Source organism: Leptidea sinapis, chromosome 11 (assembly GCF_905404315.1).
Source record: "Leptidea sinapis chromosome 11, ilLepSina1.1, whole genome shotgun sequence".
Lineage (NCBI taxonomy): Eukaryota > Metazoa > Arthropoda > Insecta > Lepidoptera > Pieridae > Leptidea > Leptidea sinapis.
Genome location: NC_066275.1, coordinates 317,027 through 581,005, shown reverse-complemented (window position 1 = coordinate 581,005; position 263,979 = coordinate 317,027). Strand labels below are relative to the sequence as shown.

At 37.6% G+C, this 263,979-nt stretch overlaps 5 protein-coding genes across 13 annotated transcripts; 4 read left to right on the top strand and 1 right to left on the bottom strand.

Moving 5' to 3' along the window:
- The first annotated feature begins 261 nt into the window (after positions 1 to 261).
- Positions 262 to 16,340, top strand: LOC126966682 (E3 ubiquitin-protein transferase RMND5B). Of its 7 annotated transcripts, none has more exons than XM_050810843.1 (8): positions 262 to 869; positions 1,119 to 1,211; positions 2,214 to 2,374; positions 3,914 to 4,120; positions 6,088 to 6,265; positions 7,170 to 7,354; positions 10,113 to 10,264; positions 12,603 to 16,340. In XM_050810843.1, exons 1-8 carry the CDS (start codon positions 734 to 736, stop codon positions 12,667 to 12,669), a joined length of 1,179 nt encoding a protein of 392 aa, XP_050666800.1. In that variant the 5' UTR covers positions 262 to 733; the 3' UTR covers positions 12,670 to 16,340. The 7 variants fall into 7 exon arrangements, with proteins under 7 accessions (XP_050666800.1, XP_050666795.1, XP_050666796.1 ...); XM_050810838.1 differs by lacking the exon at positions 7,170 to 7,354 and adding an exon at positions 7,958 to 8,142 and having other exon boundaries at positions 273 to 869; XM_050810839.1 differs by lacking the exon at positions 7,170 to 7,354 and adding an exon at positions 7,761 to 7,945 and having other exon boundaries at positions 273 to 869.
- Positions 16,341 to 20,476: 4,136 nt separating this feature from the next.
- Positions 20,477 to 50,835, bottom strand: LOC126966684 (forkhead box protein N3-like). Of its 3 annotated transcripts, XM_050810846.1 has the most exons (9): positions 50,697 to 50,808; positions 50,053 to 50,603; positions 36,984 to 37,204; positions 33,389 to 33,489; positions 32,869 to 32,936; positions 31,754 to 32,029; positions 29,743 to 29,817; positions 28,398 to 28,595; positions 20,477 to 27,077 (listed from the first exon to the last, which is right to left on the bottom strand). In XM_050810846.1, exons 3-9 carry the CDS (start codon positions 37,202 to 37,204, stop codon positions 26,946 to 26,948), a joined length of 1,071 nt encoding a protein of 356 aa, XP_050666803.1. In that variant the 5' UTR covers positions 50,053 to 50,603; positions 50,697 to 50,808; the 3' UTR covers positions 20,477 to 26,945. The 3 variants fall into 3 exon arrangements, with proteins under 3 accessions (XP_050666803.1, XP_050666801.1, XP_050666802.1); XM_050810844.1 differs by lacking the exon at positions 50,053 to 50,603 and having other exon boundaries at positions 50,697 to 50,835; XM_050810845.1 differs by lacking the exon at positions 50,053 to 50,603 and having other exon boundaries at positions 33,389 to 33,486; positions 50,697 to 50,835.
- A 3,810-nt stretch (positions 50,836 to 54,645) lies between these two features.
- LOC126966673 (hypoxia up-regulated protein 1) lies at positions 54,646 to 69,161 on the top strand. Its single transcript, XM_050810815.1, has 9 exons — positions 54,646 to 54,814; positions 54,932 to 55,248; positions 60,071 to 60,213; positions 61,267 to 61,427; positions 62,568 to 62,722; positions 63,896 to 64,106; positions 65,468 to 65,700; positions 66,605 to 66,716; positions 66,885 to 69,161. Exons 1-9 carry the CDS (start codon positions 54,800 to 54,802, stop codon positions 68,268 to 68,270), a joined length of 2,733 nt encoding a protein of 910 aa, XP_050666772.1. The 5' UTR covers positions 54,646 to 54,799; the 3' UTR covers positions 68,271 to 69,161.
- A 14,191-nt stretch (positions 69,162 to 83,352) lies between these two features.
- LOC126966674 (interference hedgehog-like) lies at positions 83,353 to 169,480 on the top strand. The gene is made up of 17 exons (XM_050810816.1): positions 83,353 to 83,493; positions 122,866 to 122,933; positions 131,975 to 132,210; positions 135,127 to 135,318; positions 136,079 to 136,251; positions 137,040 to 137,244; positions 144,907 to 145,123; positions 145,597 to 145,727; positions 146,914 to 147,001; positions 150,219 to 150,325; positions 151,896 to 152,014; positions 155,193 to 155,349; positions 157,588 to 157,668; positions 158,055 to 158,174; positions 163,419 to 163,599; positions 164,768 to 164,859; positions 165,397 to 169,480. Exons 2-17 carry the CDS (start codon positions 122,876 to 122,878, stop codon positions 165,514 to 165,516), a joined length of 2,277 nt encoding a protein of 758 aa, XP_050666773.1. The 5' UTR covers positions 83,353 to 83,493; positions 122,866 to 122,875; the 3' UTR covers positions 165,517 to 169,480.
- A 3,960-nt stretch (positions 169,481 to 173,440) lies between these two features.
- On the top strand, positions 173,441 to 174,451 carry LOC126966815 (uncharacterized). Its single transcript, XM_050811070.1, has 2 exons — positions 173,441 to 173,610; positions 173,686 to 174,451. Exons 1-2 carry the CDS (start codon positions 173,441 to 173,443, stop codon positions 174,449 to 174,451), a joined length of 936 nt encoding a protein of 311 aa, XP_050667027.1.
- The last annotated feature ends 89,528 nt before the right edge of the window (positions 174,452 to 263,979 follow it).

Sequence of the window (263,979 nt, the reverse complement as noted above, 5' to 3'; positions counted from 1 at the left end):
CGTCGAGAGAACGTGACGATGCTTGTACTTCGATGAGATGACTACTGATGATCTGTATGATTCTATGAGTTGATGTACAGCATTATGAAATGGTTCTTATCAGAGATAAAATAAAATGTTCTTTTTAGAACGAATCTTTCGGCGTACGCTTATTACAGTTATTATGCACGATTAATATTTCTACGATCTATAATGCTACGAACGTTACAAGTTAGATATTAGACATTTGTATTAATTGATATTATTGGTTGTAGGTACAGCTACAACCCTTTGATCCCAAGCAAATGAATGTAACGGATAAAGCCTCGCAGAGTTACTACTCGTTAATTATAGATTATTGGACTTAAGATAAATTATTGGATTTCCAGCCAATGCGGAATTGTTAAAAATCAGGGTGAAGCTTTGATATTGGAATACCACCCACCTATACCTATCTCACATGCGGCACGGCAGTCAGTTGTCTATTGATAATCAGTCTACGGGTCAAAATGACATGTGTCTATGATAATACACATTTGACATTAGTGATTACTGATTAGACAGTGATTCGATTATTGTTATAAAAGCTATTATGAAATGTAATGTATCACAAATAAATATTTTTACATGCTATTTTAATGTTCATTAGTACTGTATAATTTTGTTCTTCGCCCGTGCGTGTATTATAAACGTAATTTTAAGTTCTGGAAGTTGTAATTACACTTCATGCAAGCGTAAAAAAGGAAGTACAGCAATGGATTCATGTCTCGGAGTGGAGCAAGACTTAGACAAAGCAACTACGAAATTTACAGCTTTAAATGAACATACAAATAATTTTTTGCAAGACTTAATATGTCGTGTAGAATGTTTGAAAAAAGAAATTTCGCAAAGTAAGTGTTAAACTACGATTTTCGTCTTCACCACTGTATGATTTGGCAATTTTAGCTCAGCTTGATTTTTACAGTATTTTTATTCATATTTGAACTGTAATTAAGATTGATGACGTACATTTTCATTAAATTTTATTAGTATCATCTATTTTTTTCATTGAATCTTTAACACAATCTGATATGTAGAACTGTCAATATACACATTTGTAGAAAATTTGGACTTAATACTGTGATTAATTTATTTTTCAGATACTGCAAATACTCCTTTGACACCAGACCAAGCTATGGTTATAAGTGACCTGGCTGCTGCACTTAAGCAATCTGTGTTTCAAATTTCTACTGGTAGGTTTCAATAATTTAATAATAATAATAAAGCAATGTAAACATTGTGGACATATTAGATTTGAATTGATTTTATACTTATGTACATTCTGTGTGTTTGGTTTATTCTTTTCTAGTATATTACTATAAACATTATAAGAGAATAACCTTTATTTTAGCTCTTTATGAAGAAGCAGCCTTGATGATACAGTTGATCCAAGGCTTTCTGATATTTTTTGAAATGTCAACTCTGTATTTCTTATACTTTATTAAATGTAAGGCCAAAATTAAGGCCAAACCCAGCATGTCAAATACCATCTCTAAATTCAATTCGTACAGTATTTAAGGCCTGTATTATGGGAATATTTATCTTATTGTAGAAATGTGACAATATTATGTTAGTTTTTTGTAGAGATATTGTGTGTGTGTGATTTCATTATCTATCAAAGCGGACAAATCTGACCTCAAGCCAGAAACATAATTTCACTCTCATTATATAAATCTGTGGCATTCAAGAAGCTACATTGCATTTAAACTATAGTATAACACACAATTAAACATTTTTATAAATTTTCTGTTAGTATAATTTTTCATGAGGAAAAGAGAAGTGGTGCGGCAAGCAAGACTGCTGATGGTATATGATAATCCTAGACCTTTCAGGACTCTTGTAAAACCCCAAATTATGAGTCACACATTACAATTGCACTTGTGATATTACATCTCATTAGCCTGGTAATTTCACTAGCAAAAAGAAACAGAAATACTGGCACTCTACTATGGTAGAATAAAGTGACGCTATGAGCTAATAAAAAAAAATCTAAATGCAAACAAAAAAAAATTTGAATTTGGAATGCAAGTTGCATCTTTTAATACTTTAGTTGTATTATTATATAATCTAGGTTAAATGGTACGGACTTTGAATGAAATAAAAGCTATTTTTATTTTATCATGGGTTTCTCAGATAGAATCCAATATTAAGTCATCTTGTTGTGGTTGTGGCTAAAAGTTTCTATTTTTTTACAGATCACAGGGAGTTGCACGCAACGGTGTCCCGTGTAGGCAAGTCAATTGATCGGCACTTCATCACTGATTATGCCTCAGTTGCACCCAAAGCTGAGTCATTTTGCAATGATACAAACAGACCAATCATGGAGCAGGCTATTGCACAGCATTTATATAGACAGGTACACATTGTACACATTCATTACATGTCTACAATTATTTCACATTTACCAGTGGGAGGCTCCTTTGCACAGGATGCCGCCTAGATTATGGGTACCACAATGGCACCTATTTCTGCTGTGAAGCAGTAATGTGTAAGCATAATTTTTTTTCGGTCTCAAGGCGCCATAACTAGTAAAATTACTGGGCAAATGAGACAACATCTTATGTCTCAAGGTGACGAGCGGAGTTGTAGTGCCATTAAGAATTTTTGGGGTTTTACAAGAATCTTGACTGCATTGTAATACACCCTTATCAATTACCATCAGCTGAACGTCCTGCTCGTCTTGTCCCTTATTTTTCATTAAAAAAAAATACCTTGAGAGTGAATAGTGATGTGATTTTGAACTTTAACTATGTTATTACAAAAAAGTTGAACACTTGTTTTAAAAGAGTTCTATTACAAATCTGTCTTTCTGTTGTTTAGCGTTAAACAATCTTGCTTATATTTAAACATGAGTTGAAGCTAGTCAAAGGTGTGTCTAACGGATAGATTTTATTCAAGGAAGATTTAGAATATATGATGACAGATAGATGACAGCTGACAGAATGATGTTCCATTCCTTTTGTTCCTGGACACTTCAGTTTATGTTACGCTTAGTGATGTTTTACTACTCCATTTTAGATGTTGTTATTGTTAGGTCACTGACATTGTTATAGTTAGGTCACTGTTTAACAAAACATGTGTCTAAGCCATGTTAAGTTAACAGTTTCTAATAACACCGAAAAAGTTTTAATTTAATTTCCTAGACATTATTGTAGGTATAAAATATAATGTCATCACACATAGAGATAATATCTGTACCCATTACAATTACAAAGTGTCAGTGGTGGAATAAGTAGAACTATTACCTCACCATATAGCCCCAGGTTCGATCCACGCCTGCCAACTACCCATATGTTTTTAGTGTTTAATACAAAAGTATGTTTATTTAAAACTTTTTTAAGTTTCCAGACGGCTACAACACCAATCAACCAATACCCTGGCAGTCTGTAATTCCTCTTGTCTTACAGGATAATATAGGCAGCATTGATCGCTTACCACAAAACTAAACAGGAAAATATAAGCACAGTTGATCACTTACCACAAAACCAAACATTAGAATATAGGCAGAGTTGATCACTTACCACAAAACCAAACGTTAAAATATAGGCAGAGTTCATCACTTACCACAAAACCAAACATTAGAATATAGGCTGTGTTTATTGCTTACCACAAAACCAAAACCGCGCGTATTGAGAACTTCTTGCCTCTCACTTGCTTTGTGGAATAAATTAAAGGTTGTAATTTACCCAAACTAATACAACTGAGGGAGTAGGGACCTTCAAGAAGAGAGCATACTCCCAACTTCAAGACAGGCAAAACATCTCTTGACCCCAGGTATTGCAATGTCCATGGCCTTACCACATTTCACCACATGAAGCTCTTGCCCGTTTCCCCCAAATATATAAGACAAAAATGCAATGTTATCTTGCATAACTGGTTCTTTTTAATATTGAAGGGTTTGGAAGACGTCGGCGACACTTTCGTAGCTGAAGCTAATGTTGCACCCGTAGAACGTACATGCACATTCGCCCAACTGCAAAGATGCGCCGCCGCACTGGCAGAAGGAGACCCGGCTCTCGCCATTGAGTGGGTCCAGAAACACGCCGAGGACTTGGAGCATTCACCGCTACCATTCACTTTACATAGGATGCAGGCGCTTAAGGTAAGCAAAGTTAATGCATTATTGTGAAAATTGTGTTGTAAGTGTGTTAATCAATATATCTTTAACGGTCGTTCCCAATATTCAGTCTATGTCTTACTTGAGATAAAAATCGTAACTATCGTTGACTTTTCTGTCCCAATAAACTTATGGACGGTAGCTCACCTTATCTGTACACAGTGTCTGTCAATAGCACAATGTATAATAGCTTCCCAGCAATAGAATGTTGTATGGAAATTGCAATTCACGCGTACCAATATAAGGTGATAAAAATGACTTATCAGGTATATTGGGGATAGCTTCAGATTATTGACAGCTAATTACTGACAGTAGAAAGTAATAATTTATCTCTATCTGTAGATAGTATATTGGGAATGGCCGTAAGTAAAACCTGTCAAGTGTGATCAGCCTTTCACACATATAACGGCCATTTTGTAATTAGTCTTTATCTTGGTTTTTTATTATTTGTTGCTACTGCAGCAAAACAAAGACACAATCTATTCAAACTTCTGCCGTGTATCTATTGCGGCTTATGTGTTACAGCATGCTGATTGTAGGTACAGTCTGAATACAAGAATTTGTGTTGGTTACCCTTTGGCTGTGGAAACTTAAAAATTCCATTAAAATATGTTATGGAATATGTAAGAGAATTTTCTAATAAATTCATTATTAATTTCTACATTACCATACTTGTACTATTTATTTAAGTAACAGAACCTAAACAGTAACTGTCACCTATGATGATGGCAGTAATAAATTATCTGGATGTTACTATCAATAGGGGAATACCCCAGGGATAAATTCTTGGACCTTCTCTTTAATTTGTATAGTGCAAATTAACTAGTATCTACTAGACTATTACTGTTCTCTTTTGTACTCTTGTGTGATTCGCACACAGTAAAGCAATTATTCTAAGGTTGTTTTTGGCCCTAGATAAAACGAAATATTATATCCAACGAGTGCAAAATGCATATCGTCAATTCTCGAGTGCAATATGACATATGGTTGGAGGCGTCAATATTTTCAACGTATTATATATTATACTACGATGGCGATGCGAAGGCGAAGCGATGTATATATATATATATATATATATATATATATATATATATACATCGCTTTACTTGTATAAAAAACTTAAATGTCTAATTGAACGCAGTGTAATTGAAAAACTAGACCTGCTTCTTAGTGCCTAGGCATGGTCGACAGCATTCAGCGGTTCCATACCACTAAGTGCGTTAGTAGTTTAAGGCCACCTTAATATTTAATTATGTAGATTATTATTTAAATGAATATAATTATATTATAATAACACTATATACGAATAGAAAAATCGAAAAAAGTCATTAGTTAGGCTACAACAACTGTCAACTCGTCTCATGAGGGGCTGCTGAAAATCAGTGTTGAGTTGGTGTCTTCTGCACTAAAATAACATTGTACTGAGTCTGCTCTTTTTAGCAAGTAATGTGCACACAGTGCTTTTTCGTGTTTGATAACGTTGTTTCTTATTATATTATATTTAGTAATTAAACTTTTCTAATATTATTGTAAAGGTGTGTTTTTCTTGCTAATAAAGTTATTTCTATTCTATTCTACATATGAGTTAGGGGATAATTATACTTGCACAAGTAAAAAATAGAAATATATTCTTTGATTTATCAGCGATATAGTAGTATAGGACGGAATGATCACCTTATAACAAACCATCTATTGATAGCTGAAATTAAATAACCGTTGTGTGCATTTTGGCGTATGGTTCGAAAATTCACTCTTCATTCAATAACCATTTGGTAGTAGTAATTTAAAGTTTGTCATATAACATATGAAAATCCTTAAATCAATTATTATCACTAAATATCGCACGCAGTAAACACGTTGAATAAAATGAAACCATTCTCAAATGTCTAGCACAATTGGGGAAACTTATCTGTATAGTATTCTCAAACTTTTATTATTATTTGTTACAACAGTTGGCTCGCGAGAAAGGCGTCGTGCCCGCTATAGAATACGCCCGCGAGAACTTCCCAGCGCACGCGACGCGACACGAGCGCCAGTTACAGGCGGCCGTTTGCGCACTCGCGTGGTGCACACCCGCTGCGCCTCCCGCGCCGCAGCGGTACACGCACCTACTGGACCCCAAGGCGCTTGGTGAGTGCACACATAAACATACTTAATATATTTAAAACAAAACTAACCTTCTAGATTTATAATAACAATAAGATGATGACAGATTTGAATTAGTTATTTGTGCAACTGTTGCTTAATAAGGGGTATTAAAACACGAATGGGGTTTTTGATAATAGTATCACATGAGTGTTTTAATACTTAATTTTCAACAGTTGCATACAAGACTTTATTTACACCCGTAATATGAATCCTCTAAAAATATTCTCAAACAGTTAGCCCACTGCTATCATTAAAAAACCCGGCCCTGGTAACCATTACATCTTCCAAACGAGTGTTGTAATGTTGTACTGAATTTCATTACAATACTCGTTTGGATGATGTAATGGTTATTAGGACATTGGGTGTTGTAATGTTGGCAATTCAAATTCAAATATTTTTATTCAAAATAGGATGTGAAATCACTTATTGAAAGTCAAAAACTACCACCCAATCCAAAATGAATGCCTCAGGCCTGAGAAGAATGGGCGCAACAAACTCAGCGGGCTTATTTATTTTCCTTTATTTAGTTACAATTTATGTTATCGGACAATAAAATTAATACTTTAATGGCCAGCGGGCGGTCGCTTCATTCCCAGTCAGCGGTATCATTAAGAAAATAATGTCGGGCCGCCGAATTTCACCTTCGCCCGGCACGCCACATATTGGGATATCATGTGGTGTTCCTCCACAGTGCGGTTATCGAGGAAGTTTCTTCCACATACCACAAACCTTGGGTGGACGGGATGAGTTTTCTTATGCGGCGATTCCGGGACGATCCGACACGGGTCCCCTCAAAAAAAAGGCGGACACGTTCCTTAAAGTCCAACACTCCTACGATTTATTTGTTGGAAGAGAACGTGGGCTGTGATGATCACGTAACGCGCAGGGCTGGAGGCGTCGGAGCTGTTCACCCGCTCGGCGTGCAGCGTGGTGGGCGTGGCGGCGCTGTCGCCGCTGGCGGGCGCCGTGCTGGCGGGCGCGCGGGTGGTGCCCGCGCTGCACGACATCCGGGCCAAGATGGCGCACCCGCACGTGGTGGCCGCCTGGGCCGACGACGAGCTGCCGCTGGAGGTACATGAGCAGGGCTGGAGGCGTCGGAGCTGTTCACCCGCTCGGCGTGCAGCGTGGTGGGCGTGGCGGCGCTGTCGCCGCTGGCGGGCGCCGTGCTGGCGGGCGCGCGGGTGGTGCCCGCGCTGCACGACATCCGGGCCAAGATGGCGCACCCGCACGTGGTGGCCGCCTGGGCCGACGACGAGCTGCCGCTGGAGGTACATGAGCAGGGCTGGAGGCGTCGGAGCTGTTCACCCGCTCGGCGTGCAGCGTGGTGGGCGTGGCGGCGCTGTCGCCGCTGGCGGGCGCCGTGCTGGCGGGCGCGCGGGTGGTGCCCGCGCTGCACGACATCCGGGCCAAGATGGCGCACCCGCACGTGGTGGCCGCCTGGGCCGACGACGAGCTGCCGCTGGAGGTACATGAGCAGGGCTGGAGGCGTCGGAGCTGTTCACCCGCTCGGCGTGCAGCGTGGTGGGCGTGGCGGCGCTGTCGCCGCTGGCGGGCGCCGTGCTGGCGGGCGCGCGGGTGGTGCCCGCGCTGCACGACATCCGGGCCAAGATGGCGCACCCGCACGTGGTGGCCGCCTGGGCCGACGACGAGCTGCCGCTGGAGGTACATGAGCAGGGCTGGAGGCGTCGGAGCTGTTCACCCGCTCGGCGTGCAGCGTGGTGGGCGTGGCGGCGCTGTCGCCGCTGGCGGGCGCCGTGCTGGCGGGCGCGCGGGTGGTGCCCGCGCTGCACGACATCCGGGCCAAGATGGCGCACCCGCACGTGGTGGCCGCCTGGGCCGACGACGAGCTGCCGCTGGAGGTACATGAGCAGGGCTGGAGGCGTCGGAGCTGTTCACCCGCTCGGCGTGCAGCGTGGTGGGCGTGGCGGCGCTGTCGCCGCTGGCGGGCGCCGTGCTGGCGGGCGCGCGGGTGGTGCCCGCGCTGCACGACATCCGGGCCAAGATGGCGCACCCGCACGTGGTGGCCGCCTGGGCCGACGACGAGCTGCCGCTGGAGGTACATGAGCAGGGCTGGAGGCGTCGGAGCTGTTCACCCGCTCGGCGTGCAGCGTGGTGGGCGTGGCGGCGCTGTCGCCGCTGGCGGGCGCCGTGCTGGCGGGCGCGCGGGTGGTGCCCGCGCTGCACGACATCCGGGCCAAGATGGCGCACCCGCACGTGGTGGCCGCCTGGGCCGACGACGAGCTGCCGCTGGAGGTACCGCGCCGGGCTGGGGGACATGCGCGGATACGGATGTTGTTAATATTAATACTAACAAACAAAACTTAAACAATTTTTGGTCGGAACTAATACTTTTAGCCTATAAAATATAAAAAAATCCGCAGATCCACATCCTTCTGAATTAATGCGTATGTTCCGCATATGCGGATCCGGATGCGAATATCCGCAACATCATCCGTTACTTTGCAGAAATCCATAGTTATCCAAATGTTTTCAGTTTTCTTTAGTGTTAATTCCGCCAATATTTGTCTTTAAACAATTCGACACGTGTTTCGCCTCTACACGAGGCATCCTCGGGACATTTTAATTAACAAAACTGACATGAGACTCACTTGAGACGAGCCGAATTGTTTAAAAACAAATATTGACGGAATTAGCACTAAAGAAGACTCAAAACATTTCGATCAATATTATCCGCTGCCCTCCTACAATTAATGCTATCTGATAGTATTGTAGCATATCACCAGTTGACCAATACCAGGGAGACTCCTTTGCACAGGACGCCGACTAGATTATGGGTACCACAAAACCGGCGTGAAGCAGTAATGTGTAGTAAATTAGGTTTGGTCTGAAGGGCGCCGAAGCTAGTGAAATTACAATCAAGGTGATGAGCGCAATGTAGTGCCGCTCAGAATTTTTTAATATTTCAAGAATACTGAGGGGCGCTAAGGCGTGTCAATTATTTAGATAGATTATAAGATTTCTATGAACATTTGTATAAATATGAATTTGTTTGTAACAGCTACCAATTTATTTTAACAAGGTAAAAGAGAAGATTTTCCACACATAAATTAGGAAAAGGCCTCTTTCTGGATTTAGCGAAAGCCTTCGATACATTCTCTATCCTAGAGGATAGTGAATGTAAGAGTTGACTCTTAAGTACGTAGGCTTCTGGTAACTACGCTGAAATGATGCACCAACTAATATCTGACGGACACAACGAATTATTTTTTTTTTTATTTATTTATATAACACGCGTCAAAGTCGCAGACCAATTTGTGACCTGAGATCTGTATCTTTTGGTGTACCACAAGGAAAGGTTTTGGGTCCTATTTTTGCTCTTAAATATGAATGCAAATATCTCACTTATAAAGAAAGGCAAGTGATGTAGTACAGTCAAATCGACTCCAGCAGTATCTGCTCGCTACCATATAACTACTTTCCTATGCATCTTCCTATGGGATAATAATTTATAATTCTTCTGTCAATAATAAAATATGCTATATTTCTGAATGTCTATATGTTTCCTCTTTTATTTTTGAATGTTATTTTTTTTTTATGAAAATAAGGGAGGACATGAGCAGGATGTTCAGCTGATGGTAATTGATACGCCCTATCCATTTAAATGCAGTGCCGCTCAGGATTCTTGGAAAACCCAAAAATTCTGAGCGACACTACAATTGCGCTCGTCACCTTCAGACATAAGATGTAGGCAGAAATAGGCGCCGTTGTAGTACCCATAATCTAGCCGGCTTAGTGCAAAGGAGCCTCTCACTGGTTTACGTTATGTCAATTTACTTTTGTTGTGAATGTAAACGTTTGTGGTTTCCAGGTGGACCTCGGGGAAGAAGGTGGTGGATACCACTCGGTGTTTGCGTGTCCCATCCTGCGGCAGCAGGCGTCAGAGCAGAACCCACCCATGAGGCTGCTATGTGGACACGTCATCAGCCGGGACGCGCTTAACAAGCTGGCTCTGGGGCTCAAGTTAGTACACACTTTGTAATGTAACACTTACACCAACTACAGACACAGCCCCTCTCACTCACTCATTCTTTCACCTATCTCAACACCCAAAGAGAATTAATTCAAATTCAAAATATATTTATTTTCTCTCACAATAAAAACTTATTTAAATCTATATTTAAACATTGTTTTAATTGTGAAACACCGGTGCTTGAAATATGTAGCGAATACCTGTGCTACAAGTCACCGGGCCTCCAAAGCATATGGTAATAAAGCATAATACAAAAAATAAATATATTATAATAAAACTTAATTAAATAAAGAAAACTTATTTAGATAAAGAAAGTAATTGAGAGTAAACATTTTCCGTGTTGGGAAATACAAACCAGACTAAATACGCCCTATTAAAGTGTACTTTTAATACAGAGAATTGGTGTTAGTGTGGATGATGATTATGTGTAGGTGTGTGTGTGTAGTGACTTGATGTATGTGTTGTAGAATTTTTTTACCTTTTAATGTTAAGTAAGTTTTCAGTTTCAATGTAGTCCAAGTATTTCAGTCATTCAAATAGTAGTTTTTTACTTTTTTGATAGATTTCTGTAAATCAACCCAGAGAGAAAAAAATTCCGACCACAGACCACTGTCACCCAATATTAATGTAAATAATGATATGTAAATACAAGAATCTAAGTATTTAATGTGACGAAGGGATTGGCTCTGTAAGCCGAAATACAGGTTCCTCCTAGTTCAGCTCCAGCTGCTAAAACTTTCATGTTTTGTATAAACTTTGTCCATTGCATTAACTTATTTATTAATTAAAATAAATAATAAGTAAGTAACCGATCAAGGCTTGGAACCAGACTAAAAGAGTTATTAATGTTTAAATCTGATGTGTCTATTATCTCGTTCGGTTAATCGTGTTGAGCAGGGGTGCTCAAGCTTGAACTGCTGGCGATCTACATCAAAATTGTTAGACTACGATCGATCGACTCTGAGAGGCTTCAAGTATGTGTGATGATGGATTTTCGTCTAGGTAGAGTGTCACGATGACATAGATTTTAGTTTTGCGCAAAATATGCATTTTTTTTATCAAGGTAAGTGTAGGTCTGCTCTTAAATGTCAATGAAAAAACTCATAATTAAATTTCAAAATTGCGAGTTTATTGGTTCTTACAAAACAAACGCGTTCTAAATTTCTAAGTTTAACTGAAGCGTGACACTGCATGCCCTGAGCATACTTGTAATAAGATGGTACGTAATTATTACCGATTTTAGTTTATTATACCGGATTTTTTTCTCGAGATCGACTCAAAAAGCACTCGCGATCGACCTGTCGATCCCGATCGACCGTTTGAGCACCCCTGGTGTGGAGTGTTTTATTAACACCTATTAATCGGTTATTTTCCGGTTATAAAGTCTAAACGATACGACACGAGAGATTTCCAATGAACCGAAACACAATTTCGAAGGTTGCGTGTGTGTGTTAGTTAAACTTTTGACAATAATTTAGAACAAGAAACAGGTGTGAATACTGCCTATTTCAAGTCTTATTTATATCAACAAATACTACATACCATTATAATACTATTATAATTGTATAATATGATGTCTCATATAATAAAATTGTGTTATAACAATAGCAACTTACCGAATATTGGATATAAATCCAAATACAATCAAAAACTCAGCGTACTCACGGACATAACTACTCAATCAAAAGCAGTTCAATAAAATGAAACATTTTATCTAAGTTTTCCGCATTACTTCCATTCTTCATTGCTTCATACATTCGAAATTTTATTTCTTGTAGAATTACACCGTTCGGTAATGTCGCTGATAAGGATCGAATTCGGTTGTTTTTTTTTCAAAATCAACGAGTCCGATGCATGGCTAGGAATGTTGATTTTTAAAGAAGCCATTGATGCAGTTTATTAAAACTTATTTTATCAAATTCGGGCCCGAGACTTCTTTAAATACTTTTCGCTATTCCTCATAAATTCGGATTTGGATGATTTTACCTAGAAGTACCTATTATTACGTCAATGGTATAATATTATGGAATAAATATCTTCGCACAATTTGAATAAGTAGTTTTTAGAGAAATTACTTTTGACAAGCGTCTACCGATTTTCTACTATTAGAATTTAAAATCACTTATTGAGTGTCATAAACTACCAGCCATTCGAAAATATATGTCTCGGTCTATCTAAGTCAATCCTTCAATATGTGGGCCCGATTATAATTATAATTGAAGAAATAAATTTCCTTCGAATCTATTTCATTAAGTCCTTCTGATTTAAGACCTCTTGCTGGTTCCCAGTTTGCTTTATCCACTATTTTTAAATTATTTTTATTTCCAGATTGAAATGCCCCTACTGCCCTATGGAACAGTCGCCGGCCGAAGCGAGACAGATCTACTTTTCCTAATCCGTGCAAATTGCCGCAAACACATTCTCTTATAAACTGCCAATACTTTGTTATTTATTCGTAATACATCGCCGTAGTCTAAGAGTGAGATCTATAGAGCCTACTTAGACTTTGCTCAGACTTTACTTACGTAAAACTTAGCTGATTGTGATAAAACGTGAACTTGGCTTTTGCATTAGGCTGTCTTAGCTCAAGCTCTGTATAATTTCAGCTATATAGTATACTATTGCTCGAACCCGAAGCCCTTGAACGCTGGAGTGCCCCAAGGCTGTGTACTATCCCCCACATTGTTTCTTCTGCATATCAATGATATGTTGGACACCTCCAACATACATATTGCTATGCAGACGACAGCATTGGTGGTGCCGTATACACGGGCCATGCAAGTGTCTCTCGGAAAATCGTCGACCAGTGCCGGGAGCAACTATAAAAACGAAATCCAAGATCATGCTAAGCTTACAATCAGCTAAGTTTTACGTAAGTAAAGTCTGAGCAAGGTCTAAGTGCGTTCTACAGATCTCACTCAGCCTAAGATCGGAATAGGAAGCAGCCTCCACCTATCTGTGTAACGGGTGAAATGTTTAATATTAAATTCAATTTTTTTATATGTTGCGAGTTGACTGAAAAAGTCTGTCAAGGTCAAGATTTACTTAAAAAACATAAACGAAGTTCAGCGCATTTTTTTTATAATATGTGACCGTGAATGAAATCATATGTTTTTTATATAAGGCTACTTTTTAACGATACATGACTTTTACCTGGCAACCCAATAGTAATGACGGAAATTATAAACCTAACATTTTAATATGCTATCATTAGCTTGAAACTTCCTATCGGTACTTATGTAATTTGTCCTTTAATGGAATGAGTGAATTTGATTATTTTTTTTTTAATTTTCATTTATTATAACGTCCACCACTCGAGCAATATCTGTTAGCATATTACATTAATGTAGTATAAATTATTGTAAAGTATATCCTGTAGATGAAGCCACAACCTGAGAGTTGAACAAAGCATACAAGATTTTTTACAAACGATACGTCACTCGAATGGTTGGCTCAGTTGGAATGAGCGCTCGCGCAGGTTCGAGTCCCGCATCGTTCATAAAATTTTGTTTTCTGTTTTATTTGTGTAATTAATCCCAGAAGTGAGGGTTATCACTTCAAAAAGATAACAAATTGTTTAGCATATTAAATTTGAAATATTTTTATCTATATTTATCTTTCAAACATTGTACGGATAGGTGACGGTCCTTTACTATTGTAACTCTAATCTTTATCTCCAGTTTCTTCTGCCGTTGTATATTCAACTGACGATGATGACCGTTAGTTTAGAGAAAGGGTAGCTCTTGAATTCCTTTTAACCACAATAGTTAGTAGTTTATCATACGAAGAAAATGCAAATGGACTGCCTACCACGAGTTCCATATTGAAGTCACCACACAGGGGTTAGAGTGCGCGAAGTTGTCTCGCGCTCAACACAAAAAATTATTAACTTTTTTTATGACAAAAGGGATGAGACGAGCAGGACGTTCAGTTGATGGTAATTTCTACGCCCTGCCCATTATAATGCAGTGCCGCTTAAGCTTCTTGAAAAACCCAAAAATTCTGAGCGGCACTACAATTGCGCACGCTACCTTGAGACATAAGATGTTAATTCTCATTTGCCCAGTAATTCCACTAGCTACGGCGCCCTCTAGACCCAAACCCAATTATTCCTACACATTACTGCTTCACAGCAGAAATAGGCGCCGTTGTGGTACCAATAATCTAGCCGGCATCCTGTGCAAATTGGCCTCTTTCCTTAGGCCTAGGACTTCGCTATTCGTTTAAATTAGTTTTTAATGGTTAATACTAAGTGCAATAGAACATTCACTGATGATTAATGGTTCATAGTATCGAGTTAAGTGACTCAGATACAAAATTGTTACGATGAAAATATGATATCAAATGACTGAGTAATAAACTGAAGCTAACTACAGGTACATCACAAAAACAGATTTGAAACGTACATCTGTTATATATTACAAAAATTGGTGTTTTCCTGTAAGGAGTTCTAGTTTCCATAGCTATAAATGTTCCTTAGTTTTTTCGATTTATGAATAAAAAAGGTAATCGAAGGTATTTTGTTTTAATGTGGCGTTTTGTCTGAAGATCTCATATCACAACTAATGAACACAGCACTGCGCTTGACACAGTGAATCAAGAGAAATGGCTTTTGATCCGGTGTCGTTTGGGAGTTTTGGGACTCAATGGTATTGAAGCTGGAAGGGGCTTGGTGCCCGAACATAATTGCATAATTGTTGTATCTAATATTTTTCGATCGGGTACTACAATCGTGTTACTGTAGTTGGAATTATTAAAAAATTAAATACGTCGTTATACACACAAACAACACTGAACTTTTGGGCGGTGGAACGATAAGTTTTCGAATTAAAACCCTTCTGCACAATGAGACAGTAGGAATCACAGAACTTATATTCTCTTTGAACATGTGGTATATCTTGGGCAGCATCAGCTCGCAATATCTCTCAATATTCTGTTCAATCATTTTTCGATTTTGTTTAGGACATACAACAGGAACATTATTTTGTGAATAATTTTTTTTTATAAAGAAATCATAAGATCATATTATAACGTGTCCACTTTAGTAAAAATTATACAAAGAATTCAATTGCAATATTTTTATTTTGACGCGTTTAGCAAAATAATCACAATTTCTCGTACAACTCTGAAAGAGCGGCGATATCACGGCACGAATCACAAAATACGTTTTTTGCTTACAATAACCAAGCTTGTTTATCTAGCAACCCGTAACAACCATAATGATACCTCGACTATTGTAAACACAAGTGGCATAAGCGCCTAAAGTGGCCGCGCCGGGTTTGGCGCCATAACAGCTGGCATATCATATCATATAACTATTCAAATAATTTTGGTGCCATTTAGTAAGTCTTAAAGGTAATGTTTAATGTCTGCTTTAGTCAAGGACGCAACCCCTACCAGCTACAATACATTTACCTACCAACTCCCGTCGCACAATACTTTGTACCCTGCAATAAAGGATTTTTATATTAATATTTACGTGAAAATCTTATGGAATTCCTTATGAGGCTCTGAGCTCCGCCTCTATCATTGACCAAACAATAATCTCCGTTCCTACTAATCTCTTAGAGAGCCCACCTGAGAGACACTACCTCCACAAAGAACACATTCTTGAATGTCTCTGAAAATTAATTTGATAGTAACTTCTGTGACTGTTCTCATACATACATAGACATGTTATATTGTCGTTGATACAAGATTGCAATAAATACTATATGTATAGGCTCCGGCAGAGATCTTGAGCGGTTTGATTGAAAATAGGGTCTACTGGGCAGAGTGCGGAGTATTCTTCGTGCAGTGCATGTAATAATGTAATGTATAATTATTGCAGACACAATATAACAATATTATCATTAATCTCCGTTATATTCAATAAAGATGTGTGTGATTTGATATTAAAATTACACAATGATGTTATACATTTAGTGAATTGGAGAATACTGTAACATAAGAGTAGATTATAATTATTATTAGATTTAAATGTGAAATATTTCTTGTTAGAATATCTTGGTTATTGTATTATATTGATATAATGCTTTGTTTTATTATTAAAACTATTCTAGAATGTATTTTTTTTTTAAATCCTGTTGTTATGTGAAACATTTAGGGTGCGAGTAAATTTTTTTTATGGAATACTTAAGTGGACAAACAAGGCATAAAAAAGTTATTTATTTTCTCAAAATTGATTCCTTTAGAATTCTTTTTGATGTCATTTCTTATACGACTAGATACTACTACCGCTTCGGAAACAAATGGCGCTCTGAGAGAGAAGAAGCGGCGCAAGAAACTCTCCCAGCATTCTTTTTTTTGCGCTCTTTTCAATAAAAATATACAATATTGTACAGTCGCTATAAAATAATCACAATCTAGTCCCAGGCTGTCCGATCATTTAGATATTCAGCAGTGGAGTAATAGGATTTACGACAGAGCCATTTTTTTATAAAACATTTAAATTTATTCATAGATAATGCCTGAACAGTGGCTGGGACTTTATTGTAGAAGTGTATACATTTACCCTTAAAGCTATTATGTATCTTATGAAGCCTACTAGAATTAGTTACAAGCAATCCCTTATTTCTAGTGTTATAATAAGTGGACACAAGTCACCTGATATTGTGTGATCACCGGTTGTGTTCATTTATTTTGTTGTAGGTACCCATGTCGTATCGTCATGAAATCACCGCACAAGGAAGCTCATTCTAAAGCTTGTTTGACAGTACGTGGGAGAAAGCTCCTTAAAACCGCACTGTAGAGGAACGCCACACATCCAGATGGCGGGGAAGACTTCTCTACGCACCACCAAGTGATATAGCTGTTATCAGAGCACTGGATCACCGACAATTCGAGCAGCTCTGCGATGCACGTGGTGAAATGGTTCGATATGAAACGGGTGTGCCAGACTGAATATGATAGCAATACTCCATCAAATAGCGTTAGAATGTGGGCCGGCTTAAAGTTTTACAGTGCCCTATTTATGACACCTAGCTTTTTCGAAGCCAATTTGGCTTTTCCTTTCAGATAAAACTTCTAGCCCCCTTATTCCAATACTAGGTGATTCATTAAGGGAAGTGATATCAAAGAATGGTGATACGATAAATGAAGTTTATTTATTGGTAAACTCGCAAACTTGAGTCATCTGGCGTTGAACTGGACATGGTTTATTAAACCCCATTCCTCGACCTTCTCAAGATAGGACTGGACAGAAGGCACAAGTTTCTGGCGGCACTGGTTGACGATTCCCCGAGACCTGTATGACCCGTGTATATGGTATCTTCACTACTGTCCTCCCCGAACATGCATTATTTACTATGCGGATCATAGCAATGCATGTTTGAGGAGCACAACGTAAAATTAATATGCTGAAGAAACGATGTACGACACTGCCTTGGGGTTGGGCACTCCAGCGTTCACCTGCTTCGGGTTATAGCTATAACCATTATCGTATCCGGCTCGAAGGACCATACAGGTGTACCGTTTTTTATGATAATGAATGATACTACTGATAGAATAAAATATGTATAATGAACTAAGATTTACAGTTTGATATATTACTTAAGGCGCTATAGTCCTAAAAGTAACATTTTTAAAAATCTACTTAAAATACTTCTACAAATACTACGGTTCCAATTTTTTGACATTTTTATCTTCATTTCTTTATCTAAATTATCGCTGTTTCGAAAACACGATTACTAAAACAAATCACGATAGATTTATTTTTTGAAAAATAGTCTTTTTTATTTGAATTGTTTATATTATCATAAAACTATGATAGCTATAAACACAAAACTTATTTTATTCGATAGTTTATTAGTATTTATCAGTTATCACTGTGGGATTTATCAATACGCTTTGTGAATTATTTTATATTAATTTTTTTCGTAATAAACCAAACGCGACGCCTTCGTTGCATGCTCGCTCAAGCCAGCAGTACGCCCGTGACCACTGTCAAGGAAGGTACTGTATTCGTGTCTCTCGGGCTCACATTACGTAAGATTTTAGCAAACAAGTACAAAGCGGGAATCATAGTAAAAAAATAATGATGATGCGACAGCGTATTTGTTGAAATATATAGGTAAATGTAAGTCGGAAAGTACTAAAATAAAATTTACATAATATTATTTTGAATATTATGCCACGCGGGATTTTTGTATATATGTACTTTAGGGAAGTTAGATAAATCCAAGATGACCGCCGCATAAAATTATGATTTCAGCAATATGGATATCGTGTCCGAGGTTCTCGAGGGTGCAGAGAACGATTTTGTGATCATTTTTGAAATCCAAGATGGCCGCCGCACAAAATTATGATTTCAGCAATATGGATATCGTGTCCGAGGTTCTCGAAGGTGCAGAGAACGATTTTGGGATTATTTTTGAAATCCAAGATGGCCGCCGCACAAAATTATGATTTCAGCAATATAGATATCGTGTCCGAGGTTCTCGAGGGTGCAGAGAACGATTTTGTGATCATTTTTGAAATCCAAGATGGCCGCCGCACAAAATTATGATTTCAGCAATATGGATATCGTGTCCGAGGTTCTCGAAGGTGCAGAGAACGATTTTGGGATTATTTTTGAAATCCAAGATGGCCGCCGCACAAAATTATGATTTCAGCAATATAGATATCGTGTCCGAGGTTCTCGAGGGTGCAGAGAACGATTTTGGGATCATTTTTGAAATCCAAGATGGCCGCCGCACAAAATAATGATTTCAGCAATATGGATATCGTGTCCGAGGTTCTCGAAGGTGCAGATAACGATTTTGTGATCATTTTTGCAATCCAAGATGGCCGCCGCACAAAATTATGATTTCAGCAATATGGATATCGTGTCCGAGGTTCTCGAGGGTGCAGAGAACGATTTTGGGATCATTTTTGAAATCCAAGATGGCCGCCGCACAAAATTATGATTTCAGCAATATGGATATCGTGTCCGAGGTTCTCGAGGGTGCAGAGAACGATTTTGGGATCATTTTTGAAATCCAAGATGGCCGCCGCTCAAAATTATGATTTCAGCAATATGGATATCGTGTCAGAGGTTCTCAAGGGTGCAGAGAACGATTTTGTGATCATTTTTGAAATCCAAGATGGCCGCCGCACAAAATTATGATTTCAGCAATATGGATATCGTGTCCGAGGTTCTCGAGGGTGCAGAGAACGATTTTGTGATCATTTTTGAAATCCAAGATGGCCGCCGCACAAAATTATGATTTCAGCAATATGGATATCGTGTCCGAGGTTCTCGAGGGTGCAGATAACGATTTTGTGATTATTTTTGAAATCCAAGATGGCCGCGGCACAAAAATTATGATTTCAGCAATATGGATACCGTATCCGAGGTTCTCGAGGGTTTCGAGGACGAATTTTGAGCGGTGGCCATCTTGGATTCCAAAAATGATCCCAAAATCGTTCTCTGCACCCTCGAGAAACTCGGACACGATATCCAAATTGCTGAAATCATAATTATGAGCGGCGGCCATCTTTGAATTCAAAAATGATCCCAAATTCGTTCTCTGCACCCTCGAGAACCTCGGATACGATACCCATATTGTTGAAATCATAATTTTGCGCGGCGGCCATCTTGGATTTCAAAAATGATCACAAAATCGTTCTCTGCGCCTTGGAGAATCTCGGATACGATATCCATAATGTTGAAATCATAATTTTGCGCGTAATATAACATTTCTCTCATACGTCGATAAAAAAGATTTACTTCAAAAATGCATAAAAAATATTATCACAGTAATTCCGTACTCTAGCACAACTGTAAGTTTTAAAAAATATTACGCGGTCTTTCTGGGTCGGCGGTCGTTGACCCGCATCGCTCGGTTCGTTCTCAGCCATGCCCGACGCCCGTGTCCATGCGTACCTATCGCATCTAACGTTCGCGCAATTTTTACCTAGTGTTGGGAAAAACCTCGCCTTAATTGATACTCGTGAAATCACTGCGATAGATCGCATGGAGTGCTGTATTGCAACTACTCAATGTTTGAAATATATTTAGTTTTATATTGAAATATGTGTTTCGCAACGCGTCGATGTCAGCATAAAACCTAAACTACTGATTTGTACGAGTTTGTTCTTTCATTTACCAAGTAAGGTTTGTGTGGAGTTTGACATGCATTTTCTTTGCATTAACAAGCGTTATGATACAGTTTACTAATTTGATGAAACCTGGGAGTGTTTTAATAATAAAACAACTAACATCATTGGTAGGTACATAATTTATTCATAAAGATATGTACAGAGACAATTTAATAATTCACAAATAAAATTTTGGTAGAAGTTCCAACAATAGCAATAAATATAAATCGGTGTCACAGCAAGCGGCGAAACTATTAACAACAACATCACGTCGGCTCTTACTTCAAATACAATTTTTGATGTCAAATATTAGGTACTTCATTTTTTAAATGGCTCGATACAAATTATTTCTTAATTTCAACACGTAATTCGAAAGCAAAAATTACATTTCCATTTTTGACACTTACTGGGGTAAAATGCCGCAGTACTAGTACCTTTATAAACAAGATATGTTTTTGTTGTAACTGCCTAATTTTTAATAATGGTTACTTTCTTAATTGGAAAAGTTTAAAATTTATTTTTGGAGAAGTTTTCGCATTAAAGAAGTTATTTTTAAATTTGCATCGTGCCATTATGCGGCCGTTCTCAAACCGCGAATTCTCGAAACCACATTAGTTGAAATTTCAAACAATTAAGAATTTCGTTTCACGAACCAATAACTACATTACGAAAGTATAACAATTTAACTTATCTTAACTAAAATAAATTAATAATTAAATCATTTATAATTTACTGAGCCGTACAACAATTTTAATATCATTTAGATATAATTCTTCATGGGTTTCATAAGCATAAACATTTGTATGGCAACATTGCTTACAGCCTTGCTTGAAAAACGGTTTATGCCTAGATACTAAATATACACCGTAGCTATGATATTATACTTGAACATTGCAAATGATAAAATCGTATCAAACTAAGCTAACGAGAATATATAAAAAACACATTTGCCTTATTTTGTTAAACATTTCATTGAGATATATATTTTTATATTTTCTCGCAGGCTAGTTTATCCATAAACTAAAATCACAATCACAGCTCAAGTCCTCGAACATCGAAAGGCCGCTTTGCGAAGAATGACACTTGTCAACATTCAACTGTCACGCATTAATGTACCTACTATTATTCTAAGACCGGAACTTAATATAGAACGGTTTTATACCACAGTTACATAGCTAAGAGCGATATTCTATTCACTAATTATTGCTGTTGTATGTTCACTATAATAGTCTACTTATGTTTATAACATTGAAACGAAGGCTAAGGCTGACAGTCGTCAAGAAAAGTGCACTACACTAGACCCGTAGACACAGACACATCACAACACAGATAAAAGTTATATCTAAAATGTTATCGTTCACTTTTCACCACGACTGTACATTCGTATTGTTTCTACAGAAATTTAACATGGAAGACGCTTCTAAATACAGCAAAAATGTAATTCATTTAAGCATTATATTATGTACTAATTATATCACTTATTCACTACGACTAACTCTTTATTACAGATACCTACAATATACTGGTATATGTCTGGATTCGTTCGTAGCAGTAGGATTTCATTTTGGCACAGAATCAAAAACAAACAATTTAGAACTCGCGAAATCATTTTCCATAGTTATATTTTCCACTAATAAATAATATTGCTTTACGAATCAGTCATTGCATCAGTCTAGACAAATTTTCTACAACATTATATTCTTGTACAACGACAGCACTCACAATTTCGTGTGATTTACACTGTCGATAACCTAACACATCGTTGTTTATAAAAAATACGTTATTTATCTATGTGTTGTAAGCCTGAACAATTTTTGATACTGAACGAGGCATTTTATTATTCGCGTTATATTACGTTACTAATAGAACGAATAGTAATCATATTCACAGAACCAACATTGGTTCAATACATTATAGTCTCTACAAGAAGTCAAAAGAAACGAAAAAGTAACTAACTACCAACCCTTAAATTCGCAACGACATATTTTAGACTTACTTAACGCCTGACATCTCTGATATACAAGACAAAAGCCCAATTTAAACTATATCGTTAAAAATTAGAATAATCTTTTTAATTATTATTTATTTGCACAATAATTTAATTTAGAAAATGTTGAAAATTTCTGATTGAAAACAGTACAACAGAAACGAATGCTAAAATTATATTTCCATTTTTGACACCTACTGGGGTAAAATGCCGCAGTACTAGTACTTTTATAAACGAGATATTTTTGTCGTAACTGCATAATTTAAAATTACCGTTACTTTCTTAATTGAAACAACTTTAAATCTATTATCGGAGGACTTTTCGCAATAAAGAAGTTATTTTACAATTTGCATCGTGCCAGTGTGGTGAGTGCGGACGTTCTCACACCGCGAATTCTCGAAACCACATTAGTTGAAATCTCAAACAATTAAGAATTTCGTTTCACATAGTAGTAATTAATACAACACCAAAAGAGTACAAGTTCAGGTTGATTTACCCTTATGATGTTTCACAGCGAATCACGAATCAACCAAATATTTATAACTAATCTGTAATAATTTATAGATAAATAAATAACAAAACAATGTGACATCATGTAAAGATTCAGCCGGCCCTTACCCTACAATACACACTTACACTGAAATAAAACAATAAATAGAAAGATCACAAAGCCGTGAACACAAAAGTTTAGCTTAGAGCTATGTATCCTTATACTTAACAATAATAATATATATGATTCACGCGTGAGCACTTAACACTTACTTTAGAATATCATATTTCACTATTATATCAAGAGGATAGATTCAGCTAATTGTAATTATATATCCATTCTATAAATATTTGGCGTGTTACGCCATTGGAAAAAGAATTATATTATTATTAAATTAGAAGAAAATATTTATACTATAATAATTATTGGACAATACATATGTAGTCCACTTTAAAAATTTGCTACTTGGCTAAAAAGCGTTTAAATACGAGTGAAGCAGATGTTATACTTTCGCTTCTCACATAGTTAAAAATTAATCTTAAGTAGAATTAATTGTATACCTAACTCAATTACGAGTAGTTGCATGAATATAAAATAACCCATCTATAAATTATTTTAAGTTATTCAATGTGAAAGTGTGGTCATCAATCACAGGCTGTAAATTATTATTATTCTTATAAATATTAATATGATATTAAAACAATTTTTACCTATATATAAGATACAATGCCAAGGCAAGCTAAGAAAGGCATGAATTCATTGGGCAAAAATATACCAAAAAGTTACATAATAAGTATTATTATGTGGTATTCTCAATAATTATATTTAAGATGCATAATTTTTTGTATTTTACACATCACCATTATATTCTATTTATGTAGATTATTGAGTAAATGATATCTATATTCAAATACAAATCCCAAATAGAATATTTATCTTAAAAAAAATTAATTTAAAAGTATCTCGTATATTTACTGAATTGTGAGGACTAGATAGAATGGTAAACTTGTACGTTAAGAGGCAACCATAGATAATAAACTATCACTCTACAGTTTGTGGTTAGTTTGTTCTTAGAACTATGTTATATGTTGTTTCCACTACTTAAATATTATAAGGCTTTGCCCAAATGGTTTCAATTTAATTTGATTATAGTAAAACTGAATTTAATTTTATGCATATAATAAAATAATGGTCTGCATATTATGTTATTGTATATTATGTGACGGCTTTAAACTAACAAAGGAAGACAAAATAAAAATTTATTAAGAAATAATAAATACCATAACATACACCACCAATTACCAAGTAATTTTCGTTTACTAATAATATTAATTTTAGCATTCACATAACTTTATCAATGCATTTCTCTGTAAATAAGTAGATTTCCGTGCAAATAACGAGATATTCTTAGAATAAATTACAAGATAAACTTGATAAAATAAAAATTTACGGTGTTATTACAAAAAAAAAAAAACATGTTTTAGGCTTAGATTGTTAGACAGTGATCTAACAATAACAACGTCACTGTCCTAACAATAACAACGTCACTGTCCTAACAATAACAACGTCACTGTCCTAACAATAACGACGTCTAAAATGGAATTAATCTTTTTCTATTACAAAACAGTGTTCAGCTTGTGTTAAACTAAAAAGTCGCTAAGGACAACATAAACTCAAGTAAACATGAACAATTAGAGGAACGGATCGCAATTTTTGTCAGTTGTCATCTAGTGAGTTATACAAATGATTTAAGTTTTCTTTAGTGTTAATTCCGCCAATAGTTGTCTTTAAACAATTCGACACGTGTTTCGCCTATACACGAGGCATCCTCAGGACGTGTTGTCTCGCCAAAATCTGGCACGAGACTCTTTGAGAGGCTGAAAATTTGTTGTGTGGCGAAACACGTGTCGAATTGTTTAAAGACAAATATTGGCAGAATTAACACTAAAGAAAACTCAAATCATTTGTATATTTATGGATTTCCACAAAGTAACGCCTACATCAATAAATCTAGTGAGTTAGTGAAGTGTGTAGTATTTTACTTTTGGTCGATCTCTATGACAAATATTGATAAAAGGCATCATATTCACGTATACAATATTTTATTTTTTGACACATTTTTTTAATTAATATAATCTTTAGCAAATATCGTGTTTACTGCTTATATAAAATGTAATATTTAGTATTCTAGTGAATATGTTCTACGAAAATGAACATAACGAAAGTAGTATTGAAGAATTAGTGGTTAGTGAAATGTTTCTTTAGTTGGATTCTTGCTATAGGTACCTACAACACAATCTAATACAGAACACGACACCAATATTTTTTAATTAAATAAAATTAATCTGTTAAAACACAGACCAATAACAATAAAAACACTAAAATCAAAACGCGGTACAATTTGACAGGAGACTAATGGACTAAATTGTTTCAAAACGGTTTCATGGTCTTCATCTATTCCGTCTCTTTCCCAACCTAGGATTTTATCTCACATTTAAGGGTAGCTATCTCACTTTCACACAGGGTTTATCTATTACGATAGTATACTGAGTTTATGGTTAAAATATAAGTAATGTGGAAAGATTGTTGAACGCTAAACAACTGAAAGACACAGATTTGTAATAGAACTTTTTAAAATCAGGCGTTCAACACATGTTTAGCTTTTTTGTAATAACACAGTTCATATTATACTTAAACCATCATCAGATTAAAATAAAATGTCACACAAATATCATGATTAATTAAATCTACATTATTGTAGCCAATTGCAACTAATATTACTTGAATTATTATACATTTCATAACTCAAATTTTAGTTTCAATTAAAACCAATAAACATGTTTTAGAACACAGTTTTTAAAAACAACATTGTAAGGCAACTAAATATAAAGTTTTCAAAAGTGTGAATATGAAATTTCATTTAAACTATTTTACCAACTAACCAAGAATGGTTTTACCAATCGTCATGTCACATTAACACTTCAATGTACATATATTTAGTTGGAATATAAAAATCTATGTGTGTGTCCCTAGTTATATGGACTCTCACCCAGGTAAGTAATTTTCAAGATATTTAATTACTATATTTTTCCGGCTTTATTAAAAAAGGCCGCTAGTTTCAATAAGAGACAACTTAGCTTTAGTATCAAATAAAATTAAGGTGACAATAGAAAGGATGTAGGCCTAAAAACATTTTTAATTGAATTGTGGGTTTTGATAAATGCACAGGAAGTTTTGTAAATTTATTCCGCATACCTTTCGTTTTATACATCGTTGCGCTATATTGGCGATATTAAATAAACACACGGGTGTCTAACCTTAATCGTAAAAAAATAACTAAAAATAAAAATTGAAATTATCAAACAAATTATATATGTAGGAAACAAAATTTTAATCACCCTTATCGCCGGGACGAAGTAGGTGTCAGTGCCTACGCTAGTGCGCGGCTACTAGATTTCTTACAGGTTGCTCCGAAATGGTTTTATGGAAAATTTATTTATTTAGGTGAATTATGTATTTTATTTATGAATTAGGTTAAGTAGTTCTACCTGTGTGTTTATTTGATATACGCTGTATAATGATTTTATTCTAACACAACGAAATGATAAGCTTGTTCAACAAGCCCGCTGATTACTAAGGTAAATGTAACAGACTGTCTGGTGATTTTATAACAATATGATTATTGCGGGCATTACAAGGCCGCGACTAAGCCGTTCTATACATATAGACATATCACGCATAAAAACAAAGCCGAAATATGGACCAATCCATTACAACATACTAAGATTTAAACGCTGTAGCTATACATTGCGTGATTTACTCCAGTTGTTTAAAATATTCTTGGTGAATAAGCAGCAATGTAAAACATATTCAGTTCAAATTTGAATCAGACAGTGACAGTTGACACACGACTTAGGAGAAAAGTGTGCTTGATTACATTGTCTTTACTTTTGTCGTTCCGCTTTCACCCTGCGAATGATATCATGTCCTTATATGTGTATAGAACGTCATTGCCTGCGACGGTAAGTTTTCATAGAGAATTATACGGTTTTGTACTGTAAGTGTCAATGTGTCAATGTGTTACTCTAAACAAGCAGTGGTCAGTGCTGGGTCGCTAGCTCAGCGCGGGGTGCGTCACTCCGGCCAGGTTCAGCAGCGCCTCGGCCGTCCGTCGTTCTTCGCCGCCGCTGTACGAGTGTTCGTCGCGAGCGCACCGCGATATTACTAAATGCGCTTCGGGTGGCAGCTGAAATTAAACATTTAAATATCTCATTTATACATCGTTTGTTGTTCTAACAACACACACAAGTCCAACTCCCCCGCGTATGTCTGATTGTTCGCGACTTAAAAACTATTCAACTGATTTTTTACTGCTTTGCGCGGAAACGATTTGACAAGGCTGGCAGCATTTATGTTCCTTTGATGTTGCAAGAAATAATGGTGGGAGTGATCACATATTCCTGTATTTAGCTTAAGTTATCCAAATTAGACATATAAAGTTCCCGCTTGAATTTTTTTTTAAATCAGGTTGTTATTGTTCAGTGGATGTATGTGACTTTCGAACTGCTCGACCGATTTCATCGCGGTTAGCGCCATTCGAAAGCGCTTCACCAAAATTAGATTTTGAATACAATTCGGACCGATATATTTGTAGAAATATCAAAACAACTACGAAAAAAATTTTTGAATATGATTTATTTAGAATAGTATTAAAACAGCTCCACCGATTGACTGAAAACTGTATGAAAATCGGTTTTTTCATTCAAAAGTAATTGCGGTTTAAAAATTTATAAAATAGGGTTTTAATTAACTTTTATCCGTATATCACTGTTAATTCGTCATAAATATAATTTCAAGGCATGGAAGATGCAGGGTCTTTAACGTCAACCGTTTTCCTAATTATTTAATATCGGAATTGAGGGGTCTAAAAAATATTTAGACCAACGAAACCTCGGTAAATTCAATAAGAAAAATATTTTTATTTTTTGACATTCATAAGTATCATTTCCGTGACCTACAAGAATAAAGTGATTTTGAATTTGAATAAATCACGTATGAGTCGTTAGTTAATAGAGAGAAGCGAGATCGCCGCTTTTGGTAATAGTGCGAAGTAATAGAATTGCACCAGAGAACTATAAACTAAATTTTGAAAACTTAGATTTATACTATCCAGATAAAGTTTTGTTATTATTGATATCAATTGATTTTTTCCTCTTGGTCACCAACCACTTTTTAGATATGCTATCAGTATTTTATATTGTGATAAACGGGATGTTTTTAAAATTTTTGTTTTTTATTAAAATAAGGGACGGAACGAGCAGGACGTTCAGTTGGTGGTAATTGATACGCCCTGCTCATTACAATGCAGTGCCGCTCAGGATTCTTGAAAAACTCAAAAATACTGAGCGGTACTAATATTGAGCTGGTGACCTTGAGACATAAGATGTTAATTCTCGTTTGCCCAATAATTACACTAGCTACTGCACCCTTCAGACCGAAACACAGTAATGCTTACACATTACTGCTTCCCGGCAGAAATAGGCGGCATCCTGTCAGGTGTATGTACCTGGTCCAATACAGCGGGTCCATACTTCATGGCCAGCACGGAGGCGGCGGCCAGGTACTCATCAGCACCCGGCTCCATCTTGATGCCGTCCGCCAGCCGCCGGGCGAGGTACGGGAACAGCTGGGGATCGGGAGTGTTCTTCCCCCCGGAATCTGGCACTTCAGCTTCCACTGGAGGCACAGGCTGACGACCGAAGGCCTGTTGGCAGAATGTAATAGAAAATTATAAAACAATAGATCTTAAACTGGAGATGGCTTGTGCGGCATAAGCGCTATTAACAACTTATGTCTAATAACATGTGTACTTCCGGCCTTTCTCAATATTAAGTCTATCTTCGGTTGTGGCCTACTTGAGATAAAAATCGTAACTATCGTTGACTTTTCTGTCCCAATAAATTTATCGACGGTAATTCAACTTATCCGTAAACGCTGTCTCTGTCAATAGGAGGACATTTAGCTTACCAGCGACAGAAGTTTGTATAGAAATTGCAATTCACGCGCCAAAATATAAGGCGATAATGATGACTTATCGGGTATATTGGGACAGCTTCAGATTATTGACAGCTAATAACTGATAATAGAAGGTAGTAATTTATCTCTATCTGTAGATAGTACATTGGGAACAGTTGTTAGACTTTGCTTAGACTTGACTTCAGTAAAACTTATCTGAGTGTGATAAAACGCGAACTTGACATTTGCAATGGGCTGTCTTAGCTTTAATTCACCATAATTGCAGCTGTTAAATGACTATAAAAACGAAATCAATGATAATAGTTAGCATTATACTTACACTCAGGTAAGTTTTATATAAGTAAAGTCTGAGTAAAGTCTAAGTACGCTCTATAGATCTCAGCCCAACAGCGAGGAGGGCAATCGCAGTGCAGCTCAGAATTTTTCGTTCAATGACCAATCCTGAGTAGTACTGCATTGTAATGGTCGAACCGTATCACTTACCATCAGGTAAACGACTAACTTGTCTCGTAAATTTTTACCAAAAAAATCTACTCCTACTATTTAGTTTATGTACCAGGCTCCTTTGCACAGGAAGCCGGCTCGATTATGGATACCACAAAGCGCGCCTATTTCTGCTGTAAAGCAGTAATGTGTAAGCATTATTGTGTTTCGGTCTGAAGGACACTATTGCAAGTGAAAATACTGGGCAAATAAGACTTAACATCTTATGTCTCAAGGTGACGAGCGCTACTGTAGTGCCGCTCAGAATTTTTGGATATTTCTAGAATCCTGAGCGGCACTGCATTGTAATGGGTAGAGCGTATCAATTACCATCAGCTGAACGTCCTGCTCGTCACGTCCCTTTTCATATAAAAAAAGAATAATTTACAAACCTGTAGGAGTGTGTTGCGGTGCTGTGGATCTACAGTCCATAGAGATCCCTTACCAATGCCAGGCACAGCAGCTACCTGAAAATATTACGAAAGACCTCTTTTAGCGATATTTTTTAAACGAAAAGATAAAAAGTAAACTACGAGGGTTCGACTTAGTAATCCGAATTAGGAGGTACAAAATATTGTAGTTGATAGAGCTTTATTTATAATGATACGACTCTTATTACAAGGTAATGCACCGTTTTCAAGAAAATAACCCAAAAAAATGTAACCTAAAACGGGTAAATGAAAAAAAGTGGAATGAAACGTAAATAATAGTCTGGAACATCTTCGACGGCTTCACCAATAATCATTTTCTAACTAAAAAGGATAGACCCCAGAGTAGTAAAGACAATTAAAAAACCAATAATTATTTTTCGTTTATTTCCTATAATGTTTATTCCGTTTCTAACGTAGTTGCGTGAATGTTCCTGTTGTGTTTCGTGTTCAGCATTTAACCTCCCGCAGCTATGCCAGCGCTAATGCAGCGTTTTATTTACGTTTATGGGTTTAGAATTGTTTTTCTTGAAAACTGCTGTTATTTTCTTGCCAGAACTGGCGTTTTCCTTTCTCTCCTTCAAATTGATAAATTAGGGAAGGAAGGGAGAATCTTCTCAACCCTTAAAAATGTCATAATTTGAGGATAACCTTAAATTATGTAAAAACGTTTCTTTCTCTGGAACGGTGCATTACCTTGTAAGAAGAGTGGTAGCATTGTAATTGTGACAAAGCTCTATCAACTACAATATTTTTTACCTCCTAATTCGTGCTACGGAATACTTAGTTTTAACCAAACAAAATTGTCCGAGGCAATACTCTGCCTACGTGTCTATTAGGCAGAGTTTTCGTTAAATACTTTGAATAGCATATATAAGGTAAAGTCGACGCCGCTCGGACAGATTTTTAGACGACCTTTTAAGCCGATTGGGAGTCTCATTATTTATAGTATGTCATTAGAGAAAATCTAAAATGGCGGCTTGTACAACTGTGTAAAAAAACTCTTCTAGATTTCGTGTGCAATTCCTCCTCTTTGTTTGTTCTTAAATATTGTTTATTTATAACTAAAATACTTTACTAGTATTATTTATTTATAAATAAATAATTTTTGTTGCAGTACTGCCGCGTGTGTAAAGATAGCAATATGGTATGAGTGAGGAAATATAATTGATGAACGATATAGCAGCTAGTAACCCTGCCTACTGAACTAGAGGTTAAAGGGTCAACCCGGAAGTTGCAAACATTTATATTGTGAGGAATTTGGACGTTTGCTTCCGAGTCATGGATATTTATATTTTTTATATGTTTTTTTGTACTTAAGAGGGGCAAATCAGGTGACGGGAGGTGAGGCAACCGACCATGGACATCAAGTGTCAAGAGATGCTCTTTTCTTGAAGGTCCCTAATTCGTATCGGTTCGGGAATACCGCAGCCGGTAATTGATTTCACAAAGTGGCTACGCGAAGCAAGAAATTTCTTGCAAAACGCGCGGTTGTGTAATGCCAGACGTCTACGTGATACGGATGGTACTTTGCACGTAACGTCCGTGCAACGTGGAATTCGGCCGCTGGAATCAACCCGAACAGCTCCTCCGAGCACTATCCGTGATAAATGCAGTAGTAGATGCAGAGAGAAACCACGTCTCTACTCAACGCCAAAGAATAAAGCCGATCAGAGATGACTTTTTCTTCGATCGGTCCGCTCGTCATTGTATGCGGTCAAATGGAAGACGCTGGTACTGGGCAGCACCCGCCCAGAGGTGAGAACAGTACTCCATGTGAGGCCGAATCTGCGCCTTATATAAGTTGCAGGCGGTTGCTTATGTTTAAGCATTTATATCGTTGCCTTGCACCCTTATCTTGTTCCAAACTAGTCTTAGCTTATAGAATACAGATTACAGGCTATGTCTAGATTGAATTTTGTGTTAAAATTACAATAAAAAAATATTGCACACAGCTACAAGCTTCCTTACTCACCTTATGAAAACACTTATTCAATGACAGATTATGCCGCACACTGTTCTTCCATCCCTGTGGAGCGTTCTTGAAGTACGGGAAGTGTCGGATGATCCAGGCGTATATCTCCTTCACGGGCAGAGCTCTCGTGGGCGCCGCCTCGATGGCCATAAATATGAGACACGAGAAAGAGTAGGGGGGCTTCGTGTGCGTCGTGGGGGGTGAAGGGGGCGTCTTGCATGGGGTGCGGGGAGGGGAGGGAACACGTGCTACTGGAGGCGGTGTCTTTGACTCACACTGAAATTAAAAATATAATAATATTATGTTAAATTATAATATAGTCTGGTTAGAGCAAATAATTACTGTTATAAGGTTTCAAATTTCTATAAAGTTGAACAGGGTAAAAAATATTTTTTTATAAGGCTAAACAACCTATATAAGACATAAGCCGTAGTAATCTCAGAAAGGAGTTGAGAAATTCATTTGAAACTTTACATATCAATCCAACTTAACTACTTGTTGGTTAAAATCTTCTAGAAAGATTTAGGCTAACTTGAAGCATATTTGGATTACCCCACTGAAAACAAACTGTTGTCTATTTCATTATGATCTTGTTAGATAGTTACTTTACGCAAGAGGCTAGATAGTAGATACGGGCGCCACAATGACATGGGAGTTAATGGAATAATTCCAGAATAATTCAGGCGTCCAGAGTGAGATTGTAGAGGGATTAGAGGGTGTGGTGGACGCCGGTTCTCGACACTAAATGATATTATATACTACTATTAAGTAACAATTGATCAATAGGAAGGGTGTGGTCTTCCTCTTTTCGTATCTTGGCACTCTCCTCTTGATAATCAGGTTATCAAGTACTGCCAAAACTGTTCGTTTCATTTTTTTGATCAGAATGTAAAGCAAAACAAGTTTTAAGTATTTATATAAAATGCGAAGAAATTTTCTCCCCAAACTATTACATAAGAATATACCAAATCACATATTTAAGCCATCGGTCAGGTCTACCACTTACAACCAAGTAAATCTATTATCTCGTCGCTTATTGAAAAGGAAGTATATGTACCTAAACCTATGATGAAAGGAATCCATCTTAATTCTATTGAAATGAAATTAAGACCCACCTTTATTATAACTTCATGTTTCACTATTCTTGGATCCTCGATATCACTTTTCGTTGTAAGATTTATACCTGAAAGTATAATATATAATATTACTTCTATTATAAATCACATACTATCCCTTCCTTTCAGAGCAGTTGGTCACCAATTTTCATTTGCCAGGGTCCAGGCTCACTTCTCCCTTTTTTCACTCGCATTAGCACTTTCATCCAAGACCTGCAATTTCTGTGCAGTTGGTCTATTTATATCAATTCTCTCTGTTGTTTATCAAAACACCTCAAATTTCCCTTTTCACAGTACCTTTTACTACATCTTTCTTAACTCCTCTATTTTTCTTTTCGCGGCGCGATAGTTTGCGAGCGGAGCGGGTTCACTTGGTATGAAACGCGTGCGCAAACCGTGAAGCTATCGGCGGTTCCTTCCTTCAAATATGGCGCGGTGCAGCGAAGTGGGGAAGAGAGAGAGCAACACATCTACAATTCAATAGTATAAGGTGCAGTTCGAATGATTGATTCATAATTACCTCTCAGTAAATTCCTGTCCTGCAACCAGCTCAGACTTGTGAGCTCATCATCATGGTACGCCGGGGGTAGGTTGCCTGCATTGCCACCACACGCGACCCTGCTACAACATACGGTATGATTAAAAAAATTATCATTTCAGAATGTAGACTTTATTTTTGTAGAGTTTTCATAACATCATAAACCTGTAGCAGATATTTCGATCCCGTTGAATAGATCATCGATAAGGCGCAAAAAATATGTTGTGCTTAAAACATACACATAATTTTCAGGTATGTATAAAGACTATTTAGCATATAAGACAATCCATCGATATCGATACTCTATAGAATATTCTTTGATTAACGCCAGATTTAAAAAAAACAGTTTTAAAGGATTAAAACGCGTGTAATTGTACCTGTGTTTTAACGTTAGATTTTTGCGTAAAAGTTACATTTTTATTTAAGTTAATCCGACGTTTCAAGACCTTTCCAGATCTCGTTTATAGGAGGAAACCCCTCATCTCTCTTTAGGGGGAAGAAATCAGTAAGACTTTAAAAGTGTTTTATTTAAATATCGATACTCTGTTATATTGTGATACCGAAGACGCGTTGACTTTCATCATACTGTTAGTAGTCTTCCCAACAAAACGCTTAGTGTATGATCAGTTATTCAACCAAAACAAACAATGGGCATGGTAAAATAAACTTTAATAACAATGAGATATTAAATCAAATCGTATATAACAAGCAGCATAATAAAATCCAACCTAGATTAGGTACCAAATAAAATATAAGACTAAAAAGTAAATCACAAGATGTAGGAAGAATAACGAAAAGAATGAAATGGTACTGGGCAGGACATATAACAAGAAGAGATCTAGATAGGAATAGCTAGAGTAGTAATATCAAGTTATGGTGGGTAGTGGTATCCTAGGGACTCAAAACGAAAAAGAGTCAGACCTACCACCAGGTGGATCATAGAATTAATTGCCTTAGAAGGAGTACTCTCCCCTACTCCCGATCAACAGCCGATAAAATATTGTGGAAGAAAAAGAGGGAGGGGCCTTCGCCCAGCAGTAGGATGAAATATAAACTAAAATTAGACCAACAGTTTTGTATAATTAAAAGTAGTTTTAAGGCATAATTAAAAATAATAAAACTACAAGAATTTAAGATGGCGCTAATGTGTTCTATCGCACACGTTCGTCGCAAGGTCTTACGATTACGCGGTTGATAACGATATTATCATTTTAAACAGTGTGTCGGAAAAGATTGATAAGATCCTGGCTTTTAAACCGTTTTTCGTTTAGATTTATTTAAAATCAGAACAGAACCAGTTATGGTTTCATTTTTTCAATCATCTTTATTGCTGTTAGGTACTTATTAGAAATTCTCTTGGCTTAGGAAATGAAAAGTATCGAGGAACAAATTTTACACAACTGATAATTTGTCATTGAGTCAAAATCATATTAAGAAGTTACCGAATATAGAAGACTTACCTCCTCTTCTAAAGAAACAAATGAGTATCGAGTCCTTTAAAAAAATACCGTTTTGCTCTACTAAAAAAGCAACTTGCTGCGGAGAAATTGAACCACTTCCACTGTAAATATCACGCTCACACTCACGCACATACGCAAACACACACATACATATACGCAAACACACACATACATACACACACACACACACTTACATACACTTGCAAGGGTAATCAGAACACTTTTTTTTTCTAATATTACATTTTATAAAAAAAAGATGCTTAAGTAGGCAATCGGGGAGCCACCATACATCCACTCCCGCTCAACACCTTAGGGAGGAGGGGATGGTTAAGAAACAGCGCTGCATGGAAACATAAATCCATTATTCCATGTCAGGTGAAGTTGAGCCTATTCCTTTTGCCTTTTGTTTCATCGCGTATCCTAATTGTTCATTTTATATTTGTAATGATTTGTATGGCAATAAAGAATTTTATTATTATTATTATTATTAAGTTGGGGTACAGATAGTAGCTTCCACCGTATCAATTATACGGGGCCTCCGGGCGACAGCGGCCGCAACTTGCGTGAAAAATTAATAAAAACTTGCTGCTTGCAGATGAAAAGGCAAAGAGAGTGTATATTTCATTTCAATAATTGTTTGTAAAAATTTTGGAAAAAGTGACAAATAGATAAATATGATGAATTAATATTTCTTTTAATTTTATGAAAACATTTTTTTTTCTTTTGTGAGAAATCCTTACCCCAAGCAAATTATTATACGGGGCCCCGCCAAGGCCCGCTACGCCACTGGTACAGTCGAGGTCCATGAAATGATCTCGAAGACGTTTTACTATTGAATATTAATCTCGAAGCACTACTCAGAACATCCCTGTCCAAATTTTTTTTATTAGAAATGTGAAGGAGACGATCAAGACATTTACTTGACGTTAAACGTTTATAAAATTATTTTTTGTGTCAGCATAGGTGGGAAGGTACTTATAATATAGAAAGTACTTACAATGAAAAAGATTGTCTTATTACCTTTATTTATGTTTCTCCGTCTTTAAAACATCGGTTAGATATGTGAACTACGTGACGAACAATGGTAGGGCGTACGACACTGCTCGCTGGAGTCCCTGCCGAATAAGCCACGCTGCGGTGGCGTGGCTGCCTCGTGTTCTAGTTTCCGATATCTACACGGGGAGTGAGACCGGCCTGACATAATTGCAGAGTCCAGCCTTGTTGAGTATTAAGACGAAGAGTAAGCAGAAAACACGCAAACATGGTGTTTTTAGACAAGTTTTGTGGCGAAAGTATAGCATTTCGAGCTATGAACACTACTTAATCCTGTTACACATATCCTTAAGTCTTATTTGTAGGTTGCTAATGCTTGCTGTTAGTTATAGTTAACACTGCCGAGCCTTTTTGAACTACCACTTTTCTTTGAAGTAAAATAAGTTTATTGGCATGGCGTGACGCATTTTTGGTACTTCTCTCAGAAAAGTTATTCTTATAGCTTGTACTTTTTTGTGTAGGTTAATATGTTCAGATTAGTAGTGAATAACGAGGATTGTAAGCATATAAACTGTTTTCCACGCAAGAATTTTGAAAATATTGGCTTTGTTACATAGATGGCGGACGGGCAGCCGTGAACTCATATCACTCAAGGTCGCTGGCTTTATCACTTCACCTCCAAGTTCCACTTTGGATCATGGTTGTAAATATCAGTCTAGCTTTTTTACTCTCCCATTCTATTAAATTGTAGAGGAGATTAACTACCGTAATTTCTTTGAGGAGAAAATGTACTATATATTGGAAGATATCTAGTAGAACAAGAAACTAAGGTAAGTGCAGTTTCGGGAGCAGAACTGTTACTGGTTTTGGTGTGACACCGGAAGTGTCATAAAAAGCCATTTTAGCGAATCGACATTATTTTGTCCTATATAGGGGGGATAGGTGATCTGGTTAACATCGACTGGGGAAATTTAATCGTTCCATCACTGTTATTATGAAATACCACGAAACCTAGTAATTAATCGTCCTTGATAGGCCACCAAAGGAAGTTTTTGTATAGTATGGTGACAGGTGGGATAAGTTTCTTGATCCCACTTCTGCTGTACAGTACGAAATCAACTCACGCAGGTTGCGGGGTTTCCATGTCGGACTCGTCGGACACGTCGTCGATATCGTCGAAGTTGTCTATGACGCGGCCCGACACCTCGAGTCGGCGCAGCGACCGGCCACTTGACGCGACGTGTCTTGCGATCTGTCGGATGAGCCGCCGGGGCAGCGGCAGGGAGGCGCGGGCGCCTCGAGCGGGAGGGGGGGAACCGCCACGGTCGCCGCGCATTGGCGCCATCTGTCAACAAAAAGCATTGAAAAATATTATAAAATTATAAAATTTTACGTCATTAATTTTCTATTAGGTACGTAAACATACAACTTCCTATAAATAGTAATATGTATTTATTTATTTTATTTATGACAATAAGGCATGAGACGAGCAGGGCGTTCAGCTGATGGTAACTGATACGCCTTGCCCATTTCACTGCAGCGCCGCTCAGAATTTTTGAAAAACCCAAAAATTCTGAGCGGCACTACAATTGCGCTCGTCACTTAAGATGATATATCTATTTATCTATTTATTTTCTCCTCACAAAGATCTTAAAGCTAAAACAGTACAGTAGTGTTACATTTTTTTTAACAGATAGTATTTTGTGAGGAGCTGGTGTCTGAAGTAGGTTGACCCTGTATTACAGATCACCAGGACCTCACCCCCAGATATAAGGATCACAATGATTAAAATAGTACACATCCGTACTAGTAGCTAGAAGAGCAACAATAGATCATAAGAAAAAATGACTTTAAATTTGTAAATTACTAGTAATAAAATGTGTGTGTGTATGTGTGCGGAGGGCGTGTGTGTGTGTGTGTGTGTGTGTGTGTGTGTGTGTGTGTGTGTGTGTGTGTGTGTGTGTGTGTGTGTGTGTGGGCGTACTCTACTCTCAGTTACTATTAGTGTAGAAGGTTTTCAGTTGAGGTATAGTCCAATTTCTGTAACCACTCTGTCAAGATACGCTTGCATTTAGTTCTGTTGAGGTGGTAAATTGAGGTGGTAAATTGACAGCTCTTTGTTTACCTTATTGTAAAGGTTATTACCTTGAACACAGAAGAATCTTTGGGAGAATCTAGTATTAAACAATAATTTTTCACAGATTCTATCTTTTCGCCGTTGCGCTTTATTTTTTTCCGGATCGTAACTGGTAAGGCTATGTTTTTTTAAAACTGTATGCAGGATATAAAGCTGACGCACAGTTAGAACCTTTGATAGTTTATAGAGTTCTGTAGTGGGATGGTAGATTGGTAATGAGTTACTTACTTTCAATATAGCTCTTTGGGCCCTTTCTATTTTGAGGAAGTGTGATTTTGTAGCGCCGCCCCAAGAAGTGATGCAATATGTTAATATCGACTGACACAAAGCTTGATATATGTTTTTCATCAAGTCCTTTTCAGCTACATTTCTCAAATTTTTAAAAATGACTATTAATTTTCGCACTCGTTTTGCTAGTTGTCCTATGTGGCATTGAAAATTTAACTTGTTATCTACCATAATGCCAAGATACTTGATGGTCTCTGATTTCTGTATTTTGGCACAGGGACAATGTAAGTCTTCAGAATTACCACATGAGTGGAACATTATATTATGATTGGTTGTAAATTCTGTTTTTCTTAGAGAAAAGGTAATATAACTGGTTTTAACTATATTTAATGTCAGGACATTGTTATTTAGCCATTCACTGACGGTATTAAAGCCCTTTTGTGCACTCAAATACACTTCTTCCCAAGTATCTCCTCTAAACAATAAAGCTGTGTCATCAGCAAAGGTAACTATTTTAGCATTTGGGAGCTGTAGTTGACATAGGTCGTTTATATATACTAAAAATAATGTAGGGCCAAGAATACTTCCCTGAGGGACGCCAAAATACACTGCGGCTTCATTACTTATCAGATTACCTATTTGGACGCATTGTGTTCTATCACTGAGGTAGCTTTCAAACAGTTTTAGTTGTATACCCCTAATCCCGAGACGATCAAGCTTTTCTAAAAGGATAGAGACAGAGACTGTGTCGAAAGCTTTGGCCAAATCCAGAAAAATGGCGATGGCTTTTTTTTTGTTATCTATATTTTTAACCAAAAAGTTTGTAAGTTCATGTACGGCGTCAGCTGTTGACCTTCCAGATCTAAAACCGAATTGAGCTGTTGATAGTAGACTGTTTTTCTCCAAATAGCTGATGAGTCTTTTATTAATTATACGTTCTAGGATTTTTGATAATGTGGGGAGTATCGAAATAGGTCTATAGTTATTGACACAATCTCTGTCCCCACTCTTATGAATCGGGTGAATCCTTGATTTCTTGAAAGCAGTAGGAAATTCACCAGTGGACATTGCTAAATTGCAAATAAATGCTATTGGCTCAGATAACATTGGTTTTTAGTATTTCTGGTGGAATGCCATCAAGGCCAGCGGCGGTATTAAGTTTGAGGTTATTAATAATTGTTGACACTTCATGAACATTGGTTGGGAATAAAACAAATGAGTGGGGATGAGACTTTAAGGCAATTGGTGTTGTTTGAGTGTTAGTATTTTTGGTTATTTTCTCAGCTAATGTTTTACCAACGCACGCGAAGAATTGGTTTATATTATTAATTTTTTGTTGTGGATTAGGTGTAGATATAAGTTCTAAGTTAGATTGATGAGGTTTGTTAGAATACGTAATCTCTTTGATAGTCTTCCATAATTTTTTATTATTGTTTTTGGCACCTTGTAACTGCAATTTTTCATAATCAATTTTTAATTTTTTAAGTAAACTTGAACAGTAGTTTCTATATCTTTTGTATGTTGTATTAAGAATTGTATTATTGGGGTGTTTTTTTAGTTTTTTATACAGGTTGTCGCGATTTCTAATACATTTCAAAACACCTGGTGTTACCCATGGCTTAAGAATTTTTTTACGCCTTGAAATTATTACACTTCTTGAATTGGACGCAATTAATGTTTAAAGCGTATGTATGAAAAAATCAGTAGCATTATTAACATTTTGAGACAGGTAAAGGGGGTTAAAATTTGAATTTTTTAAATCGCAAGATAGGGATACACTGTCGATACATTTTTTTGTCCTGGGCGTACTTGTTTGTTGCCAAGAGGCTAAATATAGCACGACGCTGTCATGGTCAGTAAGGGAAGTTTGCAGGACTAGACAGTGAGCATGTTTTTTCGTCTTTAACAATACATGGTCGAGACACGTTTTGCTATGAGTGGGGAAAGTGTGAGCAGGTAGAATGCCATGGAAAGCAAGCATATCCAAAAAAGTAAAGTTATTAACGTCCTTACAATTTTCACCAATATCTATGTTCATATCTCCTAATACTACGATATTTTGTATAGAAGAGTATTTTAGTAATACGTTATGCAATGATTGAATAAAATTATCAATATTTTTATACCCGGGAGGACGATATATAGTTAGAATTATTGTGTTGTTGCTCGGTTTTACTAGTAGGCAATTTGCATCTAGAATTTCGGGCTCTTCGATTGTAGCAATTAGATCTTGTCTGTAATATACGACAACACCTTCATTTTGAGTTAAATTTTTTATTGTTGCTGAGAAATTATAGCCTGCTATGGTAGGGATATAGGGAGTGGAGGGAAGCCAGCACTCTGTCAATACTATATAATCCCAGTCAACATTACTTTTGATGAGTATTGGTAACAACCCATCAATGTTGCGCTTTATGCTTCTTATATTTTGTTGAAATATTTTTAAGCTTTTGGTTTTAGGTAGGAAGGTTTGACACTCCTCTATACTACAGATTGAAGATTCGGATACTTTAAACAAGTCAATTTCGTTTTGAATTTTATCAATATCGTTGAATTTTTTAAACAATTTGCATCATGAAACGTCTGTATTGGTGTATAATATTGGGATTTGATTTGGATTGCTTAAAATGAGATAAGCATTCTTCATTCTCAATATCTTTTACTAACCCTGATAGATGAAAATTATCCAGTATCGTTAAAAAATTATTAACATTCGCGAATTCTTATTAAATATAAGACAATGGAAATAATCGAAGGAATATGACTTTGTATAATAATACTATCGAAACAAATTATCATAATTGGATGCAGTAATAACCTACACAACTTCTCAAAAAAGAACACTTCGGTCTCTAGAGACTTATTTGTTAAACGGCTGTATGTAATACATTTAGATTTTACTCTTTCAAAATGATAAGTCGAGACATGAGATATTGTCTCATTTATCCAGTAATTTCACTAGCTACGGCGCCCTTCAGACCGAAACACAATAATGTTTACACAATACTGCTTCACGGCTGAAATAGGCGTCATTGTGGTACCCATAATCTAGTCTCATCCTGTGCAGAGGAGCCTCTCACTGGTAAAATATTTATAATTAAGACATTATTTATTCGCCACAAATTCTATTTAATTCACACACTTTGATATCCTAATAATTAATGGATTGTATTCTCCAACAGAAGCCCGTTTACTCGTAGATCAATACCTTGGCTAAAATATGAATATCTTGAATTCGACTTAATGCCTATACAACGAACTAAAGCAGATTGAAAGACCTTTTTAATGACCTAAGTCTCAGCGGTGACTCTGAAGACTAGGGTCTGTGGTTCTTCAATAAATTACTTTGAAACATCAATGTTTGTTTAAAATGTTCAAAGTTTATTTTGATAACCTGAAACTGCAACCCACCTTAATCTTCTATATATATAATGAAAATGGTATTTGTTTCAAGCTCCTTCACGCCTAAACAACTGATCGTATCGACATGAAACTACCACCATTCGATGCGAAATTTATCCTAGATGGTTTATGGCTACTTATTGTATTTGTAATAAGATGAATGAAATTTAATTTATTTCCTTTTAAAATTTGCCCAGCGAAGTGGGCGGCAACGGCTAGTCAATATTATAAAATAGACGAGTACCTTCTTCAGATTAGCCAAGCGAGTAAACCTGTGACCCTGGTAGCAATGGAATCAACAGTTCTTTTTCTTTTTATGACAATTACGCTAGTATTAGAATATATTGTATTGATTAATAATTGAATTTACTGTGCTTATAAAATAGACAACAATAGGCATTTTTTCTATGTGTAATAACGCGTTAATAGAAATAAAATAAATTATCCTCCACTTTCTGATTAAAATCTAAATTTTTACACGTTTTTTATTAGCTTCACCTGTATGTATGTTTGTTTATAACATTTGGGAGTAATTGACAGATGTCGTTCAAACTTTGTAGATTTACCGAGGACCCATGACAATACATTAATTTGATAAAATTATTCCATTTTTCAAATTCCGAAATAAGATTTTTGTTGATTTATAATTATCATCAGGAATTCACATTAATTTTGTATTTCAACCATTATCTTTAACCCATTTATCTAACTATTACGAAATTTTCGAATACCAAAGAGAATTAAAAAAACACCCTTATATAGTCAACGTTAAACGCTCGAAATGCCATACAAAATTACTAATTTTATTTATTTTTCTTCGATAAATTGTTAACTTATACTTTCTTCGTGAAACACCCAATCTTTTAGTGCAAACCGCATGCAAATCCATACAGTTCCTCCGCCAGATAAAAGCGATATACTCAGGCAACTGGCAGACAGACCGAGTTTGGGGCTTTGTTGATAATTAACGTATGACATACAATATTTATTGTAGAACTCCATTTAAGAGGCCTCGTATTCGCCAGCTATTCGCGACATACAAAACACGTAAGTCAATACAAACTTACATCCAATTGGTAACCGAATTAAAATACGCAAATAAATATAGGCACTCGACACACTGACCGAGTGGTTGTTGGCAACAGAACTGTTACAAGCATGTGATAAGAATTCCGTAGATAAAACGGAGATGCGTAGGTTTTGTATTATGTAAGCACGTGAAGATAGCGTTTTATACATACTTTATACGATATCGTCTACCTTTAGGGGCTTTATCAAAATAACTTCTGGTGTTAAGATAGTGGAATAAAACGCATTTATTAAAGTCAGTGATTGTTAAAAAGAATATGACTGGTGACACAGTAATGATACTTAAGAATAGTACTCAGTTCTCGATTTAATCACTACATATTATAAGACAAAGACCTCAGCCGCGTCTGTCTGGCTGCCTGTTCACGATAAACTCAAAAACTACCGATTGTCATGCTGTTTTGGATATCACCAATGGATAACGTGATTCTCGAAGAAGGTTTTAGTCAATTTCTTTAAATTTTGTATACATTAACGATATTTGTTGGAGATATCGGAAAAAATAAGCCGTCTGGGAGATTTTAACGAAATCGCTGTCTAAGCCCATTGAGTGATAATAAAAGAATGTATGGTGGAATTATGTAACTCACATACTTCTACAGAAAAGTCCGGGATGGCATATGTCTATCTCTTAAGAATAACATACTATATCCATTTTAATACTTTAAAAATAAGCAATTACAATAGCGGTAATGAAAAAGCTGTTTACACGAATACGATATTAATCTTTATCAGTTTATTACAAGATATTATAAAATGATTAATTTCCGATGGCTTTAGACTACATTATTCCCGAATACATACATTTTTTTTTTCTATTGACAGAACAGCGTCTGTCGGGTCAGCTAGTTATGTAATAAAATTAGGTATTTAATTGTTAAACTTATTTCCTTCAAAATAAATGCACAGCCGTTATTTTTATTTATTTTTTGATTTTACGGAAACAAATAGTCATACATAATATATAAAATATTAAGCAAATAATTAAAATAAATTACAATGGGAAGACTATAGCAAATGTCTAGTCCAAATGTCACGAGGGGCTGCTGAAAACCAGTGTTGTGTTGGTGTCGTCTGCACTGACACAAAAATATACTGAGTCAGCTCCTTTTTTCGATTCGAAAATATCGTTGACTTTTCTGTTCTAATAAACTTATCGACGGTAGCTCACCTTAACCGTACACGCTTTGTCAATGGGAGGACGCATAGCTTACCAGCGATAGAAGTTTGTATGGAAATTTCAATTCACGCGTCCCAATATAAGGCTATAAGAATGACTTATCGGGTATATTAGGACAGCTTCAGATTATGGACAGCTAATTACTGACAGTAGAAGGTAGTAATTTATCTCTATCTGTAGATAGTATTAGTATATTGGGAACGGCCGTAAAATAATAAACTGGGCGAATTGAATATGTTATATACGTTCTCCGATAATACAACTGTAGGTACAACGAATATTTACATAGTTGTCGCTGTACGGATATATATTCTGCTATGACGCAATAACATTACAACGTGATACCAAGCCCTTAAAAGTTAAGAGAACCGTGTTGCACGGAATTCGAAGATGGATAGTGAACCGACGCTTCACAAGGATCAATTTCACAGAATACTGGATGCGGACTCAGTTTCTAAAAGCCTGTGCCAGATAACTGGAAGCCACTCGAAATTTTGAGACCCAATATTCCGATGCATTAAGTAATTTAGAAGAGTGTTGATAACGAGTGGTGATACGACAAATGTGTTTTTTTTTGTGGTTAACACGCTATTTAGTTTTCTGGGGGTTAGACAGAAAAGGGTATTTCGTTGAATCCCCACTTCTTCCGGCACTGAATATCGATTTCCCGAGAGAGAGAAGCAAAAGGAATAGTATAGGATATAGCACACAACCTTGGGGAGCTCCAGGTTACAGGGGGTTTTAGATTCAGTTACCCAGTAAGGAAGCTGATGATCTACTTGGAAAATATCTTGTATGATCAGTGCCTTATTGATGACATAGAAGCCATAATCCTGTCTATTATTATCACTAATCGTAGCTAGCACCACTTCACACAGAATCACGTGAACAATGGCCGTACAGATAAAATACAACGGATTTTCCTTGACCTAGAAACTTTTGGTTTCCATCGAAGTTCACTCGCTATTGACATGAATAGGTTTACATAATCATTGCCTTTGAATCGTCAATGTAAACTAAACATTGATTTTATTTTGTACGTATATTAGTGTGCGAGAATTTACCCCCTGATTCTTCACAACTGTTATGCATAGCGCAGTGTTACTTATAGTGCCTTTATCGCAATAGTCCAGGATGTAGGAAGAAGACTTCAAAATTATTAAATGAAAAGTATTTCTTATTCGCCAAGCCTTAGAAACACGTAGTGGTTATCAATTCTAACATTTGCAGTAAATCAATGTATAGACGGCAATATTACGTGAGGGTGGATTTCAAACATGACAATCCAATCTAGGTACGTTTTATGTTACTAATGATAGGGGAACTATTTGTATCATAAATGTTTTATTCAATGAGCTGTATGGAGCTGTTTGTGTGGGCAAAAATTATAAAACTCCATTGGCCTTTGTTTTCATAATCATAAGCTGAATAATAAGCGAACCCTTCCAGATACCACTTAGACTAGACAATAGATCTTTTAAAAATCCCCAGCTCTTCTTCTTGGTCGATACGATTTTGATATTACTGTCACATGTATGTCATTTATGATCATCACTGTTTGCGGTCGCCCAACACAGTGATGATTTCTTCGTAACGTTCTTTATGTTCAGAGACTGGACATGGCAGATAAACGCTGCTTGATACTTAGTTCCTGGAATGTCAAGACGTCTGCCGTGCAAGGTTAGTTCGACGCCATGCGAAATTACTCCAAGCAACCTTCCCAGCGCAACTTTTGCGAGCATTTAGCGCCACATTTTTGTGATCATTAACTGACCAATGATCGTTTAGTACCGCGCCGCGCGCGTACACGTCATTTCATTAACTGGATAGTTAGTAGGGGTCTACTGGGATATAAGGTGGATGTGTTACTCCCAGTCACATCAAGCCTGCCACACAAAAATCTCACTACGTAATCTCTTTTCAGCATACTCTTTATGTGATCGTTTAATGAGCATCTCTAAGTCTTTCTCTTCATTCGGTCAATCAATTTATGCTTTCAATTTACTTTAAAGAAGTGTCTACCTGACCGAACCAGGTCAACATTTCGTCTTTGTAACTACAAATCTATTTTAACAACTATATTATGCATAATGTATCTATATTTGATTGCATAAAATGGTCTTCAATACAAGATGTAATTAGTTAATATGTCTAGGGAAGTTATTTTGGATAACACTTACAACATTGACTTACTAAATCGACTTAGCCGAGTAGTAGGCATTATAAGTTTATGCCTGTTCCTGGTGTTAACATTGTGGTTATGACTGTTTCTAGCAAATTCACTTATGTGCCTATGAACATACATAATACATAACATTATCAATAATATATTGAGAAGCAAGAGTCAAGATGTTAATTTCTTAGAATTTTGCTCTCAATTATTGATGAACAACCTGTTACAAATAACAATTACAGAGTTGGATAATTCTTCAACTAATAATTATAATTTGATCAAATAATAAGATAAAATAAGCTAATTTGACTCCAAAGAAAGGTATGTCATGTGATCATATCCCTGCCACATAAAAAACTGAAATATTTGGTATCTCTATCGGCGACACACCGCTTCGTAATATACAACATAACAAAAACATTAGTTTTGTTACATGTTAGTGTTAGTATTTATAATTAATACATTGTGTTTACGTAATTGGTTTCCAGAATAGCTGATAGTGAGAATAACTTGTAAACATGTACCTTGAGGCGAATGTAAAATAAATACCTTTTAGACGCAGCTTACTTGTCTGAAGCTTCCGTAAATATTTTTTTTAAAGGGAGCAATGATAAGTTTTTTTTAAGTGAAAATTTCTTTAGCCGCGTTGTGCACTTTTTGGTTGGGGGAAATCTCGTGAGTTCTCTAGTGAGTAAAAAACGTCTTTGATATTGATGATTAACAAATTAAAACTACGTTAATAAAAGTCGACCTTAAAACGCTGTTTGTTGACACTCTTCAATGACGTTGTTAGGTACTAGATCCAATGACGCTGTACAATTTACTCAAGTCATTACGCTATAATTATAAATTCGTGATGTAATACGTAATACAGAAAAATATGTATCTTTTACTGTGTAACATAGTAAATCCCAAGTATTAGTACAGTTTTTAGCATCGGAGATTCAGATTTCAGATTACGGAATTTTTTTAAGAAAATAAGGGACTAGACGAGTAGGACGTTCGGCTCATGGTAACTGACATGCCCTACCCATTAGAATGCAGTACCGATCAGGTTTCTTGAAAAACCCAAAAATTCTGTGTGGCACACAGTACAATTGCGCTCGTTACCTTGAGACATATGTTAAGTCTCATTTGCCCAGTAATTTCACTAACCCTTCAGACCGAAACACAGTAATGTTTACACAATACTCCTCAACGGCAGAAATAGCCGCCGTTGTGGTACCCCTAATCCAGCCGGCATCCTGTGCAAAGGAGCCTCCCACTGGTAAATTAATGAAGATACAATTCTTTATAATCCTCACAAATTTTACGAACTCAAAGTAATATTATTGTCTGTTTATTCAATTTCACGATGGCGTGATACTACACGTGGCGTGGTACTAGTTTTATGTACCCTTGATAACCTGTGTGCGTAATTTTATGATGATCACTTGAGTAGTACACCATTACTACTCACTTGAGTAGTAAAATTACGCACACATTGATAACTATCAAGAGTACACAAAACTACTACCCGAATTTTTTGCGATTTTAAGACGATATATTAGATAGATGTATAGCTGGATTAGATTTATATCTGAACGAAAATAATTGTGAAAAACTAGCAATTATTAATCTTCAACAAAATAGCTACCACAGAAATGATAATTTTAAATTTTATCTTTGCTATGGTTACCAGATAAGCTTGCTGTGTATTTTTCAATTTAGAACATATTTAAATAGAGTAAATATAAGAAATAAGAATTGTACAGTACAAAGCCAGTCTTAAGATTTAGTTAAACATTAAGAACCAACATATAATACATATATTTATAGCTAAATAAGCCATAATATATGTCATGATATTGGTCATGCTTTCAATCTATATGTAGTATACAGGGTGACCGAGAAGTTGATGTCCAAAGCTAAAATTTGAAAGCCTCATGGCGATGAGTATCCGAATCACCCCTATGTATGTTCTATAATTTTGCGTAGTTTAGGAGATAATAATATTTTCCCCTTTTATCCCCCTTTTTCTCCTAATTGTGGTTTAGGACTTTTTTCTAACTTTTTCGAACACTTTTAGTTAATTTTATTGTTGATAATTATTAACTACAGTTGCAATAACCACATAAGAAACTATGAATAGATTAGACAATGCGGAACTAGTTTAGAATTGAGTCATAAGTTGAAGATAACTGCTCCAGCTAAATTCATGAAAATGTTCAAGGTTAAAAAAAAAATGAGGAGCCTATGGCTTCTAACTATTTTTAAAAACTTCCCAGAACATTAGCCAATAAAATGAGCCAAATTAAATTTTGGACGTAACTTCTCGGCCACCCAGTAATTTATAGACCGGATTCACACCACACTGAAATCTAAACCAGATAGTGTAATGTCACAAGAAAAGCTGTAATAATAACAAGGGGGTATTGAGGAGATAATTGGAGAGCACCACTGGATTGGATTGGATGGAAACCCTGCAGCAAACCTCTGGTCCAGATCCCACATCATCCAAAATTTATAACACAATTTAAAACTTGTACAGAGAAACAATACTATCTATGTATCTTGTACATAGCTTTTTTTATGAAAAAACAGACTAGACAAGCATGATATTCAGCTGATGGAAATTGATACGCCATGCCCATTACAATGTAGTGCCGCTCAGGATTCTTGAAAAACACAAAAATTCTGAGTGGCACAACAATTGCGCTCGTCACCTTGAGCCATAAGATGTTAAGTTTACTGATTCACAGCAGAATTAGGTGCCGTTGTGGTACCCATAATCTAGCTGGCAATATGTGCAAATGATCGTCCCACTGGTAGCTCGCTATCCAACTTATGTATGTATGTGCTTCATGACAAGTCACGAAATTAACTCAAAAAAACTACAAAATATAATAATATATGAGTGTATCAGCTCCCAAATAAAATATAATTGATTGTTTATCTAACATTCAAGATAATGAAGTGTTTAGTTAATACAAATTACCTTTAGTATGTCAAGATTATAAAATTACATTACATTTCAGTAGCCAAAAGAGTTGTCTTAGTATAGGCCTGTGAGACCAAAATCTAGTTCAGTATCTGATTAAAAACTGTGATATAACAACCTGAATGAAAACTCCTAAAAAAGCCATACACAAAAAACAATTATATCATCGAGGTAAACAGAAATTTTCATTAAAAATGTTCATAAAATGAAAACTACTGGGTCAAACTGTGTAAAATTTTATGGGACCAAATAGAATCTATTCTGCATTGAACTAAATTGCATTAAAAAATTACATAAATCGGATCATAAATCTCAGAGTAATCGGTGTACATACATAAAAAAATACAGATTGAATTGATAACCTCCTTGTTTTTGAAGTCGGTTAAAAACTAAAATGCATTAGAAAAAAAATCCTTAACTATTACACTTTAGTTTAACTGTAGACTGACAAAGTGTTACTATAATCTATTTACACCTATGCCAATATTTTTATTATAAACAATTCATAGTTTTAATTAATATTTGAAGCAAGGGTATTACTTTAATTCAATAGAATGCAATAAATATACTACTATTTACTTTCACTTCAAAAATAATAAGAAGATTGTTGGATGCTGAATAAACATTGCTTGACAAACAAAATGTTCTAAAACCATCCATTTTAAAGTCATAAATGATAAAATATCTTCAAACCCAAATAAAAATATAGTAAAATGTGCCAACAAAATAATATATCAATTATGGTGCCCTAGTTTAAGACAATCTTTTTAAAATAGATATTATTTTCTACTAAAAGTTTACTAATTAGTATCACATTCATTATATACACCATGACATATATATTATTCTTAGCACAATAGGATGTGTGAAATGATATGTAGGACACAGAATAAGGTCTTACTTCAATGAGAAATATAATAAGGTAATAATAAAATTGTTTTTCAACTGAATTGCAAAGCATGAAGGTTGATTAAGCTAATAAACAATTACAAAAGATTACTCACAAGGATAAATAATTGATCAAAGTCCAAACTGTGTAATGTTTATGGCCACAACTCCTAGCAACCACTTTACTGCATTTATGTTGTAATGGAATATTATTATGTCCATGGGGGTGGTCAGGAGTATCAACAGTATGTTGCTAGGAAACAGGGGGCAAGAAGGCCTCGCTAAACATCCGCGTGCGCGATCTCCTATTACGTGGAAGCGTGAAATGCCGCGTGCAACAAATGCACGTGCTTATGGTGACGCGCTAGGGTCGTTACATAACTGCAGGGACTCGACTGTACACGATCACGCTGTGGTCATCGCAAATCCGCTTCAACTGCCTCGTTCCATTTTTAGATGGAACAATCCAAAAGACTACATTCACTCGTGCGTTCCGTCACAGATTTAGATGCGCATGTAAACGATACTGTGTATATCATAAACGATACATAGCATCAATATACAAAATTTACATTTTCCTGATACGTAAATTTGTTCTTTTTATTATATTGCGTCGAATACAGTTGTAATTGCATCTTCCGTATCAACAATTTTCAGCATTGCACAACTAGAATTAAATATAATCCAAGTACATAAATACCTGCTATTTAACAATTTTAGTACCAGATAGAAAATAAAGACACAATTCGTAAACACTCACCATAAGTTGCTGTATATTTATTTTTCGCACTTATATAAACAACAGTCAGCCTAAATAACAATGCCCTTGTTATTTAAAAAATATACACGCAAGAAAACACGAAAGAAACACCTACCCACTCAACCAATCAAATAAATCAAATAACAATCCATAAATTAAAGAACAAGCTATGTGTCAATACTATAGACTATAGAGAAAGAACTGACAAGATGACAAATTTTTACGTCTCCTTCACCTATTAGCTAAATTTATTTGTATTTTCAAACCTTTTCAGAGACCAGAAAACGTCCAAAATTCCGATAAATAATTTTTAAGGGTATGCAAAACAGCTTGAAACTTTGTTACATTAAAGTCTATTTGTATATAAATACACTGGTCTTATTTAATTTCAAAGACTTATCGTTGCCCACTATTTTGGAAAATAGTGATTTGTTGTCGCCGGAATGCGACTGAGTCAAAATGAAAAAGAACGTAAGCTACATTTTTGCGACCTAGGAATTATTTTGAAAATCAAATGTAATTTAAATAACTCATTATTATTAAAAATAATAAGTAAAGATTTCTATTAGATGTATTTTAGTTATAATACTTTGATACCAGTTTTTACCAATGGGCTCCTTGTGCAAGGGTGCCTCCTTTGCACAGAAAGCCGGCTAGGTTAAGGGTACCACAACGGCACCTATTTCTGCCGTGAAGTGAGTACCTAATGTGTAAACATAACTGTGTTTCGATGCGCCGTAGCTAGTGAAATTACTGGGCGAAAGAGACTTAACATCAAATGTCTCAAGGTGACGAGGGCAATTGTGGTGCCGCTCAGAATTTTTGGGTTTTTCAAGAATCCTCAGTAGCACTGCATTGTAATGGGTAGGGCGTTTCATGAATCGGCAAGACACAACCATGGTGATGATGCTATTGCTTACGTGAAAGTTTTAAGAACAGTATCACCTTTTTATAGTTATATGTAAAATCACATTAGAACACCGCGTACGTATAATAAAAACACATCATTGCAGATTAGATGTTGGAAAGCGATGAAAATGAGAAATAAATTATAAATTTAGCCTGCGACGGTTGTGCCGCCAGCAAAGGTTGCTGTAAACATGCCATAGCATTTTTAATGTGGTACATAGTCAAAGCGAGGAGCTTTAGATAGCTTGTAAAAAGTCTTACTGGAAAAAATCAAAGCTTTCAGGTATCGGCAGTACATTTGATATGATTAAAGCTAAAAATTTAGTTCCTACATCTCATAAAGTAGAGCAAAATAAAACTGTTTTTTTTTTAAATAATATATATTCAGCGGTCCTTTACACGTCGCCTAAATTATGTTCTTCGAAGAAAGGACGAATACGAGGATAGACTTAAATATTTTGGTCTACTTACCCTTGAAGATAGACGGAAAGTAGCAGACATGAAATTATTATTTGAGGTGGCTAACTCTGCAATAGATTGTTCGCTTCTGACCGGACGGATCGGAGTATGGGCCAGTACAGCACATACACGGAGTAGACGCTTTTTCGACGATGGCCTACCGCGTACTAATTATGGCAGACATTCTGTTTTGCACAGGATAGTAAATTTATACGAAAAAAAAATTTAAAGATATTGACATTTTTTTCATCAGCCGTAATAAATTTATTAACTCAGTGATCGAGCACATGTCCCAAGCTGACAACGATGCCCATTAGACTAAACACTACACACTACTCACACCTCATAACACTCTCACATATTCATACACACTAGCTGTACCTACAACCAATAATATCAATTAACACAAATGTCTAATACCTAACTTGTAACGTAGCATTATAGATCGTAGAAATAGTAATCGTGCATAATAACTGTAATAAGCGTATGCCGAAAGATTCGTTCTGACAAGAACATTTTATTTTATATAACGTAATATTAGCTCTGATTTTTTCATTTTGCCATTTCATAATGCTGTACAAGAACTCATAGAATCATACAGATCACCAGTAGACATCTCAGTGAAGTTTCAAGTATCGTACTTTCTCTCGACGATCGCAGACATACACACGTGATCAGTCATATGCTCCGCGTAACACAACCGCACAGCAAGGCCGAGCGTCCTCGAATGACGCGTCGGGACTCGGGCGTCGATCGCTATTCATGCAATTTAAATCAATGAGCAATAGCGTAGGTGCGGAATGCTCATTGACATCGTATGATCGAGCTTCGACGCGAGTTTACACAAACTGCGATAGCATTAGTTTTAGAGCGAGATAAAACACATAATATTATTCTCAATTCTTATTGAACGAAACGTTTTACTATTGGTTAAAATGTAAGCTTTAGTATTGGTGTGTATTTTCTGAACTTGTAAATATTTTTTAAGTAACGATTGTAATTGGGTAACTAGTTTTAAGGATTTTGTATATATATCGTGTAACTTTTTAATAAATCATATCTTCCACATATTCCTCACAGTCAAGCAGTTGTTTTATTTAATCGCCAAACGCTCAGTCTTTAAAACACTATACACATATCTATTTAATAATCATGTATCACAAGCACACATTATTCAGAACTTTTTCTTCTTTATTTTATATAATTACTTACCATTTATTTGTCAGCGTTATTATTTCATTGTAATTTAATCTGCCAAACTTTGTTAATGGCAATACATGTATATAGTTTATAGAATTAATCTGTAGAATAGAAATGCTGTAAAGTTTGCTTAAAATAAATAAATAAAATATATAGTAATAATAATAGATAAAGTAATTTTCAAATTCAAATATTTTTATTCAAAATAGGATGTGACATCACTTATTGAAAGTCAAAAATTACCACTCATTCCAAAATGAATGCCTCAGACCTGAGAAGAACGGGCGTAACAAACTCAGCGGGCTTTTTTTTCATCGAAAAAAATATGCTTACAAAGTAATATTATACAATTAAACTTATTATTTAATAGCCTGTGGGCAGTCGCTCCATTCCCAATCTGTGGTATCATTAAGAAAGTCATTTATGTTATAGTAACCTTTTTAACATTTATTTATTATTATTTCTGGGATCTTGTTGTAAAAGCATATACATCGCCCCACAAAAGACTTACTAACTTGACTTAGCCGAGTAGTAGGCATCATAAGTTTATGTCTGTTCCTGGTGTTAACATTATGGTTAGGACAGTTTCTAGCAAATTCACTTATATGCCTATGAACATACATTACATTATCGAGGATATATTGAGAAGCAACAGTCAAGATGTTAATTTCTTTGAATTTTGTTCTCAATGATTCTTTAGGACCTAGGTTATAAATAGCGCGAATAGCCCTCTTCTGCAGCACAAATATTGTATTAATCTCAGCAGCGTTGCCCCATAGCAATATGCCATAGGACATAATACTATGGAAATAACTAATGTATACTTGTACTAGTCGCGCCGTATCTATGTCAGTTAATTGTCTAATCTTTTTAACCGCGTATGCTGCAGAATCTGTTCGCCAATCCTTCGATATGGGGGCCCCGTTGTAATTTGGAATCTAGTGTGAAAAAAAGACCTGGAAAAGATGTCTCTTCCTAATAAAAAAAACCTGTGTGTAAACTCTTGACATAAAAATATGTCGAGAGTTTTTTTTTTATATATTTATTTTGTTATTACTGATGGAATCATGTGTTCAAGTAAAAGAGGCTACGAAGGGCCAGTCAGGTTTAACTCTCAGGTTGTGGCTTCATCAATGCGGGTTTCTCACCCGCCATCTCTCGCGTTCCGTGCGAGCACTCTTCTACACGACACACGAATGAACATTCTTCATTGGAATTATAATATTTTAATATTAGTCTCATAATTACAGAAACTACTATATTACATCGAAAATAATAATAAATATGTTGTTTTGCTTTTTAACATTGTAGGTAAATTGCAATATAGCAATATATTTGGCATCCCTATTTAGATAGGTAGGTAACCAAAAAGAACAAAACACGTTAAACTTGACGTGGACTTTAGCAGCTGGTTGGCCATTTCATTTTAACTTTCAAGAAATGTGCGAGAAAATATTTTAAACTCATACTTACTGTATGAAAACTCAATTTTAAGTAATAAAGAAAAGTATAATTAAGTTGTCTGGCTAAGCAACATGTCTTTAAGTTGTGTAAGTGAAAAGTTCTAGGGATTGTGTTCATTTAGATGAAACATTTTTTCTAATGTAGAATTTCTTATTTTTACAAGTTGTTTTTCGATTTCGAGTGATTTTTCTATTTCTTTACAGAAAATGTATGGACTGGTGTGTTTAGTATTGTTTCCGCTATTAGTAAGTCAAAACACTGAAGCTGCGGCAGTGATATCGATTGATTTTGGTTCAGAATGGATGAAAATAGGTATAGTTTCGCCGGGAGTGCCGATGGAAGTTGTACTTAACAAAGAATCTAAACGAAAAACGCCGGCGGTAGTGGCATTTAGAGATGATGTGAGGACATTTGGTGAAGATGCAGTAACCGTGGGAGTGAGGTTCCCTAAGAACTCGTACAAATACCTTTTAGATCTCTTGGGCAAACCATATGATCATCCATTAGTTCAAGCTTACAGGTAAGATATGCCGTTATTTATGACGTTGTATAACGCATTTTTAGCTTATGTATTATATACATTTATTATTTATTTTTATATTTCAAATAACTTCAGCCTTGACCTATTATTTACAGTCACAAATCACAAATAGTAAAAAAATTTAATATGTGACTAGCTAGAAAACCTTAACCATAACAATGGGATGGCTATAGTGGAAAGGCCTTTGAATTTTAAATCTATGTGTATTCTTATAATTATTATAAAACATTTTTTGCATTGGAAAAATAGTGAATAGTGATATCAATGTGAACATCAATCAATCATGTTGCATTGTGACACTAAGTTATATTTATTCAATATCTTTCCAAATGTTATGTTATGTTAAGCCATATTTGTAGTATCATGATCTAATTGAAGGATTTCAAATGTGTATGTTTTAAAAATTGTTCCATACCATTTAAAAAAAATGACAAATTGCCAATTGTTCTATAACATTTTTTTTTATAGTTGTGCTGCTTAGGATTCTTGAATATCTCAATCATTCTGATCTGCACTATAATTGCGCTCAGAAGTGGGAGAGTCACGCTGCCGTCTTTTGACGTCAGCACAATCGGGCCAGACTCGTCCGGGTTAATTACCACACTTGCACAGAATACCGGCGTGAAGTAGCGGCCTAGTGCCGCTATGTTTCGCATAGGTTAGTGTCGAGGACCGGAGGCCAATCCCCGCCCTCCCCTTCCCCCCAACAAAAAAATATGAGAGTGGTGTATAAAGATAAATTACCCCAGGAGGGTACCGGCTCCTGTAGATCCGGAGAATCCCTCCCCGGGCATTCGCGCTCGAGCTGCCCCTCGTATTCTGGGGAGGGCACAGTACCGCGCATGACCGAGGACAAACGAGGCAGTAGCACCACGGCACCCCACTCCACGCTTAATGTGGACTTTTGTAACATCAGGGAAATTCACTCCAACTAAAACGCCGTCCACCACCACCTTGAGACGGCGCAGCCGGCCTTGTGTTTCCTTACGGAGACGCAGATATCTCGACCTAGCGATACGTCATATTTAACGTACCCCGGGTACAAAATTGAGCACAATTTTTTGCCTCATGCCGGGGTATGTGTGTACGTTAGGGAGGATATCTGCTGTCGCCGTCTCGGCAATTTTGAGGGTAGGGACCTGTCCACTCTCTGGCTCCGCGTAGATTTAGAGGACCGCGTCCGCATCTATGCGTGTGTCTACAGGTCCCATAGTGGTAACGCAGAAACCGATCATCTCATGGGCTGCGTTCAAGCGGCAATTGACGACGTGCTTGCACAGATCCCCTCCGCTGAAATCGTAGTCTTGGATGATTTCAACGGGCACAATGCCGAATGGCTTGGATCACGTACCACAGACTACGCAGGGCGATCTGCGCATAATTTTGCATTGGCGTATAGTCTGTCCCAATTGGTCGAGTCGCCAACGCGGCAACCGGATGTGGATAGCCACTTGCCGTCCTTATTGGATCTTCTGTTGACTACACATCCCGATGGTTACCAGGTCTTTGTCGACGCCCCTCTCCGAACGTCCGACCATTGCCTGGTCAGGAGTGTAGTGCCTATCCGACGCCAACGTCGCAGACCACCAGCGAACCGCCGCGTTTGGCACTACAAGTCAGCAGATTGGGATAGGATGCGTTCCTTTTTTGCATCCTACTCTTGGGGCGGGGTTTGTTTCCCTTCGGATGATCCTAGTGCCTGCGTCGTTGCAGTAGCCGATGTGATACTACAGGGTATGGATATTTTTATACCAAACTCTGTAGTACCCATCGGTGGCAGATCACAGCCCTGGTTCGATGCGTCAGTTAAAGCAGCATCTGACTGCAAAAAACAGGCGTATCGAGCTTGGGTTGCGGCGCTGGGCACAAAGGATCCGAACTGCATAGTTCTTAAGAGGAAATACAACCGTGCCTCCAGATTTTTTAAGCGGCAAATCGCCCGTACAAAATCAAAACACGTCGTCAAAATCGGCGAGCAGTTTTCCAGTTACCGACCGGAACACGCAAGTTCTGGTCGTTGTCGAAAGCTGCTCTTGGTAACTTCAGCCAGCCGTCCATGCCGAAGTGGAAAAGGGGGAATGACACCCTGGCCCATACGGCAAAAGAGAAAGCCGATTTCTAGTGCACTCTTTTCGCCTCCAACTCGAATCTTGATGACAACGGAAAAACACCGCCGACCATCCCGCGGTGTCAGAGCTCTATGCCTGAAGTACAGTTCAGACAGAAAACTGTTAGGCGAGCTCTGTTTTCGTTGGACGTCAGGAAGTCGAGCGGGCCGGATGGGATTTCTCCAATCGTGCTTAGAACGTGTGCCCCTGAGTTGACGCCGGTGCTAACGCGTTTATTCCGGCACTCTTATTCTAAAGGCGTAGTCCCTGACTCATGGAAGTCAGCCCTTGTCCATACGATCCAAAAAAAAGGAGACAGTTCGTATCCGGCAAACTACAGGCCTATTGCTATTACCTCCCTGCTCTCCAAAATCATGGAGAGCATAATTAGCCGTCAGCTCTTGGTATAGGCCTAGAGGGTCACCAGTTGATCAACGACCGACAATACGGGTTTCGCCATGGTCGGTCGGCAGGTGGCATTCTGGTATACCTAACACATAGATGGGCTGCGGCTATTGAAAGCAAGGGAGAAGGCCTGGCAGTTAGCCTGGATATAGCGAAGGCCTTTGATCGTGTATGGCACAAGGCGCTCCTCTCCAAACTTCCATCATTTGGGCTTCCCGAGAGCTTGTGCAAGTGGACCTCCAGCTTACAGGTCCTCACTGGGCGCAGCATACAGGTCGTTGTCGACGGATATTGCTCGAACCCGAAGCCCGTGAATGCTGGAGTGCCCCAAGGCTGTGTGCTGTCTCCCACGCTGTTTCTTCTGCATATCAATGATATGTTGGACACCTCCAACATTCATTGCTATGCGGATGACAGCACTGGTGATGCCGTATACACGGGCCATGCAGGTCTCTCTCGGGAAATCGTCGACCAGTGCCGGGAGAAACTTGTGTCTTCTATCGAGTCCTCTCTTGAGAAGGTCGCGGAATGGGGAAAATTGAACCTTGTACAATTTAACCCCCAGATGACTCAAGTTTGCGCGTTTACCACTAAAAAAACCCCATTTGTCGTATCACCGCTCTTCGACAACACTTCCCTAAAAGCCTCGCCTAGTAATAGAGCACGGTAATACTTCAAGCCGACCCACATACTAGCGCTCTACAAAGCGCAGGTCCGGCCACACATGGAGTATTGCTGTCATCTCTGGTCTGGCGCACCCTAGTATCAGCTCGATCCATTTGACCGCGTGCAACGCAGAGCGGCTCGAATTGTTGGGGTCCCAGTACTCCGTGAACGGCTGGTTCACTTGGCGTTGCGTAGAGACGTCGCTTCATTGTGTGTCTTCTACCGCATTTATCACGGGGAGTGTTCCGAAGAACTGTTTAACCTGATTCCTGACGCCGAATTCCACCTTCGCACGACACGCCACAAGTTAGGATATCATCCTCACCATCTGGATGTGTGGCGGTCGTCCACAGTGCGGTTTTCAAGGAGCTTTCTTCCACGTACTACAAAGCTGTGGAATGGCTTCCTTGTGCGGTGTTTCCGGGACGATACGACATGGGTACCTTCAAAAAAAAGCGCGTACACCTTCCTTAAAGGCCGGCAACTACCACTTGTATACTCTCTGTATGTCACTATTGACAATATTAATACACTCTAAAATTTTATCGAAGTTTGAAAGTTAAGGTTTAAAGGGTGCATTTATGGTGATGGAAGCAACAGATTCATTATTTAGCTTATGGCTACCCCTGAGATACTGCATCTCTTTAAATCTAGGATATCATCACCACCATCTGGATGTGTGGTTGACAGTGTGGTTTTCAAGGAGCTTTCTTCCTCGTACTACAAGGCTGCGGAATGAGCTTCATTGTGCAGTGTTTCAGGGATGATATGACATGGGTACCTTCAAAAAAGCGTGTACACCTTCCTTAAAGGCCAGCAACGCTCTTGTGATTCCTCTGGTGTTGCAAAAGAATGTGGGTGGCTGTGATCACTTAACATCAGGTGACCCGTACGCTCGTTTGTCCTCCTCCTATTCCATAAACAAAAATCTTGTCAATCAAAATCAGTTATAGGAACAATAGATTCACTTTCCTTTTTTATTGTCCTGTGTCTCCGTTAGAGATGTTCCTCTCATGGACACTATGTTCATCTATATGCTAGTATTTTCTTAGTCTATGGTAAAGATTCCCTTTGGTTTTTCAAAGAGAATAATATGTTGCAATGACTTTCTCTGTTGCACAACTTATAAGCTGTAGGCACTTTGGTTCTAACTAGTTGTAAGTAGTTGAGCTTTGGAATGAGCAAAGATTGCTTACCATAGGTATTTAGTATCTAGCGTAAGGAAAATTTTTTGAGTGGATGTTAAATACAAGTTTGGTAATTAAATATGTTTATAACGAGGTAGGCACTGCCTATTTATATGATATGCACACCCCTGGTCACATTACACTATCAGCAGAACATATTGTTATTGTTATGGGCGGATGATTCTACTCAATATTGTCTACCAAGTCAATCAGCTTGTACCATCGCTTACTCCCATAGAAATTATAATACAAAAATAAAATTTGTAAACAAAATTTATGAATGATGGTTAACTTGAACCCTCGATCTCTTGCATCCCATGCAAGTGCTCTTGCACTGAGGCCAACCGTTCAGGTGACGTTTTTATTTAATTTGGGATATTAATCCCAGAGGTGAGGGTTATCACTTTAAAAGAATAACAAATTATTGTATTTTAGGGAAAAATTCCCATACTATGAAATAGTGCCCTCAGAAAGAGGTACACCAGAGTTTATTCATGATGAAAAGACAAGATATACACCTGAAGAGTTGGTTGCTCAACTGCTTGGTAAAGCTAAAGAGTTTGCTGAGATAAGCCATGGTAAGTAATTTTAATAAGTGTATTTTGTTGTTTCTTGAGGGTATATTTTAACTTCCTGTTTGCTCATGTTGCCATATGGCAATGGCATGAGGCCAACATTTAGTACGCTGTTATGAAGTTAGCGCACAAGACATTGGTTGAAAATTGTTTCCATATTTTTCATTTAATGTAAACAATTTTACAGATATGAATAATCATAGACAAACAAATATTTGGAGAGTTGTCTGCTTAGTTTTTATTAACATTGATATTATGTGCATTAATAGTAAAAAGCTGCTATGTACTGGCACATTTATTTATAAATGTGGAATTATTATTCAAATAGATGATGAAGCTTTGAATGATTTTGTTTAAGCTGTGAAGAATTAAAATAATACAATGTGTCAAGCTTGTAGTGAAAGTTAATTTTTTGTTCATTTCAAGTCCATTGAAAATGCATACTAATACAAACTTATCAATGGTTATTTTACTAATGAGAGGATTTATTGATAATTATGACCTTTTATAGTTACTACTATTGTATCCATAGTTTACATAAGCACCATGTTCTTCTTAGGTTTTTCCTCTAGCTGAATTTGCTGTTGGTGGGATGTTGATTTCTTAGTTGATGTAGTTCTTATGTTGCTCCCACTTCCATATTTCCTGATTAATTCTTATCAAAATGTCAGTTTCAGTTTTTTGGTCTGTGCTGTTTGATTCATATTATATACATACTACAGGTCACTTTAATCCTGTCATGGTTTATGCTATGGCTTGATCCTATGGCATTTTTGATTATCAAATTATATTGAATTAAAATGATAGACTAAGTCAAATCGATATATTCTAAATAATTGGTTTTGAGAAGAGAAGGATGTTTAGGTAATGGTGATTGGTACACCCTGCCCATTGTAATGTAGTGGTTTGTGCTTAGGGTTCACAATAATTCTCATTGAGACAGAAGATGTTGTTTAATTTTTCCAGTAATTTCACCAGCTATGGCACCCTTAGTGGCATACACTAGATTCTATTGATGAAAGTTAAAGTTAAGTGAAAAAATCTCATTATTTTCAGGACAACCAATAAGTGAGTGTGTGATAACAGTTCCTGGATTTTTCAACCAAGCTGAGCGCAGGGCTATGAAGGAAGCAGCCTCATTGGCTGGCCTTAATTTGTTGCAGTTGATTAATGATTACACAGCAATTGGTATCAACTATGGAATATTCAGAAGAAAGGTATATTTATATAAAAGACTATTTACAGATGCACATAAATAGCAGAAAATTGACTGATTACCCATCATGAGAGATTTTAATATCCTCAATAAATGTTTGATTATATGTTATCTTCTTCTTCTTCACACGGGCGGTTTCCGCTAGTCGACGTCATATTCGCCTATCTTACGTGCGAGGGTTGCATTTTGCTACTCCAACCAGCCAAGCTCCTCCAAGAAGTCACCCTACTTCTTAAGTTGTTTTTATGTTATAAGCACAATTATTATTGATTTGAATGTAAATTTATTTTTTCACATGCGGGTTTCATAAAGTAAATTTGAATTGCAATTTTGGCTTTTGTTATTTATGTGTTGTATTTTTTTAAATTGTGGATTTAACAGCATCAACAGTCAGTTTAATTATAATATCATGTTGTGTTTTTGATATTTTATTGACTTGGAATTTGAAAGTAATGCTGTAGATAATATTATGATATATATGTGGCTTTGATCAATGATTCAAAATATCTACTTTCAACAGACATTCACTACAATTCTGTTTAATACTCCATTCCAATTTGTAATTAAATTTAAATAAAATAATAACTCTTAAAAACTTAATACAGAATAAAATAAATAATTTTGTTTTTAAGTTGTAGCAATATTAAGCAGACTAGATACTATCCCCTTATTCATAATAGTCTGCTAACTTAAAGCATTGCTAATTCTCACTCTGTCTTCTTCTATTGACCTAAGTCAGAATGAGAAAAAACACTCCTTAGCAGCTGTTTTAAGTTAGCGGACCATTATGAATAAGGGGGTATATCTTTATCAATGACTTATGTTTACCAACTATCATTATTTATAATGACGACCCATATAAGCCAGTGGTTAGTGACCCTACCTTTGTAGCTAGAGGTCCCGGATTCGAACCCCTGTTGGTGCAAACATTTATATGATGAATAAGTATTTTATTTACGTATGTTTAAATAAGTATATTGTTGTCTTGTACCCATTACAGGCAATGTTTAGTTTGGGGCAATATAATTTGTGTAAAAGTGTGTCAATATTATTATGATGAATTTTACAATTATGTTGCTGAAATATTTCTGTGTTATCCAATAATTTTTACTGTGTTAATCATGATTTATTAAAATTTAAGGAAATCAATGAGTCAGCCTGGCACGCCCTGTTCTTTGATATGGGTGCTAAGTCAACTAAAGCAGCGCTTGTGGAGTACAAAACAGTCAAGACAAAGGAGAAGGGTTATGTTGAAACAGTGCCACAGTTGCAAGTGATTGGTGTTTCATATGACAGGTGCATATTGTTCTTAGACTTGCTAATATGAATAATAATATCATATTTTTTTTATGTTTTTTTTAATTTTATGGAACAAGGAGGACGTATGGGTCACCTGGTGTTAATTAATAATACCAGTGGGAGGCTCCTTTGCACAGGAAGCCGGCTAGATTATGGGTACCACAACGGCGGCTATTTCTGCCGTGAAGCAGTAATCTGTAATAATGTGTTTCGGTCTGAAGGGCGCCGTAGCTAATGAAATTACTGGGAAAACGAGACTTAACATCTTATGTCTTAAGGTGCCGAGCGTAATTGTAGTGCCACTCAGATTTTTTGGGTTTTTCAAGAATCCTGACCGGCACTGCATTGTAATGGGTAGGGCGTTTGAATTACCATCAGCTGAACGTCGTGCTCGTCTTGCCTTATTTTCATAAAAAAAAATGATCACCGCCGCCCACATTCTCTTGCAACACCAGAGGAATCACAGGAGCGTACACCTTACGCACTTTTTCTGAAGGTACCCATGTCGTATCGTCCCGGAAACACCGCACAAGGATGCTCATTCCACAGCTTTGTAGTATGTGAAAGAAGGCTCCTTGAAAAGCGCAAAGTGGAGGACGGCCACATCCAGATGGTGGTGATGATATATTAATTTATGGCATGTCGTGCGAAGGTGGAAATCGGCGGCAGGAATCAGGTTAAACAACTCTTCGGAACACTCCCCGTGATAAATGCGGAAGAAGACACACAATGAAGCGACGCGGACATCTAAGCAACAGCAAGTGATCCAGCCGTTCACAGAGCACTGGCCCCTTGTTTGATTTAATGTTGATTTTACTGAAAAATAATTTAAATGTAAATACAATAATTTCGCAACAGTGTCTTTTATTAATTTCATAAATTTCTAAATGTAAAATTGCGAAATATGTGACATCACACTAAGTAGGGAGGGGTCTCACAGATGTGACCAGCTGTGACAGGGACGGGGAGGGGTCACATAATCATGAAATTCTTGTGACATAATTTATGGTTGGCCCCTTTTAGTCCCTATATAGTAATATTTTTTATTTTTTTTTTCTTTAACGCCTGTATTTTTGGATTCCCAATGTTAGGAAAAATTCATATAAACCAATTTACAAATAAATACTATTGTAACATGAAATTATATTATTGTCATTAACAATATTTCAGGACTCTTGGAGGTCTAGAGATGACTCTGCGTCTCCGGGAACACTTAATCAAAGCTTGGGAGTCTAATGGCGGCGGTAACGTCAGAGCGTCCCCCCGGTCCATGGAAAAACTTTTACGTGAAGCGGAACGTTTGAAGATTGTGCTGTCTGCTAATACTGAACATTATGCGCAGATTGAAAGCCTCCTGGATGATAAAGATTTCAAATTATTGGTATGTACTCTCTTTTCTATTTAGTTTTTAAAGTGAAATCTTCTTTAGTGTTCATGTTCACATCACTGACATGATCATCACTGGGGCATGCGTTTAATAAATAATTATAAAAATAATTATAAATATATATAGTTAGACACTTCTCGGATGGGTGAAGTTCGCGTCACCGAAATGCTTATATCTGTAATTATACAGGTGACATATTTTTTTGTAAAATTATTTTTGAAGAAATATTTTTCTTTGAAATTTTCTTTTTTTTAACTATATTTCCGGGAAACTTTGAAATATTTGCTTTTAAACTTTATCGTTGAACTCTTACTATGTGTCCCAAGCACACATTTCTACTTATGAGTTATCTGTCATTGTAAAAACAACAATAGGAATACAAGTACATTAATGGTCATTCGAATCCCCGTAGGTATGAACATTTATAATATTATGATGAATCCTTGTTTTTGTATGTATATTGTATTAAATACACAATTGTGATACACCTTATAGTACAGGCAATGCCTAGTTAGGGTCAAGTTAATTAATGTAAAAGTGTGTCAATATTTTCTTATTTATATTATCTTCAAAAAAATTACATACTTAAAGTATAGCGTGCAGAAAAGAGTTGTGCTGTGAAATGTGCTGTTTGCAGCCATTTTCTCTCATGCTTTTCTTCAAGTGCCTATATAGTTAGGCTGACGGTCAGTTTTTAATGCGTGACCAATGTTGATTTGTTAATATGTGCATTAGCTAGTGGTTTGATATTCAAAGTACTAAGGAGCTAATGTCAAGTGTGGCTGACTATTTACGACTTGTCAATCAAAAACCGTTACAGTTACAATAGATTCGCTTACCTTTTCTATCTTGCTGTATCTCCGTTACAGATCTTCTTCGCTCTAGCAGACTTTATTTGTCTATAGTGTATGCTGCAGATGGAAGTCAGATTACTTGTTCGTTTCAAAAAAAAATATTTTCTTTGATTTGAACGCGAGTGTTACACATGTAAATAAATCACGTTTAAAGTGATCTGGGATCCAATAATCTCTAAATTAAAACTACATTACATACCAAAAAAGGAGAGGACACTGTCAGTAATTTTTGCCAAAAACCATCTGTCTATAGCAAATACCATCTCTGAAGCAATAAATGGCGCTAAACTTCATAATGACAACTATGACAAATGGTATCTTTGACTCATATTATCTGCAGTCCCCCTGAAAACCAGTTCTGGAAAAGTATTGAAACGTCGGGTTGACTAAAATAATAATAGAAAATGTAACTTTTACATAAAAATGTAATGTAAAAACACAGAATTACACGCGTTTTAATCCTTAAAAGTGTTTTATTTAAAAAAAAAATATCGTGTACAGGTCACCCGCACAGAGCTAGAAGAGATCTGCGCTGATCTATGGCCCCGTGTTACAAATGTTGTCCAACGTGCCATATCAGCGGCTGCCGGTTCCGGAGTTGGAGCCAGGCTGATAGTAGCTGGAGGTGGCTCCAGGGTCCCTGCTGTGCTTGAAGCTCTGAAGAATGCTGCCGGGGTTGAACCTCAGAAGTCCATTAATGCTGATGAGGCAGCTACCATGGGAGCAGTGTACAGGTAGTTATAGTGTACAAAAGATAGATTTTACCAGTGGGAGGCTCCTTTGCACAGGATGCCGGCTAGTTAATTGGTACCACAACCGCGCCTATTTCTGTGTAAACATTACTGTGTTTCGTTCTGAAGGGCGCCGTAGCTAGTGAAGTTACTTGGTAAATGAGACTTAATATCTTACGTCTCGAAGTGACGACGCGGCATTATTGCATGGTAATGAGTAGGGCGTATCAATTACCATCAGCTAAATGCCCTGCGCGTCGCGTCCTTTATTTTCATAAATAAAAAATAGACTCGAGGGAAGCTTACAGCAGGAGCAGGCCTTCACTTTAAATAAAATAAAATTTATAAAGGTACCTAAATATTTTTATTAAACATAATATTATATTACATTATTAAAAATAGTGACAAGTAGTAGCAAGCGTCACCTGATGTTAAGTGATCACCGCCGCCCAAATTCTCTTGCAACACCAGAGGAATCACAGAAGTGTTACCAGCCCTTTAGAGAAGACCTAATAATTGTGGGGACACCGAAACAGGTGGAAATCTGAAGATGTAGGGTATGTATCTCAATAACGAATGGTTAATGAATATAATGTTCATTAGGTTTCTTACAGGGAGCTTGTGTGGCACCCGAATATCGTGCATGTTTTTTATGACAATAAGGGACGAGACGAGCAGGACATTCAGCTGATGGTAATTAGATACGCCCTGCCCATTACATTGCAGTGCCGCTCAGTATTCTTGAAAAACCCAAAAACATTCATCCACTAGCACTATTACGAACTAGCTTCTGCTCCCTTAGGAATTTCGGGATACAATTTAACCCAAATCCTTGACCATTCTTGTACCATTGACAACAATAATATGTATTTCACAATGCTTAAGCAAATGCTTATATTTTTCACAGGGCTGCAGCGTTGGCTACCGGCTACAAAGTAGCAGCGTTCAACATCCGCGATGCTGTCATGTTTCCCATACAGGTGGTGTTCACGAGAAACGTCGACGGCAATGAGAAACTCGTAAGCATTCTGTTATTTACAATGTACCCCTACTTTCGATGTAAATTGTACTATTTTCTTACTTTTTTAGTTTATTATCTATTAAATTTATGCAAAAGTAAGCATCTCGTATTTGTTACCATTTTGGTATTTTAGAGTAATTGGATAACCAATTTTTTTCTTATACAGATAAAGAGAACACTTTTCGGGCCAATGAATCCCTACCCACAAAAGAAGGTGATCACTTTCAACAAACACACCGGCGACTTTACATTCAACGTTAATTATGCCGAGCTAGATCACATCCCATCAAACGAGCTCGCCAACATTGGTGCATTGAACCTTACTCAAGTTGTTCTGACGGGAGTCGCTGAAGCATTAGCCAAGAATTCCGGTGAAAATGTTGAACATAAAGGGATTAAAGCTCATTTTAATATGGATGATTCGGGGATACTCAACCTAGTTAACGTCGAATTTGTTGCCGAGAAAACTGTAACAGATGAGGATGAAGATAAAGATAGCACTTTGTCTAAAATTGGTAGCACCATTAGTAAATTGTTCGGTTCCGATGCGGAGACGCTAGAGCAAGGGGCACAAGAACAAGAAAAACCACAGGAAACTGTAAATAATGAAACACTTAATGCAAACGAGACTACTACTGCTAAACAGAATGCAACAGACCCAGAAATCAAACCAAAACCTAAATTAGTTGTTCTAAAAGAACCAATCAAAACTGAAGAACAGATACTGAACTTAAAACCGCTTTCTGAAGACCAATTTAAAACTTCTAAATCGAAAATTGTTGAACTATATAATATTGATAGAAAGCGAGTGGAAAGAGAGACCGCTTTAAATAATTTAGAGGCATTCGTTGTTGATGCGGCAATGAAAGTGGATATGGAGGAATTTGCTGAATGTGGAACTCCTGAACAGATAGAAGAGATTAAAAAACTATGTGCTGAGATCTCAGAATGGCTTTATGATGATGGTTATGAAGCACCGACTGAGCTTTATGAAGAGAAATTGAAAGGTCTCAAAGAAAAGACTAATCCAATATTCTATAAGCATTGGGAACATAGAGAACGTCCGGATGCAATTGCGGCTATTCGCACAATGATCAATAAATCGCAGGATTTCTTGAAAATGGCCAAGAACCTTACACAGAATTCCGAATCTGATAATGATGTATTCACTGATGTAGAAATATCAGTTCTTGAGAAGAAGATAGAAGAAACAGAATCTTGGCTCTCTAAAATAATAAAAGAGCAGGAGGCTTTAAAGAAAAACGAAGAAATCAAATTAACGGTTGAGAGTATTCGGGAGAAAGTAACCATTTTAGATCGTGAAGTAAAATATCTGCTTAATAAGATGAAAATATGGCGGCCTAAGAAACCGAAGAAGGATGCTGAGAACAAGACTGAGACGGTTACTGAACCGGAAAAGTCTGATGATGAACCGGTGCAGGAAGAACAACCTGAAACGCAAGAACCGGAATCTGAACCGAAATCGGAAACCCCACAAACCGATGGAACGACTGAAACACCGCAATTAGACGTGGAACATTCCGAATTATAAATATTTGGCTTAAGTTATTTATATTTAGCATAATTTATTTCCTATTATGAGCGTTCGCTTTTTGTACCGCGTTCAAAGCACAATGTATTGTTTTGTTTTGAAATTAGATTATATAAATCTCGTTACAATTTTGACATGTCTGTATATGTGTGTGCCCCAATTTGTTAGAATTGATATGTGCAAAAACCGAACGCTACCACATAGTAAATTCTATCACCTGTCTTGACTGTGTCAAAGTCCTAAATCATTTAAAATCTCAACCGCATCATCGATGGTAATTTCAAAAGGACCAAGATCATCTACAAAGTCATTTCTACTTAGCTGTATTTCTAATTTATTGTTAATTAATTGTGGGTTAGTGTTTTTCTGTGTTGTAATGAAGTGGACAAAGATGTATTAAACGTATTTATTATTATTGTCCTGTGATAGTGTTCTTTATACCCTGCAAGCCTTTCTTACGGTATTACTGTTACAAGTAAAAATAATTAAATTATTTACCAAATACTTAGAAGTTGTGACTGCTTCTTGTATGCAGTGTTTGTTTGAATACTGAATAGCCCGATAAAGAATTATTTAAGTCAAAATAAATTTTACTTTCTCATCGGGGACGATAAAATGTTAGCACAATATGTCTTTAAAAATACAGTAAAAGATTTAGAAAAATCTTACCATGATATAAATACAGGTTGCTGTTACTAAAAAAAAACTAACTTTAGACTGGCCCAGTGCAATATTATGGATTATTGTTATATGATTTCTTACTTGTAACATTAGTAAATTGTTTTGATGAAATTATTTTTACATAATATTGTAAATGTGATAATGTAACGGTTTGATGTTCGTCGTAAGTTGATATGAATCCAGTCGCAAATAAATTATTGGAAATGAAAATGTTGTTTTAATCATGAAATTTTTTTTTTAGATATTTACGAATTACTTTTTAGGGTTCTGGACCCGAAGGGTAATGGAAGGTTGAGCTACGGCAACTTTATTAAAAAGAGCGCAAAAAAAATACCGGGAGAGTTTCTTGCGCCGTTTCTTTCTACGAGCGGTATTTGTTTCCGAAGCGGTGGTAGTGTTGGAAGCGACATCTAAAAGAAATGTGAAGGAATAAATTTTGAGAAAATAAACTTCTTCTTTGTCGGTCTGAAGGGCGCCGTAGCTAGTGAAATTACTGGGCAAATGAGACTTAACATCTTATGTCTCAAGGTGACGAGCGCAATTGTAGTGCCATTCAGAAATTTTGGACTTTTCAAGAATGCTGAGCAGCACTTCCTTGTAATGGGCAAGGCGTATCAATTACCACCATCTGAACGTTCTGCTCGTCTCGTCCCGTATTTTCACACAAAAAAACGAATTTCATCATATTTTGACCCGTCCCTTTGTCACAACTGGTTTTTTAAAAAATTGACATTTATAAAATTCAAATTAAAAAAAACTATTCAATGTAAAACTTTATAGGTTATTTATTGCAAATCAGGATGAAGTACAAAAGTTACAATAGTATTCAAATGAGTACAACAATATTCATTAATAATAAACTTTACCACTATATTACTCCCAACTATCTTTATCATTCAAATAATCTTTCATATTATAATAGACCTTAGATGTTCATTTATTTTTTACGATACATTTCAATTTTTAATTGGTAATATTTTAATATCATTTGGGAGTTTATTATAAAATATAACACAAACCACTTTTAAAGATTTAGCAATTTTACGGAGCCTGGTTGATGGAATTGCGAGTTTATGTTTGTTTCGAGTATTGAAATTATGTACATCACTATTCTTTTTAAATTGGCTTATATGGTTATGAGCGCATAGGAGGTTCTTGTATATATACTGGCAGTGTACCTACTGTCATAATATTAATTTCACTAAAATTTTCTCTCTATATTGACTCCTCGAATTGCCCAGAAAATGCAGAAAATTCAGCACAAATATGTTGTCAATACTGCAGCCCTACCCCACAGTATAGGTAATTCTGTAAGACATGACACTATGAAAGTATACAAATGATTTAAGTTTTCTTTAGTGTTAATTCCGCCAATATTTGTCTCGCCAAAAGTTGAGACTTTTGGCGAGACAACACGTCCTGAGGATGCCTCGTGTTGAGGTGAAACACGTGTCGAATTGGTTAAAAACATATATTGGCGGAATTAACACTAAAGAAAACTTCAATCATTTGTATAATTATGGATTTCCGCAAAGTAACGCCTACTTCAATAAATTTACTATGAAAGTAGCTAAAATATATAATATTTTAGTATCGCAAATACTGCAGAGCTTAGTCTATTACATAAGTTTTTTGTATCAGCACCCCATTGTAGCTTAAAGTCTAATGTAATGCCTAGGAATGTTGTCGTTTCTACTACGTCAAATTTGTCTTCATGTTACCAAGACAGTGACAAAAAAAATCACGCAAACTATTGCGTAAAAATAACTATATTGAAGATACCTGGAGGACGGCCCAAACCTTCGTTTGTCTGTCAGCTGGCTGGATCACTTATTAGATCAAATTTGAACAGTGTGTATTACTAGATACTTCCGCTATAGTAAAAACTATGCTAATTGAAAATTTCTTCAAAAAAATTGTTATTACAGTACGTAGGTATATAGTGAATTATATCTTGCCTGAATTTCTTGTAGTACTTTAACAAATTTTTACTACGCAACCCGGTATTGTAGTTTCAATTATTAGCAAAGTTTAACTGTACATGTGGCACGTCAACGTCACACATTGTTCGCGACTGGCTCGATTACGCCTGCGGTATCTAGTTTCAGCGCAACGGAGACCAATCCTTAATCTAAGTTATTAACTAATCTAAAACAAAAATACGCGTCACGCATAGTAGGGAAAGAGTGGGAAGACCCAGCATCCAGTGATAGTGGGAAACTAATTGAAACTAGTTACCAAAACAACATATTGAGATGATGAGATTCCCAGTGAGAATTGAATGTATAACGCGTGCTTGATTTTCTTTATTTTGACTTTCCTCGGGAATCAGAATAAATAAAAGTCCCGCGACTTACCAATTTTTTTAATAATGATGTTCAGTTACAAGAGTCGGGGCGTATATAAGTTCGGCCCAAGTTTACTTGGATCTCATAACTTTTTAACAGTTCGTGAGTATTGGCAACCAAATATATACCGAAATGATTTTCGTCAAATACGAATATTTTTGAAAACCACACTGTAGAAGAACGACATACATCCACATGGCGAATGGCGGTTAAATGTCATGTGGCATGGAAAAATGGTTGAATTCGGTTGTAGCCAAACAGCTTTTCATGAGACTCCCCAAGATAAATGCGCTTAGAGATCCACAATGTAATAACGTCTGAGTAACTACCAGAGATCGAGCCGTTCCCAGATCACTAGATCTCCGACGATTCGAGTAGGTCTTCGTTACCCGCGACCCGCGTGGTTTGAGCTAGTACTAAGGTACACGCCACTGATAAGTTTACCAACAGATACGTGCGAGTCAGTCACGCATTTGCCTGCTTCATTTCATTTGAGATTCAAATTCCAAAAGATATCAAATTATATATGGTAGTTACTTTGTGTATTTAAATAGGAATTTGGACACGTGTCCCAAGATATTTGAAGAGTAGAACATCTCACATTCGTGTGGACCTCTGTAAACAGTTTTCATAAGATAACGTTACTGAACTTACGTTTTAAGTTTACTTTAAAGATAGCTTCAGTAAATACGAGTATATGTAATTAATACGTATCATTGCAGGGCACAGTATTTTTTAATACTTTTGTTAGACAAGAGGATACGGGCGATGATTGTAGATAGGTTGATGATTGCGTGATCACTATCCATCTAAAAACTTTAGAAATAAAGGAATTTCATAATCTAGATGTGGGAGAATTTAATCAAAGGGACGAAATATGGTAACTTTTTTGATATACCGTCGTAATTAGTAGATGGAGGATTTTGAATCCACAGCAAAGTGAGGAATTCTACAGTAGAATCCCTAGTACTACCTATCTAATAATAAAACAACTAAAAACTTTTATTTACATTTGAGACAATTTCGCCTTTATAAAAATTCATTTTAACAGTTTTATTAGGAATAGAGATTGTTTTAGATTTCATATTCTGCGTGTTTGAAATAATGTCCGACGATGAATCTCGTTGTTTGGATGTAGATGGGCGCGGTGACAGTGGCATGGATGGATTAACCGAAGGTTCTGGTTCTCTACGATGTTCTGCTACAGCACTTGACTTCTAACCTCCATGTCGTTTTAGAACGGTTAAGTCTGCTCCAGATTCTAAAAAAGTATAGCAGAAGAACGACGGAAACAATGTCCTGTAAACAGCTTGATATCTGGTAACTTCAAATGAGTAGCGATTTTTTGTGGCATGTTAGAAAATTTATTTTTTCTCATAACTTGTTTGAAGCACTTGCCATTTTGATATCGGATGAAAAACCGATTGGTCTTCATATCAGCAGGACGCATGTTCAGGTATTTCGGTCGGTTAGTTTTTGTTTTGTGTCTGTCAGTTTTACTAACAGTAAATCATCCGAGTGATTTTCGATATCATCAACAGTTATTTTTGAAAGTTCATTGCCACGACAAGCTCCATGTGCCTACTCTGAAAATTACAACCACCTGTAACAAAACCGAATGTGAATAAGACATGTATCTATCGAAGTACAGGTTACATTAAAATGCGCATTTAAGAACACTATTATGGTTAGTAAAGTCCACCTATGGTGGATTAGTAAAGTAACCACCATACATAGTTACTTAATTTTGCAGCAAGAAAGACTGTCGGGTTTGGCCTCATTAAGGAAAGTCTCCAAATTTTTGCCTGAGAACACTTTGTATTAGAACTGACTGTTGATTTTAGCATTGAGAAGGTACTCCAAAGAGTGGAAGGTTGTTTTGGCTAAGTACTGAAAGTAGGACTAAAACACAGATTCTGAAAAATTCTTGGCGCCTCTTGCATTTCGCCATTCAATAAAATTACCATAGGCTTTCATATATTTCTCCCTGGATTTTGCAGTTAAATCGATTATCTATGAAATTTCTTGTGTTACTTCTAATACTTTTTCTTGAGGAAGTCATTTTTCAAAACAAAACTACGAATTTCTAACAATCCTTAAAAATTTACGAAAACGCGGGCTGTAGTTCGCGTGTCTTTTATTTGATTTCGTTTTTTTTTCGCGGCGCGACTATGGGCCGTTGTACTAGCCAGTCTTTATTCACACAATATTTGCGTTCGATTTCTTTGGCACTGAACACTAAAATGTTCCAAATTTAAAAAGTGAGTGGCAAAGATAATTCCGGCGCACTTACAGAGGATTAAAAACTCATTACTGCCCGTTAAAAGTTTCTTATGGAAAACACCACCTTTGTGTGCACTTAAAGGCGCACCAAGTCGTCCTTTACGTATAGATGGCATGAAAAAATATATTGAGGGTGGTCTGGCAAACAAATGTGCTAATAATAGGATTGTCAGCCTAAAACGTTTATATTTTAGTGATTGAACCTCCATTGAATAGTAAGCTAGGCATTTTACTTATGTTAAAAATATGAATTTTTAAAAAAAATATGACACGTTACTTATAATTACAACTCTAATATCCTAAAAGTAATTAATTACTAATATGTTGTACCTTATATACCTTATAAAAAGGCCTTAAAGGGTGGCCTTAAAGGACGTTCCCCACTCTGACTTTATCATATAAATATTATTCACCTATCAATACCTGAGATACGTACCTCAAATAATTAATGTTAAGTGATTCCGATGGGTGTATTTACACTGCGGTATGTCCTTCCGTTCCCAACAATTGCGAGTTGATGGACTGTCAGTCACAAAAGTGCTTAATTAATATAATTTTAACACATAAGTCAAAACGTAACGATTGGGTGACGTGACGTGGGAATAGAAGAAGCAAAAGTATAGGTTTATATCTAGATATGTACATTGTTAGGTAGGTATAAAACATTTACTCCACAGACCAATTACAAAATACATTAACGGCATCGCAAATTGCGCTTGACATTCTGCGTTAAAAGATGTTAAGTCTTTTTAGCCCAATAATTTCATTAGCTGCGGCCCACAATGAAAAATACATGTTCACATATTAAATGTTTACGAACTTTTCCCACTGGTAAATTGGTGTAATATACATAAGAGTTTGTAGTTTTTAAAAAGGGACTTCTGTAAATAATTATTTTCTATTTGCATGGCGGACATTTTGGAAAATATATCAAGATGGAGAATATCTTGATGGGTATGCGATTTGTTGTTATAGTAGCAACAGTAATGCACAATCTAACGAGATTTTAACTTTTAAGGCATTTTTAATAGAACCCGCTGATAGACCGACGCGCAGACGGAGCACAACGAAGTCTTAGAAATAGGGTTACCATTGGTTGCCCTTCAGGACCAGGACCTTGAAAAGCGCGTACACCCATCTTGAAGGTCGACAACACTCCACGTATTGAATAGAACAAGTAGGTACTTAAATTATCAAACATGTCTGCTTAAAATTGTTATTCTTATTAAATATTAGTGTTTCTACTTTTGTTTTCGACTGTACTTGTCAATCTCGTAAACCAGACAACAAAAAGTACCATGGAAACAATTAAAAAATAATAAGCAATATTGTTGAGGTAAACGTTTAGTTATCGATCATTATCTATGATATATTGGATTTTTATTAAGAGAAAAAAAAAAAACCGATCAACTGCGAGCCAGAATCGCGCAAGATATCGATACCGCTCTATGTAATCCAGTGGGAGGCTCCTTTGCACCAGATGCCGGCTACCGCCGTGCCGATGCCGTGGAGCAGTAATGTGTAAACATAACTGTGTTTCGGCTTGAAGGGCGCCGTAGCTAGTGAAATTACTGGGCAAGTAAGACAACTTATGTCTCAAGGTGACGAGCGCAGTTGTAGTGCCGCTCAGAATTTTTGGTTTTTTAATAATCCTGAGCGGCACTGCGATGTTATGGGCAGGGCGTATCAATTACCATCAGCTGAACTCCCTGCTCGTCTCATCCCTTATTTTCATAAAAAATGTACTTTTTAAATACTTTTGTATGTTTTATCATTTCGGTATTCTTTTTAAAATTTCTTGTTCAGCAATAGTAATGCAGACTCAGGAATCAAAAAACTTATTTCAACTCAACCCACAACATTAGCTGTCTAATTTTTGCAATTTCTGAAATATAAGCTGCTGACATACCTACAGAAATAAAGAAAGAAAATGAGTTTTCTTTCTTTCTACAGAAAGTCTGACAGCTGTGCTTTATTTAGAGGTCCCCGTTGGAAAACAATCTTTTTTTGGACACGTCTGCTGTTGATAATCACAAACCACCTGGATTTGCAGACCGCGCATTAAAAATTATGAAGAAAAAAAAAAAGAAAACACCTGAAAAGTAAAATTCCAGTTCAATTATAGCATACATTATTAATTTATTGCATTGTTTATATTATGTAGAGACCGAACCGAGTGGATTTTACCCTAGTATGTATTATTGATAAGATCCTCTCTAATGAATGGTGATAGTGGTTTCAAGTTTTTATTTTAAAAAATACCGGTTACAAATTTTATTTTTCATAGGAGTAAGGAAGTGTAACTAATGGCTGTTTTAATTGACGTGTAAAATTCTTGATTAATAGCACAGGATTGTAAAAAAGGCCTGACTGTCGGCGTTCTCCCACAGATTTCGCAAGTATAAACATTTACATTATAATAAAATCACTTTTACGAACCACTTCAATAGAATATATATAGCAGTCGGGTGACCAGCAGCCAGCACGTCCGATACATTCGACTGCCCCAACAAGAAGTGCACAATAGACGAGAGCATTTCGTAACTACCCTACCCTACTACCAACCTTAATAATACAAAACTACCAACATCATAATAAAGTGACATCACTAAGATTTTGCATGTGATTATATAATATTACAATGACTAAATATAATTACTAAAACAATATAATATTAACAGGTTACAAATGATTCTATTAATATTATCATAACTGAATGTTGGTACTAATTGGAATGTCGAATAACCATTACAAAATATACGAGTATCCTACAAGTAATGCCAAAAAGTAGTTTTTGTGACGATTGACAGTACGATTAAAATATAAATAAAAGAGGTCTCATGATAACGCTAATAAGACCAGACGCTACTAGGATACATGGTTCTGTTATGGAGTTCCCAGCACATCTATCGGCTTCATTAGATCAGTTCGGTGGTACTATTGTGATTTCCTTTGAATTTAGTTTGTTGTAGTCAATAATTTTCTTATCTCCACACTTACTACACACTGAAATACTTACTTCATCTGATAGCCATTCCATCAGTTCCAATTCACCAGGATTTCTGTAAACAAATATTTGGTTTATTGTTAAACAAAACATGTGTTTTTGTTTTCCGATAAAGTTTGAGGGGTTCCCTCAATTGATCATGGATTCGATCTGATTGTTTTAATGGGACTAATTCAAAAGTATACTCTTACTAACGAAAAATTATTCAAACCGAACTATGAGGTAACAAACATACAAAAAACATAGTATGGGCTGCGGTGATCAGTTACCGTCAGGTGACCGTTTGCTCGTTTGTCTTCCTCTTCCATAAAAAAATATTAATGCGCATGTCTGCCATAAAGTCATTTTACGTTAAAATATTATTTTAGTGTTATAGATTGTATATACTTTCCTTAAATAGATAACAATACTGTAGAGTACCTACAGTTGGCAACCCTGTGTTTTAATTAAAATGTGTGACCTATGGACTTGCCACTAATTAAATAAAAAAAATATATAATATGTATAGTTATTATTTTCGCAGTATATGGCAGAACATTAATAAAATAAATATAAACTTGAATTCGAAATATGCTAATGGGCTGCAAAGCTTTGTGTTGCGAGAGCAAGTGGGCAGAGGTAATTATTACTTACCATTTTACCTGATTCTCTTTTGTCGTTAGTAGCTATCCTGTTGTAATACTCTACAAAGTATAATATAAATAACAATTTGTTGACTTAGGTCAAACAATGGAACTAATGCCAATGTAAAATAATTTCAAATATGTATGTTGAAAAACACACACACTGAGCAAAGAGGATGTAAATACTAGTATGTAATAAGAGGCGGAACTGAATGAGTAAAAATTGAAAATATATAGTTTAGTGTGAAACGTGCAGTGATTGGACATACCTAAGTTTGAAATAGTAGAACCTATAAAAAAGCTATTGTATCCCGCAGCACGAATTATGAGGTAAAAAATATTGTAATTGATAGAGCTGCGCTCCGACTAGATACCGCACTACCTAAGAACAATAGCTTGGGTTGGACTTAGTATCCCGTAGCAAGAATATGGATGTATAAAATATTGTAGTTGATAGAGCTTTAGTACACGATTATAATGATACCACTCTTATTACAAAGTAATGCACCGTTTTCAAGAAAAACCAAAATAAAAGTCTACCCTACCCCCTCCCTAATTCGTTAATGGGGGGAAACGCCTACAAATTGGTTCTGGCAGTCGCCGGTCGCTGGATACTAATCCCGTAGCACGAATTTGGATGTCAATATCCAACCCAAGCTATTGTTGTTAGGTAGTGCGGTATCTAGTTGGAGCGTAGAGGAGACAAATCCTTAATCTAAGGGTAGAAGATAATAATATCTCTTCCAGGCTAGTCTGTAATTTTTTCTGGATCATCATTTACCTAATGAACATTGTTCAAGAAATGAAGTGTTCAATTTCGACATCATAAACTGAAAAATGCTTTTTTTAAATCTTACCAATATTCCAGCCTAACCAAACTTACCACAAACCAACCAGTATTTACGTTTCTTTGGTTATTAATCGTTTGCTCTTCACTCTCAGTATTTACTGAACGCTCTCGTAAATTGGAATTGAACTCAATATTACATCCTGGTGTGTCTCTTGATAACTTAATAATGTAACTACTAAAAAACCTGTTTCTTAATCGCAATGTAATCCCTTTTTCAGTTAATAAAGATAGCAAGAGCTTTATTTGCAAGCGCGCAAAATTGTCAAGTAATAGGTAGTAAAAAAATGCAGTTTGTGATGATATAAATAAGTAAACATATTTCCTTGTAAAGTTTCTGTAAAATAATACAAGTATACCAAACAACAAACAATGAAATTAGTTTCAAATAATGAAATATTTGATTTGAAATAAACGCTAAAAAGCGTAATAGTCGTTTGAGTGCTTTTTTCTATTGAGAAAAAGACTCATTGTGAAAATAACAGGTATTACCTACATTAGAAAGAACTAGACTTGAGCAAAATTGAAAAAAAACTGCATATTTTGAATATAGGCACTTAAAATCGATTGTTATTACTTATTACCTATATTGATAATATTTGCAAGTGCGTTTCTTACGTATGGTTACGAACTACGCGAATGAATTATTTTAATTAACTTTTATATTACAAAAACTGTATCCCCAGTGTTAAAATGATGAAGAAAATTGTGAAACTGTTGGTTTTTTGTTGTGTTTGCTGTTTTTTTATCATAAATGAATGACACAGCTGAATATTAATTGTTTAACTGAATGAATGATACAATAGAAACGTTAAAAAATGTAACTCCGCTGGAATTTGAAACAATGTAGAGATATATTGAGACTGTAATTTTCTCTTGCGCAGCCTTATAGGATCTTCAAGGCGAAAGAGGTAAGGCTTGATGGGTCTGTCTGATCTAGCGTAAGAGTAGTGACTTTTCCCTGTTTGTGCTCTACTCCCTGGAAATGTGTTCATGGGCTAAACGCACCTTAAATGTGTTTATTAGCATGATTATATGAGTCCTTCTTCCCCAATATAAGGTTTCGTCCGGACCAGCTGATTTAAAAGGATAAAAGGAGTTAAAGACGCATTTGGAGTGTGTTGATCAAAATGATTTCTCACGGAATAATCCCGACGTATGTTATTTGTAATAGATACCTCCCAAAAAAAGCGACTACATCACTACAGGGTACTGAAAGCCGTAAATGTTGAAGTCATTTCTTTTTTGTTGCGACGGAATATGCGATCACGGTAGACTTCGGCCTTACGCCTGGTGTGAAAGCTGGTGATCAGGTTGCCAAAATCCTCTTGGATGGAAGTTTTATCAGAAGCACCTTAGGCCCTTACTAAACCTTTACCTTACTAAATCAAAGGTTCTGCTTCATCCAGATTAAAATCCTTTATCAAGCCTTTCAATGGTGTTTGGCTGCTGGCTGTTTAGCTAGCTGGTAAAACTGTTTAACTACGATTCTATATATATAAGTGTTCCGTTTTTTGCCATTTGGCCACGGAACCCTAAAAACCGTAAAATTGGTGTCCGTCGATCATATAACTTTTATTTATTACAAATTTTCAAAACAAAAATGTAGGTTAGGTTATCACGGGCTATTATCCGCAACTCGACGACTACAGCGCGCCTATTTTGCGTGGTGAGGTGGGCGGCTAATCCTGCCAACCCAGCTCCTCAGGTATTGTATTAAACCTCTGATGTCACCCATGACCTCGGGGAGAGTCCTCGGTGACCCTAGGTGTTTAGCCCGGTATGTGGCCACACTCCTACACTCCAGAATGAATTACAACGAAATGAAGAAACAAAAATGTTATTACAATTTATATTACACTCAGAAAAATCAACTGTAATCCATAATCCGAGTCTCAACGACTGTCTCATGAACTTTCGATCAGGTCACGTGTACTGAAGCGAGTTAATCATTTTATGCTCCTCCCTAGAAAAGTGCTCAACACCGCTAAAGAAGTCTTCAAAAATTTCAATAAACAAATCTTTAATTTTGTCCACTTTTGACATTTTCATCATCAATATGTTAAATGTTAGGCAGGTACTACAGCAGGGAAAACTGAAACAGCCATTGTTTAACAACAATATGAATGGTTTTAAAAGCATTCATTCTACTTGAGCTTCGTTAAGCGGCTTTGCTAATCGGCTATTCCGCATTTCATGGCCCCTTCGTTTGTCAAGGGAATATAGCAACTCACTCGTATTACAAGGCATTCAATCAACCGTGGAGAAATATGCAAAGTCGAACTCGCTACCCGACGCTCGAAGGCACGTTGGAACAGGGATGTAACCTTACCATGCGTGACGTTAACAGGCACTCGTCCGTATACATACGTATACAAACCTTACCAGTGGGAGCCTCCTTTACACAGGAAGCCTGCTAGATTATGGGTAACACAACGGAGCCGATTTCTGCCGTGAAGCAGTAATGTGTAAACATTACTGTGTTTCGGTCTGAAAGGCGCCGTAGCTAGTGAAATAGCGCAAATGAGACTTAACATCTTATGTCTCAAAGTGACGAGCGCAATTGTAGTGCCGCTCAGAATTTTTGGGTTTTTCAAGAATCCTGAGCGGCACTGCATTGTAATGGATAGGTTGTATCAATTACTATCAGCTGAACGTCCTGCTCGTCTCGTCCTTTATTTTCATAAAAAAAATACAAACGTGGCATAAAAAAATTCTAAGTGTCTGCTTTGACTTTAAGTCACTAGGCTGAGATCTATAGAGCGTACTTAGACTTTGCCAACACTTTGCTTACATAAAAGTTAGCTGAGTGTAAGCTTAGCATTATCTTTCGGCGGCAGGAATCAGGTTAAACAGCTCTTCGGAACACTCCCCGTGATAAATGCGGTAGAAGACACACAATTAAGCGACGTCTCTACGCAACGCCAAGTGATTCAGCCGTTCACAGAGCACTAGGTCCCCGACAATTCAAGCTGCTCTGCGTTGCACGCGGTCAAATGGATCGAGCCACCAGTGGGGTGCACCAGACCAGAGATGACAGCAATACTCCATTTGTGGCCGGACCTGCGCTTTGTAGAGCGATAGAATGTGGGCCGGCTTGAAGTATTGCCGTGCTCTATTAATGACGCCCACTTTCTCAAAGCCAATTTGGCTTTGCCCTCCAGATGGTCACGGAATTGGCAATCGCTCGAGATTTCGAGACCCAGTATTCCGATACTAGGCGAGGCTTTAAGGGAAGTGTTGTCGAAGAGCGGTGATTTGGATTTCAATTGGGGTTTTTTTAGTGGTAAACGCACAAACTTGAGTCTTCTGGGGGTTAAATTGGACAAGGTTCAACTTACCCCATTCCGCGACCTTCTCGAGAGAGGACGCCAGTCGACCGACCATGGCGAAAGCTGTACTGCCGGTCGTTTATCAACTGGTGACTCTCAAGGTATACCAAGAGCTGGCGGTTAATTATGCTCTCCATGATGTGGAGAGTAGAGAGGTAATAGCAATAAGCCTGTAGTTTGCCGGATCCGAACTGTCTCCTTTTTTTTTTGGATCGGATGGACAAGGGCTGACTTCCATGACTCAGGGACTACGCCTTTTGAATAAGAGTGCCTAATATATGTTATGATTCCTTACAGCTAACAAAATGTAAAGAGTATATAAAAAATAAGAAAGACGAGAGACGCCAAGAAGACGACAAAAAAAGAAGACGAAAAATATTACAATAAAATTAAGAAAAATTAAATACATAGAAAGAAAAGAAGAAATCATATCCATATTGAGTAACTGGTATGGTCTTGGTTGTGTGGTGTGAGTGAATGTGAGTGGTGTGACTGAATGTGAGTTTTTGTTCGAATATAATGTTTAAATGTGAGACGATATGTTCGACGATTAATAAATTATCCTGAATATACTGACGATTAACTCCTGCAATTTAAACAGTTTAATATCAGTTTTTGGACCTTCAAACGTGACAAGTTGAAAATTTCGACGGAAGAAAATTTCTTATTATATACTTATGTCAGAACACTTATATACTTATGTAAGAAAGAGAGGTTAATATTTAAGATACTTAGTAGATGTAAAGGGCATGTTAAATAAATTAGTATGCCTGGTTCGCAATGTTGGTACCTGGAATGATATTTTGTTAAAGATATCTGGACAGTCAAATTTTATTTATTTATTAATTATTTAATATATCATAAAGTAGTATAATATAACATTTTTTTTTATGAAAATAAGGGACGAGATGAGCAGGACGTTCAGCTGATGGTAATTGATATGCCCTGACCATTACATTGCAGTGCCGCTCAGGATTCTTGAAAAACCCAAAAATTCTGAGCGGCACTACAATTGCGGTCGTCACCTTAAGACGTAGGATGTTAAGTCTCATTTGCCCAGTAATTTCACTAGCTACGGTGCCCTTCAGACCAAAATACAGTACTTCATGGCAAAAATAGGCGCCGTTGTGGTACCCATAATCTAGCCGGCATCCTGTGTAAAGTAGCATCCCACTGGTATTAACATGTCAATTACATCTCTTCTATCCTCCAAGTTATTGATTTTATGATAATGACATGCTTCTTTGTAGTCTAAAGGAATGAATTGAGATTTATATTTTTTTTCACCAGAAGTTACCTCAACACAGTATTTATAGAATTTTACTTGATTTCACGGAACACTACTTAAATAAATAGCATAAAAGTAAGCTTAGTTAAGCGCAATACAATGAGCTGATAGAACATAAATGTAGCGGAGATATAGCAATATAGAAAAGGAAAACGGATCTATTTTTAATGTAACCGATTGTCATTGACAAGTCGTAAACAGTCAGCCACGCCTGGCAATAGTTCCTTAGTATTTTGAATATTAAACTAGCTATTATTTTTTATATTAACTTATTATTACTGCAATTTAATATCTTCCAAACTTTTTGTTCTAACTTTTCCAATTTGTTTATTTAATAAAAAAAGTTTCTATTTAATATTGCCGATTGACATTGATATGAAATTGTTATAAAGGTTAAGTTTCGATGGCTTTGGTACTCTGTGTAATCATCGCTTAAAATATTGTTGCCATCCAAAGGTAGTGTTAACCAGACAGAATCATTATGAGCCAACAACTTGTTTCCAAACGATTTTGTTTTGTTCGAAGTCATCCCGAAGGAAGGCGAACGGCGCGGGCGCCCGCCTGCATTCACTGGCGCCTTTCTTTAGAACGAGATGGCGATAGAAACACCTCAAGTTAAAAAGAGATAAAACAAAAGCATTCCGCGCCGGGCCAGCGGCCCAATCCAGTTTGCCTGTTATCCGCCGGTCATTCGGTTGTGTGTGACATTTACAAAGTGTTTAAACAAATGATTAATTAGCGTGTTAAAATACTGTTTGTTTGTGGCAAGATATATGTTAGAAACGTGTGGCTTTTTGACCCAGGATTGAAATTGGTAAGTTTTGATCGCAAATGCAGTTGCGCTGAAATGTCTCAAGAATGCGGCGGTCAACTTGGTGTCTTGAACGCACCTTGCTTCAAAAACTTGAATCAAAACAATAATAATACTCACTGGCTTGGTTTGAACTAGTTTCAATTACTTTGATTTGTTAAGTATATGAGTTAAGACTGTTCGTATTTTGCATTTCTAATTAATAATGTCAATACAATATTTAGGGAAGGAAGTTAAAAACATTAAACTATTTTTAGCGGATTAAATCGGTGTTTAAAGTCGTAACTTCATTAGGATGCGATAGTGCTCCGAACATCTTACGGTAGCACTTGAACGAAAGTTCAATGAATTAATGTTATTAATTAATTATTATTTATTAGAGCTTTATGAATGGTTCGGGTGTATTTATTGCAAAGTTAAAATATTGTTGTAAGGTACTAAATAATTGTGCAAATTAAACTTTCTTTAATAAAATAACATTATTTTCGTACAATTTGAATGAAGAAAAATTTGTGTCCGTGGCTTATATGAAACTAGCAGCTTTTCGGGTTCCGTAGGCAAATGGCAAAAAACGAAACCCTTATAGATTCGTCGTGTCTGTCTGTCCGTGTATGTTACAGCCACTTTTTTTCCTAACTATAAGAACTATACACGATGTCCATTACCATGCAAATTTCCATCGAAAATTGGTTTGCATGAGACCTAGTAAGTAGTATTTTTTTTAATACGTCATAAATCGTTACAACGAACTACAACCTTACTACTACCCTTCATGGGCGAGTCCGACTCGCACTTGGCCGCTTTTTAAAAGATTATAGCCGTCATCTGTCAATGACTGCGCGTTTCATACAATCGAGTGAATCGCTTTTTAGGGTATTCTAGCAACCTCTATAAGGGTTCCGTTTTTTGCAATTTGCAATTTCGTCATGTCTGTCTGTCTGTCTGTCCATCCGTGTGTCACAGCCACTTTTTTCCGAAACTATAATAACTATACTGTTGAAACTTGGTAAGTAGATTACATAATATTTTCACACAAAAATAGAAAAAAAAGACGTGTTGCACTCGGGGACTGCCGCGGTAAAGCTATTGCATAGCATATTATATCAACTTATGCAATTATAATTATTTATTTTTTTATTTATGCAGTATATTTTTTCTGATAAAATTAAGCAAACGGGAAGTGAGTAAAATATTAACGTGCAAGATTTGATTACAGACAGACAACGGGACAGGTGAAATTAAATAAAAATGCTTGTGATAATAATTTAAATTAAAAAACGTGATTTTTATCACGAAGAATACAAATAAAGAAATTAAAAAAAATGAAGACGTACCCCAGTCTCGAACCTGAGACCTTCTGCACAAAAAGACAGATATATCTATATAGATCTAGTAAGTAAGTGTTAGGTTATTTTCGTTACGGAATTTCTGGATTCGGTCTCCACGCTCAAGGCCCGCGATAGTAGCTATGCAATACCTGAAAAACTAATAATTGATATTGACGTTTCCAATATATATTTTTTTATAAACTGAATAGTGTACGCCAGAGACACTTCCAACGTAGTAAACCCCCATGTAACTTCTAAAATAAGAGAATGTAAAACAAAAAAAAAAATATTGATGTACATTACAATGCAAACTTCCACCGAAAATTGATTGGAAGGAGATCTAGTAAGCAGATTTTTTAATACGTCATAAATAACGTGATTTAAAAAATACTCTATTATTAAAACATCGATCAAAGTTATAACGAACTACAAGAAGTTTTATATTATGTTACTTGCTGCTACGGAACCCTTCAAGGGCGACGTCGACTCGCACTTGGCCGCTTTTTTTCTTAGAGAGATTCGCTAGGCTGATTAAGAGCGCGCGAACTATACTGTACGACCTGTATAGCCGAGTGGTTAGCGATCCTACCTACTAAGCTGGAGGTCCCGGGTTCGAATCCCGGTAGGTTATATGATGAATATGAATGTTTGTTTCCGAGTCATGGATGGTCAAATGTATTTATGTATGTTTATATGAATTTATGTATGTTTAAGTAAGTATATTGTATTAAATATGTCATTGTCTTGTAACCCATAATATAAGCTATATATATGCTTAACTTGGGGCAAGATAATTTGTGTAAAAAGTGTGTCATTATTATTATTATTATACTGCCCGCGTTTTCGTCAATTTTCTCGGATTGTTAGAAATTCATGGTTTTGTTTTGAAAAATAAGTTCTTCAAGTGCCAATGAAATTATAGATTTAACTCACTGAGAGTATTAGAAGTGACGCAAGAAATATGGTGGATAATGTCTTACCTTTTTTACCAGTGGGATGCTCCTTTGCACAGAATGCCGGCTAGATTATGGGTACCACAACGGCGCCTATTTCCGCCGTGAAGCAGTAATTGTAAGCATTACTGTGTTTCGGTCTGAAGGGCGCCGTATCTAGTGAAATTACTTGGCAAATGAGTATTAACTGCCGCTCAGAATTTTTGGGTTTTTTCAATAATCCTGAGCGGCACTGCATTGTAATGGGCAGGGCGCATCATTTACCATCAGGTGACGTCCTGTTCGTCTCTTATTTTCATAAAAAAAAACCTGCAAAATCCCGGGAGAAATATATGGTAATTTTATTGAATGGAGAAATGCCAGAGGCTCCAAGAATTTTTTAGAACCTGTGTTTTTGGCCTACCTCCTTCCTGACATGACATGGAGAAGTAATTTTAAACTTGGTTCTAACTTTACATCGTGTTTATTGATAAGGGGGCGTCCATAAATTACGTGAGATGTTTAAGGGGGGAGGGGGTCGAGTCAAATCTCAACTAATCTTACGTTGCAGAGAGGGGGGAGTCTCGGCAAATATCACGCAATTTTGTTCTAATTGAATCAAAAAAAAATATACTATTTTGACACATTTTATCATATGGACATGTTGGATCCAATAGTCTCTCTTGAGATCTTATTTATTATTCTTTTTTTAATCACAGTATTTACGATTTAAGTAAGTATTATATTGTTAAATTTTTATTACACTTATAACTCTCAGCACTATTGATTACTAGTCTTAACTAGTCGTAAATAAAAGCACGAAGCAAATTTTCTTTTTCTTTTTACAATAACAATCCAACGCGTTTACGTAAGAAACCCCCATTTTGAAAAATCTCACGTGAGATTGGGGGATGGGGAGGGGGTTGAATAAAATCTCACGACACCTCACTAGGGGGGGAGGGAGGGACAAAAATTTAAAAAAAACACCTCACGTAATTTATGGACGCCCCCTAAGACAGATGGAGCGACTCCAGAGCCCACTCAAACAACCGCACGAAAGTTTTATCAAAATTAATTGTGCCGTTTAGGAATTCAAAGACAATACACGCGCAGATGAATTTTATTTCCAAAAATTAGTTGGATCGTGTGATTTTGACCTTTTAGTGTTTTGTTGTCAATGCGCATGAATTACAGGGGTCATTGGATCATGTGCTCAAGAATGTTCCCTTATCTTAAGTGTAAGTGACCTTATGCGTAACAGTCACGATTCACGGCAAACAAAAATAAACTATATTCCTGACTTAACGTTATCGCTTCGCAAAATAACTATTTTATATAATATTTCATTCATAATATATTATTGCTTTGCTCGAAATCTCGAGCGTTTGCCAATTCCGCGGACCCAGTGCTCTGTGAACGGCTGGATCACTTGGCGTTGCGTAGAGAAGTCGCTTCATTGTGTCTTCTACCGCATTTATCACGGGGAGTGTTCCGAAGAGCTGTTTCACCTGATTCGTGCCGCCGAATTCCTCCTTCGCACGACAAGCCATAAATTAGGATATCATCCCTACCATCTGGATGTGTGGCGGTCCTCCGCAGTGCGGTTTTCAAGGAGCTTTCGTCCACGTACTACAAAGCTGTGGAATGAGCTTCCTTGTGCGGTGTGTCCGGGACGATACGACATGGGTACCTTCAAAAAATGCGCGTACACCTTCCTTAAAGGCCAGTTACGCTACTGTGATTCTTCTGGTGTTGCAGGAGAATGTAGGCGGCGGTGATCAATTAACACCAGGTGACCCGTGCGCTCGTTTTTTCTCTTTTTCCATAAAAAAATAACTAGTTGCCTGTTATGAAAGAAGAAAAGTTCTGAAAATCTTTGTAAGTGTTACTTTGTAGGGAGGGTTGGTTATTTGCACAGAATATCGGCGGAACCCAGTATCTGCCATTGCGAGCTACACTCGCACTACACAAAATAAAGACAATTTGATTGATGTCACAATAAATTATCGAAACATATTAATTGCTGTTCGTTAGTCTCGCTAAAACTCGAGAACGGCTGGACCGATTTGCCTAATTTTGTTTTTGAATTATTTGTGGAAGTCGACAGAAGGTTTAAAAGGTGAATAAATATGAAAATGCTTAGAATTAAATAAAAACAGCATTTTTGTTTTTCCTTTGATGGGGGACACATCAAAGGAAAAACAACAATTGATGTGTCCTCCGTCGTTCAGAAATCAGAAAGAATAGTTTAAAATGAATTTGAATTTTTATATCTTTCCAACTTTCTCAGCAGGTAAAATATAAACTTAATTTAAGCTCAAAATAATTTTAAATTTTTTATGAACGATAAATCTTAAGTTTTGTCATAAGAAATAAAGATTTTTATAAGTACTACGTGCTTAGTGATATTGTGTGTACGCGGACGTAGTCGCGGGTATCATCTAGTTGATTATATATAACATACAAGATGTCCACATATTCATTGCTTTGCAAACCGTTCGAAAGCTTATTTTACGAAAATACGGGACGAGACGAGCAGGACGTTCACCTGATGGTAATTGATACGCCCTGCCCATTACAATGCAGTGCCGCTCAGGATTCTTGAAAAGCCCAAAAATTCTGAGCGGCACTACAATAATTGCGCTCGTCACCTTGAGACATGAGATGTTAAGTCTCGTTTGAACAGTAATTTCATTAGCTACGGCGCCCTTCAGACCGAAACACAGTAATGTTTACACATAACTGCTTCACGGTAGAAATCCTGTGCAAAGGAGCCTCCCACTGGTAAAAATCGATATAAGAACTTACTTAACAGCCGAAAGACGTCCACTGCTGGACAAAGACCTTCCCCTAATATCTCCCACGATGATCAGTACTGCGCTGCTCATCCAACTTATTCCGGCGATCTTGACCAGATCATGCTCCATCTTCTAGGGGGCTACCAACACTGCGTCTTCCAGTACGTGGTAACCCAACGGTCCTCGAATGGGTATCGACCTAACCTAAGGCTATCTGTCCTTCGGGCTAGCTCCACTGCCACTTCAATTTCGCATTGATTTGAGCTATGTCGGTGACTTTGGTTCTCCTACGGACCTCCTCATTTCTGATATCGCAGGGAAACTCCGAGCTTAGCCCTCTCCATTGCCCTCTGAGCGACTACGAGCTTTCGTACTAGACCCATAGTTAGCGTAATGTATTATTTAAATAGTGTTGTGTAGTTTTACATAAGTAAAGTCTAAGCAGAGTCTAAGTACGCTCTAAAGATATCAGGGTCTCTAAACTGATGCTTTAGTGATACGTCTCAGACACCAGCACTTTAAGTTTCAGTAGGGCAATAATTTTACTATTTACATTGCCCTTCCAACCGATATGGTGTTTCACACAACGCGACTAAAATCTACTCTGGTACATACCCATCTAGTTACTATCCTATGAAAAGGAGATTTCCATTAGTGTTCTGTTTTCATATAATATTGACACACTTTTTACACAAATTATCTTGCCCCAAGTTAAGCATATATAGCATGTGTTATGGGTTACAAGACAATGATATATTTAATACAATATACTTACTTAAATATACATAAATTCATATAAACACACATAAATACATGTAAACATCCATGACTCGGAAACAAACGTCCATATTCATCATATAAATGCTTGTACCTACTGGGATTCGAACCCAAGCTTAGTAGGTAGGATCGCTAACCACTCGGCTAGACAACATAATATTATAGTAACAAGGTAGCTTAAGACCTACATTCTTGAAGCTGTCTCAAGATCCAATTAATCACAATTAAGTGGAATAATGTAGGATGAGATAATATCAGACAACTGAAACTGTTCACACAATACCTTTACTAGCTAAGTACTCGGACAACGGTTCTCTGAAAGGCTAGCAGTGTAGTGGTGACACTAGCGTCCGACTGCAATCAATGACAGTTCAGGTGCGAAGTTGAATCATTTGATTGCAATCCATGATCAACTGATTGCAATCTCTTTTATGCACAGTTTGAAAACTAACAATGTTTAATTAGGTATTGAGACGCCTTGTAGAACAGCGACCCTGCATCAATAATAATAATTATCTTAAATGCCTCGTTTTAATCCCTCTATGCATCGTTGCTGTATTTCTAATCTTGAAACAATTTCACACATTACCAGTGGCTTGCACAGGATGCTGGCTAGATTATGGGTACCACAATGGCGTCGTGAAGTGTAATAATGTAAAATAATGTGTAAGGATTACTGTGTTTCAGTCTGAAGGGCGCCGTAGATAGTGAAATTTGCCCAGACTCAACTTCTTACGTCTCAAGGTGACAAGCGCATTTGTAGTGCCGCTCAGAATTTGTAAGTTTTTCAAGAATCCTGAGCGGTACTGCATTTGAATGGGCAGGGCGAATCAATTACCATCAGCTGAACGTCCTGCTCGTCTCGTTCCTTATTTTCATAAATAAAATCAAAATAAGTCAACCATTATCGGGCTGTCAGATCGTCTATACGCTATTATATTTTAATCCTGGTTGAACAGTAGGTAATTCCATAAATTTCCTCTCATAAAAAAGCTAAATAGTTCTTGGGGTCTGTTAGAACTTAGTTAAATATAATATTTGTATAACACTGATAAATGCAACTTCTCGGTTTCAAAATTATACTGGATAAGTGCCAGCCGTATTTCTTTCTTCAATAACATCGATATTTCTTTTAGAGCGTTCTACTATTTTAGTTCTAAAAATTATATGTGATAACTAATGTAAGTATAAGATGCAAGAAATTTGTTGAAAATTTAGAGAGGACTTTTGCAAACATTATGCGTGGAACAAAAGTTTGCCTTCATTACTAAAACTTCTATATTTTATCAGTATCTAAGAAGTTTACTAATAACGAACGTAAGTACACAATATTTATGATTGATAAGCCCAGCCGTATCACAGTGGTGCTGATATGAATTTAGCACTTTTCGAGTTGAGTTTGTAACTAAACCCAGCCATGCTACGCTGTTGCGCCGATATGAAATAAAAAAATATTATATATAAATAACTGTATCACAATATCCTTTGAACAGCTTAAACACAAGTGTGCCTATTAAGCGTTGCCGAAACTTCAATTTAATCAATAACTTTTCGAGTTTAGCTAGTAACTTAACCCAGCCGCACTTCGCTGTGGCGTCGATATAAATTGAATATTAAAAAAATATTTGATTTTTCATTGCATAATAATAATATGTTCTAATGAACCGCACTATCACAATAACCAATAAACAGCGTAAATACACATTGTGTTCTTATGCAGTTTTGAGTTTAGCTAGTAACTAAACCCAGAAATTATTCTTGATTTTTCATTGCATTGAAATACGTTATTATAAATCGCTATCACAATAACCAATCAACAGCATAAATATACACGTGTTATTATGCAGCATTGCTGAAATTAAATTTTAATTCCGCCAATAACGTTTCGAGTTTATCTAGTAACGTATGAACTAAACCCACGCTTCAGTGTGGCGCCGATATGAATTTAATAATAAAAAAATTTGCTTCTTCATTGAATAATTTTTTTTTTATTGAAGTAGGCGTTACTTTGCGGAAATCAATAATTATTTGTATGAATACAAATATGTTCTTATTAATCGCTATCACGATAACCAATAAATAGCGTAAATATACATGTGTTTTTATGCAGCATTGCCATAATTAAATTTCAATTCCATCTAATAGTGCTTAGTTATTAACTAAACCCAGCCATTATTCTTGCTTCTTCTTTGCATTCAAAATTGTTATAATGAATAGCCACCACAATAACCAATAAACAGCGTAAATAAACGAGTGTTCTTATGTAGAATTGCCAAAATTAAATTTCAATTCCATCAAGCACGTTTCGAGTTTAGCTAGTAACTAAACCCAGCCATTATTCGCTGTGGCGCCCATAGAAATTGAATAATAAAAAATTATTCCTTCTTCATTGCATTCAAATATGTTTTACCAGTGGGAGGCTCCTTTGCAGGATGCCGGCTAGATCATGGGTACCAACGGCGCATATTTCTGCCGTGAAGCAGTAATGTGTAAGCATTACTGTGTTTCGGTTTGAAGGGTGCCGCAGCTAGTGAAATTACTGGGCAAATGAGACTTAACATCTTATGTCTCAAGGTGTCGAGCGCAATTATGGTGCCGCTCAGAATTTTTGGGTTTTTCAAGAATCTTGAGCGGCACTGCATTGTAATGGGCGGGGCGTGTTAGTTACCATCAGCTGAATGTCCTGCTCGTCTCGTTCCTTATTTTCATAAAATCAAGTCCAATGGAGTCGGTTACAAACATACATACAGCATAAGCTAATAAAAGAGTATTAATTTAAAAAAATATAGATATTAAAAAAATAAAATAATAGGTTAGGTTAAAAATTGTCTATTTGGCGTGAAATGCGCTATATTATAGACTCTCCATATTAAATTAAACATTTAATTATGTGCATAGCTCATATAAATTTGTATCAACTACATTGATAATTCAATATTTAATAAATACAAAGCACACGTGTTTATATATACAATATATGTCATATTAATGTATGAATTGTAACTTACTTAGTACCCCACGTGCTTATTAGATTTTCCGGCACTATTATTTACACCACTTTCTTATTAATTTATAGAATTTTCACTTAACTTTATGAAAGTATAATAATAAATAAATTTCAATAATATAATAAAGCTTCAAAATACAAGAAAGTGAAAGGTGTGCGAGAAATGATGCGCACCAAAAACGTTACTATGACATTTTGATAAGCAGATTTTACTATCCATATTTTCCTCATACCGGGCGCCCTATATGAAAATCGATTCTTAAGGAGTAAACTCCAATAAAGGTCCTAGGATTTAGCCTTGATTCACTCCAGAGCGGGTTCGATTCATAAATTCCATGTCTAATAAATTGCTGCCAATCACGGAGATAGTTGACAAGAGATTACGAAGCTTTGGACGGAAGCCTATAGCACAAAGTATAGCAAGCAGGATGCCATTATTAACCCTGTCGAAGGCCTTACGAAAATCAAAGTAAATCACATCTACTTGTAATCGTATATCTAATTGTGTTGATATAAGTTCTGTTAATGTTAACAAATTTGATTTTACTGACCTTCTGCATCTACAGACATGATCAGAAGTTTAACTACCTGTAAATAAATTAGTCTGTGGGGAACATTTTCAAATATTCAGCTGGTGAAGATGGAATTCCTATGGGTCGATAACTTTCAACATCGGATTTATCAGAACTCTTCGGTATATGCGTTACACTCGTTGTTTTCCATTGGAGGGGATATCAACTTGTTTGCAAAGATAAATTAAATATATAAAATAAAGGCAATGCATGTCTTTAAATCCTTGAAGAGGAAAGATGGTAATCTGTCAGGTCCTACTGAACTGGAAGATTTTAATTTATTAATACCACATGGTTGCTATTATGAGAAGTGTCACTATTATTGTTTGGTGTCTTTTATAATATCAACCAATATCAATATTATAAAAAGTTATGTTGTCATATTACTCGAAAGATTCAGCGTTCGATTTGGAAATACGCAATAGTTTATGAAAGTGACACTAGATGACGTTTAATCTAGTATTATTTGTTTTTAATTTGAACTAAGATGGGGTGTCTGTGGTTCAACGCCATCTCATAGGAAACTAGGTAATTAGGAAACTAACTTTCAGTAGCCCCAACACTTCATAATGCAAAATAAAATAATTTTCAAAAGTAACGATAGGTGGCTGACAGGAAAATACAATGCTAATTGTTACCTTATTTTTAAGCTGACAAAGTCGGTTTTTATTTAAATGAGAAAAACGTTACTATCAAATTTTGATGAGCAGATTTTACTGTCCATATTTTTCTCATACCAGGCGCCTTATATGAAAATCGATTCTAAAGGAGTAAACTCCAAAAAATGTTTTTATTTATCGCTGTCACAATAACCAATAAACAGCGTAAATATGCATGTGTTTTTTTGTGCAGCATTGCCGAAACTTTTACGAGTTAAACGAGAGCTGTAATACACAAAGCTACATTTAAATGCATTTCTTGAGAAAAATTAGAATAGTTTATTTTTCGTCAGAAACATTCCCCGCATTACCTCGTATTTCAAAAGTCAAGAACTTCGTGAGATCGGACCTTTTCTGTAGCTCCCGCGGGACTGTACTGAATTGAATGGGTTAGAACTGGAGTTTTCTTTCTTCTTGTTTATATAAATTATATCCTCTGCTTAGAGTTATTTATCAAGAAGTTAATATTGTAGTTTTTATTCTAACATGAACTTACAGCTAGGCCTAGTATATTTGCATTAATTTTTGTTGTGGAAACAAGTGCAGAAACACTGTCCACCTAATATTAATTTACCTATTAATTGATATGAGAATGTCACCACAGTAGTAAAGCATTATAAAACCACGAATAGTGTAGCGTATAGCGATTCTAAACGGATTTCTCATGAGCCTGTTTTTGTGCAAATTTTTTGTGCAATGATGTATCCTGGACTTATTGTACTGTTAGTATACTAATTTTAGAGCTCACGACTTCTTTCATAAGTAATGTATTCCTTCATCAACGGTCGCCAACGCAGATGTGTATAACTCTTTGAAAGAAAGAAAGAAAAATGCTTATACATAATATTAACATTACAAATTAAATTTGTAACCAAAATTAATGGAAAATGCGGGACACGAACCCGCGCCTCTCGGGTTCCGTACTAGCCAACCGTTCGAGTGACGTATGGTTCATAAATTTTGGTATGTCTTGTTCAACTCTTATGTTGTGGCTCCATCTACAGGCTTGTAGTTGATAACCTGCTCAACTCCAAAAACTGCATATTACGAAATTGATTCCCGCATAATTTTATTTTAAGTTTTTTTTTTATGGAATAGGAGGACAACGAGCGTACCTGGTGTTAAGTGATCACCGCCGCCCACATTCTCTTGCAACACCAGAGGAATCACAAGAGCATTGCCGACCTTTAAGGAAGGTGTACGCGCTTTTTTTGAAGGTACCCATGTCGTATCGTCCCGGAAACACCGCACAAGGAAGCTCATTCCACAGCTTTGTAGTACGTGGAAGAAAGCACCTTGAAAACCGCACTGTGGAGGACCGCCACTGAATTCGGCGGCAGGAATCAGGTAAAACAGCTCTTCGGAACACTCCCCGTGATAAATGCGGTAGAAGACACACAATGAAGCGAGGTCTCTACGCAACGCCAAGTGATCCAGCCGTGACTATTAATTATTATTATTATTAATCTCAGAAGTGAGGAATATCACTTTAAACAAACAAATTGTTTACATATTAATTCTTATGCGTAGTGAAGCTAACAATTATTATCAGTAATAGGCGATACGATGACGGGCATACGTAGCAGGCAAAGGGATTGAGGTCGTATCACATTACACCGCTAACATCTGGTGGGTCATCCGCTACTACCTACTATCAATTGATGTTGATGATGTCCTCCCAGACGTATCCGTCGACGGCGACACCCTTAGCTCGTCTTCGCCTGGGCTCTTGCATGAGCGCGAGCATGACTCGCAAAACCAAATTTTGTTTTGAAGGTCCTATTGTAAGAAGCGCAGTAAAGAGACCCACTTGAATTGCGAGTATAGTTGTAGGAGGGCTTGGGTCGAGTTTTTCGGATCAGGCGTTTGGCGTCAAGGTCTTCAAGACGGGAACGATCACAGTTTTCTATACCCGTGTTGACAGCAGTTCGCCACTCCGACCTCTGCGTTGCAAGCTCCTCCCATGACTCACAAGACATGCCAATTGCAGTCAAGTGGCGTTTTAAGACATCCCTGTAACGCAGAAACTGTCCTCCAGGCTTTCGTTTACCTGAGCTAAGCTCAGAGTAAAATACCTTTTTTGGTAATCTGGAATACTCCATGCGTACAAGGTGTCCACACACGTGTAGCATACACTCCATTCCAGCGAGCTTAGCTCAAGTTGAACCTCCGAGTTTGGCACACGATCCTGCCATCTCACCCGAAGAATCGCCCGAAGACACTTCATGTGGAAGGTATCAAGGCGTGTGATATCTCCCTTGTAAAGACACCACTATCAATTACTACATTATTCAAATTCAAAAACACTTTATTCATGTAGGTCACAAAAATGACACTTATGAATGTCAAAAAAAATATATAAATATTGTTTCTTATTGAATTTACCGCTACTTCGGGTTGAGCTAATGAGAAGAAGTAGCAAGAAACTCATTATTAAACTACTATCAATACCTACATTATTAAACTACTATCAATACCTACATTATTAAACTACTAGAAATCTAAAGAAATATCAGGACAAAATTGATAACGGTCTTTATTATTTGGAAGTAAGAAAACAGCGAAATAAAATATTAATACCTACTGGTGTGTCACAGATTATATACGGTACTTTTCGTTTTACTTCTGGCACGTAAAATTCTCCCATTATTTAGACCATTAATCATCATCATTTTTTACGATTCACTTTGGATCAAAGAAACAGACTTTCCCATTCTTTATCTGGATAAAGTGCTCCTTGCGGCCCGGAGTTGTAATTTCTTGTTCCAAATGTCTTTTTGTTATGAAACCGAGGATTTTATGTTGATTATATTTGTGAGAAGCGCTTAGGAAATACAATAACTTCTTATTGTACCGAAGAAATTGAATTAATGCTCATTTCCGTATTCAATATTAGACTAGTAGGCGGCAAAACAACCCGAACTTATGATAAAATTTGATACATATAGTATGTATTAGGTATATAATTTGATACGTATATAGAAATAGGCTGTATTGTTCTATGATACTTATTTGCTGTTACCTGAAAATGCATTCTAAGCACTGACTAACTCTACTATATAATATACCACTGGACTGATGGCCATGTAGCGAGAGTCTGCGGTACTAAAACTAGTGATGACAACCTCAGCAAACATCGATAGATGGTGGGAAACTATTTACAAAAAAAAAATGGGTACTTTATTACGTTGATTCTTAAAGTATAAATAACACGGAAAACGAACGAAGTTAATTCATGATGCAAAAATACTTCAGAGTATTGTACGTTCCTTCGCAGCCATTTGTATTATACGTCAAAATGTTCTCTGGACGCTCGAGAGTGGCGCTTCGAATAGGCACAAACATTTGTTGTCAAACTTAAGGAATAGCCTGTCCAGTGGTATTTATACAGGTTAATGATTCTAAGTATGTCTTAAAATTCGAAATTTTTTGATACGCGTTTACGCCGGAGCTACCGAACCAATTTTGATTAAATTATAATAACCATGGTTCCCGCGGGATTTGTGAAAAAGTGAAATTCACGTCGATGAGCTATAACTATACCAACAGCAGTTTAGTTTGCCATAACAATCTTTCTCGAAATAAGATTCATATAATATGTTGGGAACGTGAGCGAAAACGGGAACCGAAACTGGAATAGGACTTTTTTTTTCCAAACTTGCTGCTTATTTTTAAAAACCCTTTATCTATGCGGACGAAGTCGTGGGCATTAGCTTGTAGTTAATAAGATTATTTCTACATCTGAATACACAATTTTATAAATTGGATTTTTAAACGCATAGATTGGGTTTTGTTAAATAATTCATTTATGCTTTTTTACTTTTTTGAGGATAAACACTGGTTTGCAAGTGATTATACTACACAATACTATTTAAGATACTAGCACTGATAATTTCCAAAATACAAAAAATATGATATATAGAATACTTAAGTATATTATTTTTTTTGAATAAAAAATCAATTCAATGCATAATAATTACAAATACAAGGCTTAATAAATAATTAGGTAAATAAATTTATTAATAGTCCCTAAAGTTATAAAAAACCAAAAAGCAGCAATGTATTTCGCCGCAACAGCTGATAGCATTAGGCCAAGTGACATTGACCCTTATGTAGGTACTGTTCTACATTGTAATACAATGCTGGCTAAAAGAGTCTACAAAAAACCTTAATAAAGAGCCCACTCGATAACTCTCTGCATTATTATTACTATCACGACAACAACATAAAATCTCAGAAATGAACAAAAAAATGATTTTTATAAACATTACCTCCCCCATTTATTTTAAGGAATATGTCCCTTCAATTTCTGTTTTTTTTTTAATGAAAATACGGGATGAGACGAGCAGGACGTTGACCTGATGGATATTGTCACGCCTTGCCCATTACAATGAAGTGCCACTCAGGATTCTTGAAAAACCCAAAAATTCTGAGCGGCACTACAATTGCGCTCGTCACCTTGATACATAAGGTGTTAAGTCTCATTTGCCCAGTAGTTTCACTAGCTACGGCGCCCTTCAGACCGAAACACAGTAATGTTTCCACATTACTGCTTCACGGTAGAAATAGGCGCCGTTGTGGTACCCATAAACTAGCCGGCATCCTGTGCAAAGGAGCCTCCCACTGGTAAACGTTACATTAAAATTTATTGAAGTAGGCGTTACTTTGCGGAAATCCATAATTATACAAATGATTTAAGTTTTCTTTAATGTTAATTCCGCCAATATTTGTTTTTAAACAATTCGGCACGTGTTTCGCCTCTACATCGAGACATGATGACATGTGCAAGATTTTGGCGAGACAACACGTCCTGAGGATGCCTCGTGTAGAGGCGAAACACGTGTCGAATTGTTTAAAAACAAATATTGGCGGAATGAACACTAAAGAAAACTTAAATCATTTGTATAACGTTACATTATATTAATATTTGTCATATAATATGTTATATTATAAATAAATAATAAATAAATTTCGTTTATTTCAAAGATTACATATACATTTTTTTAGTGGTTGAGACTTCCCAGTAAGTTGTCTTAGGACACTTGTATTGGGAAATTATGAATACGATTTTTGTAGACATAACAATACAAATGTGTATGTCTGAGGGATCACGTACGTATACTATTATCTATATAATTTACTATGTCATTTATATCTCTCGTCGATCAAGTGAATAATATTATTGCCATGTCATATTATTTTGTTTATTTATTGGTACTTCCTGGTTACATTATGTCTAGTCCTGACGTCGATGACGTCACATCGTCGCTTTCTTACGGTGTGTAAAACATGCATCACTGGGATATTATTATATATATATATATAAGAATTGCTGTTCGTTGGTCTCGCTAAAACTCGAGAATGGCTCGACTGATTTGGCTAAGTTTGGTCTTGAATTATTTGTGGAGGTCCAGAGACGGTTTAGAAGGTAAATACATATGAAAATGCTTGGAATTAAATAAAGACAACAATTTCGTTGTTCCTTTGATATGTCCCCCGTCGTTCATAAATCAAATTGAAATAATAGTTGAAAATGAATAACTAATTAGAATAATAATATTTATATCTTTCTAACTTTCTCAGGAGGTAAAAAACAAACTTTAATTTTTGATTTTTTCTTATTACTATAAATGGCAATACAACGTTTGTTGGGTCCGCTAGTTATTAGTTATTAATAAATTAAGAACGGTTTATCGGAACGAAGTTCCTTACGGGACGATGCGGACGGGTACCCTAACCGGGAAAGAACGTCCGGAACGTAATAAAACATGAAGTTTGACAACTCTCTTCATGTACGTCGAAGCGTTGCTACGCGACAATATATTGCTGATTTATTTAAATTGCAACATGAATAACATAACAAATAAAATAATACATTTTGTGTAAAAAAAATCGTAACTGAATTATACACATACAACCACAAAAATATAACTTGTGGTAATCATACATATTATAACCAAACAAAAATTTTACAAAAAAAGAAACAGCTTCAAACACACTATTCCAAAAGAATAGATATAATATGCACTAAAAAGTATGAATATAATTGCGTTTTTTTTATACGTTCTAATTAATTAATCTTATTCTAGTAACGATTATTGTTATTTTTAACCGACTTCAAAAAAGGAGGAGCTTCTCAATTCGTCGGTATTTTTTTTGACGACAAATTGAGAACCTCCTGCTTTTTTGAAGTCGGTTAAAAACAAAGCAGTGATGGCATAAATTATAACGACGTGTACCTACCTAAGGGTTATGAAACTGCAAACCGCACTGACGCAACAGGACGAGCGCGAGGGGGTGAAAGGGAAACTCAAGGCTACCGGTCCTCGACACTAACCCATGCGAAACTTAGCGGCACTAGGCCGCTACTTCACGCCGGTATTCTGTGCGAGTGTGGTAATTAACCCGGACGAGTCTGGCCTGATTGTGCTGACGTCAAAAGACGGCAGCGTGACTCTTCCACTTCTAAAAAGCCCTTAGTCGCCTCTTACGACACCCATGGGCCTGGGACTCCCCTATTCTTTTTATGCCCCGGGGAAAGTACAGGGCGTTACATTTGAAATATGTAATTTTCTCATACAACTCGTTCAGAAGGCAGATTTCCTTGGAGAAGAAATCCTCTTTTTTTTTAAATTAATAAGTAAAACAATATAGTTATAGTTTATATCAGGGGTGCTCAAGCTTGAATTGCTGACGATCTACCTAAAAATTGTTAGACTACGATCCATCGACTCTGAAAGCCTGCAAGTATGTATGATGAAGGATTGTCGTCTAGGTAGGTGCATCGTGACATGCATGTTTAGATTTGCGCACAATATGCATTTTATTAGTTGACTTATAAAATGCATATTGTGCACAAAACTACCTTGAGGTAAGTGTAGGTCTGCTCTAAAATGTCAATGAAATAACTCATAATTATTCAAAATTGCGAGTTTATTGGTTTTTCGGCTTTTCTTTAACGAGTACCGCGCGTTCGCCGCCTTTTGCCGCTAGCAGGGGATTATTTCGATAAAAGAAAGTGATGAGGGGGTTATTCTGACCTAATTGTGGATTGAAAAAATGTGAGTAGTTTATTCATTAAATTTTGTTTTAGTTACTTAAATCAATAAATAAAAGAAATCTGTGAATATATCGGATTTTTTTCTCGAGATCGACTCAAAACGCACTCGCGATCGACAGGTCGATCGGGATCGACCGTTTGAACACCACTGGTTTTATATTATATTTATTACATTAACGTTGCTTAGAAACTCAGCCGGAGACTTTTACTAGATTAAGAACTGTAGGATTATTATTCCACATTTATAACGCTCATAGATATCGAACTAGAATGGTATCGAGATCAGAGATGAGCCAGATAAGAACAACGGATGGCTGTTCTCTTTGAAGCCGTTATTAATATGACACATCCATGCCGGCTATCAGATGACATTATCTGTGGCTTTCAAGATGATTACCGTTGCACGTGTGAATGTTAGCGAAACTAATTACGTTGGGAAGTTAATACTTATACTTTTTTTTATGAAAATAAGGGACGAGACGAGCAGGACGTTCAGCTGATGGAAATTGATACGCCCTGATCATTACATGTAGTGCCGCTCAGGATTCTTGAAAAACCCCAAAAATTCTGAGCGGCACTACTACAACTGCGCTTGTCACCTTGAGACATAAGTTGTCAAGTATCATTTGCCCAATAATTTCACTAGCTACGGCGCCCTTCAGACCGAAACACAGTAATGCTTACAAAATTCTGCTTTACGGCAGAAATAGGCGCCGTTGTGGTACCTACCCATAATCTGGCTGGCTTCCTGTGCAATGGAGCCTCACACTGGTAAATCAAATCACTGATAATAAATTATTTCGGAACTACGCACCATTTTAAAATTATCCCACCAAACGCTTTGAATTGTTTTAATATTTTGTGATTTTCATTACAACCTGCATTAACAGGGAAAACAAGATAATACTACCTTCATCAAAAATTACAACATCTAAGCACGCAAAACGCTCCCAATCGTTAATCCGTCTGAATATGAGAATTTCATAAAAGCCATAACCATAATTTTATGACCTCCGTGCTTCTACAATTGGCTATGGTCTTTAAAACTTCAATTCTGATATTGTAATTGCTGGGATTACAAGCGGTATTAAACTTGCTTGAGACTAGTTTTAAGATTTTTAAAGCGAATTTAAAAATTTCAATAATGTTATATCTATTTTTCGTTACATCAACTCTTACAGGATCAAATCCTTGCAGTAAACATGAAAATTTGTGGTTTTCAATAAGTAAATACGTTTTTTTTTTTCATAATTTCTACTTATCTATATAGTGAAATGTGAATACATTTTTTTATCGTCGCAAAACGGAAATCCATTGTTATAAAAATAATAATTTCTATATTCCTACGGTCTCAAAACGGCTCCACCATTGAAACCAATGAGTCACTTGGTGAAGTTTTATATATCTTTCGCTAATACTATGTGTAAGAATAAGCCATCGAATAGCCCCTGGCCCGTTCCAAATATATTACTTATTCATATTCATACTGACTCCAACATTATATATATAACACCTATATTAGGTATCGAACTATTTTAACTTCATCTGCCAAGTTGAAAATAGGTTTCAGAAGCAGTTTGTTAGTATGAATAACACGGTAAGTATTTAAGGGTTTTCAGCAAAATTACAATCAGCCCGTGCGTGGCTTTGTAAAAAATTTGTCCATTTAATTTCATTATAGTGACTAAATTGTTGGCATAAAAGGCATTTATTTTCCTAAATTGATTCCTTTAGAATTCTTTTTGATGTCATTTCTAATATACTAGATACTAGTAGAATAGATATATATCTGCAAAAAAAAATTTCAAAGTAAAGCTAAAAAAATACAACCTAGAAGCTAATAACCAGGAATACCTATGATGTGTATTTTTAATAATACTACTATATGTTATCTTAAGTCTAAAGTAATTAAAACAATTATTGTAATGCGAACTTACCGCTCGCACATAAACCTTAGAGGTTTTGCGAGTATGTCTTTATTATTATAATATATATTAAGATAATTTTGTTCTTTGAATAAATAATAATAATAGTAGTATCGAAAACAAATGGCGCCCTGAGAGAGAAGAAACTCTCCCAGCATTATTTTTTTGCGCTCTTTTTAATGAAATATGCAATATGTCATTGCTATTGCTCTAAAGTAATAATAATCTGGTCCCAAGCTGTCAGCTCAATTTTAGTAATTCTGCTGTAGATTTGCAGGATTTACGACAGAGCCATTTTTTTTATAAAACATTAAAACTTATTTATAGATAATGCCTGAACAGTGGCTGGGTCTATATCGTAAAAGTGTATACATTTACCCTTAAAGCTATTATGTATCTTATGGAGCCGACTAGAATTAGTTACAAGCAATCGCTTATTTCTAGTGTTATAATAATTAAATCACTATTAAGCGCAAAGGTGACGATTTTAGTGAACGTATATTAAATTTTTATAAATGTGCTGACAATGAACAGTCATAATATTTATTCTTTTAAATTATTCTTTGAGAGACTGTCTAATTATTCAACTCATCACACTCGAGCACGAGCTAAAGATCCTCTATCGCTAAAAGCTTTGAAAAAAATCTCAACCCTTGGGGGTCTTAAATAGGGACGTCGAAAGGGTTTTGTGAATGGCCTGCGCCTTCCAAATCGATCTCTACTGTAGGTCTAAATGGTGAGGCAAAAATTATCTCCGAGATTAAATGTTCCGGCTAAATCAAGATTTAAGAATAGGAATGCTTTGTCGAGGATTTTAGTAAACTGGGCACTATTTTATTTTATTTTGTATGTTAATCGAAATACTGAATTTAGCGTGAATATTATGCTATTTATTTATCTTAGATATATCAATAACCTGTCTATCCTTAGTTAAGCGTACAAGAGGTAGACAAATCTATCCTTTTACCCTAACTTACATTTCAATAACCTATTGACAGATAACATTGGACTATAACTGTATTGGACATAACTATGGATAGATAAGATCTTGTCATTAAACGGTGACAAGATATCCGTGAGTTAAACTAAGGGTAGATAGGTTATTGAAAACGGCCGTAGATAGATTTCAGATAGACAGTTACTTTGACAACTGTGAAAACTGATTGAAATAGGCGTTACTTTGCGGAAATATATAATTAATAATAAAATATTATCCAAATGTTTTGAGTTTTCTTAAGTGTTAATTCCGCCAATATTTGTCTTTAAACAACTCGACACGTGTTTCTCCTCTACACGAGGCATCCTCAGGAGATGTTGACTCTCTCTGTCTCTCGTGCCAAAGTTTGGCGACGAAAAACGTCGATAAAAATTGAGAATGAGTGTTAACCTCTATTTTGAGCAATGCACGCACACTTACACAAAGTAACACAAATCAAGAGTAAGACATAGCTTATCACGCACCCTAAAGTAATAAACCTGGCCTGTTTTCATCGGTTGTCTAACTCTTAAGCCATTTATAATCATTCATTGCTTTTCATCTATGGCATCCCACGTAAACTTTTCATTAACCTTTCAAATATGTGTGTTTGATTTTTTAGCATTTTGGGTTCCTTTTTGAAAGCAGTAGAAACAGCTCATTCAGTTGGTCGCTGAGTTCTTATCCATTGCGAAAAATTTTTTTTTATGAAGTAAACTTTCGCTTAGGTAGCATTATTGTTTTTCTAGCTAGGTTATATGAATCTTAGAGCTATCAACGGGAGCCCTATTATTACTAAGATTCCGCTGTCCGTCCGTAAGTTTGTCAGCTTTTTTTTAAATACAGCCCGATTTAGATATACAGCTCAAGTTTCGACAAAGTGTGTGTAACTTTTGCCGCAGTAACAACAAATAATTAATTAAAATATAATACATATTAGTTTTCACTTCAATAAAACTTAATGCTAAATTATTTTTTTCTATTCACATGACATAGATTACCTTTATTTCTTAAGGGCAAGATACAAGTACTTGATAATTCTAAGAACGTTTCAAATCGCACATATTATTCATAACTGAATGAAAGTGTTTCCAGGAATCAGATTACCTATTGTTTGTAGAGAAAGCTCTAGGCGCTACTGTTAGAAGCTTCTATATATTAAGTTTCGTAGATCATAAGTAAAAACATTTTATAGAATTCTCGTTCTTCAGTTGAAGGATTATAAACTATAATTCTTTGAATAAAGAGGAATTTAGTTGACAGTTCTTTTAGTTAACTGTTTATCGAGAGTGCCCTTTGTTTACTGTTGCAAGAATGCAACAAAGGCGTTGTATTTAGAGTCAGTTTTTGCGACTTTTTATTATCGGCTTTGTTTAGTTTGATATTGAATGTTCTATTTTTGAATTCGCATTTGATTGTTCAAATTCATCATCCTCTATGTTTTTTAATTCGCTCAGAGGGCGATGGAGAGGGCTATGCACGGAGTTTCCCTGCGAGATCCAATAAGAATTTAGGAGATTCGTAGGAGAACCAAAGTCACTGACATAGCCCTGACGACATAGCCTAGCTAGGTTGCGAAACTGAAGTGGCAGCTGGCGAGTCTTCTTTTAAATTTTTCTTGTTGTATTACCATGTGAATTGAAATTAAGATTTTTTTTAAAAAATAAGGGACGACACGAGCAAGATGTTCAGCTGATTGTACGCCCTACCCATTACAATGCAGTACCGCTCAGTATTCTTGAAAAACCCAAAAGTTCTGAGCGGCACTACAATTGCGCTCGTCACCTTGAGACATATAAGATGTTTAGTCTCATTCGCCCAGTAATTTCACTAGCTACGGCGCGCTTCAGACCTAAGCACAGTAATTTTTACACATTACTGCGTGTGACCCATAATCTAGCCGCCATCCTGTGCAAAGGAGCCTCCCACTGGTGTAAATAATCTCAGAAGTGAGGGTTACCACTTTAAAGCATACCAAAAAGTAACACATGATAATTGTCCAAATTGTTTTCATAATATCGGGCGACGAAATAACAGGGAGTTGGCTTGGGGTTAATATATATACGTGACATCGATCGTAGTAAGAAGACCACACACAGTGTAGACACACCGCCAGTTCCGGCTTGATCAGGTTACGATTAATCGATAAGTTATCAAGTAATGCAGCTGTGTCGTTGCGATTGGGGGGTGTTGATAGAACTGCTACGAGTAGGTATATGAAGATTCATATTTAGATAGCAATTTGAACAATTAATACAACTTCATGCACACTCAAACTCTACTAGAGGAACTAGGGGTCTGTTCGTATCAGATTTAAAAAAAAAAAACTTTATACAGGTATATTGATACTTTTTGTAGGATGGTTCCTTTGCACAGGATGCCGGCTAGATTATGGGTACTACAACTGTCGAAACAATAATGTGTAAACATCGGTCTGAACAGCGCCGTACCTAGTGAAATTACTCGGCAAATGAGAGATCTTATGTCTCAAGGAGACGAGCGGAATTGTAGAGTCGCTCAGAATTTTTGAGGTTTTTCAAAGAATCCTGAGCGGCACTGCATTGTAATGGGCAGGGCTTATCAATTACCATCAGCTGAATGTCCTGCTCGTCTGGTCCCTTATCATCATAAAAAATCCATACTGAATTGCAATCGTAAATTTTCAAATTGAATTTCGCTCTTCGGAATTTCAATTAGCAATCTATGGAACGTATCGATATTGATATTGATCCTGATTTTGAATCTATCTATGGGATGCATTGACTAATCCCAATCACCTATTAAAAGTCGATAAGAAATACACGAGCGGCGTGATATATAATATTATAACGTACTAGCTGACCCGGCAAACGTTGTTTTGTCATATAAATTATTTTTAGTGTTCGACCGTTTTTTCTCAGACTTACTTTTTAAACCACGAAAAAGTCTTTTCATTTTTCGAGTTAATATAATAAAGCATCTAGCACTCATACAAAATGTGGCTTTCTATAGGTAAGAAAAAATTTAAAATCGTTTCAGAAGATCCAGAGATTATTAATAGCTTGCAGATTGCAGATTTCTTTTCTACTTCCTTCACACTTCTTTTATATTGTGGATAATTCACACAATATTTTTATAAATTATAGCCTATGTGTTATTCTGGTGTGTAAGCTATATTATTGTAAAGTTTCATCAAAATCCATTGTGTAGTTTTTGCGTTAAAGAAGTACAAACATACATCCAGACATACAAACTTTCACATTTATAATATTAGTAGGATACATTAACTTATACAGATAACATTAAACATTCATTCAAATTACAACCTTATTTACCTCTGATTTTATACAGGTTTATTAGTAGATAATTGAACATATTACCGTTAGAATATTATAGAGATTCTATTAGTGATAATTTTAACCCCCAAATGCATAATGCTAAGGTTATCCAGTTTTTGAGTTATCCTGTACCTACTGCTAGATATTTATCTTCCTAGTTATCTTATCCTACACTATAGGCTATTAAATCGCATAGTATCTTATTTACCTACCCTGAAAATAGGTCCCTCGACCGGACAACAAGGCTCTAAACATCCTTCTAGTTAAAACTAGAACTAGAACAGAAATATTGTACAGAAAGGGCCTATGCTTATTATTTTATTAACTGTTTTTCCTTAATACTTAATAAATTTTTTACCAGGGGAAGGCACCTTTGCACAGGATGTCGGCTAGATTATGGGTACAACAACGGCGCCTATTTCTGCCGTAAAGTAGTAACTGTGTTCCGGTCTGAAGGGCGCCGTAGCTAGTGAAATTACTGGGCAAATGAGACTTGACATCTTATGTCTCAAGGTGACGAGCGCAGTTGTAGTGCCGCTCAGAATATTTGATGTTTTTCAAAGAATCCTGAGCGGCACTGCATTGTAATGGGACAATAATAAACCTTTATTTTAATAAAAAAAAAAACTTATTTAATGTGTAGAAATATCATTCTCACATTTATATTATTTAGTACCTAATAAGTAATTATGTATTATGATGACTGTAAATGTAAATAACTATTATGTGATAATATTTTCTAACATAAAAGCTGATGAATTTCTTCAAGCTGTTGTTGCCAAGCCGAAACATTCCCGGAATACTTCCCGTGTATTAAAAATATCATAATATACATTGTTCTTGCAACCATGTACTAATGAGAGAACAAAACAAATTGTTAGCACGTTTCATTGTACTTTGTTGTAAGTAACTGTATTCGTTAAGTTTATTTCAGACATCTAGGGTTGAGTTCTCGACCTTTTTAATTAAGAACTAAAAATTATTATTGAGAACTTGAGTATAATCAAATTAACGTATTTATAAAGTACCTACTAGTGGACCCGACATACGTTGTCCTGTACACACGTTTTAAATTTGAAAAATCACTAACATACACAAATGAGCAGGAGAATTATATTATATGGACGGAAATGAGACTCTAATCCAATCTCAAATTCACTCAAACACACAAAAAAAATCATCAAACTCGGTCCAGCCGTTTAGGAGGTAGTTCGATTATGAATCTTAACCATTCTCGAATTCACCTGATGACACACACCAATCTCAAAGTCACTGGAACACACAAAAAAAATCATCAAAATCGGACCAGCCGTTTAGGAGGTAGTACAATTGTGAATCTAAACCATTCTCGAATCCACCTGACGACGCACAGAAAGCTTCATTAAAATCGGTCCAACCGCTTAGGAGGAGTTCAGTTACAACAGTGCGTCTGTTGTAACTGAACTCCTCCTAAAAAAAAATATATATTAAGATATATATTTTTTAAAGTAATAATAATAATTTCATTTGGCGGCATAAGACACGCAGGTTGTGTCTGAAGATTACGCCTTTACGAAACGAGTGTATGACCCGTACTGAAAGAACTTATGGATACTAGTATTAAATATTTTGATAGAAGCTTTTTAGCCTTGAAGAAATTTCTTTAAATTTACATAACTGGACCAGTTTATTATAAATCCCGGGGGTACAAAAAAATTGGAATGCAAATGGAGTTTTGACAGTGGTAACAGGGAATTTGTATACTCAGTTTTCATTAAAGTATTGTACTCTGTTGAGTTCAGAGCTGTTTTGTTAACATGCATCGCCACTCTTATCAGGTAAAGCTTTAGAATGCTTAGCACCTGAGCGTCGCTGTACAAATGGTTCTTCGGGTAACTAATCGGTTTCCTCAAAGCGACTTTTAACACAGCTCTTTGCATTCTTTCCAATTTTATGAGGTTGGTGGAATTGGTAACTCTCCAGGCTAGAATGCAGTAATTTACTTTTTAAGTAAGATACTTTTTAAAAAGGAAGTTCGGCGGACTCTCGAAGCAATTTAATAGTGTATACCAATTTTCGTAAACGAGCTGAGACAGCAGAAACGTGCTCTCTGAACTATGTTACTACACGTCCTATTTAGAAAATTCTTATTCTTCTTATTCATATCAATCAGAATATTAACCTAAAATTTCCGTTCCCCATCGGTTTTTTAATAAAGTTAGTTAGTTTAGATAAAAAAACCCTGTACATGACAAACCTAACCATTGCCCGACTAAAACCAGCCGCCCGCTTTCACACAGCCCTTGTAAGTAAGTAAGTAGGTATTGAGGTTAGTTTTGGCCGCCATCCTTCTATATTTTATTGAATCCGGTTTGAAGTTTTTGGATCTTGAGGCTACGATATCTTTTTATTCTCATGACGTGAAGGTTAAAAAGGAGCATTAAAATACAGCAAACTGGGAGGCTGACATTTGACAGCTGGCATGGTGGATGTCCATTGGCGGTTGAGTTTTCACTTTACATCACGTAAGCTTTTTAACCGTTTTCCCCCTCTTGTATTAAAAATAAATCAGTATGCTGACTCTAGGCCAGACCCTAACTGTCTTATTAATAAACGCAATGAAAAGTTACTTCAATTTAAATATTACATCTCCCTGTCACGTAATTCTGTAGTGACAAAGGAAAAAAAATACAAAGCGTCTTAAACTTAGAATAACTTTACTTCGCGTTTATTAATAACACGCGCTTTCGCACCACTTCCGATCTGAATCCGAACCGTATCCATGAAAAACGGTCCGGTAAAGTCGTAAAGAAAGAATTGACGGAAAGAAATCGGATGACGGAAACTAGATCCAGTGCGTAAACTAGAATAGAAATAGTTCTACGACTACTTCGGATCGGACTCTGTTCGGGCGTAGTGCGAACGCGCTCTAAGACTAAGTATTGTCGACCAACTGTATTTTCTTAATATATTGGCCGCAAGTGACGTAACATCCAGATAGACACTTCGAAAATGATCAATGTTTCATCAACTTACGATTATATACTTACGATTATACTGTCTTTTGACGTCACGCATATTAATATGTTACTACTACTTCCTACGGCACGCCTATATAAACTCACATTAAATTGCTACGTACGCTTGCAACGCTGCGGATATTGAGGGCCTTGTGCATCAATATCGTGCAAAATGACGGAAATTCTATTTTATTTAAAAAAACAGTAGTCGATTTAAAAAATGACTTCGACTTCTGTAAGTCACCTGTATCGCGACATGCTTAACAAGGCACTTCTAGTATTTTAAACAAATAAATCTAAAAACAAAATATTATGGACAATGCGGGACTCGAACGTGGGTTCGAACGGGCACGGAACGCGAAGTCGTGGGACTTCGCGTTCCGTGCGAGCGCTCTTTCCAAGTGAGCCAACCGTTCGAGTGACGTATCGTTTATAAAATCTTGTATGCTTTGTTCAACTCTCAGGTTGGGGCTTCATCTACAGGATCTACTTTACAGGTTGATAATCTGCTCAATCCCAATATATGGATATAGGAAATTGACTTGAGATGTCCCGCATCGTTCATAAAATTTTCTTTTCAGTTCTATTTGTGTAATTAATCTCATAAGTGAGGGTTATCACTTTAAAAACATAACAAATTATTCTGCTATCTTTCTATTTACATTCCTATGTTTCTGTCCCTCTTACAACAACTCGACGTTCATTTCAGACATCAATGATTCATCAATTATAAACAGCAATTGTTTCTTATTACTCTACGGCTTATGCCTTTCTTATTGATGTTAAAAAACCTTCACAGAACAAACAAATGAACCAGTTTTGCACGTGCATAGAATCATTATTCCTGTACGCTTACGAACTTATAAAAAAAAAATGCTTTTCAACGCATCTGCTAACGTATAAATTTTTATGAGGATCGAAGAAAGCGCGTGGTATGCGGGCAGTGGGTACACACAAAACGTTAATAACTCGCGGTTAAATAGAGCTCTTTATAACTTTTTACTATCACATTCACGGAGGTCTCTAACATATTCAAATACGCTCGTAATGGAGTAATGTTATTTTATGTCGTAGGGGAACTTTTTGTCATAAATGTATAATAAAATTGGTAGGTTTATCGTCCCCTTAATTATGAAGTTTAAATAGATACTACTTAACATGTTGTAAGTTGGTATTAATCCAGGGTAACTGTATGACCACTACCCACCTGTATTGTTTATGGATTTGAATGATGCCCAGTAATTTCACTAGCTAAGGCGCTTCCGACTACGTTTACCTGATGTAAGGTAATACAATAATAATAATATTGACATTTACTTTTACCCAAATTATCTTGCCCCAAATTAGATATGCACCATGAAAACTTTATATCGTAGTAAATAAATAAATAAATTCTTTAGAACATTACATTAATGAAATACATAACTAAGCGATGAAACTATATGCAAGGGAGAAGGCTCAGCTTCACCAGACATGGGATCGTGTTTCCACGGAGCGTTGCTTTTCCGCCATCCGCTCCTTCCTAAGTGAGAGTGGATGTATTATGGCTCCCCGATTTCCCGACTCAAGCTATCATTTAAAAGTACGTATCAGCGTATGTGAGTGTGGGTGTGTTTATGACTGCTAAAGAAAAAACCCAGTGGCCGTGGTTCAGAATCTCCACAACAAGTTGCTTTGTTAGTAGAGGTAATCGGTATTTTTTTAAAGCACCCGATACTCATTTGTTTCCGTAGAAGAAGAGGTAAGTCATTCGATATTTTTGCGCCAGATAGTCTGAAACATCATTAAAACCGATCTGTTTAGCTTCGGAAATACCACGCCGAGTTGTCTGTTTGCTTGCAAGGTGCGCTGTACGGTGAAGTCTTATCCCAACGGATCTTGATCAAACTGACCGCTCAGGGTACTTGAAAAATTCAAATTTCTGATCGTCTCATTGAGAAACAAGATGTTAAGTCTCGTTTGCCCAGTAATTTCACTAAATATGGCCCTTATAGTCGGAACGATAACGCTGCATACTTCTGTTTGATGACTGAAAAGGGCACCACTGTGATAGCCGTAAAAAAGTCAACTGTAATATACACTGGCCTGCAAAAGTAAGTATCACACTTTTCAAATTAATTTTTTTTCTTAACTATAGAAGGTAGAGATTTAAGATTAAAAACGTTTTGTTGCAAATTTTATAGGCTTTAATTCTTAGAAACTAAAATTATATATTAGTAACATTTTTAACCTAAAAAAGATAAAACAATGAAAATAGACATTTTTAGTTTAGTGTTAAAAATTCAACTAAAATGTATTACATGTTATTTAATTTTTAATAACTGGTATTGCCTCCTCGAGCTCTGATTACAGCTTCGAGCCGGTTTGGCATACTGAACACTAGGTTTCGGAGTCGATGTTGGGGAATATTCTCCCATTCTTCTACCAGGGCCTGCTTTAGTGCCCTGAGGGTAGTAGGTGATGGTCTGCGAATTCTAACTAGCCTCCCAAGCTCATCCCAGGCGTGTACAATCGGGTTGAGATCAGGGCTTCTTGATGGCCAAGCCATTACGCTGATACCGACCTCCTGAATATACTCTTGTACGATATGAGCCGTGTGTGGCCGTGCATTATCATGCATCAGCATCGATCCATCACCCATATTTGCTAAATACGGCCTTGCATACTCATTGAGAATCTCTTGAGCATATCTTTGCCCAGTGAGGGTGCCATTTTCTATGGCTACTAGCTCTGTGCGACCTTCTGAAGATATGCCAGTCCATACATGTACACTGCCTCCACCGTATTGGACTCTTTCTGAGATGCAGGTTTGAAGGTATCGCTCACCAGGTCGCCTGTAAACACTTCGCCTTCCATCAGAAGTGTAAAGGGAGAATCGAGACTCATCTGCAAACAAAATTCTTGACCATTCTTCTTCATCCCACTGCATGTGTTCACGGGCGTATCGGAGTCTCGCTACTCGATGCTGTGTCTCGAGTTTTGGGCCACTCGCTGGTCTTCGGGGTTTCAAATTTGCTTCAGCAAGTCATCTTCTCACTGTACTGTCACTAATGTTGTACCTCCGAGTCTGAAGTAGCTGTTGCTGGACTTCAACTGCATTTTGGTGGCGATTTCTTAGCACAGTGGAAATAATATAACGATCTTCTCGGGCACTGGTACACCTGGGTCTGCCATTACAAGGTCTCCTCAGATGGTGTCCAGTCTCTTCGTACCTTCGGTTTTCCTTATGGACCGTTCGTACCGTCACACCCACCATTCTTGCAGTGCGACGCATACTGATGCCTAGTTCCAGAAAAGCTATGATCCTAGCACATTCTTCAACTGAAAGAGGCATCATAAATAAATGTTATGTGCTTTTTAGCATAAATTTTTAAAACAAGACCCATCGATCTTGAAAAAAATTCAAAACAGAAAGAAAAATGTGAATGGTAAAATTGTAATTCGGCACCGTCCACTTTGAAAAAGGAATATTTTTGTTTTTGAAGTTTTTTTTCAGCCAATTCTTAAAAGAAGGTTACCGACTATAAAGTTTTTATGTACAAAATTAAATTCTCTTTGGAGTCCTTTTTATTTCGAAAGTATATCTTGTGAACTTAAAACGTTATCCCAATTTTAAAAGTGTGATACTTACTTTTGAAGGCCAGTGTACTTAAAGTACAGATTACTTAAGAAAACCATTCATTTACTATGTATATTTAAATATTTGTGTTAAAGTAAATTGTTCCCTACTCTATGGTAATACTTAGTCAAAATTTCTCTGTTAGAAGTACAAAAAGCAGTCTACCCGTTGTGTACCATGTGCATAGAGTAATGATATGTACTTACGGTAACAGGGTTGCCTGAACTCTATGGAACGTAGGGAACTCTAAAAAGTACGAGTGTAATGTAATTTATTATTTATGTTATTGTGAAGATAGTTTATATCGTAGTGGGGCGATGTAAGGTGAGCGCAGTCAGTAGACTGGATCGTTAATTGATCTCGTGAGAGCAATTATCGCAATATCAGCTCCAATATGTCCACTGAAGTGCGGGCCTGTAATATAACGTAACTGTTATTGGTGTGAACTCGGGAAGCATACTAATATTAGTAATATCCTCGGCCAAGATTAGTATATTACCATTAATAATGGTTTACAAAGGGAAATAGTTTGACTAACTTTGCTATTAAACGTATAAATGGTTCTTACATTGGCAGTCCTGCTCTCTACAAAGCACAGATCCGGCCACAACGAGGTTCAAACTTAAAATTCTCAGAAAATCAAAAACTGATTAAACTTGCAAGTTACAAGTTTCATTATATCATTTCAAAATCGTGTTCCTTTACGTCAATACATCGAAGAATCGTAGGTCGTCATTTCTCCCAAACTTATTCTAAAACAAGTCGCAAACAATTGTTATTAGTGTACTATTCTGGAAAAACTCTTTCAAGCCCCCCAAACAACTGTGGGCAGGGCACATAGTTCACCGGACAGATGGTCGTTGGGGCAGTCAAGTCCTCGAATGGCGACCACGTACCGGAAGACGCAGTGTTGGTAGGCCCCCCACAAGATGGACCGACGATCTAGTCGAGATCGCCGGAATACGTTGGATGAGGGCAGCGCAGGACCGATCGTCGTGGAAATCTGGTGGAGGCCTTTGTCCAGGATTGGACGTCTTCCGGCTGATGATGATGAAACAATTGTCATGAAATGACAAGTCCTTCCCAAGAACGAGGCCACCATCATTTTTCCATCGCTTCGACATATTTTCACTTTAGTTGGCAATCCTCGAAAGAAAACACCCATTGAGTACACTGTGTTTTCGTTCCGGGATCATAACAATAAAACTATCGACGACGACATGAGTACCTTAAAAAAAAGCGCGCACACTTTTCTAAAACTATCAACAACGTTCCTGTGGTTCCTCTGGTGTTACAGGAGAATGTTGGTGGCGGCGATTATTATGCTTTTTTAATTGTCATAGCTTGTTGCGACGTCGTGGTCGTGGGTTTGGTTGTTTCCTTCTCTATTAATCCAGGGTATCTGTTTGACCTCTACCCATCTGTATTGTTTATGGATTTTAATGATGCGCAGTAATTTCACTAGCTAAGCCGCTTCCTACAACTTTTACCTGATGTTAGGTGATATGCCCTGACCAATGAAAACCTTATATTTCAGTATAAATAAATAAATTATTTATTGCCATAAAGAACATTACATGAATGAAATAAACAATTAATTGATTAAACTAAAGGCTGTATTCTTTATTATGTTTCCATGGAGCTTTGCTTTTCAGCCATCCCCTCCTCCATAAGTGAGAGTGGTTGTATTATGGCTCCCCGATTACCAAGCTATCTTTTTAAATACGTGTGAGGCGATGGCTGGTCGTGGTCATGTAGGTGTGACAGCTCGATCTTGACATTCGGAACTCTATTTTTGTTTGCAGAAGTTTAACATAGTATTATTATTCGCTTGATCACATAATAAATTATACCTTTATTTACTTACAGTTTGTGTAGGTTTTTGCAACTACTGACTCATTTCCTTTTTTTTAACTTACTCAAGTAAGTCGAATCTTTGCTTTTCTGTTGCATCACCTATGATAAGTGATTGTATTAGTATTTGTAAAAATATGAAGCTGTTAAGCAATGATTTAAAAGAGAGCTAATATTCATTTCTTTTTTAAATATATTTAGACAATATATATAACTCTCTCAAAATCTTTAACTATTACTTACATTGCGCATTATAATAAGGCTAAGGTTACAACCCATTAAGCCTGCAATATTCTTTTTTATTAACATGCCTGTTTTTACTTGAATATATAAACAAATACTCAAAAGTAAAAGCTTATAGTGAGTATGTACAATACCTACCTATTCTACTAAAACCTATTTTTGATACACACTCTAACTACTATGTGATAACTCACCGACGCATGAGGAATACTAATAACCTAAACACAGGGAAACTTAGGAGTTAGAGCTCACCCATGTACTTGTAGATTGATGTCATAATTTAGACTACAGACCTACTTTCCAACAAAACACCTATTTTGTGGAATAAGACACCAGTTATGTCTGTTTCATATAAACCTATTGTCTGTATGTGCCTAGTTTGTTCAATAAGCCCCAAATTCGTGCCAACTTTTTATATACACTTACCAAACTTAAGAATGTAGACTTCTTTTAATATTTGTACCTTATGGCTGTGAAATATGTGTTATAGTAGGTATTAAAAGTATGTAGTTGTCGTAGAATACGTTATGAAGTAATGGTTTTTTAGGCGCGTTATGAAAAAATGATGAGAGTGAAATTTTTAGATGCGTGCGCATCACTGTAACTAAGTAAGTAACGGGGTGAAATTGGTTCCTAAAAATTTCTGACGTTTGCGACATTCGTTTTTTTTTTGGTTTCTTCGTTCATTACTAGAACAGGCAAAGGGTTGAAGCCCGAACAGCCGTATTCGTTATTTAGTAATTCGTTTTCAAAGCCATCTTTGTAAGATTTTTACAATATTGTTCTTTCTACAAACGTAGAATAGCACGAGGAAGAAATAATATTAAAGAATTTTGCATTGTTACGCCAAAGAAGTATAACTTCTTGTGTGCATACATAAGTACACACATATTTTTTTGAGACATAATAAACTATTTGTATTTGTATTAATATATTTGATTGACTATTGAAAACGGAATTGTATGGAATCATTTATTTTAATCTTGAAGTAACAGCCAACCGTTTGTTTGGAGCCAGTAATAATATTCAAAACATCAATAGCCAATGACGCATCCGTTGTCCGTTACCTTGAAGGATGAACATGGCTCGGTCAGGATTAACAAGGATACGTCAATATAGTGTCGCCGCTCGACACGTGAATACTAAATATGCTGAATTATGAATGACGTGTGGACATCACGATTGCGGTATCAATTTATGAATGACAGATTGTTCCTGTAATCGCTTCGATCAATATTGGTACTGGGTAGTGACGTTTAAATTGTTTTTTATTTTTGAAGTTATACATTTTAAGATGCGCGCGCATCACTGTAACAGAAAAGTAACAGGGTGAAGGTGGTTCCTAAAATTTTCTGACGTTTGCATAGGATAGGCAATTTTTACAATATTGTTCCTTCTGCAAACATAGAATAGCACGAGGCATAAATAATTTTAAGGATTTTTGCTTTGTTAGGCCACTACATCGGACCGTGTTTTCACGGATACGGATTGGATTCGTATCGGACGTAATGCGAAAGTGATCTTCATGTTAAAATAGTAATTATTATTAAATTGGCTTTATTTTTCCTCCACTCTTCATTGGAGATTGACAGAGACAAAAACTTACATTTGATTCACGGGTTGTATACTGTAAGATGAAATGATGATATATTAATCGTAAATAGAAAAACAAATTGAAATTGCACGTAGATGCCTCGCTTCCGGCTTTGCATTCGAAGTGTTCTCAACGCAATTAACTTATCCCGTTTTAATATCTGCTAACTGTTCTACAATACCTCACTGTTTTACAGCCATTAAGTAAATATGTACCGCAACAGTTATGTTTACACTATTTATTTATGGTAGATTAGTATTACCTTTCAAATCGTTTCATGAAACAAGGCTTATAAAGACACCACAGTTGCATATAATGTCACGTTAATGGGATTTTTAGGATTAAGCTTATTTTTCTACTTAAATAATATTTGAAAACAATATTTTATGAACGATGCGGGACTCGAACCCACGACCTCTCGCGTTCCGTGCCAGTGCTCTGCCAACTGAGCTAACCTTGGAGTGACGTATCGTCATAAAATATTGTATGCTTTGTTCAACTCTCAGGTTGTGGCTTCATCTACAGGATCTACTTTACAGTTGATAACCTGCTCAGCCCAAATATTTGCATATTAGGAAATTGACTTGAGATGTCGCTCTTGTAAATCTAAACAATTTGTTATGTTTTAAAGTGATAACTCTCACTTCTAGGATTAATACACAAATACAATTTGAAAACAAAATTTTATGAACGATGCGGGACTCGACCCCACAGCCTATCGCGTTCCGTGCGAGTGCTCTGCCAACTGAGCTAACCATTCGAGTGACGTATCGTCATAAAATCTTGTATGCTTTGTTCAACTCTCAGGTTCTCAGGTCTAGCACGGAATGCGAGAGGTCGTGGGTTCGAGTCCCGCATCGTTCATAATTGTTTTTTTTTTTAATTTTATTTTTGTATTAATCCTAGAAATGAGGGTTATCACTTTAAAAACAACAAATTGTTTATTTTTCTACTTCTTCCCCGGTGGCACATTTGCTGATTTCTAATATCTTGTTTTAATTAATTAGGTTGATTCCGTTTTAGGCCAAGCAAAAAGTTTTAACTGTGCACAGAATTAACAAAAACATCTGAATTATTCAAGGACCAACATTAGGTCATATAGAATTGTGTATTGTTTCATTTTAAGGCAAGAGAAAAAAGGCAGAGATGAGAATATATCTACAGTAATTTATTTGTAGAGGTGGGTTATAAGTTGTATTTGTGATCATTCTGTGAATGTTGTCACTTTCGGCCTAACAAAATAAACTTGGTATGAAGCCTACCTGAGAATACACCAATATTATGCAAAATGATTACAAATAGACATTTTGCTTATGTTTGGTTTATTCGGATATATAACGTTTTCCGCGTTCATTTACAAGCACTGACCTCTACAATATACCACTGGACTGGCGGCTGTCAAAGTGCTTTTTGACGCTGTTTGCCATGTAGCGAGAGTCTGCGGTACTAAAACTATTGATGACAACCTCAGAAAACATCGATAGATGGTGGGAAACTATTTGCAAAAAAAATGTGTACTTTATAACGTTGATTCTTGAAGTATAAATAACACGGAAAACGAACGAAATTAATTCAAAATGCAAAAATACTTCAGAGTATTGTGCGTTCCTTCGCAGTTTTATTAAACGTCAAAATTATATCTCTGGACTCTCGCAAGTGGCGCTTCAAATAGGCACAAAAAATTTGCTGTCAAACATATGGAACAGCCTGTCTTGTGGTATTTATATTGGTCAGTGTTACAAATAGACATTTTGCTTATGATTGGTTTATTCGGACGTATAACGTTTACCGAGTTCGTTTGCTAGGTTGCCTGACATTCGGAAAACTTCGTTTATTTCCTTTCAAAGTACGCCCAGCGAAGCGGGCCGGAACGGCTAGTCTCCCATATCTATATGTATAATGAAAATGGTCTTTGTTTGAGGCTCTTTCACACTTAAAACACTGATCTTATCGACATGAATCTACCACCATGCGAAATTTATGCAATATAATAAGGATTTGCCAAAAGTTATACAATAATTATACCTCTGTATAAATATAAAAATTTTATATAGATATTAAAGCTAGCATATCCTTGCTTTGGAGTATAAATAGAGGTATATAACAAGATAATTTTTCCTCTGATACACCAAATAAGTATATAATTTTGGTCAGATGCTGGCTCTACTATCTGATGTGAATATCAGATTATAGCGATGGCGGTGCCGTGCTAATTTAAATACAAATGGACGTATCGGCCATAAACAAAGATCTTTAGTGTTACCACTACGCAGATAACATCTATGAAACGTGATTCTAACATATAAGAGAATAGACGGAGCCTAACCTACCCGTTAAGTTTCCGGACCGGGCTACGAACTGGAACACTATTAAGACCAAGACATACATATCAGCTGTCAGTCCGTTTGTTGGAAGGCTGTCTCTCACAAACTACAGTTGAGGTAGAAATAGACAGTATTTTGATAGTGTGTATGTTTTTGGCTTCACATGGACTACTGTTCTCACCTCTGGAGGGCGCTCCCCACTACCAGCTTCTTAAATATCTTCTCCTTCTCTTATATAAGAATACTAGCTGACCCGGCAAACGTTGTTTTGCCATATAAAGTATAATTCACGAGATAGTTTTATAAGTAATAAAATATTGCCTTTATATATATTGTACATCATTTTGTTCTATTGTCAATAGATTTTGCAGCGCACGCAAAAATAGGTTTTCGATTTTACACCTTGTGTTAAAAAATAGCAATTTTATTACGGATCCCTAATGTTGAAAAAAAAAAACATAGCCTATAGCCTTCCTCGATTAATGGACTACCCAACACTGAAAGAATCATTCAAATCGGACCAGTAGTACCAGACATTAGCGCGTTCAAACAAACAAACAAACACTGCAGCTTTATAATATTATAATAAAATAATAAATTATAAAAAATAATAAATAATAAATATAATAATATAAAAATCTATACTAATATTATAAAGCTGCAGTGTTTGTTTGTTTGTTTGTTTGTTTGAACGCGCTAATCTCTGGTACTACTGGTCCGATTTGAACGGTTCTTTCAGTGTTGGGTAGTCCATTTATCGAGGAAGGCTATAGGCTATGTTTTTTTTTCAAAATTAGGGATCCGTAATAAAATTGCTATTTTTTAACACAAGGTGTAAAATCGAAAACCTATTTTTGCGTGCGCTGCATAAACTATTGACAGTAGAACAAAATGATGTACAGGCTATAATATAGGCAATATTTTATTACTTATAAAACTATCGCGTGAATTATACTTTATATGGCAAAACAACGTTTGCCGGGTCAGCTAGTATATTATATAGTATAGATTAAATAATAAATATAATACAATAATAAGTATGTATAAAACTCGCTCTGAGTCTGAGTTATTCCTAAGTCGATGTTATGGTGGACTTAAGTGCAAGCTAGATTAAGCTTAAGTCTAAGTTCTCTGTATAGAAGCCTTAAAAAGAAAATTTTGAGTTTCCATTGGTATTTTTAAATTTAAACATCATGGTAAAACCTATCACCTGAACACAACTACAAAAATGTATCCCTCATTATCGAATATGAATATTTATTATTTATGTAAATTATTATTTACACGCAAGGCTCTGTCTACCGTCAAGTAAGGCGGTTGAGGAGAGTTAATGTTTCCTCAAAGTTATAACAAGTAATGTAACGTAAGTACATTGTTAAGATAAAGAATTGTCAAGATAAGTTTCTTATTTATTGCTTAGCTTTAAAGTTACAGACGTGTGATGTTCAGAGTTTCCAACTGCTGAACTGATAGAAGATAAGTTTATTCTCTCTCTCATTTAGTTCTGTGACTGCATCTGTCAACTTTATACATAGATAGCGTAATTAATAGGAAAATCTGAATGAGTAACTTCAAATACAAGTATTTATTCGTAAATAAAAGGGGTTAAAGTATGAAATTGCCGTTTTATTGTAATAGTTACTTACTTCGAATTGACATAGAACCGTCATTGTTTGAGATTTTTGTGTGAAACTTTTTTCACATGGTACCTACCTATATAGTTCTGCCTTTAAAAAATGTTCAACAATCGATTATCGACTTTCAGTAGTTTTTTTTTATTCAGTTCAGACAAGAATGATGGGTACTTCGAAAAAATCGAGATATTTATTATATTATTATTAAATACTTTTGAATACGAGTTCCGAATATTCACCGTAGCACGCTAGTGAAGCTCGAGCATAAGACCGATACATTTTGACATCATAATCACCTGTAGTGTTGCCAACTTGTTTTTAGACCAAATATAATATTTTTGATTCGATACCCATTAAGATATAATAAATAGAGTATTAAAATATATGTATATTATTTCTTAAATGAATACCTATGTTTTATTGCCATGAGCTAGTACAAATACATTTTTTAAGGAACGCTCCGAACTATGAGTACTATCTACCAAATTTAACAAAACACCGCTTTTATCAGACCGACACTGGCTCTGTTGCGCTCATCTTTCCACTTTCTGTTCATCACAGAAAATATGCGTTGTGTATGCTGATAGAGTATATAAGTTTTGCCTTATACTATATACTTTTAAAATAATAGTAGTTAGACACCAAAAATTGAAGGATACTATATTTTATAGTAGAAGGGGGAAAGCAGGGCAAAAGGGGATCCTTACGCATGCTTGCACAGGTTCACCTGATGGTATGTGTTGAAAGCCCATACTCTTTTGCAACACCGTAGGAATTATATGATCCTTGCCGGCCACCGGTCCTGAAACACCGCGCATGCCAATACATTCCATAGATTGGTTGTGGGTTGAATGAAGTGCGACGGTGCGTGATGACTTCGGCGATGCAAACATCATTTCCATCAGCGAAACAGTTTTACGGAAAACTCTCATTTAAAAATTCAGTAGAAGACATAATAAAGCGACGATATGTCTTATTTTCTGACCACTTTCACTACAGCACCGCTCAGAATTTAATAATAAGAAAAATTTATTCCATGCCACACACATAACAATACTTACACGCACATAAACTTACAAAATATGCTGTGTGGCAAAACAAAAGGCCTATGCTCAGCTTGTGCTGTAAACCAAAACTGGCTGCAGCGCTGATTTTCAGCATCTACCTGGTAAACTGTCGGAGTGCCAGTAAGCAAAAAAATTTAAAAAGAGAAAAAAAAAAACACATTTAAACACTTACATGTTACATGTTTCATATAAAAATAATTTTGTAAACATATAACGTAAAATACTATAAATATAATGAATGTGATGGAACAGAATTCCAAGTCTTCAAAGGGGTCGTCAAACTGGATTTAAGAAAACTTTTTATTATTCTTTTAAAATTTTCTAGTTTTATTACCGTGTGAACTGCAATTAGGCTTTTTTTTTAAATAAGGGATGAGACGAGCAGGACTTTCAGCTGATACGCCCTACCCATTACAATGCATTGCCGCTCAGGATTCTTGAAAAACCCAAAAATTCTGACATAATTGAGACATAAGATGTTAAGTCTCATTTGCCCAGCAATTTCACTAGCTACGACACCCTTCAGACCGAAACACAATAATGTTTACACATTACTGTTTCACGGCAGAAATAGGCGCCGTTATGGTACCCATTATCTAGCCGGTTTCCTGTGCAGGAGCCTCCCACTGGTAATAAAAAACTATTTTTTTGTTCTTACATAGTAACCTTACGATATGATATTGTTAACAGGGTCATCGCGATGGTGGGTCGACGTGTTTTTCACCTACTGGCCGTCGCTGCGATCGGTGTATTTGCAGGTTAGTAAAGAATTAGTTAAGTAATAAATGTAAGCGTTAGTGGTGCAACAGGAAGAACCGTTGACTCTCACCACGCTTGCTGCTCCCGGTTCGATCGATCTTCGCCCGTCACGTACAAATGTCTTCGGTTTCCTAATTCATATGTTCGTTTATTCGATACTTTATAAGGTGGACTCTGGTGTCACAAGAGAATAAGGGCGGCGGTGATGACATACCATCATCATTACAGTGGAAGGCTCCTTTGCAGGATGCCGGCTGAGAAGCAGTATTGTATAAGCATTATTGTGTTTCGGTCTGAAGGGCGCCGTAGCTAGTGAAATTAGTGGCCAAATGAGACTTAACAACTTATGACTCAAGGTGACGAGCGAAATTGTAGTACTGCTCAGAATTTTTGGGCTTTTCAAGAATCCTGAGCGGCACTGCATTGTAATGGGCAGGGCGTATCAATTACCATCAGTTGAACGTCTCGTGCCGTATTTTCATAAAAAATAGTCAAGTTTTGCTTCATGCGAGATAGTGACAGAACTAGGAGATGGATCATAAGATGTAAAAAGAAATTATCTGCCAATAACAGAGACATGGAAGATAAGTCAGTGGGAAGAATACGAGTGCTGACTGTGCCGAGGATGAACACTGCATACCTACTACACATCGTATCTTTTCTACCATAGAACAAAGAGGGGTAGTACAGAAGTTTCACTTAGTAAAAACCTTTCAAATTAATAGCAACTTTAGCTGCTCGCTAATAAGGTTCATTTTAAGTCGTACTCAGTTCGTAGCTACAGTGAACTTACCAATACATTGATAGTTTATGGGCTTTAAGATTTGCTCGTAAATCTTACCTATTGGATAACTACTTTGGTATGAGGCTTGTGAAAAAAAAACAGAAGGCGACATTTTCAAGCAAACTATCTCTTTCACCAACCAATCAGAAAAAGCCAAAGTTATCTTACATAAGAAGTAATTTTTACTAACTTTGACATAGGTATGTTTAAGTAGTATTTTTGTTGCGTCACTTTACATAATATATTGTGGTTCAAATGATTTGTAAAACGATGAAGATGTAAATGTTGATTTCAAAAGAGTGGCAATGAGTTTCTTGCCACTTCTTCTCATCAAAGATCAACCATTTCAGAGCGGAGTGGCGGTAAATTTAAAAAGAAAAGAAAACTTGACATTCGTGTTATTCCTTGATTTACATGAGTAAAGTGATTGGATTTGGTATACCTACCTAAGCGCGGAGTGACAAACGCCTCTTTCAATTTACTATTTTGATGGGTATATATGCAATTGGAAACTGAATTATAATATTCGACGAATTAATAGAAGTGCAATTAGTTAAAAATTTTGTTCAAAAGTATTTAAAATAAAAATTACTAGATTACTAATTTTTATTTCACAAGGAAATCATCTACGTAATATATTTTATTGCCTTTTTAAGTACTATTTTGTATATTTATATCTGGAAAAACTTGAAACACTACGTAAAAAATGCTTACTTACTTTGTTCTAGGCTACTCTAATTTATAGGAGACTGCAGTAACAAAACCTTGTATAAAGTTATAAGCTCCGCACTTATTAAGAATTCCGACGCCATCGATAGGAATTGAACAAAATTCAATTTACTCATTGAAATATATTGCTCACACAATTATCTTTTTAAATCCCTTACAAATTGATGGGCAAAGATAAATATCAAATTCCGAATTTCGTTTTAAACATGGATGATTTATAATCTGTTACGAAATAAAGTAGCGTTGTGTTCGTTTGGAATTGTTAATGTGTTTTTTGTCTGTAGCGGATGTCGCAGGTAGCTTATGTAGTTATAGAGCGCGCCCATTCATTATCCCACTTCTTAAAAGTAGGAGGCTTTAAAGTAGTCCAATGTGTGTTATATATGGTTGCTATCTCTGTATTATTTTTAATTAATTTCACATGGTTATAAATATATTCATACTTATAGTCCCAGAGAGTAAACAGAAATTACAATCCTCAATTTGCCACGGTCTTAACGAGTATCTATTCTTGGCCTATAAATTCAAATCAAACCCTATAAGTATAATATAGTATAATAATGTGACACAAACGAATAAATAAATTTTGCCTTTTTGATCTAGTTTTAAAGAAAGGCAGAACTCCGCATGCCAGGACAATGTAGAAGTGGTTGCGCACCATCGCAAGAGAAAATAAGAGATTAAAGTAGATTGACGGACAGGGGAAATAAACCGGAGTCGCATACATAATATTGATTTAAACATTATCATCGTCATCAGCCGCAAGACGTCCACTGCTTGACAAAGGCCTCCCACAAAGATTTCCACGACGATCCGTCCTGCGCTGCCCTCATCCAACGTATTCCGGCGATCTTGACCAGATCTTCGGTTTTTCACGTAGGGGGTCTACCAACACTGCGTCTTCCGGTAGGTGGTCGCCATTCGAGGACTTTACTACTCCAACGGCTATCTGTCCGTCGAACTATGTGCCCTGCCCACTGCCACTTCAGTTTCGCAATCATTTGGGCTATGTCCCTATATCTTTGGTTCTCCTACGGATCTCCTCATTTCTGATTCGATCTTGCAGGGAAACTCCCTCTCCATTGCCCTCTTGGCGACCATGAGCTTTCTCATAAGGCTCATAGTTTGCGACCACATTAAACATTATGTTTATATGTATGACTTCATTAATAATAAGGCGGCTTGGTAGTGAGGACTGCTGTTAATCATTTATTTTATTCTTATTGTTACTATAATTACTATCGATGTGACCCTCTGTTATAAGATGTAATTATAAAATTGTTCCTCACTGAGTTTCTTGGGGCCTCGTCGGAGCTGTGTCGCGATAGGGAAGCAATAAGTTTATTATGTAAGCCTCATAATTACATTGATACAATAGAATCAAAGATCCAATCAATCGTTTGATTAAATAGAATAAACAAATTTTGAATTAAACGTTTCACCTGATTCTTGTCGCCGAATTCCACCTTCGCACGACACGCCACAACTTAGGATATCATCCCCACCATCTGGATGTGTGGTGGTCCTCAACAGTGCGGCTTTCAAGGAGCTTTCTTCCACGTACTACAAAGCTGTGGCATTCCACAGCTCATTAGCTTCCTTGTGCGGTGTGTCCGGGACGATACGACATGGGTACCTTCAAAAAAAAGCGCGTACACCTTCCTTAAGCAAGAGAATATGGGCGGCGGTGATCACTTAACACCAGGTCACCCGTTTGCTCGTGTGTCCTACTTTTCCATAAAAAAGGAATATGTCTTAATATGTAAAATTACATATCTATGAAATAAAACTATTAAAAATTATGTAGAAGGCGCGCTCTATATGTACATGTGTGTTGTAGAGCAGGTAGCCACTCATACATTGACAGTAGGTCTATACTGAACACTTATTGTTAGTAAATAATCCGGTAGCGGGACTCAAGGCAGTGTCGAGACAAAAAGGTCTGGAAGAGGATTAGAATACATCAGCAGATTGTATCGTTAGCTTTGACACTTGAAGGATTGCGCGTGTGATGTTAATGAAAGTCGGTGAGATTCGATCAATTTGTCGGACATACTTTAGTAAATCTAGATTGCGTCCAATATATACAATAATAAGTCGCTCGCGCCTAAAATTTAGAATTAATTTTAAATAGAGTTAAATAATCCATCTTGGTATAAAATTTTGCAAATTCTGATATGTCTTCGATACTTCTTCCTCTTTAAGGATCTTTTTTAAAAACTCTTGAACTCTCTCAAAAAAAAAACTTTTTGAATTTTTTTATGTGCTAGCATTTTCTAGACGTTATTCCGAATATAATATGCCATCACTTATATTTTTAAAAGCAGTGGGAGGCTAGATTATGGGTACTACAACGGCGCCTATTTCTACCGCGAAGCAGTAATGTGTAAATATTATTGTGTTTCGGTCTGAAGGGCACCGTAGCTAGTGAAATTACTGGGCAAACGAGACTTAACATATGTCTCAAGGTCACGAGCGCAATAATTGTAGTGTCGCTCAGAAATTTTGGGATTTTTCAAGAATTCGAAGCGGCACTGCGTTGTTAGTGGGGCAGGGCGTCTCGTCCCTTATTCTCGTAAAAAAAGCTATAACAAGAATTAACCCGTTATTTTACTCGTTGACTAGTCTACCCAATCTAAAGCGAATACGATAACATTCTTTCGGTTCTTTTTCCAGAAGCCGTTTTAAATTTTAATATATTGTAATCCGTGATGCACTGTTATGAAGATAGTGAAAAAACATACTTGATCACAGATTACGTATTGAAATGCCTTCTAGAACATGTATGGATCTTATTGAGACGATTTCATCTCAATGTGAGCTTTAAAAATCAAAATTTATTAATATAATTTTAAATACAAATTAATAAAGTGAATTGTATAATTAAATTATTCTTTACGTTTTTTTTAACAATGTAATAATGTAAATAATATTAAGATAGTCTGATAGTCTGATAGAACATATATTAGCTTATACGTAAGTATCTACACTATGATATTAGGTACAGAATTCAGTAGGTGTTAAACATGAAATCTAAATGATTTATAAAGTACTAAACGACTAAAATGGTCATTTTCACTGCTATGAATAAAAATGTTATATTTGTATATAAAAATAAAATTATTTCTTCTTTAGCCGTTCTCAACCACTAAGGTGTAGGCCTCCTTCATCTTATGCCATCTTCACCGGTCTTGAGCAGCTTCCAACCACTTTGTTCCCGCCAGTCTTTTGATATCGTCGTATCAACGCATCTGCGGTCTTCCTCTCGGGCGTTTCAATTTCGCAACACGTTTGGTTACATCGCTCACTTTGCTTTGCTCTGTGACCCATTCGTTTCTTTTACGGTCTCTCAGTGTAACTCCTACTAGTTTTCTCTCAATTTCCCTTTGAGCCACCTGAAGTTTGTGGAGGATCTCCTTAGTAAAAAGTTTTAACTAAAAACCCAAGTCTCAGCCCCATAAAACAAGGTCGGGCAAGATGGACTGGTCGTGAATACGAGCTTAATAAATGATTTATTTCACATGAATTACGACCTATGGGCGACCTCTTGCAATTATAATTATTTTGTTTACCTTTTCCTCTACTATGAATATAAAATATATAATCCAAATAGTAAGTTCACATAATTTATTTAATCGTAGAACATCATGTTGGCTGAACACAAACAACAACCCACATACACTTTTTTCGGAAACAAGAATGCCCACACAAACGATTTAACATTACTCGTCTCTGGCTCCTATATAATGCTATACGATTATAGCCCCTAATTACATGGCATTAGGACTTTTTCATGTGAGCTAGATGAGACGTGGCTTGATGATCGTTTTATTCACAGAGCTATTGAGTAAGCTTTATTGGATGTTTGTATGAGACTGGAGTGATATTAAACGAAATAGTATGAGATTGCAGTTGACAAGTGTTACTAAAAATAAATAAAATTTTAACGGCCTTACAAATAAACTTGGTATAAAGTTATTCCAGGAATAATTTTTTTTCTAATGAAAATAAGGGTCGAAATGAGCAGGACGTTCAGCTGATGGTAATTGCCATTGGTACGCCCTGCCCATTACAATGCAGTGCTGCTCAGGCAATTCTTGCAAAATCCAAAGATTCTGAGCGGCACTACGATTGCGCTCATCTTATCGAGACGTATGTTAAGTCTCATTTGCCCAGTAATTTCACTACCTACGGCGCCCTTCAGACCGAAACCCAATAACGCTTACACATTGCTGCTTCATGGTAAAAATAGGCACCATTGTGGTACCCATAATTTAGCTGGAATAATGTGCAAAGGAGCCTAGTGTAGTGTATAGACATAATTAATATTATCTGAAAATATCGTAACGAAGACAAAACGCCCCCAAATCTTAGGCGACACTCAGACAAGACATAGTACGCTATTAAGAGACAAATGTAAATTTTATCTCCAATTTTCACATAATTTAACAATCCGAAGCCGTGTCTTTGATAATAAGTTGGAAGTTATGTTCTCTGTGAATATTTTAATAAATTACATTTTATAATTGGTGCTTTGACTATTAGATAAATTGGAATTAATTTGTGAGTTTGAGATTTTGTTTTTTAATTTCTGATGACCCGCGGGGCAAGAATGTGACCTGTGACTTAAAAATTATTTGAATAATGGATTTTGTGCGTCTCACAAACTGGTCATAACTTTAAACAGGCTTAATGTCAAAGTTGACAGTTGGTACGTGACTTTCCTGGGGACTTTAATATTATCTACATATTATTGCCTATAGGCTTAGATTAAGGATTGCTCTCCGCTGCGCTCCAACTAGATACCGTAGGCGTAGTCGAAAAGTGCTAACTAATACTACGCCCAAGTGTGCGTACTTGAGCCAGTCCCGAAAAATGTTTGACGTTGACGTGCAACATGTTCTGTTATAGTATGTTAATAATTGAAACTAAAATGCCGGGTTGCGTAGTAAAACTTTGTAAAAATAATACTACAAGAAATAAGAAGGGCACTGGGATCACATTTCATCAGTAAGTATTTTGTATTTTATTAATTTCAATGTAAAATAACACGAAGCCTATGTTACAAAACTTGAAATATGCCATTGAGTGTCAAGATGCACACAAGCATCTAAAAGTTGCCGTAATAAAAAAGCTATTGTACTTAGGTAGTGCTGTATCTAATTGAAGACCAATCCTTAATCGTATAGGTGTTCTTTTTTGTCGGAACGCTTAAACTTTTTTTAAGTATAGGCTTTTCAAAAATATAAAAAAAATAGTTTACTAAAGTTTGTTTTTTCGTTGTAGTTTAATTTGTTGTATTGTTAACTAGTTGTTGTCCGCGACCTCGTCTGCGTGGACGTTTAGTGTCGCCTAGAATATTATTATTACTATAACAACAAAAATATTATGCCATATGAAAATTTAAATTCAATCTATTCAACAGTTTTTGCGTTTTGCCCTGACATACATACACACAAACATACACAAAATTATTTAAAGTACTCTTTGGCTTCGGTATTGTTTGTAACACACATCGTAAGTAATATTCGCTCAATTTAATTATATGTATCTAAGGATATCAATTAATAACGCATAGACGATCTATAACACAGAACAGAAAAGCCTAGCTTTTCCTGTTCTGTGGTCTGTAATCATTTTGTTGTATTCTTTCAGTGTGAACGTTTGTTTGCATTGCGTGCGAAGTATTGGCTCGGGTCCCTTGTTAGAAAAAACGGATGAATCTCTTAATTCATCATTTTTCGTGTGTATGTTACCTTCGCTTTGTTACGACACACTAATGATTGTATTATCATGCCTGTCTCCCAGTGGAGAAGGTGGAAAATTCATACCTTTATTAGCTGGGACCTGACATACCTCCCTTAGTTCACTCGAGCCGACTTTACTAGACCGAACGTTAATAGCGCGCCTTAAGATTTTTTCACATAAAATTAAACTTTGGTGAAAAGTATTTAAAACCTCGGGTTTTCAAATAATATCGAATTGAATCTGCGATATTAACTATTAAAACCTGCAAAAGTTTTATGTTACACAAATAATTATTTCCATTCCCAGTCAAGCCCGACTGATCAAGCGATAATTACCGACGTGCCAACAAAAAAGTATCTCGGATGATTCAACAAATCAAATCGTTAAAATTCTAGCAAACGGTCATTGCCACGTGAGAAATATCTGATACACGTAGGGTACGACACACAAAATACATACAATAAGATACCCAGACCCTTTGAAATAAGGTCGTATTTACAGTGTATGTACACTCAAGGATCATTGTTTTTGTTTTTGATTTAAGAATTCCAATAAAAAGTGTCTGTCCCGTCATCGCGCTTATTAAATATTTCGTTGTTACGACTTAATCATTGAAATTTAAAAACCACAAACGTTCTCTGAATATTTTATGATTGGATCTCAACCAACGCCTGCGACCTGCCCTGGTTAAATTATAGTTTGTTGAAAATGTCAAGTTTTTGCTGTGTAAGGATAATACAAGGATAATAGGATTATGCGTCATTCGATATTAAGTCTCACGGTGAAGGATGCAATGAGATTTAATCGGGGTCATTGTGTGATGCGGTTAAATAAATAAAATTAAATAAATACAGAGTATGCCAGCCAATAAGAACTCAAGAGCGAGTAGTAACGCTGTATGTAGGTTTGACAACGAAAAAATATTGTTTTAAAATTACGATTACATACCTATCTATATTATTGGAAAAACTAAGCAATTTTTAAAAGGCGACCTTATACCTATGACGATGACCTAGGTAGATACAGTTTTGGGGAAGGAAGACAACCCTATTGTCGTCAGAATAGGTAAGAGTCACGCGATATAATGAGAGGCAATTTCTAGATACATCAAAAAGTAGTAAATTGATGTGATTTATCGATATTAAAATCTAAATTATCGATAAGATGCTCCGTTGTCTTTCTATTTATTTGTAATCTATGTATATATATAAAAATGAATTGCTGTTCGTTAGTCTCGCTAAAACTCGAGAACGGCTGGATCGATTTGGCAAATTTAGGTCTTGAATTATTCGTAGTCCAGAGAAGGTTTAAAAGGTGAATAAATAGGAAAATGCTGCTAAATTAAATAAAAACAACAAATTTGTTTTCCTTTGATGTGTCCATACATAATTTCTATGAGAGAATTTTTTGATGGTATGATATATTATTGACAAATTCATATAAAAACATTATTTTATTTATTATATACAGAACAACGTCTGTCGGGTCAGCTAGTATAAAAATAATAACCTAGATATCATACATGTTTTTGTTTTATCAACAACAGTGACCACCGACGATCAAATCACCGTCTGGTTTGTTTGGTGTCGAATGTGGAATAGCTGTTTTACGTCCTACGTTTACTCACGGTTACGTATATTATTTTTTTTTAAGTCTGTACAGATTGCGGACAAGCTTTTTTCTTTCCAACGGATCAACATTCTTCGTTTGCGTATTCACTTCTACTCCATTTTGTTAGGAAGGCGTGTCTGATATTTCTAAGATGTTTATTTTTTACAGAAATTGAAATGGAGTTCACAAAATATCCTGAGTCGGTGACGGCGCCCGTGGGTGATGAAGTGACCTTCGAGTGCGCCGTCCGTGTTCCGGGAGAGAGGCTGCAGTGGAGGTGGAAGCCGGCCAACGATGACAACTGGAAAGAATGGCAGGAGACTCCAGGGACCAGTCAGAAGGACAGCGTCTCGACCAAGCTGGTGATTGAAGTTAAAGAGGATACGCCAGATGCCCTGTATCAGGTAAATCTTTTGTGTAAAAGTGATATATTGCTACTTGGTATATATGCTTATGCAATAGTCGAACAACTACGTGCGCGACCGTCCCACGCGTGTGACTGGAGGTTTCTTTGCACAGGATGCCGGCTAGATTATGTCCACAACGGCGCCTATTTCTGCAGTGAAGCAGTAATGTGTAAACATTACTGTGTTTCGGTCTGAAGAGTGCCGTAGCTAGTTGAATTACTGGGCAAATGAGACTTAACATCTTATGTTTCAAGGTGACGAGCGCATTTGTAGTGCCGCTCAGAATCTTTGGGTTTTTCATGAATCCTGAGCGGCACTGTATTGTAATGGGCAGGGCGTATCAATTATCATCAGCTGAACGTTCTGCTCGTCTCGTCCCTTATTATCATAAAAAAAACCACTCGCTACCCGCTGACATCTTTAATACCCCGTCCCCACCACCGTCTGTCACCCCGTGGGACGGTCGCGCACCTTGATATTTTTTTCACCTAGCTGTTAAGTTTTCCTGCCTTCCTTGTGGGATGTTTCCAGGCTGATACGAGATAAGCACCTTCAAAAAAAGGCCGGCAATCGCATCCAGTGATTCCTTTGGTGTAACAAGAGCTAAAAAAGAGAGTCTAAATGTTAAAACTTTTGCAGAAAGCGGCGTCTGACATTAGCGTAAAAGTCCTATTTTTGACATATTTGAATATCAGAGTTATACATATCCTACTAATATCTTCCCTTTCTTGGCGTGCGTCCGTACAGAATGGGATGTCGCTATGCCAACTTAATGGCTGACAGGTTTGCCCTGAATGTTTCAGTATGACAACTCTCTTTGTTACTTTACTTCAATTAATGATTCAAAAAATTAATTACTAATGAAATCGGTAATTCTGTACACAGGCATCGTTATAATTATTCCAAAATCTAAGAGATTCCGAAGTAGGTTCTTCGCAAGCTCGGTTCATTATCAAGTTGCATGAGGATAGCGTGTCGCTGAAGAAAGACTGAGAAGACATGCCAAGCCACGGACTTTAGATTTGCAGAGATAAACTGACACCAAAACGTTCTTAGTCAGTCATGTGAAAGTTATCTATTTATATTAGTAATAGTAAATTTACCATTAAACAAATAGGAAACAATTTTGATCAATACAAAAATATTATCAAATGAAATCAAAATCACGTTGTATTCTCTTTAGAAGAGAGCTGTTCGTGCTATATATAAGCTTGGTTATAGATAGTCTCTCAAAGATAAATTTAAATAAATAAATATTATTACTGTTCACTGTCAGTACATTTATGAAATTTTAATATACGTTCACAATAATCGTCACCTTTTTACTCTTAATAGTGATTTTCATTATTATAAGACTAGAAATAAGGGATTGCTTGTGTCTAATTCTAGTAGCCTTCATAAGATACATAATAGTTGTAAGGGTAAATGTATACCTACACTTTTATAATAAAGTCCCAGCCAATGTCCACGCATTATCTATAAAGAAATTTCAATGTTTTATTAAAAAATGGCTTTGTCGTAAATCCTACTACAACATAGTACACCTAATCCACAGCTGAATATCTAAGTGATCCGGCAGCCTGGGATTAGATTATGATTATACCAACAGTAAAATATTGTATATTTGATAAAAAAAGAGCGCAAAAAAAGGAATGCTGTAAGAGTTTCTTGCGCCGCAGTGAAGACTCTCAGAGTGCCATTTGTTTCCGAAGCGGTAGTTGTGTCTAATATATTAGAAATGACATCAAAAAGAATTGTTAAGGAATCAATTTTGAGACAATAAATCCCTTTTATGCCTTTTAATTACTTTATTCATGTAGTTCAAGTAAATGACACTGATGATTATCCAAAGTTTTCTTTTTATAAATACCGCCAAAAACCATGTACTCACCCTTCTGTTTTGTGAAGGTATTCAACTATTTAGTATTTAAGTATCGATATTTTCCTTAGATAATATATATGTCTAGATAGAGTCTCTTGCTGTTAGACAACCGATAAAAACAGGCCACGAATATAAGTTTAGTGTGTGTGACAAGCTACGTCTTACACTCGCGATTGGTTAGTTCTAAATAAATTTTTTTCGACGTTTTCACAGCTGTCATAAGTCTATCTAGACGTATATATGATCTAAGATTTTTTTCATTCTTTCGATTTGAATGATCTTCGGCCGTTTTCAATAACCTATCTATCCCTAGTTTTACTTACTATAGATAGATAAATCTTTCCTTTTACGCTTACTTACATTTCAATAACCTATCGATATAAATCATTGGACGATAACTATTATTAAACGTCACCGTCACGTCACCCATCGGTGACTTTTCGATTGAAAATAGGGGTTATTTTTCGATGTTTGAGTCAAAATAAGGTGAAAAAATTTAATATTTCAATTCTAATAAATCACAGTGTGTTTGGGACATAAAAAGGTAAATTTTCACCAAATTTCGTGAAAAAAAAATAGTTTTGAAAAAGATAAAGATAAAAAAAACAAAAACAAAAACTTGGTTTTTGAATTTTTCCCATAAAAATATTATGTTATGTCAAAAAATTGTTAAAACAAAAGTTGTAGATCTTTTTATTACCTACAACTTTGCTATTTAACTTTTTTCCATAGGACTTTTTTCAGTTTTTTGCCTTAAACCACCACCCCTTTTCCACTTCCCGACCTCAGATAGCCCGTAATTTATTTTTCTTTCAATTTTGCTATATTCTCTTCCGTTTCCAATGGGTTTCATCCTACTGTTATTTGTTTGGTTTCAAAAATTAAGCCATCGAAAGAATTTTACAATATTGTTCTATCTACAAACGTAGAGTAGCACGAGGAATAAATAATTTTAAGGATTTTTCCTTTTTTAGGCCAAAGAAGTATAACTTCTTGCGTGCATAAATACACACACTTGTTTTTTATTTCAGTGTATAGTCTGGTATGGTGCAATAAGTTTGGTGTCTGTTCCTGCCCGATTGTCTATAGCAAGAATAGATTTAAGTCGGAATACTCCAGAGAAGCGAGTCATTACAGCACCATTGCACAACACCGTGGTGTTACACTGCAAGGAGCCTATATCTGAACCCCCAGCTATATTGACCTGGTGGAAGGAGAACAAAGTGAGTGTACTTAAAAACTACATTTTTATGATACAGTTCAGTTTTTATTTAAAAGTATTACTGAATTTGGTGTATTCATATTACTTCTTAATATACATATATAAATGCAGTGTCTTGATGTTTGTTTCCAGTGAACTCCTCGTAAACTAATTAACGGATTTTAATGGGGATTACTTCATGGAGTGCAGTTCAGTTCAACTATAGAGATAGCATAGTTTTTATTTCGATTGGGTCGCATCATTTTTTTTATTTCCAATATTTGTTTTGTATGACATTTTCTATGACAGAATTTATTGGAGCACGTTTTGACAGTTCTGCTGTGAAACAATTTCATTATTAAAACAGGCATATTTTACGAAATAATTCTTGATGTTATGAAATATTATTGACAAATTGATAAATAGCAGTACTTTATTTATTATGTACAGAAGAACATCTCTCCGGTCAGCTAGGTACTTTATATTTATAGATATTTTTCTTATGAGAAAAACGATAAGTGATACACCCTGCTATTACAATGCAGCGCCACTCAGAATTCTTGAAAACCAACAAATTTTGAAAGGCATTGCCGGCAACGCATCTCTTGTTGACACCCGTTGTTGCGAATGTCCATGGGCGGTTGCCTCGCTACTCCTCATCACGAAGTCTCTTGAAGCCATTTGAGCTCTCGTTTATAAAAAAGCAACCCAATTGCGCTCGTCACTTTGAGACACTTTCAATTATGTCTTACTTGTAAATAAAATAACTAAATAATTCACAGGGCTTGAGAAAACAATTGGAAACTCCGCACGGGGTTCTTGTGATAGTCAACGCCAGTCCGGAAGACAACGGCGTCTACGGTTGTAGCGCTACTAACGAGCTGAGTGGTCAGACCGTGGATCTGCCGGAGAGGACGTACTTGAGGGTCCAGCACGAGGGAAATGGAGGCGTTAGGTAACTTAACACCCTTAAATTAAATTGGATATCTAGACTACAGTTAATTACCGAAATTATTTACTATGTATTTTATGAAGTGAAAAGCAGTTATTGGGTGAACAAAAAGCGTGAAACTCACGTCATCGTCACCGAACTAATAATATATATACTGTGTATATGTAAATAGTACTTTTTACTGATAAATAAAACCAAGTCATGAAAAATTATTACAAGTATTTATAGTTTAAATTGGTCATTAACACTTCTTTACAAACCAAAAATAATTCAAAACTAATAATGTAATAGCTCGACGATATAATTCACAAGTTATTTTAGTTTTTACTTCCATCGGCAGTCCCCAGAAACACACCCGCAAGTTTTTTTATTGTTTGAAGCGGTAGCATTTGAATTGAGTTTTAAATAATATCTTCAAGTACTATTTATTGCCTTTATAATCCTCGGGGGTCCAGATGGGGTATGTCTTGCGTTTGCTGTTTGATACAAGCGTAGATATCATTTCAACTGAAAATTGAATTGGAATTTGTTTACAATTACCGTGTTTTTTTATGTAGAACCCCAATCCATTATCGAAAGTAAAATAAACTTGTGTTAGTCCTTATTGTATGGGCTATCTGCCAGTGCCAATCAGTAATGTCAAAATAGGACCAGCCGTTTCGGAGATTGGCTGGAACGGACAAACAGAAATAATGTATTTATTAAAATGCATTGATTAAAAGAAAATCTATAACACCAACACACATTTTAATTGTAAATTGCAAATTTTAATAAGTTTCAATATATTGTAGATATCTCGAGACGGATGATTTCGTGGGCGTCAAAGAGGATGGTGTATTGCTGGCTCCGGTGAGGCCTGAGAATAACCTGACTCTATGGTGTGGCGTGGTGGGAACTCCTCCTCCTCAAGTCACGTGGAGTAAGGAGGGCATGGCCAGCTTGCCACAACGTCGAGATCAGATGCTCGTCGTATCCCCCTTTAATTCGGAGCATGAGGTTAGTAGTAATCTGTAATTTTCTGGTCATTCTTGATCATCATCAACAGATGGAAGGCGTGGGGGCCCCTTTTACTAGTGGGAGGCTCCTTTGCACAGGATGCGAGCTAGATTATGGGTACCACAACGGCGCCTATTTCTGCCGTGAAGCAGTAATGTTTTCATTTTTCATTTCATAAAAAAAGACATCCTCCAGCAGTGGACGTCTTGTGGGGGGCCTACCAACCCTGCGTCTTCCGGTACCTGGTCGTCATTCGAGGACTTTACTGCCCTTCGTTATAACAATGTCTATCTATTCGTCGAGTTATATGCCCTGCCCACTGCCACTTTAGTTTCGCAATCATGTCCAACCAACGACTATGTTTGTGACTTTGTTCTCTTACAGATCTCTTCATTTCCGATTCGATCTCGCAGGGAAACTCCGAGTATAGCCCTCTCCATTGCCCTCTGAGTGACCATGAGCTTCCTCATTAGGCCTTATGAGGAAGCTCAGCCTTGACGCTGAAACAAAACAATGTTAGATACTAATTATATTTCCAATATCAACAATCATTACGGGGAAGTGTACCAAGGATACTGGCCGCATTTCCGCGTTGGATAGCTAAGCTGATCTGTTAACCGAAATAGCTGCCGGTGATTGAGTTTCCAGTAGCCCTATTGAAGCGCGAAGATAGTTTGATTACGTGTCTCGACACCAAACAGCAGAAAGATAACATGACCCTTAGAATATCATCTATACGTCTAAATATACTGTGACAGCTGTGAAAACGTCGAAATAAAATACGGTTGACAGTTGGACATAGTTAAGCAGAAAGGACTTAAACCACACTTTAGTCAAGTATGCCATCATACTCCTCAAGATCGAATCTGTCATGTAGAGAAAACCCTATTTTAAAATGTACACGGAAGCTATTTCTTTTTTGATATTTTATAGGATACTCATATGGAAGATTATTAAGAGCTGAAACTTAAATACCAATAACTTAAAATGCCTTTGTGTGGTTTGAGTACTTTCTACTTTACTACATCCAGTTGATTTTGAGGAATACACGCACACTTACACAAAGTGACATACAAATCGCGAGTGTAAGACGTCACTTGTCACGCACACTAAAGTAATAAACCTGGCCTGTTTTCATCGCTTTTCTAGCAGCAAGATGCTTTATCTAGAGTTATAAATTATCTAATATATTACATATGATATTTTATACAATGGTTGAAATATGAGGATGATTGTTGAAGATATCGGAAAATATCAAGCCGGCCTGAAGCTTTCACCGAGAGCGCTGTCTAATCCCTTTGAGATATTATAACATAACAATGTATGGCGGGATTGTTAGTTACTCTTTTATAGTTGTACAGAAAAGTCCACAATGGTATATAATATTATGTCTATCTGTTAAGGTAAAATTACTAGACCTATTCTTATTTCCAAAATGATGGATACAGCATTAAGCCTTATCAAATTAATTCCGTTACTCACTTTAAACATTTCATGTACGTTATGATAGCTTCGAATTAAAGCCTATTACCAAAGTTTTTCGGATGAAACTTGACGGATGTCGTTTCGGAACCATAGACATAACATATATCATAGATAGAACATAACCATAAAAAGTGATGTTGTAGTTACGATCATAATAATTTCAAACAATGAAAAAGTAAATGTCAAGAGAATTTGGAAATAAGGCAAACGAAAGAAAATATGTCTTATCGCGAACTTCGTATCGATCTTCGAATCCGAAACAGTTTCGCAATACGAAAATGTACGATCCGTCAACCGAAACATCGTATTTCGATTTTGGCAATAGGGCTACCGATCTACAACATGCATCATACAAACACCAAAATAATTGTGTAAGTTATCAAACAGTTAACAGACAAATAAGGACTAGTTGTGTTATATCTTATAGTAACAATTTGTCTAGAAATAGATTTAAGTCCACGCTGACGAATTTAGCGGGTACAACTTTTTGCAGTAAAATGTATAATAGTAAGATTATACAAATTAAATTTGTAACTAAAATTTATGAACGATGCGGGACTCGAACCCGCGACTTCTCGGGTTCCTTACCAACTGAGACAACGATCTGAGTACGCACAGGTCGTAAATTTTGTTATAATATCTTGTTTAGCTCTCTTGTTCAACAAATTTTGGTTGCAAATAAAATTTGTATAATTTATCCCAGAAGTGAGGGTTATCATTTTAAAATAGACTGAACTTGAAAACAAACTGAATAGTATGTTTGTAGCTCTCTGATTTCATAAATTCCAATTATTATGGATTCGGCGTTCACAAACAAAAACCTCGTAAAGAATCATCTAGGCGGCAGAAAAATATATCTAAGTTGTTTGAGTATTATTACCGATAACTTGAATCGACCTGCGCTGAATTTTGACCGTATTTTGAGCTGAAAATTTTGTTAGGCACACTGATCTTTTGTATTTTATGGGTAATTAACGAGTCGTAGCCGTGACGCTAGTCCGTGCAACGTCACAGAATAAAGAATGGTAACAAAGTCTCCTTTAGTCACAACTACAGTAACAGTTTTAAAGAAATAATTTTAAATGGCCGCCAATAAGATTCAATTTAAATCTAAATTTAATTTTAATTGTTATGACCTCAACGCGTTGGGCTCATAACACATTTAAGGTAGGCACTTAATAGTCTTAATCCCAAATTCGGGTATAATTTTGAAAATTTTATTCTTATTTGTAATTTTTTGACTAAGAATTCCAACCGCTTGGATAATCCTCATAGGAAAATATTTAATGCACAGAGGACCTTACGATTTTAATTATAGAGTTCAGAAATAGTTTTCCTCATAATTTTATGACAACACACAGAGATATTCGAGAAAATATTATTAATCTATGGTCTCCATTTTTGAAGCTTCTCGATTCAATAACTTTTCCGACAACATATAACATGGCAACAACCACAATCTCTATTTGTTTCTATGTCACTCTAATATCATCACAAATACTAGGAAATCTATCAATATCAATATTATTCTTGCTTATGTTCAATAGGACTTCATTTTAAGGTTTTCCTGTTAAAGTTTTCGATAGATTTTGGACTTTAAATTATATCTTTAGAATTTGTGTTCGAATCAAATGTTTGTAAAGTTACAGTTTGTATATAGTTAGGTCAAAAATTATCTTGTCTAGTTTTTTATATACAGCGTGGCGGTACAAAGGCGACATTAAATAAACACATGGGTTGAACAACTTATCCGTAATTATAAAAAATATTCATAATTCACATAAATAAATCAGATTACCGTAATATCATTTCGGTACAACCTGTAAGAAATCTAGTAGCCGCGCGCTAGCGTAGGCTCTAGATTTTTTACAGATTCACACACATGTAAGTGTGATTAAAAATTTGGTTCCAAAATATATAAATGATAGAGTTCAGAAAATGTTTTCCTCAAAAATTTTCTCCATTCCTGAAGCGTCTCGATGCATCATATTCAATAACATTCCTAACAACCTAACAAACAATCTCCACGTGTATCTATATCACTTTACAGATTCAATACAAACTTTCTTTATTTGAATTTCATCACAAATACCAGGAAAGATGTCAAAATCAACACTCTTTTTGCTACATATTGCTTAATAGGACTCCATTTTACACAAGGTTTTCCTCTAAAAGTTTTCAATACATTTTGCACTTGAAATAATTTCTTTAGAATGGGGTGTCTTCGAATCAAATGTTTGTAAAGTTGCAGTGTGTTTCCAGTTAGGACAAAAATAATCATGTCTAGTTATTAATATATATATACCTACTAGCATTATATGAAATATGTTTTTGTGCCGTTAATCAGAAAAATGTGAGTTTAAATCTTTACATGTAATAAAATCGTAACAAAGTAAAAAATGTACAAAGATTATTTTTTAAAAGAACTTGCTCTGTGTTCTACATAAAATACCGAAGCTAGAAAGTAGTTAATAGAATTTTTGTCTGTTTGCTTGTTTGTATTTCTGAGAAAAACTACTGAATAAATTAAACTAACAAGAGGTTTGTCCCAATATTAAGACAATATAATATAATATCATGTTAGATGCAGATTGCAGACATTGTTGCTTATAGCGTTAGGATGACGTCACGGGCAATAGCAGGCCTGTCTCCCTCCCCGTGTAGGTACTGAAATCAAAAGTACGCGCGGCGGCCACGCCAGCGTGGCTATCCAGTAAGGACTCACGAGCGAGCAGTGACGCATGCGCGAGATTTGTTTGTCACCTACTTCAACTGTCCGACCGATCATTTAAAAATGGAGAAACATTACAGCAAAGCATATAAAAGATCATTGCGATCCAAATTTTTTTAGCTTCCTAAAGACGCTGAAACAATCTAATTTAAAGTGATTATTATTATTATGAAATTAACTATGTTGTGGTCTTCCAACGCATACATTACTATCTGCAACGAATGTAGGTTTGACAACGAAAGAATATTGACCTAAAATTACCATTACATACCTATTTATATTTTTAGAAAAAACTGACATATTTTTATAAGTTGATCTTATACTAGGAAGGTGCAGTTTTAGGTAAAGAAGGCAACCCTAATGTCGTCAGAAGAGGTAAGAGTTACGCGACAGTAAGGGAGGCAAATTGTAGGTGAATAAGAATGTAGATTAATAGCGCTGTGCGATCTGAATTACACCTTATTGTATAGCCGCAAGAGTCCCTATTTCTTCAATTAATTTTGCGGAGTGAGACTTCTGTACTTGTACTGTTACATATTCTTGGCAATAGCTAGTTTGAAATAAGATTTTAGTGATACCTATATATTTTTCAATGTGAAATAATTTCCAGTGACATTTTTCACTTGAATAGTAACGCATTGTGTCTCTAAATTCACTGGTGACAACTTACACAATTAAGTTTCTTCACCTTGAAATATGTTGTAAGTTTCCTCAAGATGACGCTGCAACCACATAATAAGAATTCTATAATAATAATAACACAGCAAACAAGGAAAGTTAACTTCTTTATAGTTTATGGTGAACTAGAAGATAGTAAAATTTGCTTAAACATAATTTCACCTGCAACGCAAATATAAAAGCCGATTTACAGCCCGTCTTTATTTACAACAATTGCCTTAGAATTGCGAGCACTTGACATTTGAAGCTAAGAGGATTTAAACGCTTGCAATGTACTCATTCCTTGTAATTATTTTAAGGATTTGCCTTCAAATATAAACATGATAATTTTTGTAAGGGATCTGTTTGTATTTACACTTAAATTATACAAAACCAGAGCGTTACTACGCTACGTAAATTTGCATTGCCAATCTGTTATTAATTATCTAATATCAAAATAATCAAAAGTACTCCTCTATTCCTCACACACTCTACAAAACCACACACGCACACACACGACAAACTACATAATCACTATGCCATTAACACTCACCCATTCACCCAACACTCAATATATAAATAAATATAATAAATTCCAAATAATATGCCGTTTTTATTATGAATGAAATAAATCTGAAATAACTTAATTTACCTGCCTTTTTTTATTTTTTATATGGAATAGGAGGACAAGCGAGCGTACGGGTCACCTGTTGTTAAGTGATCACCGCCGCCCACAATCTCTTGCAACACCAGAGGAATCACAGGAGCGTTGCCGGCCTTTAAGGAAGGTGTACGCGCTTTTTTTTGAAGGTACCCATGTCGTATCGTCCCTGAAACACCGCATAAGGAAGCTCATTCCACAGCTTTGTAGTACGTGGAAGAAAGCTCCTTAAAAACCGCACTGTGGAGGACCGCCACACATCCAGATGGTGAGGATGATATCCTAACTTGTGGCGTGTCGTGCGAAGGTGGAATTCGGCGGCAGGAATCAGGTTAAACAGCTCTTCGGAACACTCCCCGTGATAAATGCGGTAGAAGACACACAATGAAGCGACGTCTCTACGCAACGCCAAGTGATCCAGCCGTTCACAGAGCACTGGGTCCCCGACAATTCGAGCTGCTCTGCGTTGCACGCGGTCAAATGGATCGAGCTGATACTGGGGTGCACCAGACCAGAGATGACAGCAATACTCCATGTGTGGCCGGACCTGCGCTTTGTAGAGCGCTAGTATGTGGGCCGGCTTGAAGTATTGCCGTGCTCTATTAATGACGCCCAGTTTCTTTGAAGCCAATTTGGCTTTGCCTTCCAGATGACCACGAAATTGGCAATCGCTCGAGATTTCGAGACCCAGTATTCCGATACTAGGCGAGGCTTTGAGGGAAGTGTTGTCGAAGAGCGGTGATACGACAAATGGGGTTTTTCAGTGGTAAACGCGCAAACTTGGTCTTCTGGGGGTTAAATTGGACAAGGTTCAATTTTCCCCATTCCGCGACCTTCTCAAGAGAGGACTCGATAGAAGACACAAGTTTCTCCCGGCACTGGTCGACGATTTCCCGAGAGAGACCTGCATGGCCCGTGTATATGGCATCACCAGTGCTGTCGTCTGCATAGCAATGAATGTTGGAGGTGTCCAACATATCATTGATATGCAGAAGAAACAGCGTGGGAGATAGCACACAGCCTTGGGGCACTCCAGAATTCACGGGCTTCGGGTTCGAGCAATATCTGTCGACAACGACCTGTATGCTACGCCCAGTGAGGAAGCTGGGGGTCCAGTTGCACAAGCTCTCGGGAAGCCCAAATGATGGAAGTTTGGAGAGGAGCGCCTTGTGCCATACACGATCAAAGGCCTTCGCTATATCCAGGCTAACTGCCAGGCCTTCCCCCTTGCATTCAATAGCCGCAGCCCATCTATGTGTCAGGTATACCAGAAGATCACCTGCCGACCGACCATGGCGAAACCCGTATTGTCGGTCGTTGATCAACTAGTGACCCTCTAGGTATGCCAAGAGCTGACGGCTAATTATGCTCTCCATGATTTTGGAGAGCAGGGAGGTAATAGCAATAGGCCTGTAGTTTGCCGGATCCGACTTGTCTCCTTTTTTTTTGGATCGGATGGACAAGGGCAGACTTCCATGAGTCAGGGACTACGCCTTTAGAATAAGAGTGCCGGAATAAACGCGTTAGCACCGGCGTCAACTCAGGGGCACACGTTCTAAGTACGATTGTAGAAATGCCATCCGGCCCGCTCGATTTCCTGACGTCCAACGAAAACAGAGCTCGCCTAACAGTTTTCTATCTGAACTGTACTTCAGGCATAGAGCTCTGACACCGCGGGATGGTCGGCGGTGTTTTTCCGTTGTCGTCAAGAGTCGAGTTGGAGGCGAAAAGAGTGCACAAGAGATCGGCTTTCTCTTTTGCCGTATGGGCCAGGTTGTCATTCCTCATGTGCAACGGCCAACTGCCTATTAGAAACTTTACACTGCCTGTGCGTTTCCCGGATCGGTAAAGTTTGCTAAAACTATTTATGTTTTCGCTCAAATTGACTATCACAAAAAATGCAATCACATCGAAATGTTAATTGTTAATCAACGCATCCATAAGTTCATAATTGTTGAATTTGAATATACAAACTGTGAAATGAAGTACTCTAGCGCAGTACAAAAATACAAATATAAAAAAAGTAAATCAGAGACATCTTATCTTATTTGTCAATAATTTTGATCTAGGATTAAAAAAAATTTCATGGAAAAATGCCCTATTATGATTCCTCTGAATTTCTTCGCAGGGCATATATTCCTGTTCAGCAAACGGCATTCGTCGTTCGTGGAAAGCGATCGCGTTACAACCGCCGCACTGGGAAGGTACTGCTAGCAGCGTGAACGCTAGCGAAGGTGGCAGTGCGCACATTACTTGCGGAAGGTTGTATGGCCAACCGCATCCAACGGTGCATTGGCTACTGAACTCCAAACTTGTGGAAACTGGAAAAGGAATTAAGGCGACAGGTTAGTTAATATAACATAGTTCATCACTTCAGTCGTTGCGATGACCCCACAAGATGGTGCGATGATCTGGTAAAGATCGCCGGGATAGGTTGGGTGTAGGCAGCGCAGGACTGATCGTAGTGGAGATCTTTGGGGGTGGCCTTTATCCAGCACTGAACGTCTTGCTCGTCTCGTCCCTTATTTTCATAAAAAAAACGACTTCCGCCTCTCACTAAAATGTGTTAGGTACTTGTCAATTGAATAAAAATAAACTTACTTATATTTTCAATGTTTGTTTAATATTCTTATTTCGACTCCCCATTTAAATAGGGGGGCTTAGTATTTTTGCATAACATTGGGTGAGGCACATAAGAGTCAAAGGTTGGGAATCTCTGGTGTAGATGGAGCCGCCACCTAAGAGTTGTGTCGGGCGTACCGAGACGTAGACGTTTCTTATTATGAATATCGAATGTAATTATTGTCTGTCTGTTCAGAATCGGAGTTGCACATAGACGCGGTAGAGAAGCGGCATGCGGGTATAGTACAGTGCTTCGCTTGTAACTCACTCGGGTGTGCGTACGACGCGGCGCTTCTCACTGTGGTGCCAGTGCAGATATCAGACCAGGTACTCTTGTTTTTATTGTAATTGGTATACAAACGCGCATACGACTCACATTACGGTATTAATACCATCACAGCCCATATTTTGTAAGCTACTTACTAAGAATTAAACACATACAGACAAACAGAGGTTGACGCCAGAGGAGGTTTTATTTAGTCGGTATGGGTGTAGTCATAACATCGAGTCCGACATACCCAGGCTAGGCTCTGATGAACGTAAGAGTTTTGTCCATACCTACCTCTAGAAAAAAACGCAGACACACACCCCACACACACATACACAAACAAAACACACACAGACACACTTAATTTTTATTAATTACTAGCTGACCCGGCAGACTTCGCACTGCCTCAGTCCATAAATAAAAGACCTAAGCTTTTGTGTAAAATAAATTAAAAACAAACAAAAGGAATCCTTTTTTTATTAAAACAAATCAAAAAATACTCAGTATGTATGAAATTATATTATTATTTTCGATTATTCCTGAAATACTGGCTATTTATAAGGTTTCAATTTGATATTGACAGACACACACAGTTATGATCTAATTAGTTATTCATTATTAACTATTATTTTAATTTGATTTCTGAGCGACGGGGGACACATCAAAGACAAATAAAAATCGTTGTTTTTATTTAATTCCGAGCATTTTCATATTTATTCACCTTTTAAACCTTCTCTGGACTTCTACACATAAACCAAGACCAAAATAAGCCAAATCGGTCTAGCCGTTCTCGAGTTTTAGCGAGACTAACGAACACCAATTCATTTTTATTTAAATAGATAAATATGTTTCATATCTCAATGTCATTTATCGAGGTATCACTGACCCCGAAGTTCTGCTAGTTTTGGGTTCAAAAGTCGACCCCTTTTTCCATCACTGCAAAACCGTTGTGAATTTTATTACAATTAACAATAAAATCATGTAAATAATTAACTTTTATTACATTAAAAACATTGTAAATTTTGTTATTTATTTAACTAAGTGTAAACAAATGAAAATATAGTATTATTATTCTCGTGCAACACTAGAGCCGGTTGACAGCCTCTAACTGGGACATTATGGGTTATTTATTCCAATTATTTAATAATTAAATTAATTAATAATTAATACTTAATTATTTTATTTCAATATTTATTTAGCGAAGATATTTACCTAAGAATATAAATAAAATATGATAATTTACAGGATTATTCAGCGGAACTTCCGAAGACTATGCACATACCATCACAACCGCCGAAGCGGCACAATAGGAAAAACTCAAGAAAACATAAAGGTAAGAGAACAAGCAATATTACGGCCATAACTATTACTAATTGCTTAAAAATTTCAACCTTTGTTCTAGAAGTTTCTAGAAACTTGTTCTAAATACTCCAAAGTATGAAAATCGCCTTCCATAGGAGGAAATATCTGTAAATTTCTGCCATCTAATATCTAGGTAACACTGAAAATGTTTAGAAAACGAAAAACGGCTTAATGTAGAAAGTTGCCAATACTTTTATTGGTTTTCGAAGTAATCTCCGTTCCTCTCTATACATCGTCGCATTCGATGGAACCACTGAGAAAAGCAGTGGGCCCATTCTTCCTCAGGGGTCTCTTCTATGGCATTTTCGTACGCTTTCACCGCATCTTCAGGGCTCGTAAAGCGAATACCTCGAATTTTATCTTTAGTTCTTGGGAATAAATAAAAGTCGCAGGGCGCCATGTCAGGACTGTATGGCGGATGACTCATTATCTCGACACCTGCCATAGTCAAATATTCAACAGGCCGTTTTGTGGAGTGCGCTGAAGCATTATCGTGGTGAAGGAGAATCCTGCTTCGTTTTCCAAGACAACAGGCAAACAGCGATTGACATACCAGTCTGCAGTAACTGTCCATCCATCTTCTAGTACAACTGTCGCGAAATGACCTTTCCGACCAAAGAATGAGGCAATCATCTTTTTTCCTTGACTTCTTCCTTTCTTTACCTTAGTTGGCCCATCCTCTAAAGGAAACACCCACTGAGCTGATTGTCTTTTGGTTTCGAGTTCGTAGTAATATATCCAGCATTCATCACCTGTGCCGATGTCAAATACAGCATTTGAGTCACCGCCGTTGAACTTATCTAACATTTGGCGACACCAGTCCATGCGAAAGTGTTTTTGGTCGTCGGTTAAAGTATGTGGAATCGATCTGGTACAAAGCTTCATGACGCCTAAAAATTTCGTGTGATATTTTTTGAACTTGACTCATACCAAACCAATGCCTAGGCTTGCCCGTATCTGCTGATAAGTCACTCTCTTATCTTCCTCTATCATGCGTCGAACAGCACTGATGTCATCTTCAGTAGTCGCTGTTAAAGGACGTTCCTCACGCGGATCACCATTGAGATTGCTACGTCCACGCTTAAACTGTTTAAACCAACTGTAAACAGTGACACGAGATGGGGCTTCATTAAGAAATGCTAATCGCAGCCTATCATAGCTTTGTTGTTTAGCCACAACGAAAGTCATAATAAATCATTGACCGAAAATTCTCTCGCGTTAGGTTCATTTTACGCGAAACAAGAGTTTTAGATTTGCCGCCAATTCACAAAAACAAATGAGAAATGAATGCAACATCAAGTTACCAAAGAGTTAAAGTTAAGAGCTAAAACTTAAATTCAAAAAAGTTTTCATTTGCAATGTTTCTAACTGGCCAGTTCTAAACATTTTCAGTGTTACCCACGTAGCAAGATCATTTTAAACCTATTCGATAAATCAATTTGGTCATGGCTCCATAAACTGTGTGAGGCATGTAGTATTGCTTTCTGAGAAGGAAATTTTCTACTTGCAAAAAATTGTTCAAATCGCGGAATATGTTATACCAGATGGTTATTCCGTAAACATTACAGACAGAACGTAACCTAATCAGAAAAATGGCATTATATTTTTTTTTAAATCATACGAGAAGTATCCAACAATTTGATATCAAACACTCCCATAGATTTTGTATGAGATTAGTAGAAGTACTTTAGATATAATAATTATAATAATATTAACACACTTTTACACAAATTATCATGCCCCAAACTAGCCATAGCCTGTACTATGGGTACAAGACAACGATATATTTAATACAATACATAAATACATATAAACACCCATGACTCGCAAACAAACATTTCGGGACTCGAACCCGGGGACCTCGAGCTCAGTAGGCAGGGTCACTAACCACTGGGCTATAGGGTAATAGTTACACACAGTAGTGGACACACTTAACTATTTCATCCCGTATCTATAGAGAATTTCGATTCAAAGTGGCTCATAAGTTAATACCGAAATATCACATTTAAACCCGTATTGAAAGGGCCTCAGAATGTATGTTGTTCACGTTATTAAATGCTACGTAATATAAAGGCTACCTCGTCGCGGGAAATTACTTTTTTTAAAACTCAGTTAAAGTTATGAGCTTCTTCCTTCTTTTTTGCGGGACGATACGACATGGGTACCATAAAAAAACGCGCGTACACCTTCCTTTAAGGCCGGCAACGCTCCTGAGATTCCTCTGGCGTTGCAAGAGAATGTGGGCGGCGGTGATCACTTAACACCAGGTGACCCGTACGCTCGTTTGTCCCCCTTTTCCATAAAAAAAATCTCCATTATTTTAAACGCATTGAGAGAATCGAAAATGAAAGTTTTGTTCCACTTAATGGTATAATAATATACTCCGCCTGGTATTTTCTTCCCCTGATGGCCTATGACTACGTCATGATAAGTGACCATAGAGTACCATTGATTGACCTTTTCACTAAATGTAGGTACTACCTTCTAAATGAGTTAATGAAAATAAAGTAAATACTTACTAGCTTAACTAATTGGTAAATCGTGTGATTCATCTATTTAGATTTAAATTAATTATTCAGTTAAAAACCACATTTTTCTCGGGTAATTTAATTACACACAGCGGCAAGACATCGCATTGACAAGTGTCATGCTGACAGCTCGCCATTGAATCGCTGTTATCGTATCGCTCACATTAATAACGCTATTAACTTTAGTTTCACTCGAAAATAGTTTGAGAACCGCATCGCAACTGATGACGTATTCTTAGTCTAGTCGCGTGACCCAGGGGAAGGGAACTTCTTCCAGTTCACCCGCGTCGTTGATTTTCTTTATGACAATAAGGGACAAGACGAGCAGGACGTTCAGCTGATAGTAATAGATACGCCCTGCCCATTACAATGCAGCGCCGCTTAGCATTCTTGAAAAATTCAAAAATTCTGAGTGGTACTACAATTGCGCTCGTCTTCTTGAGACATAACATGTTAAGTCTCGTTTGCCCAGTAATTTTACTAGCTACTACGGCGCCCTTCAGACCGAAACACAATAATGCTTACACATTACTGCTTCACGGCGGAAATAGGTGCCGCTGTGGTACCCATAATCTAACCGATATCCTGTGCAAAGGAGCCTCCCACTGGTAAATAAATAAATATTACTCACACTATTTTTGTATTTATTGTTGAATTCAGCGGTACTCATAGCACCGTCGCGACCCAACGTGACTCGGCTATCAGACGAGAGCGTCATGATATCGTGGACTCACTCTAACCATGGTCTGCCAATTCAGTTTTATAAGGTAAGACACAATTATTTAAGTCCATTTTCCTAATCGTCGTAAGTATTTTCTACTTTGCAGAACACAACTTAAAGCTTACCAATAAAGTAAAATTAGGTATATAATAATCACAAGCCGTTCCCGCCCGCTACGCTGGGCGAATTTTAAAAGGAAATTGAAAAAAAAAACATTTTATTAATCTTTAGAAATACAATAAAAAAATAAGTAGTAAATAAAGAAGAGTTTCATGTCGATACGATCAGTGGTTTAGGCGTGATTGAGCCTCAAACAAAAACCATTCTCATTATATATATAATCATATACAACTTATTATACATATAAAAAAGCTAAATAATAATAAGCAAAAATAATAGCAAAAAGCAAAATATTTAAAATATACTTAAGAAATTGAGTTCAATTTCTTTAACATAAAATGGTATGTATGTGTACTACAGAGGGGGCTATATATTTAATTCAGTGCTTACATGCATTTGGAGTACTGTTATCACCTCTGGGCGGGTGCTCCCCAGTACCAGTCTTTTCAATTTGATCGCATACAACGAAGAGCGGCTCGAATCAACGACGGTCGAGTCATCCCCGATCGGTTTGATTCTTTGGCTTTCTTGTCTCTCGTCATCTTCCACCAGATATATCACAGGGAGTGCTCATTAGAGTTTTTCAGATTAACGAGCAGCCTAATTTTACCACCGTACACTACTTCAAAATGAGAATTCCATCTAAATCATGTTAACACATTCTGCAACCGCGCTTTTTGCGATACGACTTAGGCTGAGAACGTACTTAGAGTTTGATCAGACTTAACTTACGTAAAACTAAGCTGAGTGTGATAAAACCTGAATTTGACTTTTATATTGGACTGTGTTAGATTCAGCTCAGCATAATTATAACCTTCAAATTACTATAAAAACACAATCAAAGATTAAGCTAAGCTCACTCTCAGCTAAGTTTTATGTAAGTGAAGTTTGAGCAAAGTCTAAGTACGCTCTATAGAGGTCAGCCTTAGACATTTACAAGGTTAGGGCTACTCCAATCTTAAAAGCCGGCAACGCATCTCTAGATCTCTGTCTGGTGTTCTGAATGTCCATGGACGGTTTCTTCATAACTTCCCATCATACGAGCCTCATGGCCGTTTGACCCCTCTTATATATGTAATATTATTTGTCTCTCTACGAGTATCTACACCCTAGCATTAAATCCTCTATTAAAGATTCTAAAACAATTAGCTTATTACCAACATTAAAAGAACCAATGTTCTAAACACCATTACATCATCCAAACGAGTGTTGTAATGAAATTCAGTACAACATTACAACACTCGTTTGGATGATGTAATGGTTACTAGGACTGGCTTTTTTAATGTTAGCAGTAAGCTATTTCAGAATATTTTATAGAGGATTCATATTATGGGTGTAGATAAAGTCTTGTATGCAACTGTTGATAGTTAGGTAATAAAACACTCATGTGATACTATTATAAATATGATAAACCCACATTGTGTTTTAATACCACTTATAACACAACAGTTGCATAAATAAATATTATAGGTGTGTGTAATAGTGTTACTCTGCAGGTGCAATACCGTGAAGTAACTAACTCATCCAGCGTTCAGTGGCACACAGCTAACAACGACATACCGGCATACATACACTCCTACGAGATTGAAGGACTGGTACCGGACAGATTTTACAAGTAAGATAACAAAATCTACAAATATACACATATACACAAAGATAAAAAACGAAATCTACAGATATACACAAGTTTAATTTATACCAAAATTCATGGACGATGCGGGACTCAAACCGCGCCTCTTAGGTTCCGTCCGAGCGCTCTATCCAACTGAAATTTTTGTATGTCTTGTTCAACTCTCCGATTGTGGCTCCATCTACAGATGTACGAGTACATCCATGAATTTTGGTAGAAATAAAATTTGTATATTTAATCCCAAAAGTGAGGGTACTTAAAAATAACAAACCACTTACAAAAACTATATTTTTTTGTGAACATTCTGTAAATTTGAATGCTTGTTTGAATTTCATATGAAGGTTTTTGTAGAAACTTAGCCGCAAACTAGTTAATATAATAGAGGTTATGTTTATTGCAAACATTTAATACAAAGTACACTTTATTTATTGCGAAACTGAAGTGGAGCAGTAAAGTCCTCGAATGGCGACCACGTACCGGAAGACGCAGTGTTGACCCCCCACAAGATGAACCGACGCGGACGGTCTGGTCAAGATCGCCGGAATACGTTGGATGAGGGCTGCGCAGGGCCGATCGATGTGGAAATTTTTGGGGGAGGTCTTCCAGAAGTGGACGTCTTCTGGCTGATGATGATGATGAATCATCCTTTCAGAAACCCATGCTTAAGATTAGATTTGACACTTGATTTGTTGATTTTTCCGTTGAATAGCACTTAGGAAACCGGGGGTTAGTATCACTCGATCCGACGTTCAATATGAACATTTTATGAGACTTTTTGATTTAATGTAGATAATAAGCTGACAGTTTTTGGAGCATTTATAGCAAATGGGTCCACTGACCTCTACCCCTCTACTATAAACCAATTGCCACTGGACTGGCGGCTGTCAATGTGCTTTTGTGCTTGTTTGATATTCGCCATTTTGGCGCTGTTGGCCTGTGGCCATGTAGCGAGAATCTGCGGTACTAATACTAGTGATGACAACCTAGTGGAAAACATGGAAGGTGGGAAACTATTCACAAACAAATTGTGTACTTTATAGCGTTGATTATTGAAGTATAAATAACACGGAAAACGAAAGAAAATAATTCAAAATGCAAAATTACTTCAGAGTATTGTACGTTCCTTCGCAGCCATTTGTATTATACGTCAAAATTAGATCCCTGGACGCTCGCGAGTGGCGCTTCAAATAGGCGCAAACATTTCTAACAAACTGTCAAACATGGAACAGCCTGTCCATTGGTATTTATACAGGTCAGTGAAATTTTTTAATTGAAAATAATTATAGCATCAATGTCTTATATCAATGTGTCAATCAACATTATGAAATTTTAATCCCACAATTTCAATGGAAAGGTAAACATGTTATATCATTAATTATTTGTAGATAAAATGTAACCCCTGTTTCATTTATAACTTGCCACAGTTTGAAACTGAATTACAACATGTGCAACAAAATTATTGCATTAATGTGTTTATTTTATTCGGAATAATTTGTGTTGTGGCAACACATAACAGATTCATTATGACATAATATTATATTAATCGAACTAAGCTCTGCTTTGGGGTCTAGTGTAAGAGCTAGTCAATAATTTATTGGTTTAATTGACATCATTCTTGATTTTTAGTTTTTCAGATATGTAGGATAGTCAGATATTAAGTAAATATCTCGCCTATCTGAAACCCGACCCAAATATGTAATTTATTTATTTTTGGAGGTCAAGTAATGGTAGAAATGATAGGTACTTTTAAAGTTTCGAATTGATATATTGATTTATCTGAAGAGAATAAAAACATCTCTTGAGAACCAAACATTCATGCGAAAAAAAATTTAAGGTTGTGTGTGAGGTTGAGTAACTCCCACTGGGCCCACGAATTCCTCTTAAATGATTAAATGAAAAAACCTTAAAGTGCTATGTATAGTATCAAAATATAGTCACAAATAGAATATGCCTTGATTCCACACAATTCTTCAATCCAAAGTGCGCAAAAAAAACAATGCTGGGAGAGTTTCTTGCGCCGTTTCTTCTCTCTCAGAGTGCAATTTATTTCCGAAGTGGTAGTGTTTAAACTGACACCAAAAATAATTCCAAAAGAATCAATTTTGAGAAAATAAATGCCTTTTATGCCTTACCAAAAATATATAAAGTGAAAATTAACAAATAAGTAACCATAATATTCTTATTGTGTTTTTCTTAAATAATAAAACATCTTTTGTCTGTGTTTCTAGTCAGTGAAGCAACTTTCAACAAATTATTAATTATAAATTTTTATTACATATACTTGACTCTTACGCTTTTCATTACATTCAAGCTAAGCGTTTTGTTAAAGTAATTAATACATTTAAATCTAATGGGCCGAACTGACGTGTAAATAATTAGATATTTTATTATTGATCGTAAAATATAAGCGATATTGAAATTTTAACTTTTATCAGATACATTTAAATTGAAATTACCGTGGACGCTATTGAACTTATATTCATTAGATGATACGAATATAAAAATTAATGTTTGTTTTTCATTTCATTCATTTTATCCACATTTCATCCGATTGTCGTACTATGCCAACTGAATACTTGCACTTACCAAAGGTCACTTAAAGGTATAGGGAAGTCAAGTTCGTTCAAAGGTCACTTAAAGGTATAGGGAAGTCAAACTCGTTCGTTCGTTAATCGCAAGAGCGGACAGGTCTGTCCGTGCGATGCGTGGTTAAGAAAGTTTTTGGAAGTGAAAACTTCTTTAGCGGCTAATGTAAAACTCGCGTTAGGACACGTGGCCTGATCGAAAATAAGTAAGACAGTCGTTGAAATTATGGATCAAAGATGTATACTTCTTACCAATTATAGTTCGGCTTTTTCAACTTTATGATCATACGGTCATTGGACCAGTGGTTGAATCACTGTGATTGCGAAGCCGAAACACCGCGAGGTCGAGGGATCGAATCTCGCCGTGATATATTTTTACAGTTTAATTATTTGGTTTTTAAAGTTGACAGTTAACCTCTATTTTGAGCAATGCGCGCACACTAACACAAAGTGACATTCGAGTCGCGAATGTAAGACGTAGCTCGTTACGCACACTAAATTATTAAGCCTGGCCTGTTTAAGAGGCTCTATCTAGACGTATAAATTATCTAAGTCTTACTCATTATATTTTTATACAGATTTCGCATCGCAGCGGTGTACTCCAACCAGGACAACAAGATGGGTCGCAGCAGTGCCAAGTTCTACCTGCAGCGAGGTGGTTTCCGCAGTCCCACCACTCCAGTCGTGGACAAGGCGGTCGCGCTGTCTCCGAACACGATACAACTCAATTGGACTGTGAGTATCACAACCAGAATGGGAAAGAACTTTTTCAAAGCTATTTAAAATGATAGCCATCGATTCGACCATTTGTGCACACGCTCACTGCGCATTATTATCGCTTGATTTATATTTTGTCGTGGCTATATACTCAGGGCTATATATCACCAAGATACCACGGCGGCGGCGCAACCAGTCGCCGCTACCTAACCACGCTGTCTTAGAAACAAATTTTTTACCATTGGGAGTCTCCTTTGCACAGGATGCCGCCGTGAAGCAGTAATATGTAAACATTACTGTGGTACATTCTGAAGGGCGCCCCGTAGCTAGTGAAACATCTTATGTCTCAAGGTGACGAGCGCAATTGTTGTGCCGTTCAGAATTTTTGGGTTTTTCAAGAATCCTGAGCGACACTGCATTGTAATGGACAGGGCGTATCAATTACCATCAGCTCAAGGTCTTGATAGTCTTGTCCCTTATTTTCATTAAAAAAACTGTAATCTTGTCTATTACAAAAACAAAAGGGTTCAGAGGCATAAAAATAGTAATAATAATAATCAGAAAGTAAACTTAAATAAATAATAATAAAATGAAACTCAGTGTTATATAATTCAACATGTGAAAAAATCTTTTAAAACTCCAATTACAATTCAATCTTTTTATTTATTTCCTACTAGATAGATATAAGACCTATAACAAAAGGGACCGTGTTGTCTACGGCTGCTGTCAACAGGTCGACTTGGTAGGTACCTAATGAAAATCAGTATTAGAACTGAGGTTATCCTAAACCTCCTCGAATGGCGACCACGTACCGGAAGACGCAGTGTTGGTAGGCACACCACAAGATGGACCGACGATCTGGCCAAGATCACCGGAATACATTGGATGAGGGCAGCGCAGGACCGATCGTCATGGAGATCTTTGGGGGAGGCCTTTGTCCAGCTGTGGACGTCTTCCGGCTGATGATGATGATGATGATAGAGTGTTACTCATCTCGTGTCAGATTGGTTGCGGCACCAGCTCGGACGCGTCATGACTCTGGTGTCTGTATGGTGTCTAGTTTAGTACCTTACCGACACCAGTCGCGCCACCTTGGTGTCTCGATGAAATATAGCCCTAATAGTCCGTCTACTGATTCGAAGCCTTCAAGCACGTTGAATTTATTCCTCGCAATTTTTGCCAGTTTCAAGAATGAAGTAAAAAAACGCAATAAAATCTTTGTATTTCCACGTATCCCACTACGCCAGTAGTTCGTTTTGTGCGCACATTTACTTACCACTAAAAAACCATGACTCGAGAATAGTTTTAAAGTTTCTAAGTGCTGAATAAGTAAGTGTACTCGCGAACTTTGACGCGATTTTATTTTGCCGACGCTACGAGCTGACGGATTGCCTGTGCCCGCGTCATATAGTATCAAACTGTCGCCTGCGATTTAATACCACGCGCGATCAGAATAAAAGTAATAAGACTTTGGTTCCCCGCAAAAAAAAACTTTCTATGCGAAAAAGTGACAGCACGAGCAAGACGTTTGCCTTTGAATGTATATGTAGTTATGATACGTCTCACTGACCTGTATAAATACCACTGGACAAGCTGTTCCATATGTTTCACAGCAAATTTTTTGTGCCCATTTGAAGCGCCACTCACGAGCGTCCAGAGAACTAATTTTGCTGGCTGCGAAGGAACGTACAGTATTTTTTCATTTTGAATTAATTTCGTTCGTCAATTATCAAAGTAATAAAGAACACATTTTTTTTGTAAATAGTTACCCAAACGATGTTTGCTGAGGATTTCATCATTAGTTTTAGTACCGCAGACTCTCGCTACATGGCCAACAGCGCCAAAATGGCGAATATCAAACAGGCACAAAATCAATTTGACAGCCGCCAGTCCAGTGGTATATAGTAGAAGTCAGTGATACGTCTTGAACAATACAATGCAGTGCCTCTCATGATTATTCATTGAATCCAAAATTCTGAGTGATTCCACGAATGCGCACGAGACATACGATGTAATGGCACTAGCTATGGCGGTCTTTCAACTGAAACAATAATCTTTGCACATTACTATTTCACCGATACGCTGCCGTGATCACTACCTTATAGCTGCCATCCTGTGCAAATACGCCTCACTGGTGTTTTAAACAACATAACAACATAACAGGAAATCCAAAAATACGTGCATTACTTGTAATAATAATAAAAATATGTGTTTGAGTGTAAACCAGTAGATTAATGTAATGTTTGTCTTGAACAGTGGTCGAGTAATGGCGGCGTTGAAGCGGAAGGGTTTTACGTCTACTTCAGGGCGGTTTCCACTGCGGGGCCATACGAAAAGGTTTGTAGGCTTAGAACATTTATACGTCTAGAAAGACAGTGACAGCTGTCAAAACGTTGAAAAAAATTGACGTTGACTATTAAACTCTGTTTTGATTATAATTTATAAAATTATATTATATTTTTATAATTAAATAAAATTAATACACGGTAGTAGTATCTAGTATATTAGAAATCAATAATAGTTCTAAAGGAGTCATTTATACAAGAGAACGAAACCCATGTGAGTCTGGCTCGCATTTTACATATCAAAAGTAAAAAATGTAGTTATTAACTTGAATGATGAGAATTGTTGACGTACTAAGTTGACGACGAGTTCGTCATTGATGTCTCTGATCATGTAAAAAATTTGATTTCACATTGTAATAATAAATATTTGACATTCAGGTGACGGTGGAGGGATCATCTCGCAGCGTGATTCTGAGTCACTTGTCACCTGATACGGCGTACGAGCTCAAACTGCAGGCCTACTCTGCGCAGGCGCCGTCAGACTTCACTGCTATACTTGTAAGAATAATCTATACCTACCATTGACCTGTATAAATACTACTGGACAGGCTATTCCATATTTATTATATAATTTATTAATTGTTTGTGCCAATTTGAAGCGCCAGTCGCGAGCGTTCAGAGAACTAATTTCGACATATAATACAAATGGCTGCGAAGGAACATACAATACTCTGAAGTATTTTTACATTTTGAATTAATTTCGTTCATTTTCCGTGTTATTTATATTTCAAGAATCAACGTAATTAAGTACCCATTTTTTGTGTTGAGAAATAGTTGCCCACCATCTATCGATGTTTGTTGAGGTTGTCATCACTAGTTTTAAGTACCGCAGAATCTCTCTACAAGGCCAAAAGCGCCAAAATGGCGACAGGCACAAAAGCACTTTGACAGCCGCCAGTCCAGTGGTACACTTGTTTTTAATTTGAAGGGTGAATCGTATGGTGTTTAAAATAAAATTATATTTATTCAATCAATCAATCAATCAATTTTTTTTATATCGTAGGTTTATCACAATACACTTGAAATATTTCATGTTTTATAGAACAGCTCATTCGGAAAGCATATTTCCCCAGGGAAAAGCGATCAAGAAACTCTAGGGTTGCTCTTTTATTACTCTATCTGTAACATTTCGAGGATTCCCAAGCGTTGAAGAGTGCACCATTAAAACCAAGATACTGGTGGAGATACGCTGACGGTGTGTTTACCATAGTTCCCAGTGATACTTTTTTTTATGACAATGTGGGACGAGACGTACAGGACGTTCATCTGATGGTAATTAATACGCCCTGCCCATAACAAAGTAGTAGCGCTCAGATCCCGAAAATTCTGATAGGCACCACAATTATTATATTATCCTTCTGGGTGACATTAATATTGATCTACTATACAGCTCAACACCTAACTTCCATAAATTTAACAATTTCTTACAGATTACTAATCTAACGCAACTTATATCACAACCAACACATTTCACAGATAACAGCGAAACTCTCCTTGATGTGATATGTAGTAATGCTCCTGTATCAAATGTTTCAATAGACCACATAAATGACCTAAGTAAACACGCGTTTATTACTTGTACATTTAATAGTATCAAGGATAAATATAAACCCAAATGGATCTCTTTTAGACCTTTAAATGATATTAAATTAGATAAATTCAGTGACTCCCTTTAGGCTACTCCTTTCGATACAATATACCATTTAGAGGACGTAAACCAGATGGTAGTTATTTTCACGTCGTATATTACAACCTTGTTTGACTTTTATGCACCACGTAAGCATGTTCTTGCTAGACAACATCACTATCCGTGGGTAACATACAACTTGAAGTTAATGATGAAATGTCGTGACGAAGCACACGCTAGAGCTAAGAAAAGTAAACATGATTCCAATTTTTCCTACTACAAAGATCTTAAGAGGCAAGTTAATATCGCACTTTATAACGAGAAACGTGCATACTTCGATAAATATATTAATAACTGCATCAGTAAGCCTAGGATTCTTTGGAACCATATTAAAGAACACGTAAATATTAAACCCCATAGGGACTCTTTCTTACCACCACACCTCAAAGACCCAAATTTTTTAAATGCACATTTTTTGGATACATCAGGGGATGGTACAGTTCCCTCTTCTACGTGTAGCTTTTTTGAATTAAACACATATGATAGTACCAATAATTTCGAATTTAGTCTTGTAAGTGATAGTGAAGTCTTAAAGGCATTGCAATCCTTAAAATCTCAAGCCTACGGCATTGACGACATCTCTTTGGACATGATCAAGTTAACCTCTTCCGTTACTTTACCCACAATCACCCATATAATAAACTTCTCTCTTAGCACTGCCACCTTTCCAGATATTTGGAAAACCGCTCTAGTCAGACCTTTGTCAAAAGTAGAGAATCCACTAGTACCAAAGGATCTTCGACCTATCAGTATATTGCCATGTCTTTCCAAGATCCTGGAGAAGATAGTTTATAATCAGGTCATAGAAAACCTGGAGGGGCATGGAATGTTACCAGATCTACAGTCTGGTTTTAGGAAGAAAAGAGGTACGACAACGGCTCTTGCTGATGTTGTGGACAACATACTGAGTGCTCAAGATTCCGGAAAAAGTACAATATTGGTTTTGCTAGATTACTCCCGAGCGTTCGATTGTCTCAATATCCAGCTTCTTCTAGCCAAATTAACCTATTATGGTTTCACACCACAAACTGTGAAATGGTTTGCTAGCTATTTGAGTAACCGTACACAGACCGTTGCTGTGACACATGAAAATGATTCAACCGAACTTTCTAGCTGGTGTGCTGTCTCACGGGGAGTGCCTCAGGGCTCGATCCTAGGTCCTTTATTATTTATTTTGTACACATCCGACGTTATCACGACCATTGAGCACTGTAAGTTCCACATGTATGCAGACGATATACAGCTCTATATCTCCTTTGATCCTTCAAGTACTCAAGATGCTATTTCAAAGCTTAATTCAGACCTTTCTAGAGTATTAAAGTGGTCCTCATATAACTCTCTGGTGCTCAATGCTACTAAAACTAAATACATGGTCTTAGGGACAACAAATCTTATCAATAAAGTCCTTAATTACAATTTGGACATCATAATAAATAATGTGGTGATTGAACGGGTTCCTGTAGCTCGAAACCTGGGTATTACTTTGATGAGAATCTCAGGTTCGAAAAACATATCAATGCCATAATGTCCAATTGTTTTTATAGAATTAAGGTTTTATACCGGATTAGACCATATATTAATGAAACATTGCGTCTTAAACTTTGTGAGACTCTAATACTCTCCAAATTAAACTATGGAGACAATGTTTACGGACGAAGACTTCTGGCCCGTTCGAGGGATGCTGTACAGCGGGTCCAAAATGCTTGCGCGAGGTACATTTGGGACATTCCTCCACGAAGTCACATTACTCCATATTTGATAAAATATAAAGTTTTAAATATGGAGAATAGAAGACGCCTGCATTTCGCAGCTCTACTTTTTAATGTGATCGCATCTAAGGCTCCCGCATATTTATATAACAAATTGAACTGGTTGAGCAACACGAATACCTTGTACCACACCAGAGTGGCGCTACACGGTCTCCTGTCTTTTAGTCGGCATCACACTGTTGCCTTCAAAGGTAGTTTTAGTTATAACGCAACTAAGTGCTGGAACAATATACCGCCACCTTTCAAAGCCTCATTATCTGTTTATTCCCTCAAATTAAAAATGAAAAAATTTCTATTACATGAATATTAAAATCAGTATTCCAGCATTAGTTGCGTTCAAAGAGACTAGGAGCTTTTTGTTTTGTTTGATCTTATTATTTGTCATTGTTAGGAATTTTTTATTATAATTACTTTTTATGTTTGTTCTTGTTTTTAAGTTTACTTTAGTAGTTAATTGTTTTTAAGTTTAGTTAAGTAGCTAATTGTTATAAGTAAAAAGTTAATTATTATTATTATAGTTATACTTTAATTCAGGCGAGGTGTCGCCCTTGAAGTTCATGTGTCACGCGGGGTCACAGAAAATCAGCGTTGCAGCACACTTGTGTTGAAACACATGCTGAGTGGCTCCTTTTTAAACACCACACCTTTTTATATTTGTATATATTTTTAAGTTTCTTCTTTTTGTGATTTGTGTGAGTGTTAAAATAAATGATTCTTCTTTCTTTCTTTCAATTGCGCTCGTCACCTTGAGACATACGATGTAAAGTCTCGTTTGCCGAGTAATTTTATTACCTACGGTACCCTTCAGACAGAAACACGGTAATGCTTCATATTATTGCTTCACGGCAGAAATAGGCGCTGTTGTGGTACACATAATCTAGCCGGCAATCCTGTAAAACTTTTGGACCAACTGAACAAAATACAGCTGAAAACACTCTTTACAACAGAAGAGGTAAAAGATGGAACCCCTCCATTCTTGGATGTGCTGGTGGAGCGCGAACGTAGTGTTAGACTTAATCGCCTTTTTTATTATTCTGCTCCATCCACAGATTCGTTATTAGGTTGGGTCGCAAAAGATGACAATCGATTGATGAATGATTTTAAAATTTAGTCCAATTCAACCCCAAGAAGACACAAGTTTGTGCGTTCACCACTAAAAAGTCTCTCTTTGTCGTATCCCCTCGATTCGATATCACTCCTCTAACTGCCACAGCCTGTATTGGCATACTTGGCGTCGATATATCGAGCGACGTTCAGTTCCGTGGTCACTTGGAAGAGAAGGCCAAACTGGCCTCTAAAAAGCTTGGTGTACTCAGTAAGGCGAGACAGTACTTCACTAAAAGCCCCCGCCTGCAACTTTATAAGGCGCAAATTCGGCCTCACATGGAGTACTGTTCTCACCTCTGGGCGGGTGCTCCCCAGTACCAGCTTCTTCCATTTGACCGCATACAACGAAGAGCGGCTCGAATCATCGACGATCAAGTCATCTCTGATCGGCTTGACTCTCTAGCATTGCGTAGAGATGTGGGTTCTCTCTGCATCTTCTACCGCATTTATCACGGGGAGTGGTCAGAGGAGCTGTTCGAGTTGATTCCAGCGGCCGAATTCCACCATCGGACATTACGTGCAAAGTACCATCCGCATCACGTAGACGTCTGGCATTCCACAACCGCGCGTTTTCTTCGAAATTTCTTGCCTCGCACAGCCACTTTGTGGAATAAACTACCGGCAGCGGTCTTCCCGAACAGATACGACTTAGGGACCTTCAAGAAAAAAGCATACTCCCACCTTAAAGGCCGGCAACGCATTTCTTGACACACCTGTTGTTGCGGATGTCCATGGGCGGTTGCCTCACCTCTCCCCATCCCGTGAGCCTCTTGCCCGTTTGCCCCCTCTCATATAAAAAAAAAATCGAATATTTACGTTAATTATATATTTTTCTCAATTTAATTTAACCTTCAACCATCGCAAGCCCGGCAAAGTAACGTTTGCCGAGTCAGTCAGTTATGTATAAATGTATGCGTTAATTCCCTTAACATATTGTCATATGTGAACTTTTTCTCTTTTTTGACAATCCAGTACTTCCTTATTGTTGCATCTTCGTTTGAAAGTTGAAAGTGGCGTAAAAACTCCCATACTAAAGGACCTATTTTAGTGCGGCTTTGATGGCTGGAAAGCTGAAGTGACGGAGATAGATTCAATTTATACTAGTCGGGTTCCACACCATTGCGCGGTAATGATAGGAACAGTCAAATAGTTGTAATATAATTTCGTATTTTTGTTCAGGTGGCAAAAACCCATCGGTCCGTCACATCAGACGGCCCCAGTACGAGCACGGAGTCTCCGGAAGAGAACGTCAAGGAGAGCAGAGGATCGCTGGTAACAGCTGGTGGGGCGCTCGGAGCAGCCGCCCTGCTTCTGGTACTGGCCATCACGCTGCTGCTGTGCAAGTGTCGCAAACCTGCAAGTGAGAAACAAAAATAAACTTATAAGTTGAGATTTTTTTTTTCTATGTCAATAAGAGACGAGACTAGCAGGACATTCAGCTGATGGCAATTGATAAGCCCTGCCCATTACAATGCAGTGCCGGTCAGGATTCTTGATAAACCCAGAAATTCTGAGCGGTACTATAATCCGCTCGTTACCTTGATACATAAGATGTTAAGTCTCATTTGCCCAGTAATTACACTAGCTACGGTGCCCTTCAGACTGAAACACAGTACTGCTTACACATTACTTCATTTACAGCAGAAATAGGCACCGTTGTGGTACCTATAATCTAGCCGGAATCCTGTGCAAAGGAGCCTCCCACTAGTAAATACCCTTAGTCGCCTCTTACGACACCCTTGGGGCTGGGACTTCCCTTTTCTTTTTATGCCCAAGGGCAAATCCTGTGGTAGCACAGGGCAAAAGGCAAATTGTACAGTTGTTGACAGATATTGCATACATAACATTTGCACATTTGCAAGTCTTTTCAAAGAAAAGAGGTCAAGTTTTAATTATAACGCGGGATGACCAATACAATATTAATACAGGTAATTATTACATTAAAAGAGTATATTTCATAAAATTCCAAATCACGGCATGGATACAATATAGTTGTATTAAGGAGTTCCGCTGCCTATCTTACCGATTCATCACCACCAACGAAGCAAAACTCATTAAAATGATTTATTCCTCGTGCTGTTCTACGTTTTTAGAAATTTTGTAATAATATTGAAAATATGGCTTTGACAGTTAATTATTAAATAATGAATACGTCTGCGTATGGGCTTGAACCTTTTGCCTGTCCTAATAATGGACGAAAAATAACGAATGACGAAAACGACAAAAAATTTTAGGAACCCACATCACTCTGTTACTTTTGAGTTAAAGTGATTCACGCGCATCTTAAAATTTCACTCTCATCATTTTTTTTATAACGCGCCTAAAGAAGTATAACTTCAAAAAAGTTACCTTATCAACTATTATTATTATAGTCTTTGATTATATAACTTGAGAAGAACTCACACGGATCTGATGAGAAATATCATCATCTGAAAAGTATAGAATGCGTGGCCCCATCTGTGACTTTTGTAATGTCTATTTCTGTCCTCTTTGAAATGAGCATATATTGACATATTTTTTATAAACAGAGGAAAAGGCCCCCGCTGAGGTAGCTGGCTCCAACGGCTACATTCCAGCTAAAGTGCCCATCACTATTACTGCCAACCCGATGCACGCTGAGGTGAGGACTTGTTATGTATTCTTATTGGCTTAAGACATTATTGGCCAGCTTTCGTCGCACGCATAAAGTTATTTATAAAGTCCAGACCTAAAAAACATTTAAAATAAACTAATTGAAAATTAAATACTTATATACAACTTGTTTTAAACCAAACCATGGAGATATTTGAGCAGTGTACTCACAGAAAAAAAGAGCGGTATTGCCAATATAGCGTACTCTCTCGCACTCCCTAATACTTAACTTTGTTGATTACCTGTTGGATCTTGAATTGCTATTAAGAATGTAGGGAACAAATTAAAATAAATGTGAATAAGATTCCAATAATAGAAATTAGTACGTAATTTAATGTTATATTATTCGAGTGTGGCTTCGAATTTTTCATTTATTAAGCTCGAATTTTCATCTTTTTGTAAAGTATATTACAATTATAAATTTTTCTCAACATGCAATAAGGAATATGCAACAAATAGTAATATTATACACTACCATATGTAATAAAAGGCGCATTTGACTAAATATTATTTTATTTTTGTGCAGAGCGGTGAGGCAGGCGTGGAGATGTCTTTCCTGCACAACAATAACTGCGGTAACAACGGTAATAATGACGACACCTTGCCACATCCAAGAAAAAACGGACCTCCACGGCAATATGTATAAAACTTACACGTGTTATTATCTGTACTATGTAAATGTGTAGAGAAACTACCATTCTGGTAGAAATGGCTCAGTAGTGACGTGTGAATGTGATAGTCTAAGACTTGAAGTGCGCGGATTATTGACAGTACAAAATATTTATTTTTAGTTAAGGCAGTGTAGAAGGAGATAAGTCTTTATTTAGTCCATAGACTGATACTGTAAGCAACATTATTATTTATTAAATCTAATAACGTTACAAGTATTAGAATAAGAGAAATGTATGTAACTAATGAAACAATAATTATTAGGCTTAGGCCACACTATAGTTTTTTTCCCGTGTGCGGTTAACCGCTTTAACCGAAAACCGCTCGAGGCGCACACACCACTATTATAATCCGCGAAACCACCCATGATTTTTACAATTCGAAAATGGCTTTCAAAAGAACAATGTATTGTTGCTTTGATACTAAGAATCAGAAAAGATCACGTTTACGAAAATTTCGCAAATATTCGGTCCATCCACTAACTAGCTGGCTTACTAGCTGGCTAACTAGCTGGCTAACTAGCCATAGAACAGAACCTCTATTCTTACTCTGTTCTTTCACAAGACATAGAATTTTAAGAGAACATCCAGATAAATTTTTCTATTACTATCGGATGTCAGTAGCCAGCTTCTATAAAATTTTGCACAACGCGTGCGACCATACATCACCTTCAAGGATACAAGATTGTGATTCTGGGATAAACTTTCGTACTCTGCATTCAACACAGACTTCGTCTCGGTTGACGACATAATTTCAATGGCACGAAAACACGACAATTCTTGCCGAATACTAGGTAAAAACCGCACTAAGTTCTATGATTGACAAATTTTGCGGCGGTTTTTTTCATATTTGCAACATATCACGGTTTTACAATCAGCTGAGGAATAAACCACCAAGTGCGGCCGCTTGTATTCGTTTTCTTGTTTCATAAACTCACACGGTTAAAAACCGCTGCGGCTTAACCGTAGTGTGGTCTAGGCCTAATGTTGGAAATATTTCAAATTATTGTTTTTTAAAAGAGCAGTTAAAATAATGAGATATTATTAAATTAGATAAGTATTAATAATTTTTTGTTACGATATTGTATATATTATTTAGTATTTATATTAATAATTTATACTTAGATCTGAGACGATATTTTTAGATGACATTCCCAGTTTTTATATAGAATGAATAACGTAATTGCTGCCCATTAAGAGTTCACAGATGTCACTAATTAGCTAGAAATGGTTAGTGTAATATCGCAAAATGAGCAGTATTTTATTAATTTATCATAAGTCATTTCGAATGATTGTAGTTAAATATGGCGGATTTATATACTTTATAACGAAAATAACACGGTAAATTATGATAATATGAGCGACTCAAAACAATAAGTATTTATCGATGTTAAATTTTATTATAAAAAAGGAGACATTTATACTTTAATGGAGAAAAAATCGCATGTACTTTAGTTTTTAGCTTCTTTCAAATGTTTATATACTCAAATATCATTAACCCTCCGTTCAAGAACCGCACAGACCACCATAAAAATAGACTTTTTTGTTAGACTAAATTTCATATGTGTAGAAAATTTACAATTGCTATAATCGATTATCGAAACATCGATTAGATAATATTATTTCATTAAAATTTCGAGCATCTCTGAAAAACAAAAAAATTCGATTTGACCTCTATTCTAATATCGGTCGAGATGACGTTTAGTTCAAAATGAAATGTCATTTGCTAACAAATTTGACAAATGTTACACTAAAGTCGAACGATATGATAGTTGGGGCCGATTCTAGTTTGTCTCTGAAATAAAAAAAAACTATGACAGATGCCCGAAAGCTTTTCATTACCGCCATTATCGGTTAGAATATATGGTGGTCGTAATATGCTGCTCCCGAATGCATCACGGAGACTTATGGTATGTGGGTTAGATAAAGTAGTATATGGAACTGTACATAATTAGGCATTAAAACCCTCGTGTTTAAGTACAGTCACAGAAACTACAAATAAATCCATTTTGTTTTGTCCAAGTAAAATATTGTTCTTTTTTTTATTAAATTCTATAAAAGTATAAAGTATTTAAATTCGCCATTAACATTATTTAAAAAATAGATTATACATATAATAGTCCTTAAGTAGTTTAGTGTTACCTGATATGTGGTAGTATTTGGTATTTTGGCACGGTACTTAAGTCTGAACATGCCAATATTTTTGCATTTATAGAATGGTTGTGATTCAGACGATTATACAACAATTACTGTGATAATACGAAAAAATCTATCGATTGAATAAAAGAAAAGACTTAACTACTACTACTACTACTAAAGTTTAACTAGTAAGCAATATTATGTTAAATGCCAAATAGTGTTCGAAAAATCTAAAAAATCGATCCATAGTTCCATAAATCAGTCGTCACAACACAAAGCATTGGGCCTCGGAGCAGTAATATAAAGCCTAGAGAGCTCGCATTTAATTGAACATTTTATAAGTAGTAGTATTCTCTCATCCAATACACCTAGTAGTGCGACAGAACGAGACGACATGCGGCAATCCACTTCAATTCAAATCCATATATGGCCGTTTTTTATACCAGCAAGAAGGTAGTGCTGGCCACTATAATATCGACAATATATCGATAAATAAAAAGGTGTGAATATAAGAAATAAAGAAACATACTGTTGGGTTAAATTATATATATTAAGAGTCCTCCGACTTTCTTCATACAAAGTTCAAGTCAACCTGCCGATACATTTTGACGTGAAAGGATAAACAAACACATTTTGTAATATTAAGATTGAAATTATGGATTACAGGGAAAAAGTCTTTCTTTGCTTGTCCAATTGTAAATACTGCAATAAACACAGTTAATACGTAATTTACGTTATAATAATCTATCTTTCCACTAATTTACATTCTATAATATTAGCTACATGTGGGTATTATTATTAAGCCCTATACATATTATGCATTTTACATTTAAACTATATACAGTGTACAACAATCACTCAAAACTAAACATTAGAATGTTAAACCTCTAGATGACACCCGTATAAAAAAATTGAAGAAAGATTATTGTAAAAGAGAAAGCTGGTGCAATTTTGCGTTTCAATGATTTGCACTTTTGCTGCAAGACTTTTAATTTTTGAGCCGTTGTGAAAAGGTTTTTGATTGTTTCACTATAATCTTCTTAAGTATCTTTTTTCGAGGAGTGTTATTAAAACGCGACTCAGTAAATTATTTAGCAGTAACAGGCGGTGCACACGAATCTCTTAACGTTGATGGTTAATCTACAGCATACCTTCTTTGTGAGTATTTCATTTTATTTCTGGCCAACTTTGAAGATTCCTGAAATTCAAAAACCTTATAATAGGTACCTATACAAACAATAATATTTTGTGTACAAAAATCTATGTTTATTTATAGCAGTTGCACAAGTAGTTTTCAAATAAATAAAATTTTTCAACATCAAAATGACGAAAACACAATAATTTTGGCTCTGTTTGTTTATTCCTGTTAACTTTCGGAAGGACTGAATCAATTTTGGTTTCGGTCAAATAATACCTATCTATAAATAATAGATACCTGTAATAAATAAAAAAAATACAGTTGACAAAAATGATAGGTGGCGTTTATTTTCAACAAGATCTATTAATATGGTGCTTATTTTATATTATTATATTGTCAGCACCGCATCTCTGCAATGAACTTTTCTTCTCTTGTCCTCCATTTAAGAAATTGAAGCAATATGCTTTACATTTTTATGTATCAAGAAAAGGCTGAAATATTAAGAGTCAAAAATATTTGAATTTATTGGAACATATTTTGCATATTCGTACTTTATGTACGTAACCATTTCAACAAACGCAAACCCGAGATTAAAATACTTTCAACGACACGAACTTGTTTTATTGTGTTTTTCTAATATTAAAATAAATTATATAATAATTAAAGTTGTCTTTTATTTAAAACTTTGTCTACAGTACCATTCCTGATGATGTATTTTCCACTTATTAATTTTCTTAACATCATATGCATTAGCATAGGCAAACCCTTCTGTTTCTTCAAAGAGTTCACTGAATCGTAGCCAAGTCATGGACACTTTACTATCAACATCAGCACAGTGGTTTGTGACCCTGATTCAAATCTGGGGTTTCAAATCCCTGTAAGTGCAATAATTTATGTTATGATGAACATAACGTTTTTTTAGTCATAAAGACTTACTTACAGGGCCACATTATCTCTGGAACTCGCTGCAACGAGAAGCCCCCTCCTGTTCCCTTTCCACCCACGCTTCCTCGTCCTGTTGAGTCAGTACAGTTTGTAGTTTCATTACCGTTAGGCACATGTGGTATTTACGTGCTATAACTGCTTTGTTTTTAAAGTTTTGACTCTTGTTGTTAATAATTCTGTAGTTTCTGTTGTCCTGTGTCACTATAATAGTACCTACTGTACAGTACAATATAATTTTTTTACTTAGCCCCGATTTATTAATTAATTTTTGTCATAATTATAATAATAGTAATAATTTGCATCACAAGACCACACCTATACTACTTTAATACTGAAATAATAAATATTTTTTTACTAATATTAATATCCCAGTGATGCTTGTTTTGCCCACCGTAACAAAGCCACGATGTGACGTCATCAACGTCAGGTCCAGAAGATAATATAATCGGGTAGTATAGATATATGTATGTATATGGTATGGTATATTGTTATGGGGCAGTGCGGCCGATATTAACATACATTACTATAAAAAGCATACATACATATTATTTTATATAAACAACAACCAAATACATAGATTTATTGGAATTTTATTCAAAATGTGTTAGTGAATTAGAGATATGTGTAGTATTTTGCTTTTAGATTATCCCTATGACAAATATTGATAGGCGTTATATTCACGTATACAATATTTTATTTTCGAACACATATTTATATTTTTCATGTAATCTAATTGAACATAAGTGATTTGTCTGCTGGCAACCATCGCTTGCGATTTAGTAATTTGTGTGGATGTGTATAATTAAGTCAGTAATTTATTTACAAATAGGCCCATGTAGAACTCCAGGAAGGCTATTGCGAGTTGTCTCAGTCAATTCTGTCCACTGTTATACAGGATGTATCTTTAATTGTGACTAGGCAATTATTCCGTAACTATTACAGATATCAAAATACTTTAAACTGATATAGAAAGAACGTTGCCTAATCAATAACATGATATCAATATCATACTTACCGAATATATGGGAGTGCAGCATAACAAATTTATGGATACTTGTTCTATTGATTCAAAAAACGTTGAATAAATTATTGAACAAATTCATAATTTACATACCTCAGGATTCTTCGAAGATATCTCGTCTAGTTATGAAATATATATCTACTATCAATATTGTCGAGTAACGAAAAAGATTAAAAAGTCACCCAAAGGAATAAAAAATGCAAATCTTTTTTCAGTACAGTGAACAATGTGTACAATTTGATGAATATTTAAAAGAAGAGCATTTGAGCTGCGCTCGAAGGATTACAAGTTCCTCTGTACGATAAAACACAAACGGAGCTTAGGATTCAATATTCATGAACTAATTTTACTTTGATGTATTTAATTCTGGGTTCCAACCGCGTGTTAATTTATTGCCGCCAAAGAAGCGCCCGGTGGATGATAGATGTTGTTTATAACTAACTAGCTGACCCGACAGACGCTGTTCTGTCAATAAAAAAATTATGTACTATGTGTGGTATTCAGAAATAATACAAAATAGTAGTCTTTAGCCATCGGAAATGAATGATTTTGTAATATGTAGTAATAAAATGATAAGGATTAACATAGTGTTAGAGGAAACAGCTTTTACATTACCGCTTCTTAAAAAACTAACACAAACTACGAAATAACAAAGAATGAAATACGGAAAAAAAGTAAATTTAAAGACAAAATAAGAATCGCAAAAACTGCGATAAAAAAAATTGGGCAGGCCACATATTAAGGGCCAGTAACGAAAGATGGAGTAGTATAGCAACAAACTGGTCCCCATTAGATGCCAAGAGAAGGAGAGGTAGACCTGGTAGAGATGGAGAGACGGTCTAGTAAATTACGAAAGAGTGATGTGGTCCCCCACAGCAAACAATAAGGTCGAATGGATGAAGAAGGCCTTTGCCCAACAGCGGGATGATATATAAAATATTGTAAATTAACTAGTAATAGTTTTAAAATTGTAATAGGCTATAATAAATAATAAATTAACATTATATAAAACGTAAAAACATGTCCAATAGGAAAATATGGTAGGGTGATTAAATATCTCAACTCGAACATTATATTAATTATATGATACTTAGCGTCTCTTTATTTAGAATGTCGATCCCATTTACACTAAGCACCTCTGTTAAGTTGTTGTTAAGTTTTTAGTGAGTGCCCACAAAGCAGCACTACAATTCCGAAAACTGGTTCAAAACTTATTTGCGGTTAGCTTATTAAAAATAAACCCGGGATATAAAAAGCAGAAAGACAACATTGGTCACAGTATCATCACGTAATTTAATTAACCTGACATATCGCTGAATAAAATAATAAAACGCGGACAGAGCGAAAAAACATTTATCGTGTACATTTATTGAAACTCTCGTTTAAATAAAAAAAAACGAGTGAAGCACAAAAAATGTTATTGTCATACTGAAACACATCACATCCCCACTGTTAACGTCTTAAAAGACGTTAAGTTCTTAAAATAATATGTTTAATTTGCTGAATGTACTAGACGTTTTATTGTGTTTCGATTAAAGTGAAAATCGCGAGTGTTGATACTTAAGCTCTGTTCAAACTGAGGCGAATAAATCGGTGGACGCGGGACGCGTTTTAGAGTAATTCGCTCTCTCGCTTAGCCTCTCAAACTGACGCGATTTCCCGTGTATCATTTTTGGTTCTTCAGTAGAGAAACGTCATGCATTGTGAGATTAAACAATCCCGCCGCGCGTCCCGCTCTTATTTCGCTTCAACTTGAGCGACTACTCGCGTCAATTTGAACACGTCTATACAAGTTAGCTGACACAATCAGCGCAAGCGACTTCCGTCCCGCGTCCCGCGCGATAGTCGCCGCAGTTTGAACAGAGCTTTAAGTTATAGAGCGAGAGAACCCTATTCTCTCAGTCGTAGAGTGCTACAGTTGTAGCTCCGATGCTACGCACTACGTAGTATCGCTACTTATGTTAGATAGCATAAAGTATGAATATGGTTATCATAATATACCTTCAACAAGATTTCTTTCTATAACAAATTGTATATGACGGTATCGTGGGGCAGGTCTTATTCCTTCATAATATTAATAAAAGATTTTTTTCAACAATACAAGAGCCTTCACCAAATTAAAAAGTCAGGCCCCTGAATCGATTCGTCTCTCTACTGATTCTAAATGGCAAGTACTTAGGCAGATTGCAAGACAATAGTAAAATTGAAAAAAATAATTAAACAAAACTCATAGTTAAAGCTTAAAAAATAACAAACAATTAATCACTTAGTGCTTCATTTGTTTCGTATACCTTTCAACAAAAAACAGTACTTAAAACTACCCAAAACAAAAGACCCCACACTACTAATGCTCTATTTTTTTCCGGGACGATTAAGCCACTCTCTGTTAGCGAAAACAACTCGACTTTAAATACACCATTAATAGTCTATTTTCATATTCAGGAACCGGAAATACCAACTTTTGATTGATGACGTGATAATCACGCATAAGATATACGCATAATTTGAGAAACGAGACGATGTGCATGGCTTACAAAAACTTATCGTTGTACCAAAGTCTTTTTAGTGGAGTCTTATCAATACTTTTCATAGCGCCCTGAAACATCCCGGCTGGGAAAAGACTCTTTATAAACTAAGAGAAACCTATTATTTTGATAAAATGAGCACTACTGTCCGCGATTTCGTAGACAACTGTGTCATATATAGAACGTCAAAGCAAACTTCTGGAGCGACGCAAGTACAGTTGCATCCCATTACCAAACCAGTAATTCCATTCGAAGTTATACACATGGATGTTACAGGGAAATTAGGAACTCCAGAAGAACAAGAGTATGTCGTGGTTACAGTAGACCCTCACACCAAGTATGTGTTACTACGTCATACCAATGACAAAAGTCAGCACAGCACTCTTGCGGCCCTGAAACAAGTAATCCACCTATTTGGAGCTCCCGGGCAAGTGATTGTCGATGGTGGCCGCGAGTTTCTAGGGGAATACAAAAGCTACTGTGATATATTTAATATAGAAATACATTCTATTGCACCTGGTGTTAGTAGAGCTAACGGACAAGTAGAGCGGGTAATGGCAACGCTAAAAAATAGTCTTGTCATGATTAAAAACTACGAGACCTCAAACTGGCATACAGCGCTTGAAAGTCTTCAGCTAGCTCTAAACTGCACTGTCTACAGAACCACAGGTGCAGCCCCACTGACGCTGCTGACTCGACGTCAACATTGCGTTCCCCCGGTGCTACTGAGCTTGGTTAATTTAGATAATGAAGTAATTGACATCGAAGCACTCGATCGCCTTGTCCAACAAAGGATGACACAAGTATCTGCCAAAGATAAAGCCAGGTTTGACAGGGGACGAGCTAAAATTCACAGGTTTCAAAGAGGGGATTTCGTTTTAATAAAAAACTACCCCAGAAACCAGTCCTCTCTCGACCTTAAATTTAGTGTTCCTTACGAAGTTCACAAGGTTCTAGACAATGACCGCTACCTTGTAAAGAAGGTAGTGGGACACCATGGCCGACCTCGCAAGGTCGCACACGACCAACTGCGGCGCGCCCCACAGCCTAGCGGTAGCGCCCAGGTGGCCGTGTCACCACCAGACGATCAACAAGCCGGGCCGTCCAGCGCCGGACCTGCCTTACAATCTGAAGATGAACCCTAGCTGACTAAAATAGTGAGCACCTACTATAATGATTCCAATAAAACATTAAAAATAACACAAAAAATAATGCTATTGGCGCGTGGAGTAGTCCGATAAGCAATCAATAATAATAATAATTAAAAATGCTGTTGGCGCGTGGAGTAGTCCAATAAGCAACCAATAAAACAAAATAATGCTATTGGCGCGTGGAGTAGCCCAAAAAGCAATCAATAATCCTATCCTGAAAGAATTATGATCTCCTTTGTACCACGGCGTACAGAATCGCCCAGAGCAAAGCATCGACCTACCCCATTATTCCAAATTAGAGCCTCTGTTATATACAGCATCGACCTTTCATCTACATAGGTAGATAAACTACAAAAATAATGTACCTGTGACAGTCGAAGGTGAAAGTGACAGAAGTAAGATTGCCAACTTATTTTCACATCACTTCAGGGTCAACCCGATATCGGCCCGGACTGCTTGTATGCCCAAATTAGCGACTTACTAGTGATACTGACAATGTATGTTTTACTGCTAATGACGTGGCTACGGTGGTTCGAAAGATGAAGAGGGGAAAATCTCCGGGTCTCGACGGACTTAGTCTGGAACATATTCTGTATGCTGGTGAGTCAATATATGGGGTTTTAGCCAACCTATATAATAGTTGTATAAATTTTTGTTACTTACCGAAACAGCTTATGAATACTGTGGTAGTTTCAATCCCAAAGAACAAAACGGGTGACCTTTCTAGTGTCAAAAATTACAGACCGATTTCGCTAGGCACTGTGATAGGGAAAATACTGGAAAGTATGATTCATCCAAGTCTGAAGGAAGGCATCGAGGTAAATGATGCTCAGTTTGGTTTCCGACCCGGTCTCTCGACGGATTCAGCAATTTTCTGTCTTAAAGCAACCATCAACTATTACGTCAGAAGGGCAACATCTGTTTACGCATGCTTTCTCGATTTGAGTCGTGCTTTCGACCTCGTAAATTACAATTTACTGTGGGAGAAATTACGCGCCTCGAATGTACCAACGAAAACAGTGAATCTGTTGGGATATTGGTACGGAAACCAAACAAACAGTGTAAGATGGGGCGACGCGACCTCTAGCGAATATAGGCTAGAATGCGGCGTGCGCCAAGGAGGTTTGACCTCTCCCGACCTTTTTAGCCTGTACGTGAATGACCTGATTGCGGAACTGAGAGGCACCAGGGTCGGCTGTCACATAGGCTCCACGTGTATGAATAACTTTAGCTAGGTCGAGCTTTAATGAAAAAAAGTGGCACGAAACTCATTGACGCTCTTTTAAATCAACATTTATAGCTTCATCTTGTTACAAATCATTTCAATTAGAATGATGTCGAACAGTGATATAAATAATAAACAATTAAAACGTAACAAGTAAACAGGTTGTCTATGTAACAGCAAATTATGTCATACTCGACCATAGTATGTGAGTCATAAGATCGAGATTCCCGTAGGTACTCACTTTCGCGAAAATTCGACATGATCTTCACAAAAATATATCTGTCGAAAGGAAGAACGGCCATTAGTTTTTAAAAAGCGCAGAACCACTGACCTATTGGTCATTGGCTCTGCTATAACTATATTTGTCCTTCTGAGCAGGTAATATACCTACATTTAGCCTACTTATAATTTAATGCAACTGCTGAACCTGTTTTGTAACGCTCTAACAGGACTATTAGAAAAAGGAAACGATTCAAGAGAAATAACCATTTTTATTTAGCTATCAAACAATCTCGTAATCCTTTTTAAAGCAAAATAACACAGAGGTTCAGTATAGAAAAACAAGTAAATAGCTATAACATAATATTTTTAAAGCACAGTAATAGCACAGAGATTCAGTATAGAAACACAAGTAAATAGCTATAACAATTTAACTAAGTACATAGGAATAAAGTTAATAGTTAAAGTTACAATGTTCTCGCTCCGACTGCTGGCACCGAACTGAGCTGCGCGCACTCAAACATTTTTTTTTTTTTTTTTTTTTTTTTTGAGAGGAGGAAATACTGTTACGTATTTACGCCCCGGAACGGGGCGTAATATGTCGGACTCGAGTGTCCGCGTAAGCGGACACCCCATACCGACTAAAACCTCCTCTGTGCTGTTAGCAGCTCTGGCTTTCACAGCGAAGTAGGACGTGGGCCGTGGAGGCCGCAAAGACTACGCAACAACAGTCGCGGGGCGTCTCCTAAGGAGACTCGAACCTCAGACCGGCTGTGTGCTTGTGGGAAGGAAACACTCAAACAACTGGTTTTATACCCTTGCTATCGATCGCGTGTCAGCCAGTCGACCGTTATTAACAATGCTTTTAAATTAGGTAACTACCCACAAAATAATGAAGTGACGTTTTTAAATAATTGCTACAAAGCAAATTCAACTTATTTTGGATTCAAACAATATTCTAAAATCAATAATTATTAACTAAAAATGATTGAAACTAATCTAAGTTCAAACTCATAACTAATCATATTCGGAGTCATTAATTAATTAATGTAAAACTGTAATCATCTTAAGTAAACCACAACCAACATTATAATTGAATAAACTTAAGAATAATCGCTGCGGCGACACGGCCATACTGATCCGCGATGCGTGCCCTGCATCGCTGTTGTTTTTGTAATGGAAAAATGAGAATATATTGTGAGGCTATGTACTTCCACAGTACATGCAGGCCTATTGGATTGATTACACGTTGTTCTTATTTACTATAAACATTCCACATGCCCCAAGGCTGTGTGCTATCTCCTACGCTGTTTCTTCTGCGTTTCAATGATATGTTGGACACCTCCAACATTCATTGCTATGCAGATGACAGATGCCGTATACACGGGCCATGCACGTCTCTCTCGGGAAATCGTCGACCAGTGCCGGGAGAAACTTGTGTCTTCTATCGAGTCCTCTCTTGAGAAGGTCGCGGAATGGGGTAAATTGAACCTTGTCCAATTTAACCCCCAGAAGACTCAAGTTTGCGCGTTTACCACTAAAAAAACCCCATTTGTCGCATCACCGCTCTTCGACAACACTTCCCTAAAAGCCTCGCCTAGTATCGGAATACTGGGTCTTGAAATCTCGAGCGATTGCCAATTCCGTGGCCATCTGGAGGGCAAAGCCAAATTGGCTTAGAAGAAACTGGGCGTCATTAATAGAGCACGGCAATACTTCAAGCCGGCCGGCCTACATTCTAGCGCTGTACAAAGCGCAGGTCCGGCCACACATGGAGTATTGCTGTCATCTCTGGTATGGCACACCCCAGTATCAGCTCGATCCATTTGACCGCGTGCAACGCAGAGCAGCTCGAATTGTCGGGGACCCAGTACTCTGTGAACGGCTGGATCACTTGGCGTTGCGTAGAGACGTCGCTTCATTGTGTGTCTTCTACCGCATTAATCACGGGGAGTGTTCCGAAGAGCTGTTTTACCTAATTCCTGCCGCTGAATTCCACCTTCGCACGACACGCCACAAGTTAGGATATCATCCTCACCATCTGGATGTGTGGCGGTCCCCCACAGTGCGGTTTACAAGGAGCTTTCTTCCACGTACTACAAAGCTGTGGAATGAACTTCCTTGTGCGGTGTTTCCGGGACGACACGACATGGGTACCTTCAAAAAAAGCGCGTACACCTTCCTTAAAGGCCGGCAACGCTCCTGTGATTCCTCTGGTGTTGCAAGAGAGTATGGGCGGCGGTGATCACTTAACAACAGGTGACCCGTACGCTCGTTTGTCCTCCTATTCCATAAAAAAAAAACATGTTTACAGACAGATATTGCAAGAATAATTGCACACATACTATTTACCACTCATGAAAACAGCGCGTTTATTTTAACAGCTTTGTAAATCTTAACTGCTCATTCCACATGACAACAGTTAGCAAATCGATTTATAGGGAAGGCTATCCTTCCTTAGCTTAGCGCCCGTCTGAAGTACAGAGACTATCCTATTATAATATTCGTCAATTTTATACAAATGCTGAGTACGCTTAAAAACTAAGCAGTTATCACAATGACTTTATTTGGAATACTTAAATTATCACAGCAATACTTATTGTAAACATCAATTTAAGCATCCCGCCTATGCCCCCATTTGATTCCTTGCAAGGAGTCAAAGGCCGTTAAATTAATTTTACTTATAATAGCACTCATCTCACAAGTTATCACGAGGGGCAAGTGGTCCAAACAGTAAACACCATACTCGACGTGCACGGTTTTGACAGTGTCGCGGGCTGCACTAGTCTCCACACAGTGATCGAGCCACCTCCTACTGCCATGCGCCTCACTGATGTAAGTGTGTGTATTCGTTGGTAACAATTCGATATCAACACATAGCAAGGAGTGGTCCGAACAAAAGGACTGTAATTCGCCTCCAAACCCGCCGGTACCCGGGTGCGCGTTAAAGTCTCCTAGGACATAAACAGCTTCTACACTTCTTTCTTCAATTAACGCCGCCATACCGGCCAGACAATCTGTGAAATCAATTAAATTCTCTTCCGAGTCCGTCGGAAGGTAAACGCTTAAGATCAGAAGTTGACGACAGCCCAAATTAATTTCAACAGCCGCCAACCTTTCGTTCGCACAGGGTATCACAGTTACGTTTGAGAATACCGATTTTCTCCACAGAATTGCCAGGCCACCGTACGGGCGCCCCCTAACAACTTTCGAGTCGTCAACAGAGGATTTAGCAAAACAACCGAAATCGTCGCTAACTTCATTCACAAAACTAAGGTCGTGGGGCCACAGCCATGTTTCCTGTAATGCTACAATATCCGCCGAACGACACAGGGCCCTCACCTGCTCAACGGATTTCTTTAAACCCCTACAGTTAAACGTAATCATTTTTACAATTTCTTTTTTACTGTCCATTAAGTGTTTTGTTAGAGGCGGCTGTATTTCTACGTTCACGGAAACGGCGGTAAACTAGCCCGGCGGGCCAGAAGTTAGTGTCGAGAAAGGTGTCTAATTTACTCGCTGGTATTGTGACCTTAAAGGAATTGAAAGAAGTTTCCTTGTACTGGGGAAGCAACTCCACATTACTACACAATTCACCCCTTTCTTTTATATGATCTTTTATATCGTTCTCAGACACGGACTTCATTGCTCTTGAGACATAGATGGAGTACTCCGATTCTACCACTCGTATCTTGCCAGTACATTCTAAAGTTTCTCGCAAATTACTAATTTTGCGTTTATGTTTCGTATTTCTAACGATGGTAAAATTGTCTTCACATTCAGGTAATTTTTGCTTAATTAGGATATTCGATTTTAACTTCAAACTGCCGTCGTCCTGCACGCAATTCTCACCCGTTTGTGTCTTAAGCGTACGGGCGACTTAAGCACGCTGCGGTCGCGAGTCATTACGCACAATGTCTCTATACGTCGGTGTAAATGTAGTCTCAGCCGGCTCGCTTACGTCACAGATTACGTAAGTTGACTTGTCTTGTGGTGCGGGCGCAAGCGGTAGCGACTTCATGTTGCCGGGCTTAGGAGTTACGGCCATTATGCTTACATCGGTACTTTTAGTCTTGTGTTGGTCCAGCACATTGCGCAACTCAATGAGTTCTATACTCAATCTCGTCTTGAAGTCAGAAAGCTCAGTCTTCATACTTGTCATGTCTTTAAGAAGTCGCGTTACATCGACATGGTCAAAAGATACCGGTGGTCATTTATTCAGGTCTCTTGCAACGAAGGTTGGTTGCACGTCAGGGTCCACTTCTTTCATTAACTTGATGATATCTTAAATGTTCTTTTTTTTCTTATCATCTCCTTTTCTATTTATGTTTCGCACCTTGTCACCACATGCGCTGTATAACGCTTGCTTTCCGTCCTCAATTTCCACATCCGAGAAGTTGGAAGCACAGATCTGTATAATACTTAACTCATCCAACACATCAATTTTGTTTTGGACGAAAGTTAAAAGTTCATTAATTATTATTTGATCCGCCATCTCTTATGATCTTGGGCCAAGCAACGTCTATGAAATGTTATGACTCATAACTTATGAGAGTTGCAATGAAACGAAACACGCGCACTATTTGCCGATCGATGCGTGCGACCGATAACGACCGCGTCGCGAGACGAACTGGCTGACTGACTGAAAAATAAATTGATCGCGAGGCGAACTGGCTCACTGACTGAAAAATAAATTGCACTTTTAATTTTTAGCTTATGATACGCCAATGTACAATATCGTATAGGCTTTAATTTGCTCAAGTAATATGTTAAACTTAATTGAGCCCGCAACGAGGCGAGCTTAAGCACTCGGTGCTAGAACGGGTGTGACTGCGAACTTATCACACCCTGATGAAGGACCTTAAATTGGTCCAAGTAGTTTTAAATGTATGTAGTTGATAATGTTACAAAAGTTTCAATAATTTTATAATTATGTATAGATGGCTATATTGATTGGGTTGACTTAAAAGCTTGAGATGTTCCATCAAAATCATACAATCATTGTTAATGATTTTACTTAATATCTCCTTTAAAATGATTTGTGGCATCAGTTAAATATCCATCATCATTTTAAATAAGTGCTTCGCGCACCGACCCGACATTCTAGACGTTGCGTTACTTAAAAACGTAACGCTCAATGTAAATTCAATCGAGGTTTTTCACGAATAAGAGTCAGACCACCGGCCCGTCGTCCTAAATCTAGGCCCACCGGTTAACTTTCAACCACCGACGAAAACAGTGATCGACTGGCAACGGCTGGAAAAGGATCTCGAGTCTATCAAGTCCGACGACCTTGACCTTATACCGGACGTCATCGACTCGGTCGACACGGCTCACAGTGCTATCTCTCATGTGACGTCACATATGCAGGATAGGATCAAGGCCTGCTCCAGGCAGGTTCCGACGATGCAACCGCATCGCCTAAACCTGCCTCCAGAGGTCAGGAACTTACTCACACAGAAGCATAGAGCCACTAGACTTTACGATAGGTATCCGTCGGTCGAGAATAGGCGCCACCTCCGCTACCTACAGCGGGTGGTACGGGAACGTATCGCGGAACTCCGCGGCGAACGTTGGGACCGCTTGCTCGGCAACCTTAAGCCATCACATGTGGCTTTCTGGAAGGTGCCTCGCGCGTTCAAACAGGAGCCGCCCACTGTCATGCCTCCTTTGGACAGACCGGGACTGCAGCCGGCGCTCGATGACGATGAGAAGGCTGAATGCCTCGCTGATAGTCTCGAGAGTCAGTGCTCTCCAAATGCAGCAGCCGACCCGACACACGTTGACGAAGTTGATCGTGAAGTTGAACGTCGCTCCGCTCTGAGCCCTTCAGGCGATGTAATAAAACCCACCTCTTACGAAGAGGTGAAGCTAATCATTAAGGAGCTTCACTCCAAGAAGGCTCCGGGGCCCGACACTATAAACAATAGGGTTCTTAAAATCCTACCCTCGACTCTTATTACTTTATTGGTTACCATTTTTAATATTCTATTGTCTAATAGCGCGTTCGCCGAACAATGGAAGGATTCCATTGTTATCGGTATCCCAAAACGCAATAAACCTAAAGCTAATCCGAGTAGCTATAGGCCTATTAGCTTAATTAACTCGATCGGGAAACTTTACGAAAGATTAATTCTCGCGCGTCTTAATCATTACATCGCGGAGCTCAACCTGATACTCGACATACAGTTCGGATTTAGAACCGCTCACTCGTGTCCCCAGCAGGCTCACCGACTCACCGAGTACATTCTCGTACGGCGTCAACTTCACGCTACCACGGCAGCCGTGTTTTTCGATGTCGCGAAGGCATTCGACAAGGTATGGCACAACGGCTTAGTATTCAAGCTGTATCAACTGGGAGTGCCAGACAGGCTCGTGCGCATCATACGAGCCTACCTTACTGATCGCTCCTTCCGATATCGAGTAGAGGGCACCCTATCCTCACCCAGACCCATCAGGTCTGGCGTGCCACAGGGTTCAGTCCTCTCTCCCACTCTTTTCTCGCTCTTCACGTGCGACATTCCCAAGTTTCCGAGTGTCCAGCTCGCTCAGTACGCTGACGATACGGCACTCTACTTTGGCTCCGCTCTATTGAACCGCTCAACCTTGAGCTGGAACATTAAAGTGCTTCAAGCCGCCGTCGATGAACTAGACAACTGGTTCAGAAAATGGCGGATTGAAGTGAACCCCACCAAGAGTGCAGCGGTACTCTTCGGTAACGCGAATAGCATCCGCGCTAAAAAACGACCGACCGTCGTCATTAAATTGTATGAAACACCCATACCGTGGGTGAAGTGATTACAAATACTTAGGAGTCACGTTCAACAGCAATATGAACTTCAAGAAACATATTGATACGGTATGCAATAGAGCCCAATTTGTTCTCAGTCGCCTTTATCCACTTGTGTGTGGGCGAAGCAAACTTCCGCTCAAACACAAAGTGACGCTGTACAAAACCATCGTACGGCCCATACTGTCATACGCAAGCGTCGTTTTTGCACACACCCGACCGAGCTACTTACGTCATTTGCAAGTAGTTCAAAATAACTTCACGCGCATGGCAACCGGAGTCCCGTGGTTCATCCGAAACGTTGACCTTCACCGCGACCTAGAGCTTCCGACGATAGCTCAACACTTTAAAGAGATCTCGCGACGCTTCTTTGACAAGGCGCCTAACCATGCCAACATCTTGGTTAGGAAGGCATGCCGGTACACCACCCTTCACCATAGTCTCAACCCAAAAAGACGTCCCAGACACGTAACGGTAGACCCGGATGACGACATCACCATCGCGAACGCGACACCCACACAAACACCGACACAGACACGCACGCACCGCCTTCGCAGGCGTAGGCGCGGTCAACCACCGCAAACCACTGGCACTCGTCGCTCTGACGATGGCCAGCGGCCCGCACCCTAGATACACCACACATTGTTTTGATACCCGACGAGACGTTAGTCCTCGTCCTGTAATCGCTTCACTACACTCACTCACACACGGACTGACTGACGGACTGACATACACCACTTACACAATCACAAACACACTCCACAAACAGACACAAACACAAACATAAATGCACACAAACATTTACACTACGTACATACATACAAACACACATACATACAATCATAAACACATACATACATTACACAAAACATCACCACACTCGCGAGTGTGTTCTTATCACCTTTCATCTTCATTTCATCTTCATTTTCATTCTCTCTCCTTCCCACAAGCACACAGCCGGTCTGAGGTTCGAGTCTCCTTAGGAGACGCCCCGCGACTGTTGTTGCGTAGTCTTTGCGGCCTCCACGGCCCACGTCCTACTTCGCTGTGAAAGCCAGGGCTGCTAACAGCACAGAGGAGGTTTTAGTCGGCATGGGGTGTCCGCTTACGCGGACACTCGATTCCGGCATTTTACGCCCCGTTCCGGGGTGTTAATACGTAACCGTATTTCCTCCTCTCAAAAAAAAAAAATATCGCACTGGCGTATTTCCAGATCTTGTTAAATTTAGCCTTTGTTTAAAAAGGGGTCAAAACGATCCTTCAAAATACATCTATACCTAGAATTAGTAAAATACAAAAAAATATTTTAGATCATTTTTTAAATAATAAAATAATTCTTACTCTTTTAATCTATATAGATTCAGCATTTAACATTAAATTTTATACAGTGTATATAAATATATATATAAAATGATGCATGGAGAGATATTCAAATGTTTTGACTTACTTAAAGTTAAAAAAAGAAAAATAATGTGATGTTTGTGGCTTGGAACGTTTAAAATTTATTAAAAATTAAAAGACCTTAGTTTTTTTTAGTGCAAATTTTATATGACGAAATTTTATTTAAAAAATAAAAAGGCCACCCAGTTACTTGCGCTAGTTCTTTTCAGGTCTGAGGCATAAATATTCTAATGGGTTTATTATAGTAATTGACGTTTAATATGTGATTTAAAAATTCTATTTTAATTTGAATATTTTCCACTTAACTATCCAAACAGGTGCTATTTTGCTGAAATAACAAAAACTCAATAAAACTTCGTAGCATAAAAACTAATTAAAGTTTTATCTAGATGTGAGCTTGCAAAAGCCCAATTTGGTCAGCTTAGCTTAACTTTGTAACGAATACGAGTATGTAGATCGTTAAACCTTACTAAGATTAAAATAATATGTGCAAAGATTATGTATCGTATATTAATATTTTACTATATGAATATTTATATGACATAATTCAAATCTATAAAATGAAATGTTAATAAAATATTCTTATATTAAAAGCCCAATTCTACTTCACCAGGCAAAAACGACAAATAATTTTGTCAACTATTTTCTTAGATATGCGTAGTCGCAAAGTGCGGGAACTAATACTACGCCCAAGTGTGCGTACTTGAGCCAGTCCCGAAAAATGTTTGACGTTGACGTGCAACATGTTCTGTTATAGTATGTTAATAATTGAAACTAAAATGCCGGGTTGCGTAGTAAAACTTTGTAAAATTAATACTACAAGAAATAAGAAAGTCGCTGGGATCGTATATCATCAGTAATTATTTTGTATTTCATTAATCTCAATGTAAAATAACACGAAGCGTGTGTTACAAAATTTGAAAGATGCCATTGAGTGTCAAGATGCCACGAACACAAGCATCTAATAGTTGCCGTAATAAAATATCTATTGTTCTTAGGTGGTGCGGTATCTAGTTGAAGCGCAGCGGAGACCAATCCTTAATCTAACACTATAATATTGTTGTTGATTCTTAGTCAATAAGCATAAAATATTAATATATAATGTTTCTTTTAAATTGTAAATAATTTGTACTTTAAAAATTCAGATCTTATAAAAATACCAAAGTTTTATTCAGATTAATTTTAATATTAAAACTAAACAACATAATCCTATTAAAGTTCATTTTATTGAGCCAGTTAACTTACTAAAACTTACCATTTCATTAGGAATTTTATAAATTTTCTACGTTTTAATCATAATATTTTATTATAAGAAAAAGTTACTTACAAGACATTCACCTGAATGTCAAGCTCTACTTATTATAACGCAGTACTCTTCAATATTATATAGAAATTATGAGTATTATTGCAATTATGTTCGTCACTTTAGGACATTACACTTAGAGTAGTCTAAGTAGAGCCGTAATTTCAATAACCACGGCACTATCAAACTGAAAATGAATGCTTGCACATACTGCTTCAAGGTAGATAAAGTACATCCTGTGCAGGGAAGCCTCTCACTCGTAAATACTCGATGTCACAGAATAAGTTTGTCCATACAGAAAGTTTACGTTGCCACCTTTAGGGGTAACTTACCTGCCTTCTTAATGGTATTTACTATTGAATTGAAGCTTTTATACGCATGTCCGGGCTGCTCGCTGCGAGGCCACTCAATACGTCTTAAGCGTCAGATTCTAGCGTTACACGAGAGCGTCAGATCTAGCGTTACAAGATATATAGGTGTATAGAGTGGCAGCTGCTCCGCGCTCCCCACTCGTGTCAGTGTACGTGACTGCCGTGGCTATCATTCTCTTTCTCTTCGCCAGTCACTTTTGAAATTTGTATATACGTTGAGATCAGCTGTTTCGCTTATCCTATCTGACGACTATAGATAAACCTTGAATATTGTTTCTCACGTCTTTTTTTCATTTTATTTAACACTTAGCTCGGTCGTCCCTACACGGTGATCGGTACTGTTATTATTTGAATTGAAACTTCTTTAGAATCGTTGTGATTTGAAACTCGATTAAACGAAAAAGCGAGACGATAGAGACAAAAACAGGTAAAAAAGGTTGAAAAAAGTATTGAAAGTGATGAAGTTTGAATTGTTTTCAATAATCCTAATTATTATTATTTTTTGTATTTACAAAAATATACAGTATGCATGAAGCGACTGTTTATTTTTTTAATACTTTCCAATGAGTATTTTTAACCTTCTACCGTGTGACACACATATTTTTTTAATAAAATAAATATTTATTGAATGAATACATTTAATGTCATCCTTGTGTGTTTAATTAATTAAAATTATAACTAAGCTGTGGAATATTTAAATGAAAATCAAAAAACTCAAGAGAGCGTGTTGTTGTGATAGAAATTATTCATCTTCGAATCCTTTACTAATAATTCTAAGAGTTATGCGATATATTTGGTTGAGTATTACTTTAATATGTTAATATCACGTTCATGCAATCTTGTTACTGGAAAGAGCAGGTTACACTTGTAAAATATAGTAATTTGAAAACTAAAATGTTCTACACTACTCCATTTATAGAAATGTAAAATATAAGGTAATAGAAATATTATGTGATGTCCTTGCGTGATCTTTTCACACACACTTTACATTATTTATTGAAGTAGCCTTTACTTTGCGGAAATCCCTAAATATCCAAATGTTTTGAGTTTTTCTTTTGACCATATTATGGTCTCGTGAAAAATTTTGGCGAGTCAACATGTCCAGAGGATGCCTCGTGTAGAGGCGAAACACATGTCAAATTGTTTAAAAGACAAATATTAGCGGAATTAACAGTAAAGAAAAACTCAAAACATTTGGAAACATACGATTGCTTGGTACGCTTGCAACGCCTCGGATATTGATGGCCTTGTACAGCAATGGTGCCGCCATGCTAAATGGCGGCACATTGCTGAACAATGCGAACAAATTAAAACTATGGTAATATATTTTATAAGAATATATTATTATAAAATACTAGTAGCAGTCACGTGCGAGACGACATTTTTAACGCAGCTTAATTTATTAAATTTTAATAAATAAGTTCATGGTCGCCCAGAGGATAATGGAGAGGGCTATATTTTTAATGAAAATAAGGAACGATACGAGCATGACGTTCAGCTGATGGAAATTGATACGCGTTGCCCATTACATGCAGTGCCGCTCAGGATTCTTTAAAAACCCAAAAAAAAAATGAGCGGCACTACAACTGCGCTAATCACCTTGAGAGATAAGATGTCAAGTCTCATTTACCCACTTAATTCACTAGCTACGGCGCCCTTCAGACTGAAACACAATATTGTTGACACATAAGGTACTGCTTTACGGTAGAAATAGGAACCGTTGTGGTACCCAAAAATTAGCCGGCATCCTGAGTTTTCCTGCGTGATGGAATCAGAAATGAGATCAGTAGGAGAACCATAGTCACCTACATAATCCGGGCGATGAAACTGAATTGGCAGTGGGCGGGGTAGGTTCATAGCTTGGTATAGATGACGCATGTACTATCGACAAAATCGTAACCCACGTTAATGTCATTGACGGCATTTTAATTTTTTTTTATTGCGACGCAAACTGATCTGTCACAGACGATGACATTTCTCATAATGGCCGCCTATCGGCCATAGTAGTGTAAGTGTAAGCGTGGGGCTATGTATTTACACGTTAATCGGATTTTTTTGGTGCTACACTGTTATGTAAGGTGACACGGAGTCCTTATTTTTTTACTAGTCCGGGGGACCACCAATTGTCATACAATCTTTTTCGTGCAAATATAAACCTAACGGTTTTTATGATTTGAGAAGATAAGCAAAGTGGGCCATGAACCAATTTTGTCGATGGTACCTAATGGGCGATGGTTATCATTTATCATTGAGGTAGCCCTATGTTCTTCATTAATAGTTGACATAATAAGAACCATACATAGGCATTGTTTTATTGTGCAACCTAAAGATTTATATTACTAGAATTATTTACGAATTCCTGGTTTTTATGTTCTGTTATACCTACTGTACCTATCCTGTAAAATAAAAAGGATATACTAGTGGGAGGCTCCTTTGGACAGGATTCCGGGTAGATACGAATTTAATTTTAATATATTTCTGCCGTGAAACAGTAATGTGTCAACATTATTGGTGTTTCGGTTATAAGGGCGCCGTTGCTAGTGACTTTAGTGGGCAAATGAGACTTAACATCTTATGTCTCAAGGTGACGAGCGTAATTGTAGTGCTGAATTTTTGAGGTTTTTCAAATCCTGTGGGGCACTGTGTTGTAAAAGGCAGGGCGTATCAATTACCATCAGGTGAACGTCCTGAACGTCTCGTTCTAAAAATATATTCGTTTATACGATGATTTATAAAGTGGGAAACGCTGTGATGTGATTGGTCTGGCGTTACATGAAAGTATGAGCTGCGGTGATCACTTACCATCAGGTGACCACTATGTATGCCTGTTCATCCTCCTCTTTCATAACAAATACCTGAGACCAGAATAACATTTCATATTAGGTTTACATTATGTATAAGTGTTTGATGGAGTCATTTTATTGTTAAAATTGCCACCAAATGAAGTTAGCTGAAGGCTGTAAACACAATTTCTTATAATTTGTTTGTTAACGTGTTTTAATAGTAGATAGTTAACCAAGGGTCGAAAGAATCAATTCAAACGATCAGCAAGCCAGTGGAGTTACAACAGTTGCCTGGCATGGTTGCCTTCTAATACCATATTCGTAGATTAAGTGAAGTAATATGAGAAGTAATTGTAAATTCTAATAAAGCGCTTATTGTGAAGACGACGTTTTACTTAAATAAATAAATAAATAAATTCTTTATTTTGCTAGAAAACATGTAACAATGGGTGTAAATAGTTTTAATGTATCAATGTTATCGGCCATTTCTGGCATGCAAAATTATTATTAACAAAATTCTAGTTATTATTATAATTGATTAACAAACTCTATATTTTAAGCACTTAGGTTAATTTAAATTATAACTATTATTTTTGAATGTCATTATTTAAAGACTAGTATTAATATATATTTTAAAGTCAATTTAATTTAACCTAATGTGTCAACATTTCATTTATGGAATAAAAACATTTATCTATAAGCCATGTAAAAAGATCATTTTTAAATCGTTGGACAGGTAATACGCGTAAGCTTGGAGGGAGTTTATTAAATATTTTTATACACATGACATAGCTACATTTTCCGTAGGATGCATTATGAAATTTGTGTGCAATCACCAGTCTGTCACCGTTTCTCGTATTTCTCGGATAAATATCTCTTGCTTTTGTAAATAAATGGTCATGTTGTTTGACAAAGATACATATTTCGAATATTTACATACAGGGAAATGGAAGAATACGTAATTCTTTAAACAGTGGTTCACACGAATCTTAGTAAAAAGCTCCTGTCATAGCTCTTAAGCATCTCTTTTGGGCTATGAAAGCCCTATTAGCCTCGCTAGAGTTTCCCCACAAGATGAGTCCATATCGAAGTACTGATGCGACATAACCATGATAAGCTGCCAGGACTGTACTTGGTTAAGCCGTTTTACGCAATCTATATAACACATAAACATATCTATCAATTTTTGGCATACCATGTCTACATGCTCTTTCCATTTTAGATTTTTATCTAGAAGTACTCCTAAAAATTTAACATGCAGAGCTTCTTCTATTTGGGTATTTGTATAATTTATCTTAAGGCTATAGTTATTAGAGCGGTTACTTAAACTAAATTGCATAAATGAGGTTTTTTTAATATTAACTTGAAGATTATTATCCTCTAGCCAATTTACCACTGTATTAATTTCATTATTTATTTCACTTTCACAAATATCAATCTCATTTTTATTATTACATGTCATAATTATTTATATGTCATCGGCGAATAAATAACAGTCATTTTTTGTCACACTAGGCCGGTCATTAATATAAATTAAAAATAATAATGGTCCAAGGACGCTTCCTTCCGGAACATCAACTCTATTTAATTTAAAGTTTGATTGTTGGGCAATTATTCAAATTCAAATTTAAATTCAAATATTTTTATTCAAAATAGGATGTGAAATCACTTATTGAAAGTCTAAAAAAACTACCACCCATTCCAAAGTGAATGCCTCAGGCCTGAGAAGAATGGGCGCAACAAACTCAGCGGGCTTTTTTTTCATCAAAAATATGTTTTACAATTAAAGTAACATTTAAAAAGTAACATTGTACAATTAAACTTATTATTTAATAGCCTGAGGGCGGTCGCTCCATTCCCAATCTGTGGTATCATTAAGAAAGTCATTTATGTTATAGTAACCTTTACCACACAAACGTTTTTTAACAATTCTTTTGAATAACGTAACACCTTTGTTTTGAACATTTTCTGGGATCTTGTTGTAAAAGCATATACCCCACAAAAGACGTACTAACTCGACTTAGCCGAGTAGTAGGCATCATCAGTTTATGTCTGTTCCTGGTGTTAACATGTAACATATGGTAGCCTTTTCGTCGATAGAATTGATCTCCACATATTGCTTACGGTCTTTTAAGTTCCTACTTAAAAGACCGTAAGCAATATGATGGTAATAAGATGGAGTCCTCTCCATCCAGTTAAGAGCTGGTCCTCTAACGCCATTTTGCTCCAACTTATCCAACAAGATGGTGTGTGATACGAAGTCAAAAGCCTTGCTCATATCAAAAAATATTACACACGTCGGTTTTTTTGAATCTATATTTTCGGCTATTTTGTTAACCAGTTTAAATGCAGCTAATGTTGTCGACTTGTTTTTTTGAAAGCCAAATTGTTGCTTGTTTATTATATTATTTTTTGTAAAAAAAATTGTTAAACGGCCATACATTGCTTTCTCAAAGACTTTTGAAAAAATAGATACGAGTGCAATTGGGCGGTAGTTATTAAGTTGTTTTTTATCGTCTTTTTTATGTAGTGGCTTGACCACCGATAATTTTAGTGCGTCTGGGAATTCACCAGTTTCAAACGACAAATTGATTAGGTATGTTATAACTGGTACTAGTTCATCTTTGCATATTTTAATAATTTTTGTGAGAATTTCATCATAGCCTACTGCTTTAGTATTCCGCAACAATTGTATTATTTTCAATGTTTCGTTTTCCGTTACTGGATTGAGAAAAATACTACTTCCAGTTTTATTTTGATTTATATTGTTGTTTCAACTTTCGCTTTGTCAGACATTTATCACTGCTGTTAGTCAAGTTTATCCAATAATCATTAAAACTGTTTGCTATATCTTTAGTGTTATTAATCTCATTATTATTTACTATAACTGATTCTATACAAGTGTCACTATTGTTACTTTTTGTTTAATTTTTAATAATTCTCCACGTCGCATAGCATATGTTTTTACTGTTTGCTACATAATGGGTATTACTCAATTTTTTTGATGTGGCAATATAATATTTAAGTGTTCTTGCATATTTCAAATAATTATTCTTATTGCTATCGTCTTTTTTTCTACATTTTCTATATCTTAATACTCTTTTTATTTTACAGCTTATTTGAATACCTTTAGTTATCCATTTGGGCTTTCCATTGGATTCCATATTTTTAATTTTTATTCTCGGAAAACAAAGTCTATATAATAGAGTTACTAAGGAATGAAATTTGCTAAAAGCGTTATTGAAATTTTTTTCTTCATAGACTTCATTGAACGACAAGCTTTTTAGGTAATTTTTGAATATCTCAATATTATAATTACTATAATTACGTTTGTACATAAACATAGATATTTTATTTTTAATGTTAACACTTTTGAAACTTAGAATTTGTGCTGTGTTATGGTCAGAAATATCGTAATTATGTAAAGAACCTATAGCCCCATCAATATTACTCATTATATGATCAATGCATGTGCTATTTCTCGTTGGTAGATTAATATGTAATCTAAAGTTAAAGTTTTGCACGATTTGCTGTAACTATTGAGAGATTTTATTACAATTCAGTGTATTAATATTAAAATCACCTGATATAATATTTTTTTTATTATTTTTATAGTATTTCTGAAGCACGGTTCTTAGTTTTTCAAAAAATATACTTACATCAGAATCAGGTGTCCCGTAGATACAAATGAAAAACAAATTTTTGTCCACTATGTCTATCCCACAACATTCAAATGCTTTCGGTTCACACAAAGTATGTAGGTATTCTAAATTTTTTGATCCTATCCCTTGTGATGTTAATATACAAACACCACCCCTTCTTTTTATTCTACTGTAATTTGATGCTAAAAGATACCCATTTAGTTTTATATTACTTTCATGCCCTTTTGGAATGAATGTTTCCGTGAAGAATAGTATGTCATTTTTATCTGTATTTTGCAGATCTTCAACCATGATTTCTATTAAGTCTTTCTTTGCTAGAAAGCCAGCAACATTTTGGTGAAGAACTTTACAAATGCATGTTGAATTATTAATTTTTGGCACGAAAAAACAGTTTTTCCCCATTTTAGCTGTCATCAACTTTATTTGGTTTAAAATAAAAAGGAATTGTTGCCTTCGTTGGTGCATCCTGAGATGAAGTTAAAGTTTGATCATTTTTTGAAGTTACGTCATGAGTCACTTTCTTAAAATAATATGGTATCGTTCCTTTTAATGTGGAACGATTTATGTGTATTTGTTTTTTGAAATTCAAAAACCTTTTATTGTAGTCTATTTGGTCAATTTCGAGATTTATTTTATGGCACATATTATAATACGGCGTGTTATTTCGAAAAATGTTTTCATCGGGATTAAGAAACGTACAATTAGGAAACTTGTTACATATCAATCGCAATATGTCATTAAGTTTCAGTTCATTCAAATGCCTACTGAAAGTCACACTAGTTACAATAATATGGACTTGTGGTAGAGAATTTATTTTTGTATATAAGTCAGATGATATTTTAATTGGATCACAGTCATTTTCACCTACAGCTAATATTAATTTGTCGTTACAGGAAAAATCATACAACTCACAAGATTTGAGGATGTCCCCTGTCGTTGCATCGGGTTTGATGAACGCTTCAATTGTATATTTTTCATACGGATTGGTTCTTCTCGACTGAATGAGCGCTGAGGATAAATTTTTAGATTGTTGACTTCCTATAATGTAAATTTTTCTTCCTGATTTTCTTTGAATATTGGTACTTTTTTGAGCGAGATTTTCATTCAATTCAGAATTAAGTGGTACTGCTGGTGCATTTTCTAAATTAATTGGTATTTGTTCTATTGCTTTATGAGATATTATATTGTTTTGTATAGAGGATTTTACTGACGTTGTGCGTTTAGATTTCTTAGATTTCTTAAAAATATGTATTTTTGTAACTCCTACGGGCTTTGCGCCGCAAACTTAAATAGCCCGCAAATTGCAGATTTTTTTCCTACTTCTTGACGATTATCGTTATATTTTGGATAATTAACTTTATATCTTTATAAGTTATAGTCTATGTGTTATTCTGATGTGTAAGCTATATTATTGTAATTGGGTCAGGGTGTCATTCCTCATGTGCAACGGGGGCGTGGACGGCTGGTTGAAGTTACCAAGAGCAGCTTTCGACAACGACCAGAACTTGCGTGTTCCGGTCGGGTAACTGGAAAGCAGCTCGCCAATCTTGACGGCGTGCTTCGAATTCGCACGGGTGATTTGTCGCTTAAAAAATTTTGAGGCACGGTTATATTTCCTCTTCAGAACTTTGCAGTTCGGATCCTTTGAGCCCAGCGCCGCAAGCCAAGTTCGATACGCCTGTTTTTTGGAGTCAGATGCTACTTTAACTGACGCATCGAACCAGGGCTGTTATCTGCCACCGATCGGTACTACAGAGCTTGGTATAAAAATATCCATGCGCTGCAGTATCACATGGGCTACTGCAACGGCGCAGGCACTAGGATCATCCGATGGGAAACAAACCTTGCCCCAAGGGTAGGATACAATAAAAGGAACGCATCCTATCCCAATCTGCTGACTTGTAGTGCCATACGCGGCGGGTCGCTAGTGGTCTGCGACGTTGGCGCCGGATAGGCACTACACTCCTGAACAGGCAATGGTCAGACCTTCCGAGAGGGGCATTGCCGGTGACCTGGTAACCATCGGGATGTGTAGTCAGCACAAGATCCAATAAGGATGGCATTTGGCTATCCACATCCGGGATCCGCGTTGGCGACTCAACCAATTGGGACAGACGCAAAATTATGCACAGATCGCCCTGCGTAGTCTGTGGTACGTGATCCAAGCCATTCGGCATTGTGCCCGTTGAAATCACGCAAGACTACGATTTCAGTGGAGGGGATCTGTGCAAGCACGTCGTTACCACTATGGGTAGTGGTAACGACGCGCTTGCACATCCGTCCGCATCTATGCATGTGTCTACAGGTTGGGACCTGTAGACACATGCATGATGCGGACGCGGTTCTCTAAATCTACGTGGAGTCAGAGAGTAGAGGTCCCTACCCTCAAAATTGCCGAGACGGTGACAGCAGATATCCTCCCTAACGTACACATATACCCCGGCATGAGGCAAAAAAGTATGCTCAATTTTGTACCCGGGGTACGTTAAATATGACGTATCGCTAGGTCGAGATATCTGCGTCTCCGTAAGGAAACACAAGGCCGGATGCGCCGATCAAGATGGTGGTGGACGGCGTTTAAATTGGAGTGAACTCTCCTGATGTTACTGAAGTCCACATTAAGCGTGGAGCGGGGTGCCGAGGTGTTGCTGACCCGGACGAGTCTGGCCCGATTATGCTGACGTCATAATTTATATTATCGTAGGCCATTGAACTCTGAAAATATTTTTACTTCAAATAATGATATCATTAAACATTATTAATATTATCTCCGTACAAATTATAATTTTTTGTATCGAAACTTTCAAAATTATTGATCTAGGATTTGCGTTAATTATAATTCGTGTCGAACCGAGATACAATATACAATGTTGATATAAACGTTATCGAGGCCGTGAAACATAAATTTTAAGTAATTCATGCATAAAAGGGAGATCCATTTTCATTTTTGAAATTAATAAATGTGTCCCTAATTAATTAATAAGTAACGAAAAATCATTTATTATTATCAAATTATTTATAAATTACAATAATATTTTGAAATAAATTTATGCATTTTATCACCAAAGTTAAAATTTTGAAGTAGGCTGTATGGCTAATGTCATAAGTGCCATTTCCCATATATTTTATATTTCATAATAAAACGATTTATACATACATATTTTTTTTCCTCGCAAGTGTGTTGAAAAGTACGCATGAAACTTGTGAGCAACTGGCTCACTAGACACTCGGTTGATTAGTCATAACCATATTGTTAACACCAGGAACAGACATAAACTGATCCCAGAAAATGTTCAAAACAAAAGTGTTACGATATCCAAAATAATTGTTAAAAAACCTTTGTGTTGTAGGGGTTACTATAACATAAATGATTTTCTTAATGATACCACACATTGGGAATGGAGCGACCGCTCTCGGGCTATTAAAAAGTTTAATTGTACAATATTACTTTGTAAACAAATTTTTTTGATGAAAAAAAAGGCCTGCTGAGTTTGTTGAGCTGCCGTCTTCTCAGGTCTGAGGCATTCGTTTTGGAATGGGTGGTAGTTTTTGACTTTCGAGTCTTTAGAGTGATGTCACATCCTATTTTGAATAAAAATATTTGAATTTGAAATTGATTTACGATCACTGCAACCCACAGACTCATGTATAATGAGCAATTTAGCTCACTTGTGTCATAATATTATACTGTTAGAGTAATGATGTTACCATTTAAGTGTGTTGCAGTGCACTTACACGAGTGAAGAACATCATAGCTGTCTGGAGTATCTATACAAAGCAGCGTGGTGTTTCTCTTTGTAAAAATATTCCTTTCATATCAGAAGTGAAACCTCGCTGTGATAAAGTGCAGACGGCTCAAAACTGAATAAAATTTCAGTGTTTTATTCTGAAATCACATGGTTCAGGCAGGTAATTCTTATTGGAAAACTAACAACGCACGAATTTGTTATTCATACATATTCATGGTTTGTTTATTGTCAACTTTTAAAATGAAAAAGTACTTATACTGGCATAACTACAGTAGTTGGACATATGTTATCGCTTTTTTGTAGATATTGATACGTTCTATAATACTGTAGAACATATTATTATTCTATCATCCGATCCATTCCGCAGCGCACGCGATGACAGATTTTTTATGACAAATTTTTTTACACCTTGGATTATATTATTGAATTTTTATTAGGGATCGCTATCTTTTTGCTATAAGAAAAGTTTAGGGGAAGAATTTTTGAAATTGGTCCAGTAGTTTTTGTGTGAAAACATTACAAACATACATATAAAAACACAAATGTTTCCTCTTTATAATATTAGTTTAGATAATCAAAACTAAAGTTGAATCATATAAGGACCCTTTAGAAATCTCAAGGTGTATTCCACATCAATGATTATGTAGAGTAAGTAAGCTGTGATGTGAAACATATTTCATACATCTGTTTAAGTCTTTGAACATTTGTGATGTAACTGAATGTAACAATACGTTTCGTATTCCGTGATACACAAAGGAAATGTAGACCTCGAATTAAATTGGTTATAATTCAATATTTATTATAAAACGTTATCAGTATATATTTTAAATTTATCAATTTGTTCTAACCACCAGTACGACCTACTACCCAACGTACCAGTGGGAGTCTCCTTTGCACAGGATGCCGGCTAGATTATGGGTACCACAATGGCCCCTATTTCTACCGTGACGCAGTTATGTGTAAGCATTACTGTGTTTTGGTCTGAAGGGCGCCGTAGCTAGTGAAATTACTGGGCAAATGAGACTTAACATCTTATGTCTCAGGGTGACGAGCGCAATTGTGGTGCCGCTCAGAATTTTTGGGGTTTTTCAAGAATCCTGATCGGCACTGCATTGTAATGGGTAGGGGTATCAATTACCATCAGCTGAAAGTTCTGCTCGTCTCATCCTTTATTTTCATAAAGAAAAAAAAATCCATGATTCAGAAACAAACATATTCATCATAAAAATGTTTGCACCTACCGGAATTCGAACCCGGGACCTCTAAGCTTAGTAGGTAGGATCGCTAACCACTCGGCTATACAGTGCGTCAAATATATATTCTAAATTTATCAATTTTTTCTAACGTTAATAGTTCATAGATAATAATGAACTCTTAAGAAATTTAACAATACTACAGAGCAAAAGTATTTGTTAAATATTAAGAAATCATGGGAAAGTGTGTTTGGTTGAGTCTACTTTACTTTATAGGATTTGACTGTTGCGCAAATTTGAATTGCACAAGAAAGTAACTGATTAAGCCTGAAATTACATGACATATGAAGTACATTATTTCATAAGATTTTTTTTTAAATACGTTATTATAAATGTAATACTATATTCACACTTGCGTCACGGCAAAGCCTGCACCACAGTAGACAGTATACTGTGCCTGCACACTAGATGGTCGTTCTAAATTTAATTATTTAAAATATATTAAAAATGCTGATTCACCATTTTAAGAAAGCAGAAAGTCATGTATTCTGTCAAACCGTGCGTTAGTAAATTCTCTCAAAATACAAAACAAGTATTAGAAATAAAAATAATTATGAATCCGAAATCGAAATAAATCCTATCTCTCAAGTTGGACAAAACTGCACTCTATGAAGTCATCCCCATTAAAATCCGTTCACAGAAAACAAACATCAGGATACTGGATTTATATATATTAAGATATGTCCTAAATTATTTTTATTGTTTTGATATCCAATACGTGATAATATATTATAAAGTTCACTCGTGGTTATGAAATAAATATCGATTAAAATTTAATAAATAACTTCGTTAACTCGACTTCCAAAAAATATTTTTCTTTGCATGCTAAGCAAGATTCATGAGAACGAATCGACAAACATTTTTCTCAAACCCCTTTCCCATCAAACGCCGTGAATTTGCCATAAACGAAAAGGCTCCAAGTCATACATCAAGTATTCGGATATATTACCATTTATTGAACCTCGTACCTACATTGGTTGTTTTCAATTACCCTTTCGACGTCACCTCCGGATAAAGTAATGCTTATTTATTTATTTACGGTCTTAAAGGTACATAATCTGGTATGAATGCCATTTACTGGTGCATACACCACTCTCATTGGAAGACATTAATTAAACTACAAAATAAAGTTTGACCTACAAATTTGACAAGGATTTGAAGCAAATTATTAAAAACAATATATATAATAAAAAGAAGAAATTGTTTGTAACTATGAATATCAACTAACATATTATTATTTACGAACAGAAATGTGCGGTTAGTTTTTTTTTCACACTTGTCACTGTGGCATGAAAAATATCAAAATCTTTAATGCTTTGCTTATTTAAATTATCAAAAAATTTGTTACTTCTTTTTATAATAATAGTTTTTATTGCCTCACGAAATATTAAGTATTGTAAATATTATATTTCATATACTTTACCAGTGGGAGACTCCTTTGCACAGGATGCTGGCAAGATTATCGGTAACACAACGGCGTCTATTTCTGCCGTGAAGCAGAAATGTGTAAAGATTATTGTGTTATGCGGTCTGAAGGGCGCCGTAACTAGTGAAATTACTGGTCAATAAAAAATAAAATAAAATATGTACTTACATAATAAATTTTCTGGTAATATTTTATTAATTGGTGCTTCAGTATTTTAACTTTACTTACATCGAAACTTTAATGTAGTTTAGCACCCCGATTTACCATAACATGAGCCGTCATGAAATTCTCGCTATACGTCAAATTTTATAACATCAAAATACACGGCGACCCGAGCGGACACTTCGAACGCAATAAACAGTCTCGTTGAAATACTTACGGCCGTTTTCAATAACGTATCTCTAGTTACGGATGCATTGCTGTCACCGTTTAATGACAAGATCATATCTATCCATAGTTATGTCCAATATATGTTTTTAAACTTTTATCATCGCGGAACTTCAACATTGTAATTATTATGACGGGTACTCACGATATTTATTTTATATATTTGATGCCGATATTTCGATTCAATTGCATGAATCGTGGATCGAAATATCGGCATCAAATATATAAACATAAACATAAACCCGTCATAATAATTACAATGTCCAATATAGTTATAGTCCAATGCTTTATCGGCCGTTCCCAATATTCAGTCTATTTCTTACATGAGATAAAAATCGTAACTATCGTTGAATTTTCTTTCTCAATAAACTTATCGACGGTAACTCACCTTATCCATACACGCTGTCTGTCAATGGGACGACGTATAAGTTTACCAGCGATAGAAGTCTGTATAGAAATTGCAATTCACACGTCCCAATATAAGGCGATAAGAATGACTTATCGGGTATATTGGGACAGCTTCAGATTATTGACACCTAATTACTGATAGTAGATGGTAGTAATTTATCTCTATCTGTAGATAGTATATTGGGAACGTCCGTAAGTCGATAGGTTATTGAAATGTAAGTAAGCGTAAAAGGATAGATTTGTCTACCTCTAGTAAGTTAAACTAAGGATAGACATCGGCCGTTCATCTAACAAATTGATAATAGATTGATCGCATCCTAAAATCGTCTTTATGCACTCTGTTCTAAATTAAAAATGCAGAAAATTTGTTGGTTATACTGTATATGCAGATTGTACTGTTAATTATTCATTCTTGTTTGGTAAATCTACAACTATAAACCATTTACCATTTCATTGACAGCGTGCACTTACCAAAACTTATCGACGGTAACTCACCTTGAGTTTTTTGGGACAGAAAAGTCAGCGATAGTTACGATTTTTATCTGAATTAAGAGATGGACTGCATATTGGGAACGGCTGTAAGTAGACTTTCCACTACCACGAGATCGGTATCTAAGCGAGTGAAACCGCGAGGCATTGTTAGTAAACAATATGTGAAACAGATAGAATGGATATCCAATTCCATCAATGTACTTCGTTTTATAAATCAAGGCTTGAGCAGTGAGTTAAATGAAACTTGTGGATCTGAAAATTATCCATTTAACCATCTAGCACTGCGCACGCGGACATCACCTTGAGACAAAAGATTTCAAGTCTCATTTGCCCAGTAATTTCACTAGCTACGGCGCCCTGAAGGGCCCAGCCCGAAACACAGTAAAGCTTACATATTACTGCTTCACGGCAGAAATAGGCGCTGTTGTGGTTCCCATAATCTAGCCGGCATCCCGTGCAAAAGAGCCTCCCACTGGTAAAGCTTTAGGCATATTTAAATAGACTAATCTAATCGAGAAGAATTACAATTATGATGAACTTAAACTATTTAAGCGCAATAATTAATTAATAATCGTAATGGGCTACGCTGAAAACCAGCGCTGTAGCATTTGCTACATCATACGCTACGAGAGATGTCCATATTCGCATCATTTTTTAATATTTATTTTCACAAATATTACTTCGTTTTAAACGATATTGTTATGTTTTAATTTTAGGTGTTTAATAAAACTTTGTAAATTTATTTGTGATGTGAAATAAAAATATGTCTATATGTCGATATATGTCTAATTTCGAGGATCATCTATCGTAGTTTTAACTCAGGCGTTTTGACCACGTCATCAACCAAAAGTTGGTATCTGTAATGCTTCAAATCAAAAAGAATGAATTTTACTATTTAACTACCAGTTGTAGTTATTAATGCGTTAATAATTAAAAAGTCGTGCAAAATGAATAGAGAAATGCTTTTTGAAAAAGTCTTTTAATGAATATCAGCGCAAACATGTAAGTTCTTCACGTAACTATAATATTCATATTTTTTTATTTTCAAAACAATTATTGGCCCATGGGGTCCCTAAGGCTCGGAAAATGTACAAATTCCTAACTGCGTGCCTAATAAATCTACTGGTAACCCAAGCGCTGGCAGCTATTTCGGTCATCGGATCAGCCTAGCTATCCAATACGGAAATGCTGCCAGTATTCTTGGTACGCTCCACGTAATGATAGTTTTAATTTAATGTTATCATGTAATTGTAAATACAATTATTAACATTGTTTTTTTTAAATAATAATTTTCAATTAAAACCTGTAGTAAAAAGTATAAGGAAGTTGTATTAAGACTATACTAGCAGTATATCTGCGTTATATGTTAAGTAATTGATCTTCGACCGAAATAACTGCCACGTTTAGAGTTTTGTAAAGTTCTACAAAATCTTTTTTCTATTTTTGCGCGTCTTATTAAGTATTTAGCAATCGATGCTGTTAATTGATGAATCTTTTGTCAATTTTATATGTACTAAGATAGTCACATCTTGCATCAAGCAACCCTGGATTATCACGAAAGTTGCGATGGCTTGGGAGACAGCAGTTTTGGGTCCTTCTACAAATCATGCTGTACTATATCATAGGTCATCGTTAACTTCGATTGCTTGGCTTCCTGGTAGAATTGCGTTGGCAGTATATAGCGATATAGATACGCTTCGACAACTCATCCTGGAGACGGACTGATAAACATAAGACAAAGGGATTTGACCAATGCGACTTATGGATATTGGATATTGGGGATACATTTTATTTGTAATTACGTATAATAATATAACGTCAATCGAGGTATGTAGTGCTATTATTGAGTCTGCTACAAAATAGACAGCTACTCTACAAAATGTATTTGTCTTACCTTGTTAAAGATAGATTTGAAGGATCATAAAACTTAAAATATTATAAAACAACACAAAGTAAATGAACCCATTTACTCTGAAAGAAAAATTTTAATAAAGAATTAGGATTTAACGTTATCTCAAGTTCGGAGAGATTAACCTAATTTATTTATATCGTGGCTCAAGCAATGTTTGGAACTTACATAGTTTGATCAAAATCTAAATTCATATTCTATGAAAACAGCTTTAGAGTTTGTCCTTTTATCAATCTCCTAGATTTCTAATTTAACTCAGTAATGCTTAGCAATTTAAAAGACGAACTAGGGTAAACGATTTCGAGAAGTTTTATCAGACGTTATTTATTTTTTCATTAAAAAAATGTCTTGATTATTTATGAGCCAAACTTATTAACCGACTTCAAAAAGGAGGAGGTTCTCAATTCGTCGATATGTGTCGGAATACATGATGTACGATATACATCAGAACTTTCGAATGGGTGAACCAATTTCGATAATTCTTTATTTTAAAGCTGGTGCTTCCCGTGTGGTTCTATTACAATTTGGTCCAGATCTGACAATGGCAGCCATGAGAAAACCATAAAAATCTATTATTATTATTTATAATTATTTATTAATATTATTTTATAATTATTAGTGAAAATTATATCTATTGTTTTGGAATAGTGTTTTTGAAGTCGGTTGTTTTTTTTATGTTTTTTTTGTTTTTTTAAATAATGTTATATATTCTTTTAAGTTGACAAGTACGTTTCTTGCTCGGATTCCGTACTTTTAAAATAATTAGAATAAATACTTTAAACTTAGCTATCTGGTATAAATATAATCGAATTGAGCCTACAGTGCAGTAATAATACAAATAATATTTGTGATGGTACTCTTAATAGAATTGTTCGCACTTATTTAAGCCTTCCGAAAGTTGATCGAACTATAGACATTTTTAATGATTAAGCTCTCTGCTTTTCGGTATAAACTTCGGAAATTGATATGTTGCTAGACAGGAATATAATTTGCTGCTCAACAAAAATTATTAATTTAATTTTATATTTTAGTTCTGCCGTATTAAAGTAAAATAAGTTTTGTTCATTTTTACTTATAATTGTATTGTATCTTATTGTATAATTGTATTATATTGTATATTAGGATTAGTTCTAATGTTGTTAAAATTCAAAAATTATGTTTGTTTTATTTGCATGTGGTCGTTGCCTGTAAGTGCAATAACACTTAGACTTATTTTTATGAAATAGGAGGACAAACGAGCGTACAGGTCACCTGGTGATAAGTGATCACCATATTTTTGAGCGGCGGCCATCTTGGATTTCAAAAATGATCACAGAATTGTTCACTGCACCCTCGAGAACCTCGTACACGATTTCCATATTGCTAAAATCATAATTTTATGCGGTGGCCATCTTGGATTTGAAAAATGATCACCAAATCGTTCTCTGCACCCTCGAGAATCTCGGACACGATATCCATATTGCTGAAATCGTAATTTTGTGCGGCGGCCATCTTGGATTTGAAAACTGATCACCAAATCGTTCTCTGCACCCTCGAGAATCTCGGACACGATATCCATATTGCTGAAATCATAATTTTGTGCGGCGGCCATCTTGGATTTGAAAAATGATCACAAAATCGTTCTCTGCACCCTCGAGAACCTCGGATACGATACCCATAATGTAGTTATCATAATTTTGAGCGGCGGCCATTTTCGATTTCAAAAATGATCACAAAATCGTTCTCTGCACCCTTGAGAACCTCAGATACGATACCCATATTGCTGAAATCATAATTTTGTGCGGCGCCCATCCTGGATTTGAAAACTGATCACAAAATCGTTCTGTGCACTCTGTAGAACCTCGGATACGATACCCATATTGCTGAAATCATAATTTTGTGCGGCGCCCATCTTGGATTTGAAAAATGATCGCAAAATCGTTCTCAGTACCCTCGAGAACATCTGATACGATACCCATAATGTAGTTATCATACTTTTGAGCGGCGGCCATCTTGGATTTGAAAACTGATCACAAAATCTTTCTCTGCACCCTCGAGAAACTCGGGTACGATACCCATATTGCTGAAATCATAATTTTGTGCGGCGGCCATCTTGGATTTGAAAAATGATCCCAAAATTGTTTTCTGCACCCTCGAGAACCTCGGACACGATATCCATATTGCTGAAAACATAATTTTGTGCGGCGGCCATCTTGGATTAGAATAATGGTCACAAAATCGTTATCAGCACCCTCGAGAACCTCGGATACGATACCCATAATGTAGTTATCATAATTTTGAGCCGCGGCCATCTTGGATTTCAAAAATGATCACAAAATCGTTCTGTGCACTCTGGAGAACCTCGGATACGATACCCATATTTTTGTGATCATAATCTTGCACGGCGGCCATATTGAATTTGAAAACTTATCACAAACTCGTTCTCAGCACCCTCGACAACCTCGGATACGATACCCATAATGTAGTTATCATACTTTTGAGCGGCGGCCACCTTGGTTTTGAAAAATGATCACACAATCGTTCTCTGCACCCTCGAGAACCTCGGATACGATACTCATAATGTAGTTATCATAATTTTGAGTGGCAGCTATATTGGATTTCAAAAATGTTCACAAAATCGTTCTGTGCACTCTCGAGAACCTCGGATACGATACCCATGATGTAGTTATCATACTTTTGAGCGGCGGCCATCTTGGATTTGAAAAATGATAACAAAATCGTTCTCAGCACCCTCGAGAACCTCGGATACGATACCCATAATGTAGTTATCATACTTTTGAGCGGCGGCCATCTTGGATTTGAAAACTGATCACAAAATCGTTCTCTGCACTCTCGAGAACCTCGGAAACGATACCCATTATCTTATTATTATACTTTTGAGCGGCGGCCATCTCGGATTTAAAAATGATCACAAAATCGTTCTGTGCATTCTCAAGAACCTCGGATACGATACCCATATTTTTGTGATCGTAATCTTGCACGGCGGCCGACTCGGATTTAAAAATTGTTCTTTGCACCCTCGAGAACCTCGGACACGGTATCCATATTGTTAAAATCATAATTTTGTGCGGCGACCATCTTGGATTTGAAAAATGATCACCAAATCGTGCTGTGCACTCTCGAGAACCTCGAATACGATACCCATATTGCTGAAATCATAATTTTGTGCGGCAGCCATCTTGGATTTGAAAAATGATCACAAAATCGTTCTCTGCACTCTCAAGAACCTCGGGAACGATATCCATATTGCTGAAATCATAATTGTGTGCGGCGGCCATCTAGGATTTGAAAAATGATCCCAAAATTGTTTTCTGCACCCTGGAGAACCACGGAAACGATATCCATATTGCTGAAAACATAATTTTGTGCGGCGGCCATGTTGGATTAGAAAAATGATCACAAAATCGTTCTCAGCACCCTCGAGAACCTCGGATACGATACCCATAATGTAGTTATCATACTTTTGAGCGGCGGCCATCTTCGATTTGAAAAATGATCACAAAATCGTTCTCAGCACCCTCGAGAACCTCTGATACGATACCCATAATGTAGTTATTATAAATTTGAGCGGCGGCCATCTTGGATTTCATAAATGATCACAAAATTGTTCTGTGCACTCTCGAGAACCTCGGATACGATACCCATATTTTTGTGATCATAATCTTGCACGGCGGCCATCTCGGATTTAAAAATGATCCCAAAATCAATTTCTGCACACAATCGTTCTCTGCACCCTCGAGAACCTCGGATACGATACTCATAATGTAGTTATCATAATTTTGAGTGGCAGCTATATTGGATTTCTAAAATGTTCACAAAATCGTTCTGTGCACTCTCGAGAACCTCGGATACGATACCCATGATGTAGTTATCATACTTTTGAGCGGCGGCCATCTTGGATTTGAAAAATGATAACAAAATCGTTCTGTGCACTCTGGAAAACCTCGGATACGATACCCATATTTTTGTGATCATAATCTTGCACGGCGGCCATGTTGGATTTCATAAATATTCACAAAATCGTTCTGTGCACACTCGAGAACCTCGGATACGACACCCATAATGAAGTTATCATACTTTTGAGCGGCGGCCATCTTGGTTTTGAAAAATGATCACACAATCGTTCTCTGCACCCTCGAGAACCTCGGATACGATACTCATAATGTAGTTATCATAATTTTGAGTGGCAGCTATATTGGATTTCTAAAATGTTCACAAAATCGTTCTGTGCACTCTCGAGAACCTCGGATACGATACCCATGATGTAGTTATCATACTTTTGAGCGGCGGCCATCTTGGATTTGAAAAATGATAACAAAATCGTTCTCAGCACCCTCGAGAACCTCGGATACGATACCCATAATGTAGTTATCATACTTTTGAGCGGCGGCCATCTTGGATTTGAAAACTGATCACAAAATCGTTCTCTGCACTCTCGAGAACCTCGGAAACGATACCCATTATCTTATTATCATACTTTTGAGCGGCGGCCATCTCGGATTTAAAAATGATCACAAAATCGTTCTGTGAATTCTCAAGAACCTCGGATACGATACCCATATTTTTGTGATCGTAATCTTGCACGGCGGCCGACTCGGATTTAAAAATTGTTCTTTGCACCCGCGAGAACCTCGGACACGATATCCATATTGATAAAATCATAATTATGTGCGGCGGCCATCTTTGATTTGAAAAATGATCACCAAATCGTGCTGTGCACTCTCGACAACCTCGAATACGATACCCATATTGCTGAAATCATAATTTTGTGCGGCGGCCATCTTGGATTTGAAAAATGATCACAAAATCGTTCTCTGCACCCTCAAGAACCTCGGGTACGATATCCATATTGCTGAAATCATAATTTTGTGCGGCGGCCATCTAGGATTTGAAAAATGATCCCAAAATTGTTTTCTGCACCCTCGAGAACCACGGAAACGATATCCATATTGCTGAAAACATAATTTTGTGAGGCGGCCATGTTGGATTAGAAAAATGATCACAAAATCGTTCTCAGCACCCTCGAGAACCTCGGATACGATACCCATAATGTAGTTATCATACTTTTGAGCGGCGGCCATCTTCGATTTGAAAAATGATCACAAAATCGTTCTCAGCACCCTCGAGAACCTCGGATACGATACCCATAATGTAGTTAACATAATTTTGAGCGGCGGCCATCTTGGATTTGAAAAATGATCACAAAATCGTTCTCAGCACCCTCGAGAACCTCGGATACGATACCCATAATGTAGTTTTCATACTTTTGAGCGGAGGCCATCTTGGATTTGAAAAATGATCACAATATCGTTCTCTGCACCCTCGAGAACCTCGGATACGATACCCATAATGTAGTTAACATAATTTTGAGCGGCGGCCAGCTTGGATTTCAAAAATGGTCACAAAATCGTTCTCTGCACCCTCGAGAACCTCGGATACGATACCCATAATGTAGTTATCATACTTTTGAGCGGCGGCCATCTTCGATTTGAAAAATGATCACAAAATCATTCTCAGCATCCTCGAGAACCTCTGATACGATACCCATAATGTAGTTATTATAAATTTGAGCGGCGGCCATCTTGGATTTCATAAATGATCACAAAATCGTTCTGTGCACTCTGGAGAACCTCGGATACGATACCCATAATGTAGTTATCATACTTTTGAGCGGCGGCCATCTTGGATTTGAAAAATGATCACAAAATCGTTCTCTGCACCCTCAAGAACCTCGGATACGATACCCATAATCTAGTTATCATAATTTTGAGCGGCGGCCATCTTGGATTTGAAAACTTAATACAAAATCTTTCTCTGCACCCTCGAGAAACTCGGGTACGATATCCATATTGCTGAAATCATAATTTTGTGCGGCGGCCATCTTGGATTTGAAAAATGATCATAAAATTGGATACGATACCCATAATGTAGTTATCATAATTTTGAGCGGCAGCTATATTGGATTTCAAAAATGTTCACAAAATCGTTCTGTGCACTCTCGAGAACCTCGGATACGACACCCATAATGTAGTTATCATACTTTTGAGCGGCGGCCATCTTGGATTTGAAAACTTATCACAAAATCTTTCTCTGCACCCTCGAGAACCTCGGGTACGATATCCATATTGCTGAAATCATAATTTTGTGCGGCGGCCATCTAGGATTTGAAAAAGAATCCCAAAATTGTTTTCTGCACCCTCGAGAACCACGGAAACGATATCCATATTGCTGAAAACAAAATTTTGTGCGGCGGCCATGTTGGATTAGAAAAATGATCACAAAATCGTTCTCAGCACCCTCGAAAACCTCGGATACGATACCCATAATGTAGTTATCATACTTTTGAGCGGCGGCCATCTTCGATTTGAAAAATGATCACAAAATCGTTCTCAGCATCCTCGAGAACCTCTGATACGATACCCATAATGTAGTTATTATAAATTTGAGCGGCGGCCATCTTGGATTTCATAAATGATCACAAAATCGTTCTGTGCACTCTGGAGAACCTCGGATACGATACCCATATTTTTATGATCATAATCTTGCACGGCGGCCATCTAGGATTTGAAAAATGATCACAAAATCGTTCTGAGCACCCTCGAGAACCTCGGATACGATACCCATAATGTAGTTTTCATACTTTTGAGCGGAGGCCATCGTGGATTTGAAAAATGATCACAATATCGTTCTCGGCACCCTCGAGAACCTCGGATACGATACCCATAATCTAGTTATCATAATTTTGAGCGGCGGCCATCTTGGAATTGAAAACTTATCACAAAATCTTTCTCTGCACCCTCGAGAACCTCGGGTACAATATCCATATTGCTGAAATCATAATTTTGTGCGGCGGCCATCTTGGATTTGAAAAATGATCCCAAAATTGTTTTCTGCACCCTCGAGAAACACGGAAACAAATGATAACAAAATCGTTCTGTGCACTCTGGAGAACCTCGGATACGATACCCATAATCTAGTTATCATAATTTTGAGCGGCGGCCATCTTGGATTTGAAAACTTATCACAAAATCTTTCTTTGCACCTTCGAGAACCTCGGGTACGATATCCATATTGCTGAAATCATAATTTTGTGCGGCGGCCATCTTGGAATTGAAAAATGATCCCAAAATTGTTTTCTGCGCCCTCGAGAACCACGGAAACGATATCCATATTGCTGAAAACATAATTTTGTGCGGCGGCCATGTTGGATTAGAAAAATGATCACAAAATCGTTCTGTGCACTCTCGAGAACCTCGGATACGATACCCATGATGTAGTTATCATACTTTTGAGCGGCGGCCATCTTGGATTTGAAAAATGATAACAAAATCGTTCTCAGCACCCTCAAGAACCTCGGATACGATACCCATAATGTAGTTATCATACTTTTGAGCGGTGGCCATCTTGGATTTGAAAACTGATCACAAAATCGTTCTCTGCACTCTCGAGAAACTCGGAAACGATACCCATTATCTTATTATTATACTTTTGAGTGGCGGCCATCTCGGATTTAAAAATGATCACAAAATCGTTCTGTGCATTCTCAAGAACCTCGGATACGATACCCATATTTTTGTGATCGTAATCTTGCACGGCGGCCGACTCGGATTTAAAAATTGTTCTTTGCACCCTCGAGAACCTCGGACACGATATCCATATTGTTAAAATCATAATTTTGTGCGGCGGCCATCCTGGATTTGAAAAATGATCTCCAAATCGTGCTGTGCACTCTCGAGAACCTCGAATACGATACCCATATTGCTGAAATCATAATTTTGTGCGGCAGCCATCTTGGATTTGAAAAATGATCACAAAATCGTTCTCTGCACTCTCAAGAACCTCGGGAACGATATCCATATTGCTGAAATCATAATTTTGTGCGGCGGCCATCTAGGATTTGAAAAATGATCCCAAAATTGTTTTCTGCACCCTGGAGAACCACGGAAATGATATCCATATTGCTGAAAACATAATTTTGTGCGGCGGCCATGTTGGATTAGAAAAATGATCACAAAATCGTACTCAGCACCCTCGAGAACCTCGGATACGATACCCATAATTTAGTTATCATACTTTTGAGCGGCGGCCATCTTCGATTTGAAAAATGATCACAAAATCGTTCTCAGCACCCTCGAGAACCTCTGATACGATACCCATAATGTAGTTATTATAAATTTGAGCGGCGGCCATCTTGGATTTCATAAATGATCACAAAATTGTTCTGTGCACTCTCGAGAACCTCGGATACGATACCCATATTTTTGTGATCATAATCTTGCACGGCGGCCATCTCGGATTTAAAAATGATCCCAAAATTAATTTCTGCACCCTTGAGAACCTCAGACACGATATCCATATTGCTGAAAACATTATTGTTTGCGCCAGCCCTCTTGGATTTCAAAAATGATCACAGAATTGTTCTCTGCACCCTCGAGAACCTCGGACACGATATCCATATTGCTAAAATCATAATTTTATGCGGCGGCCATCTTGGATTTGAAAAATGATAACCAAATCGTTCTCTGCACCCTCGAGAATCTTGGACACGATATACATATTGCTGAAAGCATAATTTTGTGCGGCGGCCATCTTGGATTTGAAAAATGATCACAAAATCGTTCTGTGCACTCTCGGGAACCTCGGATACGATACCCATAATCTAGTTATCATAATTTTGAGCGGCGGCCATCTTGGATTTGAAAACTGATCACAAAATCTTTCTCTGCACCCTCGAGAAACTCGGGTACGATATCCATATTGCTGAAATCATAATTTTGTGCGGCGGCCATCTTGGATTTGAAAAATGATCCCAAAATTGTTTTCTGCACCCTCGAGAACCTCGGACACGATATCCATATTGCTGAAAACATAATTTTGTGCGGCGGCCATCTTGGATTTGAAAAATGATCACAAAATCGTTCTGTGCACTCTCGGGAACCTCGGATACGATACCCATAATCTAGTTATCATAATTTTGAGCGGCGGCCATCTTGGATTTGAAAACTGATCACAAAATCTTTCTCTGCACCCTCGAGAAACTCGGGTACGATACCCATATTGCTGAAATCATAATTTTGTGCGGCGGCCATCTTGGATTTGAAAAATGATCCCAAAATTGTTTTCTGCACCCTCGAGAACCTCGGACACGATATCCATATTGCTGAAAACATAATTTTGTGCGGCGGCCATCTTGGATTAGAATAATGGTCACAAAATCGTTCTCAGCACCCTCGAGAACCTCGGATACGATACCCATAATGTATTTATCATAATTTTGAGCCGCGGCCATCTTGGATTTCAAAAATGATCACAAAATCGTTCTGTGCACTCTCGAGAACCTCGGATACGATACCCATGATGTAGTTATCATACTTTTGAGCGGCGGCCATCTTGGATTTGAAAAATGATAACAAAATCGTTCTCAGCACCCTCGAGAACCTCGGATACGATACCCATAATGTAGTTATCATACTTTTGAGCGGCGGCTATCTTGGATTTGAAAACTGATCACAAAATCGTTCTCTGCACTCTCGAGAACCTCGGAAACGATACCCATTATCTTATTATCATACTTTTGAGCGGCGGCAATCTCGGATTTAAAAATGATCACAAAATCGTTCTGTGAATTCTCAAGAACCTCGGATACGATACCCATATTTTTGTGATCGTAATCTTGCACGGCGGCCGACTCGGATTTAAAAATTGTTCTTTGCACCCGCGAGAACCTCGGACACGATATCCATATTGATAAAATCATAATTATGTGCGGCGGCCATCTTTGATTTGAAAAATGATCACCAAATCGTGCTGTGCACTCTCGACAACCTCGAATACGATACCCATATTGCTGAAATCATAATTTTGTGCGGCGGCCATCTAGGATTTGAAAAATGATCCCAAAATTGTTTTCTGCACCCTCGAGAACCACGGAAACGATATCCATATTGCTGAAAACATAATTTTGTGAGGCGGCCATGTTGGATTAGAAAAATGATCACAAAATCGTTCTCAGCACCCTCGAGAACCTCGGATACGATACCCATAATGTAGTTATCATACTTTTGAGCGGCGGCCATCTTCGATTTGAAAAATGATCACAAAATCGTTCTCAGCACCCTCGAGAACCTCGGATACGATACCCATAATGTAGTTAACATAATTTTGAGCGGCGGCCATCTTCGATTTGAAAAATGATCACAAAATCGTTCTCAGCACCCTCGAGAACCTCGGATACGATACCCATAATGTAGTTTTCATACTTTTGAGCGGAGGCCATCGTGGATTTGAAAAATGATCACAATATCGTTCTCTGCACCCTCGAGAACCTCGGATACGATACCCATAATGTAGTTAACATAATTTTGAGCGGCAGCCAGCTTGGATTTCAAAAATGGTCACAAAATCGTTCTCTGCACCCTCGAGAACCTCGGATACGATACCCATAATGTAGTTATCATACTTTTGAGCGGCGGCCATCTTCGATTTGAAAAATGATCACAAAATCATTCTCAGCATCCTCGAGAACCTCTGATACGATACCCATAATGTAGTTATTATAAATTTGAGCGGCGGCCATCTTGGATTTCAAAAATGATCACAAAATCGTTCTGTGCACTCTGGAGAACCTCGGATACGATACCCATAATGTAGTTATCATACTTTTGAGCGGCGGCCATCTTGGATTTGTAAAATGATCACAAAATCGTTCTCTGCACCCTCAAGAACCTCGGATACGATACCCATAATCTAGTTATCATAATTTTGAGCGGCGGCCATCTTGGATTTGAAAACTTAATACAAAATCTTTCTCTGCACCCTCGAGAAACTCGGGTACGATATCCATATTGCTGAAATCATAATTTTGTGCGGCGGCCATCTTGGATTTGAAAAATGATCATAAAATTGGATACGATACCCATAATGTAGTTATCATAATTTTGAGCGGCAGCTATATTGGATTTCAAAAATGTTCACAAAATCGTTCTGTGCACTCTCGAGAACCTCGGATACGACACCCATAATGTAGTTATCATACTTTTGAGCGGCGGCCATCTTGGATTTGAAAACTTATCACAAAATCTTTCTCTGCACCCTCGAGAACCTCGGGTACGATATCCATATTGCTGAAATCATAATTTTGTGCGGCGGCCATCTAGGATTTGAAAAAGAATCCCAAAATTGTTTTCTGCACCCTCGAGAACCACGGAAACGATATCCATATTGCTGAAAACAAAATTTTGTGCGGCGGCCATGTTGGATTAGAAAAATGATCACAAAATCGTTCTCAGCACCCTCGAAAACCTCGGATACGATACCCATAATGTAGTTATCATACTTTTGAGCGGCGGCCATCTTCGATTTGAAAAATGATCACAAAATCGTTCTCAGCATCCTCGAGAACCTCTGATACGATACCCATAATGTAGTTATTATAAATTTGAGCGGCGGCCATCTTGGATTTCATAAATGATCACAAAATCGTTCTGTGCACTCTGGAGAACCTCGGATACGATACCCATATTTTTATGATCATAATCTTGCACGGCGGCCATCTAGGATTTGAAAAATGATCACAAAATCGTTCTGAGCACCCTCGAGAACCTCGGATACGATACCCATAATGTAGTTTTCATACTTTTGAGCGGAGGCCATCGTGGATTTGAAAAATGATCACAATATCGTTCTCGGCACCCTCGAGAACCTCGGATACGATACCCATAATCTAGTTATCATAATTTTGAGCGGCGGCCATCTTGGAATTGAAAACTTATCACAAAATCTTTCTCTGCACCCTCGAGAACCTCGGGTACAATATCCATATTGCTGAAATCATAATTTTGTGCGGCGGCCATCTTGGATTTGAAAAATGATCCCAAAATTGTTTTCTGCACCCTCGAGAAACACGGAAACAAATGATAACAAAATCGTTCTGTGCACTCTGGAGAACCTCGGATACGATACCCATAATCTAGTTATCATAATTTTGAGCGGCGGCCATCTTGGATTTGAAAACTTATCACAAAATCTTTCTTTGCACCTTCGAGAACCTCGGGTACGATATCCATATTGCTGAAATCATAATTTTGTGCGGCGGCCATCTTGGAATTGAAAAATGATCCCAAAATTGTTTTCTGCGCCCTCGAGAACCACGGAAACGATATCCATATTGCTGAAAACATAATTTTGTGCGGCGGCCATGTTGGATTAGAAAAATGATCACAAAATCGTTCTGTGCACTCTCGAGAACCTCGGATACGATACCCATGATGTAGTTATCATACTTTTGAGCGGCGGCCATCTTGGATTTGAAAAATGATAACAAAATCGTTCTCAGCACCCTCAAGAACCTCGGATACGATACCCATAATGTAGTTATCATACTTTTGAGCGGTGGCCATCTTGGATTTGAAAACTGATCACAAAATCGTTCTCTGCACTCTCGAGAAACTCGGAAACGATACCCATTATCTTATTATTATACTTTTGAGTGGCGGCCATCTCGGATTTAAAAATGATCACAAAATCGTTCTGTGCATTCTCAAGAACCTCGGATACGATACCCATATTTTTGTGATCGTAATCTTGCACGGCGGCCGACTCGGATTTAAAAATTGTTCTTTGCACCCTCGAGAACCTCGGACACGATATCCATATTGTTAAAATCATAATTTTGTGCGGCGGCCATCCTGGATTTGAAAAATGATCTCCAAATCGTGCTGTGCACTCTCGAGAACCTCGAATACGATACCCATATTGCTGAAATCATAATTTTGTGCGGCAGCCATCTTGGATTTGAAAAATGATCACAAAATCGTTCTCTGCACTCTCAAGAACCTCGGGAACGATATCCATATTGCTGAAATCATAATTTTGTGCGGCGGCCATCTAGGATTTGAAAAATGATCCCAAAATTGTTTTCTGCACCCTGGAGAACCACGGAAATGATATCCATATTGCTGAAAACATAATTTTGTGCGGCGGCCATGTTGGATTAGAAAAATGATCACAAAATCGTACTCAGCACCCTCGAGAACCTCGGATACGATACCCATAATTTAGTTATCATACTTTTGAGCGGCGGCCATCTTCGATTTGAAAAATGATCACAAAATCGTTCTCAGCACCCTCGAGAACCTCTGATACGATACCCATAATGTAGTTATTATAAATTTGAGCGGCGGCCATCTTGGATTTCATAAATGATCACAAAATTGTTCTGTGCACTCTCGAGAACCTCGGATACGATACCCATATTTTTGTGATCATAATCTTGCACGGCGGCCATCTCGGATTTAAAAATGATCCCAAAATTAATTTCTGCACCCTTGAGAACCTCAGACACGATATCCATATTGCTGAAAACATTATTGTTTGCGCCAGCCCTCTTGGATTTCAAAAATGATCACAGAATTGTTCTCTGCACCCTCGAGAACCTCGGACACGATATCCATATTGCTAAAATCATAATTTTATGCGGCGGCCATCTTGGATTTGAAAAATGATAACCAAATCGTTCTCTGCACCCTCGAGAATCTTGGACACGATATACATATTGCTGAAAGCATAATTTTGTGCGGCGGCCATCTTGGATTTGAAAAATGATCACAAAATCGTTCTGTGCACTCTCGGGAACCTCGGATACGATACCCATAATCTAGTTATCATAATTTTGAGCGGCGGCCATCTTGGATTTGAAAACTGATCACAAAATCTTTCTCTGCACCCTCGAGAAACTCGGGTACGATACCCATATTGCTGAAATCATAATTTTGTGCGGCGGCCATCTTGGATTTGAAAAATGATCCCAAAATTGTTTTCTGCACCCTCGAGAACCTCGGACACGATATCCATATTGCTGAAAACATAATTTTGTGCGGCGGCCATCTTGGATTTGAAAAATGATCACAAAATCGTTCTGTGCACTCTCGGGAACCTCGGATACGATACCCATAATCTAGTTATCATAATTTTGAGCGGCGGCCATCTTGGATTTGAAAACTGATCACAAAATCTTTCTCTGCACCCTCGAGAAACTCGGGTACGATACCCATATTGCTGAAATCATAATTTTGTGCGGCGGCCATCTTGGATTTGAAAAATGATCCCAAAATTGTTTTCTGCACCCTCGAGAACCTCGGACACGATATCCATATTGCTGAAAACATAATTTTGTGCGGCGGCCATCTTGGATTAGAATAATGGTCACAAAATCGTTCTCAGCACCCTCGAGAACCTCGGATACGATACCCATAATGTAGTTATCATAATTTTGAGCCGCGGCCATCTTGGATTTCAAAAATGATCACAAAATCGTTCTGTGCTCTCTGGAAAACCTCGGATACGATACCCATATTTTTGTGATCATAATCTTGCACGGCGGCCATGTTGGATTTCATAAATATTCACAAAATCGTTCTGTGCACACTCGAGAACCTTCGATACGATACTCATAATGTAGTTATCATAATTTTGAGTGGCAGCTATATTGGATTTCAAAAATGTTCACAAAATCGTTCTGTGCACTCTCGAGAACCTCGGATACGATACCCATGATGTAGTTATCATACGTTTGAGCGGTGGCCATCTTGGATTTGAAAAATGTTAACACAATCGTTCTCTGCACCCTCGAGAACCTTGGATACGATACTCATAATGTAGTTATCATAATTTTGAGTGGCAGCTATATTGGATTTTAAAAATGTTCACAAAATCGTTCTGTGCACTCTCGAGAACCTCGGATACGATACCCATGATGTAGTTATCATACTTTTGAGCGGCGGCCATCTTGGATTTGAAAAATGATAACAAAATCGTTCTCAGCACCCTCGAGAACCTCGGATACGATACCCATAATGTAGTTATCATACTTTTGAGCGGCGGCCATATTGGATTTGAAAACTGATCACAAAATCGTTCTCTGCACTCTCGAGAACCTCGGAAACGATACCCATTATCTTATTATCATACTTTTGAGCGGCGGCCATCTCGGATTTAAAAATGATCACAAAATCGTTCTGTGCATTCTCAAGAACCTCGGATACGATACCCATATTTTTGTGATCGTAATCTTGCACGGCGGCCGACGCGAATTTAAAAATTGTTCTTTGCACCCGCGAGAACCTCGGACACGATATCCATATTGTTAAAATCATAATTTTGTGCGGCGGCCATCTTGGATTTGAAAAATGATCACCAAATCGTGCTGTGCACTCTCGACAACCTCGAATACGATACCCATATTGCTGAAATCATAATTTTGTGCGGCGGCCATCTTGGATTTGAAAAATGATCACAAAATCGTTCTCTGCACCCTCAAGAACCTCGGGTACGATATCCATATTGCTGAAATCATAATTTTGTGCGGCGGCCATCTAGGATTTGAAAAATGATCCCAAAATTGTTTTCTGCACCCTCGAGAACCACGGAAACGATATCCATATTGCTTAAAACATAATTTTGTACGGCGGCCATCTTGGATTTGAAAAATGATCACCAAATCGTGCTGTGCACTCTCGACAACCTCGAATACGATACCCATATTGCTGAAATCATAATTTTGTGCGGCGGCCATCTTGGATTTGAAAAATGATCACAAAATCGTTCTCTGCACCCTCAGAAACCTCGGGTACGATATCCATATTGCTGAAATCATAATTTTGTGCGGCGGCCATCTAGGATTTGAAAAATGATCACAAAATCGTTCTCAGCATCCTCGAGAACCTCGGATACGATACCCATAATGTAGTTATCATACTTTTGAGCGGCGGCCATCTTCGATTTGAAAAATGATCACAAAATCGTTCTCTGCACCCTCGAGAACCTCGGATACGATACCCATAATGTAGTTAACATAATTTTGAGCGGCAGCCAGCTTGGATTTCAAAAATGATCACAAAATCGTTCTCTGCACCCTCGAGAACCTCGGATACGATACCCATAATGTAGTTATCATACTTTTGAGCGGCGGCCATCTTCGATTTGAAAAATGATCACAAAATCATTCTCAGCATCCTCGAGAACCTCTGATACGATACCCATAATGTAGTTATTATAAATTTGAGCGGCGCCATCTTGGATTTCATAAATGATCACAAAATCGTTCTGTGCACTCTGGAGAACCTCGGATACGATACCCATAATGTAGTTATCATACTTTTGAGCGGCGGCCATCTTGGATTTGAAAAATGATCACAAAATCGTTCTCTGCACCCTCAAGAACCTCGGATACGATACCCATAATCTAGTTATCATAATTTTGAGCGGCGGCCATCTTGGATTTGAAAACTTAATACAAAATCTTTCTCTGCACCCTCGAGAAACTCGGGTACGATATCCATATTGCTGAAATCATAATTTTGTGCGGCGGCCATCTTGGATTTGAAAAATGATCATAAAATTGGATACGATACCCATAATGTAGTTATCATAATTTTGAGCGGCAGCTATCTTGGATTTCAAAAATGTTCACAAAATCGTTCTGTGCACTCTCGAGAACCTCGGATACGACACCCATAATGTAGTTATCATACTTTTGAGCGGCGGCCATCTTGGATTTGAAAACTTATCACAAAATCTTTCTCTGCACCCTCGAGAACCTCGGGTACGATATCCATAATGCTGAAATCATAATTTTGTGCGGCGGCCATCTAGGATTTGAAAAATGATCCCAAAATTGTTTTCTGCACCCTCGAGAACCACGGAAACGATATCCATATTGCTGAAAACAAAATTTTGTGCGGCGGCCATGTTGGATTAGAAAAATGATCACACAAAATCGTTCTCAGCACCCTCGAAAACCTCGGATACGATACCCATAATGTAGTTATCATACTTTTGAGCGGCGGCCATCTTCGATTTGAAAAATGATCACAAAATCGTTCTCAGCATCCTCGAGAACCTCTGATACGATACCCATAATGTAGTTATTATGAATTTGAGCGGCGGCCATCTTGGATTTCATAAATGATCACAAAATCGTTCTGTGCACTCTGGAGAACCTCGGATACGATACCCATATTTTTATGATCATTATCTTGCACGGCGGCCATCTAGGATTTGAAAAATGATCACAAAATCGTTCTGAGCACCCTCGAGAACCTCGGATACGATACCCATAATGTAGTTTTCATACTTTTGAGCGGAGGCCATCGTGAATTTGAAAAATGATCACAATATCGTTCTCGGCACCCTCGAGAACCTCGGATCGATACCCATAATCTAGTTATCATAATTTTGAGCGGCGGCCATCTTGGAATTGAAAACTTATCACAAAATCTTTCTCTGCACCCTCGAGAACCTCGGGTACGATATCCATATTGCTGAAATCATAATTTTGTGCGGCGGCCATCTTGGATTTGAAAAATGATCCCAAAATTGTTTTCTGCACCCTCGAGAACCACGGAAACAAATGATAACAAAATCGTTCTGTGCACTCTGGAGAACCTCGGATACGATACCCATAATCTAGTTATCATAATTTTGAGCGGCGGCCATCTTGGATATGAAAACTTATCACAAAATCTTTCTCTGCACCCTCGAGAACCTCGTGTACGATATCCATATTGCTGAAATCATAATTTTGTGCGGCGGCCATCTTGGAATTGAAAAATGATCCCAAAATTGTTTTCTGCGCCCTCGAGAACCACGGAAACGATATCCATATTGCTGAAAACATAATTTTGTGCGGCGGCCATGTTGGATTAGAAAAATGATCACAAAATCGTTCTCAGCGCCCTCGAGAACCTCGGATACGATACCCATAATGTAGTTATCATACTTTTGAGCGGCGGCCACCTTCGATTTGAAAAATGATCACAAAATTGTTCTGTGCACTCTCGAGAACCTCGGATACGATACCCATATTTTTGTGATCATAATCTTGCACGGCGGCCATCTCGGATTTAAAAATGATCCCAAAATTAATTTCTGCACCCTTGAGAACCTCAGACACGATATCCATATTGCTGAAAACATTATTGTTTGCGCCAGCCCTCTTGGATTTTTAAAATGATCACAGAATTGTTCTCTGCACCCTCGAGAACCTCGGACACGATTTCCATATTGCTAAAATCATAATTTTATGCGGCGGCCATCTTGGATTTGAAAAATGATCACCAAATCGCTCTCTGCACCCTCGAGAATCTCGGACACGATATCCATTTTGCTGAAATCATCATTTTGTGCGGCGGCCATCTTGGATTTGATAAATGATCAAATCGTTCTCTGAAACCTCGAGAACCTCGGATACGATACCCATTATGTAGTTAACATAATTTTGAGCGGCGGCCAGCTTGGATTTCAAAAACGATCACAAAATCGATCTCTGCACCCTCGAGAACCTCGGATACGATACCCATAATGTAGTTATCATAATTTTGAGCGGCGGCCATCTAGGATTTGAAAAATGATCACAAAATCGTTCTCAGCACCCTCGAGAACCTCGGATACGATACCCATAATGTAGTTATCATACTTTTGAGCGGCGGCCATCTTGGATTTGAAAAATGATCACAAAATCGTTCTCTGCACCCTCAAGAACCTCGGGTTCGATATTCATATTGCTGAAATCATAATTTTGTGCGGCGGCCATCTTGGATTTGAAAAATGATCATAAAATTGGATACGATACCCATAATGTAGTTATCATAATTTTGAGCGGCAGCTATCTTGGATTTCAAAAATGTTCACAAAATCGTTCTGTGCACTCTCGAGAACCTCGGATACGACACCCAGAATGTAGTTATCATACTTTTGAGCAGCGGCCATCTTGGATTTGAAAAATGATCACAAAATCGTTCTCAGCAGCCTATAGAACCTCGGATACGATACCCATAATGTAGTTTTCTTACTTTTGAGCGGAGGCCATCTTGGATTTGAAAAATGGTCACAATATCGTTCTCGGCACCCTCGAGAACCTCGGATACGATACCCATAATCTAGTTATCATAATTTTGAGCGGCGGCCATCTTGGATTTGAAAACTTATCACAAAATATTTCTCTGCACCCTCGAGAACCTCGGGTACGATATCCATATTGCTGAAATAATAATTTTGTGCGGCGGCCATCTTGGATTTGAAAAATGATCATAAAATTGGATACGATACCCATAATGTAGTTATCATAATTTTGAGCGGCAGCTATCTTGGATTTCAAAAATGTTCACAAAATCGTTCTGTGCACTCTCGAGAACCTCGGATACGACACCCATAATGTAGTTATCATACTTTTGAGCGGCGGCCATCTTGGATTTGAAAACTTATCACAAAATCTTTCTCTGCACCCTCGAGAACCTCGGGTACGATATCCATAATGCTGAAATCATAATTTTGTGCGGCGGCCATCTAGGATTTGAAAAATGATCCCAAAATTGTTTTCTGCACCCTCGAGAACCACGGAAACGATATCCATATTGCTGAAAACAAAATTTTGTGCGGCGGCCATGTTGGATTAGAAAAATGATCACACAAAATCGTTCTCAGCACCCTCGAAAACCTCGGATACGATACCCATAATGTAGTTATCATACTTTTGAGCGGCGGCCATCTTCGATTTGAAAAATGATCACAAAATCGTTCTCAGCATCCTCGAGAACCTCTGATACGATACCCATAATGTAGTTATTATGAATTTGAGCGGCGGCCATCTTGGATTTCATAAATGATCACAAAATCGTTCTGTGCACTCTGGAGAACCTCGGATACGATACCCATATTTTTATGATCATTATCTTGCACGGCGGCCATCTAGGATTTGAAAAATGATCACAAAATCGTTCTGAGCACCCTCGAGAACCTCGGATACGATACCCATAATGTAGTTTTCATACTTTTGAGCGGAGGCCATCGTGAATTTGAAAAATGATCACAATATCGTTCTCGGCACCCTCGAGAACCTCGGATCGATACCCATAATCTAGTTATCATAATTTTGAGCGGCGGCCATCTTGGAATTGAAAACTTATCACAAAATCTTTCTCTGCACCCTCGAGAACCTCGGGTACGATATCCATATTGCTGAAATCATAATTTTGTGCGGCGGCCATCTTGGATTTGAAAAATGATCCCAAAATTGTTTTCTGCACCCTCGAGAACCACGGAAACAAATGATAACAAAATCGTTCTGTGCACTCTGGAGAACCTCGGATACGATACCCATAATCTAGTTATCATAATTTTGAGCGGCGGCCATCTTGGATATGAAAACTTATCACAAAATCTTTCTCTGCACCCTCGAGAACCTCGTGTACGATATCCATATTGCTGAAATCATAATTTTGTGCGGCGGCCATCTTGGAATTGAAAAATGATCCCAAAATTGTTTTCTGCGCCCTCGAGAACCACGGAAACGATATCCATATTGCTGAAAACATAATTTTGTGCGGCGGCCATGTTGGATTAGAAAAATGATCACAAAATCGTTCTCAGCGCCCTCGAGAACCTCGGATACGATACCCATAATGTAGTTATCATACTTTTGAGCGGCGGCCATCTTCGATTTGAAAAATGATCACAAAATTGTTCTGTGCACTCTCGAGAACCTCGGATACGATACCCATATTTTTGTGATCATAATCTTGCACGGCGGCCATCTCGGATTTAAAAATGATCCCAAAATTAATTTCTGCACCCTTGAGAACCTCAGACACGATATCCATATTGCTGAAAACATTATTGTTTGCGCCAGCCCTCTTGGATTTTTAAAATGATCACAGAATTGTTCTCTGCACCCTCGAGAACCTCGGACACGATTTCCATATTGCTAAAATCATAATTTTATGCGGCGGCCATCTTGGATTTGAAAAATGATCACCAAATCGCTCTCTGCACCCTCGAGAATCTCGGACACGATATCCATTTTGCTGAAATCATCATTTTGTGCGGCGGCCATCTTGGATTTGATAAATGATCAAATCGTTCTCTGAAACCTCGAGAACCTCGGATACGATACCCATTATGTAGTTAACATAATTTTGAGCGGCGGCCAGCTTGGATTTCAAAAACGATCACAAAATCGATCTCTGCACCCTCGAGAACCTCGGATACGATACCCATAATGTAGTTATCATAATTTTGAGCGGCGGCCATCTAGGATTTGAAAAATGATCACAAAATCGTTCTCAGCACCCTCGAGAACCTCGGATACGATACCCATAATGTAGTTATCATACTTTTGAGCGGCGGCCATCTTGGATTTGAAAAATGATCACAAAATCGTTCTCTGCACCCTCAAGAACCTCGGGTTCGATATTCATATTGCTGAAATCATAATTTTGTGCGGCGGCCATCTTGGATTTGAAAAATGATCATTAAAATTGGATACGATACCCATAATGTAGTTATCATAATTTTGAGCGGCAGCTATCTTGGATTTCAAAAATGTTCACAAAATCGTTCTGTGCACTCTCGAGAACCTCGGATACGACACCCAGAATGTAGTTATCATACTTTTGAGCAGCGGCCATCTTGGATTTGAAAAATGATCACAAAATCGTTCTCAGCAGCCTATAGAACCTCGGATACGATACCCATAATGTAGTTTTCTTACTTTTGAGCGGAGGCCATCTTGGATTTGAAAAATGGTCACAATATCGTTCTCGGCACCCTCGAGAACCTCGGATACGATACCCATAATCTAGTTATCATAATTTTGAGCGGCGGCCATCTTGGATTTGAAAACTTATCACAAAATATTTCTCTGCACCCTCGAGAACCTCGGGTACGATATCCATATTGCTGAAATAATAATTTTGTGCGGCGGTCATTAGGATTTGAAAAATGATCCAAAAATTGTTTTCTGCACCCTCAAGAACCACGGAAACGATATCCATATTGCTGAAAACATTATTTTGTGAAAAAATTATTGTTTGCGGCAGCCCTCTTGGATTTCAAAAATGATCACAGAATTGTTCTCTGCACCCTCGAGAACCTCGGACACGATATCCATATTGCTAAAATCATAATTTTATGCGGAAGCCATCTTGGATTTGAAAAATGATCACCAAATCGTTCTCTGCACCCTCGAGAATCTCGGACACGATATCCATATTGCTGAAATCATAATTTGGTGCGGCGGCCATCTTGGATTTGAAAAATGATCACCAAATCGTTCTCTGAACCCTCGAGAATCTCGGACACGATATCCATATTGCTGAAATCATAATTTTGTGCGGCGGCCATTATGGATTTGAAAAATGATCACAAAATCGTTCTCTGCACCCTCGAGAACCTCGGATACGATACCCATAGTGTAGTTAACATAATTTTGAGCGGTGGCCATCTTGGATTTCAAAAATGATCACAAAATCGATCTCTGCACCCACGAGAACCTCGGATACGATACCCATAATGTAGTTATCATACTTTTGAGCGGCGGCCATCTTGGATTTGAAAAATGATCACAAAATCGTTCTCTGCACCCTCGAGAACCTCGGATACGATACCCATAAAGTAGTTTTCATACTTTTGAGCGGAGGCCATCTTGGATTTGAAAAATGAACACAATATCGTTCTCTGCACCCTCGAGAACCTCGGATAGGATACCCATAATGTAGTTATCATAATTTTGAGCAGCATCTATGTTGGATTTTAAAATTGTTCACAAAATCGTTCTGTGCACTCTCGAGAACCTCGGATACGATACCCATAATGTAGTTATCATAATTTTGAGCGGCGGCCATCTTGGATTTCAAAAATGATAACAAAATCGTTCTGGGCACTCTGGAGAACCTCGGATACGATACATATATTTTTGTGATCATAATCTTGCACGGCGGCCACCTAGGATTTGAAAAATGATCACAAAATCGTTCTCAGCACCCTCGAGAATCTCGGATACGATACCCATAATGAGGTTATCATACTTTTGAGCGGCGGCCATCTTGGATTTGAAAAATGATCACAAAATCGTTCTCTGCACCCTCGAGAACCTCGGAAACGATACCCATAATGTAGTTATCATAATTTTGAGCGGCAGCTATCTTGGATTTCAAAAATATTCACTAAATCGTTCTGTTCACTCTCGAGAACCTCGGATACGACACCCATAATGTAGTTATCATAATTTTGAGTGGCGGCCACCTTGGATTTGAAAAATGATCACAAAATCGTTCTGAGCACCCTCGAGAACCTCGGATACGATACCCATAATGTAGTTTTCATACTTTTGAGCGGAGGCCATCGTGGATTTGAAAAATGATCACAATATCGTTTTCTGGCACCCTCGAGAACCTCGGATACGATACCCATAATCTAGTTATCATAATTTTGAGCGGCGGCCATCTTGGATTTGAAAACTTATCACAAAATATTTCTCTGCACCCTCGAGAACCTCGGGTACGATATCCATATTGCTGAAATAATAATTTTGTGCGGCGGTCATTAGGATTTGAAAAATGATCCAAAAGTTGTTTTCTGCACCCTCAAGAACAACGGAAACGATATCCATATTGCTGAAAACATTATTTTGTGAAAACATTATTGTTTGCGGCAACCCTCTTGGATTTCAAAAATGATCACAGAATTTTTCTCTGCACCCTCGAGAACCTCGGACACGATATCCATATTGCTAAAATCATAATTTTATGCGAAAGCCATCTTGGATTTGAAAAATGAGCACCAAATCGTTCTCTGCACCCTCGAGAATCTCGGACACGATATCCATATTGCTGAAATCATAATTTGGTGCGGCGGCCATCTTGGATTTGAGAAATGATCACAAAATCGTTCTCTGCACCCTCGAGAACCTCGGATACGATACCCATAAAGTAGTTTTCATACTTTTGAGCGGAGGCCATCTTGGATTTGAAAAATGATAACAAAATCGTTCTGTGCACTCTGGAGAACCTCGGATACGATACCCATATTTTTGTGATCATATTCTTGCACGGCGGCCATCTAGGATTTGAAAAATGATCACAAAATCGTTCTCAGCACCCTCGAGACCCTCGGATACGATACCCATAATGAGGTTATCATACTTTTGAGCGGCGGCCATCTTGGATTTGAAAAATGATCACAAAATCGTTCTCTGCACCCTCGAGAACCTCGGAAACGATACCCATAATGTAGTTATCATAATTTTGAGCGGCGGCCATCATGGATTTCAAAAATGATAACAAAATCGTTCTGTGCACTCTGGAGAACCTCGGATACGATACCCATATTTTTGTGATCATATTCTTGCACGGCGGCCATCTAGGATTTGAAAAATGATCACAAAATCGTTCTCAGCACCCTCGAGACCCTCGGATACGATACCCATAATGAGGTTATCATACTTTTGAGCGGCGGCCATCTTGGATTTGAAAAATGATCACAAAATCGTTCTCTGCACCCTCGAGAACCTCGGAAACGATACCCATAATGTAGTTATCATAATTTTGAGCGGCAGCTATCTTGGATTTGAAAAATGATCACCAAATCGTTCTCTGCACCCTCGAGAATCTCGGACACGATATCCATATTGCTGAAATCATAATTTGGTGCGGCGGCCATCTTGGATTTGAAAAATGATCACCAAATCGTTCTCTGAACCCTCGAGAATCTCGGACACGATATCCATATTGCTGAAATCATAATTTTGTGCGGCGGCCATCTTGGATTTGAAAAATGATCACAAAATCTTTCTCTGCACCCTCGAGAACCTCGGGTACGATATCCATATTGCTGAAATCATAATTTTGTGCGGCGGCCATCTTGGATTTGAAAAATGACCCCAAAATTGTTTTGTGCACCCTCGAGAACCACGGAAAAAAATGATAACAAAATCGTTCTGTGCACTCTGGAGAACCTCGGATACGATACCCATAATATAGTTAACATAATTTTGAGCGGCGGCCAGCTTGGATTTCAAAAATGATCACAAAATCGATCTCTGCACCCTCGAGAACCTCGGATACGATACCCATAATGTAGTTATCATAATTTAGAGCGGCGGCCAGCTTGGATTTCAAAAATGATAACAAAATCGTCCTGTGCAGTCTGGAGAAACTCGGATACGATACCCATATTTTTGTGACCATAATCTTGCACGGCGGCCATCTAGGATTTGAAAAATGATCACAAAATCGTTCTCAGCTTCCTCGAGAACCTCGGATACGATACCCATAATGTAATTATCATACTTTTGAGCGGCGGCCATCTTGGATTTGAAAAATGATCACAAAATCGTTCTCTGCACCCTCAAGAACGTCGGGTTCGATATCCATATTGCTGAAATCATAATTTTGTGCGGCGGCCATCTTGGATTTGAAAAATGATCATAAAATTGGATACGATACCCATAATGTAGTTATCATAATTTTGAGCGGCAGCTATCTTGGATTTCAAAAATGTTCACAAAATCGTTCTGTGCACTCTCGAGAACCTCGGATACGACACCCAGAATGTAGTTATCATACTTTTGAGCGGCGGCCATCTTGGATTTGAAAAATGATCACAAAATCGTTCTCAGCACCCTCGAGAACCTCGGATACGATACCCATAATGTAGTTTTCATACTTTTGAGCGGAGGCCATCTTGGATTTGAAAAATGATCACAATATCGTTCTCGGCGTCCTCGAGAACCTCGGATACGATACCCATAATCTAGTTATCATAATTTTGAGCGGCGGCCATCTTGGATTTGAAAACTTTTCACAAAATATTTCTCTGCACCCTCGAGAACCTCGGGTACGATATCCATATTGCTGAAATAATAATTTTGTGCGGCGGTCATCTTGGATTTGAAAAATGATCCAAAAATTGTTTTCTGCACCCTCAAGAACCACGGAAACGATATCCATATTGCTGAAAACATTATTTTGTGAAAACATTATTGTTTGCGGCAGGCCTCTTGGAATTCAAAAATGATCACAGAATTGTTCTCTGCACCCTCGAGAACCTCGGACAAGATATCCATATTGCTAAAATCATAATTTTATGCGGAAGCCATCTTGGATTTGAAAAATGATCACCAAATCGTTCTCTGCACCCTCGAGAATCTCGGACACGATATCCATATTGCTGAAATCATAATTTGGTGCGGCAGCCATCTTGGATTTGAAAAATGATCACCAAATCGTTCTCTGAACCCTCGAGAATCTCGGACACGATATCCATATTGCTGAAATCATAATTTTGTGCGGCGGCCATCTTGCATTTGAAAAATGATCACAAAATCGTTCTCTGCACCCTCGAGAACTTCGGATACGATACCCATAATGTAGTTATCATAATTTTGAGCGGCGGCCATCTTGGATTTGAAAAATGATCACAAAATCGATCTCTGCACCCACGAGAACCTCGGATACGATACCCATAATGTAGTTATCATACTTTTGAGCGGCGGCCATCTTGGATTTGAAAAATGATCACAAAATCGTTCTCTGCACCCTCGAGAACCTCGGATACGATACCCATAAAGTAGTTTTCATACTTTTGAGCGGAGGCCATCTTGGATTTGAAAAATGAACACAATATCGTTCTCTGCACCCTCGAGAACCTCGGATACGATACCCATAATGTAGTTATCATAATTTTGAGCGGCATCTATGTTGGACTTCAAAATTGTTTACAAAATCGTTCTGTGCACTCTCGAGAACCTCGGATACGATACCCATAGTGTAGTTATCATAATTTTGAGCGGCAGCCATCTTGGATTTCAAAAATGATAACAAATTCTTTCTGTGCAGTCTGGAGAACCTCGGATACGATACCCATATTTTTATGTACCATACCCATATTTGTAGTTATCATAATTTTGAGCGGCGGCCATCTTGGATTTGAAAACTTATCACAAAATCTTTCTCTGCACCCTCGAGAACCTCGGGTACGATATCCATATTGCTGAAATCATAATTTTGAGCGGCGGCCATCTTGGATTTGAAAAATGATCATAAAATTGGATACGATACCCATAATGTAGTTATCATAATTTTGAGCGGCAGCTATCTTGGATTTCAAAAATGTTCACAAAATCGTTCTGTGCACTCTCGAGAACCTCGGATACGACACCCATAATGTAGTTATCATACTTTTGAGCGGCGGCCATCTTGGATTTGAAAAATGATCACAAAATCGTTCTCAGCACCCTCGAAAACCTCGGATACGATATGCATAATGTAGTTTTCATACTTTTGAGCGGAGGCCATCTTGGATTTGAAAAATGATCACAATATCGTTCTCGGCACCCTCGAGAACCTCGGATACGATACCCATAATCTAGTTATCATAATTTTGAGCGGCGGCCATCTTGGATTTGAAAACTTATCACAAAATATTTCTCTGCACCCTCGAGAACCTCGGGTACGATATCCATATTGCTGAAATAATAATTTTGTGCGGCGGTCATCTTGGATTTGAAAAATGATCCAAAAATTGTTTTCTAAACCCTCAAGAACCACGGAAACGATATCCATATTGCTGAAAACATTATTTTGTGAAAACATTATTGTTTGCGGCAGCCCTCTTGGAATTCAAAAATGATCACAGAATTGTTCTCTGCACCCTCGAGAACCTCGGACACGATATCCATATTGCTAAAATCATAATTTTATGCGGAAGCCATCTTGGATTTGAAAAATGATCACCAAATCGTTCTCTGCACCCTCGAGAATCTCGGACACGATATCCATATTGTTGAAATCATAATTTGGTGCGGCGGCCATCTTGGATTTGAAAAATGATCACCAAATCGTTCTCTGAACCCTCGAGAATCTCGGACACGATATCCATATTGCTGAAATCATAATTTTGTGCGGCGGCCATCTTGGATTTGAAAAATGATCACAAAATCGTTCTCTGCACCCTCGAGAACCTCGGATACGATACCCATAATCTAGTTATCATAATTTTGAGCGGCGGCCATCGTGGATTTGAAAAATGATCACAATATCGTTTTCTGGCACCCTCGAGAACCTCGGATACGATACCCATAATCTAGTTATCATAATTTTGAGCGGCGGCCATCTTGGATTTGAAAACTTATCACAAAATATTTCTCTGCACCCTCGAGAACCTCGGGTACGATATCCATATTGCTGAAATAATAATTTTGTGCGGCGGTCATTAGGATTTGAAAAATGATCCAAAAGTTGTTTTCTGCACCCTCAAGAACAACGGAAACGATATCCATATTGCTGAAAACATTATTTTGTGAAAACATTATTGTTTGCGGCAGCCCTCTTGGATTTGAAAAATGATCACAGAATTTTTCTCTGCACCCTCGAGAACCTCGGACACGATATCCATATTGCTAAAATCATAATTTTATGCGAAAGCCATCTTGGATTTGAAAAATGAGCACCAAATCGTTCTCTGCACCCTCGAGAATCTCGGACACGATATCCATATTGCTGAAATCATAATTTGGTGCGGCGGCCATCTTGGATTTGAGAAATGATCACAAAATCGTTCTCTGCACCCTCGAGAACCTCGGATACGATACCCATAAAGTAGTTTTCATACTTTTGAGCGGAGGCCATCTTGGATTTGAAAAATGATAACAAAATCGTTCTGTGCACTCTGGAGAACCTCGGATACGATACCCATATTTTTGTGATCATATTCTTGCACGGCGGCCATCTAGGATTTGAAAAATGATCACAAAATCGTTCTCAGCACCCTCGAGACCCTCGGATACGATACCCATAATGAGGTTATCATACTTTTGAGCGGCGGCCATCTTGGATTTGAAAAATGATCACAAAATCGTTCTCTGCACCCTCGAGAACCTCGGAAACGATACCCATAATGTAGTTATCATAATTTTGAGCGGCGGCCATCATGGATTTCAAAAATGATAACAAAATCGTTCTGTGCACTCTGGAGAACCTCGGATACGATACCCATATTTTTGTGATCATATTCTTGCACGGCGGCCATCTAGGATTTGAAAAATGATCACAAAATCGTTCTCAGCACCCTCGAGACCCTCGGATACGATACCCATAATGAGGTTATCATACTTTTGAGCGGCGGCCATCTTGGATTTGAAAAATGATCACAAAATCGTTCTCTGCACCCTCGAGAACCTCGGAAACGATACCCATAATGTAGTTATCATAATTTTGAGCGGCAGCTATCTTGGATTTGAAAAATGATCACCAAATCGTTCTCTGCACCCTCGAGAATCTCGGACACGATATCCATATTGCTGAAATCATAATTTGGTGCGGCGGCCATCTTGGATTTGAAAAATGATCACCAAATCGTTCTCTGAACCCTCGAGAATCTCGGACAAGATATCCATATTGCTGAAATCATAATTTTGTGCGGCGGCCATCTTGGATTTGAAAAATGATCACAAAATCTTTCTCTGCACCCTCGAGAACCTCGGGTACGATATCCATATTGCTGAAATCATAATTTTGTGCGGCGGCCATCTTGGATTTGAAAAATGACCCCAAAATTGTTTTCTGCACCCTCGAGAACCACGGAAAAAAATGATAACAAAATCGTTCTGTGCACTCTGGAGAACCTCGGATACGATACCCATAATGTAGTTAACATAATTTTGAGCGGCGGCCAGCTTGGATTTCAAAAATGATCACAAAATCGATCTCTGCACCCTCGAGAACCTCGGATACGATACCCATAATGTAGTTATCATAATTTAGAGCGGCGGCCAGCTTGGATTTCAAAAATGATAACAAAATCGTCCTGTGCAGTCTGGAGAAACTCGGATACGATACCCATATTTTTGTGACCATAATCTTGCACGGCGGCCATCTAGGATTTGAAAAATGATCACAAAATCGTTCTCAGCTTCCTCGAGAACCTCGGATACGATACCCATAATGTAATTATCATACTTTTGAGCGGCGGCCATCTTGGATTTGAAAAATGATCACAAAATCGTTCTCTGCACCCTCAAGAACGTCGGGTTCGATATCCATATTGCTGAAATCATAATTTTGTGCGGCGGCCATCTTGGATTTGAAAAATGATCATAAAATTGGATACGATACCCATAATGTAGTTATCATAATTTTGAGCGGCAGCTATCTTGGATTTCAAAAATGTTCACAAAATCGTTCTGTGCACTCTCGAGAACCTCGGATACGACACCCAGAATGTAGTTATCATACTTTTGAGCGGCGGCCATCTTGGATTTGAAAAATGATCACAAAATCGTTCTCAGCACCCTCGAGAACCTCGGATACGATACCCATAATGTAGTTTTCATACTTTTGAGCGGAGGCCATCTTGGATTTGAAAAATGATCACAATATCGTTCTCGGCGTCCTCGAGAACCTCGGATACGATACCCATAATCTAGTTATCATAATTTTGAGCGGCGGCCATCTTGGATTTGAAAACTTTTCACAAAATATTTCTCTGCACCCTCGAGAACCTCGGGTACGATATCCATATTGCTGAAATAATAATTTTGTGCGGCGGTCATCTTGGATTTGAAAAATGATCCAAAAATTGTTTTCTGCACCCTCAAGAACCACGGAAACGATATCCATATTGCTGAAAACATTATTTTGTGAAAACATTATTGTTTGCGGCAGGCCTCTTGGAATTCAAAAATGATCACAGAATTGTTCTCTGCACCCTCGAGAACCTCGGACAAGATATCCATATTGCTAAAATCATAATTTTATGCGGAAGCCATCTTGGATTTGAAAAATGATCACCAAATCGTTCTCTGCACCCTCGAGAATCTCGGACACGATATCCATATTGCTGAAATCATAATTTGGTGCGGCAGCCATCTTGGATTTGAAAAATGATCACCAAATCGTTCTCTGCACCCTCGAGAATCTCGGACACGATATCCATATTGCTGAAATCATAATTTTGTGCGGCGGCCATCTTGCATTTGAAAAATGATCACAAAATCGTTCTCTGCACCCTCGAGAACCTCGGATACGATACCCATAATGTAGTTAACATAATTTTGAGCGGCGGCCATCTTGGATTTCAAAAATGATCACAAAATCGATCTCTGCACCCACGAGAACCTCGGATACGATACCCATAATGTAGTTATCATACTTTTGAGCGGCGGCCATCTTGGATTTGAAAAATGATCACAAAATCGTTCTCTGCACCCTCGAGAACCTCGGATACGATACCCATAAAGTAGTTTTCATACTTTTGAGCGGAGGCCATCTTGGATTTGAAAAATGAACACAATATCGTTCTCTGCACCCTCGAGAACCTCGGATACGATACCCATAATGTAGTTATCATAATTTTGAGCGGCATCTATGTTGGACTTCAAAATTGTTTACAAAATCGTTCTGTGCACTCTCGAGAACCTCGGATACGATACCCATAGTGTAGTTATCATAATTTTGAGCGGCAGCCATCTTGGATTTCAAAAATGATAACAAATTCTTTCTGTGCAGTCTGGAGAACCTCGGATACGATACCCATATTTTTATGTACCATACCCATATTTGTAGTTATCATAATTTTGAGCGGCGGCCATCTTGGATTTGAAAACTTATCACAAAATCTTTCTCTGCACCCTCGAGAACCTCGGGTACGATATCCATATTGCTGAAATCATAATTTTGAGCGGCGGCCATCTTGGATTTGAAAAATGATCATAAAATTGGATACGATACCCATAATGTAGTTATCATAATTTTGAGCGGCAGCTATCTTGGATTTCAAAAATGTTCACAAAATCGTTCTGTGCACTCTCGAGAACCTCGGATACGACACCCATAATGTAGTTATCATACTTTTGAGCGGCGGCCATCTTGGATTTGAAAAATGATCACAAAATCGTTCTCAGCACCCTCGAAAACCTCGGATACGATATGCATAATGTAGTTTTCATACTTTTGAGCGGAGGCCATCTTGGATTTGAAAAATGATCACAATATCGTTCTCGGCACCCTCGAGAACCTCGGATACGATACCCATAATCTAGTTATCATAATTTTGAGCGGCGGCCATCTTGGATTTGAAAACTTATCACAAAATATTTCTCTGCACCCTCGAGAACCTCGGGTACGATATCCATATTGCTGAAATAATAATTTTGTGCGGCGGTCATCTTGGATTTGAAAAATGATCCAAAAATTGTTTTCTAAACCCTCAAGAACCACGGAAACGATATCCATATTGCTGAAAACATTATTTTGTGAAAACATTATTGTTTGCGGCAGCCCTCTTGGATTTCAAAAATGATCACAGAATTGTTCTCTGCACCCTCGAGAACCTCGGACACGATATCCATATTGCTAAAATCATAATTTTATGCGGAAGCCATCTTGGATTTGAAAAATGATCACCAAATCGTTCTCTGCACCCTCGAGAATCTCGGACACGATATCCATATTGTTGAAATCATAATTTGGTGCGGCGGCCATCTTGGATTTGAAAAATGATCACCAAATCGTTCTCTGAACCCTCGAGAATCTCGGACACGATATCCATATTGCTGAAATCATAATTTTGTGCGGCGGCCATCTTGGATTTGAAAAATGATCACAAAATCGTTCTCTGCACCCTCGAGAACCTCGGATACGATACCCATAATCTAGTTATCATAATTTTGAGCGGCGGCCATCTTGGATTTGAAAACTTATCACAAAATCTTTCTCTGCACCCTCGAGAACCTCGGGTACGATATCCATATTGCTGAAATCATAATTTTGTGCGGCGGCCATCTTGGATTTGAAAAATGATCCCAAAATTGTTTTCTGCACCCTCGAGAACCACGGAAACAAATGATAACAAAATCGTTCTGTGCACTCTGGAGAACCTCGGATACGATACCCATATTTTTGTGATCATAATCTTGCACGGCGGCCATCTAGGATTTGAAAAATGATCACAAAATCGTTCTCTGCACCCTCGAGAACCTCGGAAACAATACCCATAATGTAGTTATCATAATTTTGAGCGGCAGCTATCTCGGATTTAAAAATGATCCCAAAATTAATTTCTGCACCCTTGAGAACCTCAGACACGATATCCATATTGCTGAAAACATTATTGTTTGCGCCAGCCCTCTTGGATTTCAAAAATGATCACAGAATTGTTCTCTGCACCCTCGAGAACCTCGGACACGATATATATATTGCTAAAATCATAATTTTATGCGGCGCCTATCTTGGATTTGAAAAATGATCACCAAATCGTTCTCTGCACCCTCGAGAATCTCGGACACGATAAACATATTGCTGAAATCATAATTTTGTGCGGCGGCCATCTTGGATTTGAAAAATGATCACAAAATCGTTCTCTGCACCCTCGAGAACCTCGGATACGATACCCATAATGTAGTAAACATAATTTTGAGCGGCAGCCAGCTTGGATTTAAAAAATGGTCACAAAATCGTTCTCTGCACCCTCGAGAACCTCGGATACGATACCCATAATGTAGTTATCATACTTTTGAGCGGCGGCCATCTTCGATTTGAAAAATGATCACAAAATCGTTCTCAGCATCCTCGAGAACCTCTGATACGATACCCATAATGTAGTTATTATAAATTTGAGCGGCGGCCATCTTGGATTTCATAAATGATCACAAAATCGTTCTGTGCACTCTGGAGAACCTCGGATACGAAACCCATAATGTAGTTATCATACTTTTGAGCGGCGGCCATCTTGGATTTGAAAAATGATCACAAAATCGTTCTCTGCACCCTCAAGAACCTCGGATACGATACCCATAATCTAGTTATCATAATTTTGAGCGGCGGCCATCTTGGATTTGAAAACTTATCACAAAATCTTTCTCTGCACCCTCGAGAACCTCGGGTACGATATCCATATTGCTGAAATCATAATTTTGTGCGGCGGCCATCTTGGATTTGAAAAATGATCATAAAATTGGATACGATACCCATAATGTAGTTATCATAATTTTGAGCGGCAGCTATCTTGGATTTCAAAAATGTTCACAAAATCGTTCTGTGCACTCTCGAGAACCTCGGATACGACACCCATAATGTAGTTATCATACTTTTGAGCAGCGGCCATCTTGGATTTGAAAACTTATCACAAAATCTTTCTCTGCACCCTCGAGAACCTCGGGTACGATATCCATATTGCTGAAATCATAATTTTGTGCGGCGGCCATCTAGGATTTGAAATATGATCCCAAAATTGTTTTCTGCACCCTCGAGAACCACGGAAACGATATCCATATTGCTGAAAACAAAATTTTGTGCGGCGGCCATGTTGGATTAGAAAAATGATCACAAAATCGTTCTCAGCACCCTCGAAAACCTCGGATACGATACCCATAATGTAGTTATCATACTTTTGAGCGGCGGCCATCTTCGATTTGAAAAATGATCACAAAATCGTTCTGTGCACTCTGGAGAACCTCGGATACGATACCCATATTTTTATGATCATAATCTTGCACGGCGGCCATCTAGGATTTGAAAAATGATCACAAAATCGTTCTCAGCACCCTCGAGAACCTCGGATACGATACCCATAATGTAGTTATCATATTTTTGAGCGGTGGCCATCTTGGATTTGAAAAATGATCACAAAATCGTTCTTTGCACCCTCAAGAACCTCGGATACGATACCCATAATCTAGTTATCATAATTTTGAGCGGCGGCCATCTTGAATTTGAAAATTTATCACAAAATCTTTCTCTGCACCCTCGAGAACCTCGGGTACGATATCCATATTGCTGAAATCATAATTTTGTGCGGCGGCCATCTTGGATTTGAAAAATGATACCAAAATTGTTTTCTGCACCCTCGAGAACCACGGAAACAAATGATAACAAAATCGTTCTGTGCACTCTGGAGAACCTCGGATACGATACCCATATTTTTGTGATCATAATCTTGCACGGCGGCCATCTAGGATTTGAAAACTGATCACAAAATCGTTCTCAGCACCCTCGAGAACTTCGGATACGATACCCATAATAAGGTTATCATACTTTTGAGCGGCGGCCATCTTCGATTTGAAAAATGATCACAAAATCGTTCTGTGCACTCTGGAGAACCTCGGATACGATACCCATATTTTTATGATCATAATCTTGCACGGCGGCCATCTAGGATTTGAAAAATGATCACAAAATCGTTCTCAGCACCCTCGAGAACCTCGGATACGATACCCATAATGTAGTTATCATATTTTTGAGCGGTGGCCATCTTGGATTTGAAAAATGATCACAAAATCGTTCTTTGCACCCTCAAGAACCTCGGATACGATACCCATAATCTAGTTATCATAATTTTGAGCGGCGGCCATCTTGAATTTGAAAATTTATCACAAAATCTTTCTCTGCACCCTCGAGAACCTCGGGTACGATATCCATATTGCTGAAATCATAATTTTGTGCGGCGGCCATCTTGGATTTGAAAAATGATCCCAAAATTGTTTTCTGCACCCTCGAGAACCACGGAAACAAATGATAACAAAATCGTTCTGTGCACTCTGGAGAACCTCGGATACGATACCCATATTTTTGTGATCATAATCTTGCACGGCGGCCATCTAGGATTTGAAAACTGATCACAAAATCGTTCTCAGCACCCTCGAGAACTTCGGATACGATACCCATAATAAGGTTATCATACTTTTGAGCGGCGGCCATCTTGGATTTGAAAAATGATCACAAAATCGTTCTGTGCACTCTCGAGAACCTCGGATACGACACCCAGAATGTAGTTATCATACTTTTGAGCGGCGGCCATCTTGGATTTGAAAAATGATCACAAAATCGTTCTCAGCACCCTCGAGAACCTCGGATACGATACCCATAATGTAGTTTTCATACTTTTGAGCGGAGGCCATCTTGGATTTGAAAAATGATCACAATATCGTTCTCGGCGTCCTCGAGAACCTCGGATACGATACCCATAATCTAGTTATCATAATTTTGAGCGGCGGCCATCTTGGATTTGAAAACTTTTCACAAAATATTTCTCTGCACCCTCGAGAACCTCGGGTACGATATCCATATTGCTGAAATAATAATTTTGTGCGGCGGTCATCTTGGATTTGAAAAATGATCCAAAAATTGTTTTCTGCACCCTCAAGAACCACGGAAACGATATCCATATTGCTGAAAACATTATTTTGTGAAAACATTATTGTTTGCGGCAGGCCTCTTGGAATTCAAAAATGATCACAGAATTGTTCTCTGCACCCTCGAGAACCTCGGACAAGATATCCATATTGCTAAAATCATAATTTTATGCGGAAGCCATCTTGGATTTGAAAAATGATCACCAAATCGTTCTCTGCACCCTCGAGAATCTCGGACACGATATCCATATTGCTGAAATCATAATTTGGTGCGGCAGCCATCTTGGATTTGAAAAATGATCACCAAATCGTTCTCTGAACCCTCGAGAATCTCGGACACGATATCCATATTGCTGAAATCATAATTTTGTGCGGCGGCCATCTTGCATTTGAAAAATGATCACAAAATCGTTCTCTGCACCCTCGAGAACCTCGGATACGATACCCATAATGTAGTTATCATAATTTTGAGCGGCGGCCATCTTGGATTTCAAAAATGATCACAAAATCGATCTCTGCACCCACGAGAACCTCGGATACGATACCCATAATGTAGTTATCATACTTTTGAGCGGCGGCCATCTTGGATTTGAAAAATGATCACAAAATCGTTCTCTGCACCCTCGAGAACCTCGGATACGATACCCATAAAGTAGTTTTCATACTTTTGAGCGGAGGCCATCTTGGATTTGAAAAATGAACACAATATCGTTCTCTGCACCCTCGAGAACCTCGGATACGATACCCATAATGTAGTTATCATAATTTTGAGCGGCATCTATGTTGGACTTCAAAATTGTTTACAAAATCGTTCTGTGCACTCTCGAGAACCTCGGATACGATACCCATAGTGTAGTTATCATAATTTTGAGCGGCAGCCATCTTGGATTTCAAAAATGATAACAAATTCTTTCTGTGCAGTCTGGAGAACCTCGGATACGATACCCATATTTTTATGTACCATACCCATATTTGTAGTTATCATAATTTTGAGCGGCGGCCATCTTGGATTTGAAAACTTATCACAAAATCTTTCTCTGCACCCTCGAGAACCTCGGGTACGATATCCATATTGCTGAAATCATAATTTTGAGCGGCGGCCATCTTGGATTTGAAAAATGATCATAAAATTGGATACGATACCCATAATGTAGTTATCATAATTTTGAGCGGCAGCTATCTTGGATTTCAAAAATGTTCACAAAATCGTTCTGTGCACTCTCGAGAACCTCGGATACGACACCCATAATGTAGTTATCATACTTTTGAGCGGCGGCCATCTTGGATTTGAAAAATGATCACAAAATCGTTCTCAGCACCCTCGAAAACCTCGGATACGATATGCATAATGTAGTTTTCATACTTTTGAGCGGAGGCCATCTTGGATTTGAAAAATGATCACAATATCGTTCTCGGCACCCTCGAGAACCTCGGATACGATACCCATAATCTAGTTATCATAATTTTGAGCGGCGGCCATCTTGGATTTGAAAACTTATCACAAAATATTTCTCTGCACCCTCGAGAACCTCGGGTACGATATCCATATTGCTGAAATAATAATTTTGTGCGGCGGTCATCTTGGATTTGAAAAATGATCCAAAAATTGTTTTCTAAACCCTCAAGAACCACGGAAACGATATCCATATTGCTGAAAACATTATTTTGTGAAAACATTATTGTTTGCGGCAGCCCTCTTGGAATTCAAAAATGATCACAGAATTGTTCTCTGCACCCTCGAGAACCTCGGACACGATATCCATATTGCTAAAATCATAATTTTGTGCGGCGGCTATCTTGGATTTGAAAAATGATCACCAAATCGTTCTCTGCACCCTCGAGAATCTCGGACACGATATCCATATTGTTGAAATCATAATTTGGTGCGGCGGCCATCTTGGATTTGAAAAATGATCACCAAATCGTTCTCTGAACCCTCGAGAATCTCGGACACGATATCCATATTGCTGAAATCATAATTTTGTGCGGCGGCCATCTTGGATTTGAAAAATGATCACAAAATCGTTCTCTGCACCCTCGAGAACCTCGGATACGATACCCATAATCTAGTTATCATAATTTTGAGCGGCGGCCATCTTGGATTTGAAAACTTATCACAAAATCTTTCTCTGCACCCTCGAGAACCTCGGGTACGATATCCATATTGCTGAAATCATAATTTTGTGCGGCGGCCATCTTGGATTTGAAAAATGATCCCAAAATTGTTTTCTGCACCCTCGAGAACCACGGAAACAAATGATAACAAAATCGTTCTGTGCACTCTGGAGAACCTCGGATACGATACCCATATTTTTGTGATCATAATCTTGCACGGCGGCCATCTAGGATTTGAAAAATGATCACAAAATCGTTCTCTGCACCCTCGAGAACCTCGGAAACAATACCCATAATGTAGTTATCATAATTTTGAGCGGCAGCTATCTCGGATTTAAAAATGATCCCAAAATTAATTTCTGCACCCTTGAGAACCTCAGACACGATATCCATATTGCTGAAAACATTATTGTTTGCGCCAGCCCTCTTGGATTTCAAAAATGATCACAGAATTGTTCTCTGCACCCTCGAGAACCTCGGACACGATATATATATTGCTAAAATCATAATTTTATGCGGCGGCTATCTTGGATTTGAAAAATGATCACCAAATCGTTCTCTGCACCCTCGAGAATCTCGGACACGATAAACATATTGCTGAAATCATAATTTTGTGCGGCGGCCATCTTGGATTTGAAAAATGATCACAAAATCGTTCTCTGCACCCTCGAGAACCTCGGATACGATACCCATAATGTAGTAAACATAATTTTGAGCGGCAGCCAGCTTGGATTTAAAAAATGGTCACAAAATCGTTCTCTGCACCCTCGAGAACCTCGGATACGATACCCATAATGTAGTTATCATACTTTTGAGCGGCGGCCATCTTCGATTTGAAAAATGATCACAAAATCGTTCTCAGCATCCTCGAGAACCTCTGATACGATACCCATAATGTAGTTATTATAAATTTGAGCGGCGGCCATCTTGGATTTCATAAATGATCACAAAATCGTTCTGTGCACTCTGGAGAACCTCGGATACGAAACCCATAATGTAGTTATCATACTTTTGAGCGGCGGCCATCTTGGATTTGAAAAATGATCACAAAATCGTTCTCTGCACCCTCAAGAACCTCGGATACGATACCCATAATCTAGTTATCATAATTTTGAGCGGCGGCCATCTTGGATTTGAAAACTTATCACAAAATCTTTCTCTGCACCCTCGAGAACCTCGGGTACGATATCCATATTGCTGAAATCATAATTTTGTGCGGCGGCCATCTTGGATTTGAAAAATGATCATAAAATTGGATACGATACCCATAATGTAGTTATCATAATTTTGAGCGGCAGCTATCTTGGATTTCAAAAATGTTCACAAAATCGTTCTGTGCACTCTCGAGAACCTCGGATACGACACCCATAATGTAGTTATCATACTTTTGAGCAGCGGCCATCTTGGATTTGAAAACTTATCACAAAATCTTTCTCTGCACCCTCGAGAACCTCGGGTACGATATCCATATTGCTGAAATCATAATTTTGTGCGGCGGCCATCTAGGATTTGAAATATGATCCCAAAATTGTTTTCTGCACCCTCGAGAACCACGGAAACGATATCCATATTGCTGAAAACAAAATTTTGTGCGGCGGCCATGTTGGATTAGAAAAATGATCACAAAATCGTTCTCAGCACCCTCGAAAACCTCGGATACGATACCCATAATGTAGTTATCATACTTTTGAGCGGCGGCCATCTTCGATTTGAAAAATGATCACAAAATCGTTCTGTGCACTCTGGAGAACCTCGGATACGATACCCATATTTTTATGATCATAATCTTGCACGGCGGCCATCTAGGATTTGAAAAATGATCACAAAATCGTTCTCAGCACCCTCGAGAACCTCGGATACGATACCCATAATGTAGTTATCATATTTTTGAGCGGTGGCCATCTTGGATTTGAAAAATGATCACAAAATCGTTCTTTGCACCCTCAAGAACCTCGGATACGATATCCATAATCTAGTTATCATAATTTTGAGCGGCGGCCATCTTGAATTTGAAAATTTATCACAAAATCTTTCTCTGCACCCTCGAGAACCTCGGGTACGATATCCATATTGCTGAAATCATAATTTTGTGCGGCGGCCATCTTGGATTTGAAAAATGATACCAAAATTGTTTTCTGCACCCTCGAGAACCACGGAAACAAATGATAACAAAATCGTTCTGTGCACTCTGGAGAACCTCGGATACGATACCCATATTTTTGTGATCATAATCTTGCACGGCGGCCATCTAGGATTTGAAAACTGATCACAAAATCGTTCTCAGCACCCTCGAGAACTTCGGATACGATACCCATAATAAGGTTATCATACTTTTGAGCGGCGGCCATCTTCGATTTGAAAAATGATCACAAAATCGTTCTGTGCACTCTGGAGAACCTCGGATACGATACCCATATTTTTATGATCATAATCTTGCACGGCGGCCATCTAGGATTTGAAAAATGATCACAAAATCGTTCTCAGCACCCTCGAGAACCTCGGTTACGATACCCATAATGTAGTTATCATATTTTTGAGCGGTGGCCATCTTGGATTTGAAAAATGATCACAAAATCGTTCTTTGCACCCTCAAGAACCTCGGATACGATACCCATAATCTAGTTATCATAATTTTGAGCGGCGGCCATCTTGAATTTGAAAATTTATCACAAAATCTTTCTCTGCACCCTCGAGAACCTCGGGTACGATATCCATATTGCTGAAATCATAATTTTGTGCGGCGGCCATCTTGGATTTGAAAAATGATCCCAAAATTGTTTTCTGCACCCTCGAGAACCACGGAAACAAATGATAACAAAATCGTTCTGTGCACTCTGGAGAACCTCGGATACGATACCCATATTTTTGTGATCATAATCTTGCACGGCGGCCATCTAGGATTTGAAAACTGATCACAAAATCGTTCTCAGCACCCTCGAGAACTTCGGATACGATACCCATAATAAGGTTATCATACTTTTGAGCGGCGGCCATCTTGGATTTGAAAAATGATCACAAAATCGTTCTCTGCACCCTCGAGAACCACGGAAACAAATGATAACAAAATCATTCTGTGCACTCTGGAGAACCTCGGATACGATACCCATAATCTAGTTATCATAATTTTGAGCGGCGGCCATCTTGGATTTGAAAACTTATCACAAAATCTTTCTCTGCACCCTCGAGAACCTCGGATACGATATCCATATTGCTGAAATCATAATTTTGTGCGGCGGCCATCTTGGAATTGAAAAATGATCCCAAAATTGTTTTCTGCGCCCTCGAGAACCACGGAAACGATATCCATATTGCTGAAAACATAATTTTGTGCGGCGGCCATGTTGGATTAGAAAAATGATCACAAAATCGTTCTCAGCACCCTCGAGAACCTCGGATACGATACCCATAATGTAGTTATCATACTTTTGAGCGGCGGCCACCTTCGATTTGAAAAATGATCACAAAATTGTTCTGTGCACTCTCGAGAACCTCGGATATGATACCCATATTTTTGTGATCATAATCTTGCACGGCGGTTATCTCGGATTTAAAAATGATCCCAAAATTTATTTCTGCACCCTTGAGAACCTCAGACACGATATCCATATTGCTGAAAACATTATTGTTTGCGCCAGCCCTCTTGGATTTTTAAAATGATCACAGAATTGTTCTCTGCACCCTCGAGAACCTCGGACACGATTTCCATATTGCTAAAATCATAATTTTATGCGGCGGCCATCTTGGATTTGAAAAATGATCACCAAATCGCTCTCTGCACCCTCGAGAATCTCGGACACGATATCCATTTTGCTGAAATCATCATTTTGTGCGGCGGCCATCTTGGATTTGATAAATGATTAAATCGTTCTCTGAAACCTCGAGAACCTCGGATACGATACCCATAATGTAGTTAACATAATTTTGAGCGGCGGCCAGCTTGGATTTCAAAAATGATCACAAAATCGATCTCTGCACCCTCGAGAACCTCGGATACGATACCCATAATGTAGTTATAATAATTTTGAGCGGCGGCCATCTTGGATTTCAAAAATGATAACAAAATCGTTCTGTGCAGTCTGGAGAACCTCGGATACGATACCCATATTTTTGTGACCATAATCTTGCACGGCGGCCATCTAAGATTTGAAAAATGATCACAAAATCGTTCTCAGCACCCTCGAGAACCTCGGATACGATACCCATTATGTAGTTATCATACTTTTGAGCGGCGGCCATCTTGGATTTGAAAAATGATCACAAAATCGTTCTCTGCACCCTCAAGAACCTCGGGATCGATATCCATATTGCTGAAATCATAATTTTGTGCGGCGGCCATCTTGGATTTGAAAAATGATCATAAAATTGGATACGATACCCATAATGTAGTTATCATAATTTTGAGCGGCAGCTATCTTGGATTTCAAAAATGTTCACAAAATCGTTCTGTGCACTCTCGAGAACCTCGGATACGACACCCAGAATGTAGTTATCATACTTTTGAGCAGCGGCCATATTGGATTTGAAAAATGATCACAAAATCGTTCTCAGCACCCTCGAGAACCTCGGATACGATACCCATAATGTAGTTTTCTTACTTTTGAGCGGAGGCCATCTTGGGTTTGAAAAATGATCACAATATCGTTCTCGGCACCCTCGAGAAACTCGGATACGATACCCATAATCTAGTTATCATAATTTTGAGCGGCGGCCATCTTGGATTTGAAAACTTATCACAAAATATTTCTCTGCACCCTCGAGAACCTCGGGAACGATATCCATATTGCTGAAATAATAATTTTGTGCGACGGTCATTAGGATATGAAAAATGATCCAAAAATTGTTTTCTGCACCCTCAAGAACCACGGAAACGATATCCATATTGCTGAAAACATTATTTTGTGAAAAAATAATTGTTTGCAGCAGCCCTCTTGGATTTCAAAAATGATCACAGAATTGTTCTCTGCACCCTCGAGAACCTCGGACACGATATCCATATTGCTAAAATCATAATTTTATGCGGAAGCCATCTTGGATTTGAAAAATGATCACCAAATCGTTCTCTGCACCCTCGAGAATCTCGGACACGATATCCATATTGCTGAAATCATAATTTGGTGCGGCGGCCATCTTGGATTTGAAAAATGATCACAAAATCGTTCTCTGCACCCTCGAGAACCTCGGATACGATACCCATAATGTAGTTAACATAATTTTGAGGGGTGGCCATCTTGGATTTCAAAAATGATCACAAAATCGATCTCTGCACCCACGAGAACCTCGGATACGATACCCATAATGTAGTTATCATACTTTTGAGCGGCGGCCATCTTCGATTTGAAAAATGATAACAAAATCGTTCTGTGCACTCTGGAGAACCTCGGATACGATACCCATATTTTTGTGATCATATTCTTGCACGGCGGCCATCTAGGATTTGAAAAATGATCACAAAATCGTTCTCAGCACCCTCGAGATCCTCGGATACGATACCCATAATGTAGTTATCATAATTTTGAGCGGCATCTATGTTGGATTTCAAAATTCTTTACAAAATCGTTCTGTACACTCTCGAGAACCTCGGATACGATACCCATAATGTAGTTATCATAATTTTGAGCGGCGGCCATCTTGGATTTCAAAAATGATAGCAAATTCTTTCTGTGCAGTCTGGAGAACCTCGGATACGATACCCATATTTTTATGTACCATACCCATATTTGTAGTTATCATACTTTTGAGCGGCGGCCATCTTGGATTTGAAAAATGATCACCAAATCGTTCTCTGCACCCTCGAGAATCTCGGACACGATATCCATATTGCTGAAATCATAATTTGGTGCGGCGGCCATCTTGGATTTGAAAAATGATCACCAAATCGTTCTCTGAACCCTCGAGAATCTCGGACACGATATCCATATTGCTGAAATCATAATTTTGTGCGGCGGCCATCTTGGATTTGAAAAATGATCACAAAATCGTTCTCTGCACCCTCGAGAACTTCGGATACGATACCCATAATGTAGTTAACATAATTTTGAGCGGCGGCCATCTTGGATTTCAAAAATGATCACAAAATCGATCTCTGCACCCACGAGAACCTCGGATACGATACCCATAATGTAGTTATCATACTTTTGAGCGGCGGCCATCTTGGATTTGAAAAATGATCACAAAATCGTTCTCTGCACCCTCGAGAACCTCGGATACGATACCCATAAAGTAGTTTTCATACTTTTGAGCGGAGGCCATCTTGGATTTGAAAAATGAACACAATATCGTTCTCTGCACCCTCGAGAACCTCGGATACGATACCCATAATGTAGTTATCATAATTTTGAGCGGCATCTATGTTGGATTTCATAATTCTTTACAAAATCGTTCTGTGCACTCTCGAGAACCTCGGATACGATACCCATAATGTAGTTATCATAATTTTGAGCGGCGGCCATCTTGGATTTCAAAAATGATAACAAATTCTTTCTGTGCAGTCTGGAGAACCTCGGATACGATACCCATATTTTTATGTACCATACCCATATTTGTAGTTATCATACTTTTGAGCGGCGGCCATCTTGGATTTGAAAAATGATCACAAAATCGTTCTCTGCACCCTCAAGAACCTCGGATACGATACCCATAATCTAGTTATCATAATTTTGAGCGGCGGCCATCTTGGATTTGAAAACTTATCACAAAATCTTTCTCTGCACCCTCGAGAACCTCGGGTACGATATCCATATTGCTGAAATCATAATTTTGTGCGGCGGCCATCTTGGATTTGAAAAATGATCATAAAATCGGATACGATACCCATAATGTAGTTATCATAATTTTGAGCGGCAGCTATCTTGGATTTCAAAAATGTTCACAAAATCGTTCTGTGCACTCTCGAGAACCTCGGATACGACACCCATAATGTAGTTATCATACTTTTGAGCGGCGGCCATCTTGGATTTGAAAAATGATCACAAAATCGTTCTCAGCACCCTCGAAAACCTCGGATACGATACCCATAATGTAGTTTTCATACTTTTGAGCGGAGGCCATCTTGGATTTGAAAAATGATCACAATATCGTTCTCGGCACCCTCGAGAACCTCGGATACGATACCCATAATCTAGTTATCATAATTTTGAGCGGCGGCCAACTTGGATTTGAAAACTTATCACAAAATATTTCTCTGCACCCTCGAGAACCTCGGGTACGATATCCATATTGCTGAAATAATAATTTTGTGCGGCGGCCATCTCGGATTTAAAAATGATCCCAAAATTAATTTCTGCACCCTTGAGAACCTCAGACACGATATCCATATTGCTGAAAACAATATTGTTTGCGCCAGCCCTCTTGGATTTCAAAAATGATCACAGAATTGTTCTCTGCACCCTCGAGAACCTCGGACACGATATCCATATTGCTAAAATCATAATTTTATGCGGAAGCCATCTTGGATTTCAAAAATGATAACAAATTCTTTCTGTGCAGTCTGGAGAACCTCGGATACGATACCCATATTTTTGTGACCATAATCTTGCACGGCGGCCATCTAGGATTTGAAAAATGATCACAAAATCGTTCTCAGCACCCTCGAGAACCTCGGATACGATACCCATTATGTAGTTATCATACTTTTGAGCGGCGGCCATCTTGGATTTGAAAAATGATCACAAAATCGTTCTCTGCACCCTCAAGAACCTCGGGTTCGATATCCATATTGCTGAAATCATAATTTTGTGCGGCGGCCATCTTGGATTTGAAAAATGATCATAAAATTGGATACGATACCCATAATGTAGTTATCATAATTTTGAGCGGCAGCTATCTTGGATTTCCAAGTTGTTCACAAAATCGTTCTGTGCACTCTCGAGAACCTCGGATATGACACCCAGAATGTAGTTATCATACTTTTGAGCGGCGGCCATCTTGGATTTGAAAAATGATCACAAAATCGTTCTCAGCACCCTCGAGAACCTCGGATACGATACCCATAATGTAGTTTTCTTACTTTTGAGCGGAGGCCATCTTGGATTTGAAAAATGATCACAATATCGTTCTCGGCACCCTCGAGAACCTCGGATACGATACCCATAATCTTGTTATCATAATTTAGAGCGGCGGCCATCTTGGATTTGAAAACTTATCACAAAATATTTCTCTGCACCCTCGAGAACCTCGGGTACGATATCCATATTGCTGAAATAATAATTTTGTGCGACGGTCATTAGGATTTGAAAAATGATCCAAAAATTGTTTTCTGCACCCTCAAGAACCACGGAAACGATATCCATATTGCTGAAAACATTATTTTGTGAAAAAATAATTGTTTGCAGTTGCCCTCTTGGATTTCAAAAATGATCACAGAATTGTTCTCTGCACCCTCGAGAACCTCGGACACGATATCCATATTGCTAAAATCATAATTTTATGCGGAAGCCATCTTGGATTTGAAAAATGATCACCAAATCGTTCTCTGCACCCTCGAGAATCTCGGACACGATATCCATATTGCTGAAATCATAATTTGGTGCGGCGGCCATCTTGGATTTGAAAAATGATCACCAAATCGTTCTCTGAACACTCGAGAATCTCGGACACGATATCCATATTGCTGAAATCATAATTTTGTGCGGCGGCCATCTTGGATTTGAAAAATGATCACAAAATCGTTCTCTGCACCCTCGAGAACCTCGGATACGATACCCATAATGTAGTTAACATAATTTTGAGCGGTGGCCATCTTGGATTTAAAAAATGATCACAAAATCGATCTCTGCACCCACGAGAACCTCGGATACGATACCCATAATGTAGTTATCATACTTTTGAGCGGCGGCCATCTTGGATTTGAAAAATGATCACAAAATCGTTCTCTGCACCCTCGAGAACCTCGGATACGATACCCATAATGTAGTTTTCATACTTTTGAGCGGAGGCCATCTTGGATTTGAAAAATGAACACAATATCGTTCTCTGCACCCTCGAGAACCTCGGATACGATACCCATAATGTAGTTTTCATAATTTTGAGCAGCATCTATGTTGGATTTCAAAATTGTTCACAAAATCGTTCTGTGCACTCTCAAGAACCTCGGATACGATACCCATAATGTATTTATCATAATTTTGAGCGGCGGCCATCTTGTATTTCAAAAATGATAACAAAATCGTTCTGGGCACTCTGGAGAACCTCGGATACGATACCCATATTTTTGTGATCATAATCTTGCACGGCGGCCATCTAGGATTTGAAAAATGATCACAAAATCGTTCTCAGCACCCTCGAGAACCTCGGATACGATACCCATAATGAGGTTATCATACTTTTGAGCGGCGGCCATCTTGGATTTGAAAAATGATCACAAAATCGTTCTCTGCACCCTCGAGAACCTCGGAAACGATACCTATAATGTAGTTATCATAATTTTGAGCGGCAGCTATCTTGGATTTCAAAAATGTTCACAAAATCGTTCTGTTCACTCTCGAGAACCTCGGATACGACACCCATAATGTAGTTATCATACTTTTGAGCGGCGGCCACCTTGGATATGAAAAATGATCACAAAATCGTTCTGAGCACCCTCGAGAACCTCGGATACGATACCCATAATGTAGTTTTCATACTTTTGAGCGGAGGCCATCGTGGATTTGAAAAATGATCACAATATCGTTCTCGGCACCCTCGAGAACCTCGGATACGATACCCATAATGTAGTTTTCATAATTATGAGCAGCATCTATGTTGGATTTCAAAATTGTTCACAAAATCGTCCTGTGCACTCTTAAGAACCTCGGATACGATACCCATAATGTAGTTATCATAATTTTAAGCGGCGGCCATCTTGGATTTCAAAAAGATAACAAAATCGTTCTGGGCACTCTGGAGAACCTCGGATACGATACCCATATTTTTGTGATCATAATCTTGCACGGTGGCCATCTAGGATTTGAAAAATGATCACAAAATCGTTCTCAGCACCCCCGAGAACCTCGGATACGATACCCATAATGAGGTTATCATACTTTTGAGCGGCAGCTATCTTGGATTTCAAAAATGTTCACAAAATCGTTCTGTTCACTCTCGAGAACCTCGGATACGACACCCATAATGTAATTATCATACTTTTGAGCGGCGGCCACCTTGGATTTGAAAAATGATCACAAAATCGTTCTGAGCACACTCGAGAACCTCGGATACGATACCCATAATGTAGTTTTCATACTTTTGAGCGGAGGCCATCGTGGATTTGAAAAATGATCACAATATCGTTCTCGGCACCCTCGAGAACCTCGGATACGATACCCATTATCTAAATATCATAATTTTGAGCGGCGGCCATCTTGGATTTGAAAACTTATCACAAAATATTTCTCTGCACCCTCGAGAACCTCGGGTACGATATCCATATTGCTGAAATAATAATTTTGTGCGGCGGTCATCTTGGATTTGAAAAATGATCCAAAAATTGTTTTCTGCACCCTCAAGAACCACGGAAACGATATCCATATTGCTGAAAACATTATTTTGTGAAAACATTATTGTTTGCGGCAGCCCTCTTGGATTTCAAAAATGATCACAGAATCGTTCTCTGCACCCTCGAGAACCTCGGACACGATATCCATATTGCTAAAATCATAATTTTATGCGGAAGCCATCTTGGATTTGTAAAATGATCACCAAATCGTTCTCTGCACCCTCGAGAATCTCGGACACGATATCCATATTGCTGAAATCATAACTTGGTGCGGCGGCCATCTTGGATTTGAAAAATGATCACCAAATCGTTCTCTGAACCCTCGAGAATCTCGGACACGATATCCATATTGCTGAAATCATAATTTTGTGCGGCGGCCATCTTGGATTTGAAAAATGATCACAAAATCGTTCTCTGCACCCTCGAGAACCTCGGATACGATACCCATAATGTAGTTAACATAATTTTGAGCGGTGGCCATCTTGGATTTCAAAAATGATCACAAAATCGATCTCTGCACCCACGAGAACCTCGGATACGATACCCATAATGTAGTTATCATACTTTTGAGCGGCGGCCATCTTGGATTTGAAAAATGATCACAAAATCGTTCTCTGCACCCTCGAGAACCTAGGATACGATACCCATAAAGTAGTTTTCATACTTTTGAGCGGAGGCCATCTTGGATTTGAAAAATGAACACAATATCGTTCTCTGCACCCTCGAGAACCTCGGATACGATACCCATAATGTAGTTATCATAATTTTGAGCGGCATCTATGTTGGATTTCAAAATTGTTCACAAAATCGTTCTGTGCACTCTCGAGAACCTCGGATACGATACCCATAATGTAGTTATCATAATTTTGAGCGGCGGCCATCATGGATTTCAAAAATGATAACAAAATCGTTCTGTGCACTCTGGAGAACCTCAGATACGATACCCATATTTTTGTGATCATATTCTTGCACGGCGGCCATCTAGGATTTGAAAAATGATCACAAAATCGTTCTCAGCACCCTCGAGACCCTCGGATACGATACCCATAATGAGGTTATCATACTTTTGAGCGGCGGCCATCTTGGATTTGAAAAGTGATCACAAAATCGTTCTCTGCACCCTCGAGAACCTCGGAAACGATACCCATAATGTAGTTATCATAATTTTGAGCGGCAGCTATCTTGGATTTGAAAAATGATCACCAAATCGTTCTCTGCACCCTCGAGAATCTCGGACACGATATCCATATTGCTGAAATCATAATTTGGTGCGGCGGCCATCTTGGATTTGAAAAATGATCACCAAATCGTTCTCTGAACCCTCGAGAATCTCGGACACGATATCCATATTGCTGAAATCATAATTTTGTGCGGCGGCCATCTTGGATTTGAAAAATGATCACAAAATCGTTCTCTGCACCCTCGAGAACCTCGGATACGATACCCATAATGTAGTTAACATAATTTTGAGCGGCACCCATCTTGGATTTCAAAAATGATCACCAAAAAGTTCTCTGCACCCTCGAGAATCTCGGACACGATATCCATATTGCTGAAATCATAATTTTGTGCGGCGGCCATCTTGGATTTGAAAAATGATCACCAAATCGTTCTCTGAACCCTCGAGAATCTCGGACACGATATCCATATTGCTGAAATCATAATTTTGTGCGGCGGCCATCTTGGATTTGAAAAATGATCACAAAATCGTTCTCTGCACCCTCGAGAACCTCGGATACGATACCCATAATGTAGTTAACATAATTTGAGCGGCACCCATCTTGGATTTGAAAAATGATCACAAAATCGTTCTCAGCACCCTCGAGAACCTCGGATACGATACCCATAATGTAGTTTTCATACTTTTGAGCGGAGGCCATCTTGGATTTGAAAAATGATCACAAAATCGTTCTCAGCACCCTCGAGAACCTCGGATACGATACCCATAATGTAGTTTTCATACTTTTGAGCGGAGGCCATCTTGGATTTGAAAAATGATCACAATATCGTTCTCGGCACCCTCGAGAACCTCGGATACGATACCCATAATCTAGTTATCATAATTTTGAGCGGCGGCCATCTTGGATTTGAAAACTTATCACAAAATATTTCTCTGCACCCTCGAGAACCTCGGGTACGATATCCATATTGCTGAAATAATAATTTTGTGCGGCGGTCATCTTGGATTTGAAAAATGATCCAAAAATTGTTTTCTGCACCCTCAAGAACCACGGAAACGATATCCATATTGCTGAAAACATTATTTTGTGAAAACATTAATGTTTGCGGCAGGCCTCTTGGAATTCAAAAATGATCACAGAATTGTTCTTTGCACCCTCGAGAACCTCGGACACGTTATCCATATTGCTAAAATCTTAATTTTATGCGGAAGCCATCTTGGATTTGAAAAATGATCACCAATTCGTTCTCTGCACCCTCGAGAATCTCGGACACGATATCCATATTGCTGAAATCATAATTTGGTGCGGCGGCCATCTTGGATTTGAAAAATGATCACCAAATCGTTCTCTGAACCCTTGAGAATCTCGGACACGATATCCATATTGCTGAAATCATAATTTTGTGCGGCGGCCATCTTGGATTTGAAAAATGATCACAAAATCGTTCTCTGCACCCTCAAGAAATTCGGATACGATACCCATAATGTAGTTAACATAATTTTGAGCGGCGGCCATCTTGGATTTCAAAAATGATCACAAAATCGATCTCTGCACCCACGTGAACCTCGGATACGATACCAATAATGTAGTTATCATACTTTTGAGCGGCGGCCATCTTGGATTTGAAAAATGATCACAAAATCGTTCTCAGCACCCTCGAAAACCTCGGATACGATACCCATAATGTAGTTTTCATACTTTTGAGCGGAGGCCATCTTGGATTTGAAAAATGATCACAATATCGTTCTGTGCACTTTCGAGAACCTCGGATACGACACCCATAATGTAGTTATCATACTTTTGAGCGGCGACCATCTTGGATTTGAAAAATGATCACAAAATCGTTCTCGGCACCCTCGAGAACCTCGTATACGATACCCATAATCTAGTTATCATAATTTTGAGCGGCGGCCATCTTGGATTTGAAAACTTATCACAAAATCGTTCTCAGCACCCTTGAGAACCTCGGGTACGATATCCATATTGCTGAAATCATAATTTTGTGCGGCGGCCATCTTGGATTTGAAAAATGATCCCAAAATTGTTTTCTGCACCCTTGAGAACCACGGAAACAAATGATAACAAAATCGTTCTGTGCACTCTGGAGAACCTCGGATACGATACCCATATTTTTGTGATCATAATCTTGCACGGCGGCCGTCTAGGATTTGAAAAATGATCACAAAATCGTTCTCAGCACCCTCGAGAACCTCGGATACGATACCCATAATGAGGTTATCATACTTTTGAGCGGCGGCAATCTTGCATTTGAAAAATGATCACAAAATCGTTCTCTGCACCCTCGAGAACCTCGGAAACGATACCCATAATGAAGTTATCATAATTTTGAGCGGCAGCTATCTTGGATTTCAAAAATGTTTACAAAATCGTTCTGTACACTCTCGAGAACCTCGGATACGACACCCATAATGTAGTTATCATACTTTTGAGCGGCGGCCATCTTGGATTTGAAAAATGATCACAAAATCGTTCTCGGCACCCTCGAGAACCTCGGATACGATACCCAAAATATAGTTATCATAATTTTGAGCGGCAGCTATCTTGGATTTCAAAAATGTTCACAAAATCGTTCTGTGCACTCTCGAGAACCTCGGATACGACACCCATTATGTAGTTATCATACTTTTGAGCGGCGGCCATCTTGGATTTGAAAAATGATGACAAAATCGTTCTCAGCACCCTCGAGAACCTCGGATACGATACCCATAATGTAGTTCTCATACTTTTGAGCGGAGGCCATCTTGGATTTGAAAAATGATGACAAAATCGTTCTCAGCACCCTGAGAACCTCGGATAAGATACCCATAATTTAGTTTTCATAAGTTTGAGCGGCGGCCAGCTTGGATTTCAAAAATGATCACAAAATCGTTCTCTGCACCCTCGAGAACCTCGGATACGATACCCATAATCTGGTTATCATAATTTTGAGCGGCAGCTATCTTGGATTTCAAAAATGTTCACAAAATTGTTCTGTGCACTCTCGAGAACCTCGGATACGATACCCATATTGCTGAAAACATAATTTTGTGCGGCGGCCATGTTGGATTAGAAAAATGATCACAAAATTAATTTCTGCACCCTTGAGAACCTCAGACACGATATCCATATTGCTGAAAACATTATTGTTTGCGCCAGCCCTCTTGGATTTCAAAAATGATCACAGAATTGTTCTCTGCACCCTCGAGAACCTCGGACACGATTTCCATATTGCTAAAATCATAATTTTATGCGGCGGCCATCTTGGATTTGAAAAATGATCACCAAATCGCTCTCTGCACCCTCGAGAATCTCGGACACGATATCCATTTTGCTGAAATCATCATTTTGTGCGGCGGCCATCTTGGATTTGATAAATGATCACAAAATCAATCTGTGCAGTCTGGAGAACCTCGGATACGATACCCATATTTTTGTGACCATAATCTTGCACGGCGGCCATCTAGGATTTCAAAAATGATCACAAAATCGATCTCTGCACCCTCGAGAACCTCGGATACGATACCCATAATGTAGTTATCATAATTTTGAGCGGCGGCCATCTTGGAATTCAAAAATGATAACAAAATCGTTCTGTGCAGTCTGGAGAACCTCGGATACGATACCCATATTTTTGTGACCATGATCTTGCACGGCGGCCACCTAGGATTTCAAAAATGATCACAAAATCGATCTCTGCACCCTCGAGAACCTCGGATACGATACCCATATTTTTGTGACCATAATCTTGCACGGTGGCCATCTAGGATTTGAAAAATGATCACAAAATCGTTCTCAGCACCCTCGAGAACCTCGGATACGATACCCATAATGTAGTTATCATACTTTTGAGGGGCGGCCATCTTGGATTTGAAAATTGATCACAAAATCCTTCTCTGCACCCTCAAGAACCTCGGGTTCGATATCCATATTGCTGAAATCATAATTTTGTGCGGCGGCCATCTTGGATTTGAAAAATGATCATAAAATTGAATATGATACCCATAATGTAGTTATCATAATTTTGAGCGGCAGCTATCTCGGATTTCAAAAATGTTCACAAAATCGTTCTGTGCACTCTCGAGAACCTCGGATACGACACCCAGAATGTAGTTATCATACTTTTGAGCGGCGGCCATCTTGGATTTAAAAAATGATCACAAAATCGTTCTCAGCACCCTCGAGAACCTCGGATACGATACCCATAATGTAGTTTTCATACTTTTGAGCGGAGGCCATCTTGGATTTGAAAAATGATCACAATATCGTTCTCGGCGCCCTCGAGAACCTCGGATACGATACCCATAATCTAGTTATCATAATTTTGAGCGGCGGCAATCTTGGATTTGAAAACTTATCACAAAATATTTCTCTGCACTCTCGAGAACCTCGGGTACGATATCCATATTGCTGAAATAATAATTTTGTGCGGCGGTCATCTTGGATTTGAAAAATGATCCAAAAATTGTTTTCTGCACCCTCAAGAACCACGGAAACGATATCCATATTGCTGAAAACATTATTGTTTGCGGCAACCCTCTTGGATTTCAAAAATGATCACAGAATTGTTCTCTGCACCCTCGAGAACCTCGGACACGATATCCATATTGCTAAAATCATAATTTTATGCAGCGGCCATCTTGGATTTGAAAAATGATCACCAAATCGTTCTCTGCACCCTCGAGAATCTCGGACACGATATCCATATTGCTGAAATCACAATTTGTTGCGGCGGCCATCTTGGATTTGAATAATGATCACCAAATCGTTCTCTGAACCCTCGAGAATCTCGGACACGATATCCATATTGCTGAAATCATAATTTTGTGCGGCGGCCATCTTGGATTTGAAAAATGATCACAAAATCGTTCTCTGCACCCTCAAGAACCTCGGATACGATACCCATAATCTAGTTATCATAATTTTGAGCGGCGGCCATCTTGGATTTGAAAACTTATCACAAAATCTTTCTCTGCACCCTCGAGAACCTCGGGTACGATATCCATATTGATGAAATCATAATTTTGTGCGGCGGCCATCTTGGATTTGAAAAATGATCATAAAATTGGATACGATACCCATAGTGTAGTTATCATAATTTTGAGCGGCAGCTATCTTGGATTTCAAAAATGTTCACAAAATCGTTCTGTGCACTCTCGAGAACCTCGGATACGATACCCATAATGTAGTTATCATACTTTTGAGCGGCGGCCATCTTGGATTTGAAAAATGATCACAAAATCGTTCTCAGCACCCTCGAAAACCTCGGATGCGATACCCATAATGTAGTTTTCATACTTTTGAGCGGAGGCCATCTTGGATTTGAAAAATGATCCCAAAATTGTTTTCTGCACCCTCGAGAACCACGGAAACAAATGATAACAAAATCGTTCTGTACACTCTGGAGAACCTCGGATACGATACCCATATTTTTGTGATCATAATCTTGCACGGCGGCCATCTAGGATTTGAAAAATGATCACAAAATCGTTCTCAGCACCCTCGAGAACCTCGGATACGATACCCATAATCTAGTTATCATAATTTTGAGTGGCGGCCATCTTGGATTTGAAAACTTATCACAAAATATTTCTCTGCACCCTCGAGAACCTCGGGTACGATATCCATATTGCTGAAATAATAATTTTGTGCGGCGGTCATCTTGGATTTGAAAAATCATCCTAAAATTGTTTTCTGCACCCTCAAGAACCACGGAAACGATATCCATATTGCTGAAAACATTATTTTGTGAAAACATTATTGTTTGCGGCAGGCCTCTTGGAATTAAAAAATGATCACAGAATTGTTCTCTGCACCCTCGAGAACCTCTGACACGATATCCAAATTGCTAAAATCATAATTTTATGCGGAAGCCATATTGGATTTGAAAAATGATCACCAAATCGTTCTCTGCACCCTCGAGAATCTCGGACACGATATCCATATTGCTGAAATCATAATTTGGTGCGGCGGCCATCTTGGATTTGAAAAATGATCACCAAATCGTTCTCTGAACCCTCGAGAATCTCGGACACGATATGCATATTGCTGAAATCATAATTTTGTGCGGCGGCCATCTTGGATTTGAAAAATGATCACAAAATCGTTCTCTGCACCCTCGAGAACCTCGGATACGATACCCATAATGTAGTTATCATACTTTTGAGTGGCGGCCATCTTGGATTTGAAAAATGATCACAAATTCGTTCTCTGCACCCTCGAGAACCTGGGATACGATACCCATAAAGTAGTTTTCATACTTTTGAGCGGAGGCCATCTTGGATTTGAAAAATGAACACAATATCTATCTCTGCACACTCGAGAACCTCGAATACGATACCCATAATGTAGTTATCATAATTTTGAGCGGCATCTATGTTGGATTTCAAAATTGTTCACAAAATCGTTCTCTGCATCCTCGAGAACCTCGGATACGATACCCATAAAGTAGTTAACATAATTTTGAGCGGCGGCCATCTTGGAATTCAAAAATGATCACAAAATCGATCTCTGCACCCACGAGAACCTCGGATACGATACCCATAATGTAGTTATCATACTTTTGAGTGGCGGCCGTCTTGGATTTGAAAAATGATCACAAAATCGTTCTCGGCACCCTCGAGAACCTCGGATACGATACCCAAAATATAGTTATCATAATTTTGAGCGGCAGCTATCTTGGATTTCAAAAATGTTCACAAAATCGTTCTGTGCACTCTCGAGAACCTCGGATACGACACCCATTATGTAGTTATCATACTTTTGAGCGGCGGCCATCTTGGATTTGAAAAATGATGACAAAATCGTTCTCAGCACCCTCGAGAACCTCGGATACGATACCCATAATGTAGTTCTCATACTTTTGAGCGGAGGCCATCTTGGATTTGAAAAATGATGACAAAATCGTTCTCAGCACCCTGAGAACCTCGGATAAGATACCCATAATTTAGTTTTCATAAGTTTGAGCGGCGGCCAGCTTGGATTTCAAAAATGATCACAAAATCGTTCTCTGCACCCTCGAGAACCTCGGATACGATACCCATAATCTGGTTATCATAATTTTGAGCGGCAGCTATCTTGGATTTCAAAAATGTTCACAAAATTGTTCTGTGCACTCTCGAGAACCTCGGATACGATACCCATATTGCTGAAAACATAATTTTGTGCGGCGGCCATGTTGGATTAGAAAAATGATCACAAAATTAATTTCTGCACCCTTGAGAACCTCAGACACGATATCCATATTGCTGAAAACATTATTGTTTGCGCCAGCCCTCTTGGATTTCAAAAATGATCACAGAATTGTTCTCTGCACCCTCGAGAACCTCGGACACGATTTCCATATTGCTAAAATCATAATTTTATGCGGCGGCCATCTTGGATTTGAAAAATGATCACCAAATCGCTCTCTGCACCCTCGAGAATCTCGGACACGATATCCATTTTGCTGAAATCATCATTTTGTGCGGCGGCCATCTTGGATTTGATAAATGATCACAAAATCAATCTGTGCAGTCTGGAGAACCTCGGATACGATACCCATATTTTTGTGACCATAATCTTGCACGGCGGCCATCTAGGATTTCAAAAATGATCACAAAATCGATCTCTGCACCCTCGAGAACCTCGGATACGATACCCATAATGTAGTTATCATAATTTTGAGCGGCGGCCATCTTGGAATTCAAAAATGATAACAAAATCGTTCTGTGCAGTCTGGAGAACCTCGGATACGATACCCATATTTTTGTGACCATGATCTTGCACGGCGGCCACCTAGGATTTCAAAAATGATCACAAAATCGATCTCTGCACCCTCGAGAACCTCGGATACGATACCCATATTTTTGTGACCATAATCTTGCACGGTGGCCATCTAGGATTTGAAAAATGATCACAAAATCGTTCTCAGCACCCTCGAGAACCTCGGATACGATACCCATAATGTAGTTATCATACTTTTGAGGGGCGGCCATCTTGGATTTGAAAATTGATCACAAAATCCTTCTCTGCACCCTCAAGAACCTCGGGTTCGATATCCATATTGCTGAAATCATAATTTTGTGCGGCGGCCATCTTGGATTTGAAAAATGATCATAAAATTGAATATGATACCCATAATGTAGTTATCATAATTTTGAGCGGCAGCTATCTCGGATTTCAAAAATGTTCACAAAATCGTTCTGTGCACTCTCGAGAACCTCGGATACGACACCCAGAATGTAGTTATCATACTTTTGAGCGGCGGCCATCTTGGATTTAAAAAATGATCACAAAATCGTTCTCAGCACCCTCGAGAACCTCGGATACGATACCCATAATGTAGTTTTCATACTTTTGAGCGGAGGCCATCTTGGATTTGAAAAATGATCACAATATCGTTCTCGGCGCCCTCGAGAACCTCGGATACGATACCCATAATCTAGTTATCATAATTTTGAGCGGCGGCAATCTTGGATTTGAAAACTTATCACAAAATATTTCTCTGCACTCTCGAGAACCTCGGGTACGATATCCATATTGCTGAAATAATAATTTTGTGCAGCGGTCATCTTGGATTTGAAAAATGATCCAAAAATTGTTTTCTGCACCCTCAAGAACCACGGAAACGATATCCATATTGCTGAAAACATTATTGTTTGCGGCAACCCTCTTGGATTTCAAAAATGATCACAGAATTGTTCTCTGCACCCTCGAGAACCTCGGACACGATATCCATATTGCTAAAATCATAATTTTATGCAGCGGCCATCTTGGATTTGAAAAATGATCACCAAATCGTTCTCTGCACCCTCGAGAATCTCGGACACGATATCCATATTGCTGAAATCACAATTTGTTGCGGCGGCCATCTTGGATTTGAATAATGATCACCAAATCGTTCTCTGAACCCTCGAGAATCTCGGACACGATATCCATATTGCTGAAATCATAATTTTGTGCGGCGGCCATCTTGGATTTGAAAAATGATCACAAAATCGTTCTCTGCACCCTCAAGAACCTCGGATACGATACCCATAATCTAGTTATCATAATTTTGAGCGGCGGCCATCTTGGATTTGAAAACTTATCACAAAATCTTTCTCTGCACCCTCGAGAACCTCGGGTACGATATCCATATTGATGAAATCATAATTTTGTGCAGCGGCCATCTTGGATTTGAAAAATGATCATAAAATTGGATACGATACCCATAGTGTAGTTATCATAATTTTGAGCGGCAGCTATCTTGGATTTCAAAAATGTTCACAAAATCGTTCTGTGCACTCTCAAGAACCTCGGATACGACACCCATAATGTAGTTATCATACTTTTGAGCGGCGGCCATCTTGGATTTGAAAAATGATCACAAAATCGTTCTCAGCACCCTCGAAAACCTCGGATGCGATACCCATAATGTAGTTTTCATACTTTTGAGCGGAGGCCATCTTGGATTTGAAAAATGATCCCAAAATTGTTTTCTGCACCCTCGAGAACCACGGAAACAAATGATAACAAAATCGTTCTGTACACTCTGGAGAACCTCGGATACGATACCCATATTTTTGTGATCATAATCTTGCACGGCGGCCATCTAGGATTTGAAAAATGATCACAAAATCGTTCTCAGCACCCTCGAGAACCTCGGATACGATACCAATAATCTAGTTATCATAATTTTGAGCGGCGGCCATCTTGGATTTGAAAACTTATCACAAAATATTTCTCTGCACCCTCGAGAACCTCGGGCACGATATCCATATTGCTGAAATAATAATTTTGTGCGGCGGTCATCTTGGATTTGAAAAATCATCCTAAAATTGTTTTCTGCACCCTCAAGAACCACGGAAACGATATCCATATTGCTGAAAACATTATTTTGTGAAAACATTATTGTTTGCGGCAGGCCTCTTGGAATTAAAAAATGATCACAGAATTGTTCTCTGCACCCTCGAGAACCTCTGACACGATATCCAAATTGCTAAAATCATAATTTTATGCGGAAGCCATATTGGATTTGAAAAATGATCACAAATTCGTTCTCTGCACCCTCGAGAACCTGGGATACGATACCCATAAAGTAGTTTTCATACTTTTGAGCGGAGGCCATCTTGGATTTGAAAAATGAACACAATATCTATCTCTGCACACTCGAGAACCTCGGATACGATACCCATATTTTTGTGACCATGATCTTGCACGGCGGCCACCTAGGATTTCAAAAATGATCACAAAATCGATCTCTGCACCCTCGAGAACCTCGGATACGATACCCATATTTTTGTGACCATAATCTTGCACGGTGGCCATCTAGGATTTGAAAAATGATCACAAAATCGTTCTCAGCACCCTCGAGAACCTCGGATACGATACCCATAATGTAGTTATCATACTTTTGAGGGGCGGCCATCTTGGATTTGAAAATTGATCACAAAATCCTTCTCTGCACCCTCAAGAACCTCGGGTTCGATATCCATATTGCTGAAATCATAATTTTGTGCGGCGGCCATCTTGGATTTGAAAAATGATCATAAAATTGAATATGATACCCATAATGTAGTTATCATAATTTTGAGCGGCAGCTATCTCGGATTTCAAAAATGTTCACAAAATCGTTCTGTGCACTCTCGAGAACCTCGGATACGACACCCAGAATGTAGTTATCATACTTTTGAGCGGCGGCCATCTTGGATTTAAAAAATGATCACAAAATCGTTCTCAGCACCCTCGAGAACCTCGGATACGATACCCATAATGTAGTTATCATACTTTTGAGCGGAGGCCATCTTGGATTTGAAAAATGATCACAATATCGTTCTCGGCGCCCTCGAGAACCTCGGATACGATACCCATAATCTAGTTATCATAATTTTGAGCGGCGGCAATCTTGGATTTGAAAACTTATCACAAAATATTTCTCTGCACTCTCGAGAACCTCGGGTACGATATCCATATTGCTGAAATAATAATTTTGTGCGGCGGTCATCTTGGATTTGAAAAATGATCCAAAAATTGTTTTCTGCACCCTCAAGAACCACGGAAACGATATCCATATTGCTGAAAACATTATTGTTTGCGGCAACCCTCTTGGATTTCAAAAATGATCACAGAATTGTTCTCTGCACCCTCGAGAACCTCGGACACGATATCCATATTGCTAAAATCATAATTTTATGCAGCGGCCATCTTGGATTTGAAAAATGATCACCAAATCGTTCTCTGCACCCTCGAGAATCTCGGACACGATATCCATATTGCTGAAATCACAATTTGTTGCGGCGGCCATCTTGGATTTGAATAATGATCACCAAATCGTTCTCTGAACCCTCGAGAATCTCGGACACGATATCCATATTGCTGAAATCATAATTTTGTGCGGCGGCCATCTTGGATTTGAAAAATGATCACAAAATCGTTCTCTGCACCCTCAAGAACCTCGGATACGATACCCATAATCTAGTTATCATAATTTTGAGCGGCGGCCATCTTGGATTTGAAAACTTATCACAAAATCTTTCTCTGCACCCTCGAGAACCTCGGGTACGATATCCATATTGATGAAATCATAATTTTGTGCGGCGGCCATCTTGGATTTGAAAAATGATCATAAAATTGGATACGATACCCATAGTGTAGTTATCATAATTTTGAGCGGCAGCTATCTTGGATTTCAAAAATGTTCACAAAATCGTTCTGTGCACTCTCGAGAACCTCGGATACGACACCCATAATGTAGTTATCATACTTTTGAGCGGCGGCCATCTTGGATTTGAAAAATGATCACAAAATCGTTCTCAGCACCCTCGAAAACCTCGGATGCGATACCCATAATGTAGTTTTCATACTTTTGAGCGGAGGCCATCTTGGATTTGAAAAATGATCCCAAAATTGTTTTCTGCACCCTCGAGAACCACGGAAACAAATGATAACAAAATCGTTCTGTACACTCTGGAGAACCTCGGATACGATACCCATATTTTTGTGATCATAATCTTGCACGGCGGCCATCTAGGATTTGAAAAATGATCACAAAATCGTTCTCAGCACCCTCGAGAACCTCGGATACGATACCCATAATCTAGTTATCATAATTTTGAGCGGCGGCCATCTTGGATTTGAAAACTTATCACAAAATATTTCTCTGCACCCTCGAGAACCTCGGGTACGATATCCATATTGCTGAAATAATAATTTTGTGCGGCGGTCATCTTGGATTTGAAAAATCATCCTAAAATTGTTTTCTGCACCCTCAAGAACCACGGAAACGATATCCATATTGCTGAAAACATTATTTTGTGAAAACATTATTGTTTGCGGCAGGCCTCTTGGAATTAAAAAATGATCACAGAATTGTTCTCTGCACCCTCGAGAACCTCTGACACGATATCCAAATTGCTAAAATCATAATTTTATGCGGAAGCCATATTGGATTTGAAAAATG

Bases quoted from the DNA above. Each gene is read 5' to 3' on its own strand.
- LOC126966674 (XM_050810816.1), top strand. From the start codon at position 122,876: ATGGTGGGTCGACGTGTTTTTCACCTACTGGCCGTCGCTGCGATCGGT. The intron at 135,319-136,078 runs GTGAGTGTACTT...AATAATTCACAG, and splicing joins CCTGGTGGAAGGAGAACAAA to GGCTTGAGAAAACAATTGGA. The intron at 163,600-164,767 runs GTGAGAAACAAA...TTTTATAAACAG, and splicing joins CAAGTGTCGCAAACCTGCAA to AGGAAAAGGCCCCCGCTGAG.
- LOC126966673 (XM_050810815.1), top strand. The intron at 60,214-61,266 runs GTAAGTAATTTT...CATTATTTTCAG, and splicing joins GTTTGCTGAGATAAGCCATG to GACAACCAATAAGTGAGTGT. The intron at 64,107-65,467 runs GTATGTACTCTC...TATCGTGTACAG, and splicing joins ATAAAGATTTCAAATTATTG to GTCACCCGCACAGAGCTAGA.
- LOC126966682 (XM_050810843.1), top strand. From the start codon at position 734: ATGGATTCATGTCTCGGAGTGGAGCAAGACTTAGACAAAGCAACTACG. The intron at 1,212-2,213 runs GTAGGTTTCAAT...ATTTTTTTACAG, and splicing joins TGTGTTTCAAATTTCTACTG to ATCACAGGGAGTTGCACGCA. The intron at 2,375-3,913 runs GTACACATTGTA...TTAATATTGAAG, and splicing joins CACAGCATTTATATAGACAG to GGTTTGGAAGACGTCGGCGA.
- LOC126966684 (XM_050810844.1), bottom strand. The intron at 33,490-36,983 runs GTGAGTTGATTT...CGTATGTTGTAG, and splicing joins ATGGAAACCCCGCAACCTGC to CAGGGTCGCGTGTGGTGGCA. The intron at 28,596-29,742 runs GTTTGTAAATTA...TTCTGCCAACAG, and splicing joins ACCGCAACACACTCCTACAG to GCCTTCGGTCGTCAGCCTGT.
- LOC126966815 (XM_050811070.1), top strand. From the start codon at position 173,441: ATGAGCACTACTGTCCGCGATTTCGTAGACAACTGTGTCATATATAGA. The intron at 173,611-173,685 runs GTATGTCGTGGT...AAGTCAGCACAG, and splicing joins GGAACTCCAGAAGAACAAGA to CACTCTTGCGGCCCTGAAAC.